Below are 288,358 nucleotides of genomic sequence, written 5' to 3'. Positions count from 1 at the left end.
AGTGTGATAATAAGGGTTTTGTTTTGGTTTTGCCTCCTTTTCAGCTTATTAAACTTTTGTCGAAGCAAAACGCACAGAACGTTCACAAAGCCCTCCATATGCAGTTAATTGCAGTTTCACCAATAAACACATCCAGGTATTCCCAATACAACTCAAGACACAGTGTCTACTCCATACCTGAGAAGCCCTCAAGCCTCCTCCAGGTCATTAGTTCCTCTAAGATATCCAATTTTCTAACTTCTATCATCATGGTTGCTTTTACGCCTACCAAAAAATAACTTTACACTGTAGGGGGCCCATAATGTTAAAATTCTTTTTGTCTGGCTCCTTTTTTCTTGATATTAAATTGGTGACACTTTCTGATGACATGCACAATAGTCATTTGTTGATTCCTACTGTTAAATGACACTCTGTTTGGTAGAAGACCCCACCACTTATTTATTACTCTACTGTTAATAGAAAATTTGTATTGTTTATAATTTTCTGGAAGTTATGTATGATACTGGTTTTGGACTTTCTTGATTATACCTTTCTTTAGTAAACAAATATACAAATGTATCTTATATGAGTACCTGAGTAGATGTATTTTCCCATAGGGGTGTGTGTGTGTGTGTGTGTGTGTCTGTATTAGACATTGCCAGTGTTATAAAACATTGCTACTAATTAACAGTCATTGGCAGTATGTGTGACTGTTCATTGCTCCAGAGTCTTGTTAACGTTTGATATTAAATGTGAGCCATCCTGATGGTTGGGAAGTTGTATTTCATTGGGATTCAGTTTTGATTTCTCTGATGAATTATTCAATTGAGTACATGTTCACAGTTGTTTACATACTTCCTCTCTTCTTGTTCTGCTGAGAGTCTAACTCAGTGTTGTTCTCCTGCTGGACGAGCATTATGACACGGATACACCCCCAGCACTCTACAACTACATTTGTGTGTGTGTGAAATGCTTAAGTCTTTGGCCCATTTTCTCCTTTGTTGTCTTGATTTGATAGCCAATATGTTCCTCTACTCTGAGACTTTCAACTTTCCTAAAGGTATCTTTTGCCAACTGGAAGTTCTTCATATTATTATAACTTGATTTAACATTTCTTCCCTTAATTTTCAGTACATTTCTGTCCAGTTTAAGAAATCTTTGTCTACCCCAGAGCTATGATGATATTATCCCACAGTTTCTTCTGGAAGATTTATTGTTTCATATTTCTAAGTTTCACAGCTCAAAAACTGATATATACATACGTGCATATATATGCATGTTGAATAGAAGTCAGAATTAATATTTTAATAAATTTTTTGGCTTAAGTTCCAACCTACACCACATTCTGAAAAAATTGTAATAAAACCTCATGAACACTCCACAGAGAATCTGTCTGTTGCTAAATGCCCCCATGTTCTCTGTATGCATGTAACAAAATTACGACCATGACCAGGCCTTTAGAGACTAGCAAATATGCAGCCTAGCTGGAATCCAGTGTTCTGTAATTGCTACTGTTGTAACATTTTCAATGCACTCCGAAATAGTTCCTTGGGTCTGCAGGCTTACTTCCCCACCCCCATTTCAAAAGGGCTCATCTTGGTCTTGATTGATAGGCACTCAAAACCAGGGTAAGACAAAGTCCTTCTGTGTCTAGGAATGGGGTGGGCTTTACTTGGCAGTGCCGTCTTTTGAAGAACTCCAAGTTCACAGATGCACCAGCTTCCTGGGAACTTTAGATGATGGGGGGAGGGAGGGTGAGATGACCCCTGAAGTGGGCACTTCTGCTCAGGACTGAGGCCCCTTCTCACAGCATACCTGCAGGGTGAGTTTCTTATCCCCAAGCTACCGCTGGGAAAAAGGGAAGGAAGCCCAGACAACTTAGTGCTGTGAGCTTGGAGACAAGCAGGCTAATTCTGTAGAGCAGTGGTTCTCAACCTTCCTAACACTGCGACCCTTTAATACTGTTCCTCATGCTCTGGGGACCCCCAACCACAAAATTATTTTCGTTGCTACTTCATAACTGTAATTTGCCACTGTTATGAATCATAATGTAAATATCCGATATTCAGGATATCTGATATGTGACCCCTGTGAAAGGATCGTTCCACACACACCCCCAAAAGGGGTCTTGACCCACAGGTTGAGAACCACTGCTGTAGAGGCACAGAAAACAAAGCAGGTTTAATTGGGATGTCCTTCACCTGGAGGAGTCAGCTTGACAACACCATTTTAGGGATGTGCCTTCCTGGGAGTTTTCCCTTCACTGGCTGTTTTGTTTTCAGAGAGTAATCTTTGCTCTGGAATTTAGCTTACCAGTCAAACTGCTCTTTTGGATCAAGGTGTGATTAAAGGGAAAGGGGGGGGGGGGGTCAGTGTTTCCAAATCCTCATGCATGCATGTGTCAAGTGTAGTAGACATCTGAAAAGCTGGGAATAAGCATTCCAGTGAAATTCAAAGGCTTCCAAATTAGAAAAAAAAAAAAAAAAAACAACTTCTCAATGCTTGCAAGGACAGAAAATACAGTGGGGTGGGAGGCAGTTGGGGTACAGCAGAAACAAAATAACATCCTGATTGAAAAAATGCAAAGCAATGCCTGGAGGGAAAGGGGATTGCAAACACAAAGGAGCCCTGCTCTAGGTAAAAGAGGCCCAGCTCTGAGCCCAAGCTGAAGACAAAGTGGCTGGCCGGGGTCCTGGTGCACTGCGGCTCCTAAACAAACGCTTCTTGACACAGAGCTGGGCGTGTGCGGTTGCATGCCTCTGCCGCCACCGCTCTGCTGGCACAGACTTTCACATTAAGAAGGATGGGCCCTGTCGGCAGTGCAGCCAGCCGAGGCAGAAGAGGGGAAAAGCAACTTTGGAAACTGTCCATGTCCAGAAAGAATAATCACGTTGGGCTCAGGGAGCTGTGGCATGGTGGACGTCTGCCTGGGAGGAAAGCCCAAGGCACGTGGTCCTGGCAGCGGTGGAGGTGTCTGTTGCTTTGCGGCATCCTCTGAAGGATGCACATTCCTCTACTCTATGACCCCATGCTCTGCTCGTAAAACCCACCCAAAGCGCTGCCCCTGGTTATGGGGTGAGAAAGAGCTTCTACCAAAATGTGGCTTCTACCTGAATCCAAGACCAGGAAACACATAGAACCACGATAAAAGATGTTCTGGCACACGTGAGCCTACATTTATTTTCTTCCAAAAAGGAAGGAAGGAAGGGAGGGAGGGAGAGAGGGAGGGAGAGAGAGAGAGAGAGAGAGAGAGAGAGAGAGAGAGAGAGAGAGAGAGAGAGAGAGAGAGAGAGAGCACTGTCATAAGAGGCTGAAGAATTGCCTCAGAGTAGAGAAATCTGTGGAAATTTGACAACAAATGCAAGGTATGATTCCAGATTGAAAAAACAGAAAATTATCTTGGAGGCCAGCAAGGCAGCAGCTAGCAAAATTATGGACTGTTGAATAATAACCAGAATTGATGTTAAACATTCTGAATTTGATAATGGTGCTGTGATTGTATGTCCCTGTTCTTTCTTTCTTTCTTTTTTTTATTCTTTGTGTCTTTCACATCATGTCTCCCAATTCTACCCATCTCCCACCTTACCCCAAATAAAACAAAATAAAATTTAAAAGAAAAAGGAAAAAAAAAGAAGGGGAAAATCTTGTCATGGAAGCTGCAGTGTGACACAGTGAGTCACACAGTAAACCCCTTTATCCATACCTCTTTACAAGAAGGTGTTCATCACAAAGCATCACTGGTCTGGTTCCAGGCCCCTGGTCTCTGCTGCACCATCGATGATGGGCCCTCACTGGAACTCTTCCTGGACACCCCGTTGCTGCCCTGTGTTGTGGAGATCCTGCAGCCCTAGGGCACAGGACTGACCACCCTCCATGCTCCAGCAGATCACAGATGGGGTAGATGTTGGGGTGGGCCAACATATAACCCTGGTTCTGGGCCTGGGGAGTTGCAGGGTTGGTCAGCCTGCCAGCTCTCCCCCGTCTTCACCCCCGGGATGGGCTCTCCAGCACTGCCCTGGCTGGTTCACCCCTGGCAGCAAAGAGCAAAGGGTGGGAGCCAGTTCTCTGGCTTTCACACCCTCAGAGTCAGTCCTCCCACACCTACACCTTCAGGGCCAGCTCTACTGTGTTGCCCAGCCGAGGTGTAGGGGCCACTCTTCAGAGTGCTGCTGCCGCTGAGGAGCAGGGACAGCTCTCCTGTTTTTATGACCTAAGGCATTGATAGGGGGGGGCATCTCTCTGCCACCCATGCCACCACGAGACAGATGAGTAATGGGGATAACTCTCCCATGCTCACAACATTGGGGCTGGCTCACCCATACCTCTCTCAACAGTGTCAGCTCTACTGTGTTGCCCAGTCAAAGTGCAGGGCCTATTCTCACGAGTGTTGCAGCTGGTATGGGGCAGGGACAGCTCTCCCTGTCATTCTCCCTGACAGTTCACCCTCAGGCATTGATGGGGGGGGACATATTTCCCCCACCCATGCTGCCACTAGACAAATGAGTAGTGGGGACAGCTCTCCCATGTTCACAACCTCAGGCTGGCTTACCCACACCTCCACCGACAGGGTTGGCTCTATGGTACTGCCCAGGTGAGGTGCAGGGCCTGCTCTCCCGAGTGCTGAAGCTGGTGGGGGGTTGGGTCGGGTCCCCCACCTGCTGCAGGGGGTGAGAGGCAAGGAGAGGAGGGAATCTTTCCCTCACCCATGCCACCAATGGCATAAATAGGGGCATGACCTGCTCTACCATTCTCATGCCTTCAGGGCCAGTCTGCCCATGCCCCTGCTAACAGAGTCAGCTCTATTGTGCAGCCTAGGTGAGGTGTAGGGCTCTCTCTCCTGAGCGCTTCAGCCAGTGAGGGGCGGGGCCAACTCTGCACAGCCCTATGCTCTCTGCCTTTGGTGGTATCAGGAGCCATGAACATCAATACAGACCATGGCTGCATCAGAGCCATGAACCCAGACATGATCCCCAGCAGAAGCTCAGGCCCGGACATCACCATGGCCCTGGGTGGCCATGAAGCCATCCACCTCAGCCTATTCCTCGTCTTTTTTGTCTCTTCAGATATGCTTCTGTCCACAGGACATGAACTACTTTCTCTCTCTCTCTCTCTCTCTCTCTCTCTCTCTCTCTCTCTCTCTCCCCCATATCACTCCACACATTTGCTCACCATAGTAGTGCCTGTCTGCCTGATGCTGCAAGATGCTAGGGTGGACGGCCTCAGGCCTGCACATGGGTCTCCTTACCCCACTTAGAGTGCCATGGCCCTGAGCGGGACCATGCTTCATGACAAAGAGATCATAGTAGTGCCCAACTACCTGGGCTGGAGACCTCTCTAGATCCTGAGCTAGAACCCCCAGATTGCGATTCATTGAATTTTGCGAATTCAATGAATTCAGCTGCATTGGGTGGGGCGGGGGTGTTGCTCATATGTCCTTGTTCTTAAGGAGGTATAAACTGAATATATATAACTTACAAAACCTTACATTCAAAAGGACTAAATGAGAGTGATTGTATGTGTGTGCACATGTTCACACTTCCAGCCTTAAAAAATAAAATCAAGGTTCTCCTTTACTTTACAGCTAATATCTACTTATGAATGGGTGCATAACATGTTTGTCTTTCTTGGTCTGGGTTACCTCACTCAGGATGATCTTTTCTAGTTCTATCCATTTGCCTGCAAATTTTATGATGTCATTGTTTTTTATAGCTGAGTAATACCTCATTGTATAAATGTACCACATTTTTTCTTTATCTATTCTTCAGTTGAGGGGCATCTAGGTTGTTTTCAGGTTCTGGTTATTATGAATAATGCTGTTATGAACATAGCTGAGAAAGTACCCTTGTGGTATGATTGAGCATCCTTTGGGTATACCTAAAGAGGCTAGGTAACAAGGAAGGCCCAAGGCAGGGAATGGGTGGATCTCCCTGGCAAGGGGAAACAGAAGAGATGTCCTGGGTGGACTGGGGGTGAGTATGGATGGGAACTTGAGGAATCTGGTTGAGGAGTGGATGGAGGGTGAGAGTACTGTAAGATACCTAGGCATTTCGAGGTCAGGTAGAAATGCCCACAAATCTACAAAGATGACCCCAGCTAAGCCTCCTGGTAGTACTAGGGGATATGTAGCCTGAACTCGCCATCTCCTGTGATCATGTTGGTGACTACCCCAACTGTCATCATAGAGACTTTGTTGTTGTTTTTTTTTTTACTCTTTTTGGGGGCCTGCCACCCAGCTCCCAGATAAATCACACACAGAGGCCTATTCTTAATTATGAATGTCTGGCCTTAGCTTGGCTTGTTTCTTGCCAGCTTTCCTTAAATTATCCCATCTACTTTTTGCCACTGTGCTTTTCCCATTCTCTTACTTCTGTAACTCTTACTCTTACTCCATGGCTTGCTGTGTAGCTGGGTGGCTGGCCCCTAGAGTCCTCCTCCTTCTCTGGCTACTTGATCTCTCTTCCTCCAACCTCCTAGATTTCTCCTTCTATATCTTCTCTCTGCCTGCCAGCCAACCTATCCTTTCTCCTCACTTGCGATTGGCTGTTCAGTTTTTTATTAGACCATCAGGTATTTTAGACAGACACAGTAATACAGCTTCACAGAATTAAACAAATGAAACATAAGCAACAGTAACACACCTTAAAATATTCTACAACAAGAAGACTTTATTCAGTAATTGATGGAAACAGATACAGAGACCCACAGCCAAACATTAGGCCAAGCTCAAGGAATCCTGCTGAAGAGAGGGAGGACAGATTGTAGGAGCCAGAGGGGTCAAGGACATCACAAGAAAACCCACAGAAACAACTAATGTGGCTCATAGGAACTCCCAGAGTCTGAACCAACAACCAGAGAACTGACCTAAGCCCTCTATGTGTGATAGTGGTGTAGCTTGGTCTACTTCTGGGACTCCTAACAATGGGAACAGGAGCTGTTCCTAAAGCTTTGGCTGGCTCTTGGGAACCTGTTCATCATATTGGATTGCCTTGTCCAGCCTAAATACAAGGGGAGGAGCTTAATCTTACTGTAACTTGATATGCCAAGCTTCGTTGGTACCTATGGGAGACCTGCCCCTTTCTGAACAGAAACAGAGGAAGAATGGGTAGGTTGGGGGGGCACAGGGGCGGTGGAGGTTGGGAATGGGAAGAGAGGAGGGAGGGGAAACTAAGGCTAGGATGTAAAATAGACTAATTAAAAATAAATAAGGAAAATCAACTGAAAACTATCCAGTGCTTCTTATATGTTGCTAACTCTCATGGTCATAACAATTTTTATTGTAAAACCCTGACTGCAAAAAACGGTAGGGGGCGGCTGTGTGTGGAGCCCAAGACACGTTTGGTTTGAAATTCTAACTAACTCTTGTCATCCCCCGTCCGCCTAGAAATCAGGGGCAGCAGGGCCATTGCTATTTCCGTCTTCGTGGAGATTTGTGGAACATGCTCTGGTGATCTGCCTGCCTGCCTCTCCTTTTTTGCTGACGTGAAAGATCTACTTCACTTCCTTGCTTTTCCTCCATCTAGAAGCTCCCTTGGCCCTTGGCTCAGCAGAGTTTTTGGTTTTTTTTTTTTGTTTTTTGGTTTTTTTTTTGCAGCCTCTACTTTCTAATCCCATTAGTGCAGTAAAGTGCTTAGACGGCCCAGAAGAGGCTGAAAGAGGAAATAATTTCAGTGTCCTAGGCATGTATATTCAGAAGGGGGAATCGGTAGCCCTAGGCCTTTCACTGTGGTACTATAATAGAGTCAGACAGACTGGCAGATCCCCCTTTATCCATATGTACATGAAGTCAGATATGCCAATAGGGACTAGAAAAGAAAAATGTCTCCTCCAAGCTAATAAGAACCACAGCAACATTGAGCCCACAGTTGTCCACACAGGTTCTCTCTGAGTGAGCCACATTCACGGGCACCAGTCTTGTAACATGCTTTTCCTCACCAGTCAGCTTAATCATGTAGGTTTTAAATGCAAAGTGTGCATTTCAAGGACATTATGTGGATGGATTTGTGACAGTGCCAAGAGGACTTTGGGTCTATAAAAATGGAGGATAAATTACAGGGAAATATAAATATGGCATTTTCATCATCGACAGTTGTAATAGCCTCACAGAACAGAAGGAAACCAGCGGTTTCCTGTAGATGCGCATGCTTAGTGGAGCTATGAAAAAGTGCATCATTGAGCAGGAAATGGAGTTAAGCAAAAAGTGATTAAAATGGTGCCGTCTAGAGAGCCTCACCATTCAGGAGAAAAGGAAGGTGTGTGGACTTCTGTTTCCAGCTAGGATAATCTGTTTGTAGTCAACACTAGGAAGGCAGCTGAGCTAGAGTGTGGTGGGGCAGCCTCATGGGCCACTGGAGAGCAGGTGTGTGCTAAGGAAAGACCAGGAGACCGGTGGTTACATGAGTTCACCTAAGATGTGAGACGACCTGAGCACTGGTGGTCACTGTTGCTCATCTTCTTGTATCTCCAATGATACTTTTCTTAGCTAGGAGCCTCCCTAGACAGGATACACATCACCAGACCTTCCTACCTGCCCCACGCCCAATCACACATACACACACACCAGCCATGCACACTACAGCAACACCAGATAAACCATGACCCTACAGTTCTGTGGACTTCTGATGAATATCTTCCCATTTCTACTTAGTTCGAGATCTGTATCTTGGATTAGGGATTCAAGAGGCAAGGCCTGTCAGATTTCAGGATCTTCAACTATGTTGGACACAGGGTGGGCCCAAAGATCCACAGTCTGGTAGTCACAACCTAGAGATCCTAAAAGGGGAAATAATTCACATTTCAAGGTTGAAACACCCAAGATCTGTGTTACTTAGTTTTCCTTTTAATATTGTATTAAGAAAATTTGTTACAAAATAGTTACCAGAACTTCCAAATATCCATCACTCACTATTGAAGGATGGTCAGCGTTTGTCTTCAAACTTGTCTACCCAGTTCTGTCTCCTGCCTCCCGCTCTGTTCCTTTGTATTGTTTGTTTGTTTGTTTGTTTGTTTGTTGAGTCAGGGTCTTACTATCTCAGACTGGCTTAGAATTTGCAGCAATCCTCCTGTCTTAACCTCCCAAGGGCTGGGATTATGGAATGATTTGTCTCTTTTTCTTTCTTTTTTTATTTTTTTTTTATTTTTGCCAGAGTATGTTAAAGCAAATCTCAAACCTGTCACTTTATTTTTAGCTACTTTAATCTGCATCTAAAACAAAACATCTAAGACCATTTCTTTTATATAATTATATTAGCCATTAATGTTAAAAAAATTCATATTCTTTCTCTCTCAAATTCATTATTTCTCAATATCAGCAAATCCTGTCTTCAAAGTTCTCCGATTGTTTATAAAATGTCTTTTCCTAGCTTTTTAAAAATCATAATCTAAACAAGGATTAATCTATTATTTGCTTGTCTAAGTAATTATGGATATTTTTTCTTATAACATAGCTTTTAAACAGTTATTTTCTGTGCATATGCAAGCATGTGAGGACACACCATGGCATGTGTGTGGAGTCAGCTTGCAAGAACCAAGTGCAAGAGCGGGTTCTTTCTATCCTGTGGGTTCCAAGGGAGCAAACTCAGGTTGGCAGGGTTGGTGGCAAGTGCCCACTGAGACATATCACCAACTCCCCTTTATCTACAAAGCGTTTCTGACCTCCTCCTCTTCCTTCTTCCTCTGCCCCTACCTTCCCCAGTTACTTACTATATAGAATGCCCCACTTTCTGTATTTGGGTGACTGCTACTTTATGATGTTTTAACTTAAATTTGCTGTGTCACTCCCTTACAGACATGAAGCTAGGCCTAAAGTCTTGACTAGATTCCAATTTATTCATTCCTTCATTTGGAAGCTTGTTTTTGGCAAGTATATCTCTGCAGGGTTCCTCTAGGGAGTACCACATTTTGCTCAGCTAGACTCATATTGATAATAGTGTGGCTATTGATAATCCTTTTCTCTCCCAGTACTGAGGATTAAACTCAGGCTTGTGCATGCTAGAAAATGCCCTTGGTTTTTGTTTGTTTATTTGTTTGGTTTTTTTGGGGGGTTGTTTGTTTTTCAAGACAGGGTCTTGCTGTGTAGCTCACATCATCCTTGAATTCATAATCTCATTGACTCTCTCCAACGTGCTCAGATAAGAGGTGTACCCTCCACATTTTGGCTTACAGCCAATACATTCCTAACAAAGCATGTAATTTTCTTAATATCATCTAATTCCATGATTCAAAGTTCTCTGATGGACTACAAATTTTTTTTACCAACTGATTTATTTGAATCATAATCTAATCAAGAGCAAGTGCTTTGTTGTTATTCTTGGTGGTAGCTTACTAAAAACCTGTAGTGAATAAGATTGTGCATAAGCATTTTGTGTTTTTTGCAAGTTTATTTTGGGGGAAGATTACTAGATGTGGGACTGATTATCAAAAGGTAAATCATAAATAACTTTGCTAGATAGTACATCAAATTACTAAATCAAATACTAATTTATATTGCTTCTCCCATCAGAAAGAAACCAACAAAACATACAGCTGTGAAAATTTAGGTCTCAGTGAAATTCCTGGCACTCTACCAAACTCAACAGAATGTTTGGAGTTCAGCTTTAATTTCTTGCCTACAATTCAAAATACGACCTTCAGCAGACTCGTAAATCTCACCTTTCTGGATTTAACCAGGTAGGTAATTCAGCTCCTTGCCTGCTCTTGACATTTTATTTAAGCAAAACCGTATTATACATCTGAAGCATCTCCGATACCTCCTATAGGGCCACAGATAAGCTGCTCGTCTATTTGTCCTTCCCCAAGGAACACATTTCTGACACTAAGATGTATTGTAAATTAGGTCAACTAGGAGGAAAGTATCCTGCTCCCCAGCTCTGCAACAGCAGTGCTGTTTAGGAAGGTCTAAAGCAGTGGATCTCATCCTGTGGGTCACGACCCCTTTGGGGGTTGAATGACCTTTCCACAGGGCTCATATATCAGATATCCTGCATGTCAGATATTTACATTACAATTCGTAACAGTAGCAAAATTGCAGTTACGAAGTAGTAACGAAAAGAATTTTATGGTTGGGGATCACCACAGCATGAGGAACTATATTAAGGGGTTGTAGCATTAGGAAGTTTGAGAACCACTCACTGTTCTAAGGAGTATTGATGGCCAAAATGAAAACAAATCTTAGCCAAATCTGATGCCATATTATGCTGCATGTTAACATTGTCGGCTATCACTGGGCAATGACACTTTAGAAGAAACTCACAGATTCCTCTATTAATATTATTATTTTGTTGTTGGTGGTGGTGGTTTGTTTGTTTTGGGTTTTTGTTTTGTTTTTTTGTTTGTTTGTTTGTTTGTTTGTTTTTGAGACATGATCTCTCTATGTAGTCCTGGTTCTCCACAAATTCACCATGTAGGCCAGGCTGGCCTTGAACTCACAGATATTTACCTGCCTTTGCCTCCTGAGGGCTAGGATTCAAGGCAAGCACCCTTACACCTGCCTTCTATTTACTTTTTGTGTATTTGTTTTACACAAATTGGATAAATTCCATCATCGGTTCTAGAGGCAGAATCGTGACTCCAGTTGCTGAAATACAGCCTGAAAGCTGTGTCTGAATGCTGAACCAATGTTTGAAAACAAAGGGGCAGAAGTATCAAAAGCGAGTGAGAACATACAACTGGTTTATGTGGAAAGGAGGGAAAGAAGGCTGATGCTTTTGTGACATCTGCATCCCTTAGCAGCTCTCCATGCTGGGCTTCCCACCCCTGCAGTGTGGGAGAGCAAGCAACTGTAGTCATCTTTCATGTTGACAAGCACCATTGTGAGATACTATGGCCAATATCACTGCCCACTTGTGGGTAGATGAGGGAACCGTTAGTGTGCATATGTGCCAACAAAGGGATGTGTATTCGTGTGCACATGTGTGTAATCAATCCAGTGTTTTTAGATGTAATATTGGGATGGTGTTTTCTGAGTCTTTATTGTTCTCCAGCTCAAGGAGCATTTTCCCATATATCATTTGACATGCAATAGTTCTTCATAAATCCCTTTCATATTTAACTGATGAAAAAAGTGGGCAAGACTATAGCCCAGTGTTAAACGGTGTGCTTAGCATGTGCTCGGTCCTGGATTCAATCTTTACTAATCAACGCCCCCCCCAAAAAATTAAAGATTGTAGCTTGCCCATGGTGTTTTATAGGTATGCATGTATATATATATATATATATATATATATATAGTCTCCTGTGTGTTCTCTGTGGTATAATTTATGCTAAATTAATAGTAAATCATAGTTTAATTTTTACAATCAAGTAAATCACTGGGCTTTTTTCTTAAACACCCCCCCCCCCCCCGCGCGCAAAAACAATCCCTGAGTGTTCACTCTAAAGGGACAAGGACTACAGAATAAATTCTAAATCAGAGTGTTCAGAACTAAGGCTATTCATCAACCCAATAAACTGCTCTGTGGATGTGGAAGAAAATTCAACTTTGCTTTTCAGTAACTTGTGCTACTTATGGATTTCTTAATCCATGGCTGTGCTGGTGTTTGTTCTTTTGTCCTTGTATAAATGATTGCTAAATACTCTTATCTCTTTGAGGTGCCAGATTTACTGGATACATGAAGACACCTTCCAAAGCCAACGTCAGTTAGACACACTTGTGCTAACTGCAAATCCCCTGATATTTATGGCAGAAACAGCACTTAATGGACCCAGGTCACTGAAACATCTGTTCTTCATCCAAACAGGAATGTCCAGTCTTGAGTTTATCCCAGTGCACAATCTGAAAAACTTAGAAAGTCTACATCTTGGAAGCAACCATATTTCCTCCATTAAGCTCCCCAAAGAGTTCCCAACGGAGAATCTGAAGGTTCTGGATTTTCAGAATAATGCTATCCATCGCCTGTCTAAAGAAGATATACAGTCTCTACAGCCGGCCACTAACCTGAGCCTTAACTTAAGGGGAAATGGCATCACAGAGATAGAGCCTGGGGCTTTCAAGTCAACAGTCTTCCAAAGTTTGGACTTTGGAGGGACTCTCAACTTGCTGGTTATATTCAAGGGTTTGCAGAACTCTACTATCCAGTCTCTCTGGCTGGGGACATTTGAGGACATTGAGGATGAAGAACTTAGTTCCTCTGTGTTTGAGGGCCTCTGTGAAATGTCTGTTGAGAGTATCTACCTGCAGAAGCATCACTTCCTTGACATCTCATCCAATACATTCCACTGCTTCACTAACCTCCAGGAACTGGACCTAACAGCCACTCACCTGAAAGAATTACCCTCTGGGATTGCGGGACTAAACAACCTCAAGAAATTAGTTCTCAATGCAAATAAGTTTGATAATTTGTGTCAAATCCATGCTGCCAGTTTCCCCTCCCTTACACACCTTTACATCAAAGGCAACATGAAGAGACTTGTGCTTGGTACTGGCTGCTTAGCAAACCTAGAAAATCTTCATCTGCTTGATCTAAGCCACGATGACATCGAAACTTCTGATTGCTGCAACCTGCAACTCAAAAACCTGTCTCATTTACAAAGTCTAAACTTGAGCTACAATGAACCCCTGGGTCTAAAGACTGAGGCATTCCAAGAATGTCCTCAGCTAGAACTCCTGGATTTGGCATTTACCCGATTACGTGTTCACGCTGCACAAAGTCCCTTCCAGAACCTCCATCTTCTGAAGGTTCTAAATCTCTCCTACTGCCTCCTTGACACCAGCAATCAGCATCTTCTCGATGGCCTGCCATCGCTCCAGCATCTGAACTTACAGGGAAACCACTTTCCAAATGGGAATATCCAAAACACCAACCCACTCCAGATGCTGGAAAGCCTAGAAATCTTAATTTTATCATTCTGTGATCTCTCCTTCATAGACCAGCGAGCCTTCATCAGTCTTAAGATAATGAATCATGTAGACCTGAGTCACAACAGGCTTACATCCAGGAGCATCGAGGCTCTTAGTCATCTTAAGGGGATCTACCTCAATCTAGCTTCCAATAGCATTAGCAGCATCCCACCTGGTCTCCTCCCCATCTTGTCTCAGCAAAGGACCATTAATTTAAGAGGAAATCCCCTAGACTGCACTTGCTCAAATATTTACTTTTTAGACTGGTACAAAGAAAACAGGCAAAAACTGGAGGACACAGAGGACACTCTTTGTGCAAATCCACCATTGCTTAGGGGAGTCAAGCTATCTGATGTCACGCTGTCGTGCGGGATCACGGCCGTGGGCATTTTCTTTCTTATTGTATTCTTGCTTCTGTTTGCTGTTGCCTTGATTTTTGCAGTGAAATATTTTCTTAGGTGGAAATATCAACATATTTAGCTCAAGGTTTCCAGAGAAGGCAGATAAATGTGTTTAGCAAAATTGTCCTAAGTGAAAAAAAACAAAAACAAAAACAAAAAACAAACAAACAAAAAAAACTGTCACCCACAGGTGACCAGACTTTTCAGTTGGTTCCTAATGTTGGGCTGGGGTTCATTGAGCTTTTCTGAACATGTCATACTCGTAGGAGTCTCCCATGGGGCTGGGGCTAAAGGACTCTGCACTGCTGTAAGACAGAGCCACTTCCTCCTGTGAAACGTGACCCATATTCACTGAACCCGCAATAGCAACCCCACCCATCTGAGAAAGGAGAGCATCATGCATCACCCCTCTGCCTGCCCAACCTGGCTATGCTGGGGCCAACCGTGTCTCTCCACTCTCTTTCTCTCATACTTCTGACATTTTTGCTTGAGGCTCAGCTCTCTGTAATTGAGCCATTTGGGAAAGTTAGGCCCCAGCCAAGTCTCCATGCTCATTTTAAATGACAAAAGGTAAAATGTACAATGAATTTAAAAGAAAAGACAAAGTAATAAATTCTGCTCTCAACTAGATTCTATTAGTTACCTTAATTATTTGCTTTCTAAGGTTTTGAGAAGCCCCTAGGGGGCCAACAGTACAAAACTTTTACAGTCTCTCCCTACCCATCCCTGCAGGTAGGATTTCATCTATTTCACAGCCTGGAGGTTCCCCTCCCCCGTCTGGTTTTCTGGCTCTTGGGCTGCAAACTTGGAGGTGGGCTGCGGTCCAAACTTTCTTTTTATCATCCAGGTTTCTGGTCCTTGGACCTCTCTCCCACAGGAACAGGGAGATGAATCACGCCTGGTTCCCAGGCTGGCCTTCCGAAGCCTATTCCCCTTGGAGAATATTGAAGAACACCTTCACAATGGAACCTTGTGGATTGATGTGTCCCTGCACACTAGCTGTCGGGAACATGATAAGGCCAGTTTCGGGAGAAGAGATTTCTGTTCAGTCCAGGGATATTCCCAAAGGTTGTGGCAGTGATAGAAAACGTGGGACTAATGAAAGCTGATAGAGAGGACACGGTAGTTGACAATGTCACAACTTAATCCCTCCCATGTCTCAAAATCCTTCTGATGCAGGCTGAATCTCCTGAAGTCTCAGTTACCGTAATGATTACAATTACTGTTCCCTGAACCCAGAGATTTAAGCAACAATAGATTGTTAATATTTTAAAAATATTGCACAAATACTAAATATACTTCTTCATTTCATCATTCCCTGAACAACATAACTATTTACATAGCATATACACCATGTTACGTATTATTAGTAGACAATACCAAGAATATGGAAAGATTATGTAATTCATATGAAAATACTATCCTACTCTATTTTTGTATAAAGGACTTGAACATTTAAGGTATGCTGGTATCTATGAGGACTCCTGGACCCAGTTTCCCCATGAAAACCAAGGGACTGACTGCTACATAAGGCCTTGATTAAATTTCACAACCAATGTTAGATTAGAGATGCTAACTAATTATGAAGTGCTGGTCAAATATCAAAGAATGATTGACCAATGGTAACACCCAGTCAGAATGATAAGAGCGGCCATGTCTTCCCTTCACCCCTGGGAAAGCTGCTTAGGCTGGTGGCAGCTGGGATGAACCTCTTTCCTACTGAGCGACTTCAGCCGCATTTCTCACATGGTCCATCCTTCCTCCTGGAAGCTCCTGCTCACATCCCTGAGACTTGCAGGCATGGCTTCCTCTTTGGAGAGTGGCTTTTTCCTATATAGCTAATCCAAAGCCAATGATGAATGATGCCACAGCCAGTGAACTCTCCAGCTCCTTTATTGGCTTTATGGCTCTTCAAAGTCCAGAATCATGGCTGGGACATGATAAGGTTTCAGGGTGTGTGTGCTCATGCTCACCGATAAACGTTCGTGTAGAGGCCAGATGTTGACATCAGGTGACTGCTTCACCATCTCACTGTTTTGAGACATGATCCCTCACTGACTGTGGAGCTCACCCCAACCCCAGTTGGGGTTTCTCCATGCTCTGCCCCCAGTTCTGGAATTACAAATGCACACTGTTCTGACAGTCTTTTTACTTGGGTGCTAGGGAGCTGAACTCAATCTGCAGGTTCATGTAGAAAGAAAGCCCTTTACTTGCTGAGGCTCCCCCCACAGGCCTCATGTTTTATATTTTGAATAATTGCTGAGATTTTGTAGGCCTCTGGTCCCTGAGCCCTTAGCAGTGGTTACTATGTTGGCCACCCCCATCCCCACTTACCCTTAGCTCTGGTCATATCTCCAATGCTTCCTGCATGGCACCTTCCGTGTACTTCTCACCGGAAACACCCAGAGCAATCTGGTAATAAAGGATGCCTATGCCAAGCCTCCAGTAATTAGGATATTGTTGCAATGAAGTTAACTCTGGATCCCTAGTCAATGACTGAGTCCCTGTAACATCATGGAGAACTCCTCATGTTCTCCTCCTACTTCCCCCATCCCAAAGGGTAGATGGATTCCACGTTCAGAATGCTGTCTTAGAAAACGCCAACCCATTGGGCTCCCTGTCTAGTCTGTCAGACATCAGCTGACTCCTGCCTTAGGGATGTGAACTGAAGATGGAAGAGACTAATTAGGAATCTACCACTCTATAACCACACCGTTTTCCTTAATACTTCATCTACAACTTGTAAAAAACCGAACATTCCGTAGAAAATCTCGGCTCCAGATGCGTTCCAGTAAAGGCCCCAGTGTCTCAAGCCTTGGCAAGACCTAACTGGCCATCTTGCTCTGCTTTGTCGGGCCCACCCCACTTCACACCCTGTGACTTGCCGGGCCAAAGCACCACACTGATCCAAGGCTCGGCGACAGCACCTCTGTGTTAAGCAACAGTAAATTCACCCCACAGAGTCAGGAAAGGAGTTCTTTGGTGACTGCTGTCAATTTTATTGCTTTATCTGGTTACAAGGATAGGAGCTGTAGACATGGTGTGTCTATTGGTTTTATGTATTGCATGTTGGTGCTGCTCTGACAGGCTACACCTATAAAAATGTGTTTTTATTGCATGATGTAGCCCAGCGAGCTGACCCTGCATTTCCAAGTGTACTGAAGCCAACAGCATTGAAGTCCATAAAAGCTGACTGGCCTCCATCACAAAGGACTCTCTGCGCGAGCTGCCGCTCCTATAATCCAGGAAAGAATTATACCCTTCCCTGTCCCGGCAGCCATTGTTATTAACTGAGAAGAGTACACTCCCCAACACAGGCATTATCTGAAAAAGCCTAAGACAGGATGCTTTATATCGCTCTGATTTGTCCCACTGTCTGAGAAGACTCGAGTGTAATTTTGAGGTTTACAAAAGAAATAACTGGCTGGCTGGTGTAATATCAGTACAGGGTGTGAGTGGAGTTCCCAACAGTGTTTTTCCTCTTTGAATGCAGAAGAGGCACCCGAGTTACAGAAATAGAAGGTGGTTATCTTGAAGCAGGGAGGAAGCTGCTGGATGTGTTAAGAGTACAACTGTCTAGCATAGTGGGGGGTAGCCTGTGGCACAGAGGAATAGCCTAGCCTATTGCAGCTCCCGAGCCTAGTGGAACACCAGAATCACCAGGAAAATTCTTGACAAAACAGCAGTCTTCAGCCTACCTCTAGATGTTGGTCTCCACTTTCCACCAAGGGATTTCATATAAAAATCATTTCTAATCTCTGTTTTATCAACCAACGGCAGAAGCATGGTAGGCTCCATGTTGCATAGAAGCTAGAGACTGTCTTCTTATCCCAGGAAAGGAAAAGAAGTTTCTTTCCAAAAATTGGACAGAGGTGCTTGGCAAAGCCCTCAATTCCAAGGGGCGACATCTTGCCAGGCAACTTGACAGTGTCTCTTGCCATCGCGGCTGGGCTGTAAGACACTGCCCACGCTGTCTCTCACCTCTTCCCTACCCACCCCTGCCGCTTGCTAACAACTTGAAGGTGAAATCGTGAACTGCATACTATGGAACTTGGAAAGAATCTATAGATTAGACATCAAGTCTATTGTTGCTCACGACAGATTCAGCAGGGAAGATCATGGAGATCCTTGGCCCTTTCTACGTAATATTCTCCGAGAACCTGGCTGAGGTCTAAGTCTGGCAAAGCGCATCAGAGAGCAAAGTGGCATCCAAGTATTCATTTCCTCTTCTTTCTTTCCTCTGGCCCATGGGCCTTCTTCCTGCCTTCCTCTGTCCCTTCCTCCTCCCCTCTGTTGTTGGTAGGGTCTCTTCCTATGTGGTCTAGACTGACCTCAAACTTGTTATCCTCCTGCCCAACTCCTGATTTGGGAAATATAATGTACACTACCACATCCGGTTTGGTCCACGAGCTCTATAAATAGCTTGGGTCTCCCTCTTTTTTTTTTCTCCTAAAGAACCTAAATAAATAATCTAACCACAGTAATAGATAAGCAATTAAGTAAATTAGGGGATGTTTTGAATAAATGGGGAGATAGTCTGTGTTCTTAGAAGGAAGAATGTCCGTCAGATGGAAATCAGAGAAATACTTAATCAAAATGAGATGAACATTACTGTCAGACTAACAACAACAAAATATCCTGAAAAAGTGGGGCTGGAGAGAGGCCTTGTGTGTTAAGAGAGCTTGCTGTTCTGTCATAGGAACGGGAGGTTGGATCTAGCACCCACATCAGATGGCTCACAAGTACCCATAACTCCAGCTCCAAGGGATCCGATGTGTGCTCTGGCATTGGCAGGCACTTGAACACAAAAGTGCACATATACTCACACACACACACACACACACACACACACACACACACACAAATAAAAATAAAAATAAAAATAAGACGAAGCTTGTTTAACAAAAGGAAAAGGCTGGAGAGGTAAGGAGGTTGAGGCACTACATGCCATACTTGTGGGGTTATAAATAACTTGGTTCAGTTCTAGAACCATCTGACAGTAATCAAATATGTGGCCTGAAAATTCTCCTCTGGAGTTATATCCCAAGAAAGCTTCATATGTCTACAAAGACTTCCCTCCCAGCATTATTTATAGAGGGCGGATGCATTGCAGTTTGAGAATTCATCACTAGGAAAGTATAAAAGTTAAACAGGGTAGACGTGTCATAGAAGACATTGTACAGTAGTTAGAAGTGATGGGTTAGACACAACCATAGCGGAATTTTATTGTAAATACCTTTAGACACATTAAGTTTAGACAAATTGAATTTGGCAGAGTATATTTGAGCAAAGAAGGATTCATGAGTTGGATATACTTTGTTTAACCTGTGCTGGCTCAGAGCACTCCACCCAGCAACGTGAGATTTAAGGGCAGTGACATACAGAAACAGCTTGATTTTCCCTGCTGTCTTTGCCTTATTTAGTCAAGGTGCATTGAAGAATTTGCCTAGTGTGAACTAGTCTAACCAACAGCTTGTGACTGGCTGGTGCTCAGCTGCTCTGATTGACTCCAACTCAGTTACCTCACATGAGTGTGTTCCTAGGTCAGGCTGTGGATACCTCACATGAGTGTGTTCTTAGTTCAGGCTGTAGTTTACCTTTGAACTTTGTTGCAGCTGCTGTTCAGAGGCAGCTCTGTGCAGGGATGGAGAAAGCCCGAGGTTAGTAAAGTCCCAAGTGAAGGTGTGCTGTGGACATGGGCACAGTCATATCAACGACTCCAAAGCCTCAGACCTGTGGAGGAATGGCAAAGCCTACCCCCTTCATACCCAGGGTGGAGCTAGAGGAAAATGGCAAAGCACTCCACTGGTCCATGTGTGGTGTTGATAGTGTGTGCAGAAAATGTCCACTCTAGCTTTCTCCTCCTGGATATTTATGGCCTGAAGATTGCTCCCTACAGAGAACGGCCCTACAGAGATAAGCTAAACCTGCTTCCTTGACCCAACTGTACACCATAAACCCTGCCTCCTTGTATACCTCTGTGCAATACTCCCCCGCCCCCCATACACACTCCATTCAGTTGTTTACAATAAATGCACCGAGCTTCCAAGAGGGTGTGCCTTCTCCAACAGAGATCCCAGACCACCTGACCCCAGCTTTTCTGTGCATGTGTCCGTTTATATGGCTTTCCTTACTCCCTCAGAGCCCTCTGTCTTGTCCACACCCGAGGAAAGCCAGATGAATGTTCTAATGCACATAAATTTAGAAGGCATGTGTATAAAATGATACATATTTTGCAAACAACCCAAAAGGTAAACCACCAACATGGTTACTTATTTTCTGGGGGAGGGGCATAGACAGGGATGTCAGGATAAATTAGGCAGACTTTAGTGTAGGGTAAGGTTGATGTATCCAGAACTAAGGAGTAAGACGGCCTCCACCCTCTGTACCTGTTATATATATTCTCTCTCTATATATATATATATCTCTGTCTCTGTCTCTGTCTCTCTCTCACACACACAATATGGCAAACATGAAATGAAATATATGCTTTCACAAATAACTACAGAATATATTTGTGTTTGAATATTCAAGCAAAAGAACAGGGTATCAATGGCACATCCACTATTACTTCATTATTCAGCAAAAGGGATTGAATTTTCTCATTGTCAAGACAAAAATACATGACAAGTGCAACTTAAAGAAGGATTGTCTCAGCTGAAGGTTTGGGGGAATAACGTCCATTTTGCAAGGGAGGCATGGCAGTGGGAAAGCCGTCACCGGTCAGGAAACACGGGAAGATGAATGCTGGGACCCAGAGGGCTTCCTCCTTTTCCTGCCTTTCATTCAGTCTGGGATTTGAGTCCTTGGGATCGAGTTGATGGGGCTTCCTAGTCAACTCCTCTAGAAATCCACATATAAGGAGATAAAGGGAGCTGACTGGATTTTCCTAAGACTTCTGTTTCTGCAAGGGTGAAGACTGGGGAACACTGGGTTATGAGAAGGGCACATACTGGAAAAAGGACCCTATTTAGGTTATCTTTATTCATTCTTTGAGAATTGCACACAATGTAGTTTGGCCATATTCACCCCCTGCTTCTCCTCCTAACTCCTCACAGATCCACCTCACCTCCCTGAACCCCTCCAGCTTTGTGCCCCTTTCTTTTATTTTTAAATAAACTGTAAAGTACTGTTGGTGCTGCTCATATTTTCCTGGATGAGGAGCAGTCCACTGGAGCATGGTTGGCTTACTAGGGACCTCACCCTTAAAGAAAGTTGGCTCTCCCTCTCCCAGAAGTCCTCAACTATCTATAGCTCCTCAGACGGGAGTGGGACTAGCTGAAAGACACCATTTTTATTAATATTTGTATTTTCAAATGCAATGATTGCACCCAACCTTTGTGCATCACTCTGTTGCTTTCCTACTAAAGACAGAGGGCACCATAGCTGTGCCAAGGGCCACTGCTGGAATGAGGAAGGACATGCATCACAGTGGGTCATTCACAAGAACCACCGGGGTCCAACAGGAGGAGGTATATTCCAGCTTGGGGAAACTGCTTTAGCACAGAACCACTTAGCAGAGCGAATATATTCCAAAGTGACAGAACACTGGGGCAAGGGTATTTATTTAGAAAAGTTGGTGCTTAAGGATATGGTAAAGCCAGGCTGATGCATAAATTCTAGCTGCAGCATGCTTGCAGCAGGCCCTGCAAACATCTTCATCCTTCACCTCCCTGCTGCTGACAGCCACCTCCAGGCAGAGCTTAATGAAACAGAGGATGCATAGTTCTAACACTGGCTTCACCATATTAATAGACTTTCTGTAGAGCTGGGTACCATGGCCAACAGCTCTTTCCTCTTCCCACATCTGAGTAGGCTGGACCCACATGTCATTGACTACACAGAGAACTGGGCTCTTGAGACAGAGTCTGCTCCCCCTCCCCCACTTTTTGCAGGGCTCACCTCTAAAGTAGTATATCGTGATATTAAATAAAATTTTGCAAGCTGCAAGGATTTGGGCTGAGAACCCACAATGAGTCTAACACACCAAAGCAATATTGTGTTTAATCATAGTCAATGAACTTCGGCTGGCTTCACAAGGCCCTGTAGTCAGATAATTAGGCTGAAAACAACCGACTAGTTAAGTTGTAACCAGCTGGCTGACTAATTGACTAGGCTGTAATCAATTAGACCTTAATCCCTTGCTGCTCTGTTGCTGGGGCTTCTCAGAGCCTGTCCTGGGAGCTGCCCAATGAGTGTGTGTCACTCGGATTCATCTACGTCTGATTGGTTGAAGAACTTTTTAATAGTCTTGACAAAGTCAGTGGATCCGAAGTGGAGTCTACAGACCCGGGAAGCTCCGGGTCTTCACTACTTGACCCTGCTGGACATACTGTGGCCACTGAGTCCTTGCTCTCTATCTGGGAGTCAAAAGGTATGTTTTCTCTTGGCTTCTGAAGCTCCATGGCTTTGCGTTTTGTGTTACCTGAACTTGGTTGAACAAACTTTGTAAAATCAAAACTGGGGTTGGAACTTTTTTTGGTTTTTCGAGACAGGGTTTCTCTGTGTAGCTTTGCGCCTTTCCTGGAACTCACTTGGTAGCCCAGGCTGGCCTCGAACTCACAGAGATCCACCTGGCACAAGACCAGGTCCTCTTGAAGAATCTCCAGTGTCTGACTGGGTCAGCTAGATGCTAAACTGGTGTCAACTAGAACAGGAATAGGCCCTGAGGAGAGCTCAAGAGTCTCATTTGCTCAGACACGAAAATTGAACTGAGTTCCCTAGATCAGCAGAATGGCTAGGTTATGGAATCATCCTAGGTTGGTTGATGCTGTGAGAGACGACATTGTTATTTATCGCACCCGAGAACGGACCATGAGAAAGGAGGGTGAGTGGGCAGGCCTGCCGGAAGGAAATGTGCCCAAGGGAAGGGAACAGGTGGAGTCTGCTTTTAAGGATCACCTGTGCATGCGTATAGGGGCTTGAGTAGCCATGCCACACATGCGCATAGATTAAGTGGCCACGCTGTGCATGGATTATGGAGGGTGTAAGGCCCAAGAGTGACTAAGCATTTTGCCTGAATGCTGACAGCGCATGCGCGGCGGCTCTGGGACTCTGGAAGCTGTTAGGGTGTCAGGAATGATAACAGACATGACCTTAGGGGTGAGTGCCAAGGGTCAGTTTGTGTATGGGAAGACAGTAAGACTGCTGTGGGGCTTGTAGTAGGAGAGGTCCAGGGTCTGGAACTCTGGCTAATTTTATTGTATGAGAACTCCCAGGAAGTGTTTGTTGTTGTTTGCTTGATTTTTACACGTGAAGGTTGTTTTACTATTTCTTATGTTTTACTTTGTTTTCTACAACTGTCTTAGGAACGTAGAGACTAGAGCAAGGAAGTTTTAATATAGATGGAATTGTTTATTTGTGGGGTAGCTTAGACAAGGATCAAAGACATCACAGAAATAATGAGATTGTGTATGCTGCTGCTATGGTTGGGGATGGAAACCAGAGCCTCTCTTAGGCTAAAAAAGATCTCTCCCACTGAGCCATACCCCTCCAGCCCTCAGGGTCGTGTTCAGCTGGCACATAGAAACTTTTAAATGGCCAAATAAAGGGGAAAGAGCTGTTGTAGAGTCGCACCCTCAGATCAGCCAGCTCTGCTTCGTTGTGCAGCTCTATGATGTAAGACATCTTGGTTCAGCAAGGGAGATGCTTTCCTGCCTTTTTTTTTTTTTTTTTTTTTTTGGTTTTTCGAGACAAGGTTTTTCTGTGTAGCTTTGCGCCTTTCCTGGGACTCACTTGGTAGTCCAGGCTGACCTAGAACTCAGAGAGATCCGCCTGGCTCTGCCTCCCGAGTGCTGGGATTAAAGGCATGCGCCACCACCGCCCGGCGCTTTCCTGCCCTTTCTACTAACAGGGTTTGTGTTGACCTCAACTGTAGCAAAGACTGGTTTGTGAAGCTGCCAGTGTTTGGTTATCCTTTTAGACCTATCTTCAGTGAAGGAACTCTGCATGTGTAAGGGGCATTTCTACTCTTAAAGGGATCACCCTCTCTGTGCATGGAAGGAGAGGGAAGACCACATTTCTCGATACTTTCCCAGCGAAAGAACAAAGATGTAGCCCTGTGTACCTCGGACCGAATCCACTAAGTGGGCTTCCTGTATGTGTTCATCTCCGCAGATGTTGGTCTGTGGGCCTTGAAATCTGATTCCAACCAACAGCCTTAGGGAATAATGACGGAGATCAGTCCCAAAAGGGGGACTCAACCCCTTCCTAAAATGAGTAAAATGGAGAAGAGGCAAAGAAAATATCCTCAGAGAGGGCTAGTTTTTTAAAACAATGAAGGGGCCCTTAGAAAGATCCTTGAGATGGTTTTAACAAGTTCTGTCTGGCTGTATTGGCATTCCCTGTCATGGGATAGGCTAATCTTCAGAGGACTTTAAGAGCTGAGTCCCTTTGGAGGCTCAGTCTTTAAGAAACTGGAGAACTGAGCTGGGTGGTGGTGGTGCACGCCTTTAATCCCAGCACTCAGGAAGCAGAGGCAGGTGGATCTCTGTGAGTTCAAGGCCAGCCTGGTCTACAGAGTGAGTTTCAGGACAGCCAAGGCTACACAGAGAAACCCTGTCTCAAAACAACAACAGCAACAAGAAAAAAAAAAAAAAAGAAAAAAAGGGAAAGGAAAGGAAAGGAAAGAAGGAAGGAGAAAGAGAGAAAGGGAAAGATGCTGGAGAACTTAGAAACTCCTTTGCTTTGGTACTCATGTGGCTGCAGATGGGTAGAAATTTATGAACGGAACTTTTTCTAGTTTCTAGAATCTTCTTGAAGTCTTAGAGTCTAGATATAGTGAATTATATGCTGAAAATTTATGAACGATAAGGTTTTTTTTCAAGCATTAGATACTAAAGCAGAATACTAGATCAGCATTATTAATTCTGATTTTATTGTGTGTTTAAGGAGGGAGTCTGGCAGAATAAATTCGACCCTAACATTGGGAGATACTCTGATTACCTCTGAGTGGAATAGAATACTAGAAATTGTTTTGAAGGAAAGACGCCCATTTACAGTTTTCACTGGAAGAAAATATGTAAAGTGTCTGACTAACTGGAAAATATTGAATAATGGAACCTATTCGTCTAACAGATAATTGATTGCCCATGTAACACATTATACTAGCACCAGGAATAGATGACAATTGGGATAAATACAATTCCGCCATCATGGAGTGTCATGGAAGATATATATATATATATATATATATATATATATATATATATATATATTATATAAAATAATAGAATACAGAAAATTAGTAATTATGTCAACTGCTATAAGGAAAGAGGACTGTCCTTTCACAATCCTCTGTGTTAGTACCTGCAAACTGATGAATCAGTAGACTAAATTCACAAATTTCTTTCTTCTGCCCCTGTATTTAATATAATGCAATGTGCTGGTCTGTTGGTGGTTGATAATGAACAAGTTCTGACAGTGGAACATCTTGGAATCATAAAGTAGAGAGAAGCCAGTGTCCTCAGGTCTACTTGTAGTCATGAAAACAATTGTTTTATGAGGAAATCTCTAGGCTTTCAAAAGGCATGTTTCTGGAAAATGTGGATGCCAAGTATTCTCAGCTGTTCCATAAGCTTTCGGTGGAAATGAATCTTACGAAGAGGTAAAAAAAAAAAAAATGGTAACAAAGGGTTATTGATTGTGTTTCAACTAATGATTGATTTGAAGAGTTTTTGAATTTCCCTTCTGACTGCCTCCATAATCCATTGTTCCATAACGTTCACTGGGTATTCCATGTCCTTGGGTAATTTTTAAAATTTCTCTTGCTATTGATGTATAGTTTCATTCCTCTCTAATCAGAAATTATGCAGGATATCATTTCAAATGTTAAACATGTTAAACTTCCTTTTTTGACTTGATATATGGTCTATTAATGTTTACAAATTCTTATTTATAGCTTGAGAATTGCATACATGCATGTGGTGTGTTTTAATCAAATTGATCCCCTTTCCCTTTCTTCTAACTACTTCCCTTTCCTCCCCCACCACTTTCCCCTCCAAACTTTGTGTACTTAAAAAAAAAGACCTCACTGAGTCCACATAGCATTACCTGTATGCGCATGGGTATAGAGACACCCATACATCTTTTAGATAAAGAGTAGCCCCTCCGGGCATCCATCATTGAAGAAAACAGATTCCCCCTCTCCCAGCAGCCATCAGTCACAAATAGTTGTGATTTCATGATCTTTTCCTGACTCTGATGGAATTCTGTATGGCTTGAACCTGCAGCTCTTGTGTGCAGTAGTCCTGCCATGGGAGGCAAACACACTGTTTTGCTGCAGACATCCACTACCTCTGGCTCTTTCTGCCCCCTCTAAGATGGTCTCTGAGCCTTCAGGGGAGGAGGTATGATATAGATGTGTCATTGGAGATGAACAGTCCACAATTTTTTTATCCTCTGTATTTGACCAGTTGTAGGACTCTGTATAATTTAATACAGAGTATAAGTATAAATACAGAGTATCTAGTATAAAAAGAAGCTTTTCTGATGAGGATTGGGAAATGCATTAATTTATAAAGATAAGAATTTATGAAACAGTTTATTGCTATGCCCATTTAGCAGAATAATAGTATTAGGTTTGCCCCCAAGGACCTATAACTTAGAAAGCCACGAGACTTTTACCAGTTAATGGTATCAGGCATGAGTTCCATCTTGTGTAACGAGCCTTAAGTCCAGTCTGAAAGTTAGTCAAATACTTCTACAACATTTATGTCACTATTATACCAATGGGCCTATCTTGCCAGGCCAGTTTTTATTATAGCTCCTAGGGTTAACAGTGGAGTATGACTGTTGGCCATTTTTCTCCCCCTGTAGCCTTCATAGCACTTTCTATCCCTATGAAAGTTAGCTAGTGGAGGTGAAGGTTCCAGGTCTGTACTAGTTTGATTTCTCCATCTTTTGTGATTCAGGACCATGGTCTTACCATCAGTTCTGAAGGGTAACCAAGAGCAATAACAACAGCCCGTAATCTTTGGGGGAGTTCTGTGAGATCTCATTGATCAAAAACACAAAAAGAGGCCCCTGGCATTGGGCTGTTTATTTGGTGATCTATCATGTCTGGATGTCTGGAGGAGGCATTGTTGTTGCCTGCCGCCCATACTTCTGCCCATGCCGGTATAGGGCACCACACTTAAACTACATTTGTATGTATATATGTACATGTTTTAGGAAGGTTCTACAGTAGTGGGTTTCCATACAACAGTTTCAAAAGTTGTTAGTGTTAGTTTTCACTACCCATACCACTCCTCTACCCTGTCCTCCCATCCCCCAGCCCATTTAATCCTGTTCCATTATTCCTCGTTTCCCCCTTACTACACTGTATTCTATTTCCATTCATTTGCACCATTTCCCCCTCTCATACAACCCCTTACTACACACACCTACAGACCACATACACAACACACACACACACACACACACACACACAGAGAGAGAGAGAGAGAGAGAGAGAGAGAGAGAGAGAGAGAGAGAGAGCGCTAACATCCATATATGAGAGAAAACACACATCTTTTTTTTTTTTCTACATCTGGGCTGTCTCACTCAGGATGGTTGTTTCCAGATCCGTCCATTTACCTGTGAATCTCATAATTCTGTTTTTCTGAACAGTTGGATAACATTCCATTCTATAAATATATCACATTTTCATTATCCATTCTTCAGCTGATGGCCATCTAGGCATTTCTGCCGTCTTGGCTATGAGAACAGCAAGGAACATGAATGAACAAGTATCTCTGTATAAGATACAGAACCTGTTGGGTATATGCTCAAGTGACATAACTGGATCACGTGGCAGATCTGACTTGTGGAGGAGTCTCCTCATTCATTTCCACAGAGGCTATCCTGGTTAGCACTCCCATGGACCACGAATAAGTGTTTCCCTTTCCCCACATCTGTGCTGAAACTTGCTGTCATTTGTGTTGTTTTATCCTAGCTGTCCTTATTGGAGTAAGAGGGATATTGTAATTTTCCCAGGTGCCTGCCCTGAGAGGATTTCTCCCAGGGTCCTGGGGCAGATGCTATGGCTGGCATGGGGTATTCTGAGGGAAAAGAATCTTTGCATACCATGCTCTTTTGTCTGATTACTTTATTCCTCTGAGATTAAATTCTATTTACACAGCTTTATTTCTATTCTTATGAATTGCTCCTCTCTGTTCCTTCTATCCCTGTCCTCTCATAGCCCTAACTAGGCTCTTATGCTTTCCATCTCATCTTCGTCCTCAGTTTCTCCGTCCATGCTCTCTTCTTCCTTTCCCACTCTCCTGACCTAACCTAGTCCTTACTCTCTACAAAAACTCTGCCTTGTTTCTTTCTCTCTGGCCAGGCCACTCAGACCAAGAAAACTGTCCCAGTCTTTATTACACGTGGTTATGCAAAAACAAAAACAAAAACAAAACCTCTTTTGTTCTGAGTCAATTGCTCTGAAATGCCATTTGACCTATCTGGGGAAGGATGGTTTGAGCTTCATTTGCACAAGAAACAATGCTATGCATCTACAATCTGCCTGTCTCCTTACAGGTGTTGACTCTATAGGGGTATTACCTAGTTCAGATCAGCAGTAGGTCTGAGAAGCTTATACTCTTTGCTGTTGTGGCCTAGTAGTATATGAGCGCACAAGACATTCATAGCAGAAGACAACTGATATATTAAAAAAACAAATAACGTCAAATATTCCTTGGTATATGGCTTTCCTCTAGAAGGATTCCTTGACCCTTCAAGGTATAGCTTTATCATATTTGAATCTCTGTTTCGTATTCTTGTAGCTTGCAGAAGAGGAATTCTCAAAGTAGTTTTTTTTAATTAAAATTATATTTGTTTTTATGTGTATGAGTATTTTGCCTGCCTGTATTATGTATAGGCACCACATGTATACCTGGTGCCCATGGAGTTCAGAAGACAACATCAGATCTTCTGAAACTGGAGTTACAGACCATTTTGAACAATCATGTGGGTGCTGGGAATTGAACCCAGGTCCTCTGAAAGAGCAAGTGCTCTTAACCACTGAACCCTCTCTCCAGCCCCTCAAAGTAGTTTTAATTTTTGTTTTCCTGATGGATAAGAATGATGAACATTTTAAAAAAATGTTTTCCATTCATTTGTACTTTGAGAACTCTCAAAAGTTCCATGCCATAATTTTAAATTCGATAGTGTTCTTTTTGTTTGTTTGCTTTTTTTTGGTGGGGGGGGATTCTGTTGTTGCTCTTTCTATGATCTATATACTATCCCTCTGTAAGATATATAGCTGGTAAAGGGGTTTTCCCCACTATTCTATAGGCTACCTTTTCAATGGAATGATGGTATCTTTTGCTGTACAAAATCATTTAGTTTCACGTAGTCTCATTTGTCAAATGTTGCTCTTAATGCCTATACTGGCATCCTATTCAGAAAACCCTTTCCTGTTCAAGCATATTCCCTACTTTCTCATCTGTCAGATTCAGGGTACCAGGTCCTTAATTCAGTTGCTGTTGACTTTTGTACAGAATGAGAAATAAAGATCTAGTTTACTTCTTCTACATGCAGCTATCCGGGTTGACCAGCCCTGTTTGTTGAAGATGCTGTCTTTTCTCAACTGTTTATTTTTGGCCTCTTTATCAAAAAGCACTTATCTGTAGGTGTGTAAACATATATCTGGGTCCTTAATGCTACTGCATTGGTCAGTGTCTCTGAAAATCATAGAGATTATTAATATTGAGAATTATTATTGAACACTGTTGATTCCTGTTATTTTGCTATTGTAACAGAGTTTTCTTAGAGTGGGCATAAAATTCCTTAAATTTGCTTTTTTTCATGGAAAGTTTCTTCTCCTTTGATTATGACTGATATTGTTTGCTGGGTATACTATGTCTAGGTTGGCATCTGTGGTCTTTCAGAGTTGGTAGGACATCAGTTCAAGCTCTTATGGCTCTCAAAAGTCTCCATTGAAAATTTAGGTGTTCAGGGACCTGTAGGTGGACATTTCTGTTCCACGAACAACTCCCAAATACCCAGCAGCCACTTCCCAAATTACCACACAAACACTTATATTAATTATAACTGCTCAGCCTTTAGCTCAGGCTTATTACTGACCAGCTCTTACACTTAAATTAACTTATCTATGTTTAGCCACATGGCTTGGTGCTTTTTCTCAGTTCTGCCTTGTCATCTTGGTTCCTCTATGTCTGGCTGGCAACCCCTGATTCTGCCCTTCCCCTTCCCAGCATTCTCCTAGTCTCCTCGCCCCACCTATACTTCCTGCCTGGCTACTGGCCAATCAGCATTTTATTAAACCAATTCATGTGACCCAAATCTTTACAGTGTACAAGAACATTATCCCATAGCAGGGACCCCTGCAGAAGGAGAGGGAGAAATAATAGAAGAGCCAGAGAGAAAGGAAGACACCAAGAAAACAAATCCCTCCAAATCAACAAGAGCAAAACTCATTGGAAGTCAGAGACTGAAGCAGCATGCACGAGGCCTGCATGAGTCTGTACCAGGTCTTCTGTGCTTATGACTTTCAATTTAGTGTTTTTATGGGATTTCTGAGTGTGAACAAGTGAGCCTCTGACTCTTGTGCCTTGTCTTGGGTTCTTTTCCTTCTGTTGGTCTGTCTTATCTGGCTTTGATGTCATAGTTTTTGTTTTATCTTATTATATTTTATTTTGTTATATATATTTTTTAACTGTATGAATTAATGAATGTAAATCTAGCCACTACAGTAAAGGTAAAAGGAACTGTCATTATACCTTCTGGGAGAGTGAAAACCAGTTTTCTCCAATGGAATGACACTGATATATCATATCAACCACTCCAGGGCAGATCTCATGTTCAGTGGTAGTTGACCAACAAATAATGGACTGCAGATTATTTGTTGGTGGTGGTTTTTTAGATATTCTCTCTCTCTCTCTCTCTCTCTCTCTCTCTCTCTCTCTCTGTGTGTATGTGTGTGTGTGTGTGTGTGTGTGTGTGTGTGTGTGTGTGTTAGTGTTATGTCGTTAGAGTTTGGTGTTTTGTTTTTGGATGATGTTATGTTTTATTTTTTGGGTTTTAGGCATTTTGTTGTTGTATTTGGGTTTTGGTTTTCTTTTTTTTTAGAAAGAACTTAAATGTGGGTGGGGAGGGAGGAGGAGAGGATCTGGATGAACTTGGGGGAGGGGAAGAAAAATGATCAAAATATCTCTAAATTTAAAAATTGTTTAAAGTTATAATTTGTTGTTATTCTAATAGACCTGCCTTTTATATGTGGCATGGTCCTTCTCTCAAAGCTTTTAATATCCTTTTTTGTTCAATACATTTAGTGTTTTGATTTTTGCTACATAGGGAATTTCTTTTCTGGTCCTGTCTATTTGGTGTTATGTATGCCTCTTGCACCTTGATAGACATATATTTCCTTAGATTTGGGAAGTTTTCTTCCATGATTTTGTTGAAAGTATTTTCTGTACTTTTGACTTGAGTTTCTTCACCTTCTGTTTGTCTGTGACTCACAGAATTGGTCTTTTCATAGTGTTCCAGAGTTCCTGCATGTTCCATTCCTGGTTGGATTTGTTTGTTTGTTTGTTTTTTAACTGAGTGATCCATTTCTTCTACTTTGTATTGGAGACCTGGTATGCTCTCTTCCATTTGATCCAGTCTGTTGGTGCAGCTTTCCACTGAGCTTGTTTGATTTCCCAAGTCTCTTCATTTATAATTGTATTTTAGCTCAGCTTTTCTTCAGAGAGTCTCTTTACCAAATTCTATTTTCATATCTTGAATGTTTTCATTATTTCATTTAACTGTTTTTACAGTTTTCATTCAGGAATTTATTCATGTCATATTTCAATTCCTTGACATACTTTTAATACCTATTCAGATAAATTGTTTTTCTCAGGGAACATTATGATGGGGGGGTTGCTAATTTCTGGAGGAGACATTATCTTGATTATTTGTTTTCTTTGTATTTTGTGATGGGACCTCAGCATCTGAAGTTAGGTCATTGGTGGAGTTTGTTGCTATGGATACCTGGTCTAACTTTTGTTAGGAGGGTGATTGGATCTTGGTTTGCTGTTATATCCCATTCCATCAGGTTATGGACCAGCTGAATGGGGCTTGGGTTCAGTCTTGGGGTGACTCTATATTAATATGCAAATGAGAGGTCAGAAGTGTCTGAGATCAGATAGGGATGGTTGTAACTTCTGAGGCCAGGAGCAAACCTCTGTAGGCTTAGAAGATTGTTGCAGCTGATCTTCAGAAGTCTGTGGAGGGTTCTTTGGTTTCTACAGGTGGTCTTTGGGTGGCAGGGGCTGGGATCACTGTGGGAATGGACAGCATTCCCTTTGGGTAGGGTGGCAGGATTCCACGTCTTCCTTACATGAAGGTGTATGGTATAGAGGCCCAGCTGAGGAGTCAGGGGTGCAAGATATCATGCAGTTCTGGTGCATCTTGGTGGATGAGGTGGTAGACTGGTCTGGAGGGAGGGGCCACATGTGGTCTGGTCACAGGACACCACCACCATGCCTTCTCCAGGCTGAGCTGTGTACTGGTGTGTGGTAAACAGGCAGGTGGGTGGATTAGCTCTGCTGTTCCCTATTGGGCCTTCTGGGTCTCAGGACTCTACATAGTTTCAGAGTGGCATGGTGGATAGTGTCCCGTGCCTCAGTTTTTTATTGGATTTTTGCTTTCTTGTTTAGATGATGAGTTCTTTGTATATTCAAAACCTTGACCCCATGCCATCTATATAGCTGGTAAGGACCTCACCCCATCCTGTGTGCTGCCTCTTGGTGTCCTTTGCTCTACAGAAACGTTCAGTTTCATGAGGACCCATCTGTTAGTTGTGAGCCTTAAAGTCCATGTTATTGGGGTCCTGTTCAAAAATGTTTTTCTGTTCCTATGAGTTCAAACATTTTTCCTATTTTCTGTCTATGAGAATCAGGGTATAAGGTTTATGTTTCACTCCTTGATCTACTGGGATTTGAGTTTTGTGCAGGGAAAAGGATCTAGTTTCACTTTTCTACATTCAGTTTGCCTGGATGTTGGGGGACATACCTTTAATCCAAGTACTGGGGAGGCAGGTGAAAACCCGTGAGTTCAAGGCCAGATTAATGTACATAGGGAGTTGCAGGCCAACCAGGGATACATAATGAGTCCCTGTCTCAGACTGACTAAAAATGTTTAAGTGTATATGTTTAACACATGTGTGCAGGTGCCACTGAACTCAGAAAAAGGTGTCACATTCCCTTGAGTGGGAGTTACAGGTGCTTTGTGAGCCACCCAATGTTGTTGCTGGAAACTGAACTTGGGTCCTATGGAAGAGAAACAAAGGTTCTTAGCCACTGAACCATATCTATAGCCCAGATACATGGTCTATTTCTTCATATTTTTTTGTATGCATAAGAATGTGTTCTGTGGCTGTTGGATTGGATGTTCTCTAAATAGTTTTCAAATCCATTCAGTCTATAATTTAGTTTAGAAGATTATTAGATTGTTAAGACAAAAATAAGTAAGCATCAATCTCTTGTCAAGTGTGGGGTAGTATTTTGAAATTCTACACTGCTAGGGATGGAGAGATGGTTCATTGGTTAAGAGCACTTGCTGCTGTTACAAGGGACCCAAGTTCATTTCCCAGCACCCATGTCATATGCTTCACAATCATCTCTATGTCAGATCCAGGGGATGGATGGGCTTGAGTGACGCCTCAGTGGTTGGGGTCTTACTGCTCTTTGACAGTAAAGTGACACAGGTGGATTCTAACACCCACATCAGGTAGCTCCCAACTGCTTGTAACTCCAACTCTGGGGATCCAGTGCCCTCTTCTGGTATTCATCGGCACCTGCAGTCACATGTTCATATCAACACAGACACATACACATAATTTAAAATAACTCTTTTTAAAAGTATGAAAGACATGTTCTTATTTTCTTAAAAGTGATTTTGTTGGTCTAAAGTAGATCAACTGGTGATTCCAAAGAAAGAGGAAGAAAACCATTCTGGGACAAATAATTGAAATGGATAGTAAGGTTGTAAATTTGTGGAAGGTGAATCTTATGAAAAAGCTTTGTGATCAAGCTGGTTAAACTTATAAAGTAATTAAAGTGCCTCTGAGACTTGAGCATCCATATCAAAGGTACAGGTCTGCAGGACAGTAATTTGGTAACTCATGTTCTTACTCCGTGAAGAGTTTTATTCTGGGACTTGACAAAGTAAGTCTTTTCTTTTTTTTTTTTTTGTTTTTGTTTTTTGTTTTTGTTTTTGTTTTTTGTTTTTGTTTTTCGAGACAGGGTTTCTCTGTGTAGCTTTGCGCCTTTCCTGGGACTCACTTGGTAGCCCAGGCTGGCCTCGAACTCACAGAGATCCGCCTGGCTCTGCCTCCCGAGTGCTGGGATTAAAGGCGTGCGCCACCACCGCCCGGCGACAAAGTAAGTCTTTACATGAACTTTTTTGAAACTATTAAATGGAGATGAAATTAGACCTACTTGACTTCCACAGAATTTAGCATACTCAATTAAATGGTCCTGGAACGTCACTGAAATATATTTGTGCTCATATGTTAATGTGTCCCCCCCCCCCAAACACCCAAGAAAATGAGGAGCTGGAGCGGTGGCTCGGGTGTTGAGAACGTTTACTGCTCTTGGAAAGGAAATTGGTTCAATTTTCAGCACCTACATGCTAGCTCACAACTGCCTGCAACTCTAACTCTGGGAGACCTGGTGTTCTCTGTGGTTCCCTAGAGGCATGTGTTGCACATACGTTCATGCAAACTCATACACATACACATAAATAAAAATAAATTTAAAATATATGAAACTCAAATAGAAACCCTGATATTCCTGATCTAATCCTAATTAATGATTTTAAAAGACTGGAACAGATGCTGGGTTTTCTTGTCCATTCTGTGACTCTTCTAGTGAAATCTCATCTGGTCTCTGACTACATTGTGGTGGTTTGAATGACTTCTCCCTTCTATAAGTTGCATTGGTCATGGTGCTCTATCAGAGTGGTACAGAAGTAACTAACTGTAGCAGTTTGAATGTAAATGGCCCCCATAATCTCATAGGGAGTGGCACTATTAGGAGGTGTAGCTTTGTTGGAGTAGGTATGGCCTTGTTGAAGGAAGTGTGTCACTGTGGGGATGGGCTTTGAGGTTTTCTATGCTCAGGAAAGTACCCAGTGTCTCAGTTGACTTCCTGCTACCTTCTGATCAAGATGTAGCCAGCACAACATCTACCTGCGTGCCATCATGTCTCTGAAACTTTAAGTAAGCCCCCCCTCCCATGAAATGTTTTCCTTATAAGAGTTGCTGTGGTCATGGTGTCTCTTCACTGTGGTCATGGTGTCTCTTCACTGCAATAGAAACCCTAACTAAGACACTAACACATACAGCTACCTCTAGCAACATCATCTCTGAAGTGGTGGTTTTCTCTGGCTTGAAGTGTTATTATCTCCAAGTAAGCTCACTGAAAGGACCTTGCTATAGGTTTCTGACAGTGTGAAGGTCTTATTCATGGACAGGGTAAAGAATTCCTATAACACTAGTGGAGAAACTCTTCCTAAGAGAGCCAATCCTACATCAGGGAGAAGAGATGTTGACTGAGATCTAGGGAATGTTTTGTCTGCCTTCATTTTAAGCCAGGTTGTGCTAATACAGGTGAGATATGCAATTCAAGTAAATGCCTCAAGATTGATCAAGTCAGATTGCCTATAGTGGCCTGTTGGAAAAGAAATTCCATGTTAAATGTGAACCCAGAGGGGCCTTCAAGGCTTCTCAGTCTTTGAGCCTCAATTACCACTGCTAAAGGCTCTGCACTCCAACATGGAGTGCTCAGAATAATTACTAATGCTGGGGAGAGGTGGGAGTTGTGTCTATTTTAAGCCCTTACAACATAGGTTGAAGTAAAGCTCAGAGCTTTGAGTCTGTATCTTCCACCTTCAGGGAGTCCCTAGACTCCGCGAATGGTGTGCCTGTTGGCACTTTCATGTAACACTGACAAGAAAAAGCTTCCCAGAGGCTTTAGACATGGACACCTTTCCCCAAGATACAGAACAAGACTATTACAATGAGGCAGTTACTCGCTTAATTATGCGTCCCTGTGCTTCTAACTCAACAAGACTAGTTGAGCAATTCAACCTCTAGATCTACGTTATCCCTGTGCCAGATAACTTACTAGCCAAACAGGGAGGCTAAGAGACTGTATCACAGTGATTTGTGCTGCCTGTGCATAAGCACGGTGAGACTGGGGAGATTGAGTTACAAGAGAATTAAACCGGCTGGGTAAAATGGGTAGACTCCTCGTCTGGCCTGTTCTTGGGTTGTCTTACTATTTTTTGGGAGGGAGGGGTTGAGACAGGGTTTCTCTGTGTAGCTTTGGAGCCTTTCCTGGAACTCACTCTATAGTCTAGGCTGGCCTTGAACTCACGGAGATCTGCCTGCCTCTGCCTCCCAAGTGCTAGGATTGAAGGCGTGCGCCACCGCTGCCCAGCTTGGGTTGTCTTACTTTTGATTCTTTTGAAAGACCCTGACAAGGAAGCATGCTCCCAGAGACTGTCCTAATGGTTTTATCATTCTTCCTGAGTACTGTGTTCCTCCAGAGTCTAACTGGTTTCTAGCCTGGAAGGACATCTCAAATGGTTCTTCATGAGGACACCACCATCTAGAGATGATGTCTCCTGAGAATGGAGGCACTGGCCTAGATCCTGGTCAGATTCGCACATGGCAGGGACACAGCCAAAGAGGAACTGCTGAATAGGATTTGTGGGAGGGCATGGGTTTAGACTTGGCTTGAAAACTGAAGCCAATGAGCCAAGACCACTATAGTTTAATCATAGTAGCTGAGCTTGGCTAGTAAAAGAGGCCCTGTAGCCAGCTAATTGCTTAAGCTACAACAACTTATTCTATAACCAATTGACTAAGTTGTGGCCAATGTGTAACTGAAGGTTTTCTCTGTCCCACCCGGTCCACAGCCACTCAGACCCAAGTAAACACACAGAGGCTTATATTAGTTAAAACTGCTCAGCCATTAGCTCAGGCCTACCCCTGACTGGCTCTTACACTGAAACTCAGTCCATTTTTTTAAATCTATATGTTTCCATGTGTTCAGTGGCTTTACCTGTGTGCCATTACATGCTGCTCCCTGGATGGCAGGCTGGCGTCTCCTGACTTAGCCTTCTTCTTCCCAGAATTCTCCTTGTCTGCTTATCCTGCCTATACTTCCTGCCTGGCTACTGGCCAATCAGCGTTTTATTAAACCAGTGTACAAAAGCATTATCTCACAGCACCAATGAATCTTTCTCTGCTTCTCTTTCCTTCTATTTTCCTACCAGTGTTGTCTGATCTCCGTCAGGAGTTGAAAACCCGCCTGATTCAAATCAGTTGTGGTTTTCTTTGTCAATAAACACCAGTAAACAAGACAAAGAGTCCATCCTCAACTGCAGATAAGAGAAAGTAACCTGGCCTCTTGTAATTTGTGGTTTCAGAATTCAGTGAGATGCTGCAGTGTTTTCTATGTGAGGACAGGGGCTAATGATTGTAGTCAGGAATCTGAGGTGTCTGAACTCTTGAGAATCTGACCCTGAATTAGGGTAACTGGCTTTCAAATATGAAAAGAAATGAAATAAGAGGTTTGCCAAAGCCTTGGTCACATCTAGGTTTTATTGTCTGAGGTGTGTGTAATATTAACTAGAGCAGAGGGTAGAAAGGAAGGACACAAATGTATTGTCTTGAGGAATGAACTAACCATACTGACTAGTGTAAGACAAATTGCTAAATGATCTTATTAATAAAAAACTCAGAGCCTATCTGTCTATCCAGACCTCCAGACCTCTATGGTTAACTAGTACCAGGATTAAAGGCATGTGTCACCATGCCTGGCTCTGTTCCTAGTGTGGCCTTGAACTCATAGAGATCTGGATGGATCTCTGCCTCCCTAATGCTAGGATTAAAGGCATGTGCTACCACTGCCTGACCTCTATGTTTAATATAGTGGTTGGCTTTTTCCTCTGATCCCTAGATAAGCTTTATTGCAGTGCACAAATAAAATATCACAAACTAGTAGGAGGGAAATATATTTTGAGTATTACTTTACCATCAAGTTCCTACTATTTGACCTGTATTGAAGGAAGCAAGTATTTGTAGTTGACATAGCTAATTTCTTCATGTTGCATTTGTGTGGTAACCAAAAATGCGAGGTAGAAAGTTGCTGATTAATTGGAACTAATAAAGGAGTCCTGTTACAGAAAACAATTAACTTCCTTTGCTTGTGATTTTCCACCAATTATAAAATGTGTAATTTAGTACTATATGGTTTCTCTATGTTAAAGAATAATGGTTTATTTGGCTCATTAAGAGCAGCCCAGCATTATAGGCCACTTGGTAATGTTGAGAAAGGTTGTCAGCCTGTGTGGGGCTATTTCCTCACCTGGAAAATAGGAAAAGCACATGCTAGTTGAAGGGACATTGCTAAGCATATGAAGTAGGTAAGCAAACATTTAAATTGCTTCCTTCTTGCTAATCATGAGTATCCTACACCAAAGGATCTAAGGCAGTAATTGTCACCCACTACATGGAGGTAAGTTTGAACACATGGCTAACACACTCTATGCCAGCATTGCCCATGCCCTAATTAGAAGAATCACCTGCCCCTGCCATCCACTGTTTACAAACCGTTTTCCAGGCTTCTTGGTGGAGAATAAAAAAAAAAAGCTTAAAAATGTATTTAATGTGTGTGGGTATTTTATGCACATGCATGCATGTATGTCTGTGCACCACTTGTGGGCAGTGCCCATGGAAGCCACAAGAGGGCATCAGAACCCCTGAGACTGGAGTTACAGATGGTTGTGAGCCACCACCTGTGTGGTGAGAAGCGGAACATTTCTTCTGGAAGAGCATCCAGTGCTCTTAAGTGATGAGTCATCTCTCCAGCCCCTGCCTGGAGATTTTTAAGTCAGTGGCTTTCAGATGGGATCCTCAGACTCTGTATGTTTGATTAAGATCCAAAGTAACTATCTTCTAGGAAATCTGGAAAGCAATGCTAACAGAGCATGTCAAATTCTAATGGGCAAACAAGTGGGCTGTTATGTTACAATGTAGAAGAGGCAGTGGGCCAGGAGTGGGACCTGAAATCTGTTTCTAGCTTGCTTTGAAGTTCTGGGACACAGGCATTCTCGGGCACACTTTGAATGGGAAGGGTCCTTAAACTCAAGGTAATTGTACTAGCAGTTCTATGGGAAATATCTTAAAACTCTATTGGTGATTTCTCAGGGAGTGGGGAGGTGATTCAAGCAATGTTGACCTATAGATGGGGAATTTGTAGTCTTTGCTCTTTTACCTTGGCTGTACATCAGAACACCCGAGGAGATAGACATGTGGGTCTGGTAACTCCTTGGTGTAGTCAAACAGATAGTAAGTAGCATTTGACTCACTGAAGAGCTTATTCAATTATCAGAATTTTCATCTACCCAGCCTTCTGAGGCAGAACAGGCAAGATTCCCTTGAGGCTCATGAGCATGCTAGAGTTGGGTGGCCAATATTTTTGCCACCTCTCATGAGTAGATTAGTGAGCTTTTTTGTTTGCTTGCTTGTTTTTTGTTTTTTTGGAAGTGATTTCTCCTCTTTTATTTATCTAAGCAAAATACTCTTACACTCCTGTCCCTAGCCAATTTCCATTCCTACACCAAAAGACAATTTATAATTTGTGAAAGCTAATGTCCTCATCATCAGAGATTCACTAAGAACAATGCCTTGGACTCAAGAAAGGATGTAGTCCTCAGTTTAAGAGAAATACTATCACTTCAATTTAACTATACTTTACATTTTAAAATTAAAAAAAATGGGGGCTGGAGAGATGGCTCAGTGGTTAAGAGCACTGGCTGCTCTTGCTAGAAGGACCTGGGTTCAGTTCCCAGCACCCACATGGTAGCTCAATCTGCTACCTCCATTTCCAGGGGACCTGTTACCCATGTCTGGCCTCCATGGGTACCATGCATACAAACTGGGCACAAGTGTGTGTGTGTGTGTGTGTGTGTGTGTGTGTGTGTGTGTATGTATTCATATACATAAAATAAAAATAAATACATCTTTAAAAATCTCAACTAGTACTGTGTAGATAACACAGGGAATTCCATCCCAGTGGCTAGACTCACAGGAGCATGACAGTCCACTGTCTGCCTTTTACTGAGCTCTTTAGTTTTGCTCAGTCTGGATCAGGGTAGGTACCTCTGGAACCTCAATCTTTCACTTGTTCCTCTATAGAGTTATATACTCACTGGTTGAGTAACGACTGTTGCTATGACTGCTATTGGTTCTGAAAATGCATGTGCTTAATATCCTCTCTAGGTTTGTCCTTCATGGGGAGGCCAAGCTTTTCTTCATAGTTGGTATCAAGTACCAGTAAAGTGATCGTTTCCACAATTGTCTGTGAAAACTATGCATCTCAGCAGGAAGAATTATGTTGTGATTCTGGCCCCTTTCATGTTATGACTTTGTAGAAGAGAGGGTGGAAGAAGACCTGGCTGGAGGCAGAAGGCAAGTGTGTCCTGCCCAGTCAGAGTGCAGGAGTTCAAATCCTTGGCCTGCCAATCATCAGAGGGAGGCTGCTGCTTCTGTCTTCTGGGTCTTGGTTTCCTAGTGGCTACAATGAAATAGTATATAACTCAAGGACATGCAGATTGAGTAAGATTTGCACCTAGTGTACAATGTGATACTTGGTGGTGAAGTTGCCACAAATAATAGGCACTATTAACATTTCTTCAGTTCAGTTAAGGATATGTTAGAAAAAAGCAAGACAGATGAACAGGAAGCTTGGATCTCACAAACATATACATGGAGAAACAGAAAATTGCAGTATAATGCAGTGAATCCCATAGGCTGCCAGAAAAGGCTTTTCTGGGTGCCTGAGTGATGCATACTTAATAGTTGGGGTTATGTACACTGCTACTGTTGGAAGTAATTAAATGCTGGAAGCTTAGTCCCCAGCATGGCAGCACTGAAGTAAAGCCTGGTGAAAGGTAGTTAGGTCACTGAGAATACCACCCTTGGAAGGAATTAATGTAGTTCTCTTGGGCTTTGGTTTATTCTCACAAGGATGGCTATAAATATATATATATATATATATATGAACAAGTCTGGCCCCTGAGTCTCTGGCTTCCCATCTTGCTATATGATCTCTCTGCAATTGCTCCCATCATCTTGAGAGCTTCTGCCATGAAGCCCTGGCCAGAGGCTGAGTGAATGTGACTAGCCAATTCTGGGCTTTCAGCTCTAGAACTCTGAACTAAATAAATCTCTTTTTATAAAGTACCAGGTACCAGGAGCTTTCTTAAAACAACATAAAATGTCCTAAAAGATGGACTAAGAGAGAATGTTTAAGAAGCTGGGCTCAACTACTATGGGAGCTTTTTAAATATGTAAAGTAGAGGCTGTAACATAAGTGTGTGTGCTTAAAAATATTTTTCCAGGGCATTGTGAAGAACAGAAGGGTGTGGTGGTTTGAATAGGAATGGCCCCCATGGACTCATGTGTTTGAATGCTTGGCTCATAGGAGTAGCACTATTAGGAAGTGTGGCCTTGGTGGAGGAAGTCTGTCTTTGTTGGAGGACGTGTGTCATTGTAGGGGCTGGCTTTGAGGTCTTATATGCTCAAACTAGGCTTAGTGTGATACAGTCTCCTGCTGCCTGCAGATCAAGACGTAGGACTCTCAGCTCCTTCTCCAGCACCATGTCTGCCTGCATGCCACCATGTCCTGCCATGATGATAATGGACTAAACCTTTGAAACTGTAAGCCAGCCACAATTAAGTGTTTTCCCTTATAAATTGCCACTGTCGTGCTGTCTCTTCACAGCCTAGAAACCCTAACTAAGGCAGAAGTTGGTATCAGGAACTGGGGTATTGCTGTGATAGGTCTGACCGTGCTTTTGTTTGGAGGAATTTGGACTTTGAGAGTTTTGGTTAGGCGAGCAGTGGAATACTGTAAGCCCTGCTTAATGGGCCATAATGTAGGAGCATAGAAGACAGTGGTGCTGAGGGTGATTTGAACTGTGGAGGCCTAGCTCAAGGGATTTCAGAGAAGAATTTTAGCATGTTGCCTAGAGGTCATTCTTGTGATATTTTGGTAAAGAATATGGCTACTTTTTGCCCTTGTCCAAGACATCTGCCTGAAGTTAAAGTGAAGAGTTTTGGATTAATTGTATTAACCAAGGAAAACTCAAAAAAGCCTAGTATTGACTCTGTTGTGTGCTCATTCGTGGTCACTCTTATTCACATCAACAATAAAAAGGAGAAAGCTGAACAAGAAAAAATACAAAATGTACAATTTGAGGAGAAAGGTGATACCAGGAAGTGGAATGGGGCTAAGTGTTCAAGGAGATAAACATATTAAGAAATGGAATAAAGGAAGCGGTGACCTCAGGGCAAGGCCCCACCCAGCTAAGCTTCCAACTCTGAAAAGAATTAAAGGAAAGTGAAAAGGAATTAAAGAAACATCTTAGCTCCAGGTGTGGTGATACACATCTAAAAGCATACAGATCTCTGAGGTGAAAGCCAGTCTGGTCTACAGAGTAAGTTCCAGGACAGCCAAGCTTAGGAAGTGAAGGAAACCATGGAAAACAGAAATCTGGTGAAGATGTAATTGAACAAGGGGGCTATGTTTCATCCCCAGCAAGCAGCAGAACTTGGCACATTGGACACATGGTTCTTGTAGCTAGAAGTTTTCCTGGTCTTACCCAGCACCAAGGTCCCATAGCCACTTATAAAATTCCTGTGTCCTGCCTGGTCCTGCAACTACTCAAACCCAAGTAAACACACAGAGGCTTATATCAATTACAAATTGAATGGCCATGGCCTATGGCTCAGGCTTCTTGCTAGCTAGCTCTTAAATCTTAAATTAACCCATTTCTATTAATCTATAAGTTGCCACGTGTCTGTGGCTTACCAGTTTGCTGGCATGTTGTTCCTTTGGTGGCAGCTGGCATCTCTCTCCACCTTCTTCCTGTCACTGTTTGGATTTCCCGCCTGCCTCTAAGCTGCCTTGCCATAGGCCAAATGGCTTTATTTATCAACCAATCAGAGCAACACATATTCACAGCATATAGAAAAATATCCCCCATCAGGTTCTGGCTTTAGAGTCAAGGACACAAAAGAAAGGTTATGGAATTTCCCTCCATTACTAAGGAAAGCTGCTGAGGCCAGGCATGTAGCATGGGTGTCCCTGCACAGAGGTCCAGAGAGGCCATTGTATAAAGCTGTGAAGATGAAACCTGAATTGTCTTGGAGACCTCAAGATGTTGGAGATGCCAGAGCTATGGGATACCTGCCATGGGCAGCTACTAATAGGGAGGGAAACCAGCCAAAGAAAATGAAATATGTTGCAGGCAAAGCTGAAAGGAGTTGGAGATCTGAAGACTGATTTGACATTAGACATGGAGATGTAGAGTTTGGCGTTTGCCCAGCTGGTTTTCAGTCTTGCTTTGGTCCAGTATCTTTACTATGCTTCCTTCCATTTTGGAACATTAATATATATCCTATGCCATTATATGTTGGAAATATATGATCTGCTTTTTTATTTTGATTTTACAGGGGATTACAGTTAAGAGATTGCATGAGTCTCAGAAGAGACTTTGAACTTTTGAACAGGGTTGAGACTATTATAGACTGTGGGGTCTTTTGAAGTTGGACTGAATGCATTTCTGCATTATGTTATGGCTACAGGCCTATGGGGGTCAGGAAGTGGAATTTGGTGGTTTGAAAAGAAATGATCCCCCATAGACTCGTGTTTGAACGCTTGGCCCATAGGGAATGGCACTATTAAGAGGTGTGGTCTTGTTGGAGGTAGTGTGTCATTGTAGGGACCAGCTCTGAGGTCTTATATGCTCAAGCTAGGCCTAGTGTGATACACAGTCTCCTGCTGCTTGCTGATCAAGATAAACTCTCAGCATCTTCTCCAGCACCATGTCTGCCTGCATATCTGCGTTGTCCCACCATAATGATAATGGACTAAATCTCTGAACTGTAAGCTAGCCCCAGGTAAATGTTTTCCTTTATAAGAGTTGTCATGGTCATTGGTGTCTCTTCACAACAATAAAAGCCAAACTAAAACAAAAGATTAAGATCCAGGGAAACTCAGGAAGCTTACAGAGCCACTTAGGGGAGAGACTTTGATAGCCTACCAGCATAGAATAACCGTTTTTTAAAACTGGTCGGACAGGTTTTTTGCTGTTGTTGCTGTTTCGTTTTACCAAAGAGAAATAATTTAGGTAGAAACTTGGGATGTGATTAGAGAAAGATGGGGAACACAACATGGTTTGAGGGAAGGAAGGAACATTAAAGAGAATGGGAATGCGTGTGTTTGGATTTTTGTATACGTGTGTTGACATGGGTACCCATGTGTGAGTAGGGAAATAAGCATGGAAAGTAGTCTGATTTGAATTAAAAGGGAGTAGTGTTGGGGGATAGTGGTCACGAGGGGTGGGGAATGGTCCACATAAATGATGTTGGGAAGTAGTCTTTGCACTTAGCCAAGTAGCACCGGTGCCCCTCAAACCAATGTTGGTAGGATGTGCAAGCTGCACCCTGGTGGTGAGGGTGAAAGGAAGATGGAAAACTATCCAGTGTAGATTCTTCTGGAGGCCCGTAAGGGAGGTAGTAGGGAGAGGGGGTTTCTGAAATTGGGGGCCATGGTTACAGTGAGATTGTAGAACATGAGGCATCATGGGAGATGAGACCTCTTTCCTGGGAAAGTAGTGAGCAGGGGTGTATATGCTGGTATATTCTGTAAACAGAGGGTTGGGGGTAGAACAAAGCAGGAATAAGCTGGATTTCCCTTTAAGAACAAACTATTTGTGTAGGGCAAACAGACAACAGGCAAACCATCCCACTCACCAGAAAGCATTCATGAAGAACCTGAGTGATCATCTGTAATATGCTGGAAGGTGGCATGTATATGTACATATGGAAAAAAAGAACATCTAAAACGTATCAGTCATCTTTCATGCTAAATTTTTATTCAATGTTATGCAACTGCATAAGTATAAATATTTGTTCAATATACAACAATGATGACATTCATGGGGGGGGATTTCTTGGAGAAAATGAGACTGCAAACACTTTATTGCACAGGTCCTAACAAATCGAAGCTGGCAAATCTAGAGCTGGGGGTCCTACCGGGGGGCACATTTTACAACCACACAGAGACCGACCGAGTAGAACACAGGAGGAAGTCTACCAGCTGGGTGGGGAGAGTCACGACAGCAGATGGGTATCACATGTGAGCAACCTTACGTCCTCTGTACTCATCCAAAATGCAAAAAACGTATTTGGCAAAATGATAATACACTATACAAAATATACATAAAAATATCCTTTGTAAACAAGCAGCTAGTTGTGCTTTAAAGAAAAACCGGACAGTTAAAAAGCAAAGGCTGTAAACCATGAACTACCTCCTGGACAGACCTGTCCTGATGTCTGAGTGGAGAAGGATTGGGCTATGAGATCTGCCAACCAGATATGCATTATAAGCTTTGAGACCATTTTTTTTTTTTTGAGACCCATTGAATTCTTGTAAAAAATATTTGTTTGTTCTACAGTTTCACAAATGTGGTGATGGGGGGAGGAGTGGCTAGAACTGTATGGGGGTGGGGCGACAGGTGTGAAGAAGACACTCCTTTTTCCTTTCTTTTTTCATCCACCAACCGGCAACGAAGCAGTCAGTGATGCAATGATGCCTTTGTGTCTGGAGTGCTTACAGCCTGACTAGGTGATTTACAATCCACAGAGTGTGCTCACATAAACAAGTTTCTGGTGGAAAGATACCAAGACACCCCCAAGGGGTCTGGTGCTAGATTCATTATTCAGTTGTAATTTTATTCTTCCTCTTACAGAATTAAGTCTTGCTATGGATCCCAAGCATCTTATAAAAACGTATCTGTGTTGTGCCTTAGTCCGTACTTCAGCAAGTGGCACCTTACAGTCCAAAACAAGCCATCAAAAAACTGCGACAACAGAAACAAATCAGAAAAACCCTCAGCACTAAAATGATCTGACAAACTCTACATATTTCATGGTATACAAAATTTAAATAAGGCTTAGCAAAAGTAAAAAGGATGGTCACATTCAAGCACCAAATAGCTCCAGTCTCTTTGTTACAAAATGCTGCTCTTTATTAATACAGTAATTTTTTGCATACAAATAAAGAGATCATGTTATGAAATGTATGGAGCTACTCGATGCATCAGAAATGAATGTGAAACCCAGGAACTTGCTAAAAACAGCAAGCTTCATCTACAACATAAGGCCCCAGCTATGTATTAAAATGTATCTGATGTCCTGATTATTCTTTAATATATATGCTATGATGCCAAAATCCACCCCCCATTTTTCCTTAACAAAAGCAAATTTAAAACCTCTTCCGATGCCTAATGCATATCACTCCATCTAAGTACTGGCAGATGTGTGTACAACCAGTGGTTTTCCTGTTTCCTCAACGGACAGGGCTGGTACAGCGCCGACCATAAAATGTGCTTCCTGGACTCACAGCATAAAGGCCTGAGGGTGGGAGCTTGGGAAGGAGGGAAGGAAAGGGCTGACCTGCAGTGTGTTTCTAGTCCCTGTGTGCCCTCAGGTGAAGAGCAGACATATAACCCAGCGACGAGGACAATTGGCCACTTGGACCCTAGGGTCAAAATGTCCCCTACAAGGACTGTCAAATAGATGCCTTTCTCCACCTGTCCTGGCCACTCCTAGTAGATGGGTCCAAATGCAGCAGCTCAGAAACACAGGTAGCCAGACTCAGTACGATCTACGATCAGAGATCCTGGTTAAATATACACACAAAAACTCACCATCTACTGTATCTAGGGCTTGCTTTCATCCTTAACTATACCAATGGAGCCTTGAACTAGTCTCAAACCACAGACCAAAACACGTAGGTGGATGTGTACATACTCAATCATGGGTGGGTTTCTATTTTCACACATACCCAGCTCCGACCACTTTGCTTCATTACTACATTATGGTTAGGTGGTAAAACAAGTATCTTCATTTAGGAAAGCTTCATTCAACAAGGTGGTCAGCAGCGAGGTTCACACTCTACATCCCGAACCAAACACATCGCTAGGTATGTACAGAGAGACTTCCTCGCCAACAATACACTGCTGGAAAGGCAGGTTTTGTACAAACACTATCTGGCAACAGTTTTACCGGTTACAATTGGGAAGGCATCTGGAAGAAAGTTCCCTTTTTCCATCTCTCCTCCTCCTCTTCCTCCTCCTCCTCAGTGAGCCTCCGAGCTCTGCTGGGAAGACATTCCCATACGGTGCTGGTTTGTGAGGCGGCAAAGACCCAGTTACACGTATGCTCAGGCGGGGTCTCACAGCCCCTGTCTGTCACCAAGGCTGCATGTTAGGAGGCCTTCTTGTGAGGACTGCTACGCAAGCTCTCCTTGCTCCTCCTCTGCCGAACCACGAAGTCCTTCTCCGAGGAGAGAGGGAGGGAACAACGGTCTGTGCTTTGGGCTGGGGGTGCTCTGGTCACCTCCCTGCCCACGTTCTGTTTCCTGGCTGGGGGAGGCTGGGTAAGCTCCCTCCCTTTGGGTTCTCCTGTGGTAGCAGTTACTGACAGCGCCCTGTCCCGGTGGCCGGCTGTGCTGGGCACCTGTGGATCTGGGGGGTGTGACTCCAGGGCAGAGTTGGAGAGGCGGAAGGAGGGCAGGGAGTCACTCTTTGTCATTTGGCTTCGGCCATCTCCCCCAGACTGGGACTTCCTGTGGTCCCTGCTGCTGGGGGCTGGGGATTCTGAGGTCCCCGCGATTGCCTTGGCCGATGAGGGGCTGCTGGTGGCTGCGGTGGTGACCTCTCGTACTGCAGGTTGGGCCTCGGGAAAGCTGGCTGAATAGCTCAGAGACTTTTCTGGGGGGCCAGCTGAGCGGAGAGAACTCTGTGCAGTGGCAGAGGGTGACCGTTTCATACCGCTGGGCTTGCCTGTTTCAGCCAGTGGCTTCTGAGAACCAGGCCCTTTCCCCTTGGACTCTGAGAAGCCCTTCCCCATGCCCACGGCTGGCCTCTCGGGCCTTTGAGAGGGCTCTGGGGCTGGAGCATAAAGTGCTTCTGTGCATTTCTTCCCATCTGACTTCCTGTCCCCCGTGGAAGCTTGCTGACTTGGGCTTTTGTCTGTCTGTCTACACAGAGTGGGGCAGTCTTTCACAGTGGGTGGTTTGGGATGCTTTGGAGACAGGCTTTGCTTTTCACCAGCGGTGAGAAGTTTCTGGTCTGCTGCGTCACTGCACCCTGCATGTCCTTGTCTGGGTGGATGCTTCTCCTGCGTCTCTTGGGGACAGCCTCCGTTGGCGGTTTTCAGTTTCGCGTCTAGAGGACTCTCTTCAGTGTGGAGTGTGATAGTGACCCGACCTTCTCCCTGCCCAAACACGTCGACCGCTTTGCCCTGGGTGGCCAGGATGGCAGGGTACATGTCCAAGGGACCCTTGCTGCCACCCTTCCCCTCTCTGCTGGAGCCGCCGCCGCCCAGGGCTTGAGTAACAGTCTCTTTGCCTTTTGCAGACCCGGCACTCAGCTTCTGTGAGGAGAGGGACCTGTCTGGGTGCTTAGACTTTGAAGGGCTGGGGTCAGGGCCAGGCCGGGACTTAGGACTATGGCAGTCACTGTGCCCAGCACCGGCGGTGGCAGTGGTGGTGGTGGTGGCGGTGGTGGCAGCAGCAGATCGGGGAGTGTCCTGGAGGCTGGTGTTCAGTTCTATGGCAGCAGCAGCAGCAGCGGCGGCAGCAGGGTTGGTCCCCAGCTCCTTGGTCGAAGTGTGGCTTGGAGAACTGGGATGCTGCCAAGCTGCTGGGTTGGCCAGCTCTTTGGTGGTCAGGGGTTGTTGAGGGCCGTTGCCTCCAGGCCTTTGCAGGGCCTGTTCCTTCCTGTCGGGCTCCCTGGGAGTCTGTTTCTGCAAAGAGGGGGTGGTGGAGAGCTTCTCGCGCCTCTCGCTCTCAGTTCCTGGTGGCTGAGGAGGGTGCCTGGCAGCAGGAACTTCAGGTTTGGATTCTGTGCCTTTTCTTGCCCTGCCTACCTCCTTGTCATACAGAAGCCCAGCTGAGCGCAAGGAGTCCTCCCTGGCCAGGGGCTTTACCTCGTCTTGGCCATCTCTGTAGTGGGTTTTTGCACATGCCCATGTTTTCTCCATAGTCTGGGTCTGCATGTAGAAATCAAGGTGGGTCTTTCCCCCAGAAGGGAGGCTTTTGGAACTGTCACTAGCTTTCCCAGTCTCTGCAGGACACAGCTTCACACGGGGGTCTCTGTGTACATCATCCCTCATGGTAGAGCACTCACTCTTCACCTTTTCAGATGGTTCCTTCAGATATGGCTTCTCCTTTGAGGAGATCCCTTCCGGTGGGAGCTGGGCACGTATACCCAGCTTTGCTGGGTCAACATTGTGTAGGGGCTGCCCAGGGACAGGGAGGACCTTGGTGTCACCAGAGCGGTCTTGGTGTTTGGTGGGACTCCCCTCTTTCTGCTGGAGGTGGCTCTCTGTGACAGCTGCTGTGTTCCTGGTAGCAGGATGAATAACCTTCCTGTCCTGCTTTGACTTTGGTTCTGGCCCAGGAGCTGCAAGGGAGTCCTGCAGACCCCGGCTCGGAGGCAGGAACCGAGGCTCCAGCAGGTAAGATTTACTCACCTTCAAGCTGGTGGAGGAAGGCTCTCTCAGGCTGGTGGAGTCACTCTTTTTCCCACTGCTACTGGGAAGGGCGGGTGGCCCCGAGGATCCCGTGTTGACACCTGGGCTGGGGCTCTGTGCAGGCTCTGGGGAAGGCAACTCTGTTTTGGAGGCATGAGGTCCAGACAGGAGAGCAATGTCCAGTGTGCCCTCAATTGGCTTCAGGCATGACACTGACCTGCCCTCCAGCTTATACTCAGAGGGACTCTTCCTCACGGGGGACTCGGGAGCAATGAAGCCTGGTTTCTCACCTCCGTTCTCTACCCGGCCAGCTAAGGCTTTGAGAGGGACAAAGGAAACAGCACTCATCTGAGATGTGTGGGTACTGTTGATGAATGCCCGGCTCTCAGAGGCTGGCATGGTCTCCTGCTGTCCAGCCATGGGCCGAATAGGGTTCCCTGGCAAGCCCTCATGGGCGCTAGATGTCATCTTGGGTTTCAGGATGGCACAGTGACTGTCATCTTTGTCGTCCAGGGACATTTTCTTTCGGAGGTAATCAATATTAGCCAGCTTGCTGTCTGGTTTCTCACTTCGAAGGAGCTCTTTGGCCTGGGAGGCCTTCTCTGTGTATTCACCCTTTCCAGGAGTGGGCCTGTCAGGGATGTGATACATACTATCCTGGAGGGTGCTAGAAGCCGAGGCCCGTTTAAAGTCACTTAGAGACTGGCTGTGCTCCCCAGGGGCCAGGCTGCACGGTGCCCCGTCTGAGGTCGCCCCTTCAATGGCCCGCACGCTGGCCTGCTTGTGAAGTGTGTCCTTCAGCAGGCTGCCCCCAGAAGGAGACTCTGATGGTGTGTTCTCAAAATGACCTGACCTTTCCAACCCCTTGGGGTACACTTTCTTCTCTCTCTCCTCCAGTCTGAAGAGAGCATAGTTTTCTGAATCACCACCGAGGCTGTGAGGTTTCTGGTGGGATTCATGTTTCTCCTCCGGTTTCTTCCCTATGACCTTGGCCTTCAGCTTGTCCCGGTCCAGGTCGTCCACAGACTCCTGCCTGCCCAGCTTCCGTGATACAGGGCGTTTCAGACAGCCTTGTTCCACTGGCCTGGCTCGACTGAGGGAAGGCGCATCACATACATTCTCCTCCAGGCTCTGCAATGTCACATCCCGCTGGCACTGCTCCCTCTGTACCTCCTCTTGCGTCACCTCCAGGCTGTGCTTGCGGGAACACAGGTGCTTCTTGTCGCTGCCATACGAGGGTGACAGCTTTTCCTCAGACTGTACCCGCTTCAGCAGCGGGGAGCGGGGCGGCTCTGCACTCTTGGGCCTCACGATGTGTCTGACGATTGTAGGGGGAGAGTGCATCTTGCTAGGAAAGGCCTGGGTGATCTTGGCGTTGCCCAGTGAGTGTCCCAACAGCGGGGATGGTGAACGCTGAGGGGAGGTAGGCTGGGGGGTTGGAGAGGGTGTCCTGGCCAGAGGGGAGAGTGGGATGCTGCCAGCTGACTTCCGCCTTCCAGAGCGGTATCGCTGGCCACTGAGTTTGGGGGCCAGGCCATGGAGGGTGCTGGGCCGGATGTGCCCTGAACCTGCTGGAGAATTGGGGGCGCTTGAACTTGGTGAGCTGCTCTGGGAAGAATTTGTACCTGTGGGTAGAAAACATGGGACTGTGAGAAACTAGATGTTTTTCCTTTTCTTCCCACACTTCTGTCTCAGAAGTTCAGGGACGGCATCTCACATAGGCCTCCCCACAGCCCTATTACCCACTTTATTCTAATAGTCAGAACGGTCCCCAATTGTGTCCTGAGTGCTGTCTGTCACATGCCAAATTCAGCCTGTTTTCATCATCCTTGCCTGGCTTATGTCTTCCAGGACATAAGGAAGATGTCCTTTCCTTTCCACTCTCTAAGGCTGTCTAGGCTAGATCTACTCACCCGATGGGAAATCTGGGGTTGAGCGATAGCTGGGTGTTGGAGATCGTGGGGACAAGCTGTGAGTAGGGGAACCCGGGAGGCTCTCTCCAGATGACAGGGATCGGTTCAAGCAGGAAAAACTCCGGCTGGTGTGGAGTAGAGGAGAAGGCTGCTTGGCTAACTTCTTGAAGAGAGATCTCCTCCTGAGCGGAGACGGGAGCATGGGGTCAGAATGTACGTCCAACAACAACCCTCGTGACCGCCACGTCTTCAGTCCCACCACCGTCACACAGTGACATGACAGCCGACCCACAAAATGCCACTTCTGTTACTGACAACCTCCTCGCGGCTGAGGAGACCGACAGTATGCAGGAAGGATCTCTTAATTCCAAACAGCAAGAAATAGTAAAGTAAGACCGTTATGAAATAGGAAAATCCTTCACTCTGAGTACGCTCACGCCTTGTACTGGCATGACTCAAGATGAGCGCTTTTCTCCCCGTGACTGTTGTCTTGGGTGTAGACTTAGTTTAAGGTAGGAGGTTTTGAGCAGCGTTGTTCATTTGTGAAGGACTATTGGCTGGGCTTTTTCCACTGGGGACTTGTAAATATGCCCAACACAATATATGCTGTGTCTTTACATGGGAGGCATGGAGCGAGGAGAAGCCGAGGCTGTCGTATCAGTGGGCAACAGATACAAATGTGCATTCAGTGTTAAAAGAGTTCATTATAAGAAAAATGTATGAAATGCTCATGGCTTATCAGTGCAGTAACTGTACATGGTTCTTTTTCCAAAGGGGCCTAGGACAGCCCTGGTAGTTGTTACAATGCTAAACATTAAAACATTTTTCCTGTGTAACCTGAAGAAAATGGAAATATGAAGGCCCCCCCCCCTCAAAAAACCCAGAGTGATCCTAGAACCTGTCTGAAAGGAAAATTAAGTGCATTTGGGAGCAAACGACAGATAAGGGGCTAGAGAGATGGCTCAGCAGTTAGGAACACTGGCTGCTCTTCCAGAGGACCCAGGTTTGATTTTCAGCACCCGCATGGTGGGTCTCGACCATCTCTACCTTCAGTTCCAGGGAATCTGACACCGTCTTCTGGCCTCTGTGGGTACCTGGCAAGCGCATGGTGCACAGACATCCATGCAGGCAGAACACCCATATACATAAAAAAGAAGTCAGCTATAAACTTGTGAAGAAGCACCCCACTTTCTCCTGTCTCTGGAGGGACCACCTTCGACTCTCTTACCTGTTTCTACTTCCGTCTCTATAGTGTATAGAACTCTCGTAACTCATATGCTTACATGGTTATTTTAGTTTTTCTAGGCCCGGGGCGTATCTGTTGATATACAACCATGGAAAATGAGAAGCTGAGTCAGGAAGTGTCGGCCTGCAATCCCAGTGCATTGGAAGGCTGGGGCAGGAGGATCCCAAATTCAAGGCCTGTCTAGGGTACAGTGTGAATACAAAGCTACAGAGTCAATTTAAGGACAGCCTGGGAAACTGGGACTCTGTCTCAAAACAAAACAATGACCAAAAATAAAAAAGAAAGTCGAGGATGTTGCTCAGTGGTGGAACATTTGCCTATGTGCATGAGGCCTAGGCCCAATCCCCAGCACTTAAGCAAAAGAACCCCAAAACATCACCATAGAATTAGCATTAGACTTCTAAAGTCACTTCTATCTTCTGACACTCTATGCTGTCCCTCTCCTACTGGCCCTAAGATATCTAAAGCAAAAATATCCCAAACACCCCCCCCCCTCCAATTTGATTACTTAAATGGCTCCTGCACATGTAACTGTTTTTCCTGGCATTAATAAAGCACTTTCATTAGCTCATTTCTTTTACATTTCTATCCAGAAGTCTTAGCGTGATGAGACTCTCAGGTTCAAGTGAACAAAGGATCATGACTACGGCAGCTCAAAGGAGCCATACCCAGACCGGAAAGAAACAACGTGATGAGACTCTCAGGTTCAAGTGAACAAAGGATCATGACTACGGCAGCTCAAAGGAGCCATACCCAGACCGGAAAGAAACAACCCTTCCCAGCGCACAGATTCACACAATCTTTAGTCTGTGTGTAGAACTTCCCACACTTGCCTATCCGCCACTGTGCGTCACTTCATTAGATTTCAGTTAGACAAAGCTCTGTTATTCCCAGACTTATTTGAAAGGTTTAAAGATGCAGTTATTTTGTGATATATGACCTTAAAAAACAGACAAGCAAAAAAAAAAAAAAAAAAAAAAAAGGCCTCCTTAATCACATAAAGGACATTTTAACTGCAGATTCCATGTACAAAACTGCCTGCTGGTCAAGTGTATCAAATCCAACTCTCCTGAAATGACATCTAAAGGCTTAAGCAAACAACCAATGACAAAACAAAGGGAAATAAAAATACAGCCGAGCTGAGGAGATGGCTCAGCAGGTAACGGTGCTCGCCCCACAACATGACCAGCTGCGGCCAACAATCCCTTGAGCCTATGGTGGGAGGAGAGAACTGGCTCCCCAAAAGTTGCCCTCTGATGCACTGTGCTATGTGTGTGCCTATGTACAGACACACAAACCAATAAATATATATATTTTTAAAACCAGGGTGATGGCTATTCTTGATTGTCAACTTGACCACATCTGGAACTTAAACCCAAAAATGGAGGGCAAACCTGTGAGGTTTTTCTTTTTCTTTCTTTCTTTCTTTCCTTTTTTTTTTTTTTTTTTTTTGCTTAATTTGAATCCACTTCTAATCTGGATCTTTGAGTTAGGAAGATAGGCCTTTAATCTGGGCCACACCATCTGCTGGAAGCCTATAGAAGGACACAGAAGAAGGAAGCTTTTGCTCTTTGCCTGCTGGTTCTCACCTTGCTAGCACGTCCATTCCTTCACTGACATTGAAGCCTGGTTCTTTTGAGATTCCAGCATATACTGAAGACCAGCTGAGACAAATTTCCAGCCTTGTGGACTAAGGAACTACTGGATTCTTGGACTTTCCAATCACAGCCAGTCATTGTTGGATAAGCTGGACTGCAGCCTGTAAGTCATTCTAATAAATCCCCTTTCTAGGTTCATTCTGTAAGTTCTGTTAGCCTAGAGTCTAGAGACCCCTGGCTAGTACAACCAGGAAAGGACTTTTCATGGTGTCCACACATGCTAAAGAAAACAGCAAACTTTTTACAGTGAGGGCCAGTAATTCTTTCTGCTATACATGGAATGCATTAAACTTTAATGTCTACTGTGAACTGTGGTCTACCATTTCTCATAGAGAACTACCTTTCTTATGCATACTTGATAAGGAATACGGTTTATCCAGCACAGGTGGCTATGAACCTTTCAAGAATGCTGACCCAACTGACCTTTCTAGACTTTCCTTCTTTTTCGACTTCTTGCTCCTTCTCACCATCCGGCTCTTGTAACTGTTCCTTCTGGCGGGTCCTGTTTTGATGGATGTGTTTTCAAACGGGGTGGTGGTGATTGACACCTTATTCCCACTCTATAAAGAAAGAGATGAGGCAGTATTAAAAAGAAGTGCTGTGAAGAAGCAAGATCAGAACTAAGAGATTCAAAGACAAGCAACAAGATAAGTGCGTTGTGTAACGGGGCCTTCCATTGCCAAATAATGTCACAGTCAGCAAAGTCCTGACAACCCAAATGGGGTGGAAGGCAAAGTGACAAGTCTCTTTAGTGAGTGGCTGTGGTGGGAGTCCACATAGTCCACATATCTGAGTCAAATCCAAGCTCTAAATATTAGCCGGCTGCTTGCCCTACATGTACTAGCTACCAGCAGAACCCGCCATCTCCTGGAGCTCAGCAGAGGAGTGAGAGTTTGCAAAGCCTTTAACACCGAGTGTGACACATGGAAAGGACTCTATAAATAACAGCTATCTTCATCCATATGTATTATAGCAATGTGCCCAGTAGCTGTCTGGTCTTGCTTGATATATTTTCCTCCTTTCTCTGTTTCATGTTTTTCTTTGACCTAGAAATCATAGGGCGACAAAACTGAATGAGACTTTTATTTGTAATGATGTTAGAAGGTTCCTTTTCTTATTGTCATAAAGCCTGGCAGCTTGCAGAGCTGGGATGTATGTGCCAGGCCATGGGGAAGGCTCTCTTTAACCAGGGCAGGCGCAGCGACATGATTCCTGGTGGGTCTCTGTGTCCTTTCTCTTCATCTTGGGGCTTGCTAGGCAGGCCCGAGGGATGAAGGTGAGCACAGAGTCCTGAAGCTAAGTATAGGGATGCCAGGTCTGGTGGGCAGAGGCTCTGCTTCCTACAGTCTCCTTGAATGTCATCATAGCCAGAGGATAACCACATTATTTCAAAGTCAGAGGTGGCTGTGATAAACTCGAAGGGAGAAACAGTCCAAGAACAAGGGCTTTTTAAAAGGTCCTTGCCAGGAAGATGCTGACAGCTAAGCTCTAAGCCACACCAAACCATGGGAAGACAAGTGCTGTGGGAATAGGAGACTGGGAAAGCAAATCTCTGCTTCACCAAGAATCTACCATCTTTCCCCCTGATTGGGAAATATCCTATGCTATTATAGGAAGAAAATTATAAAGCAAAAATTAAAAGAAAAAAATTTTAAAAAACCACTGAAATCTCCACTGAGCTACCATTGGTAATATTTCAATCTATTTCCTGCTGGGTTTTAATTGTTTTTGAGGAGGAAGGGCGGGAATCAGACCTAGGGCCTCGGTGCATGCAGAATAAGCACTCTGTCATTAAACAACAAAGCTGTCATTCCTAGCCCATCCTAGTCTCTCTTTGGGCATGATAAATCTATGCACATCTTATAAACTATTTTCATGTTGGATTTGTAGCTTTCTGTTTTCCATTTCACATGTCTGAAAACCTCTCATCATTAAATATTCTCTAAGGACATGCTTTGTATCGGTTGCCTGCTGGTATCTCTCCACTGTTACTCTTTTCTGGTTTTTAGTGCTATGAGTTGATGGTCCATTAGTTATTTATATTTCTTTAGGGCAGTGGTTCTCAACCTTCCTAATGCTGTGACCTTTTAATACAGTCCCTCACGTCATGGTGGCCCCCAGCCGGAAAATTATTTCGTTGTTACTTCATAACTGTAATTTTGCTACTGTTATGAATCGTAATGTAAATATCTGATATGTGACCCTGTGAAAGGGCTAGGTGACCCTGGGGGTTGCAACCCACAGGTTGAGAACCATTGCCTTACAGACCGCTTTGTTCATGCTTCAGTCTAGTATTGAAAAGACGGCAGGCATTTTATTATTGCCTTCATAGTTCTTTACATATCATTTTAGAAATATAATCTCACACCTAATAATAGATTTGCAGAAAATATTTTAGGCAGATGGAGTTTGAATTCCCACAGAAAGATGTTATGTGTCTTACATGCAAATGCAAAACTTTTCAAAGTTTACATTTACTTTAATGGTAGAGATTGGCCTTCTAGTTTTTGAAATGGAAAATTCACTATTGGAGATTTTTGGAAGGAGGTCTTCATATACTGAATGAACCTATGACGACATCAGACTTTCATGATGGATGAAAGGGAAATAAAGCAGCTGGGAAGTATCTTTCACTGGTGTTATGATCACTAGGGCTGTCTTACCCCATGAGCCACTGGGCCTGTATTCAAGTGCATTTCAGCATTGGGTTTTTTTTTTTTTTTAAAGCGGAGTCTCACACTGTAGTCCAGGCTGGCCCAGAACTCACAATGTAGCCCAAGTTGGCCTCAAACTTGTGGCAGGGACTTTTATATCTTTGTAAGAGTCTAACAGTGCCATCTGGTGTCTTAAAAACACAATTTAGGTTTTAAGCCATTTCCACATATCTCTATTTTTATACCCAAGGGTTGGGTCACCACTCATGAGTTGAGAAGGGACTGTCACCCTAGGATAGTAGATAATGACAACAGTTCCAAGGACCCCAAGATTCTTGTTCTCAGCGTCATCGTGGTAAGTGGAACAGCCAAAGCCTGGCTACTGTGTCCCCCATCCCCAAGTGCTCCTCCTTCCCACCCTGCTCCATGTGGGCAGCAGGTGCCTGGTCCCCACTACTCTCCAGTGTAGAGCATGGCTTGTGTTTATCCTAGCGGTGGTGGCAAAACAGTCACATGACATGTGGGGCATGCTCAGAGTACTAGGTCACTGAGAAATGGAGACAGAAGCATGATAAAATTGTATAAGATAAACATGAATATTTCTCATTAGAAAATAGAGAGGTGCACGGCTTGCTGACTCAGCACGTTGCAAGTTCTGAATAAACACCTCCTTTGACAATAACTAAACCTACTTTTTCTTTGTTTCCACATATAACTTTTCAAAAAGCAATTCATTTGACTGATGTGCATACAGCACAGACAGCCCCTCTAATAAGAAATACACAAGATACATCATGCAAATATTAGAAACATCAGGAGAAATGGTAAATGAAAAAAAAAATGGGTGCTATTTGTGAAGCCTGCCACCTGGTGGATCCACCTAGCTACAGCAAGAGCTGTATGAGCTACCGCAACCTGATGAATGAGGAACCTCTTAGAGACAGTGAAAGCTTTGAAAAAACAATAACAACAACAGAAAGAAAGAAAGCAAACTGCTACATGTCCAGTTCATTCACTTTTACCTGAAACTCTTTTTTGCGCATAGTGCCCAGTGGGAGGGAAATGATTTGAAGTTGGCTGAACTGAGTACAGTAGCTGATGTCAGGCTATCAAGGTCTCCGTCTGGCTTTGTCAGTTTACTCATTGGCCTTAGGGTAATTATTCACTGAGGACCACTGTTTCTATCTGATGTTCCTGGTAGAGCTCAGCTGGGGGGCAGGATCTTCCTGCATCATCCTTTGTGTCTGGGGCCCTGACTCTTCTCCTCCATCCTAGCTCCAGCATGCTTGCAACACCTCATCCCTATGAACCAAGGCTTCATTCATCCCACTAGGCTCACTGTGTACTGAAGACTTGAGACCCACCCACCCACTTCACATCTGCACATCTACTCACGGAGCCTGGACTATCCCGAATCTATTTGTCCATGCACTAAATCTCTGACCCTCTTTCAAGGCCTGCACAGACTGACCCCCAGTTCTTACAGGCTCTTTCCGTGCATGCTGGTAGAGAGCCATCTTTCTTTCTTCTGAGCTTCTGCCATGTTTACAGTCTGTTCCTTATGTTTCCCGCTTTGATTCAAGGCTGGTGTTGCCACTGCTTCCTGCTGTGAGCACTAGACTGTGAGGTACTAGTAATTAGATGCATGTGTTGGAGCAGTGTGCGGTAGACGTTGAAAGCGCAGCCCCTGAGTCACACTGCCTGGATAGAACCCATCCTCCGAGCAGATGGGGGTGGCTGCCTTGTTCATGTCTCTCTACTTTGGTTTTTGTGTCTGGAAAATGGGGACACTTCTTTTTATATCATCTACCTCAAGAGAATAAACAAGGATGACATGAGTGTGTCTAAAACACAGCAGAGCCTGGTGGGGGCCAGGTACTTGTGCTTCATTAGCTATGTATGTTGTATGTGTGCTAATGCTGTGTAGGATCGTGTAGGATCGTGTGTGTGTAACATGTAAGGTCAGAGGATACCTTGGATGGTTTTTCTCAGCTACTGTCTACCTTGTTTTTTGATACAAGATCTGGAAATTCACTAACGAGGCTAACCTGGCTGGCCCACAAAACCAGAGCTCTTTCTGTCTCTGCTTCCCCAGTGGTGAGATCACAAGTGCCACTGTACCCAGATGTTTCACCATGGCTCTAGATCAATGGTTCTCAACCTGTGGGCCGTGACCCATTTGGGGGTCACAGATACCTTGCATATCAGATAGTTACATTAATATTCATAACAGTAGCAAAATTATAGTTATGGAGTAGCAACAGAATAATTCTATGGTCGGAGGGTGGCAGCATTAGGGAAGGTTGAGAACCACTGTTCTAGAGGCTCAAACTCAAGTCCCCATGCTCTCAAGGGAAGTACTTTACCAACTGAACTATAACCTCAGCTCCCTGTTACCTATTTTGCTGTGTTGCTTCTGTTTTTACATGACTCATTCTTTAGCCCAAAGCTCTGGCTATGTCAGTGTCTTAACAAATACGGGACGGTCATGCTATTTGGTTGTCCCAACTCCATAATTGAGGAGCTCCCTAGAGTTCCTGGAAATGAAGTTACTGAACCACGTGGTGGCGAGGCCTAGAGATTCTCCGATGCATCAGGAATTTAAACAAAGCAATCTGGCCAAATGGCACGTTTCCTAATTGCAGAGGGTAAGCCGGACATGTTATCATTTGGGCAAGGGCTGGAACTAGGACAGTGTGGTCTCCATCTATGACTGGAGGGTAAAGCAAGACCATGACCTTCTTTTAGAAAGATTGAAGCTATCCTGTGATCGAGTTCTTCTGGAAGGGAAGGTACAAGGGAACTGAGCGGAGGCCATGATCATCCACCTATCCTATCCCATCAGTCTACTCTGCTGACGGCTGTTGGATCAGCCTCCCCATACATGTAAGCTGGAGCTTCCACAGTAGGTCTCCTTTGAAGCTGTAAGAGAAAATGAGACCAAACGTGCAGCAGTGGAATGTAGAAAATGCTCTCTGTGTCCTCTCCAAAAATATACATAGTTCTTGTGATTCTACACAGCCCTATGAGTGATCTTTCTGTAAGGCTGCCACAAGATGCTGTAAATACTTAGTACATATAAAGGATCATGGCAATGGCAGCCAAGAATCCAACAGAGCTGCCACCCTGACGTGAAGCCAGCCATTGCACACAGAAGCCCATTGCCGAGACTAGTCACTTTACGCTCTTTGTTCAAGAATTGCTGGTTAAATTTGGAAGAAAGCTGCATGATTACACAGTTCACTGGGACGGTAATTAAATCCCTTGTATCCCCTTTGTTTCATTACACTAGTTACTGCTCTTGAGTGCTTCCTTTATGAACAGAGGCAGGCTCTACTGCCTGGATGGGTGACAGAGCATGCTATGGCTTCAGAGGATGCCAAGGCACGGTACACTCCAGCAAGCTTGCGTTCCTTCGGCGGTCCACAGTGACTGTACCCAGTGATGGAGCTGTAGGCTGTAGAAGGTGACCATAGACACTAGGTGAAGTAAAATTTCACACAGGGGACCAGCTGATTTGGTAAAGACATTTCCAAAAGCCTTTGGTGGAGGGGCTACATATCCAATTTCACAGAAGCAAGAAGAGAGATTTGGAAATTCAGAATCATCTTAAGATACAAAATCAATTCGGCTTATTTTTTTATTCTTCCATAAACATCTGTATGCTATGAAATAAACACAGGCTGAGGTAGGAGCTATTTTGCACATAGCATACCACTGTTATGAAGAATGCAAGGTGTGTGTATGTTATATGTTACTATGCTGATTAATTTGTTTCCTTATCAATCTGACAAAAACCAGGGCAATCTAGGAAGAAGAACCCTCAACTGAGGAAATGCCCCCATCAGATAGGTCTGTGGAAGATTTTCTTGGTTACTGAATGATGATGGGGAGCAGAGCCTGGTGGGGCAGTGCCACCCGTGGGCAGAGGGTCTTGGGGCATATACAAATGAAGGCTGAGGAAGCCCTGAAGCACAAGTCAGTGTTCCTCCATGGCCTCAGTTGCAGACCCTGCTTATAGGTTCCCGCCCTTACATCTCATGATGGACTGTAAGCTCTCTAAGCTGAAAAAAACCCTTTCACCCCAAGTAGCTTTTGATCATGGTCTTTATGGAAAGCAAACTAATTTAAATTCCTTTTGCTTAAAAAAAAATCACTGCTCTAAGGCACCGGTTGGATGGGATGGCAACTGAGAGAATTATTCTCCAGGGCCAAAGAACCTTGGAGATAGTGAGCTGCTTTGTCTGCCACTCTCAACAGTCTCCACAAAACTGAAAGACTCACACTCTGGATCTAGGAGACAAACGCTTGACCGTCATCCCAGGCTCTCATCACAAGACGGGACCACAGGATCAAAGACTGTGGGTGAAGAGGCTATGGAGACTCAGTAACCTGTGTTTCCTCTTGACTTTGTCCTAGGTGGTCTAAGACAGCTTCAGGTGGCTTTCACAACCAGGATCCCAAAGTCAGCAGTTCCGTGCAGCCTCCCATCTCTGGGATGCTTAATGGGGAATGTTATCCCGCCCTTGCTGGAGAACTTAAAAGGAAGGATTGTTGCATCGAACTGAAATACTTGGACCAGAAGTAGCTATGTGGTCCTGTCTTCCCGTGGGCACGTTTGGACATAAAATGAACCGCAGCATCCTCCTTTTAACCATAAACTTACTGGCCCCTAAACCCAAGGCCAATGTTTTAATTAATACTGTGAGTTAATCAAGAGCACTAACAGATTTCTATCTACTAGCTCACCCTGGACCTTAGGATGCAGAGACTATTGCTTCTGGAGCCTGGAGCAGACTCTAGATAGTGTGAGCCTGGAGGTGGACAGGGAAGGGAGGAGGAAAGGCATTTAAATGTGTCTGTCTTTGAAAGCCTTGCACACCCACTCTTCTGCCTTCACGTTCTACATCTCCCCTGGTATGCCTCTCCTTCCTCCTAGAACATTCTCTCCAGAATCACAATGTTCCTCTCTATTCCCCAGCCTGGGGTAATTTAGTTGTTTTTCTCATATACATGTCTTGTACTCTCTGACAGCAAAGAACATCCCTTAGTCCCTGTATCAACAATATTTATGAGGTCTCAAATGTTATTTAAACCGTGCATAGGGGTTTACAGTTGTACACATTCATCCTCTATCTCCCTAATGGGTTTTTTGACGCTCAAATCTCTCTGGCTGGTCACGAAGTAAGAGGTTGCCCCAAAAAAATGTGTAAGGAAGGGACTGAGATTCTCATCTCAGATAAAGCAGCCTTTTCCTGAGAAAATTTAAAAATCAAATTCAAGTTCAGCTAATTTTATATCTTTGACTTTGCATTTCGGAGTTAGCGGGTAGCGAATCAAGACTCGCAGAAGACCATCACAGAGGATGAATGTGCACACCACTCTCTGTTTGTATTCCTGCTCTCTGGGATCTGATGCCACAGGCTCCACTCGATGCTCCTTTTAAGTAAGAACTGACCCCCCATGGAAATTGAACTTAGACATGTGCATGAGATGGGGAGGAGCCTCGAAACTGCTAGGGCCATTCTTCTACTCATCATTTAGAGCACATGTAAATACGTCGAAAGTTCTGTCTTTAAAAGGAGTGCCAGCTCTTAAACAAAACCTTTAGAGCTGCCTTCACGGTCAGACAGCACCGTTTCCTCCTGTACTAGAGCAACATCTTCTGAGGTTCACCCTCAGGACTGGCGGGTCCCACATGGAATCTACTAGGTGACTATAAACAGAGAATTCGTGTAAGACTGGAAGACGGGTAGTGGAAGCAAATATGGGTAGTAAGAGTGCAGGTTCAAGGGCGCCTTTTCACAGCACGAAACCAGAGAGCTCATAACAGCTGTGGCTCGTATCAGACTTCTGAGTACTATGTCCCTTCCCCTGGTGAGACGGACCGTGGGGCCATGCCACAGAGAACCTGATCTCACAGTGCTGACTCCTGAGGGCTACCTACTGACTCTCCATGGCCAGGACACAGGAAAAAACAGTACCTTCAACAGAAGCTCGATGACTTCAGTGTGGACGAGTCCATGGACCGGCTCTCCGTTGATGTGTGTGATCAGATCCCCAGCCTTTAGTCCCGCGTGGCAGGCAGGACTCCCTTCTTCTACATTCTACAGTCCAAGAGGAGAGGACATATTTGTAAGCAAACACATGACAACCCAACACCTACTGTTTCTTCTGTCAGGATATTCTGTCACCGTGTGAATGATCCCATGCTCCTAATAGGAACTCAAAAAGGCATGGCCCCTGTTCCAATATTGTTGTAAAACAGGATAATTCCCATGTTTCTTTAAAACAGTCTCAAGTGAGCAAGAATGTGATTTTTGAAAAACAAAGCTAGAAAAAAGAAAAGAAAAAAAAAAAGAAATGTAAAGGACAGGGGCTGGAGAGATGGCCCCACAGTTAAGGGTACCACACTTGCAGGGGATCTGAATTCAGTTCCCAGAACCCATGGTAGATGGTTCACAACTGCCTCTTAACCTCCAGCTCTGGGGTATCAAATGCCTCTGGCCTCTGTGGGCATTTGCACTCAGACATACATGTAATTAAAAATAAAATAAACCCCTTTTTTAAAAGGACAATAAAGGGATATGAAGAAGATTGTTTTTATGTTCACCAGATTGGTACATAAGAATGGGCAGAGTTAGGAAAACTGACTAGTTGGGGATATTCCTAATTCTACCATAGAAATAAAGAAAAGAGCCGGGTGGTGGTGGTGCACAACTTTAATCCCAGCACCGTGAGTTTGAGGCCAGCCTGGTCTACAGAGTGAGTTCCAGGACATCCAGGGCTATTAAACAAAGAAATCTTGTCTTGAAAAGGAAAAAAAAAAAAAAAGAAAAGAAAAAGAAAAGATAGAAATAGAGAAAAGAATGCTAAAAGGAAAAGACAATGGGTCCCACAGGCCACAGAAACAGGAAACACGTCAGCATCCACTATGCTTTGGTCAACAGTTGCCCACTCTAGGCCGGTCGGAAAGGAAAACTGGCAAGAACGAAGCTCTGCTCTCACCCAGACAATGTGGTGCACGGTGTAGATGTCACTGTCTCCCACGTACACGCGGATGGCACGGATGGTAAATCCATAGTTCTTCCCTGAACTGTGGATCACAATGGGCTGGTGGGGACTGGCGGATGCTGCTGAAGAGTCTCGGCTGGGAGAGGAATCCCGTGAGGAGGAAGGGTCCGAAGACAGGGAGTGTGGAGACATTGGACTTCCCAATGGAGACACAGCAAACATATCTGCCACAAAGAAGCCAGAGTCAAAGTGCATCCAGGGCACAGCCACCTTCCCCACCACACTCAGGAAAACAAAGAGTGGTCCTGAAGCAAATCCCTTGTTTCTAATGGTAAAAGACTAATGCATAAAAAAAATGCTTATATCAGTAACTAGCTTGGATGAGAAACTCAAGCCTATTGAGGGAACATCAAAAGAGTTTTTCTTGTTTAATGTTTCAATCAATACTCTAAAATTAAGAATTTTTAGTTTTTCTACACGGAGTTTGCTGGTTGTGGTGTCTTTAAATTATTTCAGTGAAATAAATCGTTTATAGATGCATGTATTTATAGTGTATCTTTACCAGAGCAGACTATGTGTACAATGAGATGTACTCTTCTCCAAATCTTATACTAAACAATCTAATGTGATTCTCCAAACACACGGCAGGAAACAGGGATCAATTACCAGCTGCTTTTTGCAATGTTACTGAGCTAGTACTTATTAACACATTTCAATTGAGAAACTTAGCCATAAAAGAATGACTACGGTTACAACTGCTCCCCTTCACACAGTAGCTTCAAAGAATAGTGTTTCTTCAAGGATAAGGAAGGTCAGAAACATGCTGGGAGCAAATCAGCTCATATCCCCAAATGCCATCTCTACTCCATTTCAGAAGCAAACCTCTGTTTTTGAGTATTTCTATTCTCCAAGACTGAAACTGAAAGCTAACCCCCAAGGTAATGGTATTTGGAAAATAATTAGATCATAAGGACTCTGCCTCTGGTGATGGGGTTAGTGTGTTTCTGGAAGAGGCCTGAGAGCCTTTAGGAGATGCCATGTATGTAGAACAAGACACCAGAGGCCTTGACTGGGCATTTCTGCCTGTACAGCCATGAACAAGAGATTCTACTCTCTATAACTTATCTGAACATAAGGTATTATAGCAGCCAGAGCAAATAAGATGCAAGCTCACTGTTCTATGTGAATGCGTGTGGATCTTAACTAGTCATGGAACTGTGCGCGCGTGTGTGTGTGTGTGTGTGTGTGTGTGTGTGTGTGTGTGTGTGTGTGTTCTGAGAAGACATAACCATCTACAGAGCGTGCTGAGGTTAAATGTGAACTTGGTTAGAACAAGGCAAAAAGGTGCTGCTGGAGACTCAGAGGGACACAGCAAGACCTAATGTGGTCCCAGTAAGGTCCGTAGTCGATGTGCTCTAAATCCAAACAAGAGTAAAGCTAAGTGTATGACTGTAAGTGTTTGTTCTTTGACTCTGACTTCATGTGCCACATAGAGTCTCTTTACTGATACTTGTCTGTCTAATCCAAAGGCCAGATAAAAAGAGGCCATTGGTGGATGGGGACCTTCATGATAGGTGAGTGGAGACCAGAGCAGACACTCAAAACTCCAACTGTGGAAAGGCCAGGATCCCTCTTCTTAACTACATGGTGGTCTTCCGTTCCTCTACAAATGGTGTTACTTCCCTCTTTTTCCAACATGCAGGCGACTTCACCTGCTTGTACAGATGGACTAGACTGCAGTGAACTGCCCTTCCTTGTTGCATATGGACAGTGGGGCCACTTTTGAAAGATGCATGGCCAGACTGACGACAGAGCTAGGAGTCTGCCCTATTGGGCTCAATGGAATGTTTCCTAGCAAAGGAATTTGCACTATGCTTTTAAGAACATTTGTTTATATCAATTTTTGTACAAATATGAAATGTAAAAAAGTAATCTCTTTGATACCTAGTTTGTGTTCTTCCCAATACATATCACCTATAGAAGAATTCGGTTAATAGTTCTACTCTGTCTCTCACTGAGTGATGTCATGACCACCACTGTGTATATTTCATCTATGCCAAACCAAGTCATAGGAAAACACCGCAATCCAACAAAAGCACAATTAAGTCCGGTTTCCCAAAACAGGGCAGAGATTAATTTGCCTACTAGCTGGACAAAGCAAAGCTCAGTCCACAAGATTGGGAAAACATCTTATTTTAGTGCTTCCTGTGAAGAAATTCTCTGCCATCTCCAGAAACGCGAAGCTTCTATTCTGTGTCTGTTTCCTTATTAATTAGATGATGTAAAGCACACCTAGCTTTCCAACACCTGAGCTGGAAACAGCTCTGGAGAGTACACACACAGTATGTGGTCTACAGAAGAGCTATCCCAGGGAGGGAAATTCATTATTTAGCTGGTGGGGGAGGAAAGGGACTTTAAGAAAAACAAATGAAATCCGCCTTCGTGGGAAGGAAACAGCTCTCGTCTCATCCCCAGAAACAGAACAGAAACTGAGACAGATATGCACATGCTCTCTGGGTGCCCGGGGGTCCTGGAGGGGAAATTCACTGGCGTGTTAGGCAAAGGCCCTGGAGAACTGTCCTGCGGGTCCCACCCGTGATTGCCTCATGCAATCTTGCATTTCAATCAGCATTCCGGGCTGGGGGAGGAGCGAGAGGAGCGCATGCACAAATCACACAGTTTCATGCGAGTTGATGTCTGTCTACCTCCTGGGATCATGAGGGACAGAGCACTGGCAGAGAGGGACTTTGTGACTTTGCCCGAAATTTTCTTTTTCTCTGTGCTTTCTAATCGCTGCCGAGCCATGTGAGAGGTGGGTTCACTGGATGGCTTTGAGGTGTTATCTGTACTGTCCACACACTCGCTTCGCCCATTTATCTGATCCAAGTGCTCTGAAAAACTGCCAACTGTACAAAGAAGAAGGAATAAACACATTCAGGGAAAGTTAGGATAGGAGAGGTGGAGACGGGAACAGAGAGAAAAGGACGGCCCAACACTGGATACTTCCACCCTGGCTCCTGGGCAAATGTGCCAGGCTGAATGTGAAAAGCAACGGGCTTGAGAACGATGCTATGGAGGATGGAGGTGCTATCTATTGAGGCTTCATTCTCCTGTACACGGTTAGGTACGTTCTTAATGATTGCATTTAACCAGGAGAATACTTCCTACAATCTCTCATTTCAGAACCCTCGGAGAGTGTCCTCCCATGGGCCTTCAAGGAGGTCTTCTTATAAACCCACCGACCTTCCCCTCAGACTGCTACTAGTGATTATCAGGACTGCTGCTAATCATCTGGATATAGGGACACCATTTAATCACCGCATAGGCCATGTCTGTGCCCCTAGGGTCCTCTCAACTTCCCAAGATACCGTGGGCCCAGGTATGTAAGTCACAGAAAGAATCAGTTCCTTCCATGCCTGTTTTCACTCCAAGCTCTTTGTAAGTTTCAAAGGACAAGATACAAGATGCCACTCACCACATCACTTAGCAGCAAACTCTATCTTCCCAGCTTTCAATCTAGACTGTGACTTGTGCAGGTCCCCGAACATCCCCCTCCATCTCCTCTAAGACACACCTTTCTCTGTCAGTTTACTAACCCCTAACGTACAGTGGGGTTACTTCTAAGTTAAAACATTAGGACTTTCCCTAAGAATAGAAACACGTAGGAGTGTGGTGAGATGGATAATCACAGAGGCTGAGAGTAAGGCAATTCTCAGGTAGAGAAACATGATTCGTCCCTCAGAGACAAACTGAGCAGTCTGTCTGTATTACTTTTCTTTATTCAAACATCTTCTGGTTTAAAAATCACTGATGATACTTTTTTTTTTCTGTCCAGATCTCATAAATATCTCAAATTCTATGCTTTTGAGATACAACATAAAATTCTATATTCTAGGCCTCCTGTGCACAAACTCATTAATGCTACTGTCATAGATCTATAAAGCATGTATGGTATGTGATACCATTGCAAAGGATTTTCTGAATGAATAGCCAGCTCATCTTAAAATGCTGGCCACACAGGATTCTCTGTGTGGAAAAGAGTTGGCCTACATGACACACGCCCCACTCGTGTGTCATACACCTTTTGGGTCTGTCTAAGGGGCAGCCCAGCATGTGATACTGGTAGATGTGGCTACGGCATGCTTTATGGCCATCCACTGTGCTGTGCAAACAGGAAAGTTTCCTGGACTTCTACAATAACACCCACTGGGCCAACGGAATAAGGGAAACTTAATGCAGATATCAACAACCTTTCCCTTCTTGGGCAACACCTTCTCATCTAACTAGTGCAGCTAGTCTGCTCCCTCAAAGAAATCTGTTGCTTGGAGGACCTGATGAAAACTATTTCACCAGCCAGAAACTTCTCCCCTCTACACTGAAGCTGAGCTTCAGATGAGTCACTTCCTTTCTGAGTGGGTTCAGGTGGGAGGAGTGACATGTAGAAATGCAAACAAAGGGCTGACTCTCTTCACAATGAATAATTTGTTGGGAGCATGGGCGCACCTCAGCTCTCATTTCACAACCGTGACTTCTCCAGGGTTCAAGAACAATGTAGTCAAGGAGAAAAGTGAAACAGACACCAACGTGTGCTTTCCCAAATGTCAGCATGGATGCACACTATCTCCTTTTCCCATCCCTCCCGCTTCCTTCCCCAACCTCATTTTACAGCACTGTGCATAAGCAAGTGCCTCTTTCTGCCAATGGCAAGTAATGTCACCTTAATGTTCTCTAAATGTCAAGGGTTCCTTCTTTTTGATGGTGGAGCAATATAAAATTCCACAAATTTGATTTTACTGCAGCCACGCTTCTCAGGTTCCTTAATTACCCTTGGCTGTAAGCAAATCAACGCTCATCCTTCTCTTCTGTGCAGCCCCCAAGGTCTTTGATTATTTTTAGTGTGTGTACGGGGGAGACAGGGTGAGAAAAGGTGGGTTGACACTATTAATCACAACGCATGGCAGGACCTCAGCAGATATTTTTAATTATGAAAGTAATCCATCAAGTGCTTAGACATTACTCTTCCTCTCCCCTTCACCTGCTACCTTTCTGATAGTGAGGAGGCTCAGGATACGGAGATATGGTAAATAAGAACTTTTAAATGGAGGTGAGTATACTTTATATTCAGGGTAAGGCAACAGAGAACCAGACAGAGACCCCTATAACCAGGAATATAAAATACTGAGCCCCTACATTTGATACGAAGAGAAAGGTAAGTATGGCCAGGAACCTTAGAATAAAAGATGTACCTATACTATTTTTACAATGATATTATCTTGGCTTCATAGTTAAGACTAAATGGGGTTAACCAGCATGGAAACAGAATTGAAGTGTAAAAAGAGAAAAAGAAAACCCAGTATTAGTTTCTCAGGTCAACTATAAGCATGTATGATCCACAGATCCAAACATTTTAGGGAGACTGAAATCTAGCCTGAAAGATTTTTAGAAATATGATTTTAAAAAAAACAACCTTTCACTATGAACATTCAGTTTAAAAATTTTGATGGAAACTCTTGGAATCATTTATGCTTATTAGTATAGCATATTAAATATGGCATAATGAAAATGTTCATTACAGCAACTGTAAGTCAGAGCCATCTCTTACTTTTTTTTTTAAAGCATAAACCCACCCTACTTTGCAGAAGGATGTGCTTGCTGTTAGACAGCCTTAATAAACCAAATGCTGTCATAAACGTACCTAAATGGCATGTTTGAGGGAAGTAAGTTGAAGTCTGGTCCTATAAGGAAAACACCTCCTCCGTTAAGAGCCAGGTAATGAGATATTAAGGGCTGTAAATGCTTCTGAAGACAATGCTCCTGTTGACAGGAGGCTCATTTCACACAAAGGGACACAAGTGCTGTCAGAGAGCAGCCCAGACACTGGACTTCACCCCAGCAAGCAGAGATGCTTCAGGGATGTCGGACTCCATTTGCCCGAGACTGAGAAGCATCAACTACACACAGGTGGTGTTTCAGATGCAATCTGACACCAGGGGAGACACAGTGGGATTCCTCACTCCCCTCACAGGTGTCCTGTGAACCCCACAGTCTAAGCACTTTGCTACAGTCAGTGTGAGGTTAGTGGTCAGGGACTGGGACAACAAGGTGTGTCTGGTACAACACGACCCAGTAACAGGATCTGACTCCTTCAAAGACGCTACCATGGAGCTCAGTGCTGGAGGGAAAGCTGGCTTCGAACTTCATCTTAGAGATGACTGGAGCCATTTTTCAAAGTGAACTGTGATGGTTGGTCTGTGTGACAATGGACCTCATTCTAAGTTGGATTTGTGCTACACGCTGTGCTATTTTATCAGCAGCCACGAACACGCTCCTTTGGCAGGTTCGGCCTGCCACCAGAGGACCCCACTGAAGCTGGCAGTGTAAGTGCCGCCAAGTCCGCCTGCTGCATGGCTGGGCACAGAGGACACAGCTGAGGCAGCCGACCCGAGTTCTTAGGAGTTTGTCCCTAAAGAAGAGGGGCCAGAAGTCTAGGAGGAGAGAGACACTCATCCTGATGGTCTGGTTGGGTAGGCGTGCTTACGGCCCCTTCCCAGCATGGCACCCGAGCAGAGTGGCCATGGCCACCACTTACCTGACAGTGTAGAACTGCTGATGGTGCTGGCAGGAGTGGTGACCTCGGGCTCCTCCTGGGGACACTCCTCAGGAGGGAGGACTGGTTTTTCTGGCTCCTCTCTGGGGTCTCCAGAGCATGGGGCAGCGTCATCGTGGTCTCCCTCTGTTGAGATAGCCAGTTTGGGAAGCAGGCCGGAACTGAGTTTGCATCTGTTGCTTTCAGTATCTGAAGAGTTGGAGGTCGATAACTGTTGCCTTAATGAAAAACAAGAACAAGTCACACATACACCCCAGGAAATCATTAAAGGCAAAGGCTTGAAGAAACCTGGTGAGCCGGGCGGTGGTGGTGCATGCCTTTAATCCCAGCACTCGGGAGGCAGAGGCAGGCGGATCTCTGTGAGTTCGAGGCCAGCCTGGTCTATAGAGTGAGATCCAGGACAGGCACCAAAACTACACAGAGAAACCATGTTTCAAAAAACCTGGTAAAGCAGTGCATGCCTAGGGCAATGGTTCTGACGATATGGTACCCGGTGTCAGCTCAAGCAGGGGACACAAGAGGAATACATGCTTTCAGCAGCAGTCTGAGGTCTACTGTACTGGGAACTCTGGAGGCGGGTCTGGGGTGCACTGCATTAGTAGCCACCGCTTAGGAGGGCTCTTGGGAGGCATCTCACGTACACTTCTGAGTATTCGGAGCTCCAGCTGAGCGTCTCCGTCGATGGCAGAGTTGTGCTTTTGGTTTTGTCCTCTGTGTCTTCTTTGTCCTCTCCTGAATTCGGAGTTATTCGGTCTATACTGCTGAAAACCTGGGAGGCAAATGACCACTGCTGTTAGCTGGAGTTTTCTCCAGTCCCACCCAGGGTCCGCAGCTGCTCAGACCCAAATAAACACACAGAGGCTTATATTATTAATTAAAATGGAATGGCCTAATGGCTCAGGCTTCTTGTTAGCTAGATCTTACATCTTAAAATAACCCATTTCTATCAATCTATACTTTGCCACGTGGCTTGTGGCTTACCGGTACCTTTACATCTTGCTTCTCATGGTGGCAGCTGGCAGCATCCTCTCTGTTCTGCCTTTTTCCTTCATCCTCTCTAGTTAGAATGTCCTGCCTAACCCTATTCTGTCTCACCATTGGCCAAACAGCTTTATTTATCAACCAATCAGAGCAGCATATTTTCAGCATACAGAGCGATATCCACAGCACATTGCCTACAAATCACATCTAAATAGAGCCTATCAGAAAGAGCCAAAGTCTCAGGGAAAAAACACCCCCAGCCGCCCCCGAGTATGCAATTAGTGTGAACTGGGGAAACATGCATGTGGGAACCCTGGCGATGCTGTGCACATGCCACAAGAGATAACCCCATTTTCACCATATCTCATGGACTCTGTATCTGCAAAGAAAAATCGGAGAGGCTGGTTTCATGCTCAAAAAGTAACCAGAAAGAGAAAACAACAAAGACAAAAAGCATCTGATGGCCACCAGTCCAGAGCAGAAAGGAGAAAAACAAATTGAAATTGAGTGTGAGTCAAAGAGTAAGTGACAGTCTGTGTCAGTACTTGGAGTGGTGTGGGTTCTGTGGAAGGAGAAAGGGTACCACCAGGCCTACGGCTTGGCCTGTGAGTCAGGCAGGCAGCTGCTGGTGCGAGAGGCCAGAACTCAGGCAAACTGGTCTCTTTTAGTCCATTTCTGAATCTCCACTCTCTCACAGGAAACTGGGAGTATGGAGAGCCCGGTAAGGCAAGCACACCCAATTGTTACCCTACAGCTATCCACTGTTCTCATGGAAATGGGCCTTGGCCCTACCACGATCTGTAGAGTTAGAAAAGCATCAGGTTAAAGAATGGGAGCTGGGGAAAATAAAATACCTTCCAAAGTAAAGAAGCAAACTGTTAAGGTGGGTTCTGAGAGGCTGGACGATGGGTTACGCTGTAGGTACCCATCCAATGGTAGTTCAACTTGCTTCAGGACACACTCGCCACAAGTCTCCAGGGAAATCCCTACCCCTGTGTTGTTCCTATAAACGGCTGACTTGCAGATGCATTCTGGGTAATCACTTAGGAAAATGTACAGAGCACTTTAAAATCACAAATTGCTATAGAATTCCTAAATAACAATCATGCGAAATGCCATGGCAACCACAAATGTGTAGCAACTGAAAACAGCAGAAGGGTGGAAGGGTGCCCTCTGGGTTTATTTCCATCTTTCCTGGGCTCCCACCCTACCCGAAAACATCAGTTTTATTTGTTTTTAAATCTTACCTGAATTTATAGAAAGGCATTTTTTTTTTTTTTTTTTTTTTTTTTTGGTTTTTTGAGACAGGGTTTCTCTGTGTAGCTTTGCGCCTTTTTCTGGAACTCACTTGGTAGCCCTGGCTGGCCTCGAACTCACAGAGATCCGCCTGGCTCTGCCTCCCGAGTGCTGGGATTAAAGGCGTGCACCACCAACGCCCGGCTAGAAAGGCATTTTCTTAAGAATCAATTTTATTATCTTCTGCCATTCCTAAAATCCTAGAGTGGCTTCCTACTGCCTTTTCAAAATAACTGACAGTCTTTATTAATTACTGCTCCAAATACTTTCTCATCCCACAGTCAACTGTCTCCAGGTGCCCTGGCTCATGCCTAGAGCTGAGCGTTACTCCTGTGTCACGCTCTGTGTCACACTGCGGGAGATCTCCCCACACCACGAACGAAGCCTTTGCTCTTTCTTGTAGGACAGAGGAAGTGGGGTGAGGCCTCCACAGCCTAGCTCTTAGGGCAGGCAAGAAAGTTCATCAGATGACAACGGTCACAGTCAGCACGTCTGTCAGGTGACAACCATCATGAAAAGATGGCCATCTTTTCGAGTCTTTGCCCCAAAATGAAGCAAACAGTAACAACAAACTCCCAAAGTCAGGCCTTAATTTCTAGAGACACACAACAAAGCAAACAGTAACAACAAACTCCCAAAGTCAGGCCCTAATCTCCAGAGACAAACGGATATGTCTACAGGGTAGAAACTCCTGGTCCTCAAGAAAATGAGGCCATTTTCCCAAACTGACCAGGAGTTTTAAGTGCTGGAGACCTCACACCCCACAAAGGGTAGATGTTTTTATGGTCCAGTCCAGCTGGGCTGGACACCAGCTACTGGAGACCTTCCCAGATTCTTCTGCCTGCTGATGCCCCGCCTCACTCACTTTTGAAAACCTGTGTGAACAGGAGGAAAACTGCCGGATCTCCACGGTGAAGTCCTCATCATTGGTGTCCTCTTCCTCCTCCGTCTCCATGTGATGATACTTCTCTGACCGAGCTGCAGAGGAATGTAACAGTCTGGGTTACTCAGAGAGTTTCAGTTTTTAACCGAGACAACTTCACTATGCGTATCTAGAGCAAAGCACTGTGCTTTCTAGAATTTGTGGGTATGAGATCGGCAAGCTCGAAGTTGGAGGTGAAATGTTTTTAAAGCGAGTAAAGGCCAAAGGATGTCAGATGATGCACATACTATCAAAATAACTTGTGTCATCCTCCGATTCCAGTTGGGGAATAAATTCTGCCTTCTGTCTCAGCAAACTGTTCCAATCCAAGGAACGGAAGAACCGATGCTGCTTCACTTCATAGGCACCACCTGGGAGGGAGCAAAGCAAGGCAGACGTGAGCGGCCGACCCATCCTCCGAGCCAAAGGAAGCCCCAAGTCTTACAAAGCACTTAAAGTATTTATTAGCAGAGAAATGAAGAAGCCATGGAATCCATACTTTCCACCCACTTCTACAACCAAAACTTGGGGAAAAAAATTCCTATAATTTATCAGCAGGAAATCTGATTTTGCTAACAGCGGTTGCTGTAGCACAGCGTTTCTCTGTTAGTTTTCTACGACTTCTTCCATTTTTCAAAGGTTAATGACATGGCCACTTAAAATCACATTATACTGAACCTGGGGACATGGATGCATGTTGGCCCAAAGCAGAATGGCTCACTACAAACCCAGAAAATTCTAACAAGGTGCAAAAATGTGCTTACAGCAAGATTTATTTTTTTTCCTGGAGAGAAGGTTAACAGTGATGAATTTTTCCTAAATATTATTTAATGGTTACTTTTCAGTTTTATCAGATTGCTCATTAACATAGGTAGGAATTAGATTCTGTGGTTTAGATCTTTGAATAAGGAACTGACAGATTTATAATTTAGCTAACAGAAATCAGTCACAATGGCTAAAGTTGAGCCTTCTGTTTTCCAGATAATTGTAACAGCACAATTTGTTGAGAGGTTTTTATTTATTTGATGATTTTAGACAGTGGCTTTGAAGGGCAAGGCTCATCAAAAATGTAGCATCCCATTAAAAGAGAAGAGGGTCACATGGTAAGAGCAGGACCCTGCCCTACCCTAGCACACACATTATAGGTAACGAAGATAGGAGCCTGAAAAAGCACCATGAAGAAAGCTCTCAAAAGACCAGCACAGCCGGGCGGTGGTGGCGCACGCCTTTAATCCCAGCACTCGGGAGGCAGAGCCAGGCGGATCTCTGTGAGTTCGAGGCCAGCCTGGGCTACCAAGCGAGTCCCAGGAAAGGCGCAAAGCTACACAGAGAAACCCTGTCTCGAAAAACAAAAACAAAACAAAAAAACAAAAAACAAACAAACAAAAAAGACCAGCACAGAGTCTGTCCAATCTGCCTCTGTCCAGCTTTCTCTTAGGGGAGGATGTAGACACTTTTCTCAGTGATTGTCACCCATGCCTCTCATCCTGTCTCCCGTGGGTACAAAAGGGTCAGAATGGGAAACGCAAGGGAGGTGGAAGATGTTGGCTGGGGCAAGAATGCTATCTGTGGTCCAGAGACACTGCTCTGTGCACCTTTCAGGTGTTCTGAAAACACTGGGATGGAGGGGAAAGAAAAAAGGTAAATCGTGCCAAGAGGGGCCAACCGACTGGTTTTTTATGAAGCACAAGGATAAGACTCTTCCAAGATTCTCTGCAGGTACTTTTCTCAGCTTCCAGTTCAGTTCTAAACTGAGAAACCACAGCACCACCAATCTGCAGGTCCGTTTTGTGCTGAGTACTGAGGTAGGTAGAAAGACAGGGAAAATGAAGCGGGGGTGAGAAAGGAAGAGTCCCTCAACCCCCAGTGTCTGGTTTATGTTTCTTACTGGCTGAGGGTCAAAAATTTCCATTTGACTGACAAAACCCAAATTTCTGTTAAAGACTCCCTGCAAAGAGAAATACTTCCTTTGCCAGATATAGCTCAAAAAAGAAAAAAAAAATAAAGTGTTATAGCAGCTAACAAATCATGCTTAAGGCCCAAATGCACGTCTTAAATACTTGCACCCTATGGTTTGAACCTTATTGTACCCCTCTCTCATCCCTAAACCCAAATAATGCCTCTAATAAGCCACCCTGTAATTTTATTCATAAAAGGTAATTCTTATAGAAAAAAAAAATAAGCAAACCCGCTCATAGTTTTAGAACTTTACTTAATCTTTTGAATCTGGTTATAAATTATAGCCTTTGAGCCTGTAACTTGCTGAGCCACAAAATCACATAGCTATTGTTAGAACACTTGTATCCCTTTTTCTTAATGCCTGCACCCTGGTTCTGCCTTTGAGTGGGCATTGTTCGTTTCTTAGTGAGCCCCAACTTTGCTGCATGCTATCTTATCCTGGAATTCTTGGCTGCAGTTCAAGAGAGGGCTCCACATCCATCTAGGCACTGAGCTTCTGTAGGGACCCCTGAGGTGACATCTTGTCCTGACAGTTCTGCTGTCAATGCTGTAGTTATTGTGTTTCATCTACTCAAATCACGGAAAATACCCCTAGATAGGGTTGGCCTTTATCAACCCCAGTTTTAGATGGAGAAACTAAAGAAAAGCAACAGAGCTAGCATGGGCTAGCTCCTCCAGACAAGAAGAATAAGAAGGCTGCACCTAGGTCTGCCTAAAACTACGCAGGCCCAGACGCGGGGCCACAGTGTCACCTCTACACAGGGATCCCATGTTTTAGATGCTCCCCGCTTCACTCTTTCTCCTGCGTTAGTGTGAAATGTGCCCACTGTTGCCTAGGCTGGGTAGCTGAGCCAGTTGGCAAGCCCGTTCTATGGCACCCCCGCATCCCATTCCAGTCCACTGAGCCCTGCTTCCCTTTCAGCTCCCAATGAATGTCCTCTTAAAAAACCTATTGGGGTCATTTTTCTTCTAGCGTTCCTTTATTTGGAGGAGCAAAGCACAAAGGCCAAGAGGGATTGCACATTTCCCCATTCCACTGCCTCTCCATGGTGCTGATACTGAGATCCAGTGCCAAGTCCTGATGAGTGGTCCATGAGAGGCATCCCAGGATGCTTAGCCCAGTCATGGCTCCATGACCATAACTATCAAAGCGGCTGCTGCTCACAGGGCCCCGTCCATGACACTGCTCTGAAATTCTGGGCTATTTATACCCATTGAAGCAATTCTTCTAAGAATCGGATGGCACTTCCAGATGATACTGCCCCCATCTACTTCTCTATGGAACTCTCCTTCCTTTCTCTGGACAATGACAAGGGGGTTTTCCCCAAGGGGTCACAGCCACAGAGGATGTAGCTCCCAATTTCTTCACACTGACCTTTCTGCCTTACCAGCAAGAGGCAGTTATCAGTAGGCCCTGTTTCTCGTGTACTCATAGAGGGATGAAGAAAAGATTAACACAGAATAAACACGGGGAGATGATCTCTGGGCTTAACTGCTGGCAAAGGCATAGGGGACAGCATTGTGAACTACGTGCAGATTGTTCAGGCATGCTGGAAGGAGGGAGATGGAGGGGAAGAGGCTGTCTTGATCTTCTGGTAACCAGCTAGTTCCATGTACTAGACCCCGACATGAACATCATTGTATTTAGTCCCCGCGATAATCCTGAGACGTTCAATATGCCCATTTTCATACCCCTAGGGAACTGGGAAACTGAGGCTGATGAGAAGAAAGAGACAGCCCTAAGAGCTCACAGCTGATCTACAGTTGGCAGTCATATCTGAATGGCTCTAAGGTCAGCCAGCGAGCCAGGCTGCCACTCAGCTCTCTCCAAGTTCAAGAGTATGTATAGTTCCAGCGTAGCACAAGATCTTACACTGCAAGTTCTAGTTTGGCACTCCAGCACTCCCTTGAGTTCCTCTTCTTTCCTGGAAGCTTCTTAAACATTCATTATGCTCTTTACAGCCTTTTTTTTTTCTCTTGGCCTCTCCAGTGTCTCAGGCAAATGTGCATTCACACATTTTCATGGTGCATTATTTTGCCTGCTAAATATTCGTTGAACACAAGATGCTGTCATTGGAAGCAGCATGGCAGGCCTGCAGGATCCGCAACATCATTCTCAAGGCCCTACTGGGACCCATCACATCAGCCCTGGCGGTTTGGCAATCACTTCCTGGCTGTTCTAAGAGCTTGAGTAGGACCTTTAAATGTCTCTTTTGGGTTTCTCCTAGGGAATTGGCTCTTCAAACTGTCAGAGGCTGACAGTAGCAGTCAATGAGAAAATGTGCAGAGAGATAACCTGCAGCATATGATATATACGCAAGGACCTGCTGGCCGCAGACTCTGGCCTGTCTTGTTAAGTCAAGCCTAATCAAAGATCCTAGTATTCTTAGAGAAGGCGGAGGGCAGACTATCAAGTGGAAAACCTCCAAACTGGCCCTTGGGGACTGCAGAGGAGGGGGCTGTTGAGCCTCCTTTGGAGGGGTGTACCCATTCAAATGCATTTTTTCAGTCAGTTCATAAAAGCCCTTCTTCTGGGTCAGTTGAATGGGGGAATCTAAATAGGTATCTGCGCTATCACAGGGCAATCTTGAAAAGCAGCTGGTTCTCAGAGTTGGCAAAACCGAGTGAAAACCTCCCCTTAAGAATCTGCCCCCTACGCGGTCGTGACCCCATTTCTTTGACAGCTTCTCTTATCTCGTGAACCATAACACAGATCTATCTGGGGGCAGGTCACAGGAGGAGAGAAATGAGGAGTCTGTTTGACAGTTCGGACAAGTGGCAAAGCAGATGGGACGGGAAGAAATAAACTCATTTCAAGGAACACAGTGGGCTCCAAGGTAGTCACACCACCGCCACGCCATGGCCCCTACCCAAGTGGAAGACTGAATGCAGTACCAGAAGCGTCACATCTGGCTCTAAGAACTACTCCTGGGTGACATCCTCATACCTCACAATGATGCCTTGAGGGAGCAGGAGTGAAGAAAACCCGCTCCTGGCCACACAGCCAAGATTGGGATGCTAGCCACCTTGCCCCAGTTTGCACCCTCAACCTAGATCTTCAAGGCCTTCCCAGGGTAAAGCACACTCATTCCCTGAAAGGGGCAGTAAGGGACATGCGACCCCAGCAGGCAGTTCAGCTCAATAGTTATTTCCAAGGTCAGTCCAGATCTAAGCCTTCCTGAGTTCTCCAACAAGGGGTCTGCAAAATTTCCGTGGAAAAGGCAGAACAGTCCATATTTAGTCTACGTGGGCTATATAGTTTGTCATGACTATCCAGCTCTGTTGTAGCATGAAAGCAGTCACAGATGATAAGTCTCATGAAAAGACATTGCTGTGTTTGTGTTTCTGCTTAAAAAAAATTATTTATAGAAAACAAGGAACTGGACAGATTTGACCTACAGGCCATAGTTTTCTGGCCCTTGATTTAATGAATTATCATTAAAGCTCTAGTGTAATGTAATGAGTGGTCTTTTTTTTTTTTTTTTTTTAATGAAACAGGGTCTCATGTAGCCCAGGCTGGCCCTGAATGCACCATGTAGCCAAGGATGATCTTGATCTCCTGATCCTTTTGCCACCACATCCCAAATGCTGTGATTACAGGCTTGTGCCACTGGGCCTGGCCTTCAGCAGTCCACACGTAAACAAGAACAGATCCAGAGGAATCCGTGGCTCAATGTGGAGAATATGGGAAATATATGGAACCATCACAAGTGACTGTCATGGGGAAAATGGGGGAGGAAATGATTGCTTCAGTCTTTACTGATATTTCTATTATAATGGAATAGAATGAAACTTCAGAATAAATGACCCCATCAAACCAACAATTTTCACTGATAAAGCCACTAGTTACTGTCTAGAGTATATGCATTTACATTTAACATTTTTGTCTCACTAGGACAAATTCACCTAGGCAGACTTGATGCTATCCCATGATATGTCTAAGTATGTCTATCCAGAATATCGAGGGGGAGCGGGGAGGGGGAAGAAGCACGTAACTTCTGGCTGTAAAGCTAGGGGGACAATATCAGCAAGAAACAAATGAACCATCCTGTCTATCTTCCAAGGCAATGGTTTAATCAATCCCCTTTCTTGGGTCATGGTGCTGAGCACCACCACAGGACAGCATGGCTCAGCCTCAGGCCCTCATTTCTAGTAATCAGGTGGAGAACTGATGACCTATTACAAAGAAGTCTGCTGGGTCAAATCCTCATGGAATGTATGCTATAAACATAACCAAAAGAGCACTACATATCTGACTTTCTGTTTCCAATGATTTATGTTGCACGTGTTTCAGGAGAAGATTGGCACATGCCCTGGTGATACATTTACTGAAACAAATTAAGAGCTTCAGCTTTGCAAAACACAAAAATGAACACGACCTACCCATTCTAGTGTATATGCTGTTGCAAATCTCTCTCTCTCTCTCTCTCTCTCTCTCTCTCTCTCTCTCTCACACACACACACACACACACACACACACACACACACACACACCAAAGTATATTGCTCTAATGTGTTGTAGCTATGTCCTACATCAACTAACAGATGTTGCCCGCACAGAAAACATTAGCAAAAAGCCTCAGATTGCTCCAGAGAACATTATTTCTTGTATATTGGCAAAAGCAACACACACGCTCTCTAACCTGTTCCCAGCCTCTCCAGTGGATTCTGCCTGAGAAGCAAGGTAATCAGATCCTGGGCATCTGGGGGAGGGGCCTCATCCTTTTCAGGCCAATTGATTTCATCTGAAAGAAAGAAAAGTTGTCTATAGCTTTTATCACTCAAAGGGCAGTCTAGTTCCCCACAGCCCGGACATCCCCAGGAGGACTGTTAGAAATGCAGAATCCTGGGCTCCATCCTGGAAACACTGAACCCAAACCTACCTTTTAAGATCTTCAGTTGACTTCTACATGGCCGAGTTTGGACAGTATTATTTTACAAGGCACAAACAGCACCGTTTCCTTCAAGGTTAAGATTAGACTATTTCAGCAAAATAGAACCTATTATTCCCTTTTTCCAATGATAGAAATGTCTCCTAACAAGTCACTCCTTCTGCCCATTAGGAGGATTTAACAAGACAGAAACGGAACAGCTGCATGTCAAGGGCCGACCCACTGGGGACCATCCAAGTGTAAGAGTTTTTTTCACTAGCCTAAACAGAGAATTTGGTCCTGGCCACCCAGTTCTTTAGTTCCAAGGAGTAAAAGGCTATTTTATAAAAAGTAATTATTTCTAGAGATAAAGGTAAAGTCCAAAATGTTAAGGCTGAGGAAGAGAAAAACCCAAGGAAATTGTAGTAATGGGAGTATTTAAAAATCTGTCCAAGATATTAGACTACGTTCTTGCTCTAAAAGAGTTTGCCTGGAGATAGGTATGCGTGCTCGTGCGTATGGAAATGCAATAAAAACATGAGTTATTTTTGTGTGTGCCTGCCTCTAGCTTCCTCTGCTGCAGTTGAAATCTGATTTGGAAAATACAACATGAATATGCATCAGAGCCGTGAGGCATCACGAACAAAGCCAGCCCTTGCTGCTTGTGTTAATTAAAGAGTTGATTCCCCTTGCCATTCAGGGCCTTGGTCTGTCAGAAAACAGCCTAGTTATAAATCCATAAACAGCTCAGATATTGTAGAAAGGGCTCTGACACTGCAGGCAATTCAACACACCTACTTTGTTAAAGTTTACAAATATGCCTGGCTTGCAAAGCCAACGTCAGAAAAGAATAGTACGATTAGGGGCTCTTCATGAGTGACATAAATTTCCCCCTATTTCCATTGCTGGCTGGCAGAAGTGCAGTCCAGGATGGAGCAGAGGTGGCCGATGGGGATTTCGGAGAGGCCTGACAACCTTTCAGGTAGAGAAGCCTTTTCTGTCATCCATGCATCGGGGGAATCTATAACATCAGCAGGGAGGGGAGCAGTGGCCCCTAATTAATTATCATTTAGGTGTGCCACATGCTGCATGACAATAGTTAGGGTCAGCTTGCAGGTTAAGATCTAAAGGTTATTGAATTTTAAATGAAAGATGAACAGCTGCTATAGAAATAACATTACACATCACAACTACCAATGAAAGCATTAGCAATCTGCGGATTCAATTTACTGCCTTCCCATTCTCATTATTTATTATTTGGTAGACATTTGTTTTAGGGTTTATTACATTTTTGTTAATTTCTTCATTGTGCCATTAGCCATTTTTCCCATTTATGTAAATGTTACCCACATTAACCTTTTCTTCCCTGGTGCAACTTTCCTATTATGAAAATGTAGGACCAGCTAACAATGAAAGCATTTATAAGTCCCATACCAATTTCTTTTGGAAAAAGTAGACAATTGAAAGTTGGACACACCACGAGCCCATTTCTAAACTCCATGTTAACAAAACTTCCTCAGTTCCATTTCAGCACATATCACTCTCTTGAGAATACGCGAGAGTCGGTTGTATGTTACGATAAGTGAGTTCTTTTAATTTGTTGGCTCAAATGTTTGATAAAGGTTAACATTTTTGTGACATACAACAGATTTACGTTAAGTAGCTGTTTCCCAATAGTGGCTTAAAGATAACTCTGGATGATACTTACCACTGATGACTTGTCCAAACAGCTCTTCCGGAGTGTCCCCAAAGAAAGGCACACATCCAACCAGAAATTCATAGAGGATAATGCCCATGGCCCACCAGTCCACCGGCTTCCCATAGCCCTGTCTCAGAATCACCTCAGGGGCAATGTATTCAGGTGTACCACAGACCTGAAATGAAATTGCAATATTAGAATAACTGAAGTATTAGACATGAATTAAAATGAACAAGATGACTAAACAATTATTCTGCCTCAAATACACCTGCTCACCTACAAGGAAAGACATGGACAGAGACCTCAAGACAGTATAATAACAAAGAACTTACATTTATTATGCTTAGTTTCAAACTGCAAACCTAACCTGTGTGTAGCTTTATACAATAGTAAAAACTGGAGTTTTTGAGAAGTAATAGTACATGTTTAATCTGTCACTATTAAAGGTAGTTGGATTATTTATATAATCAAACTGATTCTCACTGTGGCTATATCAGGAAGGCATGCCAGTTGAGATCGGTTTACCTTAAGTAACTTCACAATGAACAGATTGTGGGAACATGGTAATGAGGCATGCTTAAAAGGAAATGGGCCATAGCTCGGATTTGAGCAGCTGAGATTGTGCAATGCATCATGAGTTTCACGAGTACTCTATTGAGACTCCTGAATTCCTTACAAAAACAGTTTTCCATTTGTCTCTCTCACCCTCTCGCTCGTGTGCAATTAGACCGTTCATCTTGCTAATAGACCTTAATGCTAGGGGAGGAATGTGAGGGGAGCGGACAGTTCAGAGAGGCCCTGGGAGACAAATGGGAGCAGTTTGCACTTTATTAAATGCAAGGCTTACACAGACATCCAAACACCAGCACTAATGTGGAGCTGGCCTACACAGGTGGATTCAGAATTCACTGGCTGCCTTCGGTGAGCTTTCTATCTCTCCACAGAGAGCGCCGCCTCCAAGCGTACCTGTTTATCTAGGAACTCTCGGGCGTCCTTCTCAATATGACCTTCATAGAGATTGGTAGTCATGCTCATCAGTCCCACCTTAGATAACCCAAAGTCGGTCAGCTTTATGTGCCCCATGGAGGTGACCAACAGGCTAGGGACAGAAGGACAAAGAGCACAACAATCACTTGAAAGCAAATGCGGCTGTTTCAGGTCTCCCTCTTCCCCCTTCAGTTTGTAATACATCAACCACACTGCAAAATGAAGCCTGGGAAGAGAGGGAGTTGTGCAAAGCCATAGAGTACTGGCATTTGAGAGCGGAGTATGATTCGGAACTCGGGGCCAAAGCTAAGGCTCCACTGTCTTTGTTTGGAGCAGTCATGTACAATATTATCATTTCTGCAACACTAAGAGACTCTAAAAACTTAGGTATGGGATGCTGATTCCTTTCCATAGTCATATTTATTTCAGTCTATGGCCATAACCACCCTGACTGTGACTGATCTCAGATTTATTTTATTCTTAAAGTTATGTGTATACATGTGTGTATGGGTGGTGGTATGTGAATAAGGGTGCCTGTGGAGTCCAAAAGAGGGCATGAGAGCCCGTAAAGCTAGAGACAAAGGTGAGGGTGAGTCATATAATGAGGGTGCTGGGAACCAAACTCAGGTCCTCTGTAAAAGCAGCTCTCTTAACCACCGATCCACCTTTCCATTTTCAGAATAAGAAAACAGAGAAGAAATAATCCAACAGTCCTATAACATACACCAGGAATTCAGGCAAGTAATCCATTCATGAATAAAATGAGACACAGATAAAAAGAATCTGGACAGAAAAACATAGTGTTTCATATTTCAACTTCCAGCTTTGATTTGAACTTACTAAGCATGAGCTTGGATTTATTATTTCATGCAAAGAATTTACATTTGAATATACTAAAATATTTCGTTGTAAGTAAAAAAAAAATAGCATTCTATCAACTGAAATGTTAAAGTGATAGAGGAGTTTTAAAGAACTACCAGCAGGAGGGCCGGGTGGTGGTGGCAGCGGAGGCGCACGCCTTTAATCCCAGCACTCGGGGAGCAGAGGCAGGTGGATCTCTGTGAGTTTGGGGACAGCCTGGTGCACATAGTGAGTTCCAGGACAGCCATGGATATGTAGAAAGGTCATATCTCAAACAAACTAGCAGTAGTTATGCCTAGATTCTAATAGTTGTATATGAAATTGTTCTTCTGTTTCCCTGGGTTTTCCAAGTTTTCTGATGTGTAGGAACTTAGACTGTCACTTTTCGACACACTTAGCAGCATCTCTCACTAGTGAAGAAAGCATGGAATATCCCATACATGATATCAAGATGAACAGCTTGGGAAAAATTCTAGCTGCATCTTAAATCTGAGGCTACAATAAACTCCAAACTAACGAAGTATGAGTGAAATAGAATATAGCATCATGGATATGACCACGGGAAAGGTAAAGTTCATCTCAGTATGGTGCCAAATAGCAAATGCTCCAGAAAACAACACCATTCTATGTCACTGTTCAAAGGTTTACATGATAAAAAGGAAATTAACTCTAGCTTTATTTAGAGTCGCTTTTCTCTGTTTCTCATAAGTTCTCATTGTAAGCACTGTAGTCTTTCAAAAAATGTATAAAAATTACCATTTAGTTACTATTAAAATAACTCATTTTTTTATATTAAGGAGAATTTTTGAAATGTGCAAATAGCCGTAAAAACATTTCAGACAGAGGAAAATGTTCAGTATTATGGAAAAGAAGGCATTTGTTTCATCAATGTGCATACTTGTCTGGCTTCAAATCCCTGTGTACAATTCCATAATTATGTAGATACTCCAAGGCCAAGACTGTCTCAGCGAAGTACATCCTGGCCATATCAACTGGGAGAGGACCCATGTTTTTCATTAGGGTTGCACAGTCTCCCCCTGTAAGACACAGGAAACAAACTCAGTCAGAACAGTGTCGAGCAGAATTAGTGAACACTAGCAGTGCGGATCATGGAACTTCAAAGCAGAAGAGTCACGTTCTTAAGTGGAGGCCCTGTTAAGTCGTCATGTTCCTAATTAAGCTGTGGAGTGAAGAAAGCAGCTTGACTCTGAAGTGAACTGTGTTTTGAAGAACCTCTGAGCATAATTCAGGATGATAGTACTAATTTATAATGTAGCAGTATAAAACACAGATGCTAGAATTAGATTACAGAGGTGGAATTCTACTGGCTCTGAGCAGCTGAGAGCTCTTAGGTGAATCAGCTTGCTGGTCTTGGTTACTTCAATGCAATATCAAGTTAGACATGTCAGCCTTTATAGCAGAGGTTCTCAACCTGTGGGTCACGACCCCTTTGCGGGTCAAACCACCCCTTCACCGAGGTTGCATATCAGATATCCTGCGTATCAGATACTTACATTATGATTCATAACAGTAGCAAAATTATAGTTAGGAAGTGGCAATAAGGTAATTTTATGGTTGAAGGGTCACCACAACAGGAAGAACTGTATTAAAGAGTCACAGCATGAGGAAGGTTGAGAACCACTGCTTTATAGGATTATTTGAGGTTCATTCTATGTAAAGGAATGAGGACACAGCCTCACACATACCAATGTGATAACGAGTCACTATAAGAATAACCACACAATAGTTCAGAAACAAACTACCGGGTGTGGTGGAAAGAACAATGGACAGAGCTCAGGCACACTGTGTGGGGCTCTATCGACCCCTCAGGACCCACTAAGGCTCCCTTTCTTGGCTGCCAATCCACTTATCTGCAAAACAGGAAGGGTTTAAGTAAAAATCTCTACTGTTTCTTGGAGATTTACAGTGAAGGCATTCTCTCCAAATAAAGAAAAGAGCCTAAACCACACTCAGAGAAGAGGGTTCGCGCGTCTGCTGACCTATTTATTTTACTAACTTTATGTCAACAGTGATGATGCTGGATAGAAAGTCTCAGAAATTTAATGGAGAAAGAAATAAGATTTCTTTGAACATTTAAAATGCACACCACAAACTGTTGAGGAGGAGGCTGGGCATGGTAGGTCGGACATGCTGATAACCCAAGCATTCCAGAGACTGAGACAGAAAAATTAAAGTTTGAGACCTGCTTGGCTATAAAGAAGACTGTCTGCTTAAAAAGAAAAAGGGGGTGGGCTGGGGTGAAGATCGAGAAGACTGGATTTTTAATTCCCTACCATAGGCTAAAAAGGATATATTTTAAATTCACTTTTTAAGAAGACTAATTACAATGAACCCGTTTTATGATATGTGATAAAAGGAAGTAGGAAAAAAAAATCTTATCACCTATATTCCAACTTTAATGACCAATTCAAGGGAGGTAGTTAGGATTAAAAGCTATTAAAAAAGAAAACAACCTTTTCCCAAACAACACTAATTTCCCCTTTGTTATGGTAGCAGGCATTTTATAAGCAATTATCAGAAGATAATGACTGGGAATTCGGGCATCTCATTGCTGGCTTTGGTTCCTAGGTGGCTATAGCTGTTCTGCGGCACAAATGCAGCTTCAGCTACAAGAATGTCTGGGTGTAGGCACTGTGCTGTGTGTGTGTGCGCGTGCGCGCGTGCGTGTGTGTGTGTGTGTGTGTGTGTGTGTGTGTGTGTGCGTGCGCGCGTGCGTGTGTGTGTGTGTGTACACGCAAGACCCATTTACCTTCCACATACTCCATGACCATGCATAGGTGACGCCTTGTTTCAAAGGAGCAATACATGCTGACCACAAAGGGGTTTTCCGCGAAAGTGAGGATGTCACGTTCCACGAAGGCCTGCTGGATCTGGTTCCGAAGGATGAGGTTCTGTTTATTGATTTTCTTCATGGCAAACCTCTGCCGGGATTCTTTATGCCGAACAAAGTAAACCGCCCTGAAACAGAGGATAGGAGACAGAAGGTAAGGATGCTCAGGGGGGTATACAAACCATGTAAGCCCCATGCTTTTGGGGTTCATAACAGCTCAAGCTAAGTTCCCACAGCTGTGCTGGTGACTTAGAAACATCCCATTCCAGGCCAAAGTCCTTTGGCTAGATTGAGTTTCTAAAAAACCTTATTAGTAAAGATCATGCATAAAGTATCACATTTGCCTTTGGTGCCCCAAAAAGGGGGCAGAAAGTCCCCAGAGTGAGCTATTTCCCAAGAGCTAGCTGATGCTTTCCGTTCTTCCACAAACAAAACAAAATCCGATATATAAATCAGAACTGGGAAGAATTAACAAAACTGCATACGGATCACGAGCTACATCCTTCTGAGCGTTAGACATATGTTAGGCACGTTTTCCAGACCGACTAAAGCAATAATTTTCTAAATGATACCCTTGGGATCTGAGAAGAGGACCACAGCTTCTTAGAGTCTCAAGTTTCCAATTGAGAGTAATTACTTCCCATGGAATCTCCAGATAAATGAAGAAGTGTGTATGAGGATGTATGAGATTGTTCAGCAACAAAGGGTACATTATTTCCTCACTGCGGCCTCCACACGCACGCCCTCTATGAACTCCAGCAGCAAGTACATGTCCCAACATAACAGGTGAGGGACAGCCATGGAGCTGTATGTCTGGTCCCCCAACCCCCTGGCCAAGCTATGAAGCACTTCTATAGTATAAAATGACCAAACTAGGCCACACTCAGTCTCTGCTATGGCCTTGCCCAGATACTCTCTAGAAGGACAGTGAGGCCCCTAAGGCCTGGGACGACCTGGAGAAAGCAGTCCTTAGGGGCGGGAGTCCTAAAATCCCCAATAGGAAATGAGCAGCAGGAAACAGGCCTGCGATGGCCCCTTCCTCACAAGTCATTGCACTTGTTTTCATAGAAAGGCAGGTTTGAGCTTCCAAGCAGGCGATGATCAAATAAGTGATCCCTTAAAGGGCCATTCAGCCTGTAACAGGTTGTATATGTTGTTCTAAGACCAAAGGCTGTAGTGGGTAGCTGTTCCAGCTTTGTCCTGGAAGTACTACCCCCCATTGAGGCGTCTGGTAACTGTCACGCCTATAAGGCGGGGCCGAAAGAGGAGCCGTTAAGTCCCGAAATCCAGATGTGCTGGCTCTCTTGGTTCCTGGATCCTGGACACTGGAGGTAGACCGAGCAGAGTTCTCCAGAGAACACTGTTGGACTGCACTACACCCTTCCCAGACCCTGAAACCTATCCCTTTACTTGTAAGTTACCCCACAAAATAAACCTCCCTTTTAACTACGTGGAGTGGCCTTAATACTTCAACCAATAAAAGGCATTGATCAAATAAGTAGTAATTTATCTAAAAAGCCACGGATCATGGTAAATATATATAAAATTGATGGGCCTTCTAAAATAAGGAGTTATGTGAACTTAGATGTGTTTCCCACTAGTCAGCTCAGTATCTCTGAACAATGAAAGACTGGCTGCAAAGAAGACAGAGGAGACAGTTCGTTCCCTACTGAACTACTAGCTCAGGGCACTGGCATAAGACTCAGGATAGTCAAATCTGATTGAATCCACATTGATGTTTTCACTAAAGTGTTCAACTAGGGATTGCCTTTTCTTTCCAACCTGTTTTTATATTTCCATCATGTCCCTGCCTTTTCTTTGTTCACAACGTCACACATTCTCTCTCTTTCTCTTCGGCTTTTGTTCCCTGTCTTCATTTATTTGGTTTTCTAGTTTTTCATTCACTATATAGTACAAAGGAAGGTCTCTTCATGACACCCCTCAAAATAACTCGCTGAGTGGCCTGGCACTTTGCTTCTCACTGTAAAACAACACCACATGAGAGTCAGCCAGTTGGACGTATTGTACATGCTAAGATATCCTGTACACGCTACGTCAGGGGTCTTCTATGGGAGGCCTCGATGCTGGGCTCCTATAGGCTGCATTGATTCCTTCACCTGTTCTGTTGATTAGAGTTGATATCAAAATCAATTCAAGCACATGGGAAGAAGCTCCAAGATCAGACCTTCACAGTCATCCTTGGTTACGTAGCAAATTGAAGGCCAATCTGGGCTACATAAGACTCTGTTTCAAAGGATTAACTAATGCAGATAAATAGTTAAACCAATTGTTATGATTTGAATGGTCAATGTTTCCCCCCAGATTCAAGTGTTTGGACACCTGGCCCCCTGAAGGTGGCGGTGTGCGGGGAGGTTATGGAGCCTTTGGAAAGACCTAGCTAGCAGGGGGAAAAGAGGGTGGCTGGGTGGGTGGGGGGTGGTGTCTGCTTGCTGATTTCAGCAAGATGTAACGTGTGCTGCAAACTGCCACCAATATGGAAGGAGTTCCAGTTCCCCATACCTCCCCTGCCATGATGGACTGAGCCTCTCAGGAGCAGGGACAAATCCTTCCTCCCTTAGGTGGTGCCTTATGTCTTTGATGGCAGTAAAGAGAAAAGTAACTAGTAACTAAGTAACTAAGATGAAATGTACCAAAAGTAACCAGTAACTAAGTAACTAAGATGAAATGTAACCGTGACAATGAGAAGCTCTGTTGCTAAAAAGTGTTTTTGGAAGGTTTCAGTGGATGCAGGTGACTCAATAAAATTTAGTGGGAGTGAACCTTCCAAAGGCCGACAAGACACTCAGAGGCCAACATTCAGACTGCTCCAAATTTTAGCTTCACCTTTGAGCTTGGGAAGCAGAAACCATGCATTGTAAGTATGGCTCGTATCAACTGTCTTCAAAGGCCTCAAACCTAAAGACAATATACATATGTAGGTTAAACTTAAATGTTTACCATACACGTTTGTCGAAAGATTTTCTATTATTAAATTCATTAACCAGCTAGTAGATAGTTCTATATCTGGTGATAAGCTTTTATTGTGTTTTCCTTTTTAAAATGACTGGTTGGGATACAATAAAAAGTCTGCAGATATTGGAAGCTGTGTCTAATCATTATAGTGATGACAGGATATGGAGACAGTCACAAAGGAGTACAGATAATAACTTGGCCAACTCCCAAATATGATACACATTGGTAAACAATTGTTATTAAAATGGATTTCTGAAATGAGGGATCTATTTTTAAATACAATCAAGAACTCAAAATATTAACATGAAAATGATACCTTTTTATAATTGCTTGCCTCGTCTTAAAAGTCAACTGGATTGTAACTCGCCTCCTAGCTTTTCCTTCAATATTTCACAGTAAGTTCAGTGCTGAGGCCCCTCAGACCTGTATTCTGAATTTCACACTGAAACTATCACACTTTGCTTTTCAACCAAGTGCTGATCAAGCTGCTGAAGGACTAGATTTCTTCATTAGTATTTGCTGTTGCTAAAAGCTTTGTGGGTGAGGGCTTGTTGGTCATTTCTGCAATGCTGGGCACTGAACACGGGGCCTTGAACATTTTAGGCAAGAGATCTACCACCGCGCGACATCGTGAGTCTCCAGTTTATGTTCTTACATTTCTATTTTGCTTTTGGCATATTACTCTTCATGCTAAAACATATTTGTTAGTAACTGCTATCTGCCACATACATCTTTCATCTTTTGCTCTATGACAATGTTCTAGATCTATTTACATCAGCAGAGAGAAAGGCATTGAGAAGTGACCAGCTGATGGACAAGGAACACCGTTGAATGCATTATGAATGTCCTAATGACCCAGCACTGCACTGTCTGCTAAGGCTCCCTATGTCTTTGTTTCCTGGCCCCCAGCATTGCTTTACTGGAGAAGGCTATTCTGTCTCTTCCTGCACAGGGAAGCCCAAGAATGGGACATGACGTGGTGGAAAGGCAGCTGGAGACCCTTGCCCTCCAGGAGCCGGTGTCTCTTTGCCTATGGAAGACAAGTAAAGGAAGGCACGTGGAAGGGCTTCCGAAGCCCAGCGAACCCCTGCCCCATTAGAAGCGTGGTTCTAGTGCATATGCAGTTATGAGACTCTGAAAGCCCAGTGCACGGATGTGAGCCAGCAGATCTATAGGTGGGAGCGGGGGAGTGTCAATGGAGTACAGAAAGGAAAGGTGATCACAGCGTGTGTGAATGGGTGTGTGTCAGCCTGCCCTCACGGGTCTTACTCGGTAATGTCTCTGAGCCCTTGAGGGGTGAGAGAATAGTGTGTATCAAGGTCAAAGAGAAAAGTAAAATAGGGGGAGAAATGTTGCAACTTTCAAGCATTTTAACTTAGTCAACATTATTCTTTTGTTTGTTTGTTTTTCGAGACAGTGTTTCTCAGTGTAGTTTTGGTGCCTGTCCTGGATCTTGCTCTGTAGACCAGGCTGGCCTCAAACTCATGGAGATCTGCCTGGCTCTGCCTCCCGAGTGCTGGGATTAAAGGTGTGTATTGCCACCGCCTGGCCAAAGTTATTCTTTTAGCTGTGTGTAGTGGTACATACCTGTAATAAGAAGATCAGGAGGGGTTCAAAGCAAATTTGGTCTACAGAGCAAATTTGCGGCCAGCCTGGACTACGGGAGACCCCATGTTGACCCACATAATCCAAAGAGGAAAAAAAAAATCTCTTTAAAAACATTTGAGGTTATGGCTTAAAAATCCAACCAATATTCAATAGAAGAAGTTACATCTTTAGTCCTCTACTGGGATAACAGAAAGTTTTAATCAAAGGATGCTTGGAAGGAGAGGAGAACTCTGCCTGGAACCAGAGGCCCTGTGTATCTGAGGTCCTCTTTCACAGACATGTGGAAACAGTATCAACTACCACACCAGGCTAGTAAGCAGAGAACACAAAGAGGCCAGGACAATGATGGCTTTACTAGCCTCAGTCTAAGAGTACCATGAAAAGTCTCATTTCTAGCCAGAGACCAAACTGGCATTATTACATGTATGGTCAGCAAGCATAACAGGACACAGTGCTGTGTCTTACCACGCTTTTCTAACGAGAGGGTTAGCTCCTAGCACCAGCAGCCATTTGCGGAGACACAGAGTCTGTGTTTCTCTGAGCCACTGATGTAAGTAGTGATACCCTGTTACACCGATACTCAAGACAGTGGGAAGAGCCCAGATCCTCTACCCATCTAAGGGTCTATTTGTTCAGCTAGCCTGAAGACAGCATCATGGCTGGTTGAACTGACAGGGGTAGCTCCATTCCAATTGTAAATTAAAAATAATTCAGATAGAAAGGAAATCTGTCAGAAATGTAATGAGATATTACATCTGAGAAGAGAAAAGGGGAAAATGGTTCTGGCTGATCAGCAGAGGCTCCGACAGGCAGCTTGTGAGCCCATTAATGACTTGGCCTGCATCCTGGGTGTTTACTAATTCACAGCTTGTTTAACTTCTTGTATATTCCCGACCATTCCCCAAAGTGTGATATACCTCATCTACTAGACACTGGTTTAATTGCACTACAAATGAGTTTACTCAACCAATTAGAACTCCAAATACTGCTAAGATATATGCCCAAGATTTACAAAAGTGTTGATTCCTAGAACATCTTACTCCAGAATTCATTCCACTGCTGAAAAAGAGCTGAACAGTGCTCTAACCCTGTGCCTGTGAGATCAACCTGCTGGCTTCTTCCTATTAAGAATGCCTGGGGTCATCGCAAGAAGAAGAATAAAAACCCACAAAACAAGTGGTAATAAACAAAAGGCATGAATAACTGCATGCTAAAAAACTTTCAATGAGGAAAGCAAATATTGCTAAAAGATAACATGTAAAAGCATTTATGGGCCGCATCAGGAAACATGCTATTTGACAAAATCCTGAAAGCCAGTGAGGCATAGAGAGGGCTCACAAATATTTAAGTTCTTTGCTAAGTTAATGGAGTGGAAAATATTAGAAGTGAAAAACCAGTAAGGAGAAACATCCCTTGTGGCACATCAAAAATCACTGTCTCATCTGCTCCTATGTGGATAAATGGCAATAAATGTCTCGGGGATTATTTATTACTCTCTGTATACAGATGGAATTGGGATTAATAATTAAGACAGAATTCTTGGGCAATCTAAAATGGATTAGGTCATAGTTTGCATGTTAATTGTCCTTTCACACTACTTATTGGTAACCCAGAATTTGCAATTTACAATTTACAATTGTGACTATTTACTCTACACCCCGGGAAGGAAACTATGTCTACAGCAGTGGTTCTCAACCTCCCTAAGTCCGCCATCCTTTAATACAGTTCTTCATGTTGTGGTGACCCCAACCATAAAAGTATTTCGTTGCTACTTTATAACTGCAGTTTTGCTACTATTACGAATCATAATGTAAATATCTGATAGGCAAGACGTCTGATCTTCAACCCCTGTGAAAGGGTCATTCGATCCCCAATGGGTCACCACTCATGGGTTGAGAACTCCTGGTCTATAGAAATGGATCAAGGAATTCAACAAGAGGATCTCAACGGTTCCCAGGCAGCACAAAGAAACAAGAAATGTTTAAAGAAATGAAAACACTAACTCTGATGTCACCATTACATAGATATTGAAATACTACTGTGTAACAGGGTACTGAAGTGTACTGTGTATGTGTGCAGTGCATGTCAACAGATAAAACACCAAAAAATAAAATTAAATTAAACTTGAAAAACCTGTAGTGACACAGGACTCTAATCCTGGCACTCAGAAGGTAGAAGCAGAAGGATCAGGAATTCAAGGTCATTCTCGGCTACACAGTAAGTTCAAGGTCAACCTGGGCTACCTGAGACCTTGTCTCAAAATTTTTGAGAAAAGAAAACCCATTTTATCCATTACGAAAAGAGATACTAAGAAATGGAAAAAACAGAAAAGTGACGGAATTTAGTGCCCACTAGAGACTGAAAACGTGTTCTTTGAAGACATTTGTATGAATCTAGAGCATAACTCTCTTCCTTCAGGAATAAAATGGATTAAGAAAGGAATGCTAGTAAGATTAGTTAGATTATAGTGTTTCATTCAATTTAATAAACATGCTAGTGTATGAAGTCACATGTGTGTGGTGTGTTTCACACAATATATAATATATATGATCTCAACCAAGAGCCAAATGCCTTTCAACCCCAAGCTCAGATTTAGTCATAGAAACAGGAACATAGAACATTTTTCTTCTACTTCATAAAATCTTCCTGATCTTCTAAAATAAGCTCAGGGTCACCAACTGTGTCTTTGATTGGGTCTTCAGAAGTAATTCTGGCTTCATGTTACACCCAAGGGGGAAGACGCAGCCTTCTAAAATGCCAGTCCCTGAACAGTATCTACTTGGCATAAGGTAAGAGTGAAAACCAAATGCTGTACTCAGGTGTGTTACAATATGCTGGAGAGCACTGCTTTGATAACTCACCCATAGGCTCCATTGCTGATCAATTTAATTGTTTCAAAATCACTCTCGCGGGGTTTCCTTCGAAGTCTCAGGGAAGTATTTGAGCTCTGGGGAACAGAATGTGAATGGTTAAAACACAGTTCCAATTTGGAGACAATGACCATAATGCGCTGTTTAACCTGCAGAGGCGTGGTGTGAGGATCTGGGACCAGCTCCAAGGATCTTGTAGCCCCAGTAGCCCTGAGATGCTCCTCCTAGCCGGTTCCTATCAGCTGCATTTAAGCAAGCCCGTGTTGACAGGAGAATAAGTGGTCCGACATTTTAATACTTAAGTCTAAAATGCCAACCCTTCCCTCTGATTTCAGTCAGGACAGAATTAGGCCAGCACAACTGTCACCGGTGTTGGGGGAGAATATGGACTCTCCACTCCTGACCAGGGCATATCTTTTTCATTCTGAGGCAACCGTACAGATGTAGGTGACGAATTTCTTAGAAGTAGGATGCTTCTATACCAGAAATCTTACTATGTCCTACATATCACGATTCTAAATGATAGCTCTCTAAGAAGTTTAGCTTAATGAACAGGAATAACCTTATTGCTGTGAGTAACAGTCTCTTGTGCCCATTCACCTCATCAGCTGCTTTGCTCCCTCCACAGAGTCCAGAATTCCCTCTCCATCATGTAGGGAGACCCCATGATGCTGAGGTATGCACAGGTCTCTCCTGTCAGGACAGCCATCCCTATGCCCACTGTTTGTCTCATCTTTGGAAGGCTTGCAAACCAGCGCCTTGCCTTCTTCTCTACTTTGGTTCTTCCCTCATCCTACCATCTCTACTGGGGAAACACAACCAGTCCCTGGCCTTAGAGCTACTTGACCTTCTCAGTTCACACGGCTACCTATCTCTTCCACTTCCCCTTGGCCTCTGGCTGTAGGACCTGAATCTTATCATTACTTCATTACTTCCATGGCTTCATCTCAGGGACCACTTGATTGCTCTGCACAGGCCCTTGTCTCATGAACTCTTCCTTCACATCCCTGATGACGAACTCACTCCGACTTCTCCTGGAAACTCTCCCTTCAAGAACCTGAGTATTGCAGATTACCATCCCTAGTTTACCGGTTCGTGGATATTCCAAAGGAACTGCAGTTTCAACACATCTCAACGACAACAGTTGTGATAATGAAGTTAGCACAGTGACTGTCGATTAGCACTTGACTAGGGGACACTTCCCTAACCACTGTACATGAAACATTTTATTTAGCTTTTATCCAGATGGAGAAACTGAGGCTCAGAGAACCCCTTCCCTGACTAGTATGCACACTGTGTAAGAGGTAGAGTTAGTTTTCAAATCTAGGCAATCTGGATCTAGAGTCTAGGTTCTCAAACCCCAGACTACAGAACAGGCTCCGGCGTTCCTAACCACTTGGCTTCATCCTGGCTTCTCTAATGGTACTCACTTCTTAGGAGAATGTCCCCAGTCAGCAGGACCTCTCACCAGTACCAGTGAAGCTGCCTCTTAACAGACATCCCTGTGGCCACCCAGCTGCTCCCTTATCCTATCTGCTGTCAAGCCATGACTATGACGAGGCCATCTCCCTGATTACTCCCTCCTCTCTCATAGTCAGTCTCCTCCATTGTTCGGTGGCTTTCCACTGCCCTTAAAAAGAAGGCAACCTGATAAATGTGAGCAGGATCCTACTGACTAGTTTCCTTCAAGCTCTCCGGCTCTGGAGGCTTCTACGCTTCTAGCCCTCAGACACACCTTGCATCTGGAGTGTTCCTCTGTCCCTTTATGTCCTGCTCATTTTCCCATTTCAACTCAATGGCCACACCCTTGGAAAGTCTTCTGGGACTGGCCAACTCAGAAAAATCTATTTTTGAAATGATCTACCAGCTCATGGTCATCTTTTCTTCATAGATGTTCTTCATGCTCAGAGTTGCTATTTTGGTGTACATGATATCGTTTTGTACATTTCTGCTTCTCTTAGGAATGAGGCACTAAAATTGTATGCCTCATGCCTTGCCCACAAAAAGACAATAAACATTTATGGAATAAAGTAATTAACACAGTCAAAAATCTCCAGATGCTAAGAAACAGAAGAACTGGCATCGTATTTTATCAGGCAAAATACTCACACTCAGTGACTCATCTGTCTCTGGTGTTTCTGCTGTCCCGCTATCATAATTCCCCAACTGAGCCATTTCTGAGTTTAAAAATAAAAAAAAAAAAAAAAGGAAAAAGAAAAAATATTGAAATTCTATAAGAAGACAAAGCCAAAACAGAAGAGAAATAAGTTCTCATTACTTAAAAAGAGAGAAAGAAGATTACAGTTTATACACCAATATGCACATATTATAGCCCCAAAGTCAAGAATGGCAGCTGACATTTTGAACGTGTTCTCTTGACACTTTCTCTGGATCTCCAATTTCATGAATAGCCAGACCTGGGAACATGGGAAGCTGGGCCTCTGTGCCAGTGAGCAGCAGCCACTGGTTCATGCATGCAGTCTAGCTTGCAAAGCCTTGGGTGAGCTAGCAGCTTTGTCTATAACACAAGAGAGGCAAGCCTTCCCAGGGCTTGACACATAGCAGAGATGCATTGGCTGCAGTTTGGAAGTGATTCTCAGTTGCAGGGACATGAAGAGTGTGCAATTCTCCAGAGGCAGTTATGGTGGCGGGGACCGGAGGATGGGGACGAAAATACTTGGGCCGTCACTTCCTCGCTGAGCGACTTTGTAACTCCAGGTTCTTCTGAGAGACGTGACTAATACTATGTCATAGCGCTTTTGTGAGTACTATGTGTGCCAAAATGCGTGTACAGCTCTTAGCATATTCACTGACAAGAATTAAGTGCGCATTCAGTGTTGGTTGTTATTTATTAATTACATTGTTCAGAGCTGTCAACTATGGGCTGGATGCCACAAGCCTGACACCAGCTTAAGTCCTTCCCTGGTGGTCTAGTTAAAAGTAACAAAGGCATCTCATGTCTAACTGAGGCTCAGCCTATGGCTTGGAGAACATCCTTGAGTTTATATAAGCAAATGAGAAAGCCTAATTCATTTAATGCTCATCTTTATACTGTCTTTATGACACGTTTTATTAATAGGGAATTTTAAAGGATTTTCTCCAAAAGCATTTTTAATTTTTCAAAATTGAATGTGTTACCAAAAAGTTACCGTCCGTAGCCGTTTTGTAAGCATTTAAAATTGCTCCCTGGGTCTTAATTTCATGTTTGTGTTCTCACAAGCACAACTGTCTTTTGGGAGCGGTGATTATTCACAAGAGAGAGGAAGCAAAACCACACGGGAGTGCCGTCTTTAGGTAAAAATGTACAAACTCCAGATTCTGAAATGGCTGGACACTGGCACTAACTTCCCCACTTGAGATACAGAGGACATTGCTGAGAAAAACTGGGCTGAGAACAAATGCTTTCATAGTGTCATAGAAATGACTCGGACCTCAGTGTGACCAGCACCTTAGATCCAGAGGCCTGGACAAACGGAGGGGTGTGTGGTTGGACAAGATCTGATACTGTGTAGCAAAAGCAGCTGTAGGGAGTTCTATTTGATACTTGGGACTGTGCTGTCCCGTCACACAGACTGCACCTATGAATGGGGACTCCTCCCCGGCTATTACTTATTTAATTTTATGGAGACACAAAGTGGCTTCTGGGCCAGGCGGTGGTGGCGCACGCCTTTAATCCCAGCACTCGGGAGGCAGAGCCAGGCGGATCTCTGTGAGTTCAAGGCCAGCCTGGGCTACCAAGTGAGTCCCAGGAAAGGTGCAAAACTACACAGAGAAACCCTGTCTCGGAAAAAAAAAAACAAAAAACAAAACAAAAAAAAAACAAAGTGGCTTCTGGATTTGCACAGAGAAGGTCACAGCTCAGCCTAGATTCCACTCCTGCATACCAAAGGACGGTCTTCAGTTTGTCTGTTTTAAGGTTATCAAGAAAGGGAAGCAGAAGTATCTCCGGGTTTGTAATCAAATTACCTGGAGACATCACATTTTAAGTATTAAAATATGTATATTGAAAAGCCATTCTCAGAATGAATCAAGAAAATTATCAGGAGTAAAGAAAAATTCCTAGTGATAATTTTACACAACTCAAATGTGTCAAAGATCACTACTATTAAAAAAAAATCTATTCACATACATAAGAGGACATCGCATTATTCATGTGCCGAAGTTCTGCCTACAGTGACATCGACTGCCAGAGAAGAGAGCCGTACAGGGCTCACTGGTTGACAAGTCATGGGCCGATGCACCTTAACTATACCGGCGTGAAGAGTCACTCTAACATGCTTTGACAGCCTCCCCTCTCCAATTATTTTCATAAAAAAAAACAAATTAAAAGATGGTTCTGTTTTAAATAGAATTTCAGCTAAATAACTATTATCTGGGAAATCCATATTATTTCTAAGCAGTGGGTAGTAATGGGCTGGAGCCAAGAGTCAGCTTTTGAGGCGGGAAGCTAAGCCATCATTTTGTAATGCCTGAAGAGATTTTTTAAAACTCATCTAAATACCATTAAACATCTGCCCTTTTTATTTCATTGATTTAAACCATTTCTGAAGACTCATGATTCAAAAAGGTAAAGATGGTAATTTAAAAGCCATGGGAGAAAAATCTCTCCCCAGGGAACTTTTCAGAAAGGCAGCCACCAGTCTCTGTAAGTGATGAATCTGTTTGTGGTATTGTTTTCAGTACAGTGTGAATTTATCTGGCATTATCTCCCAGGAATGCATGCATCATTTCACTAGAGGCAAAGATACAATGTCCACAAGAGCAGACAGACCAGGGAGAAAAGGAAAGAGCAGGGCAGGAAGCAGAAGAAAAAAAAAATCTCTGCATCAACATTTACCCCTATCACAAACAACTGAGTAGGTTAAACACTGTCTGCAAATTCAATTTAATGAATCAGGAAGACGCTTTGGAATGAGGGTGTCAATGATTGTTTGTGAGTCTTTTGGGCTGGTATGCAGACTAAGTGTTGTACGTAACAAAAATCAAGTGTTATATATAACAATAATATATCAGCAAGCCAGAAAAGGATGGGAGGGATACCAATATTAGATAGTTTGAAAAATTACTAGAGGATGTTTCTTATTTCCTATATTTAATAGAATTATATCTTTCTTCATGTGAACCAACCATGCATCCTCTAACGAGCTTTAAAAGAAGCACCCTTTTGACCCCTGGCTCTCTTGTATGTATTACTATTTTTTATGCTTACTTGAAACAAGTAAGCTAAAAATGTACCTACCATAGCTGCTCTCAATTTAAAGTCATCCACTGTAGCTGCATTACTCCTAAATTAAATTTAAATGTCAATTTTAAATGAGCGATGATTTTTAGCAACACTTTGAAAATTAAAAGTGCTCTCCAGAGGGACCCCACTGAGCTTTGCAAAAGAAGGACTCAGGAAAGATGGAATCCAAGTGCTTCAGCAGACATCACGCACTCTTGTGACTGCAGGCCTCTAGTCCAGCAAGGCCAGCCCCGTTCTCTAGCTGCCGCGCTTTGGGCACATTCATTTCCTCCTTCGTACTCAACTACTTTCTTTCAAATACTAACTGGTCTCCCCAGAAGGGGCTTTTTCATAGAGATCTCCAACACAGGAAAAGTAAAGGCTCATTATGAAGTTCTAGATGCCATGATCAGAGAGAAGGTAGGGCAACTCGACCAGCACTCACCTTCCAAAGGGTCCTTATTGAGCCCCAGCTGACTGATGATGTACCTGGGAATGTCAGTTTTGATTCCCTGGCCCTCTTTGGCATGGCCTTCTGCGGCTTCCAGTAGGTAGTAAAATTCTTCAGGATCAAATTCCTGGCAGATGACAAGCACAGAATAACATTTCAAAAAGGTTGGAGGTTTTATTACACACATCTTATTCACAACAACGCTGACATGGCCGAACGTTATATATGAAGAAAGGAGGCAAAGGCCTTCACACAGCGCAACATTCTCACTGCGTATCTGCAGCCTAGTCCTAGTCCAAGAGGATGCATATTTATGACTGGTAACCTAAAGGAAATGAGTACTTCCAGTTTTCCAGTCTCTTTGTGATGTAACTTCGAAGGTAATGTGTCCTACCAGAGATCAGGAGCCCACTGACAGACAAAGGGTTTACTGGTGCTCTTTTCTGAGCTGAGCTCTCAGTGTGTTGCCTAGGCTAGCCTCAGATTCCTCAACTTCAGAGGTCCAACCTTCCACCTCTGTCTCCTGAGTAACTGAGACTACTGAGGTGTGTGCCACCATGCCCAGGTTGGTGCACTTTCTCCCCAAAGTCTCCCCTGCTGTGTCTCATCAGCCACTCGGATGTATTTATGGGGCTGTGAATATTTCCATTTCATAAAACATTATGAATGCTAATTAAAGTGAGGACGAAACCAAAGCACCTGCGACTATACATGTATCATGAGTTGATGCCGAAAGCTGTTACACACGGAGGGACATTAGTAGTCAGCAGAAGTTAAAAGTGAATTTTCATACTCAATTAATAGGCCCTGAAAGAATTCTTACACTCAAAGCACCAACTTTATTTACAATTTTGACTGAAATCTCAAAGTATCAGAAAAAAAAAAAGAAAAAGAAAATGATCATTGACCAAAAAGATACAAACACTAAAGCAGCTCTCCCTCCAGATCTGGATGATGCCTTGCTATATAGTCTTTCCAATGGGTTGTCAACTAGCATGGATTTCTAACACAGCACATTTTAAAAACAGTAACTGCAGCCACAGGTCACCATATCCCCGACTGCCCTCTGTCTCCAACTTAGCAACTCCAGAAACATGAGGCATAGTAAGCATTTTAAATGAGCTGTGGCGTAAGGTTATCATGCTGGAATAAGGTCAAGCATATTATTGCATGATCATCCTTCAGGTTTGACCAGAATACGATATGACTACTGTTTAACAGTGGCACCAGTGCCAGACTTCCTTCTCAAAATCAGGGAAGACAGGCCACATATGGACGCTATCATAAGCATTCACATGGTGGAGTCCCTCCTGACTCTTTCTATTTAGCACCTGTGGTTGAAGTGAAATGAAACTGGAGCCTTCTGCTGGTCGCTACTTTCCACAGTTAACCATAAATAATATAGTCGCATCTACAGGCAACTTACCAGGCACTCCAAGAGCCGAGCAGGGCGGGCAATAACAATTAAGATCTTTCGGACTAGCTGTTTAATAAATGCCAGTTCTCCACTCTCGGAGCGATCATGAGCCTATGAAAAAGCAATGAACAGAAAGATGATACAGAGGCTCCACTAAATGGAAAAGAAAATCAGCAAAGCATGCTAATGAGGTAATTTTTTTTTTAAATCAGAAATTAAGTGACTTAGAAAACACTCTTAACAGGCATTATCTCTAACATAAATGGACACTATCAGACATCTACAAAATAGCTCTATTAGCTAAAGTTTAATGGCAAAACTCTGATTTATTATGTCTTAGAAATCTAATGTAAGGATAAGGACTGTTAACATGAGCCATGAATGAAGGAGGCATTAACCTTATGATCCACTAAGAACAGGATGCCAGCTGCAGCAGCTGGACAAGAACTTGGACTCGGCCGATGAAACATTGTAGATGTGCACGTCTAGGGTAGAGATGGACTGCTTTTGTTATCCTGGGTATCTCACATGGGCGTCTAACACACTCATGACGTGTGGTTCGTGCACATGGTATGATTAGCCTGAGAGTTAGTTATTTCATCATGTGGAACGTGTGCGGTGCCACTGCATGTGTTAACCAGATATTGTTCATATTCTGATATGCACGCAGATTCAGTGATACTCACAGAATAAATAGCACCCAGGCACTTAGCTCAGCAACACTGATTGGCTTAAGAGTGTGTTAAATTTTATTTTACATGTTGCCTAACCACAGTAAATATTCCAACAGCAAGGCTCAACTTGTTATTAGTCACTGACATTTTTAATATTTACTTGAAGAAATCTGACAATACAATATTAAGACTGTAATAGGATAAAAATTTGAATGGAAACTATTCATGTTCTTTTTTTAAGGCTTTCATAATTTTTAAGGTTTTATGATACACTTTTCTAAGGATTTAGGAAAAAAATCAATGCATTGCTGGTGCCATAGGTTATAATTTCAGAAACATTAAGAAACATTTTTTTTTATTATTCTTAGGGGTGTTCATCAATGACAAGCCCCACCTTCAGAAGAGCTTATAGACAAAATTATGAAAAATGATTATAACATGTCCACTGTATTTAAGCTAATGTCCCAACACACAGCTTGCTTGAAAAGAAAAATGAGGAAATAATTGTTGAATATGTTCTACATCTTTAGAAAAAAAAATAGCCCACCCCTCACACATAAGCTAACTTTAAATTTTCTTTCTAGCCGGGTGGTCGTGGCTCATGCCTTTAATCCCAGTACTCGGGAGGCAGAGCCAGGTGGATCTCTATGAGTTCAAGGCCAGCCTGGGCTTCAGAGTGAGTTTCAGGAGAGGTGTAAAAGCTACACAGAGAAACCCTGTCTTGAAAAACCAAAAAAAAAAAAAATTTCTTTCTAACATTTGTTTTGCAAGAAAAAGAAATTTTGGAAAATGCCATTAATGCTAAGAAATATGACTTATATTCTTTTTGTAGTTCATCATTAGCTAAACATAAATCTCCAAAGAGAAATTGAAAAAACAAAAAAAAGGCTAACTTCTTTGTGACACTTTGAGCTGGATGTTGCTATCATAATTGTTTTTATGAATTCACAAATATAATGAAAATCTAAAATATGGAGGTACACTTTGTTGTCTCTCCCCACAAAGGGGAAATGGTCAACTCAAATGGCAAAAATTTCATTTCAAAGACCATATACATGAGGACACGTCCCAACTTCTAACAATTATCAGCTATGTCTTCCTCCAAGACATATGAGTTCTATTAGCTCAAATGACATTTTATTTACAAACTGGTGCAGGAAGACAGGCTTTGCTAAAGCAACACAGTGTAGTGGCACAGCGTGAGAAGGAAGTGGCTTCCTGCTCTCTTGCGGCACGTTCCAAAGACACTAGTGGAGTCCCTGAGTCTGTATTGTAAGTGTTGGCCACCATTGAAAAAGACTGTGACCCAGATTTGAGAGTTAGGGTTTCCTTTGTGTTTTGTCTTCTTTGGCTAAATACACCTCAGTGAAAGAGAGACTGCAGACATAAAAGCATTCATCTGAAATTGACCTCGACCCTGGGACTTTAAAAGGCATCTGTTAAATCAAGCTGTTCAAACCATAGGAGGATCTGTGCCTGGGGTTACTCAAAAGATTGACAATGGAAATGTGGTGAGGAGACAGGCTTGCTGGGCCCAGAGCATCACATCACATCTGGGAATGGACAATGGCTCGCCAAGAGAAACAGCAGCGTGTTCCCACGGCTCTGCTCTCCCTAGAATGGGCATGCTCCTCAGACAGGTTTGCTCCAGGCTCTGGGCAGATACTGGCAGTGTGCCTCTAAAGGGAGACTGGATCGTTGGAAATGATTGAAAGAAAGTGGGTCTGTGAGGAAGCCTAAGAAAACATTCTTTCTCCTTCCCAACAATGACCTTTAGGCCACTGGTATACGTGCTTCTCCGGCTCAGGGAGAAATTTCTCTAAAAATCAACCTTTCTCATCTGTCATTCCACCCACTCAGAAGATCCTTGAAATGCTAAGGTTTATTTTTAATTGCCAGGAAACAATCTGCCATGTCTGCCATACATCAACAAAGATAGAGGGGGAGATTTTCATATAAGTAACTCTGGGTACCAAATCTACCTCCTTCGGGAACTGCCTAGAAGGAGTGAAAAAACACAGGACTGAGGTGGTCCTGATGATGCTAGCCTGGGTGACCCTATAAGGGACTGAACCCCTGACACTGTAAGCCACCACCTCAATGAAATGTTTTACTTTATAAGAGTTGTTGTCATGGTGACTCTTCACGGCAGTACACACCTTAACCAGGACAGAGGCAAAGCCCTCAGGATTCACAGCGCCAGTTAAGAAGGTGCTAAGTCTACCTGAGGTATGTCGGGGTTACCCAGCACGGCTCCGAAGGCTACCCAAGTACAAAGCCATCCGAGAGGCAGATAGACACAGGAATCTCAGGTTTGACCACAAGCTGCTGCTCTGAGATATGCACTGAAAGCCACTAAAGCCCAAAGGACTACCATTCTTTGAGACAGACAACAAGATCACCAGCAGTGGGAGGAGAAGCAGGGGAACACAATGAGATTGGAGAAAACTCGCTCATCGAAAACGTGAGCTGGAAAGGAAATCCTTGTAAGAAACAGGGAAGAAATGGATGGAGAGGGGCAAAGATCAAAGTCACACAGTTAAGGGACAGAAACAGAGGAGTGTAGGCACTGCAGTAAAATGAGCCTGCTCCAGGAAACTGAAAACGGACTCCCATCGGCAGGACATGGGTGAGTATCACGGGATGTGTTCAGAAGCCACTCACGGGACAAAATATTTGGGAACCTCTACATGTTGTATACCATTGTAGGTATGAAAAAAAAAATGCATGGCTTTGCAGAGTCCTTGTGTTCCAGATGAAGTGCAGTCCATGAACAAGGGCCGGTCCATGCACTACTTTCAGTGCCTCAGTGCGTAAGGGTGTGGTGGGCAGTGCAACCAAGCCTTAGCAAGTTTTCCCAGCATGGCCATTGCCACGCACGTTCCTTTCCACTTTCATTGGTAGCAGACTTGGTCTATGTCAAATGGTAAATTAGTAACCACCAAACCCACAAGCTGTACGTTCGCCCTCCCTGACAATCTAAGGAGCACTGCTTTACTAGTGATGTGTGAGAAATGGGAACCATGGAGAAAATGCTGTCGGGAGGCTTGGATGAGAAAGGGAAGGGAGATGGCAGCTGCCAGCCAGAGAGGCACCTTCTTATCCTGCCAGAACTCAGTCATGTAGGGGAAAGGACAGATGGATTTCTTAAAAGTACGATGTTAGTATTTTTCCTCCAGTTTAGGAGGATTAGTTACATATTCATTCAGAGGGGGGAAAAACCCACCATGATTACATTTACAGGGATATAATTTATGCCCTATGAGACACATAAATACTATAAATCCACATATAGGTTAAATAGGTTTCCCGTGTAGGCTGCGGCCAATCAATTTCAGTCAGAAGAGCTGTATCATACACTAATTCTATTCTACCATACACATTCCCTTCCCGTCCTAGGTGTTATCAGGAGCCAGGCATGAGAGTGTTAGACAGATGGGATCCTGTGTTTATCTGTCATTTTGGAAATTGGATATTTTGTTAGAAGAAGAACTGATACTCAGGAAAATAGAAGTTGCCATTTACTATCCAATACCACAAGCAGGTTAATTAATAGGACACACAGCCTAGTAAAAGCCAGCCATTTTCCATTTAGCTTTTTGAGATATTAAAATTAGATAGCTCCATCAAGTAACATACATACACTCGGGCAATTTATAATTTTATAGGTAAAGTTGGGGCAGGGGGAGGGCGGGGAGTCACTGCTTAAAAATCCTTCACAATCCACTTATCCTAGAGTCGTAGATAGTTGGGTCCCAAGGTCGCTGTAAAGGTGATTACATTAACTTTCTATTACGACACATAATGGCCAGAACCAACTCATAACAAGTAGCAATCGGTTTAGGTTTGCTTGCACACTTGATGTGTGTGCCTCTGTGTGTGTGTGTGTGTGTGTGTGTGTGTGTGTGTGTGTGTGTGTCCCTCCCCCTTCTCACTCTGCACACTCTCCTGGAATGGGAACGCCATCATTTAGCTAATTACTTAGAAGCAAATGGTTTCACAAGAAAATATTTTGCCAAGAGAAACGCAGAACAAATCAGAAGGAAAACTATGTGCATGGCGCCTTGTTCTTACCTCCTGTAGTAACTTATCTAACTTGTGTTGTAGTTCAAGAAAGTATCGTGACGTGATGAGACCCTGGCGGGATTTATCTAAACAGTCGCGAGCCAGCTCAATGATCTGATGGTGAGTGAAGCTAAGCACGCCATCTGCCAGGGGGAGCACATTGTCGGGGGAGTAGCTGGTGATGATTTCCCTTAGACGTTCTTCCATCTGAGCCGTAGCCTGTTTGGAGGAGACACACACACAGGTGTAACACAAGGCGACATACGCAGACCATGCACAGAGCACTCTTTCCTTTCCCAGACCTCTCTGAGTCATTAAATAGGATCCTGAGAACTACATTTGATAGAAGCCTCATTTGGGGGCTGAGGTATAGCTCACTGGTACAGCACTTGGCTAGCATGAATGAGACCCTGTACCCAATTTCTAACAACAACAACAACAACACACACATGCACACACACACACACACACACACACACACACACACACACGAAAAAAGAAACTTCATTTTGGCATGATATGATCATGGTGCACACATGTCATTATGTATTAGTTTCAGCTCACTGACTCAACAACACTAAGCATGAGTATTAATGTTGGCTGTTGGTATTCAGGCTGCCTCTCTGAACCTCGTCAACCACTGACAAATGCAGCACTCTGGCGAGGACAATGATACTACAGGAAAGTGTGTACACGTGGGGCGGGAGAGACAGAAAATTCCTGCGCCTTCCACTAGGACGCTAACACTGCTCTAGAAGACCAAGAGAAGGGGAGATGAAGAAGCGAGAGATACTGTGTAGAATGTAGATTATTAACATTTGAGGTATCAAATGAAAAGGTGTGTTTCTGGCCCTTTTCTGATGTCTCATTGAATGTAAGCCACCCATGTAAACTTGAAATAACTCTAAGGGTGTTTGTGGAGGGCTATGCTCCTAGGCTCCTTCAGATGGGTTATCAAAAACATGAAGTATTTCTTTAGTTGTTATTCAAAACTCAGGATTATGCCAGAGTGCCTCAGTACGAGCCAAAAGTTTGTTTTCTTGGCAAGGTTTCAGTGTGCCAGAAGTATACACATAGCAACTTTCTCCCTAACTGCAAACACTGTACCCTTAGCGCATGGCCAAGGGGATACCCCTTACAAAACAGATCTACAATTTCCTTGCCAACCTTCATTTTCTTCCCTGTGATTGCCTACTGGCTAATCAATATTCCTGGTTTACAAGAGCTACAGAGGCAGGGAGATTCCCTCTTCCCCCTGCTCTCCTCTCAACATTGAACCTCATTAACTAGGCAGAGTCAATATGTGCTTTCCTGGTGGGCAAGCGACATGTGATAAATAGGTAAAACGGTGCTAATCAATGCCGTCAGTGTTAGGTTCATTACAAATAATAAGTACTCTGCTCCTTGTTTATGAACCCTTAGATCTCCCTTTGTTCTCATGCTTCTAGTAACAAAAGCAGTGGTGACGGTCCAAATGCTGTGGCGAGGTGGCCTCTGCCCCGTCATGCAGAGCCACGTGGGGGAGAAGGCATGGAACTGAGGTGAGTGAAGGGGTCCCTCAGAGAAGTGCTACTGGTAACCAAGGGGCCTGGCAACAAGCCTCCACACACTGCACTCTGGCTTAATTCTATAATTCCTTTTACCAGGTGAGCCATAGAACACGCCAGCCTATCTCTACTTCTACGGTAATAGGTTTAGCATGGGAGATGGGAAAACAAAAGGAAGTTTAAAAAGGAAAACAGTGTTCGGGACACAGCGAGCTATGGCTTCTGAGAGAAAAATCATGTGCTCTTGACAATTGCGAAGTAGATGAGGAACTTGAGTCCAAAGAGTGGAAAGGATGTAGGGCCTCTGAAGGCAGAGCCTCTTCCTGCACTGGCCAGGGCCCCTGCTGTGGGTACACACCGGCAACATTCATTACACAGAGTGCTGTGTTCTCAGCAGGTATTCGAGTCACATTTATTTATTGTTTTCTCTTTCTCTAAGGAGGCTGTGGTGCTGTTTAATTCCAGTCATTCCTGGGCTGGACCTCACTTGTGTAACAAAAACCACCTTACAGAGGCTAAGCCTATGTGGCCCAATCACTGAGATGCCAGGCATCTTCAATTCCATCCATTTACCTTTGGGAACCTTTCTTTGTAGACATGGTTCATCATAATTATTTCATGGTCACAGCAGGCGGGGGAACGTCCAGGGCTGCAAGCAAAGCAAATTACCCTTTTAAACCTGCCACAGCATGAGATGAACATAAGCCTTTTATTTATAAAAACGGTCAGTTGCGTCGGAAAGTACTATGCAACCCTCATATGAAGAGTAGCCGTCTCAGATAATAAATTACAAGATCCATCATTAGCACACACATATACACACATCCCTGAAAACACACAGACCCCATGAATAGGATTCAGACACAGGCTCAAGGAGTGCAACGTCACAGAAGAATTGCAGTCCCGGTACTCAGTCAGAAGATGGCCTTGCCGTGGGATTGTGTCAGACACATGGCATGAGCTTGTGTAGTTGCGGCAACCAGTCAATGAATTGCCAAAGTATCAAACAAAATGGGGTGGCTACCAACGACAACATCCGAGACCCATTTAATAGTGCAATTTCACACTTCCTTCATACACCTGCGCTCTGCCACAGACCACCAGAGAGGCGGAGGGGCTTCCGTGGCACAGGTGTTGTGGTGAAATCCATTTTCTACTCTAACAGATATTTATTTGGGATGCTCAGGTAGGCATTAGGTACAATAAGAAAACAGAAGCACACAACTGCTGTGTTCTGCATGTTTGCCGCTCTGTGTCCTTTCTGGCAAGAGGGTTGCACAGTTTGGGGGCACCTATATTCTTGGATAGATATAGATTAGGCTAGATGCCATGGGCACTTCTTCAAGAAAATGAAAAGTGAAACCCCTGCAATAAACTACGGTGACTCTTAGATACAATGGCAAAATTTTGTTTTGTTTTATTCTAGATCTCAAAATAATTTCACATACCCCGCCATTATCCAGTGTGGGTTACTTTGGTACTAGTTTATGATACTATATGAAGAGGAAAGATACAGAGGGAAACCCCTTCTTAGTAAACCTCCATGCTGAACTAAGTACCTAGCAAGCTAATTTTTTTAAACAATAAAACTTTAACAGATTAACATATGTCAATTCTGGCCCATCAAGATTTCATGTTGTTGACAAGGAGACCCAATGCCTGATTCCATCTTCTAAGAAAGACCTGTTGCCTAGCTGCTGGGTGTGCCATCAGCAGAAGTCTAGAGCTGGCTATCTCTCTCCGAGGATAGCCTCAGTTGTAGGAAGGAACTCCCCAGGGTGACAGGGCCAATGACTGGAAAGCTGGAGCAAGGATACAAATGGAGGGCCACTTCGTCTACAGGGATCCCAGCCCAAGGTGGGCTGAAGCTGATGGGTCTGTACCATACTGTGACTTCTACTTCTGCCCACCTGCTTCCCCGCTTTCCTTCCACCAGTGAGAATTCCCACAGCACTTTCATAAATATCCTGAACAGGCCTCCTGGTTGGAGATACTACCACCTGGAGACATAACTGTGAAACTTATAATTCAAAGCAAGGCAGGAAACCAGCCCTATTCAATACTCAGAGGACTGCATTTGACAAGCACAAAACTCAGAAACCACCAGGTCCTAAGAATGTGTTCATCATCCTGGAGAAAGTAAGACTTAGATGGGAATACAGAATAAGAAGACTTAAGATGGGTTTTATAATATAGAATCTGGAGAAAATATCTTTCCGTCTATTCTCTCCTCCCTTTTCAACAAACTTCTCCCACTTCAGATGATAATATGCATTGTTCTTTGTACCAACATCAGTTGACCTTGAACTTTCCATGGCTAGCCTTTTTTTTTTTTTTTATAGATAGTTCCTAAGGCTTTTGCAGCAATAAGCAGATTGTGAAAACTTCAAAGAAATATAATGCCTTTCTATGGTAATTAATGTCACCTATCGATGGAATACCACACTTGTGTTTGTGACAATTCACAAATCAGTGAACACACATACAAACTGGAGAAATGGTTAAAAACAAACAAGTCCAGTAAATCCCAGTTTAGGCCAGGTCTACCCACCTGAGACTTCGGGAGCGGGGCCGCATGGGCGTGTTCCTGCAGCGGTTCTCAGTGGCGATGCTTTCGGTGGTGCAAAAATGTTTGGACAGGAAGTGTAGTTCATCTGGTGTTGGCTGGTATGGCAACTGGTGCAGCTTCTCCTGGGAGGAACAGGATGACTGAAAGAAATTGGAGTCAAGTTAGGAGACTACCTCCAGAAAAAATTCTGGAGATGAGTCGGAGCGTCAACATTGGGCAATGCTACCATTTTACGGTGGTTCCATGACAGCAACTATAACCTAGAGGCACCAAGTGACTTCTCTTTGAGAGTTCAACATGCCTTCTAGATGTCCCCCATCTGCCTGCAGCTTTCCAACGACAGTTTCCTTTCTGGGTAAAAAAAAAAACCAAACCTGTGAGATGGACAAGAGCTACAAAAGCCTAGGGAAGGAGGCAAACCCTGGAGTGAGACGGCCATGATGGATTAGCTCTTGCTGAAGAGACTCCTGCTGCTGTTCCCAGCCAACACTCTGACTTGTAAGTAAATAACATGATTATATGCTGTGAGACCATAAGTAAGGTAATGAAACCCCCCTCAACAAACGCACGCTGTTCTCTGACACAAATGCCCTCCGGGTGTGCTGTGAGCACAAGGGAAGGGCAGGGAACTGGAGGGAGGGTCAGAGAAGTGGACGTTATTCGGAGTGATACTACTTTTTTATTTGGATCTGGAGTATTTCTTTTCTTTACTGATTTGGGGGGTGTGGGTGGTTATGGGGGTGAAAATGTCCCTCCTCTAATGAACAGCTTAGGCAGTCCTGAAGCTTTTACCCCTTGCTGTAGATTCACTCCTTAAAAACCATCCCTCGACATCTGGAATGGGTTAGAGAAGGCAAGCAGCTAAAAACAAGGGATTTTTATTTTTTTTTATTTATTTATTTATTTATTTATTTATTTATTTATTTACTTTGGTTTTTCAAGACAGGGTTTTTCTGTGTAGCTTTGCGCCTTTCCTGGAACTCACTCTGTAGCCCAGGCTGGCCTTGAACTCACAGAGATCTGCCTGGCTCTGCCTCCTGAGTGCTGGGATTAAAGGTGTGCTCCACCACCACCCAGCTACAAGTGATTTTTAAACAACCTAACTTTGGGTTATAATAATAATCTAACAATCTAGAATAAGCTCATTTTTTGAAAGCTACTAGTTATTTGAAAATGTCCGTTCAAGCCGAGTTTAAAAACAAACACAGAAACAAAAATAAAAAAACTGTCCTTACAAGAGAACAGCCTTCGTAAACACCCAAGCACTGTAGTGCAGTGGCCTTGGAAATTAATGGCCAGAGCTGGAAATATCCCTACACCTTGAAATTATAAAATGCCTTGCTAAGTACACAGTAAGATAGACAAGGGATTTTTATAATGTAATGAGATTATTTTATAAACCATAAAAATGAGAACACTAGAAAGAATTATGAGATAAACCAAAGCTATATTCGGGGTAAACAGGCACTCCTAAAATACTTCCACTATGAAAAAAGGAAATAAAACACATGAACTAAATCAATTCAGAAAATCTGGCAAAGAATCATAAACATCGAGCAGGAAAGAAGAAGAGGTAGTAACGGCAAAGATAAATTAGCAAATAGAAAAATGGGAGAAATGTATACAGAGGGCTGAGGACACAGCTCAATGGTAGAAAACTCACTTCACTTACTCCAGGCCCCACACCTGATCTCTAGCACCGGAAAAGCCCAAACCCAACACAAACACACATACACACACGCACACTCCTTATCTGTCTCTTCACAGGTAAATCCACGTCCATACTTATTTCTGTCTACAAACCCATTTTATATATAAGTTTACAGCAATCACTTTGGGTGGCAAAGTACCGTCTGAGCTGAGAGAGGATTATGTAGAATATTCAGTCCACTTAGTGTGAATGTTGACTCGGGTTGCTACGGAAATACTAATATCCTGGATTATGACTTGCTGCTTCTGTGGCTGACGGGCTACTGTGTATGGGACAGCAATCATACTATCTTTCTAAGGGACAGCGATCATATTGTCTTTCTAAAAGTGAAAGTTGATTTTCAAATGCAAGGTTTCTGTGAGAGATGAAGGATGGTACCTGCATGGGACTAATACCAAAAACCTCAGAGAAGGGGCCTTGGAGGAGTTGCCACGGTACTAGTGGGATCCTCAGGAACAAGGGCCATCCCTGCAGCCTCACTTCTGTGCGTGTGCGGGTGTGTGTGTGTGTGTGTGTGTGTGTGTGTGTGTGTGTGTGTGTGTGTGAGTGTGTGTGTGTGTTTCAGGCAGTCTCTTGCTGTGTCACCTAGGCTGGCTTCCCTGGTTTCGAGTGATCCTCCTGCCTCAGCCTCGGAAGCAGCTGGAACTACAAATGAGCAGCACCACATCTGGCTCTCATGTGCATACTGCAAAGATATCCCTGTTGAGCAAAGCCTCCTTGGATCAGCACTTTGAGAAGAATTTCAAGACAATATGGGAGTTTTCCAATATACTCAGTCTCATTACTTCCTATTTCTTCAAGTGTGGGGGTAGTGTGTCTCATTATCTCACTAGCTTGCATATGACTTTTGACCACACCATAAACCAAATCCACTCTCAAAGAATGAAGATTTACACTAAAAACTGCTGCTCCTTCTCCAAGCAATTAGACTTCAAAAACATTTTCTACATAATGATATCATTCAAACATCTCATCTCTCAAGATAACCATGTTGCAAAGGATAGTCCTTATATGCATGCATAAATTCCTACATGTTATTATTAAAAGTAATATGATTTAACAGCCATACCTCATATTTATGGGTATTTAAATTCTTATTTCCATTCCTTCCCTCATTGGAAAATAATTTATCTGGTGAGAAATATGTGGAGGAATATCTCCCCACTACTGCAATTCCATATTGCTTATTTCAAAATTAAAAATTATGATGTGAATATTACCTTACAGAAGTTCCACAAACTAATTCTCACTGCAAAATTTCACACTAAAAGGACTGATAATACTAAATGTTCTCTGTGAGAACAGACTAACTGTATATGACAAAATCTGTCCAACTTTGGAATATAACATTTTTAACACTTGGCAATTTTGAAGTCTCTATAATAGCCAAAAGATATAATAACATTTACATTTCAACATGAGTGGGTCTGGAGCTAACAACACAATTATTTGTGAACTTTTAAATTGTGTTTGAAAAGGCTTCTAGCTTTATCTGTATATAACCAATATTTTTTTCTTTTTTAAAAAGTACATTTTAGAGCTGGACAGTGGTGGCGCATGCCTTTAATCCCCACGCTCGGGAGGCAGAGGCAGGTGGATCTCTGTGAGTTCAAGGCCAGCCTGGGCTACAGAGTGAGTTCCAGGAAAGGCGTGAAACTACACAGAGAAACCCTGTCTCGAAAAACCAGGGGGAAAAAAGGACATTTTTGATTGGCTAAATGACTAATAATAGTTAATGAGAATTTTACAAGTGACTCAGATTAGGAGTAGGAAAGGAGAAACTCTTGGGTCGCCGGGCAACACAATTGTGTCTGATATTTGAAGGACAAGGACAGAAACCTAAACAGAAGCTTTGCAGCTTTCCATTGTCCATTCTATAAATGGACAAAGAGAAGAGCTGGCTGACCTATACAACAGTGTGCACAGTCCAGACCCAAAAGTCCCTGCTTTTGGCAAAAAGAGAAATTATGGAAACTAAAATTTCATTTTGAAGGGAAGAAATGGGAATTTGAGACCTATAATTTGCCTACCACCTCCATCAATGCATAAATCATAAATGTGTAAGAGAAAGCTATTAGAAATGCTGTGTGTGTGTGTGTGTGTGTAAAAATGGTCTCAGGGTTTCTTTTAGATATGTTAACTTTAGAGACATTAGTAATCATGTAGCTCACCCACAAAGCTAAAGAAATGCCACTCACATGGCCTAAAAAGAACCATGACATTAGGGTCTAGACCACTTGCTATATTTGCATGGATAAAATAAAGGGATGGGAAAACAGCCCCTCAAATATTTTCTCTGCTTTAGATTTCTGATCCATAAAACGAGGGGGAAAAAACAGCAGCAATATCCCGGACTATATTGCCAGCATGCAATGAGCCCAAACGTTTTAGGGAGCCAGACCAGTGCCTATTTTTATAACACTTATAAAAACATCATTAAAAACATTATTTAGATCCAATGGTCTGATTCAATGTACTCTCACCCTTTCCTCATTCACTTTAAGAAAATGATATGCGATTATTAGAAAAAGAAGGTGCATCTTGTGCTCTCCCATTTTTCATGCAGAAGAGAGATCTGTCACCTGAACTGTCATTAACACCGACTGAAGGCAATGCAAGGCGATAAGGTTGAAAATAAAGGCACCTCCAGTCAAAAACCATGAAGTTTAGCTCTTATTATTAAGTGATTATAATTTAATAAAAGCTAAAACTTAATGGGAGTGTGGATAAGGAAGTCACAGAGCAAAGAATCAGCACTCTGTTTACTCGTGGCCTGGCTATAATTAAAGGCACCCAAGGGTCTAGAGAGAGACAGCACTTAAAACGTTTCAAATTGCTCTTGCGGAGTCGGTTTTATCATGCATTTTTGCAGTATGGTTCCACATTTTCACATAGCCAGTGATGGCTGCTGCCATAGTAGTCAAGGCAAACCTCACTGGTACTTAGTAACAATTTTATCCACTGATAACACCCAGGATTTTACTGATCTAAAGCTGGTGTGCCACGGAACCTACTGAGAACTGTTAGGGGTGTGCTCAAAAAAAAAAAAAAAAATGATCCAAATGGACAGGAAACTCACCTAGCACAACCAAGTGAGAAAGAAGACAGGAAAATAAATGACCTGTCTGCAGTGCACTACTCTAAAGAGATGTACAGTGAGCACAACAGATGTTAACAATTTGGTTTTAGAGGTGCCCCAGAAATCCCACGCTACACGCGGGCTCCTGGAAACACAAATGTAGGACAGGGGGGGATACTCGTTAGTTTATCCAACGAGTTTTAGTTCCTCATAATTTGAGCATTAGTCAGCCGTTGTGCCCCTAGCACAATGCTGTGGGTGGAATTCCTAAACAATAAGCTGGGGATTTTGACAAAATGAGGCAGGAACTGAATCAGAAATGCTTCTATAGATGCAGGTCCACAGTTTGAGCTGGTGGATACAGGGCGTTTAGAACACCTTATTAGGCATTCATAGACTTCTGTGTGACCTCCTGGGCCTTTCTAAATGACCACCTGGTTCCCAAAGCCCTGCAGTTACAGACACTCTCTTAACTCAAGCTAGAAATGCTTGTATCTTATCTACTGAACAGTATCCAGTAATTGCAAGGCCTGGGTTTGAAATGTTGTTGTTTCAGGCGAGAGTCTCCTATTTCTCTACCCTTTTCCATGGGTTTACTAAGTACTTTACCTGCCTTTTTAAGAGTTGTTAGGGCACGGACGAATCAATGACTTTGTGTGTGGGAGGGTGGGGGGGACATCCTGTGAAGGACCGAGAAAACAAAACAAGCTTCCATCTGAAGCATACACAAGAAGATCAAGTCCATCTAAGTTTAATGGCACCTTCAGCACGAACACAACTGGCATGGGATGCAAGCAGTAAAACCAGATTGTGTTGTTTCCTCCAAACTACACCAAATGGCATTAAAATGAAGGCTCTCACGCCCCTCCAAACTTGTCATCCTGGGCCTTGAGCAACGTATGCCCCATAGTTCGGAAGCTTGTAGCAACAGTGTGCCCTGTTTATATGTGTTAGCCCATCATTTGACACACAGCTTATATAGAGAGGTAGGAATGTGAAAAACTCAGAGGAAAGCACAGACTGCAGATCAGTTCTGTTGTTTTGAGATGAAAAGAAAAACAGGCACTTACAGAGACCGTGGAGCTTGGTGTATTTGTCCCATAGCCTGAGGAGGGGAGAGAAGCCAGAGACCAGCGACGCCCGTCCGTCCTGTAGGACAAAGAGAGTTAGTTCAGTGAGGCACACCGTGGAGTACTGATACCAGGGAACCCCAGAGAACCCCAGGGAACTAGGGTATCTTTAATCAAACAAATAACATAAACATAGTCTATGAGGATATGGGGATGCTTGGCCAGGGTTAGGGTAAACAAACATTATACAGCAGGTTGCCTTTTTATTTAAATGGAATCAATACACCCAAACAAGTAGAAAGTGAATGGGTGGATCCATAGTATTGATCTCTCACTAATACACTTTGACAAAATGAATACCAGGGATAATTACAGTGGTCACACTCAGCAGATTCAATGCAATGTAAGCAGACACAGGGGAGGGGACATGTTCTATGAGGAAACTGACAATCGGCCAATCATCTTCACAAGGGAATGGACTCCATCAGGGTGTAAGACCCTGGGGCAGGCGCAGGGCCTCCAGCAGACTTTGCACCTCTTACTTCTAAGGGTATAGCTTTCCTTCTGGTAAACAGGGCTGGAGGGAGCCCTGGGCTCCTGGTTACTTCACACTTTCAAGTGGCAAATAACTTTACCGACAGAAAGCTTGAAGCTCAGGTTTTGGAAACTTACTGCTTTCTGACATGACCTGGCTTCATAAAGTGTTGGAGCAAAGGCCACCTGCAGAGGGTCTGAGCATGTAGCAGACTCTGGCAAGTCACCCAAAGGGCTGGAGGAAAAATTCTCTACTCCTAATGGAAACTAACCCTAAGCAAAGTCTCCTGCTCCAGTCTCAGAGACCAAACTATCAGGCTCCTTAAAGAGAATGGCTTTCCTCCTTGAACGGTGACTAAATGGTGGCTTTTTGAGTTGGACTGTAGGTATGAGTCAGGGTCACCACAGGGGTCTAAAATGAACTGATGTAGTAGTTATTAGTGGCAATACTGCTGGTAGGGTAAGGGGCTGCCATAGAGCAAATTTTCAGGGATTTCTGTTATTCTAGAACTTTATTCAAAATTTCAAGTAAGATCATACTGTATCATAAACTATTGGAAAAACAAATACATGCAAATCTTCCAAGGGGCAAAACAGGAAAAACATTTTATTAAAAAGCAGCACTACTCCATTCTTAGATACAGGATCATATAGAGATGTTCTGTAATTCACAATTTTGTTGATTTACCAAGTGAAAGACAACAGTGTAGACAAAGTCTGACATAGACACATTCACAGGAAGTTGAAGTCAGGGAATTCCATAGCATCAGACTTGAGTCTGAGAAATCTCAATTAGATGCTGAAATGGAAAACTGCCACTGTAGCCTCATAGTCAACAGAAAGTCTTATAGGCTACCATGGATGCTACCTCCAGTAAATGCAAATGGTCCACAGAAACAAGATGGCGGTCGAGTGAACACATCACAGAGTGACTACAATACTAAGATTTCAGTGAAGTTTACCTGTCATTTCTGTGGCCATGATTGGAGTACAATTGAATCAAGTATTTAAAAAAGAAGAAGAAGCAAAATGAGATGTTTATAAATAGTACTGGAGAAAGGGAGCTGGGGAGATTAAAACATATATTTATTTAAGAATACTTTTATACAAATGAAAATGTTGAATATTTCTGAGGAAAATAATTATAGTATGTACATAAAAGATACAACCACCAGTTAAATGGGACATAGGCAGATCTTATATTCAGCTACCTATTAAAATCTTTAAAAACCAATGCCTAGATTTTATATTTTAACCACTTTTAATTTAAGAGAGAAAAGGATATGATTTTAAAATAATTATTCAGTCCATTTAATAGCAATTATCAGAAACTAGTCTCTGGAAAGAATGAGGGACAAAATTCCCCCCACCATGGTTTTGTTTTGTGATTCATTAACTCCCCTTTCCCTCAGGTATCCACAGACATATTTCAGATGGATGAGCAGTTCCAAGAGGAGACATGTTCTTATTAGTTCTGAAGCATAAATTACATTTGCTTAGTCCAGAAAACACACAACTAGGAAGATGTTTAAACAAGAATGTGCTCAGTTCTTGGTACAGCCACGGACCAGAAATAATTCATGTCTCATAAAGTTCCCCCAAGTTGCCTGTGTCTGTTTACTCAAATGGAGCAAAAGGACCATTGCATTTTCATTGCCATGACAACCGCACACCAGAAGTTACTATATACGCTCTATGCAGTACTGGGGGAGAAAGTGCCCCCTTTCCAAGGAAGCTATCACACAGGCACAATTTAGACCTGACTAACCATGCTGGCTTTTCTGTTCAGTAGTTCCCAATGAAGCAACATCCAAAGACAACATCCTCATCTTCCCAAATCAACAAGGCTCTTTTGAAAAGAATCTTTTCTTAGTGGGTGGAAATCTCAGTGTTACATCAAGTGATAGAAGAGAGGGAAACATCTGATGAGAACACAGGACACAAGAGACTGGGGTGTGTGTGGCGGTGAGGGGTCAACTCACAAACACTTAGATTCAGGTAGTGCACAATAAAGAAAGAGTGGATTGCTCGGATACCAGCCCGACAATTTAACTGTGTAAAGAGAAAATATATTAATATGTTTAGTAATTATAGTCATCTGGGGCAATACACTAGTCTAGATAATGTTGGGTCAAATTAAACTCCACAATCACCAATTAAAATACGCTCCAGAAAGAATTCTAAGACTAACGGGAGGTCACCCTAGTCAGTCACTGGTCTTCAAAGGTCTGAAGACCTGAAGTCAGAGGCAAACTTTTTTTACTAATTTGCTTGTAGAAATATGTTCTGAGGTTTATCCAGATAAAGAAGAACTGGGCAACTAGGAGACTATGAAGACACAGACTGAAGGGAACCACATTGCTAGTGAAAGCAAAGGCAATTTATAATGTGCCAATGCCCCAGTTCTTCATCAAACAGATGACATTATTACCTCCATCTTACATTCAATGAGAATGTTAAGCAATCCACAGCTAGACAGGCCCTAGATTCTATGGACTGAGATTCCTTCCTCCATGGTTCTTTGGACCAGAAACATTTTAGGTTTAGAATTTTTGATTTTTTTCTTTTAAGGTATTTCCAAATTGGGTGGACATCCTTAATCCTAACCCTGAGGCTTTTCTAAGCATCCCATTGCTACTCAGAACATTTCAATAAGTTTTTCAGTAAGTTTCAGATACAGAGACCAATGAGATGGCTTAGTAAATAGAAGCATTTGCCATGCAAACCTGAACACCTAAGTATGATCCCTAGAAGCCATACATGCTGTGGCACACTCGTAAGTGAACACGTGTGTACACACACACACACACACAGAGAGACAGAGACAAAGACAGAGACAGAGATATACACAGAGAGTGAGAGAAACAGACAATAAAATTAAATTTAAGGGTTTTGGATTTTGGGATATTTTGGATCTTGGATTTTCAGATTAGGTTTTACATATACTATTATTAACAGTATGAGCCAGGCGGTGGTGGCACAGACCTTCAATCCCAGTACTCAGGAGGCAGAGGCAGGTGGATCTCTGTGAGTTCAAGGCCAGCCTGGGCTACAGAGTGAGTTCCAGGGCAATCAGGGATACATGGAGACACCCTGTCTTGAACAAAACAGATTGTGTGTGTGTGTGTGTGTGTGTGTGTGTGTGTGTGTGTGTAATATTTTCTTTTTCCAAATAAAACACAATACTGTGATGATTATTTTTCTCTTTCATGTTAAAAACTGCCTTGATAGGTTTATTCTCGGCTCTGTATTCTAAAGCAACAGTGTGTGTCATCTTACTTTACAGTCTCTAATTGAACTATTATGTTACCAGGGCTGTAACAGGAAGAAGGTTGAACCAGTAAGGTCAGAGAGGATTAGTAAGCCTACCCTTTGTGTCTTCACCCCAGAATGATTTCAAAGACAGGGCCACATATCCTCTATGGGGCTAAATTATAAAGCAATGAATGTGAAAATCTCAAACCGGTGTTACTTCTTAAAGGTCAGTGACACCCAGCCAGTGGGAGGCAATAGAGACCCCAGGCAGAAGGTCTACATCTCCTGAGTGAAAACTGTCTCTCAACAGCAGGAGTGGGCAGACGTTAGGTCTGAATTCTCATGATGAACACAGGCCCTGTTTACCTGAATAAAAGTGGAAGACAGTGATCACTCATATCCTAATCGAAATTAATACTTTTTGAAGAGTGTGGAAGGAGTCCCAGCTGGTAGATCATGCGACACGAACTGGAGGTCTCCAGTGGTAATCTCCTGTCACGGTTTATGGTGCATTTGTCAAAAATTAACATGCTTGGGGTGTGTGTGTGCATTTTTTTTTAATAGCACAGAAGCCAGATTCATCTGTCCTTCGGTCTCCCACTTAATTATTAGATGCTCTTCATTTTTATAAATCTGGCAGGATTAAGAGACTGTGGCTTCTGTCATGTTTTAATACACACTGCAGTGAGATTTGCATTTACTTATTGCTCGGGGTAATTGGATGCACCCACCCTCCATTTTAGAGTACAGAGGGCGCTTGTTTATTGACTTCATAGCGTTCTTCCCCACTTGCAATAGTGAACCATCATGAATTAATAGTCACTGGGCAGATAGACTTTTGAGGGCCAGTTAGCTTTTGGATTTCTCTTGTAGTATAATAGGTAAAAGAAAATCTTAATTAAAAACAAAAAAAGTTGGATCTTAAAGAAGATCCAGGTGTGGGTCCCAGCAAGCTCCTTGAGATGGTGTCTTAATCATTCTTGTACCCTCTCCACAGTGGGATTCACAGAGGCCTTGAGCATATGATAGGAAATGACTATGGTAATGAAAGAACAAACATTTCTTCTTGGGTTGGGACCTGGAGTAGAATCTTAATCATATAGAATTCTGAAAACGCTGCTGGAATCTTAATTATAACAGAGAGTTCGGAAAATCTTTTTCTTAGGATTTCAGAATATAAAATGTATCACATGCTGACAAGTGTGCACACTGCTCATTAGTAATGTGTGGAAGAACAAATGTATTTTAAAAGATATACCTATATGATGTGTAATAATGTAAATACTATATGAATTCACTTTAGGGTATAATTAAGTCTCTGAGAAATTCGTACAAATAAATGGGACATCCAGACCATAAACTAAATTTATTCTGAATATTTAGAGACCTGAAGGGGCATTTTGCATTCTCTTTCCTGTGTGGAGGAGGCAAGACACACATGTGAAGGGGTGAAGGGAAAGTGAAGACAGGATGTCTGACCGAGAGAAACGTTGCTTCAGAATCCAGAAGAGATGCCTGAGGCCGCAGCAGGGGGACCAGTCTCGGAAAGCTTGTTTTTTAGATACTTCTAAGTAAGAACATTTCCTCTTAACTCAGTTCCCCAAGAGCAGAGGCATAGCTCTTGAACATTTGCTCCCTAATTCTAAATACAATAATAATGGGAAAAGAGTGCTGGGCGAGGTGGTGCACACCTTTTATCCCCACACCACTCGGGAAGCAGAAGCAGGTAGATCTCTGAGTTTGAGGCCAGCCTGGTCTACAGAGCAAGTTATAGGATAGCCAGGGCTACACAGAGAAACCCTGTCTTAACTCCCCCCCACCAAAAAAAAAAAGAAAAGAACACAGAAAACCTCCTAACGATCCAAACATTGCTTTATCCAAGATCTGTCATTTAATTTAATTGCTGGTTAATGCTCCCAAATTCATATCTTGTAATCAGAGTCTCATTTTTACAAAATATACAACATAGGATAACAACAAAAGCTTGTACCAGGACATAGATAAATAGAGTCTGTATAGCAACAACTCAAGAATTTCAGTAAAAATCTGTTAAGGCTGAATCGTGCACAAGGCATGCTCTCCAGATGGAAGAAAACACAGAGAAGCATCTCCACATCTTCACTGGGGCTCACATTTAGCAAAGGCCCAAGAGGTACCCTCCAACTGTAACACACGGCAGAAGTCTTCAAGACAACTGTTAAAGCAGGTATGTTCTATCTAACAAGGTCCTTTGGTTGGAGAAGGTTTTATGTGAGAATGAAAAGGATCCCCCAAGACAGAACCCTGGAAGGGTCGTGGGGACGAGTGTTGTGGGGGAGAGGGTAGAAAGGGGATTCCCTGGGAACCACTTTATTGCCCCACTCATGTGCAGGCCTTACCTCCGCGCAAATGAGAAATGGGCTGAGGCACTGGGGGAGAAATTCCTTGGACTGTCTTGAGGGCTATTTCCTGTGGAGAGAAAAGGAGAAATGAACAACCTCATTTTGTTTTTGTACCATTATCCACATCCAGAATCTTCTCAGTAATCAGCTTCTTTACAGTTCTACAAAATGTCATTTCCTCTAATAATGTTTTAGCTTTGCCTCCAGCAGGGATCTGGGAAGCAGGAGAGGTGGGGTGGGGTGGGGGTGGGGGTGGGACGGCACTGAGTCCCAGTACAGCTTTCCAAGTGGGCAAGACATACGAATACATCCATTCAGCACTCTCACCCAGCCCTCTGAATCTTTAATAACCTAAGCATTTCAGTCTGTAGAATAATGAGTGCATATATGTTTTGTATTGTGCCTTCAGATGCTAACACTTGGATGGTGAGCTCATGCTTTTATTAGAGGTGCTTTTTATTTGGGGGAGGCAGCCTCAGTATGGAAAACAAAAAAGTCTTGAAAATAAAGGGCTTGGATTCCAAAGTATACATTCAAATGATGGATGTGTCAAAACTAGTCATAAAATAGGAGGGAGAATCCAGCCATCTGGACCTCTGTCTAAAATGTCCCAGACTCTATTTTAGCATTGCTGGAAGAACCTAGCAGGATTACCCCTTGTCAATATTTTCTTCAGCAATCTCTGTCTCTCTAAGCAGCTGGAATGTGACTGGCCAGGCGGACACTAAAAGCCCTGGCCACAAGGAGATGGCAGCCCTTGTCTCTCAAGTCCTCCACAGGCTGAGAAGAGCACTGATTGCTCACAGGAAGGAGGGCAGCACCCCTGGGGCTTGTTACTTTCGCCATTAGCCGGCTCAACCTGCTGCTGATCATTGACAAAGCTTGGCAGGCAGCTGGCGGGGGCAAGTTCAGGACACTCCAGACCATGCTGCTTCCCCCTGCATGTTTAATTAGATGCCCAGCATTGTCTGAGGACCACTTGGGAATGGAGCTGGTTTCTGTAAGGAGGTGAGAAAAGCCTGCAAAGTAGCTCTATAATTTCCTGAAAAGTGGAAAAATAGATCGGGGAGAGACACCCTCCATCCCCCAACAGCAAAACCATGGCCATATCACTGGCTCCTCCGTGATGAGTGACCAACCACTGTAGCCAGCTGTAAGGAATACCGACTTCCACTTTCAATCACGTCACACCCAGTTGGAAAGGTAAACAATTTGTTATTAGTGTGCTAAAAGAACAGCGGAACACCTCAAGGAGGCAGGTTTAGTGTTACCTTGAGGACTTCTTTGACTGGCTACATCTCCACTGAAATTTTTCAATTAACTTAAGGTTGCAAATTTTATAGTGTTGTCTTCAACAGATGCTATTAACTTTATGACAGCACAATCAAAGCCATTCAATGGGGGAAGCGCTGAGAAGCCGTTTCTTTATAGAGAGCCAAGCAAGGAGCGGTTCCCCTGCCACGGGGAAATTTATCATGTCTTTGCATCTGCTGTTCCCAGGGGCCCCTGGAGGAATGGATTTTGCTTTTGCTGTCCAGTAATCCAGGATTCATTTTGTCTGTTTATCTACACAGCAAATGAACTTATTTTGATTTCTCTCAACAGCATTCATGTTCCCACTCTAATTTAGCCTGTGTATCACTCTCTGCATTCCGTAAAAGAGCTCAATAACTTCAAGATGGCTAAAAGCCCTTGCCTCCTAAGGGGGATAATCTAATGCTTGGAATCATTGTATAGGGGTTATTTTTCTCTGCTTTTTTTTTTTTGAAGTTTGGGGACTATATTCATGTTGCTTGTACACCATGGAGAACAAACTACCAGTAAATTATTAGCTGTAACAAAACCAATTGCTTACTTGAAGCCAAGACATTCTGACAACAATTCTTTCTGACTCATCCACAAGAATCAAATAAGACCAATCCCTAGCCTGTCTTCTCTGTGCAGAAAACACTAAAGCTGGGGGTCCAAACGTGGTGAGTGAAAACAAAGAACCCATTTTTACAAAACGGGGGAGGGGTAAGATCTGAGGAATGAACTTAAAATGACTGACCCCTAGGAAGCCAGGTACCATTTTATGAAACATTTTATAGCACATGGTGATCTTCCAGCTTGAGGACAAACAGAGAAAGACAGACAGACACAGAAGGCTGAGTAAACCTGCCCTTCAAAGAAATCAAAGCTGCCAATACCAAAGCTTCCACTAACCAGCCCTAGACTTGGCCTCACATCCTACGCTGCCTTTCCAGGTAGGACTGAAACTTCATTTTCTTTCCTCACCTTTCACTGCCATAAACCCAAAGCCTGGGTTCTTTTTATCTTCAACCTCAAGGACCATCTGCATATCTTCCTAATTCTGCAGATCTATTTTCTTAATGTGGGCTGAAAAGCTGAACTGAAATGTATGTAACATTCACAGAAGTCATGGGTCACTTAAGAACTAGACTGTTCGGAGAGGAATTGTCAGGCATTTTTGTCAATGTGTGAGCATCACAGAGTGAAACTTCAACAAACTAAGGCGACAGGAACATCAGTAAGTGGTGTAATGTTTTACCCCCGCTGTACACAGAATCCATCCACGTCTGACAACACTGACAAGGTTTGCTAGGTGGAAATGGGGGTTGTATAGAAAGAATTGGGATGCTGCTGCAACTGTACTATCACTAAAATTCTATAAAGTGCCATAAGATATCAGAGGACAGGGAGGGACTCAAGTGCAGGGCAGTTCAGCAAGCTTCAGGGAAGATGGTAGATGGGGACTTCAGAGAACCAGAAACAACTCAGTCAGAAACACTGTACATATTAAAGCAGTCCCAGAGACAAGCTCTCTAGGTGAAGAAAATACAGAGAGGTACAGCCAATGCCCTTTGAACTATATTTATTGGTATTAGGTAGTGGGAGACTTTAGAGGTGCTTGGATGGACCAAAAGAGACAGAGCTAGACCAGCACATACAAGGTCAAGAGAAAGAATTTCTGCAGGCAAATTAAGAGTGATTGGTGATGTGTTAGAAACAAGCCCGGAAAAAGAGAAAATACAGAGAGTGACTGATGTCGCCACTGTGGATAGATCAGTGGCATGACATGGCAGAATAACCCACTAATAGAGAGTCTTGAGAGGTAGGTACAGTTCTGGCACTAACATAGGAAAAAGTAAATAAGCACTGTATAGATGTATATGTCCTGTACTGAACAAAATTTCAATTTTCCTTGGGGAGAAATGATAAGATTAGCATATTAGAGTTATAGAAGTCAATCGTGAAAGGTTTTATTTTTATTTGAAATAAAAACGGACTTCTTTTTGGTCTCCCAAGATTTAGCAATACTATTTTGTTAGACAGTGCCCTCGATGCTGCAGATTTGGGGTAGTCGGGTTAGAATTCACGCCATCTATGCTCTAGGAAGTCCTCTCCGCTGAACACATGAATGGCGGGCGCTGGCTGTGAAGAGAGAGAAGGATGGAGTCCTACACATGGACCTTCACTCCTCACAGCCCGGCTCTCTGAATTCATCCACCCATCTGCAAAGCAATACCTGAGAGACTCCCGACCAGACACTAGTGCCAGTTAATTCTCTGCCCATATGTGCAGCCCTCGCCTGTAACTCACATCCTGCTGCTCCGGGGATTTGCCGGCTCTTGGATGTTTGAGTGCTCGGACACTTTACGGACTGCCAGTATCCCCGCTGACGCCCTGACCGGATGAAGTAAGCCTTAGCAGTGGTCAGGCATTGGGTAGGTAATTAACACCAAGATCCCCCAAAGGCAGAGAGGCACAGCTAGGATGCGTGCAGTGTGTCGGAGCCATGCTTTACCTAACGGCACTACACAGGGTGCCTCATTTTAGAGGCAGTTATTGTGAAGAAAGCGATTTCCAGATTAATTAAATTGTTTGATTGCTTTGTAATTAGGCTGGAGAAGTCCTGTGTCTTCACCACAGAGAAGCAAGCTGCAAATCTTTTTAAAAGGCATATGCTTTACCCACTATAGATTATTAATGTGCTTTTAATAGCTATCCGTTCACAAAATGACAGTTTCTGATGCCTCAATTTTCTATAGGAACAGAGGGAATCCAAGAATTAATGACCACTGCCATTTGAAACTCCTGGTGGATCAAAGAGTAAGCCCCCCATTTGAATCCTCAATTCTCATTACTTGATGATCCCCTTAAATGAGCTGTGACGTTTCGCGCCGTAACAATCAGTGTGGTGTTCTCTGAAGGCTTCAAGGGCCCTCCGCAACACATGGCCACTGCTTCACAACCTTAAGGACAGATTGCACAGAACCAAATCTAGGACCTCCTTGCAAGACGAATGCCAGCACAGTGGGCACTGGTAAGATTTACACAGAAACCTCCAACAGAACAAGGCATGTGAAATCATAGTTCGAGTTGCCAGTGAACTTTGAGTGGATCCCACTGGACTGAAACAGGTGACGTGTGAAGGAAAGTCAGAGCTCTTCCTGTCACTTAGACACCTGTCTCCGAAACTGGCTCTTCTCCAGATATAATTGTGGAATATTAATTAAACCTGGGCAGCTGTTTAGGCCCTAAATAACCAAGGACTATCTTTGATTAGCTGACAGTGGTGGTGTCTCTGGCCAAACTGTACGGTGCTCACTGCAGGCCAGTGAATAAAGGACACCAATATACTTGGGTGTTCAACTCAAGAGCAGATTACTCACAATGCATTAAGGTTTTCTTATAATATGGGCTTTCTCTGCCTTAGCCCAAGATAGCCAGAACCTCTACCCACTGCTTGACCAAGTCAGGCAAGAAACGTTTATTTATCTTCTACTTCACGGAAGGGAAGGATATGATAAAGATATTTCTAGCTTTTCTGTGGCCTGCAAGCAGGCTGGGGCAAGAGCAGGGAGATCTGTTAGGAAGCTGTTAGGACAGAGAAGGGAAAGACAATAGTTTGGATGTTGCAAAGTGGGATTCAATAGAGCTGGGAAGGGAGCAACCAAGAATGGCTTGTTTCACATCTGACCACGGATCAGCGCCTCAGTCATCATCAGAAGCTTCTTCTTGCACGAGATGGGAACTAACGCGAGACCTACAATTAGACAATGTGCAGAGACTGAGAGACTTTGGAGCGCTTGGACCTCAATGGGATGACTCCATCAAATCCCTCCCCTCAAGGCTCAGGGATCTATGTGGGAAAGCAGGGGGGAGAGATTTTAAAAGCCAGAGGCAACGGGTAACTCTAAGCAAACAGTTTCTTCCAGACATAACTGATGCACATACAAACTCAAAAAGACTGTGGCAGCGTGCACAAGGCTGGCACTGGTACAAGCCAGACAGGGTCCCAGCACTGAGAATGGGAAGTGGACACGAGTTCCCACCACTAATCAAGAAGCACCTGCAAATACTTGCTGGCAAAAAAAAAAAAAAAAAAAAAAAAAAAATCACTTCTCTGTAGTGGGTAGCCATTCCAGCTTTGACCTGGAAGTTCCAACCCCCATTGACGCTTCGGTAACTGTCATGCCTACAAGGCATGGCTGAGAGGGGATGCTAAAGACCCGAGATCCGGATGCGTGGGCTCTCTTGGTTTCTGGACCCTGGACGCTGGAGGTAGACCAAGCAGAGTTCTCCAGAGAACACCGCTGGACTGCACTACACCTTTCCCAGACCCTGTAAACCATCCCTTCACTTATAAGTTACCCCACAAAATAAACCTCCCTTTTAACTACGTGGAGTGGCCTTAATAATTTCACCAATACTTCTCTCCAATGGAGTCTCAGTGGTTATACTAACCACAGGGCAGGCCAATGCCTGGGAGTAGCTGACCAACACAAAATGAACTCGATAATATTTTTGTAGACTTTTTGCTTTGTTTGGACAATTTCTGTCTCATTGATTGACCTACAGAGGCAACACTTCAGATACCTGGAAATTCATTTAAATGCGCTCGTATTCATATGCACGCAACTATAGACCACAGTTCTCAATGGTAACATTGCTTTCAAAGCTAACAAGAGCTTTAGTGTCACCTAAATGTTTAATAACAATGTTAGCGTTTTCTTATTACACCCGAGAACCAATAACTTTTCTCCATTTCAGGTTACTTAATGCCTAATGACTTAATGTCTCCGATTTGTTTTCAGACACTCAAACCAGTTGACAGAAAGGTATCTACAAAAGAAAACTTTCATAGGGTAAACTATTACCTATTCAAGCAATAGCTGTAGTCGTGTCTACTGAAGGGAACACAATGATTTGCATATTCTACTCCACCTCTGTCTTATTCTCACGCATTTACAGTCCTAAGGGCCGATGATAAGGTCTGGATAAATACACAGATGCACAGAGGATATGCTTTGAATTCTCAGTGTCTAACATAGTGAACTTGAAACACATTGCTTTCGTTTTCAAATTCAGTTAGTTTCAAGTTCTTAATTGTGCACAGTGCACTGAGCTCCCTGAGAGAACAGATAACAGGTGAACAAGACGTGATAGCCAACAACCTACTGACAGAAGCATGAATACACACTACCCATTCTAGCTCATCTTGCAAAACCCATTCTGGAGCTTTACTTATTTGAAGAAGACATTTACCTAAACCAAAGCCTTTAAATGCACCAAAATTACTTCTTAAAAAAAAAAATCTCTCAATGACGGTAAATTATAGTAAACATGCTGTTTCACAACACTCATGATACTCAGATATGGAATGTTTTCTAAGGAGTGAGTGATGAGGTTGCAGGGTGGAAGACATGTGGGGAATAGAAGAGCGACCCAGTAAGAGGTCAACTCCTGTGTCATGAGACGCACAGATGTCTATTGTCTCTGTTCCATGAAGCCATTTCTCTGGAATGTGTGTCCTGTATTTGAAATGCGGTGGCACTGACACGCATCCCTTGGAGATGTGCTGTAATGGGTTCTTGAGAATGTTTTACCTTTTCATTGACCCTTCCTTCTTACTCCGAATTGATGTCACATCTCAAGGTGATCCCAAGTAAAGACCGGTGAACAGTAAGAGTGATGAAGGAAGTTGATTGGGAGCTGCATGTTTTCCTCTGCTCTACAGCAATTTGTCTTTTGAGCTCAGGCAGAGAGATGGCTTTCACCCTTTGTTTAAAGTTCCTGAGTTGTGTTTGTAAGGTCCAGGAAGGGGAGGCCAGAACACAGCCACTGTAACAGATATCCCTAGCTTCCATGCAATTACATGGAACTTGATTAGTGCTATTAATCTTAGATAACTAATTAGCCCCTGAATCTGGGTAAAACTGAGTTAAAGAATACAGCAGTGTGTGCATGTTATTATTTTTCCTATCTGACAGGAAGGGATTTCAATTCCTTAACATAATTAGATACAAAGAACTTCCCTTTTATCCTAGAAGAGGGGGGATGTTATCAGGAAATTGGTTCTTAGGCTGTTTGCTTCTACTGCTAAGTAATTTCTAGCCACAACAGAGGCATTTTAATGAAAGGCTGTACATCCATATGACTTCCTAAATGTACTGTAAAGGTGATTCTTATTATAGACCTTTTCCTTTTAGCTCCTTTTAGTTAAAGAATGAATACTAAAGCGAAGCTGGTCCTATTTAACAAATTCTAAACGATCCTGTGGAATCCAATGGGTAGGAATGTTATCTAACACAGCAAGATATGTGCCAGGGTTGTTCTTTGAAATAATTATTGTTTGGGCTGAAAATTTTTCACTAACCTATTCCTTCATAATAAAATAATATGGAATGAGCTGGGAGCCTAATAAGTCAGAATTCTTAGTGTCAGTTCTTAGAAATCACACTGATCCTGGAAATCCCCAGGCAAGGAGCCTCTTCCTCCTTCCGCATGTTTCTCACACATCTCCTTTGTGTTCCCTTAGATCAATGAAGGAAGGGTTCTCAATGCAGGCTGCATACTAAAACCAACAGAGAAGCCTTAAAAAGGCTATGTCCAGACCTTGCTGCACTCCCTTTGAACAAGAAGACTGTAGTAGATAGCTGGGCTTGAGAAGCATACCTTAGGCTCTGTTCATGTCCTGCAGGTCACTTGTCCTTTGGAGTTCTTAACAAGGACACACTTAGATTTCTGTTCCTTTACCCACTTCCCTCTGAAACTCACTTTCCTACTCCTGGGTATATTAACTCAATGCCCCTTTTACATATTGTGCTCCCTCTGACCTCTAAGTATTCTCAAAAGGGCCGTTCGACCTGAAATACCTTCCCTATCAACACAAACAAACACTATCTTGCCATGTCAGCACTTCAATCCCACTTGCCCACATGGGGCTCTCTTGGGTTAATAAGATAGGGCAGTGTTCCTGTATAATAAAGGATCCCAAGTTCCCAATGGGTTCTGGAAACGACAAATAGAACCAATACTATAGATGCTATGTTTTTTTTTTCCTATTCATACATTCATTATGTTATAGTTTGAAATATGTTAGGTACCAGAAGAGATTACTGATGTTATGGTTGACATATGAAGCATCCCTGAAAAAGATTCATGTGTTAAAGACATAGTTCCGAACTGGTAGCACTCCTCAGAAATGACTGGATCATAAAGGCCTGGATCTAATCAGTAGATTCATTCATTGATGAGTTCATAGATTAGTGGGCTATTCAGAGTTAGGGCCTATTACCAACAGTAGGTCATTTGAGGTGTGACTTTGAAGGGAATACGTTGTTGTTGTCCCCGTCTCTCATTCATATTCTCCCTCTCTCTCTCCCTTCCTCCCCCTCCCTCTCTTCTTCTTCTCTGTCATCATTCCACCATGAATTGAGTAGCTTTCCTCTGCCATATACTTCTGCCATGATTCTGCCAGGATGCTGCCCTTGGTGATGAGGTCCAGTGACCACGGCCTGACATCTCTGCAATGTTGAGACCAGACAAAACATCCCTCCTTTACAGTGATCTTCCCAGGTATTTTGCCACAGTCGAAGAAAGATAACTAACAGAAAAAGATGACTAACATAAACACAATCACATCTACTGTAGTGTAGGGCTTTTCTGCTGTTGTTTCCTTACTAACCAGAGAACTTTTGCCTTCTCACTTAGAGACACTTTTCAGCTTTTCTTTGGCTTATCTAGACTGGGGCCTTAATTCAGGAAAAGAAAGGATACTTAACATATTCCCTGAGATGCTTCAGACATCTGCCAAGGGACACGACTAGTAAGAGATTAATGGACAGGATGTACATATTGATGTCTCAGGAAGGCTATGGCAGAACAGCAGCAGTTTTATCACACCCCTCCAAGGGCCAGTGAAGAAGTTATAGACAGTTTACCTCTGAGATTTCCAGTTAATATTTCATACTTAAAGCTTATATTTCAATTTAATATTTAAAGTTCACCATGGATAACTGAAGCCACCAAAAGCAAAGCTGCGAGGAAGGGGATCTATCCCACATATATGCAATTGCAGTTCTTTTCTACACATGCCCACACATGTCTCTAATTTCTTCCTTCCTCTAAAACAGCAGCTCCTAACCTATGGGCCGGGACATGCTGGGGGTTAGAATGACCCTTTCACAGGGATCACATATCAGATACCCTGCATACTAGATGTTTACATTATGATTCATTACAGTCATAAAATGAAGTAGCAACAAAATAATTTTATGCTGGGTGTCACCACAACATGAAGAACTGTATTGAAGGGTCGCAGCATTAGGAAGGTTGAGAACCGCTGCTCTAAAACAAGGTCATTTGCCCTACATGAGTGAATTAACTCATTTAAACTGTGTGTAATTCATATGTTCCTGGGTTAAGACCTAGAATATTTTCAAAAGCAAAACATAGGGAGAAAAAAAATGTTGACTAGCCATGTTGTTTGTATTTTTACTATTGACTTTAATCATTTTAGTCCAACCATTTTTCATTATAAACAGAGCCCAACAATTCATGAGCAACATTTGACTTCAAATGTGCCCAGTTCATGTTTCTCATCTTCCATGGCCTATTCCTTTAGCTATGTGATATTAAAAATTACACTTATTAAGACAGCTAAAACCATCCATTCAGCTTGGTTTCAACAAACAACTATCAGAAGCCAAACTAAGGTCACTTAATCTAATAATCAAATCATTTCTTGTAGAAAATATGCCCCATAGGAATATGCCCATTTAGCTCCATATTTTGTTATGTTCCGTACGTTACTGTTTGCCCATGATGGTTTCAGTAAAGCACTTTAAAATAATTGATGAGTGTGGTACAGGGAGCTGGGTTTCCAAACATACACAGCTGTGAGGCTCTTTATGCACAGATACAAATCTTCCGAGAGCACTATCTTACGAATTCACGGATAGTAATTACATGTTGAGCCTTTCGGGTATTGTTCCATGTAACAAGCCAGGGAAGAAGTTGTGACTACCGATAATCATGACTCCACTAGCATCGAGGAGTTAGCTCTGTTTCCAGTAACCAGGTACCATTTCCCTCTTGTGGAGCAGTTCTTAAGTCCAATTAGAGAGCTGTTGGTTACTGCCAACTTGTGCATACCACTACTGCACCCTTAGAGTTCTCCTGCTATGCTGGTCTTTGATGTGGTTCGTAGACAGCAGGGTTGGGCAGGACTCTGGTTGCTTCCCTCTTCTGGAAACCTGCCTAGTGCCTTCTGGTACCATGAAAGCTAGTCAGGGAGCACTGCCGAAGAGGAGACTGACTTGAAGAACCAGAGAAGAGAGTTTGCTTGGGACCGTGTCTCCTAGTAATGTCAGAAGCTACACCCATGAATTCTCACCCATGTGGCTGCCCAAATGTGAACTGGACAAGGACAACACCCAATGCACATGCCAAAGTGGATGGCGTAAAGTATGCAAGGTCTCAACCCTGTAGAAAGGACTCTAGGCTACCGAGAAGCTAGGAGTGATAGAGGTGATCTTCCCCTGGAGAAGAGCAGATCAACTGGTTGTCCAACGCGAAATGGCAAGCCCTGAGACATACATACAAGTCACACTGTAGGAACTGAGAAGGTTATAGTTGGGAATGTATATAGGCAATAACAAGTAGTAGGGGGAGGGCATGAATTTGAAAGCCATGAAGGAGAGTGGGGAGGGAGAAAAGGGGGGAAATGTAATTATAATCTCAAAATAAAAAATAAAAGGCATACTAGAATCCTGACGAACCTTTGAATGAAAAGAACACACAAGGTGCATATTTTGGCATCTAAATGAGCTGACAGCTTTTATCAGGAGTCAATCTAATATGGACACTGCTAAATTCAGAGAGCCAAAGACCAATGGTTCCCAATGCTCCCTTGAAGTGATACTGGCAGAGACAGTGGGCAAATGGAATGCTAACAACTCTGGAGACAAGGTTTAAGCCAGAGCTTTGTATTCTGAAAATAATGAAGAGACCAAAAATGGCCCATGTTTGGATCAATAAAACATATGAACAAGTGTTCAATATCCTTAGCTATCATGGAAATGCAAATTGAAAGTACACCATGATTCTATCTCGCTCAGTCATAATGGGTGTCATTAAGAAAATAAACAACAAATGTTGGCAAGGATGAGGCCAGGAGGGGCAATGATAGACTACTGGTGTGAATGTAAATTACTCCATCCACTGTGAAAATCAGTATGGAGGTTCCTCATAAAACTAAAGTAGAACTACATATGGCCTGGCTCTATTCCACCTGGAATACACCCATAGGAGTCTAAGTCAGCACACAACGGAGATACCTGCATATCTACTTATTGTCAGAGTAGTTTATAGTAGCCAAGATATGGACTCCGCCTTCATGTTCACTGATGAGTGGATAAGGAAAATATGGCTGGGGGTGGAAAAATGGCTCAGCGGTTTTACTGCTCTTGCAGAGGACCCAGGTTCAGTTCCCAGCATCCGTATCACATGGCTCAGAACTGCCTGTAACTCCAGTCCCAGGGGGTGCAAAGACCCCTGTACTCTGTGGACACTTGCACACATGTGATGCACACACACACACACACAAATATGGTTATACATACAGTGGAGTTCTATTTAGTCATAAAGAAGAAAAATTATATAATTTGACAGAAAATGGAGAGAAATAGAAATTATTCTGATCAGCAAAATATGTAGGGCTCCAAAAAATAAATATTGCATGTTTTATGTCATATGTAGGACATATATTACATGTGTGAGGAGACATAAAGGTGGGAGTGGACAATTTGGAAAAGGGAAGGGGCCTGTCATGGGGATGAGAGGATGACGGAGAGCCAGTGAGGTCACAATACATGATATAACTGAGTGAAAATGTCATTATAAAACTTGCCATATAAAGAATGAATGTTAATGAAATGATTTCTAAATTAAAAAGAAATGACCCATATCTATGGCTGCAGGATAAGCCAATGGAAATACTGCTACATTTTCAACTTTGAGGCTGTAATGTGGCAAACACTGACCCCAGGACTCTCCCACACTGGCCAGGAAAGACAACCCAAGAGAACATGATTGACTGTTCTTGGCAAGCAGTGCAAAGCCCTGAATTCTAAAGGGAGGCTCTTGGGTCACCTCCCAGGTATGGCCTTCCTTCTGGGCCCTGAAGGAGAGTGGTAAGAAAAGAAGTTGAAAGGTAAGGGCCACGGGGGGGGGGGGGGGGGACAGACGACTGGGCAAGCAAAAGGACAGTCACAAAAGCAACATTTCTATAGGTTTGAATCATACTATGAAAGCAACTCCATGCACACAGCAAAGAAAATGCAAATAATTCAAGTAGTTAAACAAAAAGATTGTTTTTTTATAAAATGTCTCACAACCTCTGACACTTATTCTTTGATTCACTCAAATATATTTTTTTAAAAAAAATATGGTTCTAGGAATGGAACCCAGAATCCCCTAAACCAGTCTCCCAGCCCAACCTCTCATTCACACACCTCAGGCTCTTTTCTAGGCTTTGGTCCTAGCCATTCCTCTATTATTCAGATACAGCCTCTTTCCAGAGAATATGCACTGACCAGAAATACATATGTATGTGCTATCATGAAATATCTCCATGAAAAAGGAGTGTAGTGTCATGTATAATGCTTTATGTGTTTATAACTTGAAGGTTCTATACTAATGGCTGATTTTAGTAACCTAGCAATAGCTTTTTGGGTTAAAACTACTAAATCTTTAGCCTATCATTTTTTAATAGCAAAGAAAATTATAGTAGACACATACCACAGTCTATTAGTGGATATCTGCACTGACTTTGATGTTTTGATGATTGAGTATCTGCTGAATGTTTATGTGACTATATCCCAGAGCTAAGTTCTTAGAAGCAGAAATACTGGGTCACTGGTAGGTGAGCCGTCCACTTTGGTCTCTATAGCCCCGTTCCTCTTCTTTCTTTCTTTCTTTTTTTTTTTTTTTTTTTTTTTGGTTTTTCGAGACAGGGTTTCTCTGTGTAGCTTTGTACCTTTCCTGGATCTCGCTCTGTAGACCAGGCTAGCCTCGAACTCACAAAGATCCGCCTGCCTCTGCCTCCCGAGTGCTGGGATTAAAGGTGTGCACCACCACCACCCGACCGACCTGGTCCATTCTTTATTCTGCTGGAGCTCTTACTTCTTCTCAGGGTTTCCCACATTGAAGCAATTCTGTCCATCACTGAAGCTGTATTTCTCATTTCTCTTGCTCTTTCGTGTGTTCATGATAACTTCCCTGGAGAAAACCTTACCAAGCTTATGCATTCTTTCTTTATGACTATTAGGTTTTGAACATCACTTGGAAAGACTTTCCTTATTTGAAAATTACTTCCTAAATGCATCCATGCTGTCTCCTTATATTTTTATGGTTCCTATAAAAACACATTTAAAAAAAAAAAGCCAGGCATGGTGGTACATGCTGTTATTCCCAGCACCTGGGAGATAGGCAGCCGGAAGCGGGGTCTACATAGTGAGTTCCAGGCTGGCCAGGGCTACATAGCAAGACCCTGTCACAAACACTCAAGAAAACTACTTAAAAATCTCTATGAAGGTTACCTGGTATAAGGACTAGGGTAGTAGCCCAAGTTACCTCTTCCCAAATGGTTAATGAAGGGACATAGTGACTGTGGAATCTCCAGCTTTCCCTCAGATTCCAGCAGGATGAACTGGGGAATGTGAAGTGGTTGGATGTCACATTGCAGAACATTAAGGCAAGGGAGGGTGAGGAGAAGATGATGGATAAAGACTGGGGCCAGCTGGATAGGTCCTTGGGGCCAAATTCCAGGTGATTCTTCACCTGGCTGAAGCTATTTCATCAAGTACTCCAGGTGGTTCTTAGGTACACTAGACCTCCGGAATCTTAGCCTTTGAACGGTGATCTTAACCTTGGCTTCGCATTAAAATAGCCTGGGGAAACTGGGATACCCCAAAGCCCAAGCCGTACTGCGAACCAATTAAGTGAGAATGGGGAGGAGGCGAGTGTGACCATTAGTCATTTTTTAAGGCTTCCCAGGTGACTTCGGTGTGCATTCAAGTTTCGGATAGCTGCTTCAGATTCTGCTTTAAGAAAAAGGTAAATTTTACAGCTTAAGTTGTCCTCCAGCCTTACAATCAATCTCTAGAGAGCTTTTTAAAAGATACACATGGATGCCAGGTCAGACACCTGAAGTTTCTCGTTTAATTGGTCTGGGGCCTGGGTCTTTAAGCTCCACTGTTGATTCTGATGTATGCCAGGCTTTAGGCCTCACCATGCAGGAATCCTCTCACTGCCAATGCAGCACAGCCACCCAGATAGACGGGCACCCTCGGACCCCTGTCCTAGCTTCTGGGGTGGAACTTAGGCAATCTAGATTTTTAAGTAGCTAGCCCCTGCTGCAGCCGCTGTCCTGAGGACCCCTATGGGAACCATTCTGCTGTGTGTCACACTCATGAGTGCTTTGCTTTCGTTAAGACGTACTAAAGTTCCTGGTTAGGTTTGGTTTGGGTCCTAAAGTGGCTTCAGTGTAGGAGAGAGGGTCAATGTAGGTGGAGCATAGGAAATGAGAACACGCAGAAGAGGAATCCCAGTTTTTATTTCTTCCACATGTCCCGCAACAGTGGCTTTGGCTCGGGACAGGGAGTCTGGGTCTAAAACATACTTTACAGGTAGGAAGGACGTAGTAAGAGGTAGTAATCCTAGTGCTTGGTAGACGAAGGCAGAGGAATCGGGAGTTCAAGGTCAGCCTGGGCTACCTGAGACTCTGTTGAAAAAGTGAGAGAAACAGAATAGACAGGCTTGGTGACAAATTTGGTGTTGGGCAACCCTTAGAGCTGAGATGCTGGTGGCGCACGGATGGAGAGTGCCAGGAAACAGCAACAAGCATCTGTGTTGAGGAGAAAGGTCTCAGCTAAAGACTAAGCTATGGGGAAGATCGGTGCACACCCACGCATGAGAACATATATTGACAGGGCACGTGACTCAAGGGATTCTGACAGTTCCACTGGGAAGGGAACAGAAAGGTGGCAGCATGGAGATACAGTGTGGGCAAAGAAAAAGTTCCCATGGTTGACTGTGCAGGCTGAGAGGGAGGGGTGTGTGTGTGTGTGTGTGTGTGTGTGTGTGTGTGTGTGTCTGTGTGTAGTCAATGGATTTGTTCACAGGGATGTGATGGTTGATCTCATACAGTAGGACACCAGGGATGTGTGTGTGTGTGTGTGTGTGTGTGTGTGTGTGTGTTTGTGTGTGAAGTCAATGGATTTGTTCACAGGGAGGTGATGGTGGATCTCATACAGTAGGACACTAGGGGTGTGTGTGTGTGTGTGTGTGTGTGTGTGTGTGTGGTCAATGGATCTGTTCACAGGGAGGTGATGGTGGATCTCATACAATAGGACAGTGTGTGTGTGTGTGTGTGTGTGTGTGTGTGTGTGTGTGTGTGAAGTCAATGGATTTGTTCACAGGAAGGTGATGGTGAATCTCATACAGTAGGACACTAGGGGTGTGTGTGTGTGTGTGTGTGTGTGTGTGTGTGTGGTCAATGGATCTGTTCACAGGGAGGTGATGGTGGATCTCATACAGTAGGACACCAGGTGTGTGTGTGTGTGTGTGTGTGTGAAGTCAATGGACTTGTCCACAGGGAGGTGATGGTGGATCTCTTACAGGAGAACACTAAGACATCAGGTGTGAAGCCCCAGCGGCACGCCACCACCAATTAATCTACAGCAACGTTCAATCTGAACTAGCTTCCCAGGGTGTTTGAAAAGGACTCGATGACTATTTTTCAAAGACAGATAATAAAGATAATGAATAACAACATCTACATTTGGCTATTAATTAAGCTGCAATTTCAAAATAAGACACTTCAAATGTTCTATTAGTTAATAATATCATGGCATGACTTTAAAACCCTGTATTAAAAATGTGCGATCAGCTGTAAACTGGATAATTCCTAAGTGAAGGGTTAGCTTTTACATTTTATGATACCCACCTGCTGAAAAATGAAATCTCAACCTTGCTCCTTTAGTTCAGAGGATTTACAAGCTCGTAATCTTCACAAAGGACAAGCTTAATCAGGAATGTTCAAGCATTTTATTTTTGAGTAACATATATAAATACCTGAATACATGTGTGCATTTACTGAATGACATGATTTTTCTATGTACCTTCACTAGCCTCACACTAGAAATCTTCCTGCCCCCACTTCTCAAGTGCTGGGGCTACTGCCTTCAGATTAAAATTTTATATATGTATATATTAATATTCCATGTGATATTCCAATACATGCATACAGCATTAATTGAAGGAAATTTTTAGAACCTTTGTGACTATAAAGATAAAAATAAAGAAGGAAATGGTTTCATTCCTTTTGTGATGCTTTCAAGAGCGAGTAACTTGCATAAAACAAAAAGACAATTTTACTCAGCCATGGATGTCATCAACCCCACTCCAGGCCTGGGTGAGACACTGCACTATGCTGTAGCAGATGCGTGCTAAGAGTGGACGTTAGGAGGAAGCCCCTGGCATCTCTCCATCACCACCATGGGGCTGACTAAATCGAAATGGAACTGAGGAGGAAGCTCAGCACTGTTACTGGTCCTGGGAAATGCCTCCCATAAAACTGTTTAACTGTTAAACAGGAGGCAGATGGCGAGAGGAGGAGCGAGCTCACATGGGATTTTTCTGCTAAAACATTTAAAACCGGTATGAAGGAACTGCTCACTTTTAAAAGAACCTTTTAAAATGTGATACGAAAGGTAACACACAATCATGGTGGGAGACTTGGAAAAATGCATTAACTAACAAAAGTGAAAAACTTATCCTTTTAACATATTTTTGTGATATTTTTCATTAACCTATTTTTGATAGTGTAAATATGCATAGACAAACATATTTAAATTGGGTTATAAGCCATATTTTTTGTGTTCTGCTTTTTATGACTAGGATGCAATTACAATTCTCCTACACGCCATAAGCTTTTTCTCAAATTTTTTTCTTGGTGATATGGATTTAGTCCAGGACTTAACACATGCTAAGGGCACTTTCTACCCCTGAGCTACATCCTCAGCCCCAAGTGATGAATTTACACAGGTACATACTGTCCTACTGTACAGGACAACAAATTAATCCTCCTCTTACTGTTTGATGCTTAGGTTAGCTTTAGCTTTGTACTATTATAAATAATGCTGTAACCAAGACCCTGAAATGTGCGTTTTTTAGTACTTCAGTATCATCTCCTTCTATCATACTTCCTAAAATGCAAATAATAGTTTAAGTGATATGAACTCATTTTAGGATTAGGTCATGGTTCTCTGTGGAATGACCCAATTTATATCAATGCATGAAAAAAAATCCATTTCACTCTACTGTCACTAAAAGTGAGTATTACCACGTTTATCTTTTCATATTTGCAAGCGAGAATGCTGTCTCATCATTTGGACTTGCATTTATTTGATTAGTGAGACTAAACTGTTCATTTGCTCACCTGTTGTTTCCATGTCCTGTTTCTCTTTGCTCTTCTCTGGGCTCCCTGCACAGGCCCTCTGTGCATTTACTTCGTGGGGCACGGGTGTTTTCCCTACCTTCGTTTTAAAGAGTCTTAGAAGTTACCAGCAATGTCTTCCCACCCTCGGGTTAACGCTCTGAATTGATTTGTGGTGTTCTTAAACTTACAGCATTCTAATTCTTAGTTAAGATGTATGTTTTATTCTTTAAATTATACGTATGCAGATATGTGTGATGGGTCACTGTGAACATGAGTGCCAGTAACCATGGAGACCAGAAGCTCCAGATCCCCTGCAGCTGAAGTTACTGGTGGCTGCAAGGCACTAACTTGGGTTCTGGGAATTGAACTGGGGTCCTCTGCAATAGCAGTATGCACTCTTAAATGCTGAGTCATCTCTCAAGGCCAGTTGTTCTCAACCTGTGGGTTTGTAACGCCATTGGGGTCAGAACAACCCTTTAACGGTGTCTCCTAAGACCATTGGAAAACAAAGATATCTATATTATGATTTATAATAGTAGCAAAATTACAGGTATGAAGTAGCAATGAAAATAATTTTATGGTTGGGGGCGTTACCACAACATGAGGAACTATATTAAATGGTCACAGCATTAGGAAGGTTGAAAACCACTGCTCTAGCCCCTAAATTCTTAATATATTAACACAGTCAATCTTTCCTTCCAGGGTTTTTTTTCTTCTCTACTTGATCATGCTCTGGAATTATTTCTCTCATGCAGGAGAAAGGATGCAACTTTATAATTTATATTACATAGTAAAGGATTATCGTTGTTAAATGTTTATATATTAATTTTTATATTCTGGGGTAAATTCAAGTTACATGAAAGTTGTTTTAGTACGTAGTGTGTAGGCAGCTCACTTTAAATATTCCTCCTCATCTTAATCGACAAATGATCCTGGGGACACTGCTACTTCTTTCTCAGTGGTTCTGAGGTTGCTGTTCCCACATCATCATCCATTCCTGTCACTGTTCATGTTACATCTGAACAATCCCTTGGGGTATTGTCATTTTGTGGTATCTGTGCATTTCAGGCAAGTCAGGGCAGACGCACTGAGTTTATTTGGCTAACTCTCTCTACTCAAGTTTCCCAAGTGTACCCTGGAGTGAGTGTTGTCAAGGTATCTCCGTAAGCACGGTTATCATGGATACCTACTATGTTCTAGCAGCTTCCTCCTGTTGGAGGAGTTCCCCCAGCTTGCTTGTGGCCTGTCTTGCCTGCGGTTGACGGCACCACCCACTCTTCCAGATGTTCTTGTGGTTAGAAGATAGGCACAGCTGTGTCCGGCTAAGTCTAAACTTGACTCTGGATTCACAGAAGCCAGTATGAGGGTCTACCAATGGAATCTGCTTCGGTGGCAGAAGGGTGGTAGAAGTTTCCCTCTTGTCGAACCTCAGTGTCAGAGTTTCTAAAACCCAGAACCCTGAGCAGCAATATCTGTGACTCCCTCTGCACACTGCAATCTCGTGATCTGGGTGTTTTTCCAGGTTGCATAGCCTCCAGTACTCACTCTGGTATTCCTGTACACTCTAAGCTCTATCACATTCTGCCTCTTCTTCAACTGAAGACTCCATTTTATATTTTCAGTGGTGGAAATAGAGTAAGACAAACACACACACACACACACACACACACACACACACACACACACACACATGCTCATGAAACTCTGATGGGAAGTCTCACAACATTTAGCCTTTTCTTCTATGAGAACAACATATCTTTCCATTATTCAAGATAATTCGGTTTTCAAACACACTTCTGTTTTTTTTTTTTATTCACAACAATCCCTTTCAAGGCTCCTTCAAAGTTTTATGGTCCATACTTCCTGCTCTTGGTGGGGGGTGGTAGAAGGTATGGGAAAGAATAGGAAGTGTTGTCAAGAATTCATTCATTTCTTTTATAATTATTTTGAACTGGTTATATATTATAACATAATTTCTGCATATCTGTCTTATAATAGTTGACCTCATCCATTTCCAAGTTTAAGACATTCACTTAGTTCTCTTAGATTATCTAGATTATTCATACCACATAAACATAATAAAATTTAACAGTTTTGGACTTAAATATTTCATTTCAATTTTATGTATCACTTGACTGTGAAGAGCTTCTAGAATAAAGTTAGCCATTAATGAGAGATTTTAATGAAACGCTTCTAGTATTTCACTAGAATAAGATAATGATCATTAGTCTAAATGAGATGGCTTATTGGATTATGATATTCTCCATTCCTTCTCATTTTCTAAGGATTTTTAATATAAATAGATGTAGAATTTTATCAGATGCTTTTGAAACATCTACTTAGACAAGCATTTGGCCATTGCTTTGTTTTAATATTGTTCATAATTAACCAACGTTCTTGAAATAGAGCCCAGTTATTCCTATACTGTTCCACTAAATTTTAACATTTATCTTTCAAAATGTAGTAAGTCCGTAATTTTCCTACTCTGTCCTGTGCAAGTATTTTTTTTTAATTTTCATTTATGACATATGAGGAAATCACTGCTGCTTTTCCTCCTGGAAAATTACTACCTTAAAATGTTTACAAAGTACATCTGGTCACTTATTTTACTTAAATCACGAGTTGAATGGGAACAACACACTATGAGTTCTTTGGAACTGGTTGTCCTGGAACTCACTCTGTAGATCAGGCTGGCCTCAAACTCGGAGAACTGCCTGCCTCTGCCTCCCGAGTGCTGGCAATAAAGGTGTGCAGCACCATGCCCAACTTTCTTTTTATTTTAGAAGTTGAGAGTGTCAATTGTCAGCAGACCCTAAAATGCAAAAATCATGTCTTCAATAAAGAACACAAAGCTAACATAAATCAATGCTAAGAACACAGAGTGTTTTACAAAGTTTTACAAAGTTATTGGTGGTGGATAAGTGTATAAAATACATTTGATGTTGAAAGTGTAAATTTTTTTTTCTGAAAGGGTAAAATTCAATGTGAAGCTTCCCAGCTTCCATTTCAAATGCCAATTCTAACTGTACATAAATTCATGAAATTGTATAGAATTTTGGCCTGGTTCATTTTGGTGTGTGTTTTTTTATTTATTTTCAAGTTTTTTTTTAATAATAAAGCTGATTTAAAACTATTGAAAGTGAAAATGCAGTTTAGAAGAATATTTTAAACAATATTAGAAAAATGTAAATAATCCTTATTTAATAGAAAAACAAATTAAGGCTAAATCTGAAGACAAGAGAGAATTCAAAATCATATTTGATTGTGGGAAGACCATGATAAAGACTCTAAGAATATTAATATATCATTTTTATATCCAAGGGGGAAAGTAAGCCTAGTCCATAAATGTGAGGTTGTATGTTCACAATATCTAATGCCTGAACAGTTGAAGCACTTCAGAATGTCAGTTCTCTAGAGAAATCCTTAGGTGCATCTATATGGGAGGTTGTCCACCAGCTGGGAGGATGTTGCCAGGAGAGGATTCTTCATCTTCCTTAGAACAGGAATTTTCTCTTTTCAACCCATGGTTTCCTAGGTAGACGCCATACCCTAAGACCATCCTGGAGTTGGTTAGTCATTCAGGGAGATGACCAGCTTTACCCTGTTCATCTCTTGACTCATCTTTTACATGTCATAAAAAAGAGAGCTCATTTATAAAAAAAAAAATAATGCTATCCTCATAACTATTATAAAGTCACAGATAGCATCAAATATAATCTTGTGTGTCTCTTTCTGGAGACGTGAAGTCTGCTGTCCCCACCTCACTTGCAGTTCTTTGAGAGGAGGACGGAACACACAAAAGGAGATGGCGGCCAGTGAAGGAACGCTTCCGTGGCCATCTCCTGAGCTCTCCTCGGGAAAGCATCCTCAGAGCACATCCAGGGCCTTCCAGTGCAAAAGGCAGAAACCTGGGGAACATGGTTCGGTCCTGGCTCCAACTCTAAGCAGGCCTTTTCTAGAACCTGGTTTTCAAACGTGTTTGTGTGTGTGTGTGTGTGTGTGTGTGTGTGTGTGTGTGTGTGTGTAACCAACTCTTGAGCTCAGGCAAAAGATAAGTACAAAAATCTGACAGACTGAGCCTCTCTGAGTGAAAACAAATGTGGGGTAAGGGAAAGCAAGGCCAGACTCTAGCACAAGGTAGCCTGTGAGAAACTAGGGAGGTTGTGCCCAGTGGAGCTAAACCTTTTAACGCCACCAGTTCCCAATCAGCCCTCGGCCACAGCACATACACAGGCCAAAGCACCACCAAAGGTAGTATGAAAACATGAAACTATCACAGATGACTGCATGAGTGCCCCTCCAGAAACCAGCACATGGGGACCGCATCCCGCTGACAACTGCAGACTCCCACAAACCTGCTCCGATTTGCCTCAGGCTTACGTATGTTTCTGGGTCACAAATCCAAGTGGATCATGGTAATCCTTCAGAAGTGCCTTCCGACCTCATTCTGCTGTGTTTCATAATACTTTTAGAGCAGTCACCTTTACACAGTGAGATGCAAGGGTGAGCTTCCCTATTCCCAATGAGTAGATGAAGAGGCCTTCGGGAGAGCCTGTATGACAGACCCAGTATAGTATTGCTGATACATGAAGGGATGGACAAAGATGCAGGGTCCTTACCCCAGGTCCACCATCTGTCACCTCCGTCCTTAGTCCACTGGCAGTGGCCAGTGATCCTCGAGTGAGAGGACATCTGGTAGGAACCCACTTTAGTTACAGGGAAACGGGAGGCTTCTACTGGCTGGTGCAGTCCTCAGTGCCTGGGAGGAAGACAGCCCTGCAGCCTCATGAAACACTAATTCACTCCTCCAACAACGCCGGGACACTCTGATGTCACTAGGCACCCAATTCCTGGAAGTTTAGGACAAGCAGCTACTGCTTTAGTTACAGAGAACACACTTAGGAGGTGCTCAGGTGGGTGGCAAGTTATTTTGGTGTTCCTGTAACAAATTCCTGACATTTCTTAAACGTTATTTGCAGCAAGGTTCAAGGAACATTTCCTATGAAGACAATCTCTAGCTTTTAGAGCCTCAAAAATTCAGGACAGTAATGACAGCCCCAGTGTCACAAGTACAAGATAATAAAAGGTTATAAGTTTATGGTTTTTACTCTTTTATTACATTTGTATTTATTTTGGGGCGGAGGGGACCACTAGCCAGGGCACGCTGTGGATGTCAGAGGAGAACTTGCAGGTCCCAAGGATCAAACTCAGGTTGTAAAACTTGGCAGCAAGTATATTTACCCACTGGTAGCATTGCCAAGGCTAGCACTTCCAATGACAGCTTCCTAGATCAAGGCAACAAACTAGTTAGCTGCTGATCATAAACATTTATGTATTACGCTATCTAGAGGAACAAAATTTCTGGAAAGAGTTGAACTGTTATGGCACATTCATAGAATGGAGTCTTAAGGAGATTTAATGATATGAAAAAATACTCCAAAAATAACAATATAGATACAAAATTGTATTTATGATCTCACACTTATATGTTTAATATGTGTATTATACATATGTTATATATACATATATGTTGTAAATAATAGGTATATATACAAAAATATATGTATTTCAGTATATGCCCCAAATGTTTAGTTGATTTGAGTGGTAATTAAGTCTTTTGCTGAGTTTTATACTCTGTATATTTTCACAAATTTTGTTAATTTTCTACAATGAGCATGGACAGCTTTTAGAAACAAAAAAGGGGTTCTTTTAAAAGTTCATTGAAAAATACCTAAATGTTTCAGGTATTTTTCAAGCAAAGGCTAATTCTTCCTTCTGAAACTTTACAGCTTTCTTCACCTGTTTCCTCTCCAGTCGAGGGAAGCCAAAGCCTGCTCCCAGCTCCCATGGAGGGGTGTGTCTGGCTCCTCCTGCCCACACTTGACCTCTAAACTGCACATGGTTCCCACCTCAGAGCTTAGATACTTGAGCGCTTCATCACCAGCTCTGTAATTACCCAGTGTTACTCCAAACATAAAAGCTGAGACCTTGAAAAGCCTGCAATTTACATGGCTTTTGTAGAGTGGTATTCACATGCCGCTGTGGTAAACGCAAAAACCTGCCTTAAAGCATCTTTAAAGCTGGAATTGTAATTATGCCAGAGTGAGGGAGTTCAAAGTCAGAGATGACATTGCTGTATATGATACTTTAATATGCCAGAAAACGAAAAGGGTTTGTTAACACATGCACTTGAATTTAAAGTACAGATTTTCACACGTTTTCACAGGGGGTACAGCAAGTACAGCTGTGGGCACTTTGGTTGGCCTGAGCATGTAGCCTTCTGGAAAGAGAGTAAAGACAGCTGGCCATGCCCCTCAATAATTGGGGTCTCCAGGTTCTTTGATCTCTATGAACTTGATCTCTATGGAACAGTTAGGTGGATGGTGACACATGTCCACAGATTCTCACCCGACTAATGGCCTTACTGAAGACAGTCTGCATTTGCATACAGCTGCCGATTCCTGACTCAACTTCTGGGAGGACTTGAGGTTCAGAGGAGGGTGAGGTAGGAACCCCAGCGCCAAAGCCACAGAGAGTCACTGTGACAGCTGCAAAGCTTTCAGCTCTGCAGCCATTATGTCTGAAGACAGTGGGAGTGAGGAGAAAGACCGTCCAGCAGGGATTGGGAGTGTATCGTTTATCATGTAGAAGAGACGCAGCCCTATCAGTGTCTCATGACACACTGGTAGAGCAGAAGAGCTTATTTTCCCCAATTTGACTATCTCAACTTGCAGGGATTTACAAGATATAATCATGTCTGTCTTCTATATTACTAAATGTGCTGAATTTAATCCATTATGGTCACTTACTAGATCATCTTAATTTCCAATTATAATAATATTCTACAAAATTTGAAATTAAAAACATTCTATTCTTTCAAGAAAAGTGACCTTTAAAAAAAAAATTTGTTCTCTTGTCTCTCCCCCTCCCTTCCTCCGTCCCTGTCCACGCCCATGTGGTGTGAGTGTGTGTGTGTGTGTGTGTGTGTGTGTGTGTGTGTGTGTGTAAGTGCATGCCACAGTGTTTGCATGGAGGTCAGAGGACAACTTTCGGTGAGTCCGGTTTTTTGCCTTCCACTTTGGGGAGGCGGGGTTTCTCGTCTGTCCCTGCACTGACACTCTGGCTAACTTGCTCAGGAGCTTTCTTTTGTTTTGGCCTTGTACTTGCAGGAAGATTTCTGGGGTTGCAAAGGCACACCACAGTGGCATTTCCCGGGCTTGTGAGGCAAGCGAGGGCTTTGACCTGCTAAGCCATCTCCCTTGCCCAAACTGGGCATTTTGAAGAATTCTTCCCTAAGCTTGGCCTGCTGATGCAGGCCTAAACTTAGTACCTAGAGGCTGAAGCAAGAGGACCATCATGAGTTCAAAGTCAGCCTGTGCTATACAGAGTGAGCTCCAAGTCAGCTTGCACTATACATCTATATAGTAAGACTCTGTCTCAAAAAAAGAAAAAAGAACCCTTCCCCACTAAAATTTATAAAAATACAGTCTGAGATATCATTAAGGGAAGTGCTGCCTTGCCCTGTCTGACCTCTCTCTTTGGGTTTGGGAGGGAGGAGCTGGGTATCACCTTAGCAACTCAATTATTAAAGCCTTTGAAAGGCAATAGCCTTTTAACACGGGTAAGACGTTAACACTGTAAACAAAGGGAAAGCTTGCTAAAACCTCTTTCAAAATGAGTACCAGGACAACCAGAGCAACACAGACAAACCCCGTCTCAAAAAACCAAACAAAAAATTAAATATTTAAGCTAGGGTGCTATGTGGGGCTTGGTGTGGAAGTCAACGTCTAGGAGGACACCCTGTTGGGGAGGAAGCCAGATTCCACCTTATATCAGGGCAAAGGCAACATGTTTGGATCTTAAGACTTTAAAAGAAGCTGCAAGCATTTTTATACATGCAGCTGTTTGTTCAGAAAACATCTAGAAGCGCCTGACCTGATCCAGTTTTCTTCACCTCCTTTCCCTGCCTTCTCTTAGATTTGGTATCACTACATTTTCCTTTGGTTCCCTGTCTTTCAGCCGCCCCGTGGCCGGTTGTCTCTCAGGACCTCTGCCCTGGAGGCCCAGCCAGGTTCTGTTTTCTCATTTCCAACTCTCTCCTTTCAGTGATTTCCTGGCCTCTCAAGGTTTTCCCTAGCATCTAAGAAAATGACTTCCAAGCCGATGCCCATGGCAAAGACTCAGACTCTCAGGCACAGATCTACACAACACTTAGATGTCTCGCGGGCCTTTCAACTCAGTATGAGCAAACCAAATGCTTACTTATTACCTCCAGTCTGTTTCCTTGCTTCCTTCATCATGGGAACCACTTTTATACCCCTTCATGCACTCAGCAAGACATCTGGCAGCCACCTCTCTGATCAGCTCCCTCTCCCCCTCTTTCACCGAGGACTGTCAATTCTAACTTGAAAAGTATGTAATTAAGACCCAACTGGGGCTTCAGCAAGCAAACTTAAAGACGGGTCACAGCTGATAAACACATCCCTGCATGTAAGACACACACACACACACACACACACACACACACACACACACACACACACAGAGGTCGGGGGAGGGCAGGGAGGGAGGGAGAGACAGAGACTGAAATTCTGATTTAAAAAAAAAACAAAAACAAAAACAAAACCAACAATGACTACCACCAAACAGAAAGAAGAGCTGACAGACGAGAGAAAAAAGTCTCCTCAAGTGGCTGCCCAGAGTCTTAGGCTTTTAACACAAACCAATAAACCATATCTGATGGCATAGGAAAGCTGAAAACAAACAGTAAGCAGTCACCTTCACACAGCTTTAATTTATAATTTAGGAGAGAAATAAAAGCCGAAACAAAGGCCATCACAGTCACATTTTATTCCTGTACTCAGATTAAGGGAATCTGAAAAATGTTACCCATTAAATTATTATCAGGGGTAGATTCCAAGTAAACATTGCAGTTTGCTCCAAGGACCAAAATGACAAATGCAGGTCACAGGGCAGATGGACCTGCCTAAAGGAATCAGCAAAAAAAATGTTGGTGTTGGTTTGTACACCCAAGTAGTGATTCAACACAAAGAAATATATATATATATATATATATAAAAAACAGGGAAAACAGACTGACTGACGTCAGTCCATCTGATTTTATCATTTTTTTTCCTTAAGCAGGAAGTGCAAGATGTGTCATGGCTCAAGCCAACGAATGCCATTTCACAAAGGCTAACGATTAACAAAACAAAACAAAAAACTATGAGGACAGCATGGACTAGAAAGGTGGCATTTTCCATAAGTCAGAGAAATGGATTTATGAAATCTTTGAAGAAGGGTTTCATTCTAAAAAAATACAACCTTCAGATAAGAACCAAATTAAGGAGTCTTCTTTGGGGGCCTGCTGAATGTTTAATAATATCAGACAAGTCCAAAGTCGTCCCCTAATACCTTAATTAAGAGAATCAACTGGAGAGGTTTAGAGACTGAGAGCACCTGCTGCTCTTAGGGGACCTGGGTTAAGTTCCCCTGCACTCATTGTGACTCACAAACATTGGTACTTCTTGATCTAGGGGGTCTGATGCCCTCTTCTGGCCTCTTAGGGAACTAGGCATACACTCACAGTGCACATACATGTATGAAGGCCAACACTTATAAAACAAAAAATAAATTAAAAAATGAGAACCAACTGGCAAAATCATATAATCTGCCTATTTTAACCAACATTTAGGGAAACTGTATAAGGAGGACTTCAAGGTACCCTGGACTGGAGACTGAGTTTTACAATTTAATAACAATGGACGAACATATTACAAATGTCTCTGGAGGGTTTCGGAGATGGCTCAGTGGATAAAAGCATTTGCAGTGTGAGCCTGACTACTTGAATTTGATCCCAAGGACCCACACAAAGGTGAAGTAGAACACCAACTCTCTAACAGTCCTCTGATTTCCACAAGTACACCATGGAATGAATGTGCCCACACTCATACACAGATAGCATAAATACATAAATAAATACCCTTCTGGAGCCAAAGAATTAAATGCAGATTATTTTTTTTAAAAAGCGGCTATATAGGGCACCAAGAAACCGTCTTCTTATCATGAGTGATAATCAATTTGCCTCTGAGGGCACGGGATCTCACACTGCCTTTTCCCCAAATGCACAGGGGCACAGGCACCCCAGCGTTTGTCACGGCAAAGCACTTCTACACAGCCAAAGGAGGTCACTGCCTTGCTGAGTGAACACTTTAATAAGGATCTAGAAAACAGGTTCAAAAAGTTTGGTAAATAATATTTCATGCCCAGAAACCCTGCTGTGGGCCTTTGAGAGAGTCACAAAATAGAGGGAAGGCAGGTATCGCAGCCTTCCAGGCTATGTCCCTGTTAGCATCTTCTCTCCACTGGTACCCGATGTGCATCCACCTTTACTGACCAAGTCTTTCTCCCCAGCGGACTATCATTTACAAGTACTAGCCTCCCCTCTGTGTGCTGCGTGGAAACCATCAGGCACCGGGAAGCTGTGTGGACAGCCACCCCCAGAAGGCTGGGGAACAGAGAGAGAGAAGAATTGCTTCAATGCCTAATTCAATCTTCCCTTCCTCCTGGGCTAACCCATCAAGTCCAGCAGAGAATAAGAAAAACTCTCTTGTGATCAAAAAACCTGCTCATCACTTGGGAAGACTATCACCTTGTTCTGTAAGACTGACAGACTGAGACTTTATCTAGCATACAGAGGGAGGGAGGCAGTGAGTGTGAATAAGCAGTGGGTGTGAATAAGCATTGAGTATGAATAAGCAGTGGGTGTGCTGGCACATGGCTGTAATAGCAAGTAGAAAGTGAAGGCAGAGGGATCAGGAGCTCAGGGACAGCCTCAGCTACATAGTGAGTTTCAAGCCAGCCTGTGCTACATGAATACATGAGACTTCATTTTTTAAAAAAAAAAAATGTACGTAATAACAAAAATGGAAGAAGCCAAGAAAAATTTTAAAAAACTTAACAGATTGGGAAATTAAAAACTGAAATTAGGGAATGAGACAATTTCTAGTAGTCAAAAGCACCGTGGAAAAAGACAAACGGCAAACTGAAGAAAACATTGATGAGACTACAAAGGATAGTATTGCTGTCTCATTTCTTACAAATCAGTAAGAAGAAAATTTTATTTTTAAACATTTACATTTATTTTACTTATTTATTGTATGTGCACAGACATAGAAGGGAGAAGACCATTTTTAGGACTTGGGTCTCTCCTTCTACCACGTGGGGATCAGGGATCAAGCCTATGTGGTCAGGCTTGTGGCAGGAACCCTTGCCCACTGAGTCATTTCACCAGCTGAATAAAAAAGATTGCAAGGATGCATGCAGGAGGTCTGCTCAGAGAGTAACAGTTAATTAAAGTATGAAAAAAAAAAAGTTAAAAATAGAGACCACAGATAAAAAGTACACATAAAAGCCAGACAGTGGTGCCTCATGCCTTTAATCCCAGCACTCAGGAGGTAGACACAGGTGGATCTCTGAGTTCAAGACCAGCCTGGTGTACAGAGCAAGTTCCAGGACAGCCAGGGCTACACAGAAAAACCCTGTCTCGAAAAACCAGAAGAAAACAAAATACATATAAGGAAAAGGGGAGGGCTGCCAAGTATTTGGTTGCCATTGAAGGCCTAGATTTAATATTCTACTAAGTCTCTAACTACCCATCTTCCAGGTTTGGGGGCAGCAGATTAATACGAAGTTTGTTGCTGGCATCGAGGGTGGCAGTGGTTATTACAACACAGTGATGGTCTAAGAGACCGCTCTGGCACGCCGAATTCTTCCTTTATCCTCTCTGTCCTGGCCTATCTTGGAAGTCACGCGTCCCATCCTTAACCTCCGTGTCAGAGGAGTGAGTTTGCAGCAGCACGTCTGTCTCCATAACCACGGCCTCACTTTAGCCATTTAGTGTAACATCTGATGAAGGACTTGTGTGGTCAGAGTGAGAAGCGATAAAGCCCGAATCAGAGCTGAACCACGGAAGGAAGAGGCCGATTTTCATGTATGGATCAAAAGGAGATATAAAAAACAAGCCCAAACGAGGAAAGCCTTTGTGGTTTTTCTGCAACAATGAAAATCTTAACTTGAGGTCTTTACATAATGTCTTAAGAGGTTTTCTCACCCCGATTTCAGGAGCGTGGAAGGGACAGTATTCAAGGTATGCACGTCAAAATGTCCAGAGTGAGCCACATGGGATACACGGAGTCAGGAGGTTTCACGTCTACCCCTGCTTGCTGATGGTACACTTTCTCTGACTCTCACTCTTTTATGTCAGTTACAACTCTAAAGTGGTGTCTGGCAAACACAGCTGACTGATATAGGGGGGACTGATCTTTGAAAATGATACCCCTTCATAAACAACATATATGTACATATTCCACACATAAAAGTACATATATAAGGGCTGGAGAGATGGCTCAGAGGTTAAGAACACTGACTGTTCTTCCAGAGGTCTTGAGTTCAATTCCCAGCACCCACATGGTGGCTCACAACCATCTGTAATGAGCTCTGGTGCCCTCTTCTGGCCTGCAGGGATACATGCAGACAGAATACTGTGTACATAATAAATAAAATAAATCTTTAAAAAAAAGTACATATATAAAATGTCATGACATATTTATAATTTAATTGAGACTTTAGGAATATTCCCTGGCCTTAGGAATGCTTGGAGGGCTGGAAATGGATTACAGTTGGAAGGCGCCAGTCTAGCTCCTGTGAGGCTCAGGGTTCCATTCTCACACAATTATGGCGGTTATAGTACTAACAATTCTTCGAGCTGCCCAATTAGAAAGAGATAACCCTTTCTTTCCTCCAGAAACTCTCGTATAAGTGAATTACAGCCACTGGCAAATTCACTAAAACAAACAGAAGAGACAAAGGAATAAGTATTTTGGCCACCAGGGGTAGATCTATCACCCCGGTATGTCAAAAGCCAGGGTCCTGGGTCTCTCCTATTTGCCTCCATCTAGTCTGAGGGTTAAGAGCCACTCTCCGGGTCCATGTGTTACACATTTGAATTAAAATGTAAATGGAAGAGATGTTGTAATAGGCTGAATTTTCAAGACGGTCTCCTCAAGATTTCTATCCCTTCGTTATCCAATCAGATGTGAACATAGGCTGGTACCACTCCTGAGGGATTTTGCAGTTGTAATTGAAGCCCCAAATCAGCTGACCCTAAAATACAGAGATTATCTGGATGGGCCCTCTACAAGGAAAGAATTTTCTGTGGTTGATAGAAAGAGAAGGCAGATTTGACTGGATGGGCCGTGGCTGGCTCCACAGTTGAGAAGGGCAGGTCCTAGCGGAAAGCCACCTTGGAGACAACCGCGATCTAAATCTGACTGCAACCTGTACGAGCTTGAAGTGGGCACTTTCCCAGACTTCAGGTCACAGCCCTGCCCAACCAACACCTGATTTTGGTTTTATAATACCCTGAGCATAGGCAAGCCTGCCCAGACAGCTGTCTCCACAAAACCACAAGATTAAGAAATGCATCCTGTTTGGAGCAAGTGAATTTTTTGGTGATCTGTTACATGGCAACAGAAAATGAGTGCAGGTATTTGATTTCCTTTTTGGTTTAGTTTTAAAGCTTTTTTAAATTATTATTATAAATTAATATATGCTAATTTCCTAACCTCCTTATTCCCTGCAAATAAACACTGCTCACAATTTCTCTCTTTTCATGGATTCCATATGAATATGCATGGATATACAAGAGTGTACACATGGGCACATATACACTAAAATGCACACACAGATGAAATTACAACATGCAATTTTTTCCCACTTCTTTGGGTATCTTTTTTCCTTTATTACAGTATCTCCTGGCTTATAGACCTGCTTATATACCATCTCATCACCGGATGATAGGTTAAACAGAAAACTAATAACAACTTACCTTTCTGCTTATTAGTCATAAGCAATGCTAACATGTATAATTTCTTACTGTCCTAGGGGAATATAGATAAGAAATATTCCCATCTATAGATTTATTGGGTCAAAGGGTGGACACATGTCACATTTTAAACAAAACCACAAACAACTAACATAACAACTGTACTGATTCACATCAACACTTGCAGCAGGAAAGCTGGATTGTTTTCTTCCCATCTTTACTGTTGTGATTGGATTTAACAAATGAAAAGCTGTAGCCTACTTAGGTAAATATCACCATCTCACTCTCTTGGCTCAAGTTTGTTTCAGGATGGCAGTGACATTACCCGTCAAAAAAAATTTTTTTTTGGTCTCCTCCTCCCCCATGAAAGGCTATTTACACCATTTTCTATCAGCCCGTGCACCACTCACTACCCATCTATACCAGCTCTTTGTACATTAAAGCCATCAGGAGGGCAATTACTTACAGAGGAACATACATTCCACACTTATTTTTCTTTTCACTTTTCTTATTACACATAATCTTTCATTTCAGGAAACATACACGAGTGTCTTCCATTGGGTGTTCTGAATGACACTGAATGCTTTGAGTCTTCCTAGAACTGGGAGCCTGGCATTTTTCTACTTTTTCTCTTTTGTTTAATAAATGACTGTCCTCTGGTTCCTTGGAACATCATATGAATGCTTCTCTCCTGCTGAACACTCCTGACACAAATCATGAATGCAGATAATCAGCACTGGGTGTGTACGTAAGATGCAGGCGCCAGTGGTCGGTCAGCCCACATTTCCCTCCCTTAGAAAAACAATTGTGTGTGGGGGGGTCTGGATGATAGGTTAATATCACCCGAGAGATGGCAGGTTTTCTTTCTATTGTTTTCATGGTGGCTTCTAGCCAGCCCCCCTCACCAAGCACCCTGGACCAACACAGGTACCAGGAGAGAAGAGGTAAGCCATGGGAGGTAGCAAGGCACACACTAGCAAGACGCCAGGACTGGCCTTCTATTCATTTACATCTTCCCCTTTTTTACTACACAGAAATAGGGATCTGGCAGATTGCAACAAATGCCACTTCTCGCAAAACATCTGACAGATGTCTACTGCCTCTGAGTAGCAACCTGTTGGCTCTATAACAAAGAAAAACACTCAGACCCTGAGCAACACACCTCTCCCTGCTCAAACCCCTCAGATCATACTCTAAAAACAATGCTGAGGCGAAAAAAAATTCAAGCTAAGGCAATATAGGAAAACAAAACAAAGGACCATTAAAGTCGTAACCACATATCCTCTCTTCTCACTACCAGAGCTACAGAAAATCAAAGCAATAAAAGACTAATCAGCAGACACCGAAAGGTCCGGAAATGAGACCCAAACACCACAAAGAGGAGGAAGATCACACACTCACAATCACTGTTGAGTTATACTTAAGAAACGGGAGCTATCATTCACCCAGCACCTAGTGAGACTGACTACCAGGCCCTAGGGTGGATGCTAGAGGAAAAGAATGGTTACTGCACCCAATTCCAGGCCCCGGGGGATCTGCCCTTGCCTGACCCTCTGGAGGCTTCAACTATTAACACCAATCATGTAACAAAAACGTTAAAATCCAGCTGGTTTTGTGGCACACACTTTTAATTCCAGCACTCTGGAGACAGAAGCAGGTAGATCTCTGAGAGTTCAAGGCCAGCCTGGTCTGTAAAGCAGGTTTCGGGCCAGCCAGTCCCACCTAGTGAGATCCTGTCTCACAAAAGGAAAAGCATCACAATTATGAACAGGCATAATTTAAATAATCGCATACTCACTCACTACATAGCTTTGGAAATATGTAAACTGCCAACTGCCTCACCCTCTTTCTTCTTACATGTCTCCCTCACAGCTCTCTAAAGTAACCATCATAAAACCGGTCCTTAAAATTGTCTCTTTTCCTCTAAAGGGAGTCACCAAATAGTGGCAGAGACCAACCTCCAACTAGACGCCTCTCCACCAAGTGAAACCTTCAGTACCAAATGGGCGGTCTTCATCAGACCCCTCCCCTCAGAGCTCAGAGAACTGTGTGGAAGAGGAGGCAGAAGGATGGTGGAAGTCAGAAGGGATGGAGGCCTACACCAGGAGACTGGCTGCATGCACAGGGCCTGCGCACGTCCTCACCAGCTCCAGTCGCAGCACTGGAAGGGAGACGTGGACACCATCTCCCACTCATAACCAACAGGCTATCTCAAACTGACATCTACCGACACAGGAAAAATCAGTTTCTCCAGTGAGGTCTCGCTGGGTATACAAACCGCACGTTAAGGGCAGGCCCTATGCCCAGCAGTACACAAAATCAATTCAATAGTATTTTTGGAAAATTTTTTCGTCTCATTTTGCTTTGTTTGGTCATCTTTTTTAGCCTTACTAGTCTTTCGCTTGTGTACTATGGTTTCTGATTTTGTGACTTTATGGGGTGTGTGTGTGTGTGTGTGTGTGTGTGTGTGTGTGTGCACTTCTCATACTTTTTCTTCCTTTCTTCCTTTTTGTTTGTTTATTCTGGTTTGTTTGTTTCTTTATTTGCCTGCTTATTTGAGAGAGAGAGAGAGAGAGAGAGAGAGAGAGAGAGAGAGAGAGAGAGAGAGAGAGAAAGCTACACATGGAGTTGAAAGGGTGGGGAGGATCTAGGAGGAGATGAGGGAAGGGAAACCCTAATTACTGTACAGAAAAAAATGTATTTTTCAACTAAAAATATATATCTTATTTCTCTCATCTGTCACTATAAGCTTACATATGTATAAGCTTATATATGTATATATATACTATATATAGAATACAACTGTTACATATTACACATCATATATATGTATGTATATGTATGTGTTATATATTCCTAAACAAAACAATACCCATAGCATCACATTAATTTCATGTGAATGGTTGAATGGTTAAGCAATGTTCTTTTGCAATTTGCTTTTGTTGCCCAATACTATATTTGAGTTTCATCCATGTAGACATGTGCAGGGCTAGTTAATCTGTTTTCTCCGTGTGACTGGATCATAGTTCATTTACTCATTTCCCAACTGATTAAACTTTAGGCTGCGGCTGCTTGAGATGTTGAGCAATGATGAAGGATGCCACTGCTGGAGTTTAACGGCTTCCCTGGGTACAAGCCCCTTCTCTAGAGTTCCGTCTGGACGAGACATTTCTGGACACCAGTCATTTTACTATATCATAATTTAACAATTTTCTTTTTCTTTTCACTTCGTCACCTTTAAAGTGGTTTTCAATTTTTACATTTATTTATTTAGTGTGTTCGTGCATGCATGTGCACAGCACATGGGTGCAACCAAGCATTTTTGGAGGTCAGAGGGCAAATAGTGACAAGTGGCTCTCTCCTTCTACCATGTGTGCTCCAGGAGTCAAGCCCACATTATCAGGCTTGGTGGCAAGCACCATTACTGCCCACAGACCCTTTGACATCTTCTAGTTCTAGTAATAATTATGGGAAAAAAGTCATTCCAAAGGAGTATCTGCCTGCGTTTCTCTTCCTCTACCCACAGAGGCAGCTTCATCTTGCACTGCAAAGACCTCTGTCACCAAGGACTGCCTGCCGGACAGCCAGACATTTAGTCTTGAAACCAAGATCCTCTGAGGCCCCATCCATATCAAATTAGAATTTCCACCGGGTGCCGTGGAAACAGGGTTACTACCTCACTCAGGAACCCACCCTGAACATACTCCTACAGCCCAGATCTACAACCTAAAAAACCAGTCAAAGCCCAAAGCCTTTCCAATCCTCAACATTCACCTGCTTTTCCATCCTTCTGTGACTCACCAAGCATTCATTTTTCATCTTGCGTACTAATTTCTTTCCTCATTAAGTGTATGTGCCAGATTAACAGAAATGGATCGGTGTATTAAAATAACAGTTAATGGCATCTTCTCACAAGCATACTGAGCCATTTCTATATCTTAAAAGTGCATTAAGTAGAAATCAGTTACTAGGTGTCGGCACAAGGTGCCCACTTTTCCTGTTTGTTTAGTATGCATCAAGCATGACCATTCTAAATGCTAGCTACCTCCTGAGAATCCTCTTTTATCTCTTTGCTATCTGACCTGCCAAAATCCTAGCCATCTTCAACACCTTCACCTGTGGTTTCTTCAAACTTGTCCTGACTTTTTGATTAGAATTAGCCTTCTTCTCATGGCACCACTTTAGACAGGTTTGAGATAAAAAGCACAGAAATCAGTTTTCACTGAATGGTTTTAGAGGTACGCTTCCACCTTCCTTACAATTCTATAAGGACTTGAGACCTCCGGCCTCTCCTGCATCGTCGTGGTCTAGAGCAGCGGTTCTCAACCAGTGGGTCGAGACCCTTTGGGGGTCGTATATCAGCTATCCTGCATATCAGATATTTACATGATGGGTTTTTTGTTTTGTTTTGTTTTTTGTTTTTTGGGGGTTTTTTTTTGTTTTTTTTTTTTTGAGACAGGGTTTCTCTGTGTAGCTTTGCGCCTTTCCTGGAACTCGCTTTGTAGACCAGGCTGGCCTCGAACTCACAGAGATCCTCCTGCTTCTGCCACCCGAGTGCTGGGATTAAAGGCGTGCGCCGCCGCCACCACCGCCCGGCTACATGATGATTCTGAACAGTAGCAAAATGACAGTCATGAAGTAGCAATGAAAATAACTGTATGCCCGGGGGTCACCACAGTATGAGGAACTGTCCTCAAGGGTCCCAGCATTAGGAAGGCTGAGGACCACTGGACTGACAACGACTAGCCATTTCAGTCCACACATGAAGCTCAGTTTTGGGGGGACCAGGCTGAATCTTCCTGACACTTTTCTCCCTCATACTGTCATGTTTACAACCCCTCATGATATTGCTAAGGGATGTACAGGTCTGACAGCGTCACAAATTTTAGCAACAGAGAAAACTTAATGACAAAGAGCTTGATATACAAAGGAATTCCAGCCTGCTGTCTCAGAAAGAACGACTGAGTAGTAAAATAATTGAGAAAACCTAGGGAGATATAAAAGACACGTGTAGGTCTCAAAAAGCCCTGGGTTGCTTTTTTAAAGATAACCAAAGAAACAAGACAAGACTCCGGACCGAGTCATCAGTTACCTGCGTGAGCAGAGAGAGGCGAGTGTGGTCTAGGCAACGCTGGTGACTGTCCATTGCCTATCAGACTTTTCCGGTTGCTTGTTCGGCAACTGTCAAAGGAAAGGAAAACCAGGTGAAGAAAACCACCAATCAGATCTGAGCATGTTCAAAGCTGACACAGATGATGCACACCTTCCAGGACCTCCTCATGCCGTTGCCAACAGCACGGAGAATGATTGTCGGCTCACTCACATGTGATTGAAACCTATCCCCTGAACGTGAAGAACCGTAATGTATGCATACGGCATAGAGCCATCAACATTCATCACCACAGCAGAGCCATAATCAAATGTCTTCTCTCAGCTCATGTCTGCATCCACAAGTATGTGCCATGGCACACACAGAGTGATAAATTAAGGATTCGGATTAGCAAACCGCAGGTAGCATCTCTGTCGACACGAAATTTCTAATATAAAATCCTATGCAATGAAGCGGAATGCCATTCATCTTACAATGATGCACTAATTAAAAATCTAATTATTTAGACAAATTTCATATTTGTGTCTTCTGTCAATAAAGCAGTCGATACCTACGATAAATGTAGCTCACCACTCACTCATTTTTCATCTTGTATAATACATTCAAATTCCTTATAAGGTACATGTTTGAAAACAGAAAAATGCACTCCAGTGTTTTAAAACCACACTGATGGCATCTTCTCATTAGCATACTTAGCTACTGGCTGGAACTTGAACATCCAGTAAATGGATTAATGTATATGGATACAAGGCACCTACTTTTCCCCATTTCTATCAGAAGAGAGTTATCAGATGAATAGTTGGATTTCAAAGTAACATGCACAACATCAAAGACTATAGCAAAAACAAACCCCGGTGATGGTGAGGTGGATATTTTCTTGCATTTGTTTGCTTTCTTTCAATATACACTAGCCCATTTATTCTCCTTGACCAGGGCAGTATCCAGAAAGAGTAATGAATCCAAAGTGACACCTCCTCAACTTCACCAAAAAGTGCTCAGGGCACTCGAGTCCACACGGGCACAACGTTCCCCTTCGTAAGACTTGACTGTACTTAGCAGAAGTGTTCAGGGTACTCTGAGTCTACACAGGCACCACCTTCCTTCCCCAGCAGAGTCTTAATTCACATGAGGCCCCTGTGAGGCCAGGTTTCTGAAAGCCTCTAAAAGAGATGAAGGATCTGACACCTCAGGGTTCATATAAAATATCTTCAACCAGGTCTGGTGATGCTGGTGACATCCCAGCTATGCAGAAGACTAAAGCCAAAAGATCACAAACATGAGGCTGACCTGGAGCCCAGAGCAAGTTCAAGACTGGCATGTGCGACGCAGTGAGACTCTTTCTCAAATAAAGAGAAAAAAAAAAAAATACAAAAAGGGCTTGGGAAATAGTTCAGTAATCAGGTGCTTGTCTAGCCTGTAAGAGAACCCTAGATTCAAATCTTCAGCAATAGAAAAATAAAACAGACTATTTGAAAGGGTTATTTCCTAATCTTCAAAAAAACACATTTCAAACCTGTACCAATCTCTCTCAGTAACACTGACTGGGGAGTTGGTTCACTTGATGTTTGCTGTGTGTTATTATTGCCAACATTCCCATACTTAGCATTTCTTAAGGTCAGGCTGCATGGTTTTCTTCTCCTTGTGCAGCAATCAACATCCCCTAGCATTATCTGTGAGTTTAATTAACATCATGTTTACTTAGCCTTAAAGAAGCTGTTGAATAATGATAAACCCCTGATAGTTAATTAGGAAGGTAGACTACGATATTATCAACTCATCTATCAAGAACTATATTCTCAAGCTATTAAATTCATAATCATTAAGTCAGATAGTCTGATTGTTTTTAAAAGATACTGCAGAATACATTTAGTGTTAATTCAAATTAATGCCTCCTTTCACTTCAGGAAAGGACCATTAAATATACTAGTTTGTCAATGTTCATCAAAGAAATTAGAAATGATAAATTTATATCCTGGAAATTTCAGCACACTTACTTGAGCAAATTAGCTAAAATTCAGATTAGTTATTACAAAAATAGGCATTTGCATTTTTACATTTAATATTTAATCTGTAATTTATAAATACTTTCTCAGCATATTTAATTATTAGTGTTCCTATATGTAAATAAAATGAATGAGAAATGTGTGTCAACACAAACAGTAACCTAGTAAATATGTTACTTATGGATATCAATATTAATTAATATTAATGTCACTCATTAATATGACTGCCCTAAAACTAAAATTAAGAAGGGTTACTTTGTAAAGAAAACTTAAAAATGAGTTTTCCTAAGAACCAATGTAGACTAATCTGTATATTACTATTACAGAAAGCAAAATGGAAAAGTAAAATAAAAAACCCTCACGATTACATCAGTTATTTAAAGTCTATTAGCAAGGACTAAAAGGGTGATTTAAATAATCTTTAAAAAGCAACATGTAAGTAAATCCTGTGAACGTGGGTTTTATTGAAATCATGAGAAGCCTATCTCATGGCACACAACGTAATTTAAGTGTCCATAACCTTTGACGCCTTCCACAGGAAGCTGGAGATATTATTAAAATTGTAACGCACTGGGAACTTTCTGAACTCTCTCAACAATCCAAGAGGAAGCCTTCAAACGTAAGCTGCTTCGATGTGGTAAAACCAGAGTGAGGAAATACAGGTCACTACAGAGCCCCACAGGTACACGAGACAAATCTCTATATTTAGGACATAGGATTTTGGCCTCACAGTGAATTTATTGCTAAGATTCTTTAAGGCAAAGGGGCATTTTATTGTACATTGAATTGTGAAATATCTGGAACGTATTGTGTTTGCCTCTCTCCACACACACAGCTCCTTCCCTTTCATCAGAGTGACTTAAGTTCCTCTCAGTTCTCCCCAGGCAGTCATCCATGGGAAGAACAGGGATGCCCAACCAAGTCCAACAGTAATGCCACTTCACACAAATCTCTCATAATTCATCCTGATCCCAAAACTGGACCTTGTAAAATGTTTTCTCTAGTTTGGATCTTCATGGGCACAGGTCAAAAACAAAACAAAACAAAAACAAAAAACAAAACACAAAACAAAAAAAAACCCTGAAGAGACTTACACACTCATACTCCACCCTGAAATGCATTCTTCCTATCTGACTCTAAGATAAATCCCTCTTCCCACCCTACTCAAGTTCCTATCTAATAGTCTAACCAGTGTTTACCCCGCCAAAGTACCTTCACTGCAGATCTCCAGTGGAAGCAACCCAAAAGGAAACTTACTCATCCACACACAGTATGCTCTGTCTACCCAACAGGTTTTAGGGGGTGACTGTCCTTGTTCTAGGCACACAACAGCAACCAGTATTCCTCCCTTGTAAAGCCAGGATTTAGCAAGAAGACAGCCGCATACAACTTGAGACAAAGGCAGAGTTAAGCTGGATTAGGACAGGGGCAGATCACCCACAGTCAGCACTGATTACTCACCCCCTGGCTCCTCCCTGAAAAGATCCACTGAAGACTGGGAGGCACACAAGCAAGACAGAAACCCGTGTCTAAGAAAGGGCATTATTCTTTTGGATAGTAGTGGAGGGCAATCTTTGGACTGATGTGAGGCCAATAAATACAAGGGAGCCCTGGGATGGGCTGCATGATTTTGGTGCTGGTATATGACATGAAGATTGAACAGGGTACCACCTCTGCTCACTGCCATCGCCAAGACTGATCACAAAGCTTTTCTGTATCCTAATGGCTGCTCGGAGGTCGTCCACTTGTTTGGATGACAAAGAAAATGTGCACAGGTTTCATTATCTAAGTCACACCAGACTCTGTGAGGATATGGACATCTGGTTATCTGGCTGATGTTGGGAAAGGAAGACAATTTTGGTCCAGAGCACCCACACCCCATTTCTGCCTAAATTGTCTCTAAGCTCAGGTTTCCCTCAGAAAGGCTTGGGGGCTCAGTGAATGTTTGGCACCTGGATGGGGTCACCTGGTAGATGGATGTCTCCTGGTAGAAGAACCTATTACTCCTCACCTACCAGGTCTCTGAAAGCCTGGCAGGCCTCGGCTTTTTTTCAATTATTCCAAGTAGCTAAAAATATAGTTTAATTTTAAATTACATTTACATTGAGACATGCATGAATTCTTAACGTGTCTGATCATGGTAAGAAACTGAGCAGACAAACCCCCACTGGCTGTAATTTCTTCATCTGCAGCTGATTGGAAAGGTCAACACTGAGTACAACCTGTCACTGACCACCAGGAAGAGAGCAGAGAAGTTGGCTCCTGCTTATTGCTTTACCTTGATGAAGATTTTGATAAATTCGCACAGGAGAGCAATTACAGACCAAAGCTGAACTATTCGGGAACATCTGTTCGCTATTTCCTCACACAACCGTTGAATCTGAGCATCTGAATCTTTCTTCAACACAGAGGAAGGCTGAGGGGGTGCAGACCGGCCGGCCATCACCAGGAGGCGAACACGGTCTAATGAACTGCCAGATAAATGCTGCTGTATACACAAGAGAGGCTTCCGCTTCCATACTTTCAAAATCAAGGGGTTTGCCCACGTGAGAGAAACTGTAAGAAACTAGTTTCTAGATCCAAGAAGTGTTTTTTATAAGAGAGAAAAGAATCCAGTAGTTCCAACCACTCTGGGATGAATAATGGTAGTATTTGTTGTATCGGTTTCAAATCCTTTTTAAAAAGAGAATTTTCCTCTTCCTAAACATCTTTGGCCTCATGTCCCCAAACTGGCCTTGAATTTCTGACCCTCTCTCTACCTCTCAAGTATGAAATGCTGAGAGGACAGGTTCGAAACACCACTTCTGGTTTAATGTGTTGCTGGGAACCAAACCCAGGGCTTCCTGCGCAATGTGTCAGTACTCTACAAACTGACTTACATCCCTAGCTTCCATTCATTTTTAATACTGCAACATATATGTATAAATATAAATAAATTATATATATATCATTAACAGAATTAACTTATGTTTTTACATTTTTACTATTGCTTTCCTATATCAGGGGGAAAAAACACTGATAAAGATTTGGAATTGCACACAAAGGGAATGAACAGGTTCCTTTAAAGACCTACACATCTCAATCTTCCTGCTGGCTGTGCTAGAGTAAAATGCCATTGCAGTTAAAGCAATACAATCGTTCCTGTCCCTGGATGAGTCTATTGAAGTCCAAGTGACCCCCTCCATATAAAGATGACCTCAGACATTCAATGTCCTATAAGACAGAAAGCGGTTTCACATCTATAAGCAAGTTCATTTATAGTTTCTGGATGCACACACACATATGTCCATTTAAAAAACTCATTTGTGTGTGTCTCAGTATGTCACCATTGCTCTAATTAATTGATAAGTTAAATAAACATCTTTGAATATGTTCACTTCATATGACAGTCCTGTTTTTAACTTTGGGATAAGCTATAGCTTAGCATGCAATATGCACTCTATATATTTTGTAACATACTTTTTTTCTACTCAACATTGTAATTTTGGGCTTTAACCATGGCAACATAAATATGGGTCTAATTCATTTATTTTTTAGATTATCCATTTGAAGAAAATTTTAGGATTCTTAAATGCACTAAAATTACAGACTGTGGACATTTCATTCTTCTCCTTGCAACACTGAGTATGTAGGACTCCGTGCTTTTGAAAATCTGATTGCAAAATTCTTAAGAATGTATTTGAAGGAAAAATATTGTGCAAAACCAAGACAGTGTTCCTTAAAATCTTTGGACACTTTCCCCATGTCCTGGTATTGCTCCCCACCACACACACACATACACCCTATCTCTCCCTTCTTCCTGCTGACTTCTCTCCTAAACACTTTGTCTGTTTCCTGAGGACCAAGCAATCCCGTTTCTGGGCATCCCCAGTTGATGTCTCCAGCACTTTAAATTCAATAGAACAAAGTCACATGGAGTAGCTGGCCGAGGAAGCATGATTCCTGCCTAAAGGAAGCAGAAAGCAAGCTTCTATGATCCCTTCCTCGGGCTGTCACTCATTTTGAGATAATCTACCTGCTGAGGTCTTCCCTACGGCTCATCAAAACAAGCCTCTTCTTAGGTTTTTGTTAATTCACTCAAGAAACTATTTGCCAAGTGTGTGGATATATTTAGGTTGACACTGTTCTGGACAAATCCATGGCTTCCTTCTAGACTGGAAGTAAATAACGCACACAATAAATATACAGTAACATTCATCACATGTGGAATGATGGTGGAGGAGAAACAATGCAGAAACTGGGGGGAGGAGAGCAGGTTTGAGAAGTCAGGATTTTAAACAGCTGTTCGGGAAAGGCCTCACTGGGGAGGTGGGGGTTGGTAAGACCAGGAGGTGAGAGAGTAAGCACTCAGAATAAGCAAAGGCCCTGGGGCAAGTGGGTTCCAGGAACAGAGGCGTGCCAGCGTGCCAAGACGGGGGTGAGCAGAGGAGTAGCCTAGACCGCTGGACAGTAGAAGGAAAACCATGCGGAGACCAGGGTTGCACACCACAGGAGCATAGGGCGTCTGAATTCCGTCAGAGAAAGGGAAACCGTTGAAGTTTCTGACCGTAATCTGATATTTGAAGAAAATCATTCTAGATGCTAAGCTGAAACAGTTGAAGTAGGAAGCAGGGTGAGCAGTCAGGAAGCAAGGTCGATGTGCATCCTGGAGACACGCCATGTCTCATGACTCTGGTTTAAAATACAACATTTCCCTTTTTAAAACTGAGCAAGATGGGGCTGGAGAGATGGCTCAGTGGTTAAGAGCACTGGCTGTTCTTCCAGAGGTCCTAAGTTCAATTCCTAGCAATCACACGGTGGCTCACAATCATCTGTAGTGGGATCTGATGCCCTCTTCTGGTCTGCAAGCATACATACAGTGTAGAGTACTCATACACATAAAATTAACAAGTAAATCTTAAAAAAACAAAAACAAAAACTGAGCAAGATCTCCCCAGATTCAATGAGGGCACTATATATCAGCCCCTGCCTCCAGGATGCTGGAGAGATGGCCAGTGTGGATGCTGTGACAGGACCAACCCGGGGGCTTTAGGCTTTTTTTTTTTTTTAACACTAGCACCATGAAAAGTTATGAGGAAGATGTCCCTACTGACCAGCTTGAAACATGAACTAAGCTTCTCCATTATCAGAGACATTCTTCCTAGAGGCACAAATCACACTGTCTTCATTTATGAGCAAAAAGTGTAAACAGAGTCCAACAGCTATAAGAAAGTCTGAGTGTTTAAGATTTCAAAAGTTCTGAGGAAAAAATTATACATATATATGTATGCATATATATGTATATCTATAGATAGATAGATATAGATACACACACACACACACACACACACACACACACACATATGTATATGACCATATTCAGTGCTTCTTGGAAAAACTAATTCATTAAGATAAGCGCAACCTGAGGTTGGGCCCAATTCTTTGTCTTCCCCAAGGAAAAGAGAGACAGATGAACATACAGATATTAGGAAGGCACTATCCAATGAAACAAGCATCTGTGGAATGTGTCTTTTCTACATATAAAATACTGCAAGGAAGAAAAGGAAAACCCTTCCTATGGCCTCAAGCATACGACTGTCCCATTGATACTGGTGTTCTAGGGCAGAACACAGAAAAGAGGTATAAACAGGCAGGTGTGGCAATCTGAAGTATGAGATGAATTACCTACCAATCAGCTCTTAAACATATTTTCATAACAAACACTAGAATCCTTTGTAGCATATAATATATTGTGCATTGTAAGATATCCAATGGTTAATAGGATTTCCTTCATAATCTCTTAATGATTTACTTGACAGAAATGTACTTTTTAAAGTTTATATCTTCTAGGACCAGTGAGAGATGCTCAGTGGGTAAAGACCCTTGCTGCCCAACAATGCAAGCCTCCTACACGGAGTTCAGTTTCTGGAACTCACATAAAGGTAAACAGAGCGGATCAGTTTCACAAAGTTTCTGACTTCCATATGTGTGCCATGTTATGTACCCTCTAATAATAATAATAATAATAATAAAAGTAAAAATTTATAAAAGTTTATATCCTCTAAATTACTTTCCATTTTATAGCTATTTCAAAGATGGACAGGCCAGTACAGCTACTGTGATATGGCTGACATGATGAGCTATGAGGTCACATTATTACCATGTGATTGACGGTAGCTGCCACTTATTACAGTAATCACAGTTACTGTAATGTAACATGGTAAACATAGTATCCCTCTGGGACCCTGTCTCCATTAAACATTAGAACCTGGAATTCAACATGGTGCTTAAATTTGAGAAATGATTCCCTGGGGATAAAGATCATATTTTTTTATAATACCAAATCCCTCTGGATATCTATGAAAACAGAGAAAATAAAAATGATTTAAATAGAGACATATAAAAGTGTGGGTTGGTGGAAGTGCTGTGGACTGGATCCAGCCCTGGTATGCAGTTTAACATGTGGTCTCTCAGCTATACTTCAGCCAAAGGTACACTGACTATTTTTTTGTTTTGTTCGAGACAGGGTGTTACTCTGTAGCCTTGGCTGGCCTGGAACTTGCTATTTAGACCAAGTCTAAAACTCACAGAGATCTGCCTGCCTCTGCCTCCTGGGTAGATGTCTGCCTCATTAAACACATGCACTACCATGCCTGGCTATGAGGTATTTTGAGGGAGTCGTTAAATACAGTTCCTGCCTTGAAGAAGTTTTTAATTTAACTTGAAGTACCAGTTGAATGTATAATACCAAACTGATGCAATGTACATTCCTACTGGATGGAGCCAGGCTAAGCATGCGACTAAAAACACACAAATCTGGAGGCCTCTTACTGGAACACCCATCATTCTAAGAAGCATTACAATGGAGTCCGCAGATTAATTATGAGAGAGGGTCAGCACAGTACCAATATCAAGTAGGAATGTGAATGATATAATGGATTTAGAGCTGGGCAGATTCAATGGTAGGTGTAAGAGTCATGAAAGTGAGCAGGCCTAAGTCTCAACACCCTTCAGATTTTCAGTGCAGTGTATTTGTAGCAGGCATCATAAGAGGTACCTATCTAGTCTGCATGCCCTCTCCAGGGGGAGGACTCATATCATTAGGTCAGGCACCTATTTACGTAGGGGTCTTTAAAGGCTAGGAGAGTCAATGATTGACCAGACTTTTGGATGAAGGTTATGATGTAATGTAAAGATGAAAGACATCAAATCAGGAGTGTTGGGGTGGAGGGTGGGAAGAGGGGACTACAAAGGCGGATAATTATTGTCTCTGTTACAAGAGCTGGAGGACTTGTCTTGCATCTTGGGAAACTGCTCTGAGGGTTGACTGTTGCCCAAAGGTTGCAAGGGCTCATTCCAGACTCTGAAGGTCTAATCCTTTCTGCCAAGATAAAGAGATGCTATCACCTGGCTAGGCCTACTGGCCTCAGGGCCATCAAAGTGACAAGGAGTTAGAGTTGAGGGAGCAGCGGACCTAGAAGAGCCAGTTTTCTAACTAGAGGAAAGGTCAGGATTCAATTGCTAGGGGACAAACACCCACGCTTTTGGTACCTGTCAGGCACCGAAAAGAACTCTATGGACACACTGGGAATTGAGGAAAACTAGAGGCATTGTTAATTACCACTTCTCACCATTTCCCAGCCTGTGTGTATTGCAGGGAGAAGAGCTGGCCTCAAACTCCCAATCCTTCTGCCTCACCCTCCCAAGTACTGGGATTCCAGGTGTATGTACCATACCCAGTTTTGTTTTGTTTTTTAACTCCATGTTTTGTACACAATATGGGAATATCAGTCTCACAATGTAATGTATCTTTTCCTAAGTAGCAGAAAAGCCCATCCAAGTCTTAATATAAAAATGACTATAGTCAGTTTAGTAGCACTGAATTATCCCAATTAGTAAAATAGACATGATAAGATAAATCTTGGAAAAATTAAACTTTAGAAAGTAGTAGGTTAAAAAAAAAACATAATAGCTCCAATAGTTTAATGTTCCAGTCTTCCTTCATTAATCTTCTCCTGCTGTTTGTCATCTATGTTTTTGTTTCTTTGAGACAGGGTTTCTCTGGGTAGCCCTGGCTGTCCTGGAACTGGCTCTGTAGATGAGGCTGACCTGGAACTCAGAGATCCACCAGTGCTGGAATTAAAAGCGTGCACTACTCCTTAGTTTTACTTATACTGGTTTTAAGAAATGGTCATTAACATTAGAGAGCTACCTTGGAAGGTGTTCTCATATTCAAATTTTTATTATATTACATATATAGTCGCTATTCAAATAAATATATGTGCATTTCATATATATGTAATTCATAAATATAATACATATAATACATGTAATTCATGTGTGTGTGTGTGTGTGTGTGTGTGTGTGTGTGTGTGTGTGTGACAGATCAAGTAGCATAATACTGATTTAATCCATCCTAGCCTTCTTCACATGGAAATTAAATTTCAGGCTGAGAATATAGCTCAGAAGCAGAGCGCATGTCCAGGATATATGAGGCCTTAGGTTCAATTCCTGTACTATAAACAAATACCCAGTTCCTCTGTTGTCACTAGAGCTATTCAATTTTTAGCCCATTAATATTCTTTAGATGAACAACTAAATACCACTTCTCCAGATAAAAAACATTCTCTGTGGTTCCTGGGACTAACCACTGAAAGGAGAGGACTTTAGTTCTGGAATCACGGAAGGGCTTTTGCATGGCACTCAGCAGAAGCTTACTCCAACCCAGAATGAACAGCCTGGAGGCTTAACACGTCCCAGCTAGCTCAAAGGCATTTTGCTTTTCTCTAGCAGTTTGGCATAACGCTCTGCCCACCAGTGAACTGTCCCTGCTTCCATGTGCTGCTGCCATTGGAACACAAACACAAACACGCCAAGGCCCTATCATAGCTCCCCTTGGTTCCTTCTGCCAGGCAAAGTCACGTGGCAGCACACCGCGCCGCCGGCTGGGTCGCTTCTGTTCAGTGGGTTTTGTTGCTGGCTGCTCCTAATTCAGTATCTTGCAAAATGACATTCTGTTAATGACATGAATGTCAAAGCTGTGATAATGGGCAGAAGCAGGAGAAAAAACGTTTCCTAAATGGAGAGGCAGCAGGCAAACTGCCAAATGGGTATTAAAGTGAGTTGTGTGCTTGCCCCATGCTTCTGCCTTCCCACTTGTTTGCAACATGAAAGGGAAGCGGCACCCTAAGGGGAGAAGAATGCCTCACCTTGGTGAGCGCACAGAAAACAAACAAACAACAATAAAAACAAGGGGTCAAGGGAATGTTTGCTCTTAATTAACTTGACAGCTGTCTTTCCTTTTTCTCATTTGAATCCAATGATGTTTTCTTAGTCATTCTTTTCCTTTGCCAAGAAGGAAGTGGCCATGAGGAAGCCATTCTGTTGCTGAAGACAGGAGGGCTGGTGAGATAGCCCAAGAGGCTGGCCTGCAAACTGCTCCTTATTCAGCCTGGGTGATGGATGCTCCTCCGGGCTGTCAATTGCAAGCCCAGCAAAAGAATCCGGGGGTCTGAAAGAGGACCAGTGATGTAAGAAGATAGTGCTACCCATTAGTGTCAAACACAGCCCAAGAAAAAAGCCACATGGCTCCTATAACTGGGGGGCCTCAGACACAGGGGCACATTTGGTGCCTTCACATGTAAAATGTACAATTCTGTTTTCACAGGGGCCCAAGACAGAGCTCTATTTTTGACATAATGGAGTTCTTAGAAGAAGAAATTCACAAAACAAGGTTTACAACCAGCAGATATTTGCTAATTCTAAGTCCTTTGAAACCTCATCCCCTATGGATCTGTAGAATGGTGATACGGTTATCAACTCTCAGCTGGGTATGGTAGCTCACAAAGGCTGAGGCAAGATTACTGTTGGTCTGAGGTCAGCCTGGGCTACAGGATAAGATTCTATCTCAAAGGAGAAGAAGAAGAGGAGGAGAAGGAAGAAGAAGAAACAGTATCAACTAACACAGAGACTAAATAAAAATAATACATATAAAGAAATTATATCAAGTGCCTTATAAATATTAGCTATAAAAAATAAGGTATTTATAAGCCATGCCAGCCTGGGCTACTTAGTGAGCCTATCTCAAAACACACACACACACACACACACACACACACACACACACACACACACACACACACACACACACTGAGAGAGAGAGAGGGAGAATAAATAAATTAAGCATTTGGCCTTTCTCTCTTGTACATAGTCTCTCGTATATCTATGCTTTCCTACTTTGAATTTTACACTCACGTTTTTCCTTCAAGGATCTTGGAACAAGAAGTGTACCTTGGCCCACAGAATTACCTTTCTGAATCAAAACAATGAATTATGTAAGAACTAAAAAGGTCAACTCCGGGGCAGCAATGCTTTAGTAAATGTAAATATTAACTCGGTTATAGGCAGAATATAAGTACAAAGAGGCTGCTTAAAGAAACAGAAAAACAAAAGGTTCAGAAGCACTAGTGTGGAGAATCCACCCAAGAACTGGCCAAAGGCTTCCAACTGTCAGAATGTAGGTAGAGGGAGCGTTTGCACCCCTGTTTCAGACCAACTGTCCAAACCATGAGTATCAGCCCAGCTTAGCCCAAAGCCTTGACCCGTTCAAGGCACCTAACATCTTTTTCTGTTACCATACACCTCCAAGAAACCTTGAGCAAGTCCACAGAGACCCTCTCCCTGCAGATGGACAGCAAGAACAATAATAAAAACAACTTTACACTGACTGAGTACTCAGTATACTCCAAAGACTTCATTTTCTGGAGCATCCTATACATTGGACTTATTTTCATTCACAACTTTATAAATACAAAAACTGAAGAACTGAGAACGTCCAAAACCTGTCCAAGACCACACAGCGAATGGGCATCTATGCTCCAGGTTTGTCTCTTGAGCCTGTGTTTTGAGCTGTCTTTGCTCCTTGTCTCTATAGGAGAAGGAATACTTTGATGAGCCTAAGGTTAATACCAATGATGTCTGCTCTTATAAATGAATATGCCGGCATTCTGCTGGGACATAAATCATGTGTCCTCAGTAACTCTGAATCCAAGAAACATCAAATCAATCAGTCTTGAGCCTAAAGCATGAAGATCAGTTACAGGAGGTGGACCAAGCTACTGAGGATCACATCGGTCCATGCTTTCTAAGAAGTAGTAAGCCTGACCATCAGCACGAGACAGACACTCCACTGTCACCAAGCAGGGTGCTTGTTGTCCCAGGTTGCACGTGTTTTCAGGCCCATGGTGGACACACAACAGGACTGTGCACCATTGGGTACTCATGCCTCCACAGTACATTTCCACAGGTCCACAGGTAGATGACTCAACACATGGGTCATCCTTTTCCCTGCCCAAACCAGCTGGTCTAGACACAACCAGGGAGACAACTGTGTTTACACAGCGTGTGCCAGACTCCTTGTCCCACTGCTTCTGAGGGAGTAACCAAATCTACACTTCTGGATCTCATTCTCTTTAGAATGGCTTGTTTGCTTCTTCATTTCCAGATAACTAACTCTGAATATTCAAGAGAACACAGAAATCCAGTTTGTGATTACTAACCCCTTTCCTTTTTGATATAGGACCTTGCTATGTAGCCCAGGCTGGCCATAAACTAAAGATCCTCCTGCCTTGGCCTCTTGAGTGTTGTTGGGGTTACAGGTGAGTCCAATGTGCCGAACTACACAAAGTATCCATCTATGCACTGGCTTTCGAGAAAAGATTAACGGCCACATTCATAAATAAATTTGCAATAAAGAGACCAGAAGCATAGCGTAACTTACACTAACTATACTAAATGTGGTGAGGTTTTGTAGTGGTAAAGTATTCATACAGAATGTAGGTCGAAATTAAATAAGTAAACAATATAAAATCTATGTCTTTACAACTCTTACAGCCTTACCCAAGTTCTCCAACCTTTCCTTGTATATTCTTTCAAGGTGGCACTCTGGCTGGGAATGATGGCATACACCTGGGATCCCAGTACTTGGAGGTAGAGGCATGGGGGACTGTGAGCTTCAGCTTAATATGTCTCAAATTCAACATATAAATACATATAAACCAATCATACATACATACATACATACATACAAGATGTAATTCCTTCCATCTCTTATCTTCCCCAATTCTTGCCGCTACTCTGAGGGAGCATGGATGTGAAGAATTTGTATAAAAAATCCTGTGATTCGGATAAAGGTTGGGAGGAATTCACATGAGACAGTGTGCTTGAGTTACTAAGGAAAAGTTAACTTCTGGTGCAGTCCCCTTCAGATATCTGCCTGGTCTCTTACAGGCATGGCCACCTGTTCTCCGAGGCCCAGCCTTGTGTGTAATGAGCTGACCTCATTCATCCCTACTGTCAGATTTGGTCCTTATTAGTAAGGACCTTGAGCTCAGAAAAACAGACTGACTCCGCCTCTTCACTGTGTTCAGCAGACACCCAACCTAAACTCACTCTGTATTCCCTGCAGTGACTCAGAGAAGTTCCTGTTCATTGTGTCCCTGGATTCCTGTTTATGAAAAGTTATGGAATCCTGACCTCGCCATGGAAACAGTCTAAGTTGAAAGTCAACGATGTAGAGTGGTGGGTGTCCTACCATGTACGGTTTCCATAATGAAAGGGATCTTGAATAACCCACTGAAGTGAAATTAAACTGTGTGCCACGATGCCAAGCCTGGAATTATGATTCCCCAACAAAATGAGAACAAGCCCTTGATCCCATGAAGAAAATGAATGTGAAATCTGCCCCTGCCTATTTTTGCCCATTATTTTCCTAAATCAACCTTAAATCCTACTGGAAGATCAAAATGCATATGAAAACAAGATTGCTAAAGCCATCTTGAAAATGAAACCTCTCAAGATCTACCAGGTAAGCCGTTCCTTGGACTTTGTGGTAGCACCATATTTTCATTCACAGTATAATCATAAAATAGTAGGGCACATTCATGTAACAAAAAGCATTTTCTGTGTCCTTAAATTGAGGGTCTCTCTTCACAGGCCTGGTCTTCAGAAACAGTGACAATGATTGCCAGTTACACTAAGAAGCCACGTTTATGAACATGGAAAATGACATGTTAAGGTAAGCAGTAAGTTGTTCTGGTCTATCTTCAGCATGAGGTGTGCTTGGAACTCATTGAAGAGTCAGATAAGCAGGCGACTCGGGCCCTTCTCACCAGCTGGCAGCTGGCGCTTCCCCGTCTCACAACTCTGAGTTGGAAAGTTGCGGTCATCCTGCTCTGTGACTGGGCCCAAGGAAAGGGAGGCAAGCTCCAGCCCAACGATCAGATAAAGGTTTGCAGCATGAACCGATAGTGCAAAGCCTGTAATTCTGGGGAGTACCACCCTATGGGAAAAAGAGGCTGGAATTTCTCACTACCGGGGACTTTAGAGACCACTGCCTTAATCAATCCCACAAACCAAAACGCCACACCAGCCATTTCTGCTTTTTCCTTATGCCAGTATCCCTCTCTGCAGAATTGTACATTCAAAACTGTTTTACTTCTGCCAATCTCTTGAATTTACTATTACAGAGTAAAGGTCTTGTTTCTTACACTATGGGACAAGAATGTAAGTAAGTATAATTCTGCCTCGTGAACAGTACAACAAATATTTGATGCTGTATGTATCAAATGACATAACATCATTTCTTAGCCAGGCCTGATGGCATAGGCCTGTACTCTCAGTTACTCTACTATACCATGAAAGCTTCAAGGCCTGGCTGAGCTCTAAGTTCAGGGTTAGCCTGGGCAGTCTAGTGAGATAATGTCTCAAAATAAAAGGCTAAAAAGAATATTGGGGATGCAGTCAAAGGCCGGGTGTTGACCTAGCAAGCGTGTGGCCACACATTCAACCCCAGCAGAAACAATTAAAGAAATCTAACTTTACTGAAAAGTGAATTACAAGCACTTTAGCAGTTTTTTTTTTTTTTGTATGTAAAAGATTCAATATTTGGGCTAGAGGATATAGCTCAGTAATAGGACACTTGCCTTGGAATGGGCAAGGGCCTGGGTTCAATCTTTAGAAATACTGAAAGAAAAATAGTAATTTTTAAATGCAGGAAAGGGGAGCAGATGAGTAGTCAGCACCAGGCAATTCTGACTTTCACACAGTAACAATGGCGATCAGCAGCCCTGTAGGGCAGAGCTGACTCCCATCTACCTCCACAACATAGCCACCAACCGAGTGCTGTTGTTTTAGCTCAACTTGTTCTTCAGTCATGTGCGTAGCTTTTGTTACTTCACCAAAAATCCCCGACCATTTTTTTGAAGGGTGTCTTGCCTGAGGCTGAGGAGGGCTGGTACCAGGATCTGAGAGATCAGCTCCTGAATTTGTAATCCGGAAATCTGGGGAGGGAGACATTTCCCTGCATTTTAAAAGGGCTCCATTGTTTGGTTAGGAGACTTTGTGTAACAGGAGGGGGAAAAATAGATGAATAAAACAAAAATTGGTCTAACCCAGTTTTCATAGATACTGTTTTAAAAAGTGACCAAAGACAAAAGAAAATAAATCAAGGAAAGTCATCTAAAGTAGAGAGAGATTTCACTGTTCCTGTTTTAGGGTAAGACACTTTTTGAAGTATTACAGAAAGGAGAGATGATTAATGAAGAACTTTTTAGTTTGTTTGTTTTTCAAGACAGGGTTTCCTTTTGTAGCTTTGGAGCCTATCCTAAAACTCATAGAGATCCACCTGCCTCTGCCTCCCAAGTGCTGGGATTAAAGGCGTGTGCCATCACAGCCTGGCTAAAGAGAAAGTTTTTTAACATTGAGAGATGAAAAAGGGTGTGGTGAGGGTGTTGCAGAGGTTCCCAGGAAAACTGTGCCTTAAATATATTACTAAACACAACGTCTAATCTTCTTTAACATAACTTTTAAAACTTGATGATTCCATTAAACCTCAGGAGAACCAAAAGTTAATGTTTGTGTATTAATAATTAATTATAAAAGCTAACTCTCACCTGCAATCCTCCTGGCCCACGAGGTCACAGCCTTACTTCACAAATTAGTCATTTTTCAACTGTCAGAACTTCCTCTTAGAGAAACAACTTTGATTCATGCCCCACTTCTAAGACACGATTCTTATCTCAGAAAACACTAATGCTGACCTCATCTAAGAGGAAGGGTTAACCAGCTCATACAGAAATGAGGAAAGCTGCTTCTGTAATCTTTATATATTGTTTCGTAATGGGAAGACACAGGAATGAAAGGGAGGCCGAGGACTCTTCTTTGGCATAGGGCATGGTTAATCTGGCCACCAAAGGCTTTGTAATGCAAAATGGACTACGTGGTTATAAAAACTAGAAACTACCCCACAGTAAAGACCTAGTTGTCTCTGAATTACTCACTATCCAAAATTAAGTGATGACAGCACCAAGAATTGTGGAGAGAAGACCAGTTAGAGGTTTTCGGGCTGGTGTCCTGAGAATCCTGAGGAATGAGAGGCAGAGCCCATGTCTGCTTCTCCCCAGACCAGTGTTCCTCTGGAATGCTCAGCTCCCTCCCTGGAAATAATGGTCACCTCCAGGTTTTGTTTCTAGACAAACCAGCTTCCCATCTACCTCCTTTCATATACACTCCCCTTTTTTCTACCCTTATTTTCTGAGATGGCATAGAGCAAAGGATCAGGTAGAAAAAAAAGGAGTCTTCCAAATTCTGTGAGAAGAAGCTACAACAACAAGGGTTATGAATCACAACACACAGAAAAACATGGCTGAAAACAGAGACTACAAAGCATCACCTCATGCCGGTTTAAAACACACAGACTTCGGAGAACATGGGAATAGGAAGATAGATACACATGTGCTTTAGTTTTCAAAAAGTCTGATGATTATTACAATCTCTTAATCTGGAAAACGTGTGTCTAATAAGAGAAGAAAGACATTATTTTGAATATTGCTAGCTGTAATTCCTCTGAAGAAAGGGAGAGAGACAGAGACGGACAGCGATGTGTTCTGTAACTAGCTCATTTACTAAGCTGTTCATTTGTGGTCATCCGTACACTGGAGGAGAATGAGAGTATTTTTTTCCTTCTCATATTCCAGGAAGCCTTTGTGCTTCATGTCCAGGTTCCTCGGCCTTGGAAAATCCTCAGTGGGTTTCGATTTCAGGAATAGACACAGCAACTGGAAAGCAACCCAAAGGCAAAGCCCTATGTCCTTCCCTCAGGAGAGAGAAACCTGCCCAGAGCTACAGCTGTAGGAAAGGTAATGGGCAGAACAGCCAAGCCAGAAGATAGCATCAGCTTTCCTAGGGTGTGGGAGCTACAGGGGGAGGCAGAGAGGTCTGTCTGTGCAGTTGACTGTGTGAGTGACCAAGACTTTCTAATGCTGAGTCCCAAGACACAGAAGATGGCAGGCCCTGTGGTCATGAGTGTGGCTTGGAGAGGGTAGAGCAGGGCACAGACTAAGAACAGGAGTCACACTCATTTTGAAAGTGCCAGTTATCACTGAGCCTGCCCATGATCATTACCATGGAGCTCCACATCCCAGTTTAGACAGGCTATGTCACTGCGTGAAGGCTTGGGCTACAGATGACTGTAGGGGTCATTGAGTAGGTCGCAATTCCTGGGGTCCATATCACTTGACCACACCATAAAGGCTACATCAAGTAGCTACAGAAAAAAAAAAAAAAATGGCTCAATCTCCCTTTAGCTGAGTAGTGAGCCCTAACTTACTCAACAGCTACTGGAAATATGAGGGAACTAACGGCCCGGCCCAAGAAACCCTCCATGTCTGTCATTTTATTTTGACAAAGCCGATCCTCCTGGAGGACCTGACCTAAAATCTGAAGACAGAAACCACACAGGGAAGTGAGCCTACAGTGCGGTCCTGGAGGGAGCTGTGTGCACCCTCTAGTTACAGTCTAATAGATGCGCCTGCATAGTTACAGAGGTGGGAATCGGAGCTGAGACAGGCCCATTCTAACAGTTATTAATGATATGTGGAGAGAAACAGCCAGACTGGACTCCAGAGAGAATGAAGCCAAAAGGAAAAAATGTCTCCATTATTCAAAATTAAAAACAAAAGAACCCCAAAGCCAAAGAAGACAACAGCTCCCGCCACCCCTGCCCCAACACACATACACACACACACACACACACACACACAAACACACACACACACACACACACACACACACACACACACACACAAAGTGGGTTACAGAGTTTGAATGTGGGTGACTTTTAGGCTTCACTCAGAGCCAACAGACCTTCCAATGGATTTTTGTTTGTGCTTTACAAATTAACCCGTCTTATGTGAGGGCATTCACAATGAAAACACTAACCCTTTAGAATGTTCACACTTCATATGTGATTGCTCCAGTGCTCCAGTTAACCTGCTACTGTAAAATGAAGAACTCTATAGACGTCATCTTTTCCCAGTTTTATTGTTAAATATATTCATCCGTTTGGAGCCTTAATTACTGAATTTATATTTGGGTCGTGATTACCATACTGCACTAGAATAAAAAGTGTCTCACATTCAATTTACAGAAAACGAACAGAGTCGAAGCTACAATATGGGATGTAACTAAACTCACATTCTCCCATGGTAAGGAGAGACAAAGCTCCAGGCCTGGGGCTGTAATGTGGACTGTGCATTGTCTGTCCCTACAGCATCCACATTTCAGAAGGCCACCCAGCTCTCACTGCAAAACTCAGGGCTATAGATTTCGCGGCAAAAGCCATAAATTAGGAATCTTGCATCAAAAAATGAATGGCAAAACCTTGAGGTTTTGGAATCCTAGCCCTGCAACTTCCACCCACCCCAGCGCCTGCAGTATCCTTGGCATGCACCCCATGCAGTGTCCTTGGCATGGGCCCCATCCACTTCCCGCCTGAGCCTTTTCCAAGGGCTGCTGAAATGCCGTGCTTCTGTGGTGACAGAGAGCATGTGCTTGAATCATGTTTGGAGTTCAAGGCCCGGAAATGGCATGCTGGCTTTCAGCACCTACATCTGCATAAAATCTAAGGCACAGCTCTGAATTCTCTGGGTATGGCTTCTGAGGCCACCACAACAAAAGCCCTAGGCCTATTTAGGAGGGCTCTTTCAATTGAAGAGATTGTAGGAAGCCAGATAAGGCACTTCATACTTAAGTCACTAGCCAACTGGCTTATATTCTAATCTCATGCTTGAAATGAGATCTGCTATGAAGGAAAAGCTGCCGTCAAGGGCCTCCCTCAATGAAGACCAAATAGATGAGCAGGGCTACATACTTAGAGGGAAATGTCACTGTGGAACATACATGCATCTCTATATGGACATCAAATGCAGATATGAGCTCATAACACAGTATTGTGTGACAATAAACTGGTTGCTTTTCTCTGAAATCAATTTATTTTATCAAAGGCTGACTTCCCACAGCAGAGCCCAGGTTCATCAGTTTCTTTTTGTTGCAAAAACTAGATCATCATAGTTCTACACCTCACTACTTCCACAGCACCACCCTGCCTCACTGAAGGCCGCCCCTCCACTTCTGACTTTGACCAGAGAGGCCCCTGTCTCTTGGTCGGAAAGCACAGAACATTTCCAAACCCATAAACCATGTCCGTGTTGCAATGTACTACCTCCTTGGAGGTGGCTCAGCCTGACCCTGAGTTTTCATTTACAGCCTCCTCAGAAAGGAGAAGTATCTGTAACAATCCTGGAAGGGGTGGTAGAGAGACCCAGAGACATCAGGATCCAGATAAAGGAACACTTACAAGGCTAGCAGTCGCTGATACTGGAATTCTTCTCTGTCACTTTAATATTGGTGGTTGCCACCTTTTAAACAGCACTATCAAGTCAGCAGGGGTTGCTACTTCTTTTTAAGGGTGAGTTGTGCACAGTAAGAACTAATTAGCTGCCAAGAGTGAGCTGGTGTTTCAAAAGAATACTATTCCACTCTTCAGATGGGGGTTTCATTCACTCCCATATATTTACTTCTAGCAAGACTACTCATCCTTAAGCTGAAAGTCTTTGTAAGGACAGTTAGACTAGGGCAAAAATATTTACTGATTATTCCAAGCTAGCAACTGATCTTGCATATGTATACCAAGGAAACTATCACTTCTAATATGCTGCTGTCTGCGTAATGTTACACACAACATAAACGACTATAAATTCAAGCAGCTAGCTGTCTGGAGTTACTCTGAACATGGCCGTATGTTTCTGTTTGAAATGTGTCACACACATCATTTTCTTTTTTTTTCTAGATTCAAACTCTGTTCTTCTCAAAGAAGGCAAATCACTATTCCCATGTCGACTCACGTGATCACATGGACTCAACTCTGATTGAGATGGACAGAACTTTGATCTTAAAAAAAAAAAAAAAAAAAAAAAAAAAGCAAAGCTAAGGAAGCGGTGACCAGTCGATGCTGGTCTTGCCGTGGAGTCCTCTGCCCTCCCACAAACTCAAAATGGCGTTTCAAGACACTCTTGCTATAGAACGTCTCCTCGTTGCTGTCCCAGGAGAGACTGTAAGGCCCCTGTTAGGAAGCACCCTTTTGTTGATGGAGTAGCACCGGAGACAATACGTGGCTTAACTGCACACTTGAAAGTTTGAAGAAATAAGCAAATAAAAATAAGGGTGGGAAGAGGGTTTTGTTTTGTTTCCTGAATGTGGGGATGATAGTGTTTGATATAATGGACTTTGACCCTTCCTGGTCCCTCCCTTCTTAAATTGATCAAAGTTCCCATCGACTCTTCCTTAGGAAGAAGTGGCTGTTCTGAGAACTATCCAAAGCCAGATTCTCCCGACTCCCAGGGGCTCACTTGAAAATGGGTTAGAGTTAAAGCAGTATGATTTCTAGAACAATGTAGAGAACCACACGTCTTCCACAAACAATCTCTGGGCTCGAGTGTTGACCCAACCACAGAGCACGGGGCTTTGGAAGGGGGACAGATTGCTTTTGAGAATTAAGCACACCTTCGACGCAAGAGACAGAAAGAAGTAGGTCAGGATGAGTAAGTGACTTTCCACTGACTCATTTCCACATGTTAAGTGCAGCGAGGGACACCGGGGATCTAGCTCCTCACCTGGGAGAGCTATGCAAATCAGGTCTCCAAGGAAAGCAACCGGACTGCAAACTGTGGTAAACAACAGCCCAACAGGAACCTCTTGGTTTAGCAAATCGACAGGTGTGACCAACGGGAGGGACAGAGAGGGGAAGTGACTCTTGCTTTCTCCAGCTGGCAGATCACTGCCAGGGTCAGGCTGGATCGGGTGGACCAGTTCACACACATCTGAGGAATCTGGGTAAGCAGTTTTTCAGCATCTCATTTTGAATGCAAGAAAAGCAAACAAACAAACAACCCTCTACTTTTAGTTTGATAGGGAGGGAAACCTGTCATACTATTTCTAAACACAAATGCATTTATTTTAGCACAAACGGAACATACCACTGTAAATGTCAAGAACTCACTATCCATTATGAAAATAAGGCCGTGCCAACCTTCCCAACTTACTTAAAAGTTCAACGCATGAATGATCAGAGCCCCCAGTCACCAGACAGAACCCACAAGATGTCCTTATTAAAACTTCGAAGGGCAATAAATCAGATCAAAGAAATGACAAGAAATGTCATAAACCCTGGGCAATTCCTGGTGTCTAGTGCTGGAGTGGCCAGAATGCTGACAATGTCCGTCTGTTGAGGACACAGGCCTGGGGTATATGCAAAGGAATGGCTATAGCCCACCAGGAACTTGTATGACATGGTTCTGTTGTGGAAACGTGTGCTCAGCTCTGGTAGAACCACTCCATACAGAAGTCTTTAAAGTGCCCTTCCTTCACATGGGAGAAAACACAGACCTTATGTGGCACCACTGTACCCAACTGACACCACTTTGCTTTTCCCAGCACAGCTAATGGGCCATGAAGTACCATTCATACTTTGAAAAGGGACGCCAAGTATTATCAGTAAGTTCTAAAACAATCCCTGAAGCTATAGAAAAGAGGGAAATTTCTTTTCATTGTAATAGTTGATTGGCACAGGACCAACACCCATGGCCCTGGCCTCTTTAGCACAATGCTCTATTGAACTAAGATTCTAAATAAAAATATAGTTTTTGAGATACCTCAGGCTTTATAAAAATGAGACATTGTTATGAAGAGTGACATAAATATCCAAGACAGGAAAAGTGGGGTACAAAACATTTAGAAGGCAGTAGGCGCCCCAATATATGTTGCTCACACAGTGTTAGGCTTCAGACTAAACTTCCTTTAAAACAAAACTTCACGAGAGAGAGAGAGAGAGAGAGAGAGAGAGAGAGAGAGAGAGAGAGAGAGAGAGAGAATCAACTTGACACAGCCTAGAGTCACTTGAGAAGAGGGAGCCACAATTGAGGAACTGCCTCTATGAGGCTGACCTGTGCTCCTATCTGTGAGAGACTTTCTGACTGGCAATGACATGAGCCCACTGAAGGATCCTCTGTAGGCAGCCCTATCTCTGGGCAGGTCGCCAAGGTGTATAAGGAAGCTAGCTAGGCCTGAACCAGTAAGTGAGCTGGCAGGCAGCACTTCTCTATGGGTTCTGCTTGGGTTCCTGCCCCGACTTTCTTCCGTGATGGATGGTGACCTCAAAGTGTAAGCCCTTTCTCCCCCCTCCCCCCCCTGAGCTGTTTTTGGTCTGGGTCTTTAATCACTGCGACAGAAAAGCAAACAACTTCCGATCTTACTCTCATTTCTGACACAAAACAGATCTTACTGAAAGCACCATCCCTGGAGCTGTGATTTGCCTAAAGAAAGCTCTGGAATAACATTTTACAGAAATGAATAAGTGTTTGTTTTCCTAGCTAAAATGTCACCAGATGATCTATTTTAGCCTCCAGTGCTATGGTGACCTCCTCAGAAACCAAAATGATGACTGTGTCATTTTCCAGAAGCTATCTAATACCCATCAAATGCTTGCTCATCTTGGAACTCTTGCCACGGCTCACCTGGTTCAAGCCAAAGTTTAAAAAGAAAACAAGTCTACACCATCAAGAGCATGGACTAGAGGTTCCCATGTAATCTAATCAAATAGTTATTTGACTTGGAATTTAGTTTTACGGTTCTAGAGATGTTCTCCAATATGTATAACCCTGGATATTAAGTCATGTAATGTCTTCACAGATTTCAACCTAAAATATGTATAGGTTTTCATGTAAATGAAAACAGTTCATCACATGAAAGTCTGCAGTAGGTAAATTCAGAGCGGATCAGATTGTATAAGAACAATGAATGAATCTTCTTTATTTTTTTGATTATTAGCACAGGCTGTATGCAGCACACCCTTCAAGTCCACAGACACCCACTTCAGTGATGTTAGCAGATTAAATGCTCAATGGAAGTAACTCTCCCTCTTCGTCTTGCCCCTTCTCTTGTTTCGCATGAGGAAACAGGACTACCTTGTCAAATCCTACCATTCTACCCACCTCATTTTCCTTTTACAAGGACACAGAAAACATATAGCCAACTGAGGCTTTTAAACAGGAAATGCCTTTTGTCCTTGTCAAGAAAAGTAGAAAAACAAAATAAATACATGGTTGCTAATGCCCATAATCCCTGCACTTGGAAGCTTGAAGCAGAAGAAACTATGGGACTTCAAGCCCAACCTGGGGTACCATGGAATCCTTAGCCAGCCTGGGCTACAGTGTGAGAATCTGACCCAAAACAAAAAAACCCATATCAATTCAAACAAACAAAAACCCCATAAGCATCAACAACAAGACCCAGCCAACAACAAGCATTATCACTTTGCCATAGAAGTGTGTGCCTTCAATTCCTATCATCCTCTACCTCGACCTCATGTTTCTTAGAGACTGAATGTGTAGGATGAAGAGTTTCTTCATATGCTTCTAACCAACCAACCCCAAGGAAAATGTGAGTGTTAAATTAAATTTGAGATGGGAGCCAGATGTGATGGTGCATGCCTTTAATTCCAGCACTTGGAAGGTAGAGGCAGATGGATTACTGTGAGTGTTCAAGGCCAGCCTGGCCTACATAGAGAATTCCAAGATAGCCAGGGCAAACAAACAATGTAGCAGTTCCTATCATCTTCCTATGATCAAAGGCTGTTTAAATACCAAATAGTATGCCAAACAAAATAAACAAAACAAAAAGCAAACACACACGCCTATGGGAACATAACTATACAGCCCTATGTCTGTGGCTGTGCCCCTAGAACAGACTACTTAGACTGGGGAAAAGCTGTCTCTCATCCCCATCTCCACTTCTTCTGGAATCAAAGAGGGCTAGAAAGATTAGATTCAGTTCTAGGCCTCAGCAGCTCCTGGAAAAGGAATAGTCACACTAATTACTTGTAGAGTGCCTCATTCATCTTTATGAGGATGACTCAACTCCCAACCTGGAAACTCTCTGCTGTGCTCCACCTGGACCCACACAGCCAGCATCTCCACTCAGATGTCAGCAAAACCTTCAGCTCAATGACGCTCAAACTGAAGTTACCACCTCCACCCAACCTGTCCTGCCTCCCAAGTTCAGTTGCTGCATTCTCAATTGCCCATTGCTTGAATTGCCATTGTGGTTCCTCCCCACTTAACTAATTAGTCACCTAGTGCCATGGATCTGACTTCCTGAACATCTGCCTTTACTTCTAAGGCCACCATTCTGCCCATGACCTCATCCATTGTCTGCTCAGAAGGGTGTGATGTGTGTGTTTTAACTGGGCCTCTCCATTGCCCAACTCTAGTCATCCCTCCTGCCAAGAATCTTTCTGTGTGCCCCGTATAAACTCTCAGGTGGTTCCCTTGCTTTCAGAGTATACTGCAGGCCATCATTTATAGTTTTACTAGAATCGCAACTTATAAGCCGAAGCATCCTTACACAGCTCTATGTTCTCTTTGCCTGCAATATTCTCTACCATTTTTTGCTGACTTTGCTGATGTCATCATAGTAGATTGCCTACTTCGGGGTTATGTCTGTTGGATGTTCTCAGAACCCTCTCTACATTGCCCCATCACAGCAGAGCTGGCAAGAGTAAGCATAGTGTGTGTGTGTGTGTGTGTGTGTGCCCTTCTCTCTGTGTGCCTATGTCTGTCTGTCTCTGTCTCTGTCTCTGTCTCTCTCTCTCTGTGTCAACGCTGTCAACTCTTGTGACCTATGCCACCGTCAATACATTCACCTCAAAGCTCTCTGCTTTCATGGACTCAGGAGCCATCTGTCCCCTCACAATCTCCATAGCAAAATGCCTAGCACCTAGAAGGTGCCCAAGTGAGATTAGTCAATTAGTGACAAATAAACTCAGGAGACAGAGGGCCAAATACACAGTCCCACCGTCTGAACCTCTTTTTCCCAGAGAGATCTCTCCTGCTATAGACATATTTTCTTAAACTTAGAGGTAAGATACTTTCTTCTGAATTGCTTAAAGGAAACAAGATGCCCAACAACTCTTCCTGCAGCTTTCTTTTTATTGGCAACCTATAACCTGTTTATAGACTAAAAATCCTCTGAGCAAAAAGGCTTATCACTCTTACGGAGCGCAGGCCAACTTTTCATTACACAAGGAAAGTTTCTAATTAGGATTATTGGAATAAAGCTCAAAGGATGCTCTTGCATCTGTGATATATTTTCAAGGACCAGGGCTCATGTCTCAGACCTCATCACTAAATGATGCTTCTTTCTGCATTTGTATAGTAGGGTACCATTATCCCTTCCTGGGCTTTATATACACCTCAAGTTTACATGCACCTGTGGGCATAAACAGGGATTTATTACAGATAAAGTCCACCTGGCTTCCACAGCACAGTTGGGACTCTGAAGATGGCAAAGCACATCTGGAGGAACTACTGGTCAACATGGATATAGTTTACTTTGTATACTTAATAACTGTATATTTCACCAAGTTCTGCAATACAAATAAATGTAAGTGGCGGTCAAATCATCTATTTTAGTACTTAGTATTTAAGGCGAAAAATTGCTGTTTTCTATGCTAATTATCTAAACTGTATCATTAAAAATGTACATAGCAAATATCCGAATACAACTTTCAGCAACCATTCTGCTAATTTACAATAATTCGATAGACATGCCTTTCTGATGAAGGTAACTTTTAATAATCTTCTATTTAAAAAAAAAACATTAAAAGTAAGATACACTATAGTTATCATGACATATTTAGATTTCCACAAATAAAGATAACTGGCCTTTGTAAGTCCAGTTTGTTTGTTTTTTTTTTTTTTCAGAGAATGTCACATGCATTTGCATCATGATTAAAACAGAAGGTGACGCAGAGATAAGGAGGGACGGGACCCTGGCCCTCCACCTCTGTGTCACCCTCAGGTCACTAAAAATAATGGATTTTTTGTTCTATCTCCTATGAGTAGAATTTTGTAGTCTCAAGTATTACAGGAGGGCAAATTTTGCCTAAGGGAATATGATGTACAATTATTCTGTTTCATGATGAGTAACATAAATGACCATGAGGGAAAACTGTATGCAAGCAAGGGAAGTGTCAATAGAAGACATGGATCCATGGGAGGAGCTGAGAGGGGGAAAACTGCTTGTACTCCATGCTTCAAGCCTCCCATCTAATTTCATAGAGGGCCATTGAACCTGAAATAATTCTGTGCTTACAAAGCATTCCTTGTAATGCATGGGGTTACCTTTCACAAGCACATGCACAAATAGCATGTCAACACTCTACTGCCCTGCCTATCGGGTAGCATGTATCCAGGCTAACCCAGGCAGTTAAATGCACAGTCAAAATGCATGCCCCACTCCGGAAGAAAGGCACGTGAGATGTTCCTGTAGTAAGTATATGGTATGATATTCAGAAGAATTTACAACTTTCCCATTTCTCGTATTTTTTCCATCTCCAAAGTGCAAAGCTGGTAAGGGGATAATGGGAAGTCATGCCTTTCCTGTCTGAAAGGGTTAGGCTGCATGGTGCATGCTACCTGCTTTATTCAAATTTGGACCTTGATCATTCAAATACTCACAAATTCTGGGAAAGACATCTACTTTAAGACTAACAGAAGCACTGAGTTTGGTGGTACATACCTATAATCCCAGCACTGGCAAAGCTGATGTAGGGGGAGCTGGAGTTTGAGTCTAGCCTGAGCTACCGAGCTAGGCCTTGTTTCAAACATCAACAAAAAGTGCTTTGTCATTATTAGTCCTTACTTTAAAGTTTGCTGTGTATCTTAGAAAAGAGGTAAGTACAGTACATGGCATTTATACAGCTCCACTCAACTGTGGGGTTATAACAAACACATAGGAAGCTATTCAGAGACACAGGCTCCTTTGACGATTTCAAAGGCATGAGTTACTGCACATGTATCCCCACATGCCCTGGCCTTTGGGTCTCTCCAAAGTCAAACGATGAGGGTTACTGTTGTCTCTACTGCTCTTGTGTTGTGTTTGTTCCAAACTTTCCTAGCCATGTGATAGGTGCAAGGCTGTGTGCTTCTGACTGCTCACTTCCAGGTCAGATGAGTCTCGGGTTACTTGGCTGGCACAGCATCCCTTCGCTCTGCCAGCTCCCAGGGCTAGTGTCGGGACACCCCAGAGGCCATCTACACCAAGCCTTTCCTGTTATAGCCTCAAAATGCCCAGTACTGTCAAGAAGCTTTTAATCGAGCTATTCCTAATCTAGAGTCTATAGCCTTGGAAGGACACATACTAGTAGAATTCATTGAGCCCATGAACTTGGACTGCTACAATGAAAACAAATGAAAAAAAAAATCAAAAAAATTGAAAACCATATTGTTACTAGCCAAAACATAACTAACTTAGAATCCTGACATTTCTTCCACTTACAAATGCCTATAAATCCCCTGTGTTGGAAGTAGTACCCTCTTATCACCAAGATAAATCATGTAGGTTTTCATATGCTATGGCTGCTGCTGATACATGGAAAATCACATCCACTTACCATCACTTCAAAGGTACAGTCACTCCCAGACCTGCCTCTAGATCCTCATCTGGATCACTCAAGAATCACACAGTCAGACGGTGGTGGTGCACACCTTTAATCCCAGCACTTTGGAGGCCAAGGCAGGAGGATCTCTGAGTTCGGGGCCAGGCTGGTCTACAGAGTGAGTTCCAGGACAGCCAAGACTGTTACACAGAGAAACTCTGTTTTGAAAAACCAGAACCAAACCAACCAAACAAACAAACAAAAAACCACACCAAAATACCATAGTATTTTGATGTGGCTGTGATGATTTTAAAAATGTCTCATTTTCTGTATAATACAGTGTATTTTATTTTGTGCATTTAAAAATATTACTCTAGGGGGCTGGAGAGATAGCTCAATGGTTAAGACCACCTGCTGCTCTTGTAGAAGACCTGAAATCAGTTCCTGTTACCCACATCAAATATCTCACAACCACCTGAAACCCCAGATTCCAGGGGCTCCAATAACTTCCTTTGGCCTCCTTGGGCATGAGGCCCACGGCTGCTGCCCATACATACATGCGGACACTTACACATACATGGAAAATAAGAAGAGATAAATCTTCTAAAAAGTACTATTCTGAAAAGACGCCCATACAGCCAGCCAGTAGATGTCACAATCTAAGCAACAACAAAATAAACAAAACAGGAAATCAACGTATAAAGTAAGCTCTAGAGGGCACATTAAGAACCAGTATCATACAGCCAGCTAACTACAGAAATACTACTAAAAACAAGCTTCTTTAAGTCACACTTCATGTCTTTTTCATCAGTTAACCCCAGCTAGGCAGCAAACTCAACCAGGAGTTGCAGAAAAAGACCATGCAGAAGTGTATTCCGGCACCGTGAGAGGCACTGGGCTCTCCAGCCCACCCTGCCACAGTCGATGCCTGTTCTTTTTTCATATCCCCCTCTTCCTCTCCCCTCTCTCAAACACGTGCAACAGGAACCACCTTCTTTCAAGGTTCCCCAAACAAGTTTTGGTACTGACACACGCACAACAAAGTAAAAAATCGGAGAAACAGAAACCCGGTTCACTTATTCTCCATCCAAGAGAAATACTCCCGATGATCTCAAAATAGTAACGGAATGACACCGAGTAATCTTTTAAGATTCTACAATCCTTTCTATAAAATGTACTGAAAAGTCTTTTTCATTTGCCACAGGGAGCTAAGAAAGACAACATGTTCATACAAAAATTAAAAACTTTGAATGAATTATGCATTCAATAGTGGCTACCATAAAAAAGAAAAAAAAATGAACAATATATGTTGGTGGTGATTTGGAGGAAAGGGAACTGTTAGGTACCATTGGCGGAAATGTAAAATGGCTGAGGTGGAAAATGGCACAGAGATTCTTCAAAAGTCACAAAGAGAACCTTCATGTGCTCCATCAATTCATCTCCAGGCTACACACCCTAAAACACTGAAAATAGAATCCTGTAGAGGTATTTGCACACATGTGTTCACAGCAATACAATTTTCATCACATTCAAAGGTTTATCAAACCCAACTGCCCATGCAGGGGTACTTACTAAGCAAGGGAACTGTGGCATATACACACACACAACAGAATATTATGCAACCTTGAAAAGGAGCTCTTGACACATACCCCCACATGAATGAACCTTGATGACATTGTAAGAAAAAAAAAAGCCAGCCACCAAAAGACAAATATTGAATGATTTCACTTACATGAAGCACCCAGAGGAGTCAAAGCCGCAGATGCAGAAAAGGTAGTTGCTGAGAGGTAGTATAAGAAGGTATTATTCAATAAGTTTGGGGTTTCTGTTTTGTGGTAGGACAAAGTGAATGTGCTCAACACCAAGGTGAGCAGTGACGAGAAAAGTAAAACAGGATGAGTGCAGCCTGGGACACAGCCTGGGACACCATAGCCTCATCCAGAACTGTCTTCCAAACACCCTGATAGACAGCACAACCCCATTACCCAGCAACCTCCCCCACTCCCATCCATTTGTAAATAACTCTCTCTCTCAAATGAGTTCTAAGTAGGCTGGGTTGGGCGGATCTGTTCCTGTCCCCATGATCCTTCCTTCACAGTGCCCACCTAGGAGAAGCACTTGGCCATGCCTAGGTAACAGAATGCAGGACTCATGGAGAAGCATCCTCATTTTGATTCTCCAGCAGCCACTTAGGTCTTTAAGGCTTTCAAGGGACAGAGACAGAAACACTGATTTCATAGCTCACAGAATCCTAATAGCTGACAGCTTGAGATGTCCAACGTGTGGGCATGTGTTAGCATGTTACTGTCTGATTTCTTAGTCTCCTAGATATACTTAGCCAGGTTATGGCCCACAGGGTTGAGTTTTCCAAAAGAAAAACAAAATTATCTGAAAGCTACAGCCAAGTCTAGCATGTACAAGCATTTGCTAACTCCTTTATCTGGCCCTCTCTCCAGAAATTTAAATTTTAACCTTGAAACTAGATTGAAGCAGCTGGCAGAGAATATACACACAATGGAATATATAACTTAGGACAATCATATGTCATAATTCTTCAGAATATATGTTCAGCCTCTTTATCCACCATGATCTTAAACCTCCAGTACATAGTTTTAACACAATAGTGCTCCACTCTGTTCTACTGAGATCCCACCAACACTACATGGTGTCTTATGTCATTTGAGTAACTGTGTTTCTCAATAACACACTTGCACCAAAAGATGGCTATGGCTATTTATCACGAGTAATTTATGAGGCTGCCAAATACTAAGAGATGAGGGAAGCAGAACTATCAAACCAGAAAAAAAACACAGGGGGAAAAAAAAAGCTAAGTGTTTCCCAAGGTCTCAGCATGGAGGCTCAATCTTATTTCACACACACAAATCAGATCAATTGAAGATAGAAATGCATTATACATTAGACAAACAGTTCCAAACTTTGACAAAAGCAGACCTTGGAATGGGCATTAACAGCAATTTGCATTTAGTAATGTTTCATATTTGAACATGAAATGTGTTGGGAGAGAAAAGCAAATTAAAAAAAATACACATGCAATTGCTTTATTGAAATATTGACGGCAGTTCGAGAAAAGTTCAGAGCAGCCATGAAATTCTGGGGGGTGGGGGGGTTGGTCCCTAAGACAATATCTTTCATCCAATACCTTGCCTTTGCTAAGCACCTCCCTCTATGTCTCAAGTTCTTCATGAGGAATTTACATTTTATAGAAGGGCTGCATCTTAAAGCATATGCAGTGTTCATTCCAGACTCGAATTTGGCGACGACAGACCCACTGTCACTTCTTACTTGAGAGAATATGGGACACCAGACTGCCAACCTAGCAATAGTAAGTATATCACTGAAAGATGAGAATCACAAACTTGGAAGCACGTCAAGGAGACATGAAAACTCCTTGGCGTTATGTATTAAGATTCATAAACATGTTCACGTCACTTTGGCCTAGAAATCTCTATTCTGGGAATTTATCCTAAGGAAACAGCCCCAAAAGACAGAAAAAAGCGATATGCCTGAATATGTTCACTGAGGAGTGCTTTCAGTCAATAAAGCTTTATTAAGTGTCTATTATGTGCCAGGCACTTCGCTGGCATGAAGACAGCACCTCAAGACACTCAAGATCAGATGAGAATTCAGATAAACACATGCGGCATTGAAATGTGCTGGGACTAATGCTAACAGGGAACTGATCTCCCAGGAGCACAGAAACGCTGTGATAGGCTGGAGGGAGGCAGGGACATGGTGGGTGGCGGAGACTTGGCAAAACTTAAGGTCTTGATCTTATCCCGTCTTCACAGTATTTTAAGGCACAAGTTCATGTTCAAATACTGAGCAAAGATCAGTGAGACGGCTCAGTGCATAAAGGCACTTGCTTCCAAGCAAGATGACCTGTTGGATCCCTGGGACTCACATGGTGGAAAAGAGAACGAACCCCCGCAAATCATTCTCATTTTTCTTCTTTCTTTGTTTCTTTTTCTTGTTTGTTTTTGTTTTGTTTTGATAGAGGTCTCACTGTGTGACTGTGGCTGGCCTGGAACTCACTACGTAGGTCAGGGTTGTCTTAAACTCAGAGATAGCTATTCACCTACCTCTGTCTCTTGAGTACTGGGATTAAAGTTGTAAACCATAATGCCTGGCTATAAATTGTCCTTTGACCTCCACAAGTGCTCTGCGGTACATGCCCCAGAGCAAACTTCATGTTTTGTTTCTGAAAACTCATTATCCCATGGGGTGTGTGTGTGTGTGTGTGTGTGTGTGTGTGTGTGTGTGTGCATGTTTGTACTCACATTTGAGGGTACACATGCGTATGAAGGCCAGAGGAACTCAGGTATCATTACCAAGGTGCAGTCCACCTATTCTGTAGTTTGAGACAGGGTCTCTTACTGGCTTGGATCTCAACAAGTAGTCTATACTGGCTGTCTAGGGAGCTATGTCTCCTCAATGTCTTCCAAATCCTTAAAAGCAAAACTATTTTTGTTTATTTATTTGTTTATTTGTTTGTTTACTTATTTATTTATGTGTGTGAGTGTTCTGTCTTCCTGCATATCTTCATGACAGAAGAGGGCATCAGATCCCATTGCAAATGGTTCTGAGCCACCATGTGGATGCTGGGAATTGAACTCAGGACCTCCGGAAGAGCAACCAGTGCTCTTAACCACTGAGCCATCTCTCCAGCCCAAAAGCAAAACTATTATTAGCGTGTGTGTGTGTGTGTGTGTGTGTGTGTGTGTGTGTGTGTGAGAGAGAGAGAGAGAGAGAGAGAGAGAGAGAGAGAGAGAGAGAGAGAGAGAGAGAGAGAGATACATGTGTAGGGTGCATGTGGCATGGCATGCATGTGGAGACTGGAGAACAGCTCTGTGAAGACAGTGTCCTTTTACCACCTTTGTGTGGGTTCTGGGGATTGAATCCAGGTCGCTGGGCTTTTGTGCAAAGCACTGAGCCATCTTGCCAGCTACTCCAGAGCCAAAAGAAAAGAGAGAGAGAGAGAGAGAGAGAGAGAGAGAGAGAGAGAGAGAGAGAGAGAGAGAGAGAGAGAAAGAAGCATATTGCAATCACAAGGACCGAAGCAGCTCCAAAACCCTCATCTTTCCTTTGCTTCACGGGGGAGGGAGCGATCAATCACACACTCTCTTCCAGCACATTCCACCACACTCTCTTCCCAGCCTGAGTTTTCTACTAGCCACGAGGGTATCCCTAATTAAATCTGCTGAGGAATTCTGAGTTCACTTTGCTTAAAAGGCAAAACAAAATAAGCACAGGAAAAGCCCTCATTGTTCCTTTGAGAACTCTTTTCAATGTCGCAGCGGCGGTGGCGCTTTAGGAGCGCTGTCATTACAACACGGAAAGTCTTTTGTGAAATATGGTCTTTGTGATTTAGAAAGACTATAGTGTGTTCACAGATGAGACAATTTCAGTTTGGTTTTTTTTTTTTTTTTGGGGGGGGGCGCTTAAAAGCCTTTGAAGAAAGAGGGATTAGACACACTCAGTCATCTATAAAGAGAAATAATCTCAACTAATTTGGGCATGTTGCAATCTACACTACCTGCCTGCACTGACACTTGGCTTACCAAAAACTCCATTCCTATAGCAAGCGTGGCATCCAGTTCAAGCCATCACATGCCACTCGTAGTGTAGGGGAGACATGGAGCTGCGTCCTTTGACAAGCTCTGTCCTGTGCAATGGCTCAGGCTCCAGCCCTATTCCAGGAAGGTGATGGTGCTCTAGGAGGATCCCCAGGGAAGGCCCTGCCTCAGCTTTCTTCTGAACTCAGCGGCTAAAAAAAAATGGAACTTGCTGCAGAGAATGGAACTCATGATGGGCGATGGGAAGAGGGGGTGACAGTCATCTACTGAGGGCATGTGAGGTACGCCTAGGCGAGCAGTGTGCTAAGCTTTCAGAAAAGGCTCACACTAAGTGTTTCTGGCATTGCAGGCCGGATCCGCACTGGAGCAGTTCAATTCTGCTCTGTAGCCCAAGCAGCCACAGGCATCTCTAAGTGAATGGCTGAAGCTGCATTCTAATAAACACAATCTACAAACCACACCAGGCATGCAAGCTGGAGCTTGCCCACTCCTGCCTAGAGGCTTCACAATCTGTTTTGTCTAAGGTCCAGAAAATGTTGTTTTCCTCAGAGATGAGGTGACCTGCCAAGGTCATGTGCCTAAGATGATGAGGAGTCAGGTTCCAACTGAGGTCTGTCCAAACCCAAGGTCTTAAGTCTTTCTACCCTAAGAGCAGGGCATCTTTGGCTGACTCCAGATGAAGAGGGGGTCTGTCGTGTGATGAAAAGGACCTCAATTCAAAATCTGTTCCAGGTAGCATCTCTTGAGCAAAGCCCAGCTATGACGAAAAAGAGAGGATACAAAAAGTGCTGATATGTGTTGGTGAGATGGCTCAGCAGGCAAAGGAGCACGCAGCCACGCCTGACAACCTGACTTCAGTCATTAGAGTCCACATGGCCGGAGGAGCAAACCCCGATCTCCACATGTGCCTGTGAGCATGTAAGCATGTGGGCACACACACTCTTAAGTAAATGTAAAAAAAAAAAAAAAAGAAAGAAAGAAAGAAAAGAAATACAGGAAAAAAATGAAGGGGGATAGGGTGACAAGCAAAACTTCCTCCCAAGTTTCTGGAATATTCAGTACTAAAGTCTTACATTATAGTGGAAAGGCATCAAATTCTTTGGCATCCTGTGGCAGATTATGACAACCCCGAAATGTGGCCAGCTTCTTGGGAGCTTTAACACTCCAAAATTTTGCAAAATAACTCCACTGAGCTTCACATGTCCAGTGGATTGAACCACATGAATGTGTGAGAAAGGGATGTGGTGCTTGGTCTTTGGACTCTGTGACGGACTGAAGGAAGGGCAGACAAGAGAAGAAACCAGCACTAGCCACTGCTCTGAACTTCCACTGCAGAGCAAAAAGAAACCGTGAACTCCACGCACACAGGTTAGTGCCTGGAACTCAAGGGAAACCAATGACAACAGATGACAGCCCTCATGCACCTGAACCTAGTCCTCTCCCTTTTCCCGTACTCCTTGAGAGAGAGGTTCAAGATTCTGTTTTCACCATGCTTGTGTTATTTGAAACCTGAAGACAAGGTTCAAGTCCACCGCTGTCACTTGTTTTGGTAGTTAAACATTAATTTTCTCATCTTCCAGTAGGAGAAGTGTCAGCTCTATGTTCTTGGCAGGCTCATTTTTAACATAACATGCAATCCACTCAACTTTCAAAAAAAAAGTAATGCCCTATATGAACTTAGATGTCCATAAATTTTAAAATATAACATGGGAGTAATAGTTCAAAAGAAGTTTCCATAATTAAAACTACTTTCCTTTAAAAAAAAACACAGAAAATATCATTTACAGTTGCATAATTTATTTCTGAAAATTAAATGATGATTTTTTTTTTCCACCAAGGACAGAAGGGAAAGAAAGACATGGAGCAGATGGATTCATTGTTCCTCTAGGAAGAAGAAACACTTCTGCACCTTACAAAAATATATTAATTGGCCCATCACCTGGCAAGCCTGCTCACGTGCACGAGGGATAGAGTGGAGCTCCTGAAACTTAACATTTAAGCCTGTGGGGAGGTGGCAGGTGAAACTGGAGTCAGCACTAGTAATCTTAAGAAAGTGTTTCATGAGACCCAAGTGCAAGAAAGTAGAGTAGGACCCAAGATGTGAGACCTTCGACAGTGACATGATGGCCATCCTCACCACAGCTGGATACCAAGACAGGGGCTGTGGACCTACAGGGACTCTACTATCTCCCTCCCTCCCTCCTTTTCCCAACTCCCTCCCTCCCTCCCTCCTTCCCTTTCCTAGATCCCCTGTTTTGTTTTGGTTTGGTTTTCCAGTACTTCTGATTGAACCCAGATTTTGCACATGCCAGGCAATTATCTACCAACAAGCTCTACCCCTCGCCATATTTTGACTTTTTAGTTTGACATAAGGCCTCACTGAGTCAATCGCAGCTGGTTGTGAACTCACTGGTTTTGAATACAGCCCATGCAGGCAATGAACTTGTAATCCTCGAGCCTAGGCCTCCCAGGGAGCTGGGATCACCAGGCCCACTTCTAACAGTCTTTCTTGTATACTCCAGATATTTTTCAAATTTTCTATAAATCTAACCACTGTAAATCTGAGTATTTAAAAAGAATCTCAAAGAGGGGAAACAATAAAACAGGAGGTAGAAAAAGATACTCATCTTATGATATGTGTATTCATTTATGCAAATAGAGAAAAACAGAACCTGCATGGTTTTAAACCATAGTTTGGACTGAGCACTGGCTTTGGGGCTAATTTTCCTCCTTAGGGTCATTTTTATCTTCCCCATTCTTCATCCATTGCAGGTGTCATATTAACACTTAAATGCTACACAAACTTCCCTGAACTTCAAACACAGTAAAATGTTTGGAAAGACTTGGTTGTTTACAAAGCAAATAAGACACCCAAAGTTCATCCTTTGTAAGATGCATGTTTTGTTCATTATTCTTTTACTACAGAAATTCCAGGCTTTAAGAACTTACCAATACCCACAGTCTACGCTTCAAACCTCGGGCCCTACACCTGCATACACTGTCAGTAAAATTTCTCCTTCCTGGTCCTGTTTCTATCCCAAACAACAATCTCAAATTATTTTTAACCATTTCCCACTTGTCAAATTGATTATCTTTAGGTTTCATCTATGTAGTATCCAAGGGGCTATTACATATTAATATGAACCACACAAACCCATGTTTAGGCTTTTCTTTCAAATATTGTTTATGCAATTTCCTGCTACTTCACTTGACATTACCAACCATGTGATAACCACCATATATTATTATTTTCCCGTAACAATTAAGTTTAAAATGGATAATAAATGGAGCAGGGTCCTCTGGATGAGATCTAGAAGCAGGAGGAAAGGACCTTGTGGAGAAACTATTATCGTTGTTGTTACTGTTTCAGAGACAGGGTCCCAGTCTGTAGCCCAGAATGTCCTGGTACTCATTATGTAGCCCAGGCTGGCCAGTTTTTCAATCCTTCTGCTTTAGCCTTGAGTATTGGGATTATAGGCATGAGCCACAGCACTAGGCACTAAAAGTTTAATAAAGCAGATTTTCGTTGAAACAAAGGTACAGGGGAAAAATAAAAATCTCATTCTAATCTCATATTAACATGATCACACCACTAAAACATTTAAAACTTGCTGAAGTAACAGAAACATTCTATACATTCCTTTTGGAATTAGTGATACAACAGTCAATTGTTAAAATTTAGTTAACACCATATCTAAAAAGCAAACTTGGCCATCTATACACTATTGATATTAATTAACATGATTTCAGAACAAAACGAAACACATTTTATTGTCTGGACTTTCTACGGTGAGTTAGTTCTACGGTTACCTCCTTATGTAAGGCGATCCGAAGCAGTCTTGGACTTGGGTCAGTAGTCATGAAAACACCTTTACCAGTTAAAAAGTACCCCAAAGGAAGATTTGTCTTCTACTGTCTTTAGAAAGGGACAGTACTTCCTTAGAAAGGGCTCAAATGTTATAACACAGGAATCCGAGAGAAGGGGTTCTTCTGTTGCTTTAGAGAATTCTGGACACAGTATTCGTATTCGTGTCTTCTGTATGTTGTAGACTATTTATAGTTTATTCTGACAGAGTTATTTTGTACATTTCAAAGCAGTTACTTCTTCAATCTCTTAATATAGTAATTTTCTCAGAGGAAAAGGTGTATTTAAATAAGTGTCATCAACCATGGCCCTCTTAAGAAATTAGCTTAGTATAATCAAATGAAATTACTGTATTTTTTTTTTAAAGAAAAGAAGTCTATAAAGAATTCATTTCTAAAACCCCCCTAGAAGGTTTTTTTTTTTTTTTTCCTGGTATTCTCCTGGTGCTTCCAAATAAGATGCAAGAACTTTTGTCTGTTCAGGCCATGAACTACACTCATCATCCCATCAGCGGAGGTTTTAGATAGGTTCAGAACACCCACGCTCAAGTGAATGCACAGCAGGCCTTTGTACTAGAGGGGACTCTCAGAAAAATCAGCCTGCATGCAGTGGGGAGTTCCTCAAAGGCTGTACAATAAATAGCAGCTGTTCAGAACCAGATCCCAAGTAACACTTCTCTTGAAATGCACAAGCCCACTCAAACACCATTATAAGCTGTGATGCTTTAAGACGGGGAAATTGCTGGAGCATACATATACGATTTCCACTAATGGGGAAGGAGAAGCAGCAGGTGGCAATTTTAAAACAAAGTAAACCCGACTTCTCCTTTTTCACTCCCTCCCCTCGGACAGCAGGTGGCATTTCTATAGCAAAGTTCAAAATTATCGGAGCTCTCTGTGCCACAAATATCTCCCCAATCGCCAAGAGGCTGCTCGTTCTGCAAAATTAACACACTATAGCCTTGCTTTACAAACATTACTTTCACTAATTAGACTACTGCTGCAGCCTACTTCCATAGGAATCGGGATGGCAAAGTACCCATCAGTATTCACCACTTAACACTGGTGAGACGTGGCGACCAGGGCATCATCTCTCTGAGTCTCCACTTGTCATCTGGATCATCACTATAATACTGTCACCTTTACAGCACCATTTTGAGGATTTAGCACGATTCATATCAGATTCCCTCAGCAGATACTCTCCCTATTCCCTCCCCCTTAGCTGAGGCTGCTGGTTATTGTACCCTGCTATAATTATTTGTCTACATTTCTTCATAACCCCACTGAACTGGGCTACTTAATTAAAAGGATCATGTCATATGCTGCCTTTGCTTCCCAGACGGTTATCATAACCCTGGTCATGTAAAAAGGTACTGGATGAGCACTGGGACAGAAACAAAACACTGGCAGCCTAGCAAGCCCTGGACCTCATTGCAGAAGTCAAACAGTGCAATTAGGTTATTAGGTTATCAGGTTTCAGAGGGTGATTCAAGCTCATCTGCAACCTCCCAGAGCAGTAAAAGGGTCACACAGAGATGCGTGACTCATAAGTCACCCCCTCTAAGTATTTTTAACTGTAATTAACTTCCCATGTTTCCGAGTAACTCCTCCCGAGCTTGGCTTCCCTGTCTTCTGGCCCAGTTTACAAACACTTGGCTTCTCTTTAGAGCTTGTAAGGCAGCAAAAGGAGTTACCTAGCCTCAGGATTGGAGTTCCCGCCCTCCTTGATCTAATTCCTATTACATCTTGAAAACCTCATCTGTGGCTAGAAGACAGACAACAAAGTAACACCAAATCCAAAAGCACTTAGGTCTAATGACTTTAACGTAGCATTTAAGACGCATACACACCTGGGACTTCCCAACGAAGTCCATACATGCTGGGCCATGAATACCCTCCAACCATATTAGTTTCTCTATGAAATAGATTTGAAATCAAACCTGTTAAGTGGCTGAAGGAACAGCTACAAGCCACTGCCTGTTGGGCACACCTATAAGAATGGAAGGTTTGCAAAGCGAAGGCTCTTTCTTCAGCTCCTGGCTGACTATGTCACTCACACGGGAACTAAAGAACTGGCTTACAACAGGGCTCCAGTCTCTCTGGAACAATAGGTCATGACGAGCTTCCTTAATGCCAGAGTAAGTGTTTAGAAGTGATTTCTGCTAACTGAAAGAGAGTGTAAAGGGCACATATATTTACTCTGGCTCAGATTCAACACTTCTGAATGTCTCTCGGTGCCAAGAGTCAGAAGAACCCTTTTCCCTCATGGATTCCCAACCTGGGTTCCATTCCACAGATGTGCATAGAGCCCAGGAATGTCTTGAAAACGAGGTGTCACACTAATGTGTAATAAGTTAAGTACCTGTATGGTAACCCACAGTTTACCCCAAGTGTGTTGTAGGATGGTAGACTAGTACTTCAGGTAACTTCTCAACAGGGAAGAACTGCTTAGACCACTCATAGAGAGCTCCTGTAAGAAGGCATCAAGTGATAAGCAATCTTCACAATGTCAAAAAAGGGGTTGGGGATTTAGCTCAGTGGTAGAGCGCTTGCCTAGCAAGCGCAAGGCCCTGGGTTCGGTCCTCAACTCTGGAAAAAAAAAAAAACAAAAAAAAACACAGTGTCAAAAAAAACCAGAAAGCCTGCCTGGTAGGAGTTGGCATCACAGCCATCAGATCTAAGAAATGGGCTAAAGGGAGCATGTCTCCAGTCTGAGCCTATATTCTGAAGGAGGTGCCACTGGCTGGTAAGACGGCTTAGTGGGTAAATGCCCTGTAGATCTGAGTTCAATTCCTGGGACCCACATGTTGGAAGGAGAGAAAGTGGTCCTCTGCCATGTCCACTCACAAACACACACACCCAGGCACGAGTACGCACACGCGCGCGCGCGCGCACACACACACACACACACACACACACACACACCACATACACATGCATGCACACATACTAAACCAATTAATTAATTAAAATTTTAAAAAAGGGAAGCGACACTGTTTTTTCAGCTTAAAATTCCTTGACTTCTGAGGCTAATTTACCCAAGATACATCTACTGAGAAGTAATGCTACACAGTAAAAATATGGCAACCAGTGCTTATTAAAGCTGGGGCCTGAACATCTAACCCCAGACACAGAGGCCCCCAAAACACACAGAGAATTATGATTCATAAGCACAGCAGCTTCCTTCACAGACTCCATCATACGAACTTCCACCCAAAGCAGTCTGAACTTCCCCGTATGCCCATCTGCCACTCTGGCCACCTGAGACAATGAGATCACTCCCCATTCAGGGAACTACCGTATATGGGAAATGTAAATTCACAACAACCATTTGTTCATTTTGCCAAGGCAGGTGACTGGCCACCTGGCCTGCCCTCTAGAGCAGTACAGCAAAACTCGTCTGGGGTGAATGGGTTATCTGTTTATGTGGATGGGTATTAGGGTGAGGGGAAATAAGTGGATAATTGATCCTCACATGCAAATCAAATCTACTCTATCATTAACTCTGGTGCCCAGCGTTTTGTCTAGGTAACCTATTTGGAAGATGCTTTTGATTTTTGCACCGAAAGTCTAGAATTTTGCCAAGTAAAAGTAATACTTTTACAGGAATTCTTTCTCAAGGTCCAAGATCAACAAGCCATCAAACTCAGACTTAGGAAACAACATTACATAATAACCACTTCATGGCTATTGTTTTACGGTACAAAGGGTTCATTTGGCATTTCCTAGAGAGTTTTACTCAGTTGGTAGCTTTTCCCACGACGAACATACTCTCCCTACCCTCGCTCTCCATGAATCAGTAAAATCAAAGACTTAAACTGTAATTTTCAATGTAGAGACATCTAGTGTAGTGCATTCTACAAGACACACATGTTAGATGTGAATGGGGCATAGATACTTTAATGTAAGCTATAGGTGCAGTGACTTCCTTCAGATTTAACAGCCAAGAAACTCGGCAGTGGGTGGGTAATGCCTTAAGGGTGACTCTTGAGGCGGTGACACAGTCAATTCTGAGACTTACACATATGCTGTAACATTTAAAATTAGGCAGAATGAAGCATGGCCAAACAAGCGTCTACAATACTCAGAGTGAAAAATGGGCCTGCTGAGTTCAGTTTTCTTCCCTCGAATCCCATGACCATAGGAGGTTCAGCAATGTGATCCATCAGGTGGCTTTCTCCACCCTGGTGATTTGCCTGGAATCTAATTCATTATTTCAAAAGATGCTTGCACTGTGAACTTCCTTGTCGGGTTAGAAACTTTCCAGAGTCATGGGGAGCTGGTTCTCAGCTCTGAAGAGGTTGAGATGTTATGTTGAAATGTGCTTTTTGCCTGCAATTATAGTGGATAAAAGATACTACACTAATAAAACCAGAGTCACTGATAAATTGAAGACCAAAACAGGAAGAGAATGGAAAAATCCCCAGGGTTCTATAATAAAGCAAACAGCAGGGTGCTTAAGAAAGGAGATAAACATTAATGCTGCCTATTCCTAGCAATCCATTTTACCTTCAAGGGCTGATCAAAGCCTAAAGTCTGCGCTAAGTTCTTTTTTTCTTTAAGGCAAAACAATATGACTGTTCAGTTTGATATCAGTGTAATTACCTTCTCTAATAAGCATGCCCAATAGCCATTAAGTCTAGCTAAAACTCCCTCAGGTCCTCCTATTCTATAACAAGGATTAAGGTCAACATTTTTAGAATTTACAGCCAAGTTCTTGATGGAACGTCCCCACTTTCCAGGCAGACAGAGGAGAAAGAAAACAGAAAGTACCTGAACTACAAATATTAACAGCCCATGTGAACTTTTATTTAGAGATTTCTCTAGTTACAAAACACACCCATGTGTCAAGAAAAACACATTTGTGACTACTGATATATAGCCGGTTTCTACCGACAGAGAGTGACGGGTTTTAATAGATCGGGTTATGCACACCACTCATCTACTTTCGTCCTGGTAGCCCCAGGCCCTTTTTTAAATATCTTGGCTCTCCTACTTAACTTTCATAGAGATTATTCAGTTACCATGATGTCATATTCAAAAGACTGGATGACATCTAGTGAAGATAGGTCAAGTTAAAATAGCTTTGTGCATGCTCACACTAGAGCTGGGTGTGCACAGGGCTATGCTGAGGGGGTTCGGGGCCTCCAATGTGAATCTTCCGAAGAGATGAGTTACTTTTAGTCTAACCACTACAAAGAAGACTATACACAGAGTTATATAGTACCAGGTTAATTCCAGGCTTCTTTCTCTGTGGGTATCTCCACACAGCACTCTTGATACCAGTATCTATCTGCTTTTTTAGTCTCTATCTCAAAGATTATGGCTCCCTCGCTTTAAAGAAACTATATAAACTCCTGACGCCAAGATGTGTTTGTAAAGAAAACAAAGCAAAACCATAAAAGATGAACACATTCTACCCCCCCTTTGACCTTCCAATATACTACCTCCCTATCCCAGTACCCTGAGAGTTAAAACAGCCAGATGTCGAAGCACAAACACAGTACCCAGTGCTACCCAATTACAGGATGAAGATTTCACACCTTCCTCAAAGCGCACCTTCACATTCTCATGGTTTATTTTCGAGCAGTTTCTTTGGAAACCTACTCTCTCCACTTTCCCACATCCTTCTCTAAGGTGCTCTTCTTCCTCTCTCTCCCCTTCTCCCATCACAATACACCTGAGCACTCCAGGGCAGCACAGACAATCTGGGAGCTCCTGTTCTAAGCCAGGCTGCCGTTGAACCTACAGAGATCCACCTGCCTCTCTCTCCTGGTGGCTGGAGACCTGGTCAACCTGAAGGGGAACTTTGGAGTCTGGAAGAACTCTCTGTCCCATGAGGAAGCCCAGGCCCTCAGCTGGTAGCATTCAAAACCATAAACATAACCCGATGGAGTCTGCATGAAAAGGTTGGGCAGGGCAGGGCGTGGCATGGGCGAGGGACTGACTCCAAGACAGCTTCAGGGCACATTAGCCAAGTTGGAGCTGACGGTGGATGAGAGAATGGCAGGGTGAGTCCTGCAGCAACAGACAAGGTGGAATGGAAATCACGAAGACAGAAGGATGAAAGCCAGCAGTTACGAAACAGGCCTGGGCAAGGCAGGGAGTGGGAGGAAATGGGCACAGGGACTCAGGGAGGGGCCTGGCCTGCAGGTCAGGCGTGGAGAGGCAAGGAGGAGCAACACGTGGGGCCGGGTTTCAGCCACCTGTGGAACCAGCTGCAGGGGAAAGGCCTGGTGCCAGGGCTCAGACTAACAGACGGTGAGGGGAATTAGGGACACGGAGATCTGGAGCTTTATGTGGGTATGTATGCATGTCTGTCTGGGGACACGGTCTCACTCTTTAGCCCTCCCTGGCTGTCCTGAAACTCACCATATAGACCAAACTAGCCCTGAACTTGCAGCAATCCTCCTGCCTCTTCCTCCTGAGTAGGCCACCACACCCATCTGAGTCAAGGCTTTAAAGAGAAGCCCCAACTGCAGGCAGGGAGAGGAGGAAAGACTCACAGGCTGTGGGAGGAACTGGAGCTTCCAGGGAGGAGGGAAAAGGGAAATGTCTGTCACTGCTAATTCTGGTGGTGAGGCAGCCGCGAAGTGAGCAACAGTGAGTCAAGGGATGTGATTCAAGAAGGCTGCTGGGCTGCCTGAACGTATAAGGCTCAGTATCGTGGCGGATGACCACTGGATTTAGCTGCCCATAGAAAGTGGTCGCTGCCCAGTCTGGATTTCCTTCCTTCACTTCGTTCCTGCTTGTCAAGTGTCTACTCAGCGCATCACTGGACAACTGTGGATGCTGTGGGCACTGACGACCTCCCATGTGCCAGGGATGATACACTCACATGCAGGCACCCTTCATTCGTAGGGGACTGTCTCCCTTGAAAGTCGTCTTTGCTGTCTCCTTGGCTGTCCCCAGTCTCATGTCTGCCCATTCCTTCAATGAGGCTCCGTTCCTCTCTCAGATTAAGCTAATTTACACCTCCCATGGTGTAAATGATGACTTCCAGGTCAATGCCCTATTATCTAAATTTCACCTTCCTGCCTGGGGACTTTCTTTTGGTCCTACCTCAGAGTCTTTGATGTTCCCAGACAGTTGCCCCCAGATGTTTCCCACAGCCTTCAGTCTCCCTTTAAACATTACCCTTTCGAAGACCTTCCCTGGCCACAGTATTTAAAGCAGCCCCCACTCCACGCCTACAAGGTTACTCTATTAAGTCTTGCTTACAGCTGTTGGAACACTAACCGATTTGGCAATGGGCTTTTTTTTAGGTATCTGTTTACTGGTGAGGCTGATGCACAGTGCCTGTCTTATCCAATACTGCATCCCTTGCCTCAGCATGAACTGAATGCGGGAACGAATTCTCTATAGTCCTTAGAACATAATCAGAACCTCATAAATGTGCTTTTCACTGTCTGGGGGAAATAAGGAGCAACTCTTATCCCATCCCCCACCGTCACAGGTTTGGTGGTTCCATACTATTACCCAGATGGCCCTCAAGCCAAAAACACTTTCCAGAGGCATCATGGAATGCTTCTTTGTCCCTCAGAGCCAATGGCTCACTGACTCCCATCAACTTCACATCCGTAACTTCTCTTAAAGGCAGCAGATCCTTGGGTTTAAACTTAGAAAAACATGTCAGCGAGGCTAATGCAATGGCTTACTGACTGTCTGGTGGGTAGATCTTACCCTACTCCCAGACCAGAGCTCCCCAGAACCACTCGACACCCCCCTTTCTTCACTGGATTAAAGATACACTCCCCAGCTCTCCTCAGCCCCATTACTGACTACTCATCCCCATGCGGTAATGACAGCGGTGATGTCAGCAGCTAAGATTTATTCGGAGTTTTTATTCACCAGTAATTGCATTAGGAAAATAAAAGGCACATTAGCCAAGCTGAAGCTGATGAGAGATGAGAGAGCAGCAGGCCAAGCCCTGCTAAGGATGAAAGGAGACAGTAATGAAGCTTACACATATAATAACTCAATAAGCAAGTTACTTGTCCCTATTTCAAAGACGGAGTAACTGAAGTTCAAGAAAGCGAACTTGCCCAACATCCCAGGGTCCAGAGTTAAACTCAAGCGTACTAAGTTCAGATCCACCCTCCTCATCACTGCCTTTTCTCATTGGAGCTCTAGCCACAGCCATCGATGCTCTGGCTCTTTCTGCTCCAACAATCCTCAGCTCTGTGGTCTTCTTTGATCTCTGTGCCGCCACAGTCACCAAGCCTTTGTTCACACCATTTCTACCCACTTTGAGTAGGCACTATCCTGTCTGCAAACTATCAACTTATCTTTCAGACCCTCCTCTCCCGGCTTCCTGGATCCAAGTCTCTGATTTGTACTGAGTGTGTCTGTGGCTTACCGTGCCTTGGAAATACTCCCCAGCTCTGGTTTACAAGGATTTCCTTGCATGTTTCACAGAAGGCATGCATCAGGATTTCAGCTCTGAGTCACATAACCAGATACATATGCGGGGCTCAGTAGATGGCAACTCAACTGGATTATCAATAAAAGGGGTAAGTGCAAATTTACTGACACCCTGGATGTCAGGGCAGAACAAAAGTCCATTTTCCATTGTTCTCACATATGCAAGACCGAAACAAAGAGAAAAACTCACCAAATCCTACAGGTGTTCCTGATGGGAAAGTGTGGTGTTCATAAAGACTCGATATATTTTGACAATTCTGACAGTTAAAAATCCTTGCACATACCTGCTGCACAGAACAACCCTAAGTAATGCAAACTCAGAAAACAAATTAAGGGAAAAAAAATAGCAAGAAAACTTCTTTTATTCCTTGGTTCTTACAAGTTGGAGTCCTCAGAAAATATATTCAGAAAATTTGCTTGAAGTGATCAAGTGAGCCAGACTGTGTTGTTGGCATGGAAAAAGGGTTTTTTGTTGTTGTTGTTGTTGTTTTGGGCTAGGGAGGGGCTGTCAGTAGGGTTTGGACATTAGCACCTAAGCCAATGACAACATGCCAGATTTTGGAACATGAAAGTTACAAATTGCTGGGCAGTGGCAGCACACACCTTTAATCTCAGCACTTTGGAGGCAGAGGCAGGCGAATCTCTGTGAGTTCGAGGCCGGCCTGGTCAACAAAGTGAGTTCCAGGACCCCAGGGCTGTTACACAGAGAAACCCTGTCTCGAAAAAAGCAAAAGCAAAAACAAAGACAAACAAACAAAGAAGAAGAAAATAAAGTTAAAAATCAAGCACCTCCAGACCCTCTAAAGCATTTCAGGACAAGCAAAGGCCAACCCAGAAACTCAGCAGCATGTGACCCAGAGGAGACATGCCTGTACGAGGCCTGAGCGCCGCTCTCCAGCTCCCTCCCCCACCCCCATTCTTAATCCAATGGGGGGAAAAATGCACTAGAACGGTGGGTGCCGACAGGGATACAGGCAGCTCCTTTCCACCGTAAGGGAAGTCTCAATGGACGGGATATCTACACATCTATGAAGTTAAAGTTGCATGCGAAGCTTGGAGCTTACTCCGTTCTGACCAGAGAAGCTGGGAAGAGCCCGTGTCAGACCTGTGTCCCTCCGTGCAGCGGAACAGTGGTATTGAGATGGCCTTGAGGAAGTGGAGGAAGAAAGAAAGACAGCTAGCTACACAAGGAGCCATTTCCAAGGGACTCTCTGGTCTTTCAGGCAAAGCAGCAACTCGTCAGCATATATCCAGACAACTCATGCCTCCCACGGCTGCACCATGTTTGGTAGACATGGATTATGGTGCAACCCTAAATCTCTATGTGCAAAAGTAAATCTGTGAGTCCCTTTCCCCAAGAACTCCAGGAGTTATAGGCCAGGCAGGACACTGAGTTGGTGTGAGAGGAGAAATTAATAAGACAGTGCCATGCTGGACCAGTAGGGCAACTGTGATGAAGCAAGTCAAGGGTTTCCATGGTGACAGCGTCTGTCATAGCTCAGGGTTTTAAGGTAGAACGAAGAAGCATCCAATCTTTGGCTTAAGTGGTACATCCTGCCTATCCCAAAGAGCTCTATGATGCTCATCCACAGGCTTAGAGCTAAATTGTACTGCTAGAAGTTGATATTCACTAACAGGTTACGATTACGTTCAATGTGAACCAGAAAAAGTAGCTGGGATACAACAGTCCCAGCAAGCGATCTATGATACAAGTCAGCAAGTATGCAGTCAGGACATTAGCCGGGCAGAAAGGACAGCACAGCTTAGGAATAAAGAGATCCTTTGGAAAGGATAGCCTTTCCAGGTAAAGATCGACTTGGAAAAAATCAGGATTTAGATCACTTAAGAGACATCCCACAAAGGGAAGACCACAGTGTAAACACACACTTCTCACATCCTTAGGGAAAGACACAGCTAAAATGTACAGCCACACACACCAGAGGAGGGTCTCTGCCCTTTAACCTTCTAAATCTACATCTAAATTGTGCTCCCTCATCTGAGAACTCCAAATCCAAACTGCCAGAAAATCATAAACTGAGTATGTTCTTAAGTTTTGGGTTTTAGAATCGTTTCTAATCAGGGATGTTCCGTCAGTGATGTCTATGCACATATCCCAAACTCCAAAAATACCTGAAATCAAAAATACATTGCTCCTCAGCACTCTGGGTCAGGGCTACTAGATCAGTAAATACAAAGCAAGACTAGCTTGCTAGATAGACAGTAAGTAGATGGATGGCTGCTGAGATGGTCTGAGGGTCATACTTCCAAACTCCAGACTCCTAGAAAGGAAAAAGAAAATCCATCTTTCTGTTTTCCTGAACTAAAGACATAGGTCCATGACTTGGAGAGTGGAAGCAGCTCTCCCCAGCTCTCCTGACCCAAGTTACATCAGACTTAACTGGAGTGATCAGGCTGGACCAGGTACTATCCTAAGACTCAGGTCTGTCCAGCCTGAGAATTCCTCACACAGCAGGCTCTTTGAATAGGACCATCAACAGGTGGGCAGGGATGAGGAGAAAGATTCTGCTTGCTTTTCAGGACCAGACGCCCAGGTGTAATGCCGGGGCCTCCTTATCTCTTCAAGAACTGGCTCCAGGTAAGGGCAGGGCTGTGCCACAGTCAGGACTGCCCCGCTGGGAAACAAAATGCTCTAATCAGACTAAACAGGTGAGGACATCGGCATTTAGCATGGCAAGACACAATGACCCATTCATGGAGAGTCTGTATTTCTCCTCAACTTTACTTGTTACGTTGAAAACTTGGGAGCGTGGAGGACACAGTGTAAGGGGTGGGGGACGGCCAATCCTAAGAGATTATCTGAACACAAGTATATCACAAAACAAGAAATAACAATCGAGGAATCCTATGTGACTTAGGGGCATCAGCATTGTTCAAGTTGCATTAATATGATTTTAAAGCCTTCTAGATAACACACACACACACACACACACACACACACACACACACACACACCCCAGAGAGAGAGAGAGAAAGATTAGCATGTGATTTGTGGATGTGCATCTATGTAGGAGTACTCTAAGCTGCAACAAATACCATAGAAAACTCAAAAAGAAAAATGACTAACTTTTTGAAAGTACTTCACATTTGCATTTATACTATACATAGCTACAGGTATCAGTCCACCCAAAGAACCGTTTTTTCTTGTATTCTCTAAACAGCTGAGCACAGAGAGTACCAAGTTCCAAATCTGATAGTCGGCATCCTGTTTATTTGCCTGGACTGTTTCAAGCATGATCGCGTATACATGCCAAGCCAAATTTTGATTTTTAAAAAAGAACCTGTATGTACAATGAAGGGGGTGTAGCTCTCTAAAACAACATTCATGCCACTTTTTGTTCTGGACAGAAATGGGGATGAGACATGCCTCCTTTAAATCATCATCTCACTCCAGCTGTCTGCAAACATGCTCTAACCTCCCTTTTACTTACAATCCCACTGACTCTCAACAAACTCTACGCCACCCACATCCACTCTGTCAAATCTATACTACAAATGGAAAGCCAGCCCTATATTAGTAATAAACGTCAGCAAACGAAAGTCAAAATGCTAAAGTTGTACAGATCTTCTTTAAAAGCAGCCAATGTGGAATAGGCTCACTGGGTTATCTTTGCAACACAGATTCACATCTTACAAATGATAAATGGAATATCTAACATGGGGGGGGGGAGTGCTGGAAGGCTCTATAAGGAATGCCAATAGGCCCAGGTCTGGGTGAATTAAATGATAAAAATACAAGTAGATAAATGGGCAGAGACAAAGCGTCCCACAGCAAGGCAATGTCTGGTTTACCCACACTGCGAAAAAATTCAGAGCAGCGCAAAATTCAGAGCAGCGCAATCACGGAACCCCCAGGAAGCCCCACAGAAGAGGGGAACCACTGAAACAGAGACCCCCCACTAGCAAGGCACAAACTTTTCAAACTGTCACCAACAAACAAAATGCCAGACGCAGTGGGGATGCGGCAGCCCCCAGCCTCTGGAAAAGAAAGCATTCCCTACACCAAGGGGAAGATCCCGCGTTTTTTACCTTTGTGTGCGCCGAAGTCTGTTCCCACTCCTCAAATGAGGCAAAGTAAAGTTTGAGAGCACAGTCCAGAAATTGGGGTCAGACATATCCATTTCTTTCTTTCTTCAATTCACTGTGAGTTCAAGGCCATGGGTTCAAAACGGAGATGGGGGGAAAAATAAAGGGAGGGGGGGAATCCCAATTATCAACTCCCTCCAGAGAAAACGTGCGGTGAACTGTGGTCTCAGGAGCCACTCGGAGCCTGTCTGAGAATTCCCCGTCCGTGCTGGCCTTAATTAATGCACAGCCATCTGAAAGGTTCAGGAAACTTATTTCCTCTTGTGTTTGCCCTCTCCTAGGAAGCCTCGGCCAGCTATAAACAGTAATTACAAGAGTTTAGCCCTGCGTTCTGCTCAAAATGCTGTCTCCGTGTGATTCAGTCCAAGGTACTTTGTCATCTGTTTGGCAGATACCATTTGCAGCTCCTGTTGGGGGGAGGCCGTAGGAGGAGGACTATTTTAAGTCTATGGTTCCGGGAGACTGTTGCTTATCAGCAAACCCATTCACATCCGAACATGCCCAGTGCGAAGCTTCCTTTTAGCGTCTACATACAAGGAAAAGAATTTGAACAGCAAAAGCTTCTCTTGCCCTCCCCTTCTGGGGAAGAAAAAAAAAAAAAAAAAACTCAACACCATGGAAACTTGAAAGCACTTTTAGAAAATTGGCCTATGGGAGGACTTGAATCTGACACCTTTGTGTAGGGTCCAGCTGGAAAGAGGGTGGCCCGGCCCTGGCTCAGTCCCCGCGGCTGGGCCTCCCGAGCAAAGCGAGCGGCCCCCCTGGTGTACTCTGCCCAGGAGCAGGCGCAGGGAGCATCCTCGCAGCTCCCCTATCCCAGGGTCTGAAATGGATCGTCCCTCAAAAATAAATAAATAATTCCAGCTGCTGCGCCGGAACACGAGTGTGTGCTCTGCACACCTGACGGCTTGGGTGATTCACCACAGGACCTGGCACAATTGTGGCACTTGGAGGGAAGTCCCTTGATGACTCCGGAGGTGACGCTACCTGTTGTCTGGGAGAAGCACGCACACGCCAAGCCACCACACTCAACCAAAAACCTCAGTGACACGAAATTCACGCGTTCACATCCTTTTGATGGATGACTACAGTGCACACCTGTTTGGCCTCACGGATTCTAAAGATGGATCTAGTTCATGATCATTTTATCGCATGTAAATATACTACCTGGAACTGATTTAACAACCTGAATTCTTTTCCCTCCCAGGAAGTTAGAGTCTGATGGAAAACACCACGGGGAAGGGATGAATCTGGTTGTTATTCATTTTGAGGAAAAGGACACTATTTAAATAACTCCCCAAACCACAAATGTTCAAAAGTATATAAAGAAAAAAATACAATTTAAATTATTTACTTTTAATTTAATATTATATATTATTAAGTCTTGTGGCACATAGAAATATTTTCTCACCCAAAGACTCCAAAACAGTTTGATGATAGTTTTTGTTTGTTTGTTTGGTTTTTTTTTGGAGATAGGGTTTCTCTGTGTAGCTCTGGCTGTCCTAGAACTCACTCTATAGACCAGGCTGGCCTGGAACTCAGAGATCTGCCTGCCTCTGCCTCCCACGTGCTAAGATTAAAGGCGTGTGCCACCACTGCCCAGCTGATGATAGTTTTTATGAAGGGCATTCATACCCACAAAACCACTTTCTTCTAGAGTCCCCACAGATCTTTGAGACTCTTAGAAATGAAAGAGAAATCATAGAATCTGCTCAGTTTTACACAGGAGAAACAGGCTTTGAACAGTAATGACATAAGACCTATTTTCCAAATGCCTAAGAGCTTTGGTTCGGTGTCTTTGCCCTCTCTAAGGCCATCATCCCTTGTTGGATTTTTAATGTTGTGAAGTACAGCCACCCTTCTACACTGAGAGGTTCAAGCACACTCACTATATATATATATATATATATATATATATATATATATATATATATATATATATATATATATATATATATATATAAAATAGCCAGGTGTCATGGTGCACATGTGGATCCTTATCCTTAGCACTCAGTGGAGGCTGAGACAAACCACTATCTGGGTTCTAGGACAGTCTGCTCTACGTAGCAAGACCCTGTCTCAAGAATAGAAAACCTCTAAAACATCAGTCAGTGCTCTTAACCGCTGAGCCAGTGAGATCCAGGACAGGCACCAAAACTACACAGAGAAACTCTGTCTCAAAAAAACCAAAATTAAAAAAAAAACAAAAAAAACCACACACACACAAAGAAACAGCAGTAATGATAACAGACCTTGCAAATAAAATTGTGTGACTAGTGAACATGTGTGGGCTCTTTTCTTGTTTTATTTCCAAAATAATATGTTACAGCATCTATTTACTGAGCACACATATTTTTATATTGAACATTATCTAGAGATGATTTACTATATGTGGGAGGTTGTGGCATTCACATGCAAATATTCAGTCTTATAAAAATTTTGTTAAAATGTTTACATGTTGTGTGTATGTGTATGCCTATTGGTTTATATGTGCTCCATGTGCATACAGGTACCCTACAATGGCCAAAGGAGGGCACCGCATCCCCTGGAACTGGGATTGCAGACAGTTGTAAACCACTACATGTGGATGCCGGAAACTCAATCTGCAAGAGCAGCAAGTGTTACAAACTGCTGAGCCATCTCTGTGGCCCCATGTATAGGAGGCCTGGCCATCACTGGTCTCTGGTCTCCTTCGAGATCTCTAGAACTTAGACCTCACAGATACCTAGAGGTGACTGACCACTCTACATGACTGTTCAGAGGTAAATATAAAGTAGTCCCAAGCTCCAGTAGGGTTTCTCACTGGTGACACTGTAGCCTGGACCATTCTTTGCTTTGGAAGCTTTTTTGTACTTTGGAAAATGTTGGGCAGCATCCTGAACTCTTTCCGCTAGATAGCAGAAATGCCCATCAAAAATGTCTGCAGACACTGCCGATGCCTTTTTGTTGGGAGCCAGTGTTCTAGATAATGTCTCCCTCTGAGTAAGATGTCATGTTGTCTTTGATTCTGGACTCAACGCTTAATGTAACCTTAAGCACGTTACTCAATCACTGCCTATTTCCCCTAATTATAATATAGGTCCCTAACAGGACCAACCTCTGGGAGTTGACATACATAAATGAAAATAAGATGACACATATAAACCCCTCCATGTAATGGCTGAGTCAGTGCTGACAGGAGAAAGAATGGAAAATAATGCTTCCCTCATTGTAACCTGGAGCTACCGGCACTACAGCATGCTCTGTACTCTTCAGTGCCCTGAAAGTAGGTCTACCCAGACAGTAGTCACACTGCACTTGAACTGACTGCTCGCTGCTGCCTTCCTGGCAACATGTGAGTTTCTCAAGGCTAAGGCCATGTTTCCCTGATCTCTGTATTTCCAGATACCGGACAGCCCCTAACTTACACAGACATTTTTAAAGATACTTTTTGAATAGACAGTTCCAATATCCATGTGTCTATTATTTCTCCTCTGATACACACATACACACACACACACAAAAAAAAAATGACCAGTATGAATAGGTTCCCTGATGCTCTCACAGCACCTCAAATTCTCGGTGATTCTACAAGAATGATGTTACATTCTAAAAACTTTCTCTTATTGACTCTTTGTTACCAAGAGATGGAAGGGTATTAGTGTTAACATTCCTCAGCTCCTAGCATGGCTTTGGGAAATATCACAGCCAAACACAAGGAAAACACCCCTTTGGATAGCATCTCCACATTCTACAGATAAAGCAAAGACTTTTTTGATGAAAAGGGGTAATTACATATCATGGGATGCCACAGAAAAGCAATCGAGAGGGTGAGAGAGGATCTGAAACTGTGCTACAAAAATTATGAATCCAAGGTTCTCTCTGCTGAAAGAGACAACATTTGAGGGCTAAGAAATATTAGGCCAGCTGACCATGAATAATAAAAGACTGCATAGAGCTAGGTCTGCATCTACAGGAAAAAAAGGGGGTGAGGGAGTCAAGTTCCTAGAGCAGTGTTTAGTCAGTCACAACTTGGAGGATATACATAGGGTGAGAATTCAGCTCTGGATGGATTTAAGACCTGACGTCTGTACTTCCCAACTCTCATATTCTTCATAGTCCTTCTGGAAACGCTCATGCATTTGGCATTGCCTATGAAGATGGCGGCAACTCAACTTATCCATGTACTCAAGTGAGTACATGGATAAAAATCTAACCTTTATTTTTCCTCTGCTCTCCATTTTGAGTAATAGCTGAAACTCTCAGATACTAGTAGCTACTGTTAAGATTTTTTCTTATGATGCATGTAAGTGTGGGATGTGCATATATATGCGCAAGTGCCCAAAGAGTCCAGAAGAGGGCACTGGACCTTCCTAATCTAAAGTCACAGGTGGTTGTGAACAATACAACATGGGTGCTGGGAACCAAATTCTGGTCCTCTGCAACAGTGGTCTATGCTCTTAAGTGCTGGGCCATCTCTCCAGCTCCAACACTAGTCATTTTAATGATATACATTATAATATTTTTATTGAAAAGGCCTGGGAAAATTCGGATTTATCCACACTAGGAAAAGTACACACAGCTAGTGATGAATTACCTAATACAGAGCAAGTACTTGATAGATTCCCACACTCGCTGATGATAAGAGTAGGCGTGACACTCAAGTGTAACCTGTCTTCTAACCTGTTTGACTTGATTTAGGAACCTATGATTCAGAAGACAAGGCAGTCAGAAAACACAGGATTAAATTTGTCAGAACTACTGACGTTTTGCTACAGATGAAATAATCACATAGACAGAAAAGGAAGCATAGTTGAGTTGCCATTGCAATAAAGCCGTGACTGCCGAACCAAGAAGAAAGTTCTTAAGCACATAGCTGAACTAAGCCAACACAGACACTCAGAAAGACTTTCTCCTCATTGGACAACCACTAAACCAAGACAGCATTGGGTGATAGCGTTTGGGATCCAGACAGCTCATTCATTTATCAGAATGGCACTATCAGCCACTGCTTTTCCAAGAAGAGGAAATGAGATGGGAAAATAAGCTTGTCATCCTACTGGGAAGCTAGCTCTGGAAGAAATGGGTATAAAATAAAGGGTCTACTCTTTCACGATTCATTTCCCCTCCAATGTTAAAGATAAATGTCCTCTTTACAGACTTTTGACTCTCCCCTCAGAAGAATTCCACACAGAATGGTGTTAAAAAACTGACATTTACAGACTCTGTTTTTGCAAACTATGGGGGGACTAAGTTTTCTGGGACAAGGTGTTAGGACTGGGGAGCTTTCAACTTCCTGTGCAAGCCCCTGTGTCTGTGTGTCTACATCCAATGGGAGGACCCTAGGAACAGTGGGATTGATGCCGAGTGCCCAGGAAGGTTCCACCTGAGCCTGGCCTAACAGCCAGTCTGTGGGAAACTCACTTAACTTGCTCCCCAGCCGTATGCTCGGGGCCGAGAAATGACTATCTCCCAAGGCTGTTCACATTTACAAGTCCACTAGATCAGCTTCTAGATGCCCTCCGGAACATGAAGCTGGAGGTCTGAGGAGCACACTAACTTTTCTAAATGAGGGAAGCCCACAAGAAACAGAACTGAAGTAAGTGTATAAAATATGGTAACCAGAAAGGATGCTGTAGTCCAGAGAAAGAACATAGAAAGAACACACTGAAAAACAACAGGTAAAGGAAGACTCTCCTAGTGTTATTAAACATCTGGGCCCTACAATACTCAAATATATATATATTATTTTTATATATATTATATATTAATTATATATATATATATATAAATGTTAATGAACTGGTAGGGATACAACTGAATGCTGAAACCCATGACAGATAATAATCATGTTGTATCATTCTAGAAAAAGTTTAAAAAAAAAAAAGTAGCATCATAAGGTAGGATTCAGACTTAAAGTTGTTGGGTAAAACAATTAAAAGAACCGTTGATTTCTCTTTCCTATTAGTCTATCAGAGAACTACATAATGATCATTGTTTTCATGAAAGATATGTTGTAAATGGTGACAGGACAGGATGAAAGGGGGACAAAATGGGAAGAGACTGCAATGTGTTCCTCAGGCGTTCCGATCCCAGGAGAAGCAGAGGTTCACAAAGGTAGCAGAAAGCCAATAACTTCAATAAATCTAAGAGAATAGAGTGGACAGATATGGGAAATGAGGACTTTTCTACCCAAAGTAGCTTCTTAACACGTATGGTGGGTAAGCATGGTGGGCTAGGCCTGAGGAGCAGGCAGGGAAGCATGTCTAGAAAGGACACCCTTGCAATTCTCTGCTCTGTCAAGCAGGGGAAGGCCCCGTGAGAAGTGAGTTGGACGGAGCACCCACGCCCCCAGAGGATAACAAGGCATGCTACCAGAAGAGGCCATAGGAAGGAGGTTCCTGGGAGATCCCAGCTAAGTAGTGTGCTGAATGGCTTCCATAGGCTCATATATTTGAATGCTTGGTACCTAGTTGGTAAAACTGTTTGGGAAGGATCAGAAGGTGTGGCCTTGTTAGAGGAGATGTGTCACTGGCAACAGGCTTTGAGGTTCCAAGAGCCCACCCATTCCCATTTAGCTTTCTTCTCCCTGTCTTCTGCTTGTAGATAAGATGTAAGTTCTCTCTAGCACTCCAACACAACTTGCCTGTCTGTCTGCTGTCATGCTCCCCACCATGATGGCCACGGACTCTCTAACCCTCTAGAACCATGAGCCCCCAAATTAAATGCTTCCTTTTATAAGTTGCCTTGGTCATGATGTCTCTTCACAGCAACAGAACAGTAAGACAAGTGGGATTCTTGACTCTAAAACAGCTGTCTGGAATATATATATATATATATATATATATATATATATATATATATATATATCAGTGTTGTGTGATATTTTGATCACATTCTGACAATAAAGTTTGCTTTGAATCAGAAAGCAGAGCCAGACATTAGCTGACAAAATTAACCATAGAGGTTCTGGAGGACTGAGGACAGATGAGAGACTACTTACAGGAAGTATTAAGGCGGGAATTAGAGAGGATCTCAGTCCTTTTGGATGGAAGAATGGATGAGATAGGAGAAAACTGGCTGTTTCTCCACCTCTTTTCTGATCATTCATGTTCTTATCCAGATATCTGACTCCCTATTTTTTATTGATAAAGAATATTAGATAAACACTACATATCAGTAAATTGCAATTACACAGAGCATGGACCGCTAACAGGGTACCAAGATAATCATGGAACAGAGGGAGGACAACTCTTAGAGGTCAAAGCCCTCTTCTCACATACAGGAAGGCCTCACATACAGAGCAAGACTAGGTCTTCCTTGCCTTGAGTCTGAACTCTGTGGCCATTTGTTCCAGGTAGTCTTTGGGTAAGGCTGACAACCCCAGTGGGTGAGATACATCTCTCTACTGGGCTCTATCCCAGTCAGCGCCTCCAGAAAAGAGTTTAGTCACTATCAATATCCAGATTTGCTTCAGATCAGTTCTCCTTAGAGAAGGGCTCCTTCCAGGCTAGGGCTATCCTTCCTTCATCTTTAAATCTTTAAGACCGTCAGTGAGCTGAATGCTAAAACAAAGGAGAAGCAGAGACAGAGAAATGACCAAGGGGTTGAACAATGAGAGGCGTGGGGGTCCGTGAGGGTAAGAAGAAAGTGAGGGTGAGCTTGCTCACAGGTTTAAAGAAAGGGGGGGCAATAACAGCACAGTTACTGCAGAAACCTGATACTCTGAAGACTACCCCTGTTCATGTTTTAAAAAGCTTTTCCTGACTATTCCTGTTTGAGTGTCACAGATCCATAAGTCCATTCCATTATTTATATTATGTGCTGTATCCACTAAGAACATTTGTTATCTCAGACTCTAAAATGCCACAAAATAGGGACCTATGCACATGCACTTAATTATGAGAAGGCATAGATATATGATTGATTACAGATGAAATGCTAAGTGCTTTTTTTGGTGGTCTCGGTGAATCCCTGTCAGTAAGGAGTACATCTCAGGATGGAATTAACTTCAAGGACATGGTGCTACTTGATCCAGAAGCCTGGGTCCAAGGTACATCATTTCTCATTCAGCTCCCGAGCATGAATTACAGTGCAATTATAAGAAGTGACAATTGGGTTGAAGTGGGTCAGTGTGGTTATATTTAGCCCTTTAGAGCTGACACCAAGACCTTTCTGTAATGTAAGATTATGGTTAATTTATCAGTTCATCTTTCCTTGAGTATTTTTCCAGGTCAGATAACCATGGTTATAGAGAATTATCCTATTAAAATGAGAGCGAGGAGTTGCAATGAATGTCCCACAGAGAAGCATGCAGACAGAGGTAGAGACAGCGTTTCTGCAAGGACAAGAATGTTACTCCATTGTTAAAGCTGATTCAAACTGTCACGAAGCAGGACAAGGTGTCAGTGAGGACAGGGATGTTAGCCAAGCAGTTTGCAAGCAAGGTTCAACTGAGTTTCTATTAAGTCACATCATTTTTAGAACCGATAGAAGTTTCTGAAGAAATATTAATTCACAGGGGGGTAAACAGAATGTCAGCCATGAATAGCTATGAGAGAAATGTGATTAAAAATATCAGATATCATTTTTACCTAACTGGCAGAGATTTAAAAAAAGATAATGAAATGTCAGTGAAGACAGAGGGAGACAAGTACTCTGTACCAATATTTTATGAGCAATTTGGAGGATGAAAACACATATGTATACATAAACACAAACATATTGATAAACCAGCACCCCGCCATCCTAGGCTTGAAAGCCATCTTATAGTAAAGACAAACTAGGTTTACACCTTCTTGTGATTAAACTTGTGTTTCTCAAGGATTGGTCTATGCCCCACCTATAAACTTAACTAACTAAAAATGGTTCTGTACTGCCTGTTCCAGGAAATGGCAACCATGCTCTTGTTTCAAAGATGTTGTTATGACTACCTTGTTATGCCCACCTTATTAAGACTACCTTGTTACGACCGCCTTGCAAACAAGTCTTTGTTTCACAAGAAGTTGTTATGACCAGCTTGTTATTTTCTGCTTCTCTAACCCTGTCTATTTGCCTGCCAAATCCCCCATTTGGAAATCCCCTACCCCTGAGCTACAAAAAGTCTCATCTTACCCATGTCCAATGCTGACCTCTTGAACCCTGCCTTAGGGGGAGGCAGCCCATATACATAAATAAAAAATGCTTGCTTTAATTAATTTGGCCATGATGATCTGGGTTGGTGGTCTTTCTCCTCACATCCTTGGGATTAACAATATTTACACATGATAAATATATGTGTGAATGCTATACTATATAATACTACACCATATGTACAAGATTTTCAGGTATGGTAATCAATTCAGAACTGCTTATAATTGCATAATATTGGGGTGTGTGTGTTGGGGGGGCAGGTTCTGAAGGTTCAAAAGAAGGGCAATTCTTCTTCAGTTCTAGAATGATCAGAAACTGGAACTTAAGAAACCTGCCAGGACAGTAGCCTGGATAATGGATTCCAGAGATGTCCAGGCTAAACTCTGGAGAACCCGTGAATATGGTACCTGCATGGCAAAAGACATTCTGGGGATGTGATTAATGTAAGGGGTTCCAGGTTATCCACAGTGGCCCTTAGCGCAATCCCAACAATCTCTCTAAAAAAAGGGGCTGAGGGAGAGTGGAAGAGAGGTTTATGTCAGAGGCTGATGCAGTCAGAAAGAGGATGGAGACAAAAACCCAGGAATGTGAAGAATGCAGCTAGGAGGGGGTGGGGTTGGGGTGGGTTATGATTCCAGCCTAGCACTTTCAGCTCAGTCCAGGGAAAGTGACTTCAGGCTTCTGACCTCTAAAACTGTGAATGTATGAAGCCCCAAGCATTTACTTACCTTGTCATAGGTGGTTACAGTAGCCAGAGGAAGCTAAAACAATGTTTTTACAATACAGATAAAACGAGAATTGCTCCTAAAATAATGCAAGACAGGAACTCTACGGTTGTTTAAAATGTTATATCAAAAATAAAAATAAAGCATTTCTGTAAACATCTGTATGAGATGATGTTTTTATTATCTAAATGGTTTACATTTTCATCAATGTTATTATTATCTGGTTTCATGCAAGTGAGCAGAACTTCTAATCCTCCTGCCTCTACCACCCAAGTGCCACGATCACAGGCATGAGTCACCAGACTTGGTTTATGAGGTTCAGGAGATCAAACCCAGAAGTTTCTATATGATAATTAAGCACACTACCCACTAAATGGCTCCAGTCCCCAAGTTAATTATTTTTAATTAAAAAAAAGTCAAATTTTAATTTCCAAAACACACATTGGACAGTTTTGTTCTCATGACTGTGAAGGTTCAAGCTGCCCAGAATATGAGGCAACTCTAAAAAAACTTATGAAATTAAGAAACAACACACATTCAGTGACGTTTCCATAAAATGTGATTGATGTTTTGGACACATGACATAAGATGAACGTGTAAAAGCTCTATGAGCCTTGAAAATACATACTAAAATTGCTTTTAAAAAGAAGCCATTCCTACTCCCAGGAATTTTGTAATATAAAAAATGAAAAATCTTGCTGTCTTCCAGGCATAAATCCTTACCTGTCTGTGGCAACTGGGCAAATGGGTGTTTTTGAAGCCAAAAGGGTTATAAATCAATATGATGCTTTGTTTTACATTGGATATATGCATTGGGTATCTGCAGTCTGGAGCCGTGCATTTATGCAAACTGTTTTGAATTCTCAGCCTGCTTCTTCTCCATATTACACCACACACTTTCTTCTTTGACTGCTCATAAACGAAAGGAAGCCGCTTCGAACATTATCCAGGAAAGTAGAAGCAAAATCTGATGGTCCTCATTGGAATTACTGAATGGCTATAATCCAGCACACAGAAATATGTTACCTTCTATGAGCCTAAACATTTCAGACTTCACTGTCTTTCATTAGTTAGGCTGTGATGAAAGAGACAGCGCAAATGTTTGGTACCAAGAATATAAATGTCCTATGAGTAGACATGTTGTCCTATATCTGATACATTGGCAATATAATATCTAATATATTGTCCTAGATTTTATAAAAGACACTCATAATAAGTACCAATATGATCACAAAATGGTTTTTAAAGAGATATTTTAGTTAATAAGAACTGTAGCAAGCCAGGCGGTGGTGGCACACGCCTTTAATCCCAGCACTCGGGAGGCAGAGCCAGGAGGATCTCTGTGAGTTCGAGGCCAGCCTGGGCTACCAAGCAAGTTCCAGGAAAGGCGCAAAGCTACACAGGGAAACCCTGTCTCAAAAAAAAAAAAAAAAAAAAAAAAAAAGAACTGTAGCAAGAGTCACTAAAAGCAACTAATAAGATAGCAAGTGAATGAAGGGTGGGTATTTAATTACTGTGAAGTAAGGACTGTCCCAATTAGTGACCCTTAGGAGATCAAGTACATCCAAAATTATAAAGAATGCTAATATAGTATGAGGGAAAAAAGTAGAAAAGCCAGTTGACATGTACATGAAAGACACTAGAAAGTTGAAGAGAAAACACTACTTAAAAGTAACAGGAAACCGGGGGTGGGGGTGGTGGAGAGGGGGAGTAAAAAGTTTTCATAGTATATAAAATGATAAAAGAATAAAACAAGATCTTTTATTTATTTTTGTTTGATTTTTGAGACAGGCTTTCTCTGTGTAGTCGTGGCTGTCCTGGCACTTGCTCTGTAGACCAGGGTGGCCTCAAACTCAAGAGAGCTGCCTACCTCTGCCTCTCAAGTATAACAGGACATTGTGTCTTTGCTCTCATCTGGTCATCGTTTTGGCCTGGATGAACTCAGACCCCCTTCCTACACCAGTGTGAAGCCGTTCCTCCCAACACATCCAGCCCTCACATCTACCTGTGGTCCTGTCACTTACCCCAGAAACAACATTCAACAGCTCCCCGTAACATTTCTCCAGGGTGGTTTCTGTCTCTCAACACTGACGCACTCCAGATTAAGTAAGAAATGCAGATTTGGGGCTCTTCTTTGCACCAAATGATTCATGGATTTTGAGAATGGAGCTCAGGAGTCTGTATCACACCAAAATATCAAGTGACTTCTGTACTGTTTGGGAAGCACATCTCACGAAGATTAAGATCTCTTCTGATGGGCTATTTTATTATGTCATCTGTCATTAGCTCTCCTGTCTAGTCCCTGGACATGGGTCTTCTTGTGGTTTACACTCCAATAATAAAACATGCACTTGTCTGAAATACCATATTGCTTTCGGCTCCCAGACACAGTAAACCCTGCCACACATCCTGTTCCTTGTTTCTAGAATTTCCATCTCCTCTGCTTGGGAACCTTCTGCTCATCTTTCAAGTGAGAGCTGGAAGGTCACCCTCCAGCAAAGTTTGTTTGACTTTCTCCTGTACACATAAGTAGTTCTCCGGCAGGCTCCCCGATGAATTTATGCATCGCATGCCTCTTGTATAGCAATCATTCTTCTGCAGCAAGATGTGTTTACAGGTCTAATTCCCCACTAGGCTTTGTGCTCTCCAAGTACAAGGACAGATTTTATTCGCCAGGGTATGCCTCAAGTACAAAGTGGATACTCAGGATGAATGGATGTACACATATTATTTTCTAAGGTTCTGGGAAAGAAAAAAACCAAACCTGTTAGTTTTCTAATTCTCCAGCTGCTACATACAAGCCATAAGGAGACACTTCCAAACCCATGGTGCCTTTTGTCAGCTGGCTGGATGGTTTGTCTTTCTTAAAAAAAAAAAAAAAAATCATTTATTTATTTATTTTTGGTTGTTGAGACAGGGTTTCTCTGTGTAGCCCAGGCTGTCCTAGAAATCACTATGTAGACCAGGCTGACCTCAAACTCATAGAGATCTGCCTATCTCTCTCCTGAGAGCTGGGATGCACCACCAGGGCTGGATATGTTTTTATATTTTTTAAAATAGCACTTTGAAAAAAATATTTTCCAAGTGTATGGGTGCCTATATAGATGTCTGTACAGCACATGTATGCCTAGTGCCTGAGAAGGCCAGAAGAGGGTGCCTGATAACTGGGAACTGGATGGTTGTGAGCCACTACATAGGTGGTAGAAATTGAATCTGGGTTCAATTAAAGAGAATAGTCAGTACTCTTAACCATTGAGTTACCCCTATTTTAATTTTTTTTTATGTGTATTGAGTGCCTGAATGTATGTATGTTCATGCATCATGTGCATGCAGCACCTAGGGAAGCCAGAAGAGGGCATTGGATCCCCTGGAACTGGAGTTAGAGATGGTGTGAGATACTATGTGGGTGCTGGGAATCAAACCCAGGTCTTCTGCAAGGGCAGCAGGTGCTCTTAACCACTAAGCTATCTCTCCAGTTCTCATGGATAATCTTCTTTTAAGCACTGTCATTATATACAATCTTCATAATGAGCAACAAAAATAGCAATACAAATTTAAGTCCATGACACTTAGGTAGATATTAATGGTTTACTAAAAATAAGAACTCCAAACTTCTGTTAGCTTTTTAACTCTCCTCTGCAATAAGAATGGGTGAAGTATAGTTTTCTTTTGTCTCCTGAAAGGATGGCTAAAAACGGGAGCTCAGGCAGGGTGACCTTTTTCCAAGGTTGGAAACTCAATCTTGCTGGGAACACAATCAACACACACAACTCCAAAAGAGAATTCAAGGTGGTATATCAATAGTGCTCAAGGTTACAACCTGCTGGCTGCTACATCACAGTCCAGGCCTTCTGGCTCACATAGGTCAGTTTCCATTAAAAATTCTTCCATCCCATTTAGGAGAAGCTTCAAGGGCAAGCGGTCTAGTTGCCCGACCTGAGTGCAATCTGACCCTCAGACACTTTGGCAGGCATCCTCTTCTGTCACACTACCTCCTCCCAAGAATGGCCAATTCCTACATCTTCTTGTTCTTACTATAAAATTAGCCATCTTTACCTAAAGTTTTAACTAACAAGTAATGTTTGAGTTGATCATGGTGAAGTTGTGACCCATTCCCTGGGGTTACATTTTAGAGCTGGGAGTTTGAGAGACAAGTACGAGGTGTTGGTGATGAGGAAAGCCCACTCACTACTGCAGAGTCTGAATTCGGTGAGAAATGCTTTGGCATCTGCAGGCAAGCTTCCCAACAGGTGTTGGCCTTCACCCCATCTCCCCAGCCCTCTTCTCTGGAGCAAAGACAGAAAGATGCAGAACACTGAGAGGTTGCTTGTCACTGATGTGAATACTTTCTATTTTTCTCAGTCATCAAGGGTAGATCTACTAACTACGCAGCTACCAAAATAAAGAGCTCCTGTGAAGTAATGCTGCAGCATGGCAATCTGTTCCATAAAAAACCCAATGGAAAAGGACTGTGGTTTGCTTGCAGTAATAATCCTATGTACACACAGGAAAATACCTGTGGGATTCACAAAAAACTAGGAAATTTAATTATTTTATTCTTGATACAGTTTTCATGGATCTTAAAACATTTTTAAGAAGTTGTTTCCTAGCTGGGTGTGGTGGCACACTCCTTTAATCTTGGCACTCTAGAGGCAGAGGCAGGTGGATCTCTGTGAGTTCAAGACCAACCTGGTCTGAAAATAGCAAGTTCCAGGATAGCCAGGGCTACATAGTTAGACTATTCCAAAAAGAAAAAAAAGGTTGTTTTCTGGTGTGTAGCAAGTAATGTCATCAGTTATCCTGAGTACCAACTCTTCTTTCTGGAAGCAATGCAACTACTTTCAGGTAATACTGCAGGTCCAGGCTCTCTCCAGGTGTGTGTGGGCAATGTTCACCTACTCCAGGAGCTAAGCTTTAATTTGCCAAAAACTAAAAGATAACTATCATTTACCATCTTGAATGGTATTAGATATGACTGTCAAAGTCCCTTCTGTCCATTTCCAAAGAATCTTTTGATTTTTTACACTAATGAGTGTCTAGTCGTACAGCTTTTAGAACACCTGGCTTCCAAAGATTCATCTGGTAGTCATCAGAGAAACAGCCTTGAGCTACTTCAGTGAGCTGCCAGGAACCTGCAAAGCACTGTATTAGTCCATTTTTCTGTTGCTATAACAAAACACTGAAGAGTAGACACTTTATGAAGAAAAAAGGTTTGGTTGGCCCACAGGTCTGGAGGCTGCAGAGCACGGCATCAGCTTCTGCTCAGTTCTGCTGATGCAATCTTGCTACATCATACCAGCTCAAGATATTACAGTATTAGTATGAGCAAAAGAGAAACTATATGATGGAACAGAAAGTCAGGGTGAGCTTGCTCTTGTCATAACAACACATTCTCACACGCACCAATGTGAGAACCATATTAATACTTTCTAGCGGACTCTGAGGAGTCCCACCATCTCTCATCATCACCACTACGAGGCCCAAGCTTCCCACATGTGAATCTTTGGGGACAAACTCAAACCAAACCACTGCAAACCTAAAAGGAGGGACTATTTGTTACTTGTAGTTATACTAGAGAGCAAGGCAGGGTATGTGTAACAGAGGCCTGGCCCCGCCCTCAAATCATAAAATCTCTCAGATGGGCTTCAAAGAGAATGAAAAGAATTTCTGACGGATCTGATTACCCACCCACCCATCTGCATGTCACCAAGGGGTTGCACCCATCACTTCATATGTCAATGTGCAAATAAGGACAATTTTGAGAAGGGTCAAAGCAGGTTTTGTGGTATAAATCCCTGACTTTTTTCAGCATGGGAAACAAAGAACAAAAAAATGTGGAAACAATGAACACATGAACAAAAAAGAGGACACAAGCCAAAAAAAAAAAAAAAAAAAAAAAAGGACAGCTAGTTTTGTCGTCTTCTCCTTAAAAAAAAAAAAAAAAATTAATTGCAATTGCGTGTGTACAGGGGTCTATATGTAGGTTTGTGCAAGTGAGTGCAGATGCCCTCAGAGGCCAGAAGACAGTGTCAGAGCCCCTGAAGCTGGAGTGGTTGTGAGCTGCCTGGCATGTGTTAGAGTTGGCTGTGGGATGTCTGGATGGAGGCTGGAAACCAAACCAGTATCTTCTACAAGAGCAGCATGGGCTCTTCATCACTGAACCATTTCTGCAGTCCCCACAGATGTTAACAACTGTACAATATGCACCAGAAAAGTGTGTCAGTCCTCAGGTCTTGGTAACACCCCTTCTCCCAAACCACAGGTACCTTGGGACAAACCAGGCCATAGTTGCTTGAGTAAGGAGACAAACCCAGTCCCTGCATCTCACAGCCACATTGTGTTGTCACTGAAACAAATCTCAACCTTTCTTATCTTCATTTTTTATCCAAAGGATTAACACTTCAGGATGGAACTAAATTCATAAAATGCTATTCTCTTTCCCATATTGACATCTAATCCATTTATTAGATTTCAAAAAAAAAAGTTCTGGAATGTATTTGAAAGTCTCCGATTCTAGCTTAGTGACTTGTGAGAAAGTCTCACAGAGAGATGCAGCCAGGGTGCTGGAGAGGTGGCTTCGCAGTGAAGAGCATTTGTTCTTGAGAGGATCCAGGTTCAGTTTCTAGCACCCACACGGTGGCTACAACCATCCTTAGTCATGCATGTGGTACACATAAAATACAGGCCGAGAAAACACACACGGAAAATAGATATTTTTTAAAAAATAACATAAGTATGGCCAGTCACATTTATCATCAACTGAGATGAAGCGATATAGAATGGCCATATGGCTCCTGAAATCTAAATATGAAACTGACATAATAAACAGAAATAAACAGACTTCCAAAAACCGTGATAGCTTCTAAGGGCATGTACGATGTTTTAAATGAGATCATTATGTTATTTCTTTGGTCAAAAAGAAAAAGTAAAGTTTGAATAAAAATCCACCTACCATCTACAAATTTCAGTTTATAAAACAATCTTAACTCTGGCCACATGGAATCCCCCCAAGGGTTGTCAACAATCAGCAAATCATGGGTCTCAATTTTACTTTCTGTGTTTCTCAACAGGGCTGACTGTAGTGAGACTCAAACTCCAAAGGCAAAATTCTTAGCTAGTTCCACATGTATGTGGTGTCCAAATATCCTGGCACAGAGCAAAGATTGTTTTTAATTGATAAAAGACATGAAAAAATATTGAAAATAGAGATTTAAGAGAGCCTAGAAATACTTTTATCTTAACTAAAATAAAACTACCATGTCAATTTATTTATAAAAAATATGTTTTCCCCCTTGGTTGAAAAAAAATTGATTAGTGTTTTTTAGTGCATATTTAGGAAGTCCCTGAAAAAGCTTATCAAAAACTGAATTTCTTTTATTAAGGAAACTGGTCTTAGAAGGTTGGTAAGAAAAGCAAATAATGCTTCACCATATGAAATAAGATGTTCTCGGGACTGGACCTATGTGCTGATAGGGATTTTGATCAAATCTCACTCCTGCACTGAGGCTACACATGCATTCCCAGACACCACAGGCTGTGACATCAGTGCTGAGGTTGTGTATCTGGTCCCATAGAGCACAAGCTACCCAACTGTTGACATACATTCTGGGCTGCCACACACATCCATGAAACAGTGAGAATTCCAACCGATCGGTGACCCGCGGCTTTCCCTCATGCTCAACACTATCTCCAGGTGTGAAGATGAGAACTGACTTCCTACAAGGACAATAAGGAGCACGCAGCTGTAAGGAGAGGCAGATGCAGTAGAGTGTTCCAGAGACCCTGAGAGAAGATAGAGCATGGGGGCCATTTAAAAAGACCGAGTTCCTACAATTCTGACCCCCAGCAGCTCTATCTGACGTCCTGTCAAACATATCACGGTCTGCCAGCATCCTACATCAAACAGTTTCTGTTAACCCCATAACACATGTTCTATTTAATATTTTTGCTTTATATCTCAGCAATCCTCACACATACTTGGAAGACTGCAAAGATGTAAGATGAAAACCGTTTGCAAATATAACACTTCTGAGGATGTTAATGTCTCTTCATGCTTGAGGAACTGATGTGAGGAGAGACAGTGTTGAATCTTATTCTAGTGAAGGACACAGACGCGGGAACCCTTGCTTGGGTTCATAACAACAGACTGATAGTAGCAGAACTCAGGAGCTCAGTGACCTTGGGGAAGTTGCTTCACCCCTAAGTACCCTACTTTCCTAGTCTATAAAATAGGAATAACAGTATTTACCTCACAGGCTGCAACTAGGGTTATGTTAAGAGCTTACACATTTAGACTAGTGCTTAATGTTCTAGAAGTGGGAGTCATAACACGCCTAGCAGACAGAAGGATTGCCAGCAAAGGTCACTGTGGTAGTTTGAATAAGAATGGCCCCCACAGACTCATATATTTGAATGCTTGGTCTACAGTTGGTAGAACTGTTTGGGAAGGACTGGGAGGTGTGGCTTTGTTGGAAGAGGTATGTCAATGGCAGATTCAAATGCTCTCCCCTTTCCCCATTCTCTATTCCCCATTCCCCGTTAGCTGTCACCTCCTCCTGCTTCTGATTCCTGAGTCCTATTTTCAAATAATGATGTAAGTGCTTAGCTATTACTACAGCACCATGCCTGCCTGTCTGCTGTCATGCACCCCACTGTAATGGTTACGGACTCTAACCCTCTGGAAGCATAAGCCCCAATAAACTCTTCCTTCTGTACGTTACCTTGGTCATGGTGTCTTATCATAGGAAAGAAAAGAAGAAAGGAAGAAAGGAGCCCATTAAGAGCTGTCTTGAAGGAAATAGATGGACCTTCAATTTCACATCCCAGAGCAACATCTTTAATTCTACACCTTCCCCTCTTGATTCTCCTCAGGAAAGATACAGAGGTGCCCACAAAGGCCTCAAACAAGGTCGACAATGAGGAGGGGCAGGATCAGAGCTACTTAGCATCTTATCCTTCCCCAGAAGAAATACTAGAGTCACTTCCCTCTAGCGGCAGAGGCATGCAATTACATCGCCATTATCCTGCTTCTTCAGATTTGTAGTAATGGAAAAACTCAGAGGATGGTAAACTTAAATGAAAGTCAACATCAAGCCAGTGGGAGCAAGGCAAAGAAAAACAAAGCACCGGGTTTTTGAAAAATAAAGCAGTATTAAGCATTTCCACAGTGCCATGTATTATGAACCTCAGCGTCACCAGGAGAGCAAACCTTAATTAAATGCAACCTCATTGCAAGTGCTTAATACTGACTTCAGTGTCCTCCAAGCGCAGGCACAGCAATCCACATGATAAATAGCTTTTTGCTTCCCTAAGTTTTTGTAATGGATGAGGCTCATTAGTTTACATAATCATCCCTAAAACTAGGACAGCGCTCCTACTGTCACTCCGCAGTAAAATATTAATCCTACCAAGCCAAATATTTGACATCCTCTGCCAGGCTTGAGCATCTTCCTTATACCATTAACTTCCTCGAGGTATGCTGTGGTGAACAAGGAAGAAAGAATAAAATCAGCTCCCATTTTTCACTACAGTTTTGTTATGTAAGGAGTATATTACAAAGGGAGTCGGGTTTTTTTTTAAGAGTTACTGAAATTATTTTTTAAACAGTTTGTGTCCTAAACCATCCCGCCAAACCAGTGTCTGACTTCTCTAGAAGGTCCTGATTGGAAAAGCACGTTGTACATGACTCATCAGGGAGCATCATTTGCTACCCAAGGAGGAAGGAAGGGCCAACAGATCCACTGTAAAAGTACAACTCACTGCCCACTCACAAAATCACACAAAGGCAATTCATGCCACCTTCAGGGCAAAAAAGATCTCCCTAAACAAGGCTCTCTGGCTTCTTTCACATGAATTTCTCATAAACACATGTGCACCTTTTCCTTTTAAAAAGGGCAACCCTCAAAATTTCTGAGCTAAAATATGCTCATTAAAGAGAATATTTTATTCTCTTACACTATTTAACAAAATTTGCTCTCACACAGTGCCATGAAAAATACAGTAACTCCATAGCATTTCATACTCCTTTAAGACACCATAAGATGCATAAGAGAGTACACATCTTCACAGACATATTTTTGGGGAACAAAACGTTGACAGTATATTGGAAAGTGAAGAACATGAGTTCTAGAAGCAATTTATTTGAAGTGGCGACAATTCACATCAGGGACAATGAACTTCAGTATTTGGGCACACAGTAGAAAAATTAAATAGGAAAGCCAGACTGATCAGCAAGGTTATACTTTTCCTTCAACAATAAAGATCAATTATGTACTTATCTAAAGCCTGCAACATAAAGCCCCACCCAATCTGTCTCCCTCTCTAGCCTAAACTAGAAGCATGTCCTCACCCCACTGCGTGCTCCTAAGAGCACTGGCTTCCTAGGCTGTGCCCACAGCTGTGCTCACATCTGTCCTTGCTCTGCCCTCTGCTTTCCCTCCAGTACTTCTCCTCTTCCTGATCAGCGACTTTCACCCTTCTCCCTCCCGTGGAAATGGAATCAGATGGAATTCATTCTCCTCTCTGGGGCTGTTATTATATTAGAGCTAATTGCTTTCCTGTGTGTCTTCCCCAAGAGAAGGTCCTGGGCAGCCCAGGCTCTTCTGTTGGGACATTATTGGCAAGCAATATGTGTTGGTAGAATTAATAAACAGTTCTGCGTTGTATGTCTACAGATAGGTGACTTCGGATCTTTTTCAGAAGTAGGAAGGATGCAAGAAATAAAGGGATCGAAGGCTTTCACAGCTGCTATATTACTTATTGTAATTACTTACTACTTAGAGTCTGTTTGAACTTGTGGCTGATATTTTTTCCACCTCCACCTCAATAATATAGAAAAAGTAGCTCCACACTTAGAAACCAGTTCTGCCGTAGTTCCACCATCCCCCAATCTCTTATTTCACACATTACTGTCTTATTTCATCTGTCCACATCTTAACCAAGTTGGGCCAGCTCTCTTGTCTATTCTAAAGGCCCCTTATAACTACACAGACATTATATACAGGGTGATTATAAAGGCCAAGAAATCAACTGCAAAACCATTCCAGACCTACCGCTCACCTAAGGCTGGCACAGAAGCCTAAGGGGTTAGGTAACTTGGAAGGGAAAGGAAGCACAGGCCTCAGGGATCTTCAATGGACAAGAGCACTTCAATTTTCCCCGGGGGGGTGGGGGGGCAAATTAACCTCCCTCCAGGATGCTGATATCATAAGGCCCACTGCCCTTCTGACAGAAGCCTATCTCTGCACATTTTTATCATTCCCCTCTCAACTCTGCCCTCTAAAAGGTCCCCTAATGCAAAACGCCTACATGCAGACTGGCATCCATCAGCCTTCAGGGGCACTGTACCTTTGAGTTCTTTGGCACCACACACATGTTCAAAACCCCATCTCCATTTGCGTCTTTCTCTCCCCCCCCCCCGCCCCCGCTATGTATTTTCCAGCTCCTTTGTATGATTTATCCATCTGCAGAACTCTGTCCTGGAAGCCACCTCATTCAGTCCCCTGGCCTACGAGTCTCAACTCTACTTCTCTAGCCCTAACCAGGAACCCAAGCCTGCAAAGGTGTCCCTTGCTAAAGCTTACATTTAGCACCAACAAAGCCATGCCCCAGTTTCCTTCCCCACCAGATTTCCTGACCTCTGCAAGAACTCTCTATCAGACAAGCTGGGAATTATCCTTCATTTCGCTAGTTTCCTCAATGACCTCTTCCAACATGCAAGCAGGTGAGTCCTTCACATTCTCTTCAGAACACAGCCTGGGTCCATCTGCATCTCCCACTTCATCTAAGCAGTGTGAACTCCCACCTGGAGCACTTCCGTAACCCACCTGCCCTCTGCACAGCAGGCAGAGGAAACTTTGCAAAGTCAAGGCCAAGTTGTTATTCCCTACTTAACGAAGTCAGGCGCTTCCTACCAGACACAAGGGAAAACTCAACCGGCTTCCTCAAACTGGCCATACAGGACTGTCTGCTCTACCCTCTTAGCAAGCTGCACCCACCGCATCCTTCTCTGAGCTGTTTGTACCATGCAGCTCTCTGTTAGTCTTTCCATCATTCAGTTCTAGCTCACACATCTCTCTCTCATTCTCAGAAAGGGAAATCACCTCTGTAGCTTCTCTCTGTATTTTTCCTCGGATCACTTGTCACAAACATAATTATGGTCCATAATGAATCTCAGTCTCTGTACTGCTAAGATGTAAGGTCCATGAGAGCAGAGACCTTCTCTATTCCATTTGTTACTGGATCCTTGATAGAAACAGTGATGCTTGGGATGGGCTGGGGCAATGGCTCAGCAGTTAGGAGCTCTGGCTGCTCTTCCGGAGGACCCAGATTCGATTCCCGGCACCAGTCTGGTGGCTCACATGGTGGTCTGTAATTCTGGTTCTGGAAGATCCACGGGCATTTTGTGGTGCACAGGTAGACACTCAGGCAAGACAGCCATACATATAAAATAAAAAATAAATTTAAAAGGAAAACAGCTATGCCGAACAGACTAGTCACAGGGAACCACAGGAACTGAAGAGAATGACGGGAGCTTTTGCGTGTTTTTGATGACCATTGATGTCTGGGGTATGTAGAGTTCGAGATCCCAATTTTAATCAAGTTTTTTCAAAAATGTAGAATTTGCTTTCACTTTCTTTAATACTACATTGTTAGTACATAGAATACTTCAGTGTTCATTAGTGAAGGAACACATCTCACTAACAGACTATCGCCCAAACTGGATGGATGCAGGAAAAACACCTTTCTCTGCTAGTTTGGAGACTCTTCTTTACTCCCAGGGAAGGACTCCCTGACGCTGACACACAAGGCCACCCTGGCACAAAATACCCTGTATGTGAGAAAAGGCAAGCTTCACTTTCATGTCATCTTCTCCCTCCACCATCAACACAGACGTCCCTCCCTTAAAACTCGAGACACCTACTGGAACTAACTCCTCTGAAACCAATCCTGCCGGGGTGTCAGGTGACCTGGTCTTTACAGTGACATCTCTTGAGATGGCGTTCCTCAAAAGAGCAGTGGTCCCTTTTCTAAAAGACCATGGCTCTTCAAACTGATCAGTCTGCCATTTTCATTTCACTTCCTGAAAGGCAGGGTCGGCTTGTGGAAAGCTGTTAAACAACATCTTCAATGTAACATATCAGCCCTCACTCTAAACATCCTGTGTTCAAAGCATCACACATAGATGTCACTGGGTTTTATAGAGCTTTTTGATTTTGATAGGTCATACAAATAGGGAGCGTGAAAGTTAATGACTGACTGCCCATGTCTGTCTGAAGAACAATGATTATGATAAAAAGCACCTTTAAGAAACCTGCATACAGCCTGTCTCAAAAAAAAAACAAACAAACAAGTTTCTTGCAAACAGAAGGTTATTCAAAAGGTCTGAGTGAGGAGGCATGGATTGCTGAATAACTTTCAAATCACAGACTCTTAAAATCTAGCTGCTGTCAAAACCAGGACAGCAAGATCCCGTCACATATGACCATCTGTAAACATGGAGAAAAAAGACTTCAGAGGAAACTGACATTGAGTAACGACTCCTAGGCAAAATCTACACCTTGTTTGGTTGGTTGGTTGGTTTTTGTTGTTCTCTCTCCCTCCCTCCCTCCCTCCCTCCCTCCCTCCCTCCCTCCCTCCCTCCCTCTGTCTCTCTGTCTCTCTCTCTCTCTCTCTCTCTCTCTCTTAACCAGGGATCTTATCCACAAGACATTAACCACAGACATCTTCCAAAGCCTTTTACTGAAGAAGCTGCATACAGTTATGCAGAGCACATGAAAATCCACTGGTAGCCAAAGAACTGGACTACTGCTGGACTGTGTATCCTTCCCCCTGCAATGATCTCATGATCAAAGCAAAACTCACCACTGAGCACATTAAAGAAAGATGCTATATAAATGTTGTGCGCTAAGTAAAATCCCTAAGTGTCTGATGAGTGGGACAGCATTCCTCAACAACTCATATTTTACTGTACTTTGGATTGACATTAAAATGAAATCCAACTCGACAGTGAGCACGGTGCAGTTCGGGGCAAATTAATCGCCAGTGAAAGGGCACAGGGCCCCAGCAGTGGTGGCAGACAGGCCACCTCCTTTGAACAAATTGCAGATAGGCGCTTTAATGAGGGAGAAAATACGAGCTAACATAACTGCAGTCAAATCAGTTCCTACAGGAGGCAAAGCGCATTAACTGATGTGATGATATCAGCCGCCAAAATACCAGCCAGGGCGCACAAGAGGCTGTCAAAGGCAGACACTGCTCCTGTGCCAAGGCAGCCCGGGGACAGGCTTCACTGCAACACGACATTCTCAAGGGGCGCGCAGGTTTTCTTCCTAAATGTCAGCTCTTTACGTGATTTTTATTGATGTCATTTTCTTTTTCTTTAGGACTCACTAGTTATCCCCGACTACCAACAGGAGATTCCACTTACTTGTCATGATGGCTTCAGATGCACTCTCCTTGATAAATAATAGAAATTTCCTGTCACCCCCAACTACTCTTTCATGACCACATAGTAATACAGGTAACCGTGTCCAGACCGATTCATATCACTCAAGTGCATTGCTAAGCAACCTTTCAGGCAAGGGAGATCCTTCACTAAGTCCTCAGTAGAATCAGTTTCAGGCCTCCTGACAGAAGAGAAGGTGGAGACGGTAAAGGCCAGCACATGCTTTCACAAACATGCACCCATAGTTCAGAATGGGATATGGCTGATGGAGAAAGATTGTCTCACCAACCAGAAGCTAAGACATGCAAGGTCATTGAAGAAGAGATCAGACCCTGGCCTTGCCACTTACCAGTCTATGAAGCTCTTTTTGCAAGTTATTTCCCCCTTGAAAAACCAGCTTCCTCATCTTTATGATGGGGATACCACCACCATATAACTCTACCTAGTCCATCCTCTCAAAGTTGAGACCTCAAGTCACTTCAGAGCTGCCTCAAACACTATAAACAAATGATGGGGCAGAGTTCAAGTCAACAGAGTTGAGAACGACCTTATTGGGCTTTCCTGGGGTTTGCAGGAGAGTAGTATGTGGGAAGAATCTCTGCGCTGCAGAGTACTTCCCAATTATGGAGCCAAATTGATTCTGGCAGAGCCTTGGAGTGCTTCATGTATCTCTGGGAGCCGTGCCACTCAGCAGTCCTCAGAATCTAAGTGGGTCAGAGAGTCTCTCTGGAGAACTGAAACCCCAGATTTCAATGGGGGAAAAATGAGCCTGGCCCTACTCTGCATTTCCTCTTAACCACAGAAATTAATTCAGGGAGTGATGGACATATGTCCTTTATGCACAGTGAAGTGGGAATGATTTCTAGGCCATGCTCTGGACGTCTGTGAAAACACAATGAGACTTTTGTCACTGATATAATTCCTCGGGTCCCGATTTGGTCCTGATTTGGGAAGACAATGTACTGAGCAGGTGCTGCACATAGGGTGTGAAGAGTCACCCTCTCCCTGCCATTACCACACAAAGTACTGCTGAGTGAAAATCCTAGTTTTTAGCTAGGTCCTTTATAGAGGACTCAGAACTGCTGTGGATTATGCTTATTGTTAATAAAACTGCTTGGCTAATAGCAAGGCAGAAAGAGATTGGGCAGGAAAGCCTGACATAGGGAGAATGCTGGGAGAGAAGGGCAGAGTTAGGGCAGTCATGAGAGACGCCAGCCAGCTGCTGAGTAAGCAGGACATGTAGAAATGAGGTAATAAGCCATGAGTCATGTGGCAACACATAGATTAATAGAAATGGGTTAATTTAAATGTAAAAGCTAGTCAGTAATAAGCCTGAGCTATTGGCAAGCATTTATAATTCATATTCAGCCTCTGAGTTGGTTATTTGGGACCAGGCGGTTGGTACAGGAAGTGTCCATTTACACCAAACCCTTCTCAACACAGAGTTCTCAGTGGATCCATCAAAATGGCAATCAAAAGGAAACATCTAGCATTAGCAGTAGTCCTTAGGATAATGAGTAACTTATTTATTCATTTGTATTCCTTATGTATTATTCGTGTCTTTCTCAACCTTTTTTTCTACTTTCAGAAGATAAAAGCAACACTATCACACAATTTTACCACCCAAATCAATATATCCCACTATTCTATTACATTTTATTAGTAACTCAAATTAAGAAGCTTAAAAATAAGTAGTCTTTACCCAAGCCACACATTCTATAAGGTGTATGGGAACGGCGATGGATTCCAACATTTGCCTTAAAGAATCTCATAACCAAATAAGCTCCCTCACACTCGTGTGCACTGACTTTGGAGTGTCATCTCAGTGCTCCTTACTGCAGTCTCTCATTTCTTGAGAAACTACAAAACAGTAACAACCAACCAACAGCCTAGTCAAAAGACACCTTGCAATCCACCTCCTTGTATGAGAAACACTCTTATCTGCTGGAATTCCTTGGGTTGCTCATGATATCAACAGCAGAGGTTTCTCCTCAACTCACCTGAACAGATCAGTGGAGGACTGCCAGAGCCTTTGTTCTGGAACTGTGGACTACTTCAAGCTTTGAAAAGGCATGCTGAGAAGGGTGAAACGTGGAAGACGAGGCATTCTCTAGGTTCTAGCCCTCTATCAAGTCACTAATAAAAGCAACGATTTCAGACATGAATACAGAACTTACACTCTTTAATGTGCCACCATAACAAGGGCTACGTTATGACACTGACGTGTTTTCTGATGACTGGCTAAGGTCAATCAAACTTAAACATTTCTTATTCCAAATTAAGAAAAGACACAGACAGTCTGGTGTGGTGGTACATGCTTTTAATTCCAGTACTTGGGGAACAGAGGCAGGAAGAAGTCCAAGGCCAGCCTGGCCTACATAGTGAGTTCTAGTCCATCTAGAGCTACATACTGAGACCTTATCTTCAAAACAGAGAAAAATAACAGGGCTCCAAAACGAAAACATTTTCTTTCATCAAGAGAGATCAATTATGTGTCACTGTGGCCCTGAACGTCACAGACTCTCAGTGAAAAACTGACAATAGGAATCATACTCAAGGGTCAAATGTAAAAACATCCTGGATAAAAATTCAAGTTCTTGCTCCACTTCATTTTAACCAAGTTGATATGTGTATTTTTTGTTATAAACTCTGTGAGTCTAAGTTTTAACTATAACTCAATCATCTATTGTTATGCTGCAGCTGGCTATAGCTACCAGGCCAGCCTTGGCACAAAGGGCACTGACCTCTGCCAGATGTGTACATCCAAAGTGCTGCCAAAGCTAGTCATTTACATCTGGCTCCAGATGTGATTCAGAAGGGATGAAACAGTTTTTTGTATCTAAATAGAAGTTCATGCCCAGCCAAGTATCTTGAAGTCAGGGAGGCATTTTTCTCCTCAAATGACTTCTCTACACAACAAAAAAATCTACTATCACAGTGCATGACAATGACTTACCGTTAACAAATTAAAGAGGACAACACTCCAAAGTATGCTGTACAATGCATAACAACTGCCTATGTTCATAATCTGCAGGCTGTCCTGAACTGAAAGCAGTCTAAATATACACATCCTCACACTCTTAATGGCTTCGCATGCTGCCGGGTTAGCTGAGTTTTAACAACTGTTTCTCACAAAGCCCAAAGACACTCTTTAGCACTGTCTACAGAGCACCAATTAAGTTATTGCCAGAAAATCCAATATCTCAGATATGGAAAGGATCTTAAAAGCAAGTCAACCTGATGTGGTTAAGGTCCCTCAAATCCACAATACACATGGTAGTTCAACAGCTCTATCTTAGTTGTAGAAAATACAAATAATTAGGTCCCTGCACCCACCATGGACCCCTCTCTAGCTCTGGGATGTGTCCAGGGGGATCTAGAAGGTAGAGGTCCCAGATGCAGCTCTGGCCATCTGAATGCACCTCTAGGTCAGAGCTCTGGATTTACTTCCTTGTAACTGGACTCATGCATTCTTAATGCAAGCTGCAACTGAACACACTTGTGCTGATCCTGCATCTAACACCTGGTCCCGGCACCTGTCTCTCCTGACCCCAACTCTAAACAACGGAAGAATGGAGTGGCACCGGTTTTGCAGAGCATCTGCCTCTTGACTCACCATTTGGAATGGGCCAACAGATCTCTGTTGAGGCCTCCCTACCTTGACTCATCTTAGAACACCATCCCCAGCTCAGGCTGCGACACCAGGACATTTCTACTTGGCCTGGTTACCAGGAGTAGGGTTGACATCACTCAATACAAAACAGTTATCTAGCTTCAAAACTAATCTTGCTCTTTTGTATCTGGATGTCCCAAGTCTCCTGGGCTGTAATGCCATTTTCCAGTGGGTCCCATTAACTCTTCCTAATCCTCTCCATGGCCCTCCTTCCTCTTCTCATGCCACCTTGCCTTTTCTGTTCTTTGGGGTTTTTTTGTTTTGTTTTGTTTTGTTTTGTTTTTTAGGAGGGTATCCCTTCTTCCACTCCATCCATACCTAGCTTCTCCAGTGCAAAAGTCGTGTTGGGGTATCATGCTCACTACTCTCCACTCCCCAGATCAAAAACCTCCAGACCCTTCCCAAGCTACAAACAAACAAACAAACACCATCAAGACTGGCATATCTGCATGGGACCGGACTAGGCCCTCTGCATAAGGGAGACAGTTGTGTAGCTTGGCCTGTTTGAGGGGCCCCTGGCAGTGGGAATAGGATCCATCCCTGGTGCATGATCGGGCTTTTAGGAGCCCATTCCCTATGGTGGGATACCTTGCATAGCCTTGATGCAGTGGGGAAGGGGCTTGGTCCTGCCTCAACTGAATGTACCAGGCTTTGCTGACTCCCCATGGGAGGCCTTACCTTTTCAAAGGAGGGGCTGGGAGTGGGCTGTGGGGGAAGGCTGGGGAGGGGAGTGGGAGGAGGAATGACGGGGAATCTGTGGTTGGTATTTAAAATGAATAAAAAATGCTTAATAAAAAGAAAAAAAAAGACTGGCATATGAGACAGTATACAGTCTAGTCCTAATCTCCCTTTTCCATGAAGACCCCCTCTATTCTCTCGTAGCATTACACCAACTCCTCAGGATGTGGCTTGTTCTCAGCCCTGAACATGCCGCCAGCAGTCCTTTCCTGTCTGTTCTTCTGCTCATCCCCAAGGATGTTCTCTCCTCCCTTTAACTTACTCCCTAGACATCCTTCATAGTCAGGTTCAAATCCTGCTCCTGAATATGGTATCCTCTGGTGACACCACTTATGCGACATTCAGAACACGACTCAGTGGCTGAACTTTGTCCACACTAAGAACATTCTTCAACATATTTTCTGGCCAACAGACTAATACGCTTCAGCTTATAAAGTTTTACGAAACATTCCAAGCCACAGTTTTGGGCCACTAGAAAGGCACATTTTAGGGGCTGACTCCTTTTAGTAGACATGAGACTCCCTTCTACAACTCACATGAGGGCTTCCCACCCTTGGATATGTTTAAGCAATTGTGTGACTTCTAGAGAGAGGAAGAGAATAGAGGGGTTCATTTTATTTAACTGGAAAGATTGTTTCTGATTCTAGCACTACATTAAAAAGATCACAACAACATCAGGATATAATGGTCATTTTCATTCATGATCAAATTTACAAAGTGGTAGAGTAAAATAGTGCCTCAAAAATAAGCAAGCAATGTAAAAATTTATAGATGTGTGATTTTTAGAGTCACATTGCATTAGCTGATCATATTCAGAAAACACAAACAAAAGCTACTTTGAAGCTTCCAAAAGGCAGAAAATAGAAACAAACTGCCTTTGGAGACAGGAACATCAGAGGGTTCTGAGTTCTGAGTTCAAATGCAGTCTGTTTCTCAAGATGCCACCGGAAGGGAGAAATCTGTCCTATGTATTAAACACTATGTTCTCTTCTTCCACTGTGCAGACACAAGGCACAGCATGTGACTGTCATTGCCACACCTGGCCATCACACTTCAGCCATGCTGACTCTCTGGCTGTATTTCAGATACATCTGAGAGCTCCCCGGGGGAGGGATGGGATCCTTCCAATATTCACCCACCTAGTACTGTGCCTAGCTCTCAGAAGCAGAGGGACTGCTGAGTAAATTAGGGGACACAAAGGACCCATCAGTGGGGTGAGAAGGTGGTAGCAGCCCATATGGCAAGGACCATGATGCCTACAGCATAGGCCTGCAGCAGGAGAGGGCTGGGAGGCTGTGTTACCTCATCCGTGTATCCTTTTGCATATAACAAGTCAGGCAGCCCTACCTTACCCATGGAAACCATGACTCCTTGAGAGAAGCACCATTGTACTGTCCTTGAGATAGGAAGGGTTGCATCTCTCCATGCAGATATACAGGATGAACAGCATCTAAACTCTGGAAGGTTATAAAAGGCCAATGTGAAAACAGGGCATAAGGCCCTGCCATACTGGTCATGTTCTCATTCTTTAAATATTTATGTGTTTGGTTTTTTTTCCTCCAAAGAATCCACAGTTCCTACCACATCTGTCCCTGAGCCACAGTGGTCTGTGAAACATCTGTGAACCATCACTACGGTCATTCTCTGCTGGTTCATGTTTCTAGAAAAAGGCTGGGTATTCTAGTGAAAGGAATTCCAGGCTAAGAATAGAGAAGCTGGTGCACGTCACATGGTCACAGACTCCCTCAGCCCTTGCTCTTTTTCCCACAATGCACTATGCTGCCTTCAATGGGTCCACTTGAGGAAAGGTCCAGGCACCAGCACACCTGCATCCCAAGGCTGCTCTAACACAATACTGCCAACTCAGGAGATTGAAAAAAAAATGAAAAAAAATTTGGACATTCTGGAGGCCAGAAAGTAGTATCAAGAAAGGCCAAATCAAGGTCACAGCAGGCCATGGTCACTGGAGGCCCTAAGACAGAATCTATCCCTTGCCTCTACTGGTTTCTCTATGTGTTAAATCTCTCTGCCTCTCTTACTGTAGATGTGTATGCATGCGTGCACAAATGTGTGTATGTGTTCACATCAATGCTGGGTGTCCCTTCAATTGAACTCCACTTTATTTATTTATTTATAGGCAGGTCTCTAACTGAATCTGGAGCACACTGATTCCACTAGACAAGCCCTTGGGATTCTCATCAGTCCCTCCAACCCTGGGACTCAATATGCTACCACATTCAGCTTTTGACATAATTGTGAGGCATTCAATCCCAGGTCCTCATGCTTGTCCACCAAACGCTTTACCAATGGCGCTGTCTCCTCACCCCCACCCTGTTCGCCCATCAGAACATTGGGACTGGATTGAAGGCCTACAGGATACTGTAGGAGAAATCTCTTCCTTCCAGAGTCCTTCACTAACCACATCTGCCAAGGCTCTTTTGTCATGTAAGGTACCATTTATAGTTCTGTCAGTTAGGATCTGGTATCTTATGGGTCACCACTCAACTGTGACATGAAATCGCCTACATTAAATAGACCATGTGATTCCTGCCCCTCACCCTTCTCTTAATTCCTACCATCTCAGTAGGACAGACACTCTCTCAAGTCAATGCACAGCCCAGACTGGAAAAGTCTCATGAAGGCTTTATTGCATTAAGTATAGATAGTACACCACCACCCCAGTTTAGAAAACCCTCATTGTACTCAATTTTTAGTTACCAACGTTAGAACTCATGCAAAAAAAAAAAAAAAAAAAAAAATTCTAACATTGTCAAGTGTTACATTAAAATAGCCAGACCTTCTGTTCAGAGAAGCTGGAGAGGGAGAATCACATCATTAATGCTCCACTGTCAACTGCCAAGTGCTTCAGTGAGTGGCATTTGTAATGTATGGTTGATAACAGCTCTGAGTAACCCCAAAGACAAAGTCCGGGAACTACTCAAAATTCACAATGGACTCTTCCCAGATGGCTGGGAGCCTCTTGCAGGCTGTTTGATTCATCTCATCAACAGATAATCCAGAAGAGCTTGATGTGGGCTGGCAATATGGGTCAACTCACTCATCTCTCCAGTGGGCCTTTGTTAAGAGTGTAGTATGCATCCCATAATGGGGAACAGATAGTAAACAAAACAGGCAAGTCCAGGCTAACCTGGAGGCCTTATTTGGGTCAGAAACCATCAATAACAAGAGCAGCCAATGATCTATGTCAGGTGAGAACACTCACTGGAGGAAGTGTCATGTCATAAGGCAGTGAAAGGGGACGGTGCAGTATCCAGGCTGTGGCAGGGGAATGCTGTTCTGTTGCAGTAACATTTAGTACAGACGGCAGGGGAGAGAACCACGTGGGCATTGTGTGGGTGTTCCTTTCGCTGTTCTGGACAGCTAGAACATCTTGTTGTGCTAGAAAACGAGGACACACTCAAAGACTAATGGGGTCATGTCAGAAGGACCCAGAAGCAGCTTAAAAGGCTTCCCACTGATGAATCTTAGGACAGCATGGAGGCCCAACAGAGGTTGTGAAATATTATATACCAAACAGAGTTTTGTTTTCTATATCCTTGTTTAAAAATATATGAGTTAAGAGGAACATGCCTTAAGTTGAGGGGAAAGGAAGGAGAGAAAGTTCCTCAGCTGATGAATTAGAGGCAGAATTGGAAAACTGTGACAAATTTCAGAACAATAACTCATCCAAACAAGGTCATCAATGAATGTCAAACCCAGTGTAGCTAATTTTGTTTTGAAAAATATTCACATCAACTCAAAATATCTCCCTAGGGGGTGTTTAGGAAAGCAAAAGGGACATGAATGGAGGGAACTTTAGGCACAGGGGTTTAAGCCTCCTGATGAGGCCATGTAAGAACATCCCCACCTGTTCTTGCCAGGGACTGGGCTTCAGGCTCCCTGGTAAGGAATATCTCCACCTACTCTTGCCAAGTGTCTTGAACCTGGTCTGAGCAGGAGGGAATTGTTGCACAGTGTAGACTGTGGCTAGTTTAGTGCTCCACAACAGAGTGGGGGCACACTTCAAAACTGTCAATGTTCAGAAAAGAAGGGAAATGGAAAATGGATAAAGTTTATCAGCTAAAAGAGGTAAAGGCATGTAACAAAGGGAAATTTTGAGTTTTAATTGGGTCCCAAAGTAAGGCAAAATGAAACAAATAGACAAGCAAAAAAAAAAAAAAAAAACCCAAACAAAAGCAACTTTCAGGCCTCAGTGACAGAGCATTTGTCTAGTATGCACAACATTCCAGATTTGATGCCTAGGACCACTAGAAATAAAAACAAATACAAATAAGACTTTTATAGACAGTTGTATTATGATCAACCCACGTGAATCTATTTAGTGGGTAATAGTGATTTGTATCCTACCACTACACAGTTGTATCCTCTTCCCCCACCAAAAGACACAAATAAAGACCCTTTATGTCACCATTATTATAATGCTCTGTTGGGGGGTAAAATCATCACACTATGGTTAGGAAGGAAAACACTTGTTCATAGGAAATACATGCTAAAAACTCGAAGGTTATACTTCGGATGTCTGGAAATTACTCCCAAATACATTTAGGAGTTGAAAGGGAAGGAAGGGGGTAGTAGACAGCATGGTGAGTGCTAGCCGGTGAATCAAGGTGATCAAGGCTGTGGACTGTACTGCGCTTCTACAATTTTTGGAGGTTTGGATTTTTCTTTTTCTTAATTGAAGAAATAAGAGAACATTCCAGGAGTAGAAACCCACTAAGCTCCAACACTGAAACCTGCTTAGAGTAGTGAAGAACAACCAATGTGGCCCAAGAAGATGAATGAGGCGCGGTGGGGAACAGGACATGAGCAGTGGTGGGAGCCACTGGAAGGTTCTGAGCAGAGGACTGGAGGGAGACACAGACAGAGGACAAAGGCTGACCACTAGGCAGCCAGCTGGCTGAGGCTATTGCAAACGTCTACGGAGGAGTGACGATAGCTGAGGCTAAGCTGGTCTACTACACCCTTCCTTCCCTTCCAACTCCTCTATGTATCCGAGAGGAATTTTCAAACATCCAAATGCATAACCTTCGACTACTTGAACATGTATTTCCTATGAGCAAGTGTGTTTGCCTTCCTAAGCAGAAGAGAAGGGGAGTGAAGCCCATAACAGAGGCAGGGCGGACTGTCTTTGTTTCCTGTTATGTGTTAAGCTACCCTGACAAAAGGTGACCAATGGGGGAAAAGGCTTATTTGGCTCACAATTCCTCTTAGAGTCCATCATTGCAGGGAAGTCAGGGTAGTTAGGAACCTGAAGAAGCTGGTCACATCACATCCACAGTCAAGAAGGAACAATGGACGATGAACTAATGCACACTGGTCCCATTCTCCACTCTTATACTGTCCAGGACACCTGCCCAGGGAAAAGGTGCTATCCACAATGGGTGAGCTTCCCACTAATCAAGATGATTCTCCCACAGTCACACGTAAGTTTAATTTAACTACACATACTCCAGGTGGTGATTCTAGATTGTGCGATGTTGACAAAGCTAACCACATACCATTAACAGGACTTCCCAAACGGTCACACATACAGACCCTCACCGACATGCATGTGCACACTAAGAGGACATTTCAAAGGCAAAAAATTAAAGATAACTTTTGAGCCAAGCATGAGGCAAGAGAATTACTGTGAGTTCAAGGCTAGCCTGGTCTATATAGTGAGTAGAAGGCCAGCCAAAGCTATACAGTAAGACCCTGTCTCAAAACAAACAAATAAATAAATAAACAAATAAGTAAGTAAATAAATAAATAAAATGAAACTGATAAAAAGTAATGAGTTTGGGACTCAGAGTCTGGTCTAAGGGGGTACAGGCAAATCTGTATTTTACATAAAGAGCAGTGAAAAATAAATTTCAATACCACAGTGAGAAAATAAATGCTCCTCTCCTTTTGAGGTATCTCTATAATGTCTTCTTGCCTGTAACCAGTGACAGTTCTGTTGAGCAAATGTCACGGAAAAGAATGTGGAAAAGCAGAAGACTCCACGGAACGCAGCTCATCTCCCTTTCTACTTGGGGTCATCAGCACAACTACACCAGGCTCATCAGCCCTCATCATCCTCTGTCACATGCAATTAGAATATGTAGCGTCTTCAGCAGCAAGGTTGGACTTGGTAGTTCATTTTGAATGCTGGGTTTCCAAGAACAATACATAGCTGAGAATATTAACACAGAGCACTCATCTGGGAAGAGTTCACAAATGTTCCCTAATTAATTCTCACCACACCCCCACGAGGTATTATTATCCATGCTACTGCAGGGGAACCCTGAGAGGCCTTCAGTTTTGCATTTGGAGGATTCCTCTAGCTGAGAAACCTCTGTGCTTGATGGTATCACCATCCTATGCTTTCAAAGAATATCACAACTTCATTTTCTCATCAGCACGGTGGGTGGTAATGACTGGATCCACATTTTTTAAACATAGAAAACAGGGTTGCTGTGTTTTTTTTTTTTTAAGATGTAGAGTGCCATTTTGTTTTCTAGTCAAACAAAAAAAATGGAACATGAGACAGAGCCTTGAGTCTAACACACACAGAAACACAGACACACACACACACACACACACACACACACACACACACTTTCACTTGGATGGAACACATACACACATTTGACAGTGTAGATATTATTTTATTTTCCTTCTTTTATTTTTTTCCCCACTTACCATAAGAACAACTAGTAAGAGACAATAGTGAAAGCTCCATACAGTAATTTCAACATAAAATCCAAATTCAAAAAGTGAGTTCAGTGGAGTCGTCAGAATATTTGGGCCATAACACAGCTCAATAATGGACACTCAGAGCTGCTATGGCCAAAGGAAGGGCTAGGAGGGCATGGCACAGAGGAGGGGTCCCGGTCCCTTGCAAATGGAACGACACACTTTCTTCAGTCATGAAGAGGACACTCTCCTAATAGGGCTCAGAGGACCCTCCAAAGGTCACGGCGGTGGTGAGGACACTGGTACTCCAGGCAGCAGAAGGTCAGCCCAGCTGAGGGAGCTGGTTCATCCTGCTCAGCTGGCAACAGTACAGATCTTGGGAGCTTCTGGGACCCACGGCCTGGCTGCCAAATGAACCCAATTTGACCCACATTACAACATCCAGACTCTCTAAAAATAATCTTAAAAGGGTAAAGGGGGCAGAAGATGGAATCATGTGTACAGAACCAAGCAGAGGTTTTCCCTGACAAACTCCCTCTCTCTAAATGGAATATCTATTCTGAAAACATAATTGCAGTGACTGCAAGTGGCTGCTTGGGGGTGGGGGGCGACAGAACATGCATAGGCCACAGAAGAGCAACCAGGCTCTGCAGCCAGCTGCTGAAGCGAGGACCACAGCAGAAAAGGCTCTACACACCGGGAAATAGGAACAGTCCGTAGTCTGAATTTGGAGGGTGTCAAAGTGTAAGAAGAACACTGCAATCGTGCTACTACAAAGGCAAACATGATCTGGACCCGGGCAGAGTGGGAAATGCTGTCTACAGACAAGTTCTCTCTAGGCGTCCAATGCCTCAATTGTCAAACAAAGACAGTTCCGACCTCCTCGACACAGTGTCCATGTGTGAAATGCTAAGGGTAGCACAGGACATGGGGTAAGCTCTCTCTACAGTGGCTGGAAATTAAGCCACTGCACACGCAAACACCTAGATTACTGGTTTTAGTGTTTAGGCCATGTCAGTAGAGTAAACAGAAACATGAATGTGAAGACGTAAGCAAGTGACAGGTAAACATAACCACCAGGACAAAGGACCGGTTGCTGTCCCAAGGGTCAGGTACGTGCCTACAGTGATATACGCATACACAGAGGGTCTGCAAAGACTGACATATTCCTGAGACTCCATTGTCCTCAAAAGCCTTGCTTCCCATCTAATCTTATAAGACTTTGTCCCCTAATTAGATTGTATTTCTGTATAGCAAATAAGCTTATGAAGTTATGATGTCCATCAATATATAATATATAAGTATGTGCATATATACATACATTTTTAAGCTAGGTGTGGTGGCACACATCTTTAATCCCATCACTCAGGACTCTAAAGCTTAAAAAAGACTTCAAGTTCAAGGACAGCCTGGACTCCATAGCAGGAACTTGTCTCCATGGCACGACTATGTTCCAGTAAAACCAAAGGAAACCAAGTGTGTTTTATGCATCCTCGGGCATTGTATATGCCACGTGAAATCTACTAGCCTGCGCTTATCCCTCCCAGGGAACCACAGAGAGCATCTCAGTCCTCCTTTGCATTCTTATAACAGCTGTCTCCCAATGGTGACATCTGCAGAAACGTGGCAGCAGGGGATGGGGGCAGCAGAAATGCTAACAGGCTTGTCCACACTGCCTCTGCCACCTCTTCAGCGACATCTGAGACCGCCAACCTTCCCACCTCTGCTTGAGCCACGCCCACAAGGTCGGCACAGTGTGTGCCACAAGGATCATCTCCGGCTCCAGAGCCACTCTGCACAGAGTGACTTCGTGACATAGATTTAGTGCCACAGAATAATTCAGAAATAAATCCCAGGAACATATAAGGCAATTCATTAAACCATCACATTCACAAAAGCACAGGAACTTGTATCTTAGAGTTCAGAGAAACTACCATCTGCTGCCAGGTTTTCCAGATTTTTACACAATGTTCTCTCCAAAGGGAAAGGGGAGGGGACGTTAAAAAGACAAGTGGCTGCCTTCATCCTAACAGCGAATGGAACTAACAGGGTGCAGTGGTTCTGCAGTCAGGTGACATTCCAGTGAGAAAGGGACACAGCGAGGTTCCCAGAGAGGAGGAGACACAGAATCAGAACATATTGCTACACGCTTGGTAAACACTATGTCTGCCCCTCACCATGGCAACAAGTGAAGTGAAGGGAATCCAGGCAGCCGTGGATACCCGGTAACATTTCCGGCAGCAAGACAAATGCTCTCGGAAGGACTGCATTAGCTGACATTGTTCTTAATGCCCTTCCCGCTAAGGCACCGTCTGCCTTTGTTGCCCACCACTCCCAGAAACAACACGTGTCGCATTCTTGCTACCATGAATTACACTCAAAGGGAGACGCTACTGTTCTTAAGGTGCCACTGAGGTCAGTGCTTTGTAGATGGAGACTATACATACAGGTCCAAGAAGTTCACAACGGACTCAAGGTCACAAAGCTTGTAGGCTTTGAGATACTGACCGAGACTCGAGCACTGTCCCCGTCTCTCCAGTCAAAAACTCAAACGCATCAGGATCTGCTAGTTGACTTGAAGGCATGAGGTGAAGTGATATCTGCAAAGGACTAAAGAAAAGGAGCCCACAGACCAAGGGCAGTAGTGACTCACCCAGAGACAAACTCACTGAAGGGCTTCCGTTTCTTACAAGGAGCTCCAGACCCTTCACTCACAGCTCTCTCTTTCTTTTTTCTTTTAGTGTATATTTGCATATGCAGGCAATTGTGTGTGTGAATATGGGTGCACTTGTGTAGAGGTCAGAGTTGTTTGGTGTGTGCGTAGAGGTCACAGGACACCTCAAGTGTCAATCCTTGCCTTCCATCTTGTCTGGGACAGGGTCTCTGTGAAGATTTTCTACATCTTCCACTACTCTATCTGGCTGGTAAACTTCCAGGGCTTCTGCCCTCTTCCATCCCCTTACAAGGATGCTGGGATTATAGACATGTACACACCATGACCAGTTCTTATATGGGTTTAGAGCATTCAAGTCCAGGCCTCATACTTCCATGGCACACACTTTTACCCACCGAGCCATCTCTCGGGCCCTTCTCTACTTTCTTCAAACCACAATCAACAACAAGGTCTTTAGTATCTAGTATTGATGACCCTCAGCTTATGATGAGGCTCTGTCCCAGTAAAACCACACTTAATGGCCAGAACCAACTATCCTCGTGGCCTAGTAAAGGCATAGTTTGACTTTTCTCCTTCTTGATCACAAGGCTGGCTGGGAGCTACAGCTCCCTACTGCTGGCCAGCACTGAAGACAAGGTCCTACTACACACGACAAGCCTAGGAAAAGAACAACATTCAAAACTTGCAGTATGGCTTTTGCTGAACACACCCACTTTTGTGCCATGGAAAAGTCAATATCCCCCTAAGCAGAGCCATTGTAAGTTGGGGACTCTCAGTACCTGCTAGGAACTGTTCTGGGGACTAGAGAGAAGGTAAAAAGTGAGGCAGACTGGTCCTTCCCTCCAGAGTGTATAAGCTCATTCTCTTTCTCAATGTGTCATGCCTTGATTTCTAGACCACCTTTTCCGCCCTTCACCCCAGCCTCGCATAACCTCTAACATATTCTGGGGTATACCTTTCATCAGTCATACCTCTTTAATTTGTCCTCTCTGTATCAATGATTGCTGCTCCCTGGTCAGTGTCCACATTTTGACAGCTGGCATGCTGTGGGATGTTCTGTATGGCAAATGTGTTGCTAATTAGTCAATAAATAAAACACTGATTGGCCATTGGCTAGGCAGGAAGTGTAGGCGGGACAAGGAGGAGAATAAAGCTGGGAAGTGGAAGGCTGAGTCAGAGAGACACTGCCAGCCACCATGATGAGAAACAGCATGTGAAGATGCCAGTAAGCCAAGAGCCATGTGGAAAGGCATAGATTAATGGAAATGGATTAATTTAAGCTGTAAGAACAGTTAGCAAGAAGCCTGCCACGGCCATACAGTCTGTAAGCAATATAAGTCTCTGTGTTTACTTGGTCGGGTCTGAGGCTGTGGGACTGGCAGGTGATAGAGATTTGCCCTGACTGTGGGCCAGGCAGGAAAACTCAAGCTACACTGGCACTTACAACTGATGGGAGAATCACAATTCAAACTATCTCAAGAAGTCAGGACCAGTCTCAGACACACCTGGCACAGAACTGTACTTACACCTTGAGCACAGGTTAAAAAAAAAAAAAATTGGACCAGGCTCAAGTCCTAGGCCACAACAGTCACCATGGCCACTCATTCAATCAACCAATACCTGTTCATGGAGCCTCTCTGGTAATGTATCAAAACTATTGAGGATTGATGACTGTGTGTGTTTGAAAAAGTAGACAAAGTGTGTTCTCCTGGTAGAGTCACCGCACAATGATACTGCTCTTCCCTGGAACGAGCATTACATTAAACAGGAAGTGCAGCATGTGTGTTTTCAACCACAGCTGAGAGAGACGAGGGACTTGGGAGGAGCAAGGAGAAGGAATTGAACACCATAAGCACTAGTAGCACGAGAAATTCTGAATTGTCATCGCTATCCCAGAAGTGGAGCGAGCAGTCATGTATACTGGTGGCTGATAATCTGATGTTCAGAATTAAATTCATATCTGATTTGTTTGTGAACTAAGATATGTGTTGGTATTACCTCTTTTCTCAGGATGGCTGGAGGACTACAAAACAGTTCAGAATTTGAAGACAGAGGGCCTCTGGAATATAGCCTCATGCTCCGTGTACTACCGCTTTTCCCCGGCTACATGGGCATCTAGCCTCCCCGAAACTGACAGTCTGGGGGGGGGGTGGGGTGGGCGAGCCTATCACATCTTCAGAAAGCTTCCTAAGAAAGTCCTCCTCTCACACGGGGCCCGAAGTTGCTTTGCTGGCCTCTGGGCCCACACTCCCAGGCCTCCTTTCCCAGACAGAAAGTTTACTGGGCAAGAGAGCTGTCTCGGAGCTTCCAGCCCTCTTTTCTGGCCAGCCGCCTGGAAAGCTGACCCGGAGAAGCCCACGGGGACCTGCGGGAGATGGAGAGCTGACTCAGCCGTCAGCACAGCCTGCCTCCAGGGCTTTACCATGAAAGGAGCAGACGCTTCCACCACCATATTTAGAAAGCCTATGTCAGCAGCTCAAAGGGCATGGCCGTCACTCTCCCCTACACCTTCACACTCACTCACAAGAAAGGCACAGGATAGAAGAAAGGTGACCCCATTGCGGCCCAGGAGAGAAGAAAGGCATCGGTGGTAAAACATACATTTATTTTTCAACGTCATAAACACATTTATATTCCTACAGTTTATAATATCAGACCATCATTTTCGAGCACACATTTTAGAGCTCACTATCAGGAAAGCATATGTCCAAGCTGCCAACCCTATAACCCTTTCTAGAAGAATCTTTATGTGTTCTAGGGCAGACTCATCACTATTACATGGTCCTGTCTCCCAAACTCTGCTCTCTTGGGCTCCAGTCCAGGCATCCATGCTGGAAACCTCAGCTTCTATCAATCATTGAAAATTACCTACTGAATACCTACAATATACACCTCTCTTTCATGAACTTCTGTGACAGAGACTGACATTTACCAAGCCCAGTTGTTCCTTTCCCTAAATCCAAGTAAGCCCTATTTCGTTAGGTGTGACCAGAATGCCACGTTCCTAGTAATGGACTATGCAACAGCATTGACTGTGCTCCATTCTCTATGAACTTCCAACCACCAGTTATATTTCTGTGCCTAAGGCAGCCTTGAAGGCATGTGTTACAGACACTGTTGGTCCCTGGATGGAGTAGATCCTTTCCAAAAATCCTAGGCTGGTGAGTGATAAACACAATTTTTTTTGTATTTAAGCTGTTGCACTTTAATTGGGTGGTTGATTTGTTAGCAGCATACAAGTTAATACATCTCTAGTTCTCACCTATTCATCTATTCTTTAATAAACATTTCTCAAATGTTTACTGCATTCCATTTGCTGAGCAAGGCTCCTGGGAAATAAAAGAATCTAAATGGAGGTCACAAGGTCTACCTAAAGCAGACAATTAAAATTCTATTTAGATGATTTCATAGCAGTGTGGATGTCTGAAGTCACTCACCATGGAGAGATGTGGAGACTTCAGTTTGAGTTTAAGCTACGCAACCCTCTCCGCCTTAGCACTGCTCTCTGTAAACAGAAGCAATCCTCCTTCGTGGCTGACAGCAGGTGGAAGTGTTAGTTTGAGTAGTCAAGGTTCTACATAACGTGGTCCGAAATCAAATTAATTATATTCTTATTTTTTAAGATGGTCTCATGTATCCCAGGCTGGCCTCAAGCTTGCTATGGAGCTGAGAACAATGTTGAATTTCTGATCCCCCTGTCTCCACTACCAGAGTGCAGGGATTACAGGTTGCACCATCATGCTCACATTAACTGGTGCTGGGAGTCAGATCCAGAGCTTCACATATGCTCTAATTAAGCATGCAACCAACTGAGCTACTTCCTCGGCAAATCCTAACACTCTCTCTAGTAATGACTCTACGTCTCTCTTCCATTCCGCCTTCCTAATAGTCCTATCAGCTCATGATTTTCAAAAAGTTATTATGTTTGCTTTAATGTGTGTATGTAAGTATGTGTGTGCATGTGTCTGTGTACGAGTGCATACACGTGCATGGGTGAGTGTGTGTGTGTGTGTGTGCGCGTGTGTGTGCGCGCGTGCGCACGCACACAAGCCATAGCACACCTCTGGAGGTCAAAGAACAATTCATAAGAGTCGATTCTCTCTATCATATGGGTCCTGGGGATCAAATTCAGGTCACTGGGCTTGACAACAAGCACCTTTATCTGCAGACTTCTCTCCTCAGCCCATGCAGACACAATATTTTTCTAACACACTTCCTCACCTCCTAGATCTGCCCTTTTCTGTGTTTTGTTTTCTCCCCATCCCACTCCCACAACGCTAAACCCCCAGGACCACAAGATGTGGTCCAGCTGGTTCCCTACAACTTTTCTCCACAACACTTAAGACCCTCACCTTCCTTGGCTACCATAGCATTCTGTCTGCTCGCACTCTGAATAGCATACTAGCTTAAGAAAGACACAGGGAAGGATGAGTACTTAGAAGAAACTCCAATATCTCATGCTAAAATCACCACATATGGACAAACTACAAGAGCAATGGAATTTTTCACGGAAAGAAAAATATTTTCCTATGTTTTAGGATCTATTACATCTAGATGAGGCTTTATAAAAATGATTACAGACAACTTTCAAGTTAAAATTGACTTTTATATTAATATAATCCTATCAGCAGAAGACAGAACCCAAGTTCAAAGTCATTAATTCATCTCCCTAATCAACTTTCTCATATATCTCCACTCAATCTTATCTTATAAATATGACAGAAACAAATGTGTGAAACTATGTAAATACCATCCAAAGATTGTAAGTTAGTATTTTCAAGGCACTAGTCATGAATAGCAAAATTTATATTCATTTGCTTATACAAAATAGAATACTTATCAGTGTAAGTTAAGCTGCCCTTAACAACTGAAAGTCAACGTCTACTAAAAGATTGATTCTACGTTTTTCCTTAAGATTAAATAAGAATGGCTATATTGAGTTCTTTGGGTAAATATTCTGATTAGACATGTGGAGATTCAAAGATACTAAATTCAAGAAAGTCCATTAGAATGAATCTATATCTATATCTATCTATCTATCTATATCTCATAATACAGCAATGTTAGTATTTTTTATCTGCAGCCTTATAATGAGCAGTCAAGACATCCCCCAAAGTGTATGCATTGAGTTTGGTCAACTGTTAATGGCACTACAGAATGATGGGAAGCAGGATGTGGGGACCAGTTGATGGGAACAGCCCCCACTGGGCCCCCACCTCTTCCTATCTCTGCTTCCTTGCTATCAGGGCATGAACAGCGTTGCTTCCCCTCATTGTATTCGGCCTCATCCACAGGTTTCCCAGATAAGTCATTCATCTCTCTTGCTGAATGTCACTTTCATAATAACAAGTCTAATCCTATCAGCTGAAGATGCACCGAAGTTTAAAGTCATCCATTCACCTCCAAAGCTAATTAATTCTTTCTCTCAGATTCCACGGGAATGGCCTGAAACCAGGAGCCAGAGTGTGTCTTTCCTCTCAGTTCTTTAGCTCAGGGATCTGTCACAGTGACAGAGCTCACAAACACAGGTTTCTTTAGAAGTTGTCTCTGATGAACAGAGGAGAATGAGCTGAAATCAGTCTATGGGCTGGGGGGTATTTAAGTCAGAGTCTAAAAAGAAGATTAAAAAACAACCAAACCCTTAAAATAAACACTTTAACCCATAAATCATAGTGTATCAAATAGTCTGTGGGAACAGACAGTATGATATTATAACATAAATTAGGAAATTTTGTAGAAACTGTAATAAGTTGTATCATCCTAAGAGATAGATCAAAACTTAAGAAATTAACTTAAAACCATTTCCTTTCTTTAAAAAAACCAGTTCTGTGAGAATGTCATACAATGTACTTTGATCATATCCGTGGCCCACTCTTCTCCCTGACTCCTCGCCCAAGTTATCTTCCATGAAAACCTGGCAGTCATACACAAGCCAAGTAACAGTAACTCAAGACCACGTGATGTTCCTAAGATGCACTACAGGGAATGAGCAAGTCTCTCAGTGGCTTCCACGTAACCCAAAAGGCAAAGTCCACCAGTTCCCTCGCTGCACATGGTACCAGGCAGACACCCCGTTCAAAAGCAGGTCCCCATGTGCTGTGGGAGGCAGACTCTTCCAGGACTGGGTGGGTCCTGGGGAATCACAGGGAAAGCAGTCCTGGTAGGCCCTAGGTGCGCTTGCTTACCTCCAGAAGCGAAAAGCTGACAGAGGACTAGAAGGGCTGCCCGGGCTGGATGGGGTTGGACTCAGGCTCCTCGGAGTGAGACTGAAAGTTAAAATAACATCATTCCGAGCGGGAGAAATGATTGCAGTACAAATAGCAATAGCGCACTGGAGGGACCGTGCTCCCCTTGGGCCCGAATCACCAGGGCCTGATTACCAACAGCGCCAAGGAATCATCAAATCACTTGCCCTTTTCCACTCTAGAATACAGAACAGGAAGGCGGCTTTCTGTGGAAAATTACATTTTAAAAACTGCAGCTGCCATTTGTATTCGAGCCTTTTCTTTGTCACAAAGCAACTTGTTGGTTATTGCCATAGCGAATTTTGCATCAAAGATAATCTAATGTTATTTTATACGGAATGCACATTGAGGAGAACGCTTTTCTAGATTGAACTCACTGGTATATCTAGAGCAGAACCGGAGGGAAGTAGACATATTAACAATACAGACAAACAATCCGGTTAAATACCGAAGTTTTTAACAAGCAGACATCCACATTTTCATGTAAGACAGATGTCTTCTTAAGTACTCAGGGAAAAGCAAATCTTCCTCATGGCAATGACCCAGTATTGGTTTTTTTTCTAAGCCTCAAGGGCAATGATACCAAGGCTCCTCGTGCTTATATTTATAATTGTGAAAAACTTTTTAAAAAAAATCTCACACGTATCTTCAGACTATTTTATACATTGGAGATGTTTTTCTTTTCCTTTTTCCAATTCAACAATCACTGGGCCCTTGTAGTACCTTGCTCCCCGAACTCACCCAAAACCACCAAACATTTTCAGCAGCCAAGTCTCAAATAGTTGTCACAATGGTCCGAAAGATCCATTTACCCTTTGTGATTTGGGCCCCAACCCTGTTTACTGGTAGAGAAGTAAAAACATATAGTGTTTTTTTTCCTCTTGTATGCATGCATGTGTGTGCATATGTGTGTGTGTGTGTGTGTCATATGCATGTGTGCACATGTGTATGCAGGTCTGCTTGCCCGTGTGGTTGCACATGTGGAAGCTAGAGGTTGTCCTCAGGATGTATTCCTCCACAGCTCTCCGTTGTATTTCTCTGAGACAGTCTCTCCTACTGAACCTAGGGCTGGCCATTTCAGGCCCTGGAGTTGGTTCACTGGCTTGCACCCCCACAGTTTTGGGGTTCTAGGCATATATCTCCAGGCTTGACTTTTATATGGATGCTAGGGATCAGAATTCAGGTCCCCACGCTTATACAGCAAACACTTTGCCTCCTGGACCATGTCCCTAGCTAGTCCTGGATACTATACATTAATGACTTTACCAAGAGATCTTATAAAAAAAAAAATGGAGCTGATTCTTATCAATTCCCAATTATTTTTACATGGCAAAAATCAGACAGAACATTAGTTATGCTGCTACTAACTCTTAGGTGGAAGAGAGCAACAGTGATTCCTGTTTTAGTATCATGTGTCTCTTAAAGAACACACTGACAGCCTCCCAAATGCTAGATCATGGTTCTACATCACCCAATGTGTTCTTACCTTAGAGAAAAGGGTCTGGGCATGAAGAGGCACAGTGCATGTTTCAACTCTGCTGTACCCTTCATTTGGGTGGCACAGAGAACTGGAAACAGTGGCCAAAATAAAGTGTAAGTTTATTATTATTGGGAAATTTCTAATCCCATCTTCGTCTCCCACTGTGTGTGTAATTGAGAGTTGGCTCCATGTGTCACACACTGAAGTGTGCTGCTGCACACTCAAAACACTTCCATTTAGTTACTAAGGCGTTCCAGTGAAGTTTGATAGCTCCGAAAACCACTGTCCAAGTTGGTGCCAGTACCCAGCAAACTAAGGCGTTGGACCCCTTCCGCCTTCAGAGCACTTCAGAAGCTGCTGTTTTCGAAATACGCTATACTTGAACTTAGCAGCTCATTGGAAACCTCTCGGGAACGCTCACAGGCACATCACTCATTTCATCTATGTCCCATGGAGTCTTATCTATCCTTTCCTGTCCTAAAATAGCCATGCATGGGCCCTCATGCCATGCTGTCTCCAGACAGAAACACGGATGATGTGCGCTGTGAAATGTTATGAAGCAGATGTTACACTCATAAAAACAAAATGATGTCATAGGAAGTAGAAAGTTGTCACAAATTCTGTATAAACTGACAACTTGTTAATTTCTAAAATATTTGTTTATTTAATATCTCATGTCTAGAACTTACATTTAAGAAACGGGAATCAGAAACTGGCCCTGGGTCATTGGAAGATTCTGGACTGCATCTACAAAGTATAAAAGATGCTCATGTACTATTCCAGAGCTGCAGTGCCTAGGGAACAAACTCTCCTGAAAGGAAATCACATTATCTCAGGAGACGGCATTCCAAAGCTTATTGGGTTTGAAAGTTGAGACCTTGTCATGTGGTCTCCAAATAATTACATTATATATATATATGTATATGTATATGTATATATAGTATATACATAATATGCTTTTAATAGTAGCAGAGTTAAGACTTCATTCTAACATGTCTAACATTTCTAATATTTCTCTACAGTGCTTAGAAGCTGAATTTACTCAAAGAATAGTTTTCCCTATGAATGAATGCAAAGCTATCTATGTATATTATAATTTTATATTCCCAGGTACACAAAACAATAAAAGTAAACAACATGAGAATAATTCAATGGCATGTAAGCATAATCCTGTATTCTGCTATCCATGTTCCTTGGGTGACAACAGCAATCTAGATGTACAGTAACATTTACTGCCCAGAGGCCAGACCAAAGAGGGACCATCTGATACCCAATCAAAATCCAGGGAACCCCATACTCAGCTGACTCCTATATCCTGTCATTATGAGCAACTTCATAAAAACTATGACAACCTCTCAGCCTTTCAAATATAAAATGAAACAAATATAACAAACAATTGTAATTTTTAAAGTTACTTTAAATGTCTCCTTGTGTTATAGACAAGTTGTTCAAAAATGAAAGAAGAAAAGAAAATGCTTAACGTGAAATGAGATTTTTTTGAAATCCAAAGGGAATAAAAGTACATGACTCAAAACCAGAGGTACAACTCTCACAGAAGGGTAGTGCTCCTGGGTCCTATGCCTGCAGCTGTGGACAGGAAATGGATGGAAAGGTAGAAGGATGCATGCTTATTACTAAAACATTCCAACAAGATCATGAAGCTTAATGCTCCTGTGGTGTCAGGTGGGAAAATAACCATGGCAAATGGGCAAGTAGTATTCCTGTGTCCATTCTGACAAATGCTACATCTAGCAAGAAGGTTGGGAGAGCATCCCAACTTTTTATAAGGGAGCATCATTTCATTTGAACAAAATAAGCATAGGTTTTAAAGGGAGGATTGATTTTAAAAAGTACTCACTAGGATGTTGTACATTCATTGATGTATTAATTCAGAAGATAATTTCTCTTGCATGGTGCACCTACAGAACTCAAGGGGAATGATGGACACTTAAGAGGCGGACCTAGTCCAGTACGATATTATAGGGGATATACAGATTTCACAAAAATATAATCCCCTATCTGTGCTGTAAATGACAGAGGTATTTATATTTTCCTACCAGATTCCTATTTTACTGTTTATTTTTTGAAGTGTGTCAGCGCAGACTCACTCACAGCTTCTGCATCTTTGACTAACAGATTTAAAATAAAAATTTGCTGACACGTCCTGCATCACAGATGTCTAACTTCTGCGCCACAAATCTGATGTGGACATTTTCACGTAGCTGCATCAAATCAGAAGACAGTAAGATGTGCTAATGGGTTAAAAAAAATGAAGAACACGAAAAGGAGAAAGAAAGAAAAAAAAAAAAACTAGCTAAGCAAACACAGACCCCAACTAGGTAAACACATTGCATGCCGGGGTTGGAGGATGCAGAGAGGATTCTAAATGTTCTTCAGTTCATTAATATTCTGCTGCACTGATGAAACATGGATCACATCTAATGACTGTCACAAATAACCCTTCTCCTGCAAGCTCATCCATCCTGATGTTTTCTATTATTCAATGCAGACAGGGGCCTTTCTTCAGAGGCAGGCGTCATGAGCATAAACAAACAGTCAGAGGAGAGAAAAAGACAGATATACCATGGCCTACTGATGCATTCTTTCACAATGAGCTGTTAAGATGTTTCCAGAACTGAGGCTCAGCAACTTTAAATATGCAGCGGCACCTTCCCTCCGACTGCAATGCAAAAAACGCTGGGTCTGGGTTTGCACATCAGCTGGAACCAAATGCCATGCATTTAAAACATGTTCCTCTACCTCACACTGCAGTGCTCTGAGGCTGTTAGTACAAACAGATGCTAAATAGCTATTGGTCCCCGGAAAGGGAAAGCGAGTGCCATGCAGAAAGCATTAAAATATTAAAGACAGACAATACTTACTCCAAGGTCAGCCCCGGAATCTGTAGCCTTTCCCGCTGGGCTTTCATGGTTTGTTATATGTTACCACGCTCTATTGTAACCATGACACACACACACTGCCAGCGTCCCGGTGATGACAGAGAGCCAAAAGGAACCTCTCTGAAGGACTGGACTAACAACCTCTCAAGGGGGAGGGGGATCCGGTAAGTTTGGGTCCTTCCACCTCCAGCAGAATCAAGAGCCGTCAGCGGCTTCCCTCAGGTTAACTGTGGTGCGCACTGCACTGATTTCGTTAAAGGAACGAGGCTAGGCTCGCAGCTCTGCATATCAAGTAATTGGTTTCTGATTTTTTTTTTTTTAAAGAAAGTCGCTCCACTCACAGACCCACTTTTTACCTCAGTGAAATGAAAAGTCCCTTTCACAGTGCAGACTGGGGGAAAAATATAAAGAAACAGTATCATACGTAAAAGAGTTCATCCAAGCAAAATGTCAACTCCCCCCTCCCCCCCCACAGCAACCCTGAATTTGCCACCCTGGGGAAGCTGTGCCTACCCTCCCCTTGGAGTTAGCAGCATCCCTCCAGAGTCCACAAGAGATGAGGGACGGTGCCTGGTGAAAATAATTAGACCTTTCTTCTATATATGGCAATCAGCAGAAAGAGGAATAAACTAGCTGTGCTAATCTGGGGGAAGCTGAATTCCGTTTTAAAGTAGAGACTTCTGTGACCAGGCACAGCGCAGTGCTTGGGAAGTACCAACTAGGAATGTGAGAGCCAGGAGTGTGAATTCTTCATTTTGAAAAGCTGGGTTTTAAGAACATCTCAATATATCCGGACTTTACAACAGCAATCTGATAGGCGTTAGGAAGGAAAGAGACAGCATATATTTTACAAGCCAGAAAGTTTCATCCCGTATTTATTCAAGGAACACGGTTTTTTTTTTCCACAGTGTTCAAAACTTGGAACTAACTGTACTTCCATTGTCGTGGATGAAGAACGCATCTGAGTCACTTCCTTTGCTGAATTTCAAAATGTTTTAAAGTTTGGCAGCTACTGGTTGGTTGAAAAGAAACATTAGAAAAAAAATCCATAACTTTCGTTTATCAATTTTTGAAGTACTACAAGGCCCCATACATGCACACACAGACACACGGACACAGACACAGACACATGCACACACACACACACACACACACACACACACACACACACACACGCCACCCTAGGTGATGTGGCGTGTTCACACAGCTATATTCCAAGACTGTGAGACCACACTCCATCTTTTCGCTGGAGCAGCAGCTAAGGCGCACAGTTGGTGGTCGTGCCCATGCTATGTGCTGGTGTCCTTACTCTTGCCATGGCCCTGTGCTTCAGACTGTGTCCCACACCAAGGGCTAAAGAAGGGAAGCAGGGGCTGATGGTCCCCGGTACATCTGACTGCATTTGGCCTCTACCCATTTTTCACATCTCTCCTAGTGTTACCTCTTTGCAGCGACTGTTCGTAACTCTCCAGAGCTGAGTCCAGGTGAGTAGAGAGCTGTATATAGTCCCAGAACCACACTGAATCCCTTACTTGCCAATTTCCTCTGTGAAAAGTGCTGATCTTTAACTAGTCGTCAGCTCTCCTTCAGTGTCAGTAGCCAACCCCCTCACCTTTTAGAAGCACCAAATTCCTCTTGGAAGTGCCTCCTCTGATCACCATCGTCTCCCCAGGGAGAGCAATGGAAGGGTCTAAATAGTTATAATTTAGTAAAAGAAAAGAGTAAGAAGAAATAATAAAGAATTATAGACCACAAAGGGACCAATTTTACTTATACATGCTGATGTGAAATTATCAGTGTTTTGAGGTTTTAAAAAGATTTTTAAAGATCAGTTACCTATAGCAAAAATATGTAAGTCTGAAATTCTTTATTTCTCATGGGAGATTTCCACTTCATAAAATATATTCTAATCTAATTCAATAAACTTCTATACACAGACCTTTTCAAGTGACTTTTAGTTCCATATGCCAATGGGCCAGAGGACATTTTCACCTGCATTTCCTTTTAATACTTCTAATTTAATATATTCAAAACTGAACTCACTATCATGACTCCCAGTCCCCAAGGAAGCCTCTTTCAATGTCCTTTCAATGTCCAATGTGTAGCCCCCTCACTATTCTTTCTTCTGAAGCCACCCAGATCCAAGGCACATGGTTCCTTAGCTGGATTAATTTCTTCAACTGATCTCTCCAGTGTTCTTCCTAGGTACCTCTTTGTCGTAGGGAGCACAGAAAAATCCAAAGTGGTCCTTTCTGGAATAATAGGTCACCTTTCTGTGCAAAACCTCCAATAACTTCCCTCTCATTCTCATGAGGAGCCAAACAGCAAGCACACTTGGGTCCAGATGAGACAGTCAAGCATCAGTAGAAAATGTCTGAAGTCAGGAGCATAAGGAAGGAGGCAGAGGAGGAGGATGATGACGGAAGGCAGGCAGGCAGCGTGAATGACCCCTCAGAGTTTAGGAAAAGGGGGAAGAATCAAACACCTTGCCTTTCCTGTGTACTGTACCTCACAAATAGGAAAACGACTCTTTCATACTGACGAGGAAGAGATGGTAGGCCCCGAACAATACTGTTTTCCAAGCCCTCATGAATCAGTGGATCTAGGCTGTGAGCACTGATGACTGCTGATACCACAGGGAGATTTACACTGGACATTATATGTCTCCTGAGGCAACAGTGAGATGCATTCTTACCAAAAATGTCACAGAGCCCTGGAGAAAACCAAGCTTCTCTATCAAAATATCAATGTGCAGGAAGTAAATAATGTTAAATAGTGTCAGAGACGTGACCAGAAAAAGCTAAAAAAAAAAAGTCAAAACCTATCCAAGGTTTCCTAAAACAATAAAAATATGTTCTACACAAATATTTTATGTAATTATTTTTATAATTATTTTTAATAATGGGGAAAGAAATTAAAAGTTGAACTTAAAAGACTAAAACAAAATCCTTAAGATACACAGTGACTAACTATAACCCATGAACCTTTTGTGGGCCCTGATATCACAGACTATAAGCAATTAATCAGACATTTAAAAAATAATCAATATGATATAGATCCTATATACACACATTAAACACATATGGAATATATATAAATGTACATTTGCATTTTAGTTACTTTTCTGCTTCTGTGGTAGAACACCTTAAGGCAGAAAGGCTTTATTCAGATGGCACACTTCAAGGATCTTGGCAGAGACGTTCAGGTGGAAAGGGCTTGAATCAGCTGGTTATATCACACCCACAATCAGAAAGCAGAGACTTATGAGTGGATGCTGCTGTTCAGCTTCCTTTCTCCACTTATACAATCCAGGATTCCAGCCAGGGAATGGCGCCACCCACAGTGGGCAGGTCGGTCCACCTCAATGAACACAATCAAGATAATGCCCCCTGCCCCCAAGGCTTGCCCCGAAGCTCAGCTCCTAAGTGATTTGAGAGTCTATCAAGTTGCCAATTGACAATCACCATCAGAGTTTGTAAATGTGTGTATATGTAAACAAATACACGCAGCGTGGACACTTGGTGAAAGGCAATTACTTTTCAGTGTAATATCTCATGATCACCTATAAGTCCTTCTCTTTCAGAGATGCATATAAAAATATTCACAGATGAAATAACATACACAAGGGTTCAGTTCCAAATAAACTGGGGGGAAAAACTGAAATAATAGAGGACATAAAATCAGCTGTGGTTTCCTGCTGTTGTTTGAGCCTGGTTGATGTAGTAGATAAGGACTCCCATAATTCTAGCTGGTATCCAAAGCTCCACACCCGCCTGCCCCTCCCCCAACACTTCACTATTTGTTGCTAATGCCTGGTTCACATCTACCTCACTTCCTTTGTATTTACTCTTCTGCTACTGTTTGGATTTTTTTAAAATAATTTTTTTATTAAGAGATTTTCTATTCATTTTACATAACAATCACAGATTCCCCTGCCCTCCCTCCTCCTGGTCCTCAGCCTTCCCCACCAACCCATCCCCCATTCCCACCTCCTCCAAGACAAGGTCTCCCCTGGGGAGTCAGCAGAGCCTGATACATTCAGTTGAGGCAGGCCCAAGCCCCTCCCTCCTTCCTGCACCACTGTTTGGATCTTAAAGCCACCCCCATGGCCTGTCAGTCCCCAGCCTGTGGTCCTACTTGAGGTGGGGTGGAACCTTTGAGGTTAAGCCTAGTGGAAAGAAGTTAGGGCACAGGCTGTATGGTCTTGACAAGAACAGTGATACCCTGGCTCTTTCTCCTCCTTTGCTTCCTGGGTGCCATGAGATAACCGGCCTTGTTCCACCATAATAAGAGCACCACCACAGTCACAGAACATCAGATCTAGATTACTACGCTCTGCTTTGAAATCTCTGAAATGATGAATAAAACAGATCCTTCCTCATGTGAAGGTTATTTCCTCATGGCAGGATGATGAACAGGTCCCTTGCTCTCTGGACTCTCTGAGCTTCCTTCACACCCTGCCTAGCTGTCCTATTTGAATATGCCACATTCCCATGTCTAATGCTTCCTGTTCCTTATCTGGACATCTTTTTCTCCTTAGCACTTGTAGCCTCTTGATTTCTTCTGTATTTGATTGTCTACATGACTGATTGGAGATGCCTGGAATATAAGCAAGATGTGTGTTATGGCTGTGTAGACCTCCAGTGCCAAGGAGAGCCACCCAAGTATTCCCCCAGAACAAGCTAAAAAAAAAAAAAAATGACTTTCTCTGTGTGGCAGAAGCCATAGATTAAAGTTCACCCTAGAGCAATATGCCATGATTGTGATGGGGGTGAGTGGAGAGGACACTAGTTTACACTGCTGGGGAGGGACTCAGAAAGCATAAAACAGGAGTCTTCTTTTATTATAGGAGTGGCATGCCCCTGGCATTATACATTTTTAACAAATCCAGTGCCATGGCTTACATTTAGATTTTTCTATATAATGTCCGGAATAATAGCCATCAACCAAGTTTTGCAATGTCTGGGGACAGTTCTGGTTTGACGTCCTGGGATATGAAGGAGGACTGCAGTCACTGGCATCTGGTAGATGGAGGCCAGGATGCTGCTAAGCATCCTACAAAACAGAGATGACATCACCCCCACAGCAAGGAACTAGCCAGCCCCCAACAACCAAACAACAATGTAGTTCTAGAAATCCTGAAGAAGAGACAAGGGGCATCTTCAAGACGCTTAGCATCAAAGACCCGCTGTAAGCATTTAGATTCTGGGTACCCATCACACGGCATAGGTGGAGTTGGGGGTGATCGTCTTCTTATTTCATACTCATTTCACAGTTCTGATTCTCAGCAATCCCACTAACCTGAAAGTGGATGGTCTGAGACTTTAATCCTGTTCAAGGGGAATGGCTTTTTATAGCCAGGGCCCCAGAAGTACTTCTGAGTCACAGAAACCTAATTACCAAGGAATCCATGCCATTCCCAAACAGCAACCCAGATAAGAAACTCGGCTGAGCAAGGAGACCGAGCCAATGCCGTGTAAAAGGGGCTCCACAGCTGCTCAGAGGGCAAAGCTGAAGAGGCTCACCCAGCAGTGATTCCAGATACATGCATCTGAGGTACATGGCCAAGAGGAGCTCAATCTAAGCAGTGTGGCTTCTCCAGTGAAATTCCTGAGACAGATCTCAAAAATCAAATATGTTTTTTCTTCTTTCCTCCTGAGGTTCAGGATTCTACAGGAACACACAAGATGCAAAGTCAAGACTGAAAGGGACTACCACTCCTGATGAATGCTCAACCATCTGCAGTCTCCTCCAAGGAGAGCACAGGTGAAGAAAACTTTCAAAGGCATATATGATAGGTTCTTTCCCCTTTACATCCACATAATACAGTAAGGGTTGGATAAAGGTCTTAACATGAACTCTCAATAACCAGTATCATCATTCATTTAATAAGCTTCTATTCAGCTATGTCTGTTCCAGATGCAAGAGATGCAACAATGGATGAGATCAAAAGGCCCGTCTATAGGGTCATTAATCAGGGAAGCTTAATAATGACATACACAAGATGGTATCTGATAGCTGAGTTATTGACATCTTGGATGACACAGAGTCAAGGGTTAGATGGTGCCTTTGGCTCAGGGACTAGGGGACTCAGTGATGTGTAAAGGTCACTCACTGGCAGGTAAAAGTTGTCAACTCCCACATATTGGGAAAGAATGGTACAGCAGGGTGGAGGCATCCACAGCAGGTGTTCTGACACTGGACCAAGACTGGCTCATTTGATGATTTTCAAAAAGATCATCTACAAGAGGGACAGTCAAGGGCTTCCTGGGGGATGCAAAAATAAATAGTGCATACCTGCAGGTCCTGAGGATTGTTATCAGTTGGAGAAGCAGAAGGAAGTATACAGGCAAAATTAATGCTTCACATTCTCCATGGTTAGGCTATCAGAAACAAGTTTTATTGGGGGAGCGGGTACCTTGTAATAGCTGGAGTTAACTCTTCAAACAGATTCTTTAACAGGACTCTCTACAACTTCATTGGTCAACTAATGTGAGGTTGAGTATGTGTGATCTCTGTACAGGAGGACACTGATGAAATGTTTCGTGTGTGCTAAGACTTTAAGATGGAGAAACACCATCCCTAAGCGCCGTGCAGGAGCCAGACAGCTCAGGACAGAGCATTCAGCCCTTGCTCTTGAGGCCTTTCTCCAAGTCAGATAAAGCTTGTCCTTGCCATCTACACTGCTGATTAAAGAGATATTAAGGAGTCTAAGGTACCAGATTTACTATCAACGTATCTCTTCTCGAGAAGCTACTGGAGGATGTGCTGACATAAACCATTCAGGAGAAATGCATCAGAGCAAGGAAAAGGCAGAACACAGAGAAAGACAAAGGGGATCACCAGCATGTTGGCAATGACCACCAAAAGGAAATCCCCACAGGAAGTTGCTGCTGTCACAAGAACATAGAAGGTGACTTGGGCCAGAGCGCAGAGGGCTTAGGAAACAGCTTCAATACAAAACATAGTGACAGGTTATCTGACACTATTCATACTGCAGAAAGCACAAAGAAAGACTTCATAGCTCTGAAGGAGGATATGGAAAGGATTCATGATAGCCAAATAAAATCCAGGCAGAGAAAAAACAGCCCAATGATTGGCTCCATGAAAAACATACAGGAAAATGGAAATGTGATTAGTGGGGTGATTATATAACACATTATGTACAGAATACTGGACCTCTAAAGATATTACTACATCAACCTGTGAATAAATCATCTTATACTGCAAATGGGATGTTTTGTTCTTCAGATTCAGGGTGCTGAGGCAGGAAGACGATCTTGCACTTTTGACATGCATTCAGCATAAACCCCAGAGTCCTTATAATGCAGAAGAGGGAGGTGCCAGAATTAGAGACATGGTAGATGCAGATATACAAGTGATACAGCCAAGGCTAAGGAATTCTAGAAGCTTCTAAATAGGAGGTCCATTTCAGAGTTCTGGTCCCTAGAATTGTAAGATGACAACTTTGTGCTATTTTAAGACACTGAATTTAAACTAATTTGTCACTATAGCAATAAGAAACCAACATAGGCATACCTGGAATAATAGAAATACTGAAAAATGATTTAACAAAATTTTACCCTAACAGTGCTGTCTTTAGACTGGGAAGCTGCAGAAGAAAAAAATAAACAAACAAACAACACCAAGGTGATGTGGGATGAGGCACCTTCCTGTATCCTAAGTGAAGTCAATATGTAAAGACTGAAACTAACTGATACTAGGAGCATCCTAAATACATTACTGAGAAATGTGGAGAATATTATTAGGGAGCTCCAAGGAAGGTAGGACGGGAGGGTGGGGACGGGTGAGGCGCGGACTCTGTTTTTCATAAAGTTAGTACCATTATTTAATTTTTAAAATTCTCTATATATATTATATTTTGATAAGAATAAAATTAATGTTAAGAAGGAAGATTAGCCGCCAGAGATGATAGTAATTCCCTGCCGTATCTCTGCACTCTACTGTACTTGCTTTTATTGAAATATCATCTAATTTCCTTACACTTTTTATCTACCATATTCAGCCAGACACAATGGTATTTTTTTGAATGGGAGAAAAGCAAACCTTTCCATCCCTAAGACTTAGTGATTCTTCTCCATCACAACGGTATCTCTTTCCTAATCGATGTGAATAAAGCCTTTGTAAACAGAAAGAGAATGAAAGCAAGCAAATAAAATGCAAAGTAGTACTCAGAAATGAAGGGAAATTAATACTTTCCATACTCAGCACTGACAATAGTGGTTCACATGCATAATCCCAACATTTGGAAGGCTGATGCAGGAAGACTGTAAGTTCAAGGCCAGCAAGGACTAGAGTAAGATTTGGTCTTGTAATATCAAGAGATGGAGTTGTAGAACACCTGTCTCACACGTTCAAGGCCCCACCAAAACTCCAAACAAAATAAAATCCCATGCCCTTCTTCATGTGATAAAAACCACCAAGATGCCTGACATAGTGGCCCAGGTCTTTAATCCCAGGACTCAGGAAGGAGAGGTAGGTGGATGAGTTCTAAGATAGTGTGGTCTAATAGTGAGTTCCATGACAGCCCGGCTACACTATGAGATCCTACTTCAAAACAAAAAGGAGCACGCTAAGACATGATATTACAAAGTGGGAAATGATAGCTCCCCAGAGCAAGCAAGTGTGCTTTTTTTTTTTTAACCTGAAGTTCCCACCTACCATTAGGATGCACTTTGATTTCAACTTTTATTCTCCAGCAAAACTTTACATAGTCTACTGTAGCTACAATTTCTCTTTTTTCTTGCCAGCTGCAGACTAACAGTATCAGATGCACACATCATGCTGACCCATGCTCCCATACTCAGAACTAAAATGTGTAATGCTTTCTCTTCATTTTTGTGGCAACTGTATTCTAAATTTGATAGATTCCCCCCGGCTCTCTCCATCCTCTTGGCTCTGGCTTTGGTAAACACTCTAAGTGCAAATTGCAGGCTAAACCAGGCAGCGACATCCATTCTGTGAACACAATGATTGCTTCAGGGATATGTATATGATTCAAGTTAGGTTAGGGACAAGAGATAAGAGATTATTTTCCTGCTACATCTCAAGATGGGGGGTTAAATGCCGTTGTCTGTCTAGCCATCATGAATCTCATATCCATAACAGCTAGGCAGAATGAACAGAGAAAAGAACAGTGTTAATTAGTCATGAATTAAGTCATGCCTAAAATTCGCATACCCAAACTTTCTGATTCTGTGATACAACTTCTCTTAGGCCAATGTTGACTGGCTATATTGTTACCTGTCACATGAAGATTACCAAATGAAGTAATCAGAGAGCTTTGTGAGCACATAACTATCTCCATTTTAAGATGTTAAAAAAATAAAAAGCTACAGAAAGATAATATCTAATGATAAAGATTTAATACAACAGTACTGTTTAAAATAGCCCCAAACTAGAATTCACACAAATACCCATCAATAGTAAAAGGAATAAATACATGGAGACATGGTTACAGAACAGAATGAACTATAGTTACATGTAATGCTGTAAACACAATTACTGTTGGATATGACACGTCCCCCACAGGAACCCCAGTGTGTGGCACTGAGTTAAGAGGCTGGATGATCTTTAGGAGGTAGGGTTTAGCTGGAAGAAGTGGGTTGCCAGGACGCAGACCTTGACGGGTATACTGCAGCCCAGCTCCTAGCTCTTGTCTCTCTCTTGCATGACCTGCTGAGACTGAGCTGTAAACCCCCATTAGCTACACCATGCCTTCCCCACCATAGTGAACTGTCCATTTCAAAATACTGAGACAAAATAAATCCATCCTCCCTTAATTCACTTCTTTTAGATAGTTTATCACGTCAGTAAGAAAAATAACTAATAGAAATAATATCCCGTGGGGAAATAAAATGGTACTTCCACTATGAAAAGGCTAAAGTGATTCCTCAAAAACAAACACAGAAATACCTATGAGCAATCTATCCAAGCGCTGGGTGGGTATACACCCAAAAGAAATGAGTGTAAGACCACGAGTATTGCTGTCTGATATGAAAAGACTCCTACCATTTATCTGAGGGATACAGAGTCATCAGACTGATAGGAAAAGTAAAGAAAATGAATGGCCACTTCGAAAGGCCAGCAGCAAGAATGGTAAGTTAGTGTTTAATAGCTGGAGAACATGAGAATGTTCTGGGAGTGGATAGTGTCGATGGTTGTACAAGGTGAATGTAAATATCACAGGATTATATACTTATAAAGAAATGGATCAAGTGGAAATTTCATGCTGCACATATTTTGCCCCAAATAAAAAAAAATACTCAAGGAAAAAGAAAGTGTACTTGTCTATCATCCTACTGCTGTTATAAGTTAGGATTGACAGTAAGGCGGGGGTGGAGAGGGAGAGATAATAACAGAAGCCACGAATTTACACTGTATCTTAACTTTGTTTTCCTTCTAAGTGCTGGTTGTATGGGCATGCCCCCTTTGTGAAAATCCCCCAAGCTTGTGAATTTGGGGATTCCTAAAGTCTCAAGCTACTTCTCTCCTAAGAGCAGATAGTCTATTTGTGAGCTTTCTGAGCCTCTAAGCTCCCCTTACATGACTCTCCTTATAATATTTGTATTCAGCATCATCCTGTCCAGAACCAGGAGTGATATAGGAACATACACGTATCTACTGAGGAACTACTTGTTAAATCAACTGAAGAAGCAACATAGAACGGGGAAGTAAATTGCCACGAACAACACTAAAACAGAAAGACAACATAGGAAAAAACACAAAATTAGATATATAGAAAACACAGATGCCCAAAGTGGTACAATGAATGAGCTGTCTATGATCAACATAGGTATACTTGCCCAACATCACATAGTGAGTGCATGAACTTGAACTTGAAATGAGACTGTATCACATTAAATGCTGCAGTCTTCCTAGTAAAAGCTATAGTTTTCCAGATCACAGTATAGACATGTCACATTTGACAAAATGACTCCAGGAGAATTCTTCTAGGTAATACATGTCATATATTGAATCTAAGCCAAGATAATTTATTTTTAGTAACACTTAGAATTGTATGCAGTCCAATATGGATTAGATACATGATCCAGGGGGTAAGCAGGGCATGTGTTGAAGAACTCTGAATGTCACATAAAATCAAAAGACATGAGACTCTTGAAAGCCTTCAAAAAAAATGCCAACCACCTTTTAGAGGTTAGAGGCAATAAAGAAGTGCTTCTTCTCCATACTTTGTAACATGATGGTCAACTCCTGTTCTCACAGGTTAGCAGAGCCATGGTGGCTATTTCCATTTTTGTTGAATGTCTTGCTACACACAATTCCATCCATTATGAACCACAGAGTTGCTGTTAAAGAGCCCAGCTGATACCAGTAGAGCAACCTTCATTGGAAAAGGGGGTCCCTGGAACAGGTTATCCTCATAACTTCTGTTGATTATTTTATGTTTTCAGGTTTAGAATCATATAAGGGCATTTTTTAAAGTCTGATAATCGGTGAGAATTTGTCAAAAATAACTGTTTAGCCTCTAGAGCTCTGGTTGAGTGCCAAAGGCATTCCTCTCTTCCCACCCCACCCTGTTCTCCAAGTGCGCCGTGACTGTTCTTCATGGTCAAGGCACATTCTGAACGTTTCATTTTAGAGACATGCATGGCATTGCTTTAGCAATGAGAAGGAAATGTCATCTGTGACATTTATGGACACTGGATTTTGAAAGCTGGGGACGAATGAACAGCATGTAAGAAGGGACATCACTACCGAAGAGTGTCACTCTGAGTCATCTTTCTGCATTTCTACCCCCTTAATATTCCACATAATTCCAAACCAACCACAGCTTGTCGCTTACAAACACCACAGTGACCTGACAACCTATATGAAGTAACATACCCTTGTGTGTTTTTGTTTGAAGCCATGGGAATAAAAATGCCAGGTTTCTCTGACTAGATGCCATCCGTACCACGGAGACTAGTAGAGCAATGGAAAAACACAAATGTTACTGTTTTATATTGCATGCTGGCTAACCATTATTCCTTTAGCAAAGACTGTGGGTACCACTCCATGCCAACTACTAAAACAATACAGTGTAGCATTTCCTAGTTTAAAAAGGTTTTACCTGCTACATTCTGGGGAAACGAAAGGGGAAGGCAGAAACATCAAGGGAAAGTTTTGGTCCACACTCATTTGCCTTAAGAACAATTTTTGGTGAGGCTTTTATCCTTTTCTTCCAAGTTCTACTGAACAGATTAATCAGAAGATAGGAAAGACGGATGCTTAGACTTTGTGTACTCTATGATAGCAACGAGCAAATAACGCTGTATTCAGACAACAGCCAGGCGATACAACACAATGGCATGCTATTCTAAATGCGCTATTTTCCCATCTTCGTCTGCATACATTTTAAAGTGTCTGAGAAGAATGTGTCATTTATTCCTCCATCTTCCTGATTAGTCAAACAGCCCGCAACAGCTGCTTTGCAAGTACAGAGACAGGCTGGGCCTGTTTGGTACCACAAACTCAAAGAAAGCAGGTTCCTCAGAAAACATAGCCACAAAGATCACGTTCTCATAAGTGGACACTCAATTCCCATTTCTCCAGGAACAGCAAAATGTAATTATAAACTTCCCATGCAAGTGTACCACCTTCTTGGGAACAGCAGGAAACATTGATATAAACATCTTGCCAAACCTACAGGAAGTAGATGTCGCCAGTCATCAAGCCATCACTGACAGACATAAGAAAGGAAAATTAAATTCAACTTTGTACAGGGATGCTGAAAAATACATGTCAGTTTATCAATTTCTCCAAGTAGAATATCAAATATTTTTATAGTATTTGGGAGGTTTATTAACTTCTAATTACATTTTAAAATATTTTTAGCCAACATTTGTTGCTGGAGAATTTCTCTCCAGCTCCCGCCACCAAGTCCCGCCAGTCCCAGAGCCCACTTATAAAATAAACACACAGACTCTTACATTATTTAAACTGCTTGGCCATTAGCTCAGGCCTGTTATTGTCTAGCTCTTACTCTTATATTTAGCCCATTTCTATTAATCTTTACTTTGCCACATGGCTCATGGCTTACTGGTACCTTACATCTTCCTTGTCCTGATGGCGGCTGGCTGTGTCTCCCTCTCCGCCTTCCACTTCCCAGAATTCTTTTCCTTGTCCTGCCTATACTTCCTGCCTAGCCAATGGCCAATCAGTGATTTATTTACTGACCAATCAGCAACACACTTGACATACAGACCATCCCACAGCAAACATTTATTCAGGAAAATGTTACTTGTAAAGTTTGTGTTTTGTAGACGCTATCTTAATAGCTATAATTTCTAAGAATGTGCTAGAATAAGTCTTCCCTTTAGTTCTTATACCTCAACTTCAGCTACTTCAACTTAACAGCATTATCTCTGTTTTTAAGATGAAGAAATGATAGACCCAATCAACCAGGAAGAGTTTTTGTTTTGTTTTATTTTGCGTCATGGTCTCCTGGATCCCGGGCTGGTCTCACACTTTCTATGCTGCATAAGATGACCCTAAACTTCTGATTCTCTTGTCTCCACCTCCTGAATGCTGGATTACAGGTGCATAACACCATACATGGTTTCTAGATGAGAACTTTTAAAAGCATGCATGAGTGCCATTATTCTTGGGGAATGACACTTTTAGGGATCTAACCCTCCTCACTCACTTAAATCTATGCCTCTATAATAGTCCTTACAATCAGTAACAGACTGGAAAAGGTATGCCTTGGACAGATTATTGAAATTGCTTTCAGTAGTCTAAGAGAGGACCAATTTGATGAATCGTCTTAAGTATAGAAAGTGTGGTAGGAAAATATAACCCACATCTGCAGTCTATCACACCAAGGACAGATCCACTCCCATTCATGGCTTTGCTACTTCTGTTCTGAGAGTAAACAGCATACATGTGGAGATCTGACACCACACCTACTCACTTTCTACCACATTCTATAACACTGAGAATATGAATTCAGATATTATTATTCTAGTTCAGGAATACCTTCACTCTTTATGGATGCATTTCTTTCCAAGCCTTACATTTCCTTTTCCAACTATTTGACCATCAGACTTACTGAGAATCCTCAATGTCCTTCCCTTTGTCGTGGATTACTATATACAAACTTTTTACACATTTTCACTCATTAATTTTTGTTGTTTAATCATATATATATATGTTATATATCACAGAGTATATAGTATAATATACAACACATATGTTAAATAGCATAAATACTACATATAACATATACATGTTAAATACCTACGATTTGAAATACTTTGTGATGAAAAATACTCCCTAAATTGTATCTTAGAAAAAAAATGCCTTCTCCTTCATCATATTACTTCAGTATGATATTACCACTTGCTTAAACACATTTTCCTTGACCTAATCTAATCCAGAGACCCACATCGTTTTTTAATACAGCAGCCTTCAATTTTCCCTTCAGAATAACCATCAAACTTAGGAGCAATTTAAAGTAATAAATGTATGATCACAAAATTTTCATGAGGTTGGAAGCCACATACTTCCATCACCATTTTATACGTACAGTAGACACATAACAGTAGACAAAAAAAAAAATAATAACTTGGCAAAGTCAACAGTTAACTAATTATTAAAGATTGCAACATGTTTAGTCAGTTTGGGGAAGGTTTACCTTCTATTAGGAGATTATTTTAAGAAAGCTTAGTTACTACTTTTGAGTATAGAAAGCAAAGCCCGGAATTACTCTTGACTATCTTGTGAAGTCCAATTCGCCATGCAGGCTAGTGACGGGTGGCATTCTAAAGTCCAGTGGGCATCCTCTGTGAGCACCAACAATAGCAGTCCAGCTTAGAAAGTGCTCTGGAGGAAAAGGATGCACTGTGTTGAGAAGGGATGGGATGCTTTGTTGTTACTGTGGGGGTGAAGAAAAGGCAGAGAGGCGGAACGATAAGACATAGATTGTGATGCTCATATAACCAAAGAGCAGCCATCGACTCAAAATGATCTGGCTTCATTATCCAGAATTTGTATATGTCAATAGTAATACTCTACTCGTTCTCAGTTCACCTCAAACTTGAAATCAGGTCATACATCTTTACATGATCCAATAGTACTCAGACTTTGGTCCCATAACAGGGAACCCAATTCAGCATCAGTCCCAGGTTCTCATCCTCATTCTCGCTTTCCTCTTTCCTCTCCAACTGTCCAGGAAGTTTGGGAAGTCATTCCTGAGCTTGCTTAGACTTTGTATGAGCCATCAGGCTCCTATATTACCCAGTGCCTTCTTTACCAACAGAGCAGGGATGAAGCAGGGCCTGTGGCACTTGGCTATTGCATAGAGGAATGGCCTTCTCTACAAGAGAACCTTGTCGTTTTGATGCTATATTTTCTTTGCATTTCAGATGGGAGGTACACTAGAGTTTTAAAAGTTTCTAGATTACATGAGAGAGTTGAATGAGTATTAAAATATGTTTTTACCAAATTTACATGTTGTATCCTCACATCACACATCACACACTACTAGATATAATAATCCCTAAGCCGTATCGGAGTTTCCTAGACAGTTGAGGCGAGTCTTGAATTCTTGATTCTACTGCTTTAATCTCTCAAGTGCAGGGATTATAGACATGCATTCTGGAGATCTAACATTAAGAACTGAAACCTATCCACGATCTAAAAAAATCTAAATTACAACTGGACATTCTTTCAGACGGAGTCTAGGCATACTAACTGTTCATTTGCTTTCTTTTGCTGTAAGAAACAGCATGGCCAAAAGCAATGTGGGGAAGAAATGGTTTATTTCATCTTGTAAGTTACAATCTGTCGCTGAAGGAAGTCGGGGCAGGAATTTCAAGCAGAAACCATGGAGAACTAATGCTTACTGGCTTGCTCTACCACTCACCATCCGCTATCATTCCTTCAGGGCTCTTCACCCCTACATAGAGGTGGTATTGCCCGTGGTGGACTGGGCCCTCCTACCGCAGTTAGCAACCAAAAATATGCTCCTAAATATATCCAAAGGGCAATCTCATGGAGGCAATTCTTCACGTGAGGTTCCCTTTTCCCCAAGTTAAGTTGACAGCCAAGATCAGCTATGGCACGGTCCAACTAGGATTTGTCATGCCTATCCCGCTTCACGGGTTAGTCTACCTCTTGACACAGGAAATGCTTTGCAGGTTGAGCAAGGATTAGGGTCTGAACTATGACAGGCTCACAACAGCAACAATCCTAGAAGGAAGAGTCAGCAGGGGCACAGAGTGCTGAGTAGTTCAACTGAGATGGAGCCTAACTTTCCTTGAGTAGAAGACAAAGCAAAAACAAATCTCTTGAACTCTAACTAGTCAAAGAAATACTGGTAACCCCACTGCATTGTGGTTGATGTCATCAGAGTATGGACTTAGAATCCAGCTGGCTTTAGAAGAAAGAGAAAGGGAGAGATGCTGACATGTTTTCCTTGTACACAGATGTACAGGAAAGCAGGACTCCATGGTCCATGTTCTTCTGACAGGTCAAACTGGCAGCTACTTGGGTCTGATCTGAACTCTATAGGGACCATAAACATCATCTAGAAATATATATATATATATATATCCCTTTTCCAGAATCCTACTTCTTCTGGGGCAGAAGCAACAATAAACAATCTAGAAGTGAAAAGAATTAGTGCATCATAAAAAATAGAAAAGAAAAAAAAAAAACCACTCTGCATTGACTGCCCCTAAGAGAATTTACTCACACACTTAAATTTATGCAGCGAGTTACCAGAAGCCTCATAAATACTGGACCCATAATCAAGCTGTAATCATTCATTTTATTTACATTTCATTAGGGGGCACTAAGGTAATGATCTCCAAAAGATTTCACTGCAGCCAATGAAAAACGAAGTGGACCTCCAAAGGGATGGGCATAAAAAGAGAATGTCGTTTTGTCCCAAAGGCACGGAATTATTAAAAAACAATCTGTTTTAAACGTGACTACGTGCCTTTTTTTTTTTTTTTTCAAATGCATCCCTGACTAGGAATTGCATTCTAAATAATTTCCCCCCTCCACATTACACGTGAGGTAAGACCTGAATCTCTGACTAAAGAATTTAGGCTGAACTTCCAGCATTACATGAGAAACAAACTCGCATGAAATAGAGGCTGCAACAGAAATTTCCAGTACACCTATAGCCTTCACCATATATTACCACTTGTCATTTCCTGCTGGCAAATTCCATGACAACCTTTCAGGCTCCTCCACAGCCATCTGAATCGCTACACACAAGGACAGCAGAGAGAGAGAGACACTGAATAAAACATCCGGCGCCTACATGATTCCTTTGAAGGCTGCCAGCTATACATTTTGAATAACCTGAAATGAAGATCAAAAGGGAAGTGAATTTATTTATTTATTTATTTTACCCGAGGCAGCGGACGAGAAGAAAGTAAAATTGAGGATTGAAGAGAGGAAAAAAAAGGGGGAGGGGTCTAAATTTAAGCAAACAAACATTGACACCTTATCCATAAGGTCCATAAAGAAATCCAACAGTTAAATCACAAAGCAGGCCAAAGCAATGGCGATAGGTAAAGGGTAATAAAGGCGGGTATCCTCTCCTCTGGCTGTCTGCCTTCAAGGTCACCCATCACCTGCCCTTCCATACAGCTCCTCCTGTATGCAGGCCAGACGCAGAAGGAGGATTCTCTCATTTCTCTTTCTTTTTTAATACTACTTAATTTTTTTTTTGTACAATATATTTTGATAATATCATTTCCCCTTCCTCCGGCTCCTCCTAGGATCTCCTCACCTCCATACCCACCAAACTTTAAGGTCATTCTCTCAAATAAATAAACAAACACAGGGGAAAAACCCACAAAAATGAAAATAAAAACAGACAAACAGATTTTCCCTTCCCCAGCAGGTAGCGATTGCAAATAGCTTCCTGGTTAGGGATGGGATAGGGACTCTCTCATTTCTGGTTGAGGAGTACACTTTCTGTGGGGACTCCCTGAGTTGATTCCTCTTTTCCCGGGACCATTTTAAAGACGGGAAGAACGTGATAGAACTCAAGACAACAAGCAGAGAAAAAAGAGAGTGGGCTACCTTGACACCCTTCTGCCTAAAATGTAGATGGTGGTTTGGTGTGAGCCGTATAAGTGATGTTCTGGAGGAAGTATTTAAAGAGAACTGAAGAAGGAAAGAGCTAGTCCAGTAGAGCAGCACATAACCTATGTACAAGTACAGCAAGTATGACTTGAAAGCATTCTCCAAGTAGCGAACAGTATGCTCAGTGGACTATAGTTACCAAGTAATGAATGAACCTGATTCCCATGCTCAGTGCAGAAATGCTTTGCTACTGAAACAGGCATGTGGGAGCTGAAGGGTGTGGGCGGCATCTGCTTTGAGCACTCCCTGGGTAAGCAAAGGCTTGTGATTTCCACCTTCTAGGAGCTGTCCTGCAGGAGGCAGCCGGACCCATCCTTTATCTTCACTAAGTGCCCAAAGTTAGATTTGTTGAAGAGAATGAGAACTTGCCTATCTTGTGTTACCTAGCTTCTCTGGGGAAAAATGAATTCATAGTTTTTCCATAACCACTTGAATTGGGAACTGCTTTAAAAGAACTCATTTGAAATCTGTAACTGTCCATGAAAAACAAACAAACCCTAAACTAAAAATGAGAGCTTTATTTAATTGACTTTTTGTTTGTTTGTTTGTTTTGTTTTTGGAGACAGGGTTTCTCTGTGTAGTATTGGTGCCTGCCCTGGATCTTGTTCTGTAGACCAGGCTGGCCTCGAACTCACAGAGATCCACCTGGCTCTGCCTCCCCAGTGCTGGGATTAAAGGTGTGCGCCACTGCCATCCGGCTTAATTGACTTTTTTTTGTCCCTATTATTTTTTGCTTGGCCTTTTATGTTGGTGAGACTTTAGGACATTTAGTCTTTGAGACAAAATTTCTATACATCTAACTTTTATTCCTTTATTATATTTCAGAAATACTTTATTTATTTTTAAATTTAATATGTATGGGTGTTTTTCCTGTATGTATATCTCTGCACCATGTGCCGGTAGTGCCCATAGAGGCCAGAAGAGGGTGTCAGATCCATGGGAACTGGAGTTACAAACAGTTGTGAACTGCTGAGTGCTGGGAACCAAACTCAGGTCTTCTAGAAAAGTAGCCAACGCTCTTTACCACTGAGCCATCTCTCCAGCCCTACCTGTATTCATCTATAAAGTAAATGTTTATAACATCATCAACAGCAAATAACCAACAGACGATGTATTTATTTTATTTTGAAAGTCAAGGGTATGGTAGGTAGAATTCTCAGAAAACTGCTAATGTCCAGCATTCTGGGATCAGGCTGCTGATCCTGAGTCCCGTGGACAGAACCTATGAGTCAAAAAAGTAAGTTATGGCTTCCAGGAAGAAGTTATGAGTCTGTAAACACCCACTTAACCCAAAAGCACTTATCTTGGATGGGTCCTTTTAATCAATATGAAGCATCAGGAACCTACTTCTGCCAGCTTCAAAGACCAGGCAAGCTACCACGAGTTCCACACTTGCAAGAGACTGAATCCTGCTAGCTACTGGGAGAGCTTGAGAGAGGTTCCTACGGAGAGCCCTGTCCAGACTTCTGATGGGCCTAGCTGGGAGACTAGAAGTGGCTGCGATTTTAAGCCTTGGAATATATGGTAATTTGTTACAGTGAAATGAAATACTAAAACAGAATGTAGCGTATATTGATGTGCTCACACAGCCTCAGGGATGCGCGATCTCAGAAGAAACTTGGAATACCCAGACTGGCAAGAGAAAGAAGAGGGAGGGACAGAGGTGAGGTGTTTACTGCATGAGACACTCGGGCAGCAGCTTGGCAAATATCATCTGTTATGAAGGAAACTTTGTTTGAAAGAAGTGGAAGCCCCCTCAATGGCGCTAACACAGAATTTCAATTGATTAAAATAAGCAGTTTACAGGTTTTACACTCTTTCAATGGAACTTATCATGACAGGAGCCTTGCAATGAGCTAAAGAATAGCATCCAAAGCCGGCCTGGAAGATCTGAATTTTCAAAGCACAAACAGCCAAGGGTATGGAATTGTGGTTTCGAAGAACTATACAAGCGTGTTGGTTTGTCGTACAGGGCATTCAGGACCAATTTTCTCTACTGGAGAGAAAACATATGCATTATTTTAGAAACACATACCACATAATTCATGTTACATTAAAGGAAGCTATTAGCAACACCAAAGATATTCAGAAGAAATGTGAATAGTGAGCTAGCTGAAGAAAAAAAAAAGCAAAATTAGGAACTTAAAAAAAAGAGCAGTTGTACATATAAACTTAAAAAAAAATAAATAAATAAAGCATAGCCAGGCAGTGGTGGTGGCACACATCTTTAATCCCAGCACTCAAGAGGCAGAGGCAGGTGTTCAAGGCCAGCCTGGTTTACAGAGTGAGATCTAGGACAAGCTCCAAAGCTACACAGAGAAACTGCCTCGAAACCTGCCCCCTACCCCCAAAAAAACAATAAAAGCAAAAAATGAGGAGTCTCCCTAGAGTCTAAAAGCTCCTGACCTCACCTCAAGACCCACTAACATTATAGCAACCCCAGGGGGGGTCCCTAAAAGCTGGCCTTGACTTTTCAGAGAAGACCAATAACTGTAAAACACACATTGGCTACTTCAGTTATCTTGTAATTTCTACCATTTGTCATGTTCTATTCCAACTCTGGGTTTTTTGTTTTTGTTTTTGTTTTTTGTTTTGTTTTTTTTGGTTTTTCGAGACAGGGTTTCTCTGTGTAGCTTTGCGCCTTTCCTGGAACTCACTTGGTAGCCCAGGCTGGCCTCGAACTCACAGAGATCCGCCTGGCTCTGCCTCCCGAGTGCTGTGATTAAAGGCATGTGCCACCACCGCCCGGCTCTAACTCTGGTTCTTTAAAAGCAGCCACGTGCACCTGTCATTTCCTCCAAACATTTCAGAACGCCCCCACAGGGCAAGTCAACCCCTACTTTCCATAAGCACCTGCTTCTTAGCACTGCAATGGACAGCCCGATGCTCTTGGAGATAGAATGAACATATTCAAATAAGTACTACAAAGGTTTAAGTACTGTTATAATAATTTCTGCTTAAAGACAAGACTGGAGGAAATGTATTGGCTATGTAATTCCGTGAAACAAATGAAGCTCTTGGAATGATCATAATTTGATAGAGACATTTCATCTGTCTTGCTATAGATAACAAGATACATAACAACAAGTACTACTTGGCACTTGGAACTTCCCCTCAGTCAATGTTTGTTTCTAAAAAACAGAAATAAGCAAGAACCTTTAACTATCTTCTCATGTCAGAGTCTGCTCTTGGTATCTGGTATTCAGCAGTCTAGCTCCAGTGTCAGCAGGCTGTCTTTCCAGAGATGCTAACTCTCACTTCCCCTTGCTCTAACTAGCACTCCACATACTCACATTTAATCCTGTGAGTGGATACTATCCTCCACCTCATCTCACTGGCAATGAAATTAGAATCGAGAAAGCTTATTTAACTTGTCTAAAGTTAAGTGAGGACATAAAGGAGGGAAAGAAGTGGGATCATCAGTACCATGGTCTAACCTTATGACAAATCCCTAACCCAAGGTTTTACCATTACCAATGGTTAATACTATATGTACATACACGCTTTATTCACATGTCTGGAGTACTGAAAATTACTATGGAGAGATGGCTTGAAGTTAAAAGCACTGGCTGCTCTTCCTGAAGACTTAAGTGTGATCCCCAGTACCTATATGGTATCTCACAACCAACTATAATTCCAGTTTCATGAAGAACCAACACTCTCTTCTGGTGTCCATGGACACTGCATGCATGTGGTATACATCTATTCATGCAGCCAAAACACTTACCACACATAAAGTCTTTTTTAAAAAGAAAAGAACAACTACATATTTATGAATGTGGTTTTGAATGTGATATGAAAGCCAACCCTTTTCTTTATATATTCTTTCAGTACAATTTTCAGCATACAAATAGATCCAGACATTTTTCACTATAAAATAAAAAAATTATCATCAATGTTTTATATACAGATCTAGAAAATACACTTATAATAGATATGATAAAATGTTATTGTGATATATATGACTATGCATACATATAATTTCTACAACTGGATATGGAAAAATGCAAATGACCCCAGGGAATATTGTGACAAATATGTGTGTATGTGTGTGTGTAAATATGATTATATAATTCTCAGAAAACAACATCTAAAGAGCAAGATGAAAAGCTTCTACCATGTTTTGGTAGAGTGATATAAAGTTTATGTTAATAATGAGCCATCATTTTACATTGAAAACTGGCACATCACAAGAATTTCTAAAACATCTATTGTTGGCAGGGCACTTCTCAAGAAGTCACTAGTGCAATGCAGCTATGTGTCATTTATTCTACCTGTTCACTTGCCTGCTTTCTCCCAGTCCATGCTCTAGCTTACTAGTTCTGTTTTCTGCCACATCTATAAGTGTTACACACAACCACAGAGTTCTTCATCTACCCAACTGTTACACATATCCACAGAGTTCTTCATCTAACCAGCTGTTACCCATATCCACAGAGTTCTTCGTCTATCCAACTGTTACCCATGTCCACAGAGCTCTTCATCTACCCAACTGTTACATGTGTCCAAAGAGGAGTTCATCTACCCACTGTTACACATATCCACAGAGTTCTTCATCTACCCACTGTTACACATGTCCACAGAGTTCTTCATCTAACCAGCTGTTACTCATGTCCACAGAGTTCTTCATCTATTAAACTGTTACACATATCCACAGAGTTCTTCATCTAACCAGCTGTTACCCATGTCCACAGAGTTCTTCATCTAACCAGCTGTTACCCATGTCCACAGAGTTCTTCATCTATCCAACTGTTACTTGTGTCCAAAGAGTTCTTCATCTACTCACAGTTACACATGTCCACAGAGTTCTTCATCTAACCAGCTGTTACCCATGTCCACAGAGTTCTTCATCTACCCAACTATTACACGTGTCCAGAGTTCTTCATCTACTCAACTGTTACACATGTCCACACAGTTCTTCATCTACTCAAATGTTACCCATGTCTACAGGGTTCTTCATCTTCCCAGCTGTTATACATGTCCACAGAGTTCTTCGTCTACTCAACTGTCACATATGTCCACAAAGTTCTTCATCTAACTAGCTGTTACACACATGAACATAGAGTTCTTCATGTATAAATGTTTATATTTGCTTCTTTGTTTCATAAGACCCAACTCATGATGAGATTTTTCTAATTTTCCATCTATTTGTCTTTAATGTATCAATTACACGATTTTTAAGTTGCATGATCTCCTACCTCTGAAGCAAACTGTAAACTACCTCTCCTATGATCTGGTAATATGATCCTGTCTCTTAGCATGCTTAATCATCTGTGTGTGTGTGTGTGTGTGTGTGTGTGTGTGTGTGTGTGTAAATGCATATGGAGCTCAGAGGACAATGGCAGATGTCTTCCTCAGTCACCTCCATGTTATTGTTCTGAAACACTGTTCTTACTCACAGTGACATTCTCTTTGGTGAGACTTTACTCAGTCTCTTTCTAAGTTTAGGACTAGAACATGGTTACTTATTTTCTCACTGAATAACCAACCAGGACAGTAGTGTAATGATGGAAAGAGACAGGCTCGCTCTTTCTCTTTCTTCTGTTCTTTCTTTTCTTTTTCTTTTTTCTTTTTTTTTTTTTTTTTTTTTTTTTTTTTTTTTTTTTTTTTTTTTTTTGAGACAGAGTTTTTCTGTGTAGCCCTGGCTGTCCTGGAACTCACTTTGTAGACCAAGCTGACCTCAAACTCACGGAGATCCACCTGCCTCTGCCTCCCAAGTGCTGGAATTAAAGGCGTGTGCCACTACTGCCTGGCAGAGACAGACTCTTTCAATTCAGGCAATTTTGAATGCGTTTTCTTTTCCTACACAGCAAACAACTTTGATTTAAATATGAATGAGGAACTATGTGACAAATTATTACATAATTTAAAAAATCTGTTCAGTTATATGGGCTTTTAAAATATTTCTTACACTGAGTACATTTTATACCAACAGATTACACTCATCTTACCTGGGCACCAGAAGGGTTTAGGAACATGTCACCTACCACTCTTCGTTCTGAGTGGTGATTTGAGAATGGCCTTCAGTATGACATGACATACTGGGAAGTTCAGTGGGAAGAAACAGGAGAAAATAAAAAATATCCTTATTTGTACATTATACAGTTTTGTATCTGGAAAGCCAATTGGAGTCAACCAAAAATTGTTTGCTGAAATTGATGTGTTAATTACCCACTATATATGTAAACCTCAAGAGATTTGCTACCAGTGACAAAAGATGTGGCAGCAATAAGACCATCCCTATGTGAAAACAAAAGTAAAACATAACGTGGAAAATAACTGTAAGTCAAATTTTAGCAGTGTGCACTCACTGCACGAAGTGGGAGGTTTCACAGTGACAGTTTTCTATGAGTCTGTCACACACTTTTACCATGTCCGCTCCTATCACCCTCGTCTGTCCTCTCTTCACCTCTTCCCTGTCCTTCCAAACAGGTGCCATTCTATTTTCATGTCATATGTATGATCATTAAGTGTGCATGTGTGCACACACACAATACAACGTAGGTTCCACACATGAAAGGAAAATTATATTTCTGGAGGGGGGGTCTGGCTTATTTTGCTTGATATACTATGGTAAAACCTTAACAAGCAATGTGTGTTACCTACAAGAGATGAGAACAAAATCATTTATCAAAGAAAATATAAAATCAGTATCATTAAAGTAAATGTAAAAAATCCACAGACGGAAGCACTGGCTGCCAGAGGATGAAACTCTTCTTCCCAATGCAACAAGCACGTTGGCTTGTTTAGAAGTGTGGGAACTAAACAAGGGACTTACATCAACTAAGCAAGCATGCTACCACCAAGCTATGTCCAGAGACACATGCGTTAATATGTCACTTAGGGAAATGCAGCATGGTGAGAGTACCCCAACAATAACTACTTCATTTATCCAGGGAAAACAGCTTTAAAACGAGGTAAATTTGAAAATCAGGAGCAATTACAAAAACAGAAGTCTATAATCATACCAAGCAGGGTAGCATTTGCTAAGGGAAATACAGATCACAAAACGGGCCACACCTTATATATAATGAGACAAAATGAATCAGCGGGTAAAAGGAGGATTGTCTGGAACTGGGAAAATAAAGCCACTGGTTAACAAAACGGAAATAAAGTTTTATCCAATTATGCACTGACATAAATTACAAATGCATCAGACGACAGATATTTATTTTGTGCTTATTGGGTACCAGACTCCATGAAGTATCACAGATTCAACTATGAAGATTAGTCTAGTAGTAATCAATCAAGTAGTACATGGGAGAGTACCGAGGCACCCACTCAAGCCCTGCTGGTAAATGATGCTACAGTCCAGTATGAATGAAGGAGCTGATAGGCAATTTAGAAAGGGCCATGTGGGTCCAGTTCACTGCGCCTCTTTAATGCCTTCACACCAAAATATAAAGCACCTGCTAGCTAAAAGAAACTCAGCTATTTATAACAAATTACAGTAAGAATTTAGAAATAACATGAGTGCTGTGTTTCCTGTACAGAGAGGCTGGGTTCTTGTCTTTCCACCTCCAGTGAGTGGAAATTCCCAGTGATCTGTCATTTGCTGGACTAGAGGGTAAGTATGGGGGCCTTTTCATTCAGGAAGAACCGAGGAGGAGGAAAGGGAGGGTGCAGGCACAATGTCTGGGTAGTCAGTGATGGGCAGAGGAGGAGAGGCCGGTGCAAACGCACAACGGAGTAGTTAGAAAATGGGACGAGTACTGCTTCTAAGTAGCAAGGACTGGGGGCATAAAACTAAAAATCCAAACACATTTTAGAAGTTTTATGACTTTCTGAAAGCAAGAATTGGCAGCTAAAATCTCGGAGTGGAAAATATCCTAACAAAAAACGTATTTCCAAGAGAAGAAATAGAGACTTTACCATTGCCTTACAGTTTAGAGTCAGCTTGTTTTATGTGTTTAATGAACCTACACGATGCTTAACACATACCAGGAAGTGCTTGAGAAAACCTTTACAGCCGTGTTTCATGCATCTTCAGGTTGCAAACAGGTGGCTTTAAACCCAGGTTGGTGTAGATGCCTTCTGCTTGACTCCCTTCATCCTAAGCATCATTCCCCTCCCCAAATAAACACTTTCGACTTTGAAACCAGAACAGCAGAAGGATAAGACAACAAGGGAACCCAGGAGTGATGAAGACTGGAGCTGGAATCATCTTCTTTCGGTGACTAGTTGTGAGACACAGAGAGAAGTTTAATGACACTCCCGGGGCCTTGGTTTCCACTCTGCAGAGATAATGGGCCCTAACCTCAGAATCAGAGAAAAGTGTGCAGGGGGAGAAGCGCCTGGCACCTGCAGAATGAGGAGCTAGAACATGAGCAGTATAGGCTCCCTAGCTGGCGAAGCTTGACCTGGGAACTCCATGACAGAAACAGAAGAAAGGCCAACCTAGAAGGTGGCTCAGGGAGTTTGAAGGGAATGAAGGACAGGTAGGTCAGAAAAGGGCAAAAGTATAGATTCAGTGGGTAGTAATGAATTACAAAATTACAATACAATTGACCTCCATCGGCTCCTTGGAAGACTGTAATCGGCCTCATGAAAAATCCAGTAACAGGAGTGTACCAGCGTGTGCTACAGACATCATGCCACATAGCATCAAAATCTAATGACTAACGACAAGTTGAGAAACGGGGCTGACTGTGTCAGACACTTGTGTGGCCTCTCTGCATACGAAACAAATGGAGAGGCTAAGGATTGTGAATGTTTTTCTTGCAATCTAGCAGCCTCCACTCACTGGCACCTAGCATGTGCCATGCACAATGCGCCGCAACCACACCACCGCTCATGACTCACAGTGACTTAGGTCATTCTCATTTCAGCAGACAGGAAGTCACACAGCAGACAAGCGGCAGAACCAGACTGAAAGTCAGCCTTACCTTTTGAGAAAAAAAAAAAAAAAGGATGTGATCTCACAAATATGGAGTCTCCTGGAAATATCTTTCGAGACAGAATGGAATGCATGAGTCAAGAGTGCTATATGTCTGCTGCCTGGAGACTCTCCCCCAGTTTACTCTTCCTGGGGTGGGGCGGTTCTGGACTCCTCAGTGCAGCCTTTGGGTTCTACCTTTGCTTCCAGGTTAGCTCACATGCAGCAGATGACACAAGTCTAAGCTAGGCTAATTTCCTAACAGAAAACCAAAAAAGCTGAATACCATTAAAAAAGATGTACAGCTTTGATTCAAATAATTGTTTCAATAGAGAGCAAGAAGACAAATATTAACCAAACACAGGCTAACCTGTATAAATATTAAACAGCCTGTGTATAAGTCACATTATATCCAATTTTTTTAAACCCATTAAAAGTAAATTTATACTGATTCTGGCCCTTAGTTTATTCCATACCAGTTTTCTTCAAACCAGAGTCTGAAGGGAATTCTTACAGGAATATGAAGAGCATGAGCTTAACAATTTTTGTTGCCATTTCTCCGCAAGTCTTCACAAAGGAACCATGTGATGAGCACCCTTTAATTTCAGACAGTCCCATAATCTCATTTTGCACTTGCATACATACTAACAGGCAAGCTGGTCAAGGGTGACGACTTCAATTGCCCTGAGCTAATGAGAAGAGACCAGAGGCCCGATACATCACGAAGACTAAACAATATCATAGGGCACGGTGGAGTCATCACCCAGGGCTTTCCATCAGCAGTGCTATAAGAAGAACGAGCCCCACACTGAGTAGGAGAAAAATACCGACTAAAAGCAACAAGCAGCCAACGGCACACCCATGCTGTGACCATTTCAGCAGAGTAGCAGTAATAGGGAATACTAAGTTGGCACTGCTCTAAATTCTGCTCTTTTAAAAGTTGTGTTACCCTTGTTTTAATCTGTTTCCACAGTACACAGTTAGATAGAGAAGTTTATGCCTGACCTTTTTGTATGTAAGACAGTACTAAAATAAATGTCAGTATTGGGGGAGGTATGAAGAAATCGTTTTTCAAAGTTTTTAAAAATCATATATTATTCAACCTTGAGGAGCAATGTCTAAGTCTTAGGGTTTAGACAGCAAATATGACTAGTTGCTTGGTTGGGCAAGCACTGTCTCCATCAGCTGTTTCAGGTTTAGAATGCAGAAATGCAAGAGACAAAGCCAGCAAGCAAAATAAACAACAGAAAGCCACAAACCAAAATAACAACAAAAATCCTTAAAACAAAACAAAACTGAAAAGGGAAGAAACCCACATGTCAGCCTAGATATTCTACAACTGATGAATGGATACAGAAAATGTTACCTGTAAACAACAGCATTATTCAATCATAAAGAAAAGAAATTACGTCATTTTTAGGAAAGTGGATATCCCTGGGACCACCAAGCTAAGCAAAATAATCCAGACATAGAAAGACAAATGCCACACTGTATGTGGAATCTTGGTTTAAAGTGTCTAAGTAAGGCATGAGAAGAGAAAGGGGGATGAGGAAGGAGACCAGGGACCAGTGCTGAGAAGGTAATGGAGCAGGGCGAACATGAGCAAAGACCATGCATGTGCGAGGCTGTCATAATAAAGCCACCCCTTTGTACAATTAATATTTTATGCTAATTAAAAAAGTGCAAGTGTGAGCCAGTGTTGAACCCCAAGGGACTTAAAATCCAGGCAAAGAAAAAGATTCACAAAAGGGGAACTCAATGATCCTTAACTGCCTACAGCCAAGGACACAGATTTATGTGACAGCTATTGAAAGACAAAATATCCAGACTCTAGAATGTGGCCCAAGTCCGGGAAGAAAATACCTAAGCAATGAGAGAATCAGAACAGTGACATGATGAAGTGGATGATTTTATTCAATTAATAAATAGAGAAGAGATGACGACATGTGACCAAGACAGACAGCAGCTGGGGTCAAACAACCGAAAATAGCATGCTGCATCAGGAAAGGACTGAACAACAATAGGGCTGATGAAAACTTATACACATGACTCTAAATCTCTGGATCCCATTGAGTCAAATTAAACCAATTCCTCGTCATCAAGGAATTTTTTTTTTAAGACAGGGTCTCACAAACCCTGGGCTGTCTTTGAACTCTCTATATAGAAGATGCCAGCCTTGAACGGGTGACCTTCCTGCTTCCACCTCCCAAGTGTTATGATTGCAGGTCTGCAGTACAAACAGTTCACATGGGGCTCAGGATCAAACCTAGGGCCTCATGCGTGCTAGAGAAGCACTCTATTGGCTAAGTTACATCCTTAGCCATCAGTGAATAT

At 42.8% G+C, this 288,358-nt stretch overlaps 2 protein-coding genes and 1 long non-coding RNA gene across 7 annotated transcripts in view; 2 read left to right on the top strand and 1 right to left on the bottom strand.

The window, feature by feature from the left end:
• Positions 1 to 14,925, top strand: part of Cd180 (CD180 molecule) — a 17,924-nt gene extending 2,999 nt beyond the window's left edge. Inside the window, exons 2-3 of the mRNA XM_059276438.1 lie at positions 10,478 to 10,644; positions 12,565 to 14,925. Coding sequence (XP_059132421.1) covers positions 10,478 to 10,644; positions 12,565 to 14,293 — 1,896 coding nt within the window. The 3' untranslated portion in view covers positions 14,294 to 14,925. The remainder of the gene's footprint in view (positions 1 to 10,477; positions 10,645 to 12,564) is intronic.
• A 32,491-nt stretch (positions 14,926 to 47,416) lies between these two features.
• Positions 47,417 to 259,237, bottom strand: LOC131921453 (microtubule-associated serine/threonine-protein kinase 4). Of its 4 annotated transcripts, none has more exons than XM_059276179.1 (26): positions 259,003 to 259,237; positions 159,535 to 159,623; positions 122,764 to 122,833; positions 116,597 to 116,675; positions 110,719 to 110,876; positions 108,741 to 108,816; positions 106,630 to 106,839; positions 101,891 to 101,992; positions 100,459 to 100,591; positions 96,899 to 96,966; positions 94,781 to 94,866; positions 87,258 to 87,466; positions 85,386 to 85,524; positions 83,606 to 83,738; positions 82,649 to 82,814; positions 80,713 to 80,814; positions 74,359 to 74,481; positions 74,054 to 74,166; positions 71,553 to 71,680; positions 70,894 to 71,129; positions 67,010 to 67,210; positions 64,299 to 64,528; positions 63,275 to 63,397; positions 55,060 to 55,196; positions 51,733 to 51,914; positions 47,417 to 51,444 (listed from the first exon to the last, which is right to left on the bottom strand). In XM_059276179.1, exons 1-26 carry the CDS (start codon positions 259,047 to 259,049, stop codon positions 47,549 to 47,551), a joined length of 7,236 nt encoding a protein of 2,411 aa, XP_059132162.1. In that variant the 5' UTR covers positions 259,050 to 259,237; the 3' UTR covers positions 47,417 to 47,548. The 4 variants fall into 4 exon arrangements, with proteins under 4 accessions (XP_059132162.1, XP_059132163.1, XP_059132160.1 ...); XM_059276180.1 differs by lacking the exon at positions 259,003 to 259,237 and adding an exon at positions 222,211 to 222,922; XM_059276177.1 differs by lacking the exon at positions 259,003 to 259,237 and adding an exon at positions 210,294 to 210,710.
• On the top strand, positions 174,061 to 181,106 carry LOC131921454 (uncharacterized). Of its 2 annotated transcripts, XR_009382009.1 has the most exons (4): positions 174,061 to 174,399; positions 174,528 to 174,609; positions 180,138 to 180,339; positions 180,721 to 181,106. It is a non-coding gene; the product is annotated as an uncharacterized LOC131921454 (long non-coding RNA). The 2 variants fall into 2 exon arrangements; XR_009382010.1 differs by lacking the exon at positions 180,138 to 180,339.
• Positions 259,238 to 288,358: the final 29,121 nt, after the last annotated feature.

Source organism: Peromyscus eremicus, chromosome 11, assembly GCF_949786415.1.
Source record: "Peromyscus eremicus chromosome 11, PerEre_H2_v1, whole genome shotgun sequence".
Lineage (NCBI taxonomy): Eukaryota > Metazoa > Chordata > Mammalia > Rodentia > Cricetidae > Peromyscus > Peromyscus eremicus.
This window is presented reverse-complemented; position numbering and strand designations above follow the sequence as displayed.

Bases quoted from the DNA above. Each gene is read 5' to 3' on its own strand.
- LOC131921453 (XM_059276177.1), bottom strand. From the start codon at position 210,385: ATGGATATGTCTGACCCCAATTTCTGGACTGTGCTCTCAAACTTTACT. The intron at 82,815-83,605 runs GTACGCTTGGAG...ATTTCATTTCAG, and splicing joins GAGAGTTCCTAGATAAACAG to GTCTGTGGTACACCTGAATA. The intron at 67,211-70,893 runs GTAAGTGGTGGC...TTCTTTGTACAG, and splicing joins CAGCAGTTCTACACTGTCAG to TTGGCAGTTTTTCAGAGCAC.